The sequence below is a fragment of the Lygodium microphyllum genome, chromosome 2 (genome assembly GCF_053477565.2).
Source record: "Lygodium microphyllum isolate KBCC chromosome 2, Lygodium_microphyllum_v1.1.10, whole genome shotgun sequence".
Lineage (NCBI taxonomy): Eukaryota > Viridiplantae > Streptophyta > Polypodiopsida > Schizaeales > Lygodiaceae > Lygodium > Lygodium microphyllum.
In genome coordinates, this window is record NC_141136.1 from 8349119 (window position 1) to 8637476 (window position 288358).

General features: G+C 40.6%; 1 protein-coding gene across 1 annotated transcript; it reads left to right on the top strand.

Moving 5' to 3' along the window:
- The first annotated feature begins 210892 nt into the window (after positions 1-210892).
- LOC148039457 (zinc transporter 11-like) lies at positions 210893-213797 on the top strand. The gene is made up of 4 exons (XM_087690953.1): positions 210893-211691; positions 212738-212784; positions 212908-213055; positions 213168-213797. Exons 1-4 carry the CDS (start codon positions 211166-211168, stop codon positions 213557-213559), a joined length of 1113 nt encoding a protein of 370 aa, XP_087547079.1. The 5' UTR covers positions 210893-211165; the 3' UTR covers positions 213560-213797.
- The last annotated feature ends 74561 nt before the right edge of the window (positions 213798-288358 follow it).

A 288358-nucleotide genomic window follows, 5' to 3' on the forward strand; every position in this document is an offset into this window, starting at 1 on the left:
AAATGAGCTATGAACCTTATGTAGTAACCCACATGGCCTAGGAATCCCCTCAAATGTTTGAGGTTGGTGGGTGCTGTCAGAGCTGCGATCTTTTCGATCTTTGCAGGGTCTGTTGATATCCCTTGTGCAGAGACAATGTGGCCCAACAAAACTCTAGAAGAGACCCAAAAGATGCATTTGTCGGGGTTAAGGGAAATCCCATACTCTCGGCATCAGTCAAAGCATTGTTCCATGTGTCCCCAGTGTTCACGAATCAAACTATAGACACAGAAGTTATCCAAATATACCTCAATAAAGTCGTGCAGATGATTTTGAAATGCGGCCATCATGACTCACTAGAAAGTAGTAGGGGCATTGCAGAGTCCAAACGGCATCACTCGGTAAGCGTAGGTCCCCCATTCTGTGGTGAAGGTTGTTTTGGATTGGTCTTCTTCTACTATTTGCACTTGGTTATATCCCCACTGAATCCATCTAGAAGGGAATAAAGCTCATGTCTTGCCACTGTGTCCAATAGTTGGCCTGTGAAAGGGATAGGAAAGCGATCCTTCTTCGTCTTGGAATTCAACCTGCGAAACTCCACACATATACGAAGCTTGCCATTCTTCTTGGGTACAACCACGATGGGTGAGACCCATTCACTATTTGCCACTGGATAGATGAACTCGGCTTCCAGAAGCTTCAACAGCTCTGCTTTCACCAATGTGGAATAATTCGGGTTCATTCACCTCTGTCGTTGCCGTACTGGCTTGGCATCAGGCTCCAAGTCAATATGATGCTGACATATTGTGGGATCAATCCCCTTTAGGTCTTTGTAGGACCAAACAAACACGTCCAAATTCTCTTTCAACAAGTTGTACAAGGTTGACAACTCCTCTTCTGGTAGGCTGCTACCCACCTTCAAGTGGCGTTCAGTGCCATCTGCATCGACAAAGGTTAACTGCCTTTTACCTTCTACTTCACGGATGAAGGTCCCGCGGACTGCTTCTGGATATAGATCCGACTCCTTCAAGGGAGTGGTGTCCTCCTCTGATGTCCCACTAGAACCAACTTCTTCTCTTGGTAGAGACTTAGGTTGCTCCTTGAGATGTTGGAATGGGATTAGAGCCGTTTCGAGTTTGGTTTCACGATTAGTTACCTCTTGGCTTGAAGACTCATCTTCTGATGACACGTCCAGGAACGTCACATAACAGGGACCCTCTGATGCCTGTTGGATTCGTGAGACTAGTGCTTGTTGGCATGGTGCATCATCATCATCTTTTCTTGGCAAAGGTGGGTGAGGGCAGCATGAGCCACTGCTGAAAGACGGCGTGGTCTTCTTTAACCATTTCTTATAAAGGTTTTGCATATGAGAAGATCCATTTACCAGACCAAATGGTACCATTGCCATTTTGTCCCACAGCATGAGCTCGTTTGCTTTTGATGCTTCTGGAACTTCTTCTTCATTTATAACCTCTTCGGGTGGGATAGATTATTCTGGCTCACTTTCATAACCTTCTTCTTCAATATCATCTCCATTCTCTTCTGTCTCTGTCTCTGTTTCTGGCTCTGTTTCTGTAGGAGCTCTGTAAGAGAAGAACAGGTTCTCTGTTTCATCTTCTGCCTCTGTCTCTGGCTCTGCTCTGGCCATGTAACAAGGAGAGCAGTACATCCATGCTTCTATCTCATTGTCAGAAGTGATTTCGAAAATCATTCTTGGTTCAGGCAGGAAGTATTCACCCATTGACAATGTCTTTGCATATTTTGGGAGTTGGCTTACAATATCCACTGTTAAGGAACGTGCCACTATTTTCTTGGGAAGGATCTATTTGACAGCATCTTCGTCTGCTGATGTTCCATCTGTAGCCTCATTAGGGGAGTCAGAAGATAATTCCAAGGAGGTGGATCCATGTCCTTTTTGAGAACCATATAGTTTCAGCACCACTTTATTGGCTCCTCTACCCAAGGTCAAGGTTCCTTTGAACCAATCCGTCCTTGCTCTGGCTTCAAAAAGCCATGGTTTGCCCAGTAACAAAGGGTAGGATGTACCATAAGAGTTTGGCTTCACCACTAGATAGGTTAGCCAATAATCTCTTTCAGCCACTATAGTCTTCACCTATGGGAGAATGCCCAAAGGCTTGATTCTACTCTGATCCGCCAGTCTGATGAGCCATTGGGTTGGTTGCACACCTTGTAGGCCTAGATCCTTCATTGTCACATCCGTCATTATGTTCACTGATGAACCACCATCAATCAGTGCATTTGCAATGAAGCAGCCTTCTATCCACATGCCAGTCTCTGGGGTACCCGGATCTAGGAAGGCGTTAGCCACATCCACTTCTTTTACAAGCTCTGGAGCTTTGTTGGACTTTGTTGCTGTTGAGGGAGCAATCCTTAATCCACGTCTTCTCATCAGTATACTTTTGAACCTTTTGCGGCAACTGGGAGACAGCATCAATAATTGTCGGAATGTGAGGTTTGGTTTAAAGGTATCTAGATCTCTGACTGGATTGTATTCCTTAATAGGATCCATTGGCTTCTCTAACAGGTTAGGGAATGGAGCAACACCCATTTTCATTTTCCTTCTTTCTTCCAACAGGGGCATCATGGGGACTTCCTCTGCCACTTGTGGTACTTCCTCCTCTCTATCTCCTGGACCTCTGGTCCTATCTCTGGAACTATCTCTGTGACTCTCTATGGCACTGTAGTGCTCTGTACGGCACTGTCAGGCTCTGTTATGTTATGTTCTTCTGGTGGAAGATTGAACTTCACTGTTCTAGCAGGAGGATTATTTTCTTTCTGGATAGGTGGTTCCTTCTTCTTTGCACGCGTGATGGCAACAACTTCCAATTCCACTAAATTGGAGGTAGGCTCTTGGGCCTTGGCCAGACTGTCAGTAGCATTGTTTTTCACTGGGGTTGGGCTTGGACAGTCTTTTGCAGTGTGGCCTTCTCCTTTGCATCGATTGCATAAGGGCTTATAATCCACTGACCTTCTAGGATTTGGACAATTTGGTGAAATATATCCCTTTTCTCCGCATCTGTAACACTCTACTTCTGATCTCTTACCACTGCCAGACTGTCTTCCTCTGTAACTTTGAGAGGGAAACCTCTTTAGACCGAAATTAGGACCAAACTCTTGGGTCCAATATCCTGTGTTGTCATTTTGGATTCCAGCAAGTTGAATCTTGCATCTTCTTCCTTCCTTCTCCTATCATGCATCTCCTTCAGAGAGCAAATATCCTCTGTATGGTTCTTCCGTAAACAGTAGGAACAGAAGGCTCTACGGATGGTTGGTTTTCGTGTACATTCAGTGGCTGAATGGCCTGCTTGATGACACTTACCACACCAAGTATTTGACCGCATCACATCTCTTCCTGCTCCTGCAACGTTGGATATGCTAGCGGTATTCACTTTCAGCATCTGTAGCTGCTCTGTAATCACATCCATCAACTCCTTTTTGATATTTGCAACTGAGTTGGATAAATAATCCTTCAAGCTTTCTCCTCCTGAGGTACTGGCAGTAGGGTTTTGAGGAGTCTCTATAATCACTGCATAAACAGATTGGGCTGATGCAGAGGGATCTCTGTTCTGATTCTGATTCAGAGCTCCTGTTTGAACTGTTGGCTGTTGGCTCCAGTTGGTAGGGTTCCACTGATGCTACTCATTTGGCATTGAGGAAATTGGTTGGGACCATTGTTGTTGTGGTTGAACCATCATTTGAGGCATGGATTGTGGCCACTGTGGATTTGGTGCACTGTATTGTGATACTGGGGGCATCTGTTGGTAGGGGTAGGGGACAGTCCCTAGGACTACATTTGGTGGGTACATCATTCCTGGCATTAGAGGAGGTAGGACTCCTCTTCCTGGATTCATCGCCAATCTAGCTTCCACTTCATCCTACAGTCTTGCACCTTCTGTTGCAGCTTGCAATGTGGCTGGTCTTTGCAGCTCCACAAACTTACAAACTTCTAGTTGTAATCCTCTGAGAAACACCCCCTTCTGAATGCCATCATCTAGATTATGGTTAGTCCATCTCTTTAAGATGGATTCCATTTGTGAGACATAAGCTTCTACTCTTTCTCCAGAGGACTGACTTAGGTTCATAAATTCCTCTCGCATCCGCTTTTCAAAACCTTCACGCCTGAATTTAGTGAGGAAGGCCAACTTCAGGTCGTCCCATGTGCCAAAAGTTCCTGCTGCTTGTCTCTCATACCACTGAAATGCCGCGCCCTTGAAAGTGGCGGGAAATATTGCTAACCAATGCTCAGGAGTTCTGGCATTGTTAGCCACACATGCTACCATAAACTCTGCTACATGAAGATCAGGGTCTTCATTGTACTCTCCCTTAAAAACTGGCAATGGAACTACATTCGCTGGCCTGTCATCAATATTTCCAGGACGGATTTGGCTTGGAAGTGGACCTCCAGCAGGAGGAGGAAGGGCTTGATGTGCCATTGGGACTTCTGTAAAGAGTTCCGCAAGGGTGTCAAAGGCAGCTTCTATTGCAAGCTCGTTCTCAGCTTTGATTTTTGCTTTCTCTCTTCTCACGTACCTCTGGACTCGTTCTAACGCTTGCCTCTTTATTGCGTCATTCATCAGGGGGTTGACTCCACTATGTTGTTTAGTGCTCCACAGAGGGATAAAAGAAGGCTTCAGTCTCTGGAGAACTGTCTTGCCAAGATTTTTTCTACTTCTTCCTTTTCAACGTCTCTAAATTCTGCTTTCATGCCACTGCACAGAGGAAGGTATTCGGTTCTGAAGGTGTCAAAATGCATATGTCTAAGCATTGTGGTGGTGCCATCATCATAGTAATGCCAGCCACTGATGGTTTCCACAGTGTATGTTGTGAAAAACACTCTGTCTACCAACTTCTAGTGGGTTGCCAATTGAACAAACAGAAGGTTATCAGTGCACCAAGCATCCCATGTATCTTGCTGTTGAGCATCCATAAATAAATTCCAACTCTTTTCCTTCTTGTCTTTGTGAACCTCTACAAACCAAGACTCCTGAAGCTTCTTCACAATCTCCCACTTGATGATGTCTGGAAACTTCTCAATGAATGCCAAATCTTCCATGGATGGTCATTCTCTCTGTTTCTGCTCTTCAGTTTGTTCCCAAATAGTTTGCCACCAAGATGCAAGTTTCTGCTGCTTCAACAAGAAGAGGAAACTGTCCACCACATAGAGAATGCATCATGATGGTGATGTGTTTCCTCCATTGTGGGATGAACTTCTTGTGGAAAGTGGCTTTGATTATGAGAAATTCCAACTCTTCAGTGGAACAAGGAACTTTACAAACATCCATTGAATTCCTCTCTTCTTGGCAATGCCATTTCCTTTATTTTCAGTCACTTCCGGTGCTTGTTGATGGCAAGCTTCCCCAGCTGCGCACCAAAAACATGGAGCCCCAAGAGGAACACCAAGGAAAAGGGAATTCTCTTGCAAGAAAATCTATCTTGTAACATCAACAAGCTTTTTTATTAGGTTTTATATGATCACAATGAAGAAAAGAACACCAGGCACAACAAATCTTCATGCAGCATCATGTAGATCTCCCACGGATTTGATAGAATCAACCATATTCTTCAATATCTTCACAAAATCCATCAATATAACAAAGAAAGCAAAGGAATACACCATCTTTGAATGGAAATACATCACATAGTATTCATCTTCAATATCTTCATAGTCTTTTCTCTCAATCTCTCATATACAATCACTCTGTTTTAGTAGAATTGGCTATCTCTGACTCTCTCTCTCTCTCTCTCTCTCCATCAATAATACATCATATCCTCACTAAAATCTCTCAAAATAACTCTCAATAATCCTTCTTAGGTCGTGGATACCCCTCCCAAGAGGTATGTCTGATATGAAAAGTCACCAGAGCCACTACAGTGTCCTTTCATAGCTCACTACTGTCACTTCACTCTAGCCTTTACTTGAGTCTTCAACAGCTACTTCTTTCACTTCTTTTAGCTCTTTTGCACTTGTATTCACCTCTTTCCAAGGCTAGAAAACTTTCCCAAGCTACACATACATTCTACAGAACACATACAGAAGCATACAGAACAGTCACAGTACAGTACCAGAACAGCTACAGTACAGAAACAGAACATAAACAGAAGCTCTACAGAAGACCTACAGAAGGTTACAGAAGGTCATCAAAATCTCATAACTCATACTCAAACCATTCCAAACTCTCAAAAAATATTCAATAAGCTTTCACAAAATCTCAATCTTCATCAATCATCAATCCATCCCTCCTTACAGAAGTCAATCAGAACAAAACAGAAGCTATACAGAAGGTATACAGAACCAATCAGAACCAATCAGAACATCACATCTCCACTGAAAAACATCATGAACTTCCAAAACACAATCAATATTATCCAAAACACTCTCAAACCACTTCCAAACCAATCAATCATCTCATAAAATCAACCATTCAGCTCTCAAAAACAACAAAAATCAGCCAAAAAACAAGTCATTTCAACACTCAACAAAATTCACATGTCCAATCCTTCTATGCCATTTTTTAATATTTTTATCTTGTCTATGCCTTGTCTCAACATACATAGAGCTTTGTATGATGTGATTTTTTTCATCCAAAGCAAATAACCTATCTTTCTTTTGACCACGGGCAATAACCCTGTTAAGTATTCCATTCTTGAACTCTATGAGACAAACATACTTGTTAAACCTTACTTGCAACCCTAGATCAACCCATTTGACCAATCAAAGCTAGATTTTTAGTGGTAGTAGACACATATAAGACATCTCCAGGTTTATTTTATGTTTTATCTCTAGTAACCAATATCAAAAATCACGTGATGGGGAGACTTGCTTGAGCTACTACGCCAGATACACACCATATACACAAAATGAAGCTCACTCAAGAACACAAGAAGAGAGATGGAGGAAAAAACATTTTCTTGCTAGTTTCTTTTCTTCTTCCACATATAATATAATGTACTCAAAGTATAGATAAGATACAACATAAAGGAAAGTGACCTACTAAGTCAAACGATGCATAATTGACTATACTAATTGACTAGTACTATAATTATGCCAAAGTTTTAGGTAGGTGCAACAAACTAAATATAATAATTGATAAGTCAGTGGCCATGTGAGGATCATAATGACCACTAACGTGCTAAGTGTAGACATGTAGACCCATCTAGCTAGGTGGTCCATCATCAATGTCCACACGTGTTGAGCTTGCCATCTCAACACTCCCCCTCAAGCTCAACTATATCTCTGCAACTTTGAGTAAGCTTCAAAACTTTCAAAGCTTCTCTACATCTGATGCCTTCGTGAAAATGTCAGCTATTTGATCCTGTGTGTTGATATATTCCAAGTCAATCTCTCTTGCAAGTATCTTCTCTCTCACAAAGTGGTAGTGCACCTCAATATGTTTTATCCTAGCATGGAACACTGGGTTCCTAGCTAGTTGTATGTTGCTCATGTTGTCACAGTGAATGACAATTGGACCATCTCCCTGCACATCCAAATCACCCAATAACTTTTGCAGCCATACCACATCACATGATGCCATAGTAGTACCTCTATACTCAGCCTCAGTATGTACTCGGTAAAGCAATTGTAGGTTGCTTTTTGCTGCTTCATGTAACTGCTATACTACAAGGAAAAACATGAGTCCGCTAGTAGATATTCTATCTGACATGCTATCAGCCCAATCTATATTTGTGTATCCAAACACCTGTACATCCTTACTTGCCTCATAAAAAAGTCCATAATGTAAAGTGGACTTCATATACCTCAATTTGTATCTAATGACATCCAAATGAGGTTTTCTAGGCATTTGCATAAAGTGACTGACAAGGCCAATAGCATAGCTCAAGTCTGGCCTTGTGATAGTCATGTAAATAAGACTCTCTACTATCCTCTTGAATATAGTAGGGTCTTCTATCTCATCCCCAATATTAGCACTAAATTTCACATTTTGCTCTAATGGTATTGAAAGAGGCTTACATGCTATCATACCATACTTGGATAATATACCCAAGCCATACTGCCTTTGGGATAGCCATCCCTTAGCATTCTACACCTAAAGATGAGGTACCGCTTAGATTGATTCTTGTTGATCTTTGTGGGCCGACATCCACTTTCACCTTGATCTTTGTGGACCAATATCCACTATCACCTTGAACTATGCCTTGTACTTCTTTTTGATCATGGATGATTATTCTTGTTACATGTGGGTGTACTTTCTCAAGCATAAGTCCAATGCCTTCAGATATTTTTCTTCTTGGGTATTGCTGGTGCATAACCAAACTAGTCATTGTGTAGGATGCATGAGGAGTGACAGTAGAGGTGAGTTCACCTCCCACAAGTTTTCCAAGTTTCTACATAAGCATGGTATTTCATGCTAGCTTACCTATGCTAACTCCCCTTTATAGAATGGAGTCGTAGAGCATAGGAATCGGATCATCATAAATATGGCACGCTTTATGCTATTCACATTAGAGCTTCATGAGTGCCTTTGAGTCTAGCATGCTAACACTTCATTGTATACCCTCAATTGTGCAGCTATTTTTCAGAGGACTCTGTATGAGGCATTCTTTGCCTCTTGGTCTATCATTTTCCACTTTAGAGTATTTGGGAGTCATATTTACATGCACAATCTTGATGACAAAATAGGCAAACTCACTCCCCGAGTTGATCTCTTGATTGTTTTAGGATACTCCTATGCAGTGAAAGCCTACTGTCTATTTGATTCTTAGTCAAACAAGGTGATCATTTAGGAGAGATGTAGTGTTTTGATGAGAGGGACATTGTGCAGTCTTCTATAACAGATTTTGTGCCCTTTCTTCACATTATTCCTATCGAGACAGTGCCTTCTAAGCTAGGTCTACTATTCGCTACTTGTAGATTCTTGACCTTTAAGGCCCCCTCCATGTGAGACCCATTGCCTTGTTGGTTCTAGCAGACCATGCAGCATTCGGGAATCCTTACATTGGATTCCACTTCAAAGGGCCCTAGAAAGTCTACTTAGCTTGCACCTTAGGCTTCATTTGTGTCATTGTTTACAATTGATTATATAGCACATTTTGAGCTAGATAGTTGGCATGAGGCTCTTTAGCACCCCCAATGGCGAGAGGCCATGAAAAAGGAGCAAGAGAGTATTGATGAAAATGAGACTTAGACCTTACTGGATCGTTTGAGCTATAAGAAATTAATTGGAACAAAACGGATGTTTAGGACTAAGCTAAAAGCTGATGGGATATTAGACAAATATAAGGCTCACCTTGTGGTGTAAGGGTTTTGACAGAAGCAAGGTATTGACTATGAAGGGACCTTTTCTCCTATTGTGTGGTTGACATCCTTTCATTTTTTGATTGCACTCTCGCTGCTCACCATTCTTAGTTGATTTATCATATGGATGTTAACATTTCCTTTTTGAATAGATATTTGGAGGAGGAAGTCTATGTGGAGTAGCCTCTTAGATTTTCTTCTATTGACAAAAAAGATAAGGGCTTTTGTTTGTGGAAAGCTCTTTATGGCTGAAGCAAGCACCATGGTCTTAGTTCTAGAGGATGGATACTCATGGATATGCTACTTTAGAGGGGGTCAAATACATCTTGCTATATATAGATACTTTACTTATCATTGACTTTGACTCTACTACCATAACAAAGATAAAGGCCTAGCTTTGCTCTACTTTTGAGATGATATACCTTGGTCTTATTTTTTGGGTGTGGAGTAGTGGTGCGCAGATCGGTCGCAGATAGCTCACGTGGTGAATCCCTGAAGGTTCCCAAGAACAATGAACTCTACCTTTTTGCACAAAAAACAATGTAAAAGCATGCACGACAAGAGGCAAGAGACAAATTGGGTTCAATCTCCCCCATGCCTTGTGTGAGCGCTTCACAAAGCATGTATTTAATGTATATTTCCAATCTTCATGCTCAATAATAGCCCAATTACAAAAATATGACGAGCTTTTTAGCTTTTGAGTTTGCTTTCTACAAAAATAGGAAAATAAAGCTAATGGACGGTGCCCATAGAGTCTGGCACGCCCAATCTCAATGTCCAAATAGAAATAACATATCCGAGCGCATAAGCGCATACAAAATAATAATCAATAATCAATGTCTCAATAGACATAACAAAATATAGGCGTGGCGCCTATCAAAATATAGTCCAAAGGTCGAATACTCGCTAGACTCCAATGCTTTCCTCCGCCACTGCTGCTATCTCTACACATCAACTGAAGCATTCACAATCGTTAGTAAAATAATACAATTAAACCGACAAAAGTGAATACCTAGCAGTCTTCAGCTACATAAATAAATCAACTGGTTAGAAATAAATCCTAACCTTAATTTATTACGAGTGCGCACTCTAAACTCATAAACGTTTATTAATTTAATATGCATTTTGCGGAATCACCCACTATGGAATCACCCATGTACACACTAAATTAATGAAACGCCCGAAAAGGACAGGCGTCCCCATCAACTTCTCGCACAAAGAATCCTCTTTGTGTATGAGCCCCGGTCATCTAAGTTTACGGAATCCACCGTAAAACCTCACGGAATCCACCGTGGCACGGAATCCACCGTGGAATATGCCTCCTAGCATCATACCCCCGGGGTGGGATAGCAATTGACCTCAATTGCTATTAGCTCAATGTGGAGCTAACAGAGTGGGGAAAGCATTTAAGTCTCTAGCGTGCATCCATTGTGCTTCCTCTACAGGATGGTTCTTAAATTTTACTAGATATCTAGAATACCTTTGGCCAGTTCTAGTGGTCATGTAGTCAGTGTCTATGATGGCTTCTGGTTCAAGTATTTCAGTTTCTTCTTCTAGTAAAGGTGGGTTTTCATAAACATGGTGGATAGGTAATTGGCCTCTAAATGGTCTCAATAAACTAATGTGAAATGTATTATGAATTTTCCAATGAGATGGCAATTCTAACTTGAATGCATTGTCATTAATCTTATGAATGATTCTAAATGGTCCATAGAATCTAGGAGCTAATTTGACAACTGGATGTCTATCTACACTTTGCAGTCTACGCTTTTCTATTCTAAGCCAAACATAATCATCAACTTTGAAATTCATGGCTTGTCTTTTCTTGTTGGCTTGTTTGGTATATGATTGTTGGGCTTTAGCAATCATATCCTTAACCTCATAAAAAATACTATTATGCATAGTAGCAATATCATCAGCACTTTGAATTCTATTAGACAAAGATGCAACAGGTGTAGATAATCTATATCCATAAATGACTTCAAAAGGTGCTTTCTTTGTAGATGTGTGTGGTGTATTGTTATATGCAAACTGTAATAAATGCAAATGAGTATCCCATGTCTGAGGTTTAGAGATAGAATATGCACGTAAAAGATCTAGAATGGTGCTATTTGTGGCTTCTGTTTGTCCATTTGTTTCTGGATGAAATGCAGATGAGAAATCAATCTTTGTGCCTAGATTTGCAAACAGTGTAATCCAAAAATTATTACAAAATCTAGAATCACGATCTGAAATAATCACTTTTGGCAATCCATGGTTAGTAAAAACAGTTTTCAAAAATAACTGTGCTGCTTGTGATGTTGTTAAAGTTTTCTTACATGCAATGAAATATGCTTGCTTACTAAATCTATCTACAATTGTCCAAATCATGTCATGGTTAGATTTAGTATTTGGTAAACCAGTAATGAAATCCATAGATATATGTTCCCAAGGTTTAGATGGAATAGATAAAGGCATTAATAATCCATACTGTTTACCATGATGTCTCTTTATTCTTTGGCAAATCAAACATTCAAAAACGAAATTAGATACATCTGCATCCATATGCGGCCAATAAAAATCTTCAGTTAACATGCGTAATGTGGATATGATACCTCTATGACCTTGATATGGGGGACAATGAATTTCATTCAAAACAAAAGATCGGAATGGAATAGTAACACACAGTCTCTTTTCAAAGAACATAAATCCATCATTATATGATAATGAATCAACAGGAATGAAATTATTTTGAACTAATTTTTGCCAATCAGAATGAAAAGTAATATCCTGGTGATATGTGTCTTCATAACAATCAAAGAATCAAAAGATATGATAGAAATATTATGAATTGCAGGTCTTCTACTCAATGCATCAGCAACTACATTTTCTTTTCCAGGTTGGTATTGAATGATAGGATGGAAACTTTGAATGAAGGAAGCCCATTTGATATGACGGTCAGAAATTTGGGGTTGGCTAAGTAGATGTCTAATGCTTTGCTGGTCAGTCTTTATCATGAATTCTGAACCCATTAAATAATGCTTCCATTGTTTTAATGCTTGTACCACTGCTAATAGTTCCTTGTCATAAGTGGAATATTTGAGCTCAGAGGGTTTCAGCTTAGAACTAGAATATGCTATTGGATGGTTGTCTTGCATTAATACGGCTCCTATTCTTGATCCGCTAGCATCGGTCACAACTAGAAAGAATGGTCGGTTAAAGTCAGGCAATTGTAGAACAGGGGCATTACTTAATGCACGTTTCAGTAAATCAAAGGATTTCTGCTGAGTTTCAGTCCATTGATAAACAATTCCTTTCTTAAGAAGTTTGGTCAATGGTAAAGCAAGTAATGAGAAATTACGTACAAACTTCCTATAGAAACTAGCAAGACCAAGGAATGAGCGTAATTCATGTACATTTTTAGGAATAGGCCAATGCAATATTGCATCAATTTTCTTAGGATCAACTTTAATTCCTTCTTTTGATACAATATGACCTAAATATTCTATTTCCATCTTAAAGAATTCACTCTTTTCAGGATTTGCAAACAATTGATTTTCTTTTAGTAATTGAAAAACTAATGATAAATGCTCATAATGCTCTTTCTCACTTTGACTAAACACCAGAATATCATCAAAGAAAACAATCACACAATATTGATATTTCAGAAAAATACGGTTCATCATTCTACTGAAAGTAGCAGGTGCATTAGTTAATCCGAATGGCATGACTAAGAATTCGTAATGGCCAAACTGTGTCCTGAATGCAGTCTTAAATATGTCGGATTTATCTAGCCTCACCTGATGATATCCAGACTTAAGGTCAATTTTACTAAATATAGAAGATCCTTGCAGTTTGTCCATAAGGTCATCAACTCTAGGTATAGGATACCTATTCTTTACAGTGATCTTATTTAATGCTCGGTAGTCAATACACATATGATAAGTATTATTCTTTTTCTTGACTAAGAGTACAGGTGCACCGAATGGGGAACTGCTAGGTCGAATTAAGCCTCTATTTAGTAATTCTTCAACTTGACTCTGGATTTCTTTTTGCTCTATTTGATTGTGCCTATATGGTGCTTTGCAAGGTGGTTGTGTGCCAGGTATTAGATCAATCTTATGGTCTTCTGGACGTGAAGGTGGTAAACCTGGTGGTAGGTCTTCTGCAAAACAGTCCTTAAAATATGCAAGAAATTCCTTATGCCTAGGGTGCATATGATTTTCCCTTGCGTGCAGTTCATTCACCCAAATGAGATATGATTTAGTATTCTTGCGTAGTGCACGTTTTGCTTGAGTATGTGAAAGTAGTGGAAAAATATGAGATGCATGCATACCATATAATGTAATAGATTTTCCTTGAAAATTAATATTCATTGTGTGCGTGGAATAATCTATATTTGGATTATGCTGGTGTCTCCATGGCATTCCTAAAATAATGTCGCTTGATTGTAATGGGACAACTAAGAAATTTCTTCTTTCAATATATGGACCAATTTGAATTTCTAAATCTTGTACTTCTTGTGTGCCATTGTACCTAGTGCCTAAAAATGCATCTTTTATGCGATAATGCATAGGTACAGTATGCAATTTCAATTCCTTTACCAATTTTGCTGAAATAAAGTCATGGGTACTACCGTCATCATGTAATATAGTTCTTTCTTTTCCATGCACCATACATTTCATAGTCAACAATGAATGTGGAGTAGGCATACCTGGTATAGTGTCGGAAGTAATAGTAGGATCATCCTCATCTTCAGTGAAATCCAGCATATCCTCATGCTCGTCTTCGTCCATAGCTCCAAGGTAGTTGATATGTGCTGGTGGCTTCTTTGAATGACAATTTGCTGCGAGATGCCCTGGCTGGTGACACTTGTAGCATACTATTGGCTTGGCTTTGGTTACATTATTTGCAATGGCTGGAAGTCTGGGTACATTTGGATTTGCTTGTGGAATAGGCTTAGGATTTGGATTGACAGTGGATGGTAATGCAGGTGGTTTAGGCAAATTCTTGCGGAAAGATGGTGATGAGAAACGACCTGGATTAAACCTTCTAAAATTGGAATGGAATTGTTTAGATCCATAATTACCGTTTGCTTGGAATTGCTGTGGTCGTCTGTCTCTTCCGCGTAACTTAACTTCAGTGTCGTGAGCTAAGGAGATGGCGTCTTCAAGGGTAGCAGGCTTGAACATGTTCACTTCAGCGTAGTAATGTCCAAGAAGTCCAGACATATACTTCCGCTTATGTGTCGTCTCTGGTACGTCTTCAAGCATGCGTAGCTGTAGGAGTGCATTCCAAAAACGCTTTGTATACTGTAGAATAGGCTCACGATCTCGCTGTTGAAGTAAATCCCATTGCTTGATAGCCTTCTCATGAAATTGCGGTGGAAGGAAATTTTGCATGAACTTCTTCTTGAAATCTTCCCAAGTAGCAGGACATTCTATGCTCTTGCGGACTACGATCCACCAAAGTGATGCTCTGTCTATCAAATGATTAGTAACACACTTGATTTTATCTTTTTCTGGATAAGTTTCCTCATGGAAATAGTCATCAAATTGGCTAATGAATGATAAAACAGTCTTTCCTTCTCTTATGCCATTGAAAGTGCGAAACTTGAAACTTCGTTTACTTATCTTGGATTCCTTGTGAATGGTTTGTGCTTCAAGAGTGGCGTCGATGGTACGTCGAATCAAATCTTCAGCTTGTGGTTCTTCTTTATCGGTGGACGCTCTTTGAAGTTTTGTCAATTGCGCTTGCAATGCTTGCCTAGCCCTTCGCTCTTCTTCCAATTGTAGCATGATTAGATCCAGCTTTTGTTCCATGGTAGGTTCAGGTAAGTCGTCTTCAGCCATAGGATCATCCATATGTGGGGTAGTCATCCTGTAAAACTCAACAAACCTTTCTCACTCAAAATCAGGTTAGCGGGATGAGCGTAGCTCAAATTTGGGGTTACAAGGCTATGTATTTTTGGGTATTTCTTTGTATATTTTCTAAAAATCTGCAATATTTCTGTATCCGTTTGCTGAAAGTACTTCAACAAACTTGTAGATAGGTAGAACAACTTGCTGCGAACAACTTTCCAGTTCAGAGTTTTTGCATACGAACAAGTCTTCTATGAGTTTTAAGCACTAGTCAGTTCTGATTTAGTCTGACTTGCAAAGTTGCAGACTTAGCAGACTTGCAGAGTTGTTGACTTGCTGAACTTAGGCTGACTTGCAGAACTTGCAGAACTTGATTCCACCTGACTTGTAGAACTTGACTTTGGCAGCGCAGGACCTGGAGTTTGCCGACTTATCTGTCTTGTCAGACTTGCAGAGAGCTTAATGACTTAAGCTTAAATGATTAAGCTTAAGCTTAATAAGCTTAAAGAAGGGCGGCGTCTGATTTCGTGAAGGGGGGGGTCCGTTTTTTTTCTCAGTGCGAAAAATTCAGAGGCCTCTTCTGATACGACGTGATGAAATTGTGAAGCTCTAAGCTTCCTTTAAGACCCTTAAGCTTTATAATTAAGCTTTTGGTTAAGAGGATTAAGAGTTTGCTCAGTTTCTTCACGACTTGTTGATGGAGATGTATGTTGAGATATCGAGCTCCACTTGTGATACGCCAGGGTGACCGTTGTGTATTTATGTCACCGACTTGTCAGTTGCAGACGCGGTTGGTACACCGCCCATGAATAATAGCTACATGATAGCTATCCTTATCTACTCTAGTTCGTGGCTTAGTTAGTATGCCACCTAGTTAGTTGAGTTTGGTTTGAGACCCATATATAGGGTTCTTCTATTTCTTTGTACTAGAGTTCTTTTGGCTTACACAACTAAGAAGAGGAAAACTGTTTTCAGCCTCCACCCTTGTGTGTCTTCCCCCATTGTGCAAGCAAGAAAGCTTCAAGCGAGACTCCTTCCTTCTCTCCCACAATCTTGACATGGTATCAGAGCCTTGTTCGTGGTAAGGAGCTCAAGAAAGCAAGCCAAGCTCGTGGTGGTCTGGTAAGAGGAGCAGTGTTGCTTTCATTTTCTGTTTTGGGAGCAGATCTCTGCACGTAGCACAGCTGGAAATTGCAGGAGTGCATTGTCTCAGGTTGAGACGCCCTTCGCGGTGAAGCAAGAGGGCAGTATATGCTACGAGTTAGGGCTTTAGCCCTTGGCGACCTTGTTTTTTTGATTTGAGGCCATTTTAGGGCCTGTTTTGGAGGCGGAAGTTTTCTGCACGCACTCAGGAAAAGGCTCAGTTTTATGCTGTGCAACCACTGTTCTACAGGTCGGTGAATAGTTACTGTAAAAATTGCATTGTATGCTTGTGCGCAGAGACATTGAGAGTTACAGAATCATCGCTGTTGCCTGTTGATGCAAAATCGTCACTAGGAAGTGACTGTGTGGTCAAATACCACTTTCGCCAGTTTTGCAGATTTTCCCTTGTGAGGGTGAAGCTGTGGTTTTTTGCAGTGACAGAATCTTTTGCAGTCTTCTGTAATGGCATCTGATTCTCTTTCACAGATTGTCACTGAAAAGCTTGACAAGAACAACTTCCAAGCATGGAAGTTTAGAATGACGAATTTCCTTATGGGAAAAGGATATTGGGAATTTGTTGCAGGAAATGAAGAAGAACCAGTTCTTCCTGATGTTCCCAATCAACAGCAAATGTAGGCATTTAAAGCATGGCATGAGAGAGCCAGGAAAGTTATGTTTTGGCTGTCTATCAGCATTTCAGACTCTATGATTGTGCATATTCAGGATGCAAGTACGCCAAAGGAGGCATGGGATACTTTGTCAAAAATGTATAGCACAAATACGCAAGCCAGGAAAATGCAGCTCAAGCAAGAGTTGCATAATATGCAAAGAGAAAGTATGAGCATCAACGACTACCACATGAAGGTAAAGAAGATTGTAGATGCACTTGCTTCCATTGGGTCGCCAGTGGAAGATGATGATTTAGTTTCCGTGACCTTGAATGGTCTAGGAAAGGATTATGCACAGTTCCGAACATCCATTTCCGTCCGTGAAAGATTTCCTGATTTTGAGGAGTTGATTGCTCTTCTAATTTCTGAGGAGCAGAGAAATGGTGGTGCATCTTCTTCAGGAGGAACTTCAAAAGAAGCTGTCTTCTACTCAAATGCTGGAAGAGGTAGAGGCAGAGGTAGAGGAGGCCGATTTGGAGGCCGTGGCAGAAATCAGAATATACAACAAACTCAAGAAAACCAGTCCTATGGAGGAGGACGTGGTAACTCTAGAGGCAGGGGGAGCCAAAGAGGTCAAAATGCAAACAGTAATGTTGAATGCTACTACTGTGGTAAAATGGGTCATATGGCTAAAGACTGCTATAAAAAGAAGAATGACATCATGAATGGAAAACTGCAACAAGGGAATTATGCATCTTCTAGCAGACATGGTGATGACAGAAATGAGCATTTGTTCATGGTGTAGCACATGAACAATTCTGTGACAAGTGCAGAAGAAAGCAATGATGTATGGTATGTTGACTCAGGTGCATCAAACCACATGACAGGTCATGCAGAATGGATGGAGGATGCAAGGAAAATGGAAAAACCAGGATTTGTGGAGACTGGTGATGATACTGCACATCCTATTGTGCAGATTGGAAAAATTCCCTTGTCTATGCAGGATGGGAAAAAGAAATACCTGTCCAATGTATTTCATGTCCCGAATATCACCAAGAATCTGGTTTCTGTTGGTCAAATGGTTGAACAGGGCTTGCAGGTCAGATTTAATCCTCATGGATGCTTTGTTGAGGATATGAAAAATAAAGGTCGCTTGATAGCAAAAGGAAAGAAGAAGGGCAGAATGTTTACATTGGATGCAGACATGTCTGAATTGAGTGCAGCAATGTTTGCACATGGGACCGGTGTAGTTGCAGATATTGATATCTGGCATAAACGCATTGGTCATGTTAATGTACAGCGACTTAAATCAATGCAGGCCCAAAATATTGTTGCAGGATTGCCAAAATTCAAGGTTGCAGAAATGCATAAGGTATGTGAAGCCTGTCAGTTTGGAAAACAGGCAAGGAAACCATTTCCTAGACATGTTCAAGAGAGTGAGAAGCCATTGGAATTAATCCACTCTGATGTGTGGACTACTAAAGCTGCATCTCTTGGAGGCTGTCATTATTTTGTCACTTTTATTGATGACTATAGCAGAAAAGTTTGGGTGTATTTTATGAAAAAGAAAAGTGAAGTTTTTGGGCATTTCAAAACCCTTAAAGCTATGGCTGAAAAAGAAACAGGTCTGCAAATAAAATACCTAAGGTCAGATGGAGGGGGAGAGTACCTCTCAAATGAGTTTGCAAAGTTCTTGCAGGAGCATGGCATAAAGCAGCAATATTCATGCAGTTATACCCCACAACAAAATGGAATTGCAGAAAGGAAAAACAGGCATATTGGAGAGGTATCTCGTGCCATGCTCAAGGAAAAAGACTTGCCAGATCTTTATTGGGCTGAAGCAGTTGCTACAGCAGTCTACATAATGAACAGGACTCCCACTGCAACAATACATGGAATGACTCTAGAGGAGAGGTATACTGGTAGGAAACCAGATATTTCTCATTTGAAAATTTTTGGTTGCATTGCCTATGTACATGTGCCAAATGAGTTGAGATCCAAGTTGGATCCAAAAGCTGAGAAGTGCATCTTTATTGGTTACTCTCTGCAGCAAAAAGGGTATAGATGCTATAACCCTTCTACTCGTAAGTTTACAGTGAGCAGAGATGTTGTTTTTGATGAGATGAGTAGCTAGTATAAACCAGTAAATGTGATTGATGATGTAGATGCACAAAATGGTAATGCTGCACAAAATTCACAGCAGCAGTCACAAAATATTAGTGGACCTGGAGCATCCTCTAGTAGTGGTTCACATTCTTCGCCAAGGACAGGTAGATTGAGATCAGGAGAATCTTCTCAAAGTAATGCAGATAGTGGTATGCAGGTATCACGAAAAGGAAAAGAGAAGGTTGATCAGCCCATGTTTGATGTGAATGCAGGTCACTCTTATGTGGATGGTGAATCCAGTGGCTCAGAACAGAGCATTGATGATGAGTTGGGTATTCCTTCTATTGTTACACCTGGAGTAAGGAAGACCAGGGATGTTTTGAGAGCACCTGTGAGTGAACCTACTTTGCGCAGGTCTACGAGAGCTAGGTATCCTGTGGATAGGCTGAAATATGATGGATTTACAGCCATTCACTATGCATATATGGTTAAAGTGATACAGGAACTAGAACCCACTTCTTTTGAGGAAGCCATGGGAAAAGAAAAATGGGAGAAAGCCATGGATGAAGAAATGGATGCCTTGGAAGCAAATGCTACATGGGAATTGGTACCTTTGCCTAAAGGTAAAAATGCAATTGGTTGTAAGTGGGTTTATAAGGTGAAGCACAATGCAGATGGTTCTGTGAACAGATACAAGGCAAGATTAGTAGTCAAGGGGTATGCACAAACATATGGCATTGACTATGAAGAAACATTCAGTCCGGTTGCAAGGATGGCAACCGTAAGAGCAGTCATTGCTATGGCTGCATCAAAGGGATGGTCTTTACATCAGATGGATGTAAAGAATGCCTTGTTACATGGTGATTTGCAAGAAGAGGTCTATATGGAACAGCCACCAGGTTATGTGCATGCTGTTCATTCTGAGTTTGTTTGCAGGTTGAAGAAAGCCTTGTATGGCTTGAAGCAAGCACCTAGAGCATGGTCTGACAAGATAGGACAGTATCTTGTCACTATTGGCTTTCAGATTTCCAAGGCAGATTTCTCACTTTATGTGAGAAAAACAGAGAAAGGTATTATGCTACTTGTCATTTATGTTGATGATTTGATTATGACAGGTGACAGTGATGAAGATATCCTTAATGTGAAAATGCTATTGAAGCAGAAGTTTGAGATGAAGGATTTGGGAGAGCTGCGTTATTTCTTGGGCGTTGAGGTGATTAGATCACCAAGTGGGATACAGCTCTTGCAGAGGCAGTATGGATTGGACATGCTGTCCAAATATGGGATGACAGGCTGTAAGCCTATTTCAGTTCCTTTGGAGCAGAATGTGAAGCTGAGCACAGATGCAGGTGAGCTTCTAGAAGACCCTACTATGTACAGATGCATAGTAGGAAGTTTGATTTATATGACTATTACCAGGCCAGATTTGAGCTATGCTGTTGGATTGGTAAGTCAGTTTATGCAGGCTCCAAGGAAACCACATTTGGATGCGGCTAGACGCATACTTAGGTATGTTAAGTCCACATTGCAGTATGGACTATTTTATGAGACGGGTTCAGATACAGTTGCATGGATACACTGATGCTGATTGGGCTGGTAGTATTTCTGATAAACGATCTACCAGTGGATATGTGTTCTCTTTTGGGAGTGTTGCAGTCACTTGGAGCAGCAAGAAACAGCCTAGAGTTGCCTTGTTGAGCACAGAGGCTGAGTATAGGGGTGCAACAATGGCTGCATGTGAGGTAGCTTGGTTGCATAAGCTACTTTATGATATGCATCAGTCTACAGATGGACCAGTTGTCATTTATTGTGACAACATGAGTAGTATACACTTGGCCAATAACCCAGTCTATCATGCTAGAACAAAGCACATTGAGGTGCATTATCACTATGTGCGAGAGAGGGTTTTACTAGGTCTTATTGATCTAGTTTATGTCAGCACAGAGGATCAGGTAGCTGACATATTCATGAAGGCATTGGGTGCAGAGAAGCTACGCAAGTTCAGAGACCTGCTTGGTGTGCAGGAATTGGGATTGAGCTCGAGGGGGAGTGTTGAGATATCGAGCTCCACTCGTGATACGCTAGGGTGACCGTTGTGTATTTATGTCACCGACTTGTCAGTTGCAGACGCGGTTGGTACATCACCCATGAATAATAGCTACATGATAGCTATCCTTATCTACTCTAGTTCGTGGCTCAGTTAGTATGCCACCTTAGTTAGTTGAGTTTGGTTTGAGACCCATATATAGGGTTCTTCTATTTCTTTGTACTAGAGTTCTTTTGGCTTACACAACTAAGAAGAGGAAAACTGTTTTCAGCCTCCACCCTTGTGTGTCTTCCCCCATTGTGCAAGCAAGAAAGCTTCAAGCGAGACTCCTTCCTTCTCTCCCACAATCTTGACAATGTATGCGTGGTCCTCCGCCTGCAGAGCCTGGTCCTTTGCGATCTGATAGTGGAATCAGGGGTTCTTGATCGCCAGAAGTCTGCCTGTATCGACGGTTCGCGATGAGATTGACTGTAGAGCCCGTTTGTTCCTGGAGCTCCGCCTTCGCCCAAGATTGGTAGCGATTGGAAGCTCTTGATCTCTGCTCCGCTCTGATACCACTGGTGCGCAGATCGGTCGCAGATAGCTCACGTGGTGAATCCCTGAAGGTCCCCAAGAACAATGAACTCTACCTTTTTGCAGAAAAAACAATGTAAAAGCATGCACGACAAGAGGCAAGAGACAAATTGGGTTCAATCTCCCCCATGCCTTGTGTGAGCGCTTCACAAAGCATGTATTTAATGTATATTTCCAATCTTCATGCTCAATAATAGCCCAATTACAAAAATATGACAAGCTTTTTAGCTTTTGAGTTTGCTTTCTACAAAAATAGGAAAATAAAGCTAATGGACGGTGCCCATAGAGTCTGGCACGCCCAATCTCAATGTCCAAATAGAAATAACATATCCGGGCGCATAAGCGCATACAAAATAATAATCAATAATCAATGTCTCAATAGACATAACAAAATATAGGTGTGGTGCCTATCAAAATATAGTCCAAAGGTCGAATACTCGCTAGACTCCAATGCTTTCCTCCGCCACTGCTGCTATCTCTACACATCAACTGAAGCATTCACAATCGTTAGTAAAATAATACAATTAAACCGACAAAAGTGAATACCTAGCAGTCTTCAGCTACATAAATAAATCAACTGGTTAGAAATAAATCCTAACCTTAATTTATTACGAGTGAGCACTCTAAACTCATAAACGTTTATTAATTTAATATGCATTTTGCAGAATCACCCGCTATGGAATCACCCATGTACACACTAAATTAATGAAACGCCCGAAAAGGACAGGCGTCCCCATCAACTTCTCGCACAAAGAATCCTCTTTGTGTATGAGCCCTGGTCATCTAAGTTTACGGAATCCACCGTAAAACCTCACGGAATCCACCATGGCACGGAATCCACTGTGGAATATGCCTCCTGGCATCAAGTAGTTCAATTTGGGGGTAGTATTTTTGTGTCATAGTAGAAGTATGCTCTTCAATTAGTGGAATAATATTACACAAATTAGACATAGCCTGCACTTTCCATATTTTTAAGGATACCCTAGGTCAACCACACCTATAGATAGGTTGTAAGGAGGTTTTTTTGGTTGATTCACACTAGGCTAGATAGTTTCTAGCCTCTTCCTCATAGCTTGTGCCACTTCCTATGTTTTACTATTGCATTTTACTTTGGTGTTTTAATGGTATTTTTACTATGATGATGTATTATTGTGGTTCATTATGGCATTTTACTACTGCATTTATTGCTATGTTCTACTATGGTATTTTACAACTGCATTTCATTGCTTTGCCTATCACATTGCTGTGAGGTAGCTTAACTGCATTTTGGGATTCGTCAGGGGTACAACAAACTCTCTCACTCAACACCTTTGCCTTGATCCTCAAGACACCAGAGTTCAGGGTACAATGTTCATTCTTGCATGGTTTGTTTGCTGCATGAGCATTATATATTATGTATTCATTCATTTATTCAGATTGCACTATGTTCATTGTCTTTGATTTACCCTAACCCTAAGTATGTTCTTTTGAGTTTATGCTTTGTCGTATGCTTTCATTTATGTTTTTGTGTTAGGGTATTTCTTCACACCATACCACCCATTCTACAACTTATACCTGCTTTTCTTAATTCATACATACACATTCCATTTATCCTTTAGTTGGGTATGGTGGAGGTGTAGTAGTTTTGAAGATTAATCCCTTAAACCAAACCTATGGGGACCTACATGTGGTATCCATCCCACACATATCAAGCATCTAACATCACTTAGATAATCATGCAATATACACATTTACCTATGCCTAGTGGGAAATCCAACTTTTATTAAGCTTTACCATGTTCAATTTCTTAAACTATTGTAAGTCACCATACCAAATGCCATTCAATATGCACATTTACCTATGCCTAGTGGGCAAATCCAACTTTTATTAGGCTTTACCATGTTCAATTTCTTAAACTACTGTAAGTCACCATACCAAATGCCTTGGTGTTGCATGTAGTATTAGGCATATTCCATGTCATCTACCATTATTGCACCTCACTCCTCTTTGAATTCTTATGCTACAACTAAGAATGCATTTCATGATAAGTCTCTTTTAACATGTTCAATTTCAAGATGTAGTTTAACCTCATGTAAGCTGCTGTCATAGACAAGCACCCATTCATTTTCTTAGATAACTCTTGGCTGAAGTTGATGTTGCCTATCAAATCTTCTTTTGTTCTTTAGTCTTGCTATTTTTAGCTTCTCAATAGCTGCTTGAACATCTTTAGGCCTTCTTTCTAGCTACCATATGCACAAAGTCATCAACTTTTCTCTACTGATGTCTTCCTCCCAAGGTAGAAGACTCCATGTGAGAATAGATTCTTCAATTGGCATAATTGGTTGCTGCCCATGCATAAGTTCACTTGGCATATAGCTAGTTACGGTACTATGAGTAGTTCGGTTAGCCCATAATGCAAAAGGTAGCATTTTAGGCCATTCTTTGATCTTTCCTCTACAAGACTTTGCTAGATACCCTACAAGTCTTGGTCATTAAAGCAAGTGCAACTCACTTCAATTTAGCTTAAGAAAATAAGGTAAGATCAATTGGTTCTATGCTTAAAATGTGTAGCTCAATTTGCAAGTAGAACTTGTTCAAGACAATTTTAATAATGTGGAAATGGTAAGTTTTAATTTTGGCTTCTCCTCACAAACCTTTGGTCTCGAATCTCTCTTTGAATGGAACTTGGAATGAATTTCAATTTGGCTTTGTACTCTTGGAAACTTGATTAGCTTCTCCTAACTCCTATTGGGGGCCCTTGAAATGATTGGATTTGAGCATTTGATTGTAGCTTGGTTGGACCATTTCCCCCTCCTTGACTTGCAATGTGTCATATGCCTAAATGCTTAAATGACTATGTGTTTTTGTGTAGTGTGATCCTAGGTGCATTTAGGTGGCAAGTGAGTTAGTTTCTAATTGTCTTACCTAAGAATGTAATGCCTAGGGTTAGGTCTAAGGACACGTTGACCCTAAGCGAGGGAGGTGTATTGGGACTGATTCTAAGTGAAATCAAGTTTGCCTACTACATGTGGTTAGGGCCTAAGCTTGAGGGATCGAAGTGTATATGCCCTAAGCCTAGGTCTCATGTAAATGGATGTATCTAAAGGGCGTGTGTAAGTTGAGAGGAGAATTTAGAGGCACATTTTGTGGGATTTTAAGGCACTTCATGTAGATTTGCAAGTCTTTAGTGTGAAAGATAGAGATTCAAGACTCACATATGGTCCACTTTGCAAGTTAACTAAGGTGCAAGACATGGGACATTTTAAAGCTAAAGGCGAAGTAGAGCACAAAGTTAGAATTAAGAGAAGCATTAGAGTGTCTAACAATCAAATTTGAGCCAAAACCATGTTTTTGAATGCAAAATAAATGTCAAAGTGACTTTTTTTTATAGGGAGAGAGGTGGGGCATCCCAATTTAAATGGCCCAATTTCGGCCAAAATTGAAAATGTATGACTATAGGACTAAAGGGGGCACCTAAAAAGAGGAAGAATGGAGTGAGGAAGAAGAGAATGGAAAGATAGATAGCATGAAAGAAAAAAAAAGAGATCATATTTCACTTCTCCTCCTCCCACACTATACCAAATCAAGTATGTGAATGTAGAAATGGAGCCTACTCTTGACTCTCTATATGCAATGATACTACTCTTATGGGCTTTTAAAAAAAGTATTTATAAATCTAAAATTTTATTATTTTTCTATCTAGAAATGAAATCCTTCTTTCTCATCCTCCATAGCCATTAACATGTATTCGTATGAGAGAAGGGGGATGGAACTGTGAGTGGGAGAGGTGAATACGATGTGGCAAAGAGGGGCATGGAAGTGTGAGTGGAAGAGGTGAATATAATGTGGCAAAGTGTTGGGGCTAAAGGTGTCTCTGCCTAGCCGTCCGTGTATTACTACACTGATAGTACCCGCCACTACACACTGCAAGTGGCAGGCGCCCCTGTCACTTTATTCTTTATTCTTTTAGTGACAGTTTGAATAAAGGAAGGCCCGATCACACATTGTGAATGTTGGAGTTCCCATTTGGTCTCTCTCTCTTTCTTGCTATTGCTCTCCCGCCATAGCTCTTCCAAATAAGCTTCGATCCTTCTTACCTTTCAATTGGTATCAAAGCATGGTTGCTTGAGCATTCCGACTTGGTTCATGACTCCTTCAACTTCCTATTGATTACCTACACTCATTGGGTCTCCTTCTCGGTAGCCATAGCCGACTTTCCTGAGTTCCCGTTACTCCCCAGCTTCCCAAACACCTACCTGGCCCATTTGGGCGCCCTTAGGGCATTCCTTTAGAGGTATTGGAGCTCTCTTTTTTGTTATCTTACTTCAGTCCATAGGTTTTGTGAAGCAGGGTAGCCATGCCCTCTTGCTTCTTGTGATGCCTACTCTCTATTTGTGACTTTTCCCTTCAAGAGGGAGCTCTTGGGGGTCCTTGACTACTTCCCTGGGCCCCAGATTAGTTGGGCTAGCTTGAAGACTTGCAAAAAAATTCGTTTTTTACTTTAGCCCTCCCTTGGCACTCATTGGTAGCTTGAAAGCACTTCATTTGGCACTTGGGAACACCCCCTTGATGCTTGACATTGGTGGTTATCATTGGCATTGATTTGTGGATTGATTTACTTCAGTCCAGAACTATTTTTCACAGTCCATAGGCAGCCACAAACAATGTTATGTCAGTACTTTATGTTTATGTTTGGTTCGCATTGACATTGGTTGCTCTGTTGGTCCCGAATGCTCTCTGAATGCTAGGGGAATGTATGCCTATGATGTGAGATGCTTTTAGGGCTGAATTTATTTAGTCATTGACTATTTTATATAGTTTATAGGTAGCCCAAAATAGGGCAGCCCTATGTCATTACACTTTACGCTCATACTACATAGTCATTTGATGCCCGATTATGCTCGGTTGGTGCCTATACATATGGGAAATTATGCCTACGGTTTGTCTATTGTTTTGAGCTTGGATTGAGCCATTGTTTGCTCATTTTGGATGTTTATTTACTGCTAGAATATTTAGGGCTGAAGCTTATTTGCTTATGTTTGGATATGCTTGTTGGATTCGAGTTATGTCTTGGATGTATACATTGATGTAGTGACTCTCGGGGATCGACATAGAGCTTGGATTTTCTCTCAAAACGTTGGTTGAGCTTGAGCTCACTTCACATAGCATTAAAATCTTCATCTCTGATGTACTTATGGCATGTACTTTGCTTATGTCTGACCGGTCTTGACATGCTTGGCCTATGCCACTACTACATGCCCGTTACATTGTTTGGAGTTGGATGCTACGGAGCCTTGCTTTGGCTTGACATTTGATTGCTCGAAGCTTACTTTGGCTATTTCTTGGCTTGCCAGAGTTACAGTTTGGATGTACTTGAGGTCTATGGATGCTATGTACGGATGTTACATGGTCTATATGCTCATGAGGTCTTATTGATGCTTGATCTTGGATCTTCTGGCACTAGTGCTATCATATGCTTGACAGACATTGAGTAGGTGCTTTATGCTACTTGAGAATTCAGATACTTGAGACAGGGATCTTCACTTGGATGTTGCATGGTTGATTTGCAGTGACCCTCACAGATATACTTGGGCTGATTTGGGCTTTGCACTCCCTGAGCATACACCTCTTTGTGTCAGGTCTTGCTAGTGTTGTGTACACTTTGCCCTATTACACAAGTGGTGTGCCAGCTTACTGATGGATTCATTTGACATGCTTGGGTGTTTGCTTGATGTCTGTATGACTGTCACTTGTTGATTTATGCCCACTTGATGATGGTTATGCTTTGATAGTCAGTGGTTGACTTGGTGCACTCATTTTGCCTACAGATTGCTCTCATTGTACATGGCTGTAATTTATTACAGCAAGAAATTATGCATGGACTGACGTGGAATTTTCATGTGAAATCATCCTTCTTTTATGTACTTTTGATGGTACTTGGTGGGAAACATCATTAGCTATCAGTTCACGGTCATTTTGTCTTGGTTTTGGTGGTATTTTGGCTGTTTACAACAGAAAATAACAAGTAGTTTTGAACTGTCTGCACCATTTTGGACTGCAGTATGGCATCTTCTTCCAATGACAGTGCTATCTTCAAGATCACTAAGCTTGATGGTATGAATTATGCCTACTGGAAGAGCCAAGTTTGGTAGGTATTGGTGTAGAAATCGTATATAAAGCCACTAAGGATGCATGGCGAACATCTTGAAACTATGAATGATGAAGAATGGGATGAGCTTGATGAGTTATACAAGTCCACCCTCATCTTGTCTCTCACTGAATAGGTGCATTAAAATGTGGTTGAGGGAGCACACAATGCTTGGCAGCTTTGGGATAAAATTAAGAACCTCTATGATAAGAAAAGTCTAGCAAGTTAGATATATTGGTTGAAGCAGCTTATGGACCTGCGCATGAAGGAGAATATGACAATGTTTGCTCATTTGAGCTAGTTCCATGCTATTCTCAAGAGCTTGACTTCACAAGGTATTACCTTTAATGATGAGGTTACTCCATTTTTTTTTGTTTGGGACTTTGAGTGAGTCATGGGATGTATTCCGCACTGCCTTATGTGCTCTTGCTACTATTTTGAGCTTGCCTGATGTAGAGAGTGCTCTTTTGCAAGAAGAGATCAACAGTAAGAACTTGGATATCTCTCGTGCGTTGCATGCTTTGACTGTTAGAGGTAGAGATGGTAATGGTAAGAATGACTGTGGGAATGGCCGTGGCTGAGACTCCGATGGGGAGTACATACTTGCAGCTAGTTCTTGTGATGCTACACTGTTGACCGAGGTTCACTCTATGTATGCGCAATGCTGGCTTTTGGATTCTGGTGCTTCATTTCATGTTACACCATGCAGTGAGTGGTTTCATTCCTATCGCACTGTCTCTGGTTCAGTTCGCTTAGGTGATGAAAAGTCACTTACTATTGTTGGCATTGGGGATGTATGACTGTAATTCTCTACTGGCAGCACTTTTCTATTACAAGATGCACGTCATGTACCTGCACTTACATGTAGTCTTATGTCTGTAGGGCATCTTGATGATGTTGGATTTCATGTTTCATTTGGGGATTTTGCCTAGAAGATCACCCGTGGCATACTTGTGCTTGCTAGAGGTGCCAAGGCTGGCAGTCTCTATCCTCTTGTAGTTGATGGGTCCTCTGTTAACCATGTTTTGTCAGTCAATTCTATTCCACATGTATCTCTTTGGCATGCCCGTTTGGGCCATATGTCCTTGAAGGGAATGAAAATGCTTTCTGGTTTGCAGTACTTACCGCCCCTTGACTATTCATGTTTTGATTCATGTGAGCATTGCCTTTATGGTAGATAGACTAGTAATATGAATAAGAAGTTTGATCGGACACGCATAGGTGAGCCCTTGGCATTAGTACATTTGGATGTCTGTGGGCAGTATTTTGTGACATTCATTAACGATTTTTCGCGTACAGTCTGGGCCTACCCCATTAAGCTTAAGTCAGATGTCTTGTCTGTGTTTCAGAGATAGCTTGCATTGGTTGAGAACTAGACTGGGCATAGGCTAAAATGCCTTAGGATTGACAATGGGGGAGAATATGTGTCACGTGCCTTTGAGCAGCTATGTGATGAGAGGGGTATTAAGCGTCAGTTGATTGCCCCCTATACCCCACTCCAGAATGGTTTGGCTAAGCAGATGAATAGAACCATCTAGGAGTGTGTACGTAGTATGCTTAGCTATGTAGGCCTACCATAGAGCTTTTGGATTGAGGTAGTCAGTACAGCAATGCATGTCATAAATAGATTACCTTCCATTGGTTTGGATTTCCAGGTTGTAGAGGAGGTATGTACTATTATCTTATGCACATGTACGTGTCTTTGGATGTGAGGCATTCTGCCATGTGCCCAAGGAAAAGTGGACTAAGTTGGATCCTAAGAGTGTCAAATGCATTTTCCTTGGCTATGGAGATGCAGGCGAGATGGGTTACCACCTCTGGAATCCACAAGTGTGAAAAGTCATCCCCAGCCGTGATGTAGTCTTCCATGAAGACAAGATGCATAGGCAGCCTAAGAAGGTGGTAGAGATACACATGGCTATATTCCAAGAGAAGCCTTGTGCTCCTGCACAACCAATTGGACAGCCTACAATAGCAGTTAGTACACATGGCCAGGGTATTGGACAGGATGCTAGACATGCAACAGAGCTTGCAGTGAGACAATCTACTAGAGATAGACGTCCACGTGATAGATTTGAGCCCTCGATGCATTATGTCTTGGTTACAGAGATGCATGAGAGCCTCTCATCTATGATGAGGCTATACACAGGGGTGATAGTCACTCCTCGAAGAGGGCTATGCAGTCTGAGATGGACTCCTTGCATAAGAATATGACTTGGGATTTGGTTGCATCGCCTAACAGCAAGAAGGCTTTGCTATGCAAATGGGTGTACAAGCTGAAAAGTATCCCTAAGCACCCCAAGCCTGCTTATAAGGCAAGAGTTGTTGCTAAGGGTTTTAAACAGGAGCATGGAGTTGACTTTGATGAAGTCTTTTCCTCGGTAGTCAAGATGACCGCCCTACACTTGATTTTGGCCTTAGTCTTGCAGCTTGACTTGGATATGTATCAGATGGATGTTAAGACTGCATTCTTGCATGGGGATTTGCATGATGAGATTTGCATGGAGCAACCTAAGGGCTTTGCAGAACTTGATAGGGAGCACCTAGTGTGCAAGTTGAAGAAAAGTCTTTATGGCTTGAAGCAGATACCTAGGGAGTGGTATCATAAGTTTGATGCCTTTATGCAGTCACAGGGCTACAATAGGAGTGCTATGGATCCACGTCTTTACACAAAGAAAGCCCGTGATGGCTCATTGCTTATTTTGGTACTTTATGTGGATGATATGTTGATAGCAGGGAAATCTCATGATGAGCTGGATGCCCTTAAATCTCAGCTGAAGAAGAGCTTTGAGATGAAGGTTTTGGGATAGTGCTCTCACATTCTTGGTATACGCATTAAGTGCGATAGGCATCAGGGACTTCTCTATATCTCACAAAGGCAGTACATTCATAAAGTCCTTGAGTGTTTCCGAATGCAGAACGTGAAGCCTATTAGCTATCCATTACCTTCTTATGTGAAGGTCTCACATGCCCATTGTCCTTGTCCGCAGACAGTGTCTGCAAATAGATGAGCAGAGGGTCGAGATGGCCAAGATCCCTTATGCATTAGCCATGAGTAGTTTGATGTATGCCATGATAGCCACTTGACCACATATTGCCTTTGCAGTTGGTGTTGTGGCATGCTATATGGCTACACCTGGTAAGAAACATTGGGATGCCGTGAAGGGTATCATGAAATACTTGAAAGGCATAGTAGATATGTGTATTTGCTATGGCAGCCATGATACAAGAGTTGTGGGGTACACAAACTTCGATTATGTAGGACATGCAGATAGTAGGAAGTCCACTTCTGGCTATGTATTCACCTATGCTGGAGGTGCTGTCTCTTGGATGTTTAGGGTTCAAAAGTGTACAGATCTCTCTACCACTAAGGCCAAGTGTGTTGCAGCTATACTGAGGCTTGCAAGGAGGCCATATGGTTGGGCTATTTGGTTCACGACCTTGGGATTGATTCTATATCTACGATGCATTCGGATTCTATGAGTGCTATTCAGCTAGCCAAGAATCTAGTCTTCCATGTGAAGGCGAAACACATTGAGGTGAGGTATCACTTCATACGTGGGGTCATGGAGAACAAGTCTGTTGACCTTGTCAAGATCTCCACTGACAAAAATCCTACCGATCTACTCACGAAAAGCCTCACTATTGTTAAAGATGCGGGATCTAGAGCATAGCAGAGGCGGAAGCTATGGAGGATGGAAGATGAAGATACTACTCATGTTGACATTGACAAAGAAGACAACTGTTACACAAGTGAATTAGGTTTCAAGATTGAGACTTGAACTCATAAACACAATCTTGTGTAGGACTGACAATGACACAGACACTTGAAAGAAAGAGACAAGTACTATTGCACTATCATCATATGAAAGTGATAGTCAAGTACATCATTATATAGGATTGCTTGGTAGCACACTACATCACTGTGCCTATGGGATCTGTCTCTCTTCCTAGAATGAACTGCACCTTCCTAGCCTAGTTGTTCCATACAAAGGGGCATACATAGGGTGTGATTGGCAGATTCTCAACACCCCTCCTCAATCACAACTTGAAATTTTAAAAGTGTGTAGAGGCTTTAGTGAGAGCAGCACATGCAAAGTGTGGGCATACCACAAACATGGCAAAACACCAGAGGCTGTCGCAGAAAAGGCTAAGTGTGGGTACCATAAACATGGTGGACATCCAGAGGCTGTAACAGGGGCCTCACAAAGTGTACAGAGGCTGTAGTACAAGGCTACATGAGGAGTTTTTACAAGCTTATGAAAGGAACATTAAGGCAGGTACAATACTTTTAAAACAGAAAATGAGAGACAAGGACCGATAGGCCCTTGTGGTCTTTTTCAGCATATGCTTTCTCTTTGTCAGCATGGAAAATCTTCTTGTCTTTCATATTTGGTTCTTCAGCTTTGAATGATGTGATCATTTGGTCTTTGTGGGTGGCTGATCTTCTTCTTGTCCTTCTTCTCTTCTTCATTGTCTATTTGGTCTGCTTCTTCTTTGACTTTGCTTGCAGCTTTAATCTTCATGTCCATGTCCCCCTCAAGCAAAGGTATCATCTTTGAGGTAGTGGAAATGCCTTCAAAATCTTCTGATGGATTCATTGATTGAACTTTGATGTAGACGGCTCCATGTCTTTCTGCAAGTAAGATAGCCAAGTCTTGCATGCAATGTAAATGGGCAACAAGAGTAATGTTACTCTTTATAATAGGTAACTACCCAAGAGACTTCATGCTTGGTATTTCCATGATGGAATCAGCTTAAAATTTTTGAAACTTTCCAGCACAAAGTTGAAATCTAATGTGTCAGAAGACACAACCAATGGCAGTGTGAAAACACACTATGTAGTATCAAAAGATACTATGGTTGAACTTGATGATAATTCTTGATGCTTTGATTTTGTTGATGCTTATCTTCTTAAATCTTTTTCTTGCTGGGAACTTCAGTAACACAGTGGATTAGAGTGACAGAGGCTTGGGTTGAGTGTCAGGAGAGAGAAAATGAAAGAAAAATGAGTTTGGGAGATTTTGGCTATGGTGGAATTAGGGTTTCTGAGACATGGGCCTGGTTTTTCTCAGATTGCAGGAGCTATACTTGATGATTTTCAAAACTTTTTTTATGGAAAGATAGCTTACTTCATGGGCTATCAAAACCCGTAACAATCAATCAGATTGCGGGCAGTACGGCACGGGCAAACAGCTCAATCAGACACGGCGCAGATCAGGACAGTGATGACGAATTTTCGTAATACCAAGGTCAGGGCGCAATAATGTGGTCGATTGATGTGCCAGGGTGGAGCGCATTGAGCAGGAGAACAATCCCCTAGAAGGAATCAGGAGCTGAAGTGGCTTGGTTGAGGAGTTATGGAAGCTCCAAGTGAGGTAGGTCTTGTCTAGCTATGGCAGACACAGGGCAGAGATTGAGAATTTTCACAATGCTGAAGCTATGGTTGCCCAAAGTCAGTGATTGATGTGTCAAGAAGAAGCTTTGGAAGCAGGAGAACACTTTCCTAGAAGGAAGCTCCAGGAGGTTTGACCTGTAGAGTGAGATATAAGAGCTTCAAGCTGACAGGGTAATGCTGGCTATGGCTGCCATGAAAGCTCAAGTGAAGGTAGAGTTGAGAGATGAAGCCATGGGCTGGAACTGTGGTGACCAGAGTTGAAGAGGAACTGAGAGAGAGCAGAAAAGAGCTAAGCCATGCTCAGCTAAGCTCTAATACCATGTTAAAGATGCGGGATCTAGAGCATGGCAGAGGTGGAAGCTATGGAGGATGGAAGATGAAGATACTACTCATGTTGACATTGACAAAGAAGACAACTGTTACACAAGTGAATTAGGTTTCAAGATTGAGACTTGAACTCATAAACACAATCTTGTGTAGGACTGACAATGACACAGACACTTGAAAGAAAGAGACAAGTACTATTGCATTATCATCATATGAAAGTGATAGTCAAGTACATCATTATATAGGATTGCTTGGTAGCACACTACATCACTGTGCCTATGGGATTTGTCTCTCTTCCTAGAATGAATTGCACCTTCCTAGCCTAGTTGTTCCATACAAAGGGGCATACATAGGGTGTGATTGGCAGATTCTCAACAACTATTGAGAACTTTTCCTTCCTCAAGAGATTGATAGGTGTTGGATGAGATGACCTTTTTCCTCATCCTATTGTACATGTGGACATTGTAATGTCTTTTCTTTTTCTTTTTCACTCCTCACTGGGGTAGATTCGCCTTTAAGTGGGAGGTTTTTGGGAGTAAAGGCTCCTCTGCTTAGCCGTGTATTACTACACTGCCAATACCCCCCACTGTACACTGTAGGTAGCGAGCGCCCATCACCGTCACTTTATTCTTTATTCTTTTAGTTACAATTTGAATAAAAGAAGGCCTAGTCACACATTGTGATTGTTGGAGTTCCCATTTGGTCTCTCTCTCTTTTTTGCTCTTGCTCTTCCGCGATAGCTCTTCCAAGCAAGCTTCGATACTTCTCACCTTTCACAAAGAGGCATCAAAGCATGGTGTTGGAGTATGTGGAGCATATCCAAGTGCATTAGTGGCTTTCTGGAGTGTCGATGGCATTGGATCTTAACGTGCGACACATGCATTATGGTGGTGTAGTGTTCTACACATAGGTATGAGAAATTTAATGGTAAACAACATCAAAATGAAAAATTGATTTAGAGAAGGGTAAATGAAGGAAAATATATATTTTTTGGTAGTAGCTTAGAATTTTTTTCTATTTCTCTGAATTTCTAGGCAAAAAATAAGGATAGAAAATAGTTAAAATAAGGAACAAAATAGTAAAAATGGTGGAAACTAATAATAAATAAGAGAAACTCAAAAATATGCTAGCTTTTCTAGAAATGATCCACATGTTACAACAAGTTAAAATTTTGATAAAAATGGTTGAAAGTTTTATCTTTTCTATCTCATATTTATGATGTTGATAGGCATCACATGAGGATCAAGAAAGTACATCAAAACACAAAAGATCCCCCAAGTCTCTCAAAGGTAGGATGAGCATTATAAAGTATGTAACTTTGATCATAAGGATTTGTATTCTATGTATGCCCAAAGTTAGCATGAGCTGGAGCACTTGGTGCCTTTGGTGAGTAAAACACCACCGCATCATGTAGGGAATATTCATAAAAAAAGAGAAAGACATGAATGATGTACTTATACCTTTGTTTTCCACATGAGAATTTGTTTGAGCACTTAGTATTCACATTATGCATTAACGCACCAGTTCACACATATTGTGGCATAGCACTTATTTGATCTTGTCTAAGTGTGTTAGGGAGTCCAAGCTGTATAGGTATAGGGAGTTTAAGAGGATTCAAGTGAGGTTGAGAGAACGAAGTGTCAGATTGAGAGAGCCACCGTCTAGCCCACCAAACAGGTGCTGCTGCTAAGAAGCTTTAGGATTCTCACTAAGGACCTAAAACCACCCATGGTTCACATTTGTATGTCCCTATTTGAAGGAAAAAGGGGAGGAACAAGGGGTCACTTTTGGTGGTTTCAAGTCTATATCATGGCTTTTAGGGTGAGTAGTCCAACAAGTACTAAAGATAGAATGTCAATCCTTTGTGGATTGGCAAGGGATGTTGTTGGCCAATGGGCTATGTTATTAAATTTTTGTCCCACAAATTACCTTATATTTGAATTTAAGGCATTGTGGGTTAAGTGTTCTTATGCATGTCATGCAAATAAATCTCCTGAAGTGCTTAAGGGGCATTTTCACTTTAAGGATGGTTAAAGGATTGCATAACACATGACTCAAGATAAGAGTGCACTCAGACCTCTTATTCGTGATGTCACATTTCTTGACTTGCTTCCACATCATGGCACTATTCTAAGGATTTATCAAGTCTTGGATGATTTGCAAGTGCAAGGGAGACTCCTCATAAGGGAGGAGGAGGCACTAAGCCTTAAGGTAAATCATTCCTTAAGTGGTAAAGATATAACATCATGTGAGCTAGCCACCCTTCCCACCCTATCTAGCAATAGTATAACCAAGGAAGGGGTTGATACATATATAATTACTAAGGATGAATAGAATGATGGCCATACCAATGTGTAAACCATAGCAAATTGAATTATTTATGAGGATTTGGATGATTGTGCACTAGTCTAAAAGATTAGATCCAAGTGTCCTCTTTGATTTCAAGATCTTCCTATATTTCATGGTCTTCTTGATGAGGATGCTATGGTACACACCAAAGAAATTGACTTGATATGTCATGCTAGTGGGTTTGATAATACCCATCGGCTCTTATGGTTCTCTAGTACCCTCAAAGGGGAAGAGAAAAAGTGGTATAGAAGTCTACCCAAGAAAACCATAAGCTCAATCTAAGAGCTCTATGATTGTCAGAGTTACAAGGGTCATCATTAGTATAGTGAGAAGATTGCTAGCCGTTGACTCGTTTCCTAATTCAACACTTCTTGGCCAATGGCCTTGACTAGTTTGTTGGCCTAGCGCGTTCAAACTCTGTGTTGACAGCATGACTTGGGGTGTGGATGCATCTCTCGGTCGTGTGGAAGAGACTGGCATGCTCACACTAGAGAGATCATTGATCTCATCCTCCCAAATGGACTCAACATCCTTTTGGTGTTCTTGGGATTCTCCCACCCACTCCTTGACCTCTTCAATGGCTGCAAGGTTGTGCTTTGGGTTGGGGTACTCCCTTACCTTGGCACTTCCTTTTTCAGTGGTCTTTGAGGTGGATGTTTTAGCCTCAACATCCATGACTTTATTTTCAACATGGAGTGTCATTGCGCTCTTGGTTTTCAATGTGACATTTGCCTCACTTCTCTTCTTTCTTTACCTACGACTTTTCTTTTCAATTGAGGCTGCATTCTTTCTTTACCTACGACTTTTCTTTTCAATTGAGGCTGCATCTAGGTTGCTAGGCCCTGGCAATGATATGTTGGCTTGCTTTGTCTGCATACAGGTCATGACATGCAACGGGATGGGCATGGCCTCCCCATCGCATGTCTCAATGCCAAACCACCCTGGTGGAACTGATGGGACAATTTCCAAACTAGAGGATGGCTTCCACCTAGGGCAATCGGCAAAAAGGTGAGTGATTCCACACTCAATGCATTTGAAATCAACCTTATCTTGGTTAGCTTGCTCCTTTTCAGGGCAGTGCAAAGAGTCCTAACACCATCATTGAGATTGATTGATAGTCCATGAGTCTAGATTTCCCTCTTCATTGTATGAGACATAGGGGTTCACATAAGGCTCCTCATTGTTTGGTTCCTCCACATAGTGGGTTGGAGTATCGCTCGGTGGATGGGTTATGTAGGGTCTAGGTGGTCTAGTATGCCTGTGGGATTGATCTCTATCCTAGGGATGACTAGCTTTATATTATTAGGTGTTGGGAGGGCCAATGGGGCTCCTCTTTCGAAGAAATTCAGAGGCCTATTCCCTAGGTAAGGCTGCGAATATGGGAGTCTCTATGGTAGTCTACAATGCATGGCGCCGTGGTTGAACCTATTGCCAAGGTCTGTCAGACCTTGGGTCCTGACACTCAGTTGGAAGATGGTTTTCACTGCAATACATGCATTGGACGTGTGACCGCGTAGGTCTTCTCATCATCTCCTACAGCTTAGCCAACTGTAACTTCACGTCTGCAACTCCTGGCTCTGATCGACATTCTTTCCTTTGTCTTGGGTGCTTTGGCTTGATTCTTCACTAGCAGTTAGAGTTCTTTATGAGGTTCTAGGAGTAATGATATCTTGGGTTGTGAGTCTTGAGCTCCTCTCTTTGAGCGAATCATCCACTCATATGGCTTCTTGGAAGACCCTAGCTAGCACATCCCTTTGTAGGTTTGAGTTGCTCACCAAGGCTTTGTAAAGCTCTTCACTTCGGATTCCACTTATAGACATAGTGGAGACTGCTCATTTGCTAGGTCTCTTTGCAATTGGGATTCGCTTAAAGAGACTCCACACATGAATGACGTAATCTCGGATATCCTCCATGTCCTTCTGCCTGACATTCATCAATCTAACCATGAGGTTGCTAGAGTATCCCACCTTAGAGAATCTCTTAATGAAAATACTCTTGAGGGTGCTAAAGTCATTGTGTTCAACATTGTCTAAACTAGTGTACCACATCCGTCCTTTGTCTCATAGGCTAATTCCAAAAGCTTGTGAGTGTTGAGTGACTTGTGTGAGCTCATTAGCCTCGATGACTTGCTCAAACTACTCCACAAAACTATATAGGTCATTGCTCGGCTGGTACTTGTCTAATTGCTTCGCAACCACGAGGATCCTAGACTGGCCCTTGGAGCCCTAGGTTACTCCTAATCATGCAAGCAACGATGTTGCTAATGCTGTTGCACTTTGCTCTACTAATGTGTTTTCTATTAGTTGCTTCGTGAGAAGCTCACTCAGTGTTAAGTCTACCTCTAGTGCTCTTTCCCTCTCTCCATTTGGTCATGTTTGGTTTTTATTTGCTAGGGCTACCTCTCACATCTCAATGTCCTACCATAGTCTCCTAGTTTGTTGCTGCTAGTTATATGTTGCTATGCTTTGCAAGGCCTTTCATATAAGCTTTCTTTCCTCCTCAAGGTCCACTATGATGTCCTCTGACAATCTAGCATGGTGGTCCAGCTTGGCTTGTGCGTCATATTCGTTCACCATTCGTTGGATTTCGACCAAAAAATCTCCCAGGTCGAGTTCCTCGTTTTCATGGCTTACATTGGACTCTACCATATCTGTAGTCTCATGTTCCACTAAATTGTTGATGAGGTTGATCAAATCAGGCAATGTCATGCTCCCAATGGTGTTGCTCCCTTGATGTGTTTGTCCTTGTGCATTGTGTTTGACACTTGGTCCTACCAATTGGGATTGCTTGATCCCCTATCTAGGTTTGAGGGTCATCTTCTATTGGTGGGTTCTTTCTGTTAATTAGGGTTTGAGTGTGTTCCTTTTTATTGATAGCCAACCCTCAATTTACATTCACCAAATGTGTGCGTGGTGCTCTTTTCCGTACAATGTGAAAAATCAAGCCTTTAGTTTTTCCAAGTTCACTTCAAGTGTTGAAAAAAATGTGGGTGCAAACACGAGATAATAAATGTAGCTTTCACACTCCAATCTAAGCTCTCGATCGAATAGGGCTTTACGCTTAGTCACTGGCTGCTCTCTCTAGTCTCTCAAGGGTCTATGCTACACTATTTAGATCGATCACGGTCAAATGGGGGTGTGAAGGTCAGTTTTATAGCTCTAATAGGGACTAAAAGCTAACTTGATAGTTAGCGGTCGTGTCTAGCTGTCTGGCTATGATTACTAGGGTTAATTTTGTCTATAAGGATTTTGGAGCCTTCTCTGATTGTGGGAGGTGTTTTGCTTTGCCAGGATGTGCTCATGCCACTTCTTGTTTTAAGCATTCCAAGTGAGCACAAATGGCTATCTCTCACCTAGTCGACACACCTTTGATCCTATGGGGTGTTTTGCTTTGCCAGGATGTGCTCATGCCACTTCTTGTTTTAAGTGTTCCAAGCAAGTACAAATGGCTATCTCTCACCTAGTCGACAGACCTTTGATCCTACGGGGTGTAGTGAGCTTACCTTGATGCTCGAATGAGTAGCCTCCTTCCTCAAGTACACTGGTAGCTCCATGATTCGAGATACAAGTGTAAGCAATCTCAAGCCTCCTCCTTCAAGCTCCATCCTCCATAGCCATGTGCAAGAGAAGAGATGAGAAGAAGAAGAGAGACGATGATGGAGAGCTTCTTCTCCAAGATCCCTCTCCCTCACACACTCACTTCCTCACTCCCTCACACTCCCTTTCTCAAGCACACACAAGCAAGCAAGAAGAAGAGAGCACTTTTGCCACACACCAAAGAATGATCTCCTCATTCACTTTTTAGATTTATATAATCTTGGGCACCCGTCCTCTTTTTAACACGAATCCATCCATGGATGCTGACATTGAGAGGGCAACGGTTCAGACCACTCTTCACAAGAAGGGTCCAAATCGCCAATTCTCAGTGATTCAAACTCCATCAGAATATCAAGGTAGAAGCTTCAAAACCTTAATTGAATGTGGCAGTACACATTCCTTCATTTCACCAATATGTGCAAAAAGATTAGGGATAACCACAATAGATGCACCTACTTTACTTGTGGAATTAACAAACGGTTGTGAAGTCACTTGTACTAGGCAAATTTCTAAGGTGAAATTCCTACTGTGCAGGAATCCAACTTCTGTGAGATTCAGGGTAATGAACCTAGGTGTCCACAAATGTTTACTTGTAATGGATTGGCTAATACCCAATGATGCCCACATCCACTATGGGAAGGGCCAAGTCTCCTTCCGCAATTCTGAAGGGGAACTAGTCATGACTCAAGGTGAGACTGGTAAGCCAAAAATATAGTTGGCAAAAGCAATACGGATAATTAAAGGTGTTCAAAAGGGTCTGCCTGTCTATCTGATTAAACTGAATAAGCTAGATCAGAATGAGGAATCTGGAGAAGAATCTTCATGGTTAAAGGAATATGCAGACGCATTTCCTAAAGATCTGATGGAACTTCCTCCTCAAAGGAAAGTCGACCACGAAATCAAACTTGTGCTAGGAGCTGTACCGATCGCAAAGAGGCCGTATAAGATGTACATTCTAGAAGCTATCGAACTGAAAGAGCAACTCAAGCAATTGTTAGATCAAGGCTACATCCGTCCTAGCATTTCAGCATGGGGAGCTCCAGTGTTGTTCCAAAAGAAGAAAGATGGAATGCTTCGCCTATGCATTGACTACAGAGGGTTGAATCAAGCCACCATAAAAAATAAATATCCCATTCCAAGAATAGATGAATTACTTGACCATCTTCAAGGGGCGAAGATCTTCTCAAAGATAGATCTCAGATTTGGAAATTATTAGATAAGGATCAAAGAAGAAGATAATCCGAAGATTGCATTTAGTACAAGGTATGGATACTTCGAATTCCTAGTGATGTTATTCGGGCCGACGAATGCTCCTGATACCTTCAACAGGTTAATGCAGGATATCTTTAGGCCCTATCTTGATGACTTCATACTCGTCTTTTTTGAAGATACTCTAGTCTACTCAAAATAGGGAAAGGATCATGAACCCTAGCTTCGTATTGTTCTTGAAACAATGAGAGCACACAAGCTTTATGCCAAGAATAAGAAGTGCGCATTTTTCAAGCGACAAATTGAATATCTCGGACTCATTGTATCAGCAGAAGGAATTTCAGTAGATCCAGCTAAGGTTAGAGACATTCTGGAATGGCCAACACCAACTTCTGTCAAAGAAATATGTAGTTTTCTTGGGTTGACAAGTTGGTACAAAATTTTCATCAAAGATTATGCTTTGATTGCAGCACCTCTGATTGATCTACTAAAGAAGCAAGTAGCAATTGTATGGTCACCTACTGAACAGACCAGCTTTGACAAACTAAAGCAAAGCTTAGTATCAACACCCATCCTAAAAGTTCCTGATCTTAGTAAGGAGTTTGAAGTGGTACTGATGCTTGCTCACTTGCTTTAGGATGTGTACTTATGCAACAAGGTCATCCCGTAGCATATTCTTCAAGAAAATTGAAGATCCATGAAAGGAATTATGCTACCCACGACTTGGAGCTGTTGGATGTCATCCATGCTCTCAAACTTTGGAGACATTACTTGCTAGGTAACAAATTTTCCTTAGTAACGGACCACAATAGTCTTAAATGGATCTTCACCCAGAATGAGCTCAATATGAGGCAACGTCGATGGATTGAAGTGCTGGAAGAATACAATTTTGAAATCAAATATAGGCCTAGAAAAGAGAATGTAGTTGCCGATGCACTCAGTTCGCAAGGTATTTCTAAATTCTCTTATTTTGCAAGATCCATCAACATCAAGGTCTCTAGCCACAAAGGTATCAATGCCAAACAACTCGATTCTTGAGCTAGCAAATGAACGGGCATATCATGACCTAGTCTATCAGAAAATGCTAAGGGAGATCCCCATCAAGGATCAAGACCCGAAGTTAAAGACAAAGTATCAAGAATTCTCCATCAATAATGGACTTGTCTACTTTAGGACAAGATTATGCATCCTTGCAAGCCAAACTCTCAAGCAGAAGATACTTTGGGAAGCTCATGGCTCCCCTTTCTTAGGACATCATGGTTATGCCAAGACCCTTAATACGGTCAGAAAGAGCTATTATTGGGAAAGGCTCAAGGAAGACATACTCAAATATGCCACGAAATGTTTGTCTTGTCAACAGATTAAGCCAGAACATGTTAAAATGCCTGGGAAATTGCAACCACTTGACATTCCCCAAATGAAATGGGAATTCATTAGTATGGACTTCATTGTTGGCTTACCCCAAGTTCAGGGAGGATATAACTCTATTATGGTTGTAGTAGATATGCTCACCAAGGTCGCACATCTCATCCGTGTCAAGACAAACTATAAAGCTTCAGACATCGCAAGATTATTCATCAAGGAAATATTCAAACTTCATGGGTTTCCTAGAAGAATCATTAGTGATCGTGACTCTCTTTTCACATCACACTTCTGGAGGGCTATCTTTGAGGCTATTGGAACTCAACTCTGTTTCAGTATAGCTTACCATCCCCAAAGTGATGGTCAAACAGAACGAGTCAATCAAGTCATTGAAGATATGCTTAGCGCATACTATTATCGCAAACCCAAAAAATGGATTCAATACTTATCTCTGGTTGAGTTTTCCTACAATGCTTCTTACCAATAGAGTATTCAGATGACCCCTTTCCAAGCATTGTATGGGCATGATTGTCATACCCCTTTGAACTTCTTGGATTCAACTTTGAGGGTAGAAGCTTCTAGACAGATGCTGAAAGACATGAATGATCAAATAAAATCAATAAGACAAGACATTCAAGTTGCCAAGGATAGACAGAAGGTTTACGCTGACTTGAAACGGCAAGACAGATCCTTCATCGAAGATGATATGGTCTTGATCCGTGTATGCCCTAAAAAGAGTTCACTGTCCTTGGGAGAGTACAAGAAGCTAAGTTTGAGGTATTGTGGACCTTATAAGATCACCAAGTGCCTAGGGCCTAATGCTTACAGACTATAGCTGTCCGCAACTCTAAAGATTCATAATGTATTCCACCTTAGCCTATTGAAAAAGTATCTACCTAATCTGAAAAATGTACTTGATGATCATCAAATTGTAATGCCTAGACAAGGAGTCCTTGAGCTACATCATGATAGAATCCTAGATGTTAGGGAGATGCATTTGAGATCAAGGATCTTGAGAGAATACCTCGTCCCAGTGGAAAGATTATCTAGAAGAGGATGCCACCTAGATGGACGAAAATACTCTCAACCAACAATACCCCTAGGTCTTCTTGAGATGAGGACATCTCGATTCCTCTAAGGGGGAGAGGATGTAATATCCCCCTCCCACCCCAACCCAACCACCACTCCCCCCGGTGCCTCCCCCCCATGAGAACCCCCCCTTAAAAGAAATTTTTAAAATTTAGTTCAAATTTTTTACTCTCCCTCTCTCTCCCCACCAATAGCATGTCGGGGAGAGAGAGAGAGAGAGTGAGTAAATAGAGAGAAGGGGGGCATGCATCCCCCAGGTGGAGGGGTGGTGGCCATTAACGGCCATCTCCCCCCCATAAGCCACCTCCTCCCCCTCTATAAAAGGCAGCACCCTCCCCCCTTGGTGGTCTTCGATAAGCAGCCCCCCCTCTTGTAGCAGGACATAGCTCCCCCCTTGTAATCAAAAAACATCCCCCCAATCATCATCGTAGAGAGAGAGAGAGAGAGAGAGAGAGAGAGAGAGAGAGAGAGAGAGAGAGAGAGAGAGAGAAGCTTTGGAGGGTTCTTCTTTCCCCATTAAAGAGAGGTCATATGCCCCCTCTTTTATTTATAAAAATACACTCACTTTCATTATCTTTTCTCCGAGAGGAGAGGCGGCAAGAATTTTGCATAGGAGAGTGCGAGAATTCTATCTCTCGTACACGCATCTTCGAGTATGGCCCCGAAGCGTAGTTCCACAAGGATGGCCAGAAACCCTGCAAGTGTGGATGGTGGTTCGAATCAAGATGGCACTGCAACCGCGAACGGTTTATCAGGCGTGAATACCATTGGAATCAAGACATTACTCCAAACCCAGGTTGCTCTATTATTAAATCATAGATTATAATTATCAGGGAGAAAGTCATATTCACATGCATCACATTGATTGCACAATTGATGGGTAATTGCCTTGGTATGATTTTAGTTGTGATGTTTGTAACAAACAAGATAAATTTTGTTGTAAGATGACATCATAATATGTGAAATTGATTAGGTAATTGCAACATAAATTAACCAAAAAATTCTTGCATGAATTCTTGCATAAAGTGCATTGCTCCTTGCCCAAGTTCTTGCAAAATACATTCCAGAAGACATCAAAAGAAGAAAAGTGCATCTCCATATCGCAAGATGGATTCTAAGGTACATGTAATAAACTGCAATAAAGATTAAAGTGTAGCAAGATGGTTGTTTGTAATTTACCAAATGGGACTGCGATCCATGAGTCCCATGTCAAAATCCTTGGTAACTTCAAGAGGGATATGTAAAAGCTGAGTGCATGTAAGCATTATTGAGAGGGATTAAGAAGATTATACTTAAGACAGAGTAGGGACTGTTCTAAACAGAACCATCTTGACCAACCATGGTCAAGGGGATAGACAATCTTGATCAATTAAGATCAAAGATAAAGGTATATAGGTACTTCAAGGCATTTAGGAGACAATCAGCAAGTTGACCAACTGAGGACGACGGGGTTGTCCATGATCTATCTTACAAGGAGACCTAAGATAAGGATAATTAGGGTCGGTAGGGTACAAACCCTGACCCGAAGGAAAAGGGGAAACAAGCAACCTAGCTTGCTAAGCCCTTGGAATCTCGCCAAGTCGCGAACGATCCAGGATTGAATGCTGGGAGCATTCGGGAGAAAGGAATCACACCTTAGAAGTTGGTCATACGAACGGCCACAGAAATGATCATGATTGTGTACTTAGGTACATTGTTTGAACTTCTTTGCTCAAGGAACTAATTCAAGGCCAAACACTTAATGCTTCAAGTTAATAGCCTGGAGGGAGAGGCATGTTCAGTTACCTTCGACTGCTTGCATGGCCCTATCCAAGGGGGTTGTTAGCCGTGCTGGGTATATGGACTAAACCCGCCACGAGAGGTCTCTTTGTGGGTGCTGCTTGGAGCGGGAAGACGCTTGGGTGCTAGGGGAGGCTTCGGCTGTAAATTCCTTGCCTCCGAATTCCACACAAGAGGCCGATGTGACTCAAGATGGGATCTCGAGGCCCGTGTACTAGTCTACGAGCGAAACTTGGAGCAGCAATCCTGTTGATTTGCCGGGATAGCCTTCGGGCATGATACTTGATGTATTCTAGGACTATGATAAATAAAGATCAGATATTTGAAAAAGGAGCTTGCTTGACATTGTTTTTCTGTCAGTGCCTAAGTTACGTGAAGGAACCTATGTTTAAATTGATTAATTAAGGAAGATGCTTTTGCATGTCAAACATAATGTGGTAGGTAATTAGATAACTAAGCAAACCGAGAAAAGTGCGGTGGACGTGACTTGGGTCCGTCCTATGGAAGGGTGGTCCCGATTGGCTGGGAACTTTTCTCAAAAGACATGATAACAAAACTGTGAAGATCTAGAGTCAGTAGAGTTAGAATCTAGATTTATGCTGTTTTAGGGGAGCAAAATGGGACTATGCCCCATGGGCAGAGAGGTTGAGCTTTGCATCCCTCCCGTTTCCCATTCTCCATGACCCAAGTGTAGCATAAATGCACTTCGACTTTGTTGTTCCTATGCAAATTGGTTCATCTGGAGCTTGACGCTAGCTACTGCCTAGAGACTTGGCTGATAGGAAAGAAACCCTGACTTCAGGTTGGTTCTAAGTGGGAATGTTGGATACTTCCGTTGGGGCAGACTCAGGAATACTAGATCGCAAACCCTGTGACATTCCTTGCGGCACTTTCTAGACTCTCTTCCCGATGGGCTGCTAAGACGTGTCCCACAAGTGGATGAGCAGACACGTTACAAAAAATGTCCTAGCTCCTTAGTAGACCAAACAATAAGCAATTTATTCCAAAATAAAACTAGCCATTTCCTTGGCATTATCCTTTATCTTAACACCTAGGCTTCACATCACTTCATGAAATAGTTTGTTGCTATAATGATATAATGCTTTCGTGTAGTTGACAAAGGATGTATAGGTCTAACAAAATCAATGCCCCACTTCTCAAGTGGTAGTGTAGCCATGATAGGATTCAGTGGGGGTGCTTCCTATTCTCCCTCTTGTCATGTCTCTAACATGTATCACATCTCTTGGCATATACAAATGCATCCTGGAAAATGGATGGCCACCAATATATGGCTCTCAAAGCTTTCTGTGTAGTCAACTATCGGGTACAAAGTCCCATTCACAAGCGGAGTCATGACATGCTTCCAAGATAAACAAGACCTCGTTAGGCATGACACATTGGTGATAAATATCATCGATCCCTTGCTGATATAGTGTTCTTGCAATTAAGGAAAATTCCAAGGCTTGCTACCTAATTGTCCTCTTTTAACCCTTCGACAAAGTGAATCCAACCTCTTCTATGGATAGATAGTGCATTATGGAAGCATACCAGGATGAAATGGAGGCCCTATCAATTTTAAATAGACCCTCAACGTGGAAATGATGGTTCGGTACTCATTGCTGTGAAGCTGAGCCTAGTTACTACATTTAGCCAAGACTTTCTTTAGCTCCTCGAAATTCACAGGACATTCAACGATGCCTTGCAACTTCAATGACTTACTCCTGATTTGATAGTCAAACTCTTGCAAAGTGATTAGCCGCTTTGCTAGGCGGTCAGGCAGTTGCAACTTATTTAATAATTGCCTCAACCCCTTTGCCTTCGTATAAAACACTATCTTTTCATATAGGCTATAGTGCAAGAATTTCTTCATTGCAAGGACCATCCCAAGGCACATTTTCTCCATGTAGGTATGTTTAATATCGGACACCCCTAATTTACACGACTGACAAATGCAATTGGATTATATTACCTCTCCCAAATTTGGTCTAAACAACAGCTAATACTATAGATTGTAGCATTTGAAAATATTTAAAATATCTCATCCCTTTTAGGTGCTTTCAAGATTGGCACTTTTGCCAATTCTTGCTTCACATCCTCAAACGATACTTGACATGGATCACTCCAAACAAATAGATAGTTAAAGGATAGTAAATTCATCAATGGAAATGTCCTCTGAGTAGTGCATTACTAAAGCATTGATAATATTTGGCTGATGACAAAAAGCAATGTACTTTTTTAGGAGTACGTGGTGGATTCATAGCTATGATAACCTTTATCTTTTCAGGATGCTAACCACATGGACTAATAGCAATCCATAGGACACTGTAAAGATACATTTCCTTGGATTGAGAGTGATGTAGAATTGCCTACAACACTTCAAATTTTTCGTAAAATAATCAACTATCTTTCCCTTGTGGTGGTTGTCCCTAGGTCATCAATAAATACTTTTAGCTCCTTTGGGAAAATATCACCGAAAGTCTTATTAGCCATACATTGCCAAGACCCTAGCACATTGCATAATCCAAAGCATAACATGGTATGCAAAGGTTCCAAATACAATGACAAATGCCATTTTCAACTTATTTCTTGCAATATATTACTAAATATGCAAGCCATCATGCCATAAAGCATGTTAGGACCTATAGTAAGATAAACAAGAATATGTCCTCTATCTACATACATAGACACAATAAGATAATTAAAAGTTTAACAAACAAGAAGAAAAAAAGAAAAAATTAAGCATACCAAATATTAAAATAAGGATATTTGGACAAAAAACCTTAAACATGAACAAATAAAACTCTAAATTTTCCTAGTAAAGAAATAAAAAATAAATTAGTACCATGTTTAAAAAGGCATGCTCATCTTGTTCTTCGTCTTTCTTCTTCCTCTACACATCTTTCTTGTTTCATGAAACCTCAGTTAGTCATATCTCTCATTCTAATTTGTATCTCTTAAGCATATCTCTCAACCAAGACATAAGTATTGCCACTCACAAGCCATGCATGCTGGACTCGTCAATAGCTCTATGATCCTTGCAATGCACTCCAAGCAAGGTCCATCTCCTTTTCTTTGATCCCCACACACTATCGACAAAGAAGAAGAAGAGGAGGAGGAGGAGCAGAAGGAAGACGAGAAAGTAAGAGCTTTTCCAATCGGTCCCTTGCTCTACCTCACATTCTCCCTCTCACATGACAATAGCACTGGAGATGGAGGAAGATGATGGAGTTGAAGTATGCACCTCCCAGGAAAGGAGGAAGATGAGATGAATTATGGGAGGAGCAAGCTACTTATAGCCCAAAATGCCCAAATATGGCCAAGTTGCATTAGGGGAGGCCATAAATACAGATCAATCAATAATAAATGCTAGTTAATGATAAATAAAATGCCAAAAAATAGGATTGATCCTGGAAAAATCCCATATGACAATGACAATATTCGACATGTGTAGATAGACTATGCAAAATAGTAATTGCTTGGGAAATGCAAAAAAAAAAATCCCAATTGGAGAAAAAATGCATTGAAAGATAATAAGCTGAATGCTCTAGAAAGTAATAGACATGTGAAAGCTCCTAAAGTCCTCATTTGACGACTTAGATTGAGGCTCATAGGTAGGAGATAACAAGGCATGACAAACATCACTTCTAACACCCCCTCTTAGATCTTGGATGTGGTGGAAGGCCAAGGAAGAAATGAATCTTGGTATGGTAAGAGGAATGCCAATGTTGATGAAGTTCATTGATATAGACTACTGATGAAGAAACTCCTTGTGATCCCAAGAAACCCCTTATGAAACAATGGGGCCAGGGAATCCACAATTGCATCATCGAGATCATCCCTCTGTAAAAGGGATGGGGTGTATGAGGGAACAATTGGAGGAGGGGGTGGGGGATTGGAAGAAACCTGTGGAATAGATGGTGCACAAGCAAGAGTAGGTATTGCAATAAACAAATGCCTTGAAGGACCTTGCATAAGAGAAGGGGAATGAACTTGTAAATCCCACTCTCTTACCAACCTATCTTGATAATAACCCCTGTAGAAGAATCCTCATACAAATGGCTTGCTCAATGAAGATAACCCAGGTATTAAGCCTAGTAAGGCCATAAACTAAGAGGAGTGGAAAGCTCAAGTCCATAACATAAAGACCTGGTGAAAGGGAGCTCAAAGTGTGGTCGAGAAATAGAGCCAAAGTGCCAACACCACTAATAAGTACCTATACAATGTTGCCAATAGTGATTAGACCCTTAAAAGGGCATAGATCCTACAATAAACCACCTTGTGGAGTCATATGACTAGAAGCTCCACTATGAACCAACCAAGGCTTCTCAAAAGATGAGGCAACCACACTAAAGAAGGCTCCTCAACAATATGAAGGAACATATGAAGGAACACTGACTAATGTTAACCACTAGAGTAGAGGTAGAAGACTCATATGTTTTAGCTCCATCCTTCATTCCTAGACAAAGGTGAGGGTGCTTCTTCTAGAATTTCTCCTTTGGATGTGTCCCCTTGCCACAATATAGGCATTTTGGTTTCTCCAAGTCAGATTTAGGGCCCAATAAACTCTCATGTCTTGTAGCCTTTGACTTCCCTTTATTCTTTGTCCCCCTCCAAAACTTGCAACAAAAGATTTGGTGGAGGTGAATCCACTAGGTACCTCTTTGGTGTGCTCATCATGCTCCAAAACAAGCAAGGCAAGCTCCTTCCATAGAAGCTTGTCATGAGTCCTTGACATAAGAAGATATCAAACTGGGGAGATGGTAGCTAAGTCAAAAGAATCATAGCCATATCATTTTGAAGAGATCATCCTACCAAGGGACATAAGCTGATCCCACATATCCTCCAACTTGTTAATATGATTCTTCATGGAAGGAGAATCATCAACATTGAGCATCTATAATTTCTTCTCGAGAGTAATTTGATGGGAAAATGCATTTTGATGGTATACAGAAGTAAGATTTGTCTACACTTTTGCTACTTTTTGCAACCTACACACATGCACTAGGACAGAATTGAAAGAAAATATGGATCTAAAGCATAGCACTGACTATGGAGGATGGAAATCGGTAGCAAGACTCATAGTGACATAGACAAGAAGACAAACTATTGCTCAAGTGAATTAGGTTCCAAGATGTAGGCTTGGACTCATAAACACAATCTTGAGCTGACCATGACAAAGACTTAGAATGAAGCACAAAGGACAAATAACATTCTTTGAAAAGTGAACCAAGTACATGCCTTTATAGCTTTTCAGCTACTTCACTCTCCTCATTGTGCATATGGGATTCAAGACATCTCTTCCTAGAGCATACATCATTTATCTATTTCTCAACTCCCCCCCTCAAATGATGAGTCCCTACACTTGCTGGCTTTTGCTCCCCCTATATGATAACATGGCCCATGAAACTAGCTCATAGGTAGCCTAGTCAAGTTAAAGTTTGAGACTTTACATATTTGGCAAGGGTATTTACAAAGTAGATCCACTATGGGAACAAATTCCTTAGAACAATCTCTCAAAATTATTGATGGTAGAGAAAGCATTTTCTTCTTTTTCTTCATTCATGAATTGACTTTGGTGGTGGTCATTCTACATCTATTGTGCTCTTTCCTTGTGTGTTGGGGGTAAAGGCACCTCCGCCTAGCCGCACATGTATTACTACACTGATAGTACTCGCCACTGCACATTGCAGGTGATGGGCACCCGTCATAGTCACTTATTCTTTATTCTTTTAGTGACCGTTTGAATAAAGGAAGGCCCGACCACACATTGTGGTTGTTGGAGTTTCATCTTTTGAGTCTCTCTCTCTCTAGCTCTTGCTCTTCGTCTGCCATAGCTCTCACTGCCAAACTTCTTTCTCCTAGGTTCTACTTCCCTTTCAACTAGTATCAGAGCAAAGACATTGGAGCTTTCCCGGAATTCTCTTCAACACAGATTTGAAGAGCTTCAACTTGAGCTTCAATGGCAGCCATGGCACCTTCATTTGCAGGTATGTTTTGATCTCCCGCCTCCTCCCTGATCTTCCGGCCTTCATTTGGCACTTTGGAGGGCTGCATCAGAACCCCCTAATCCTTGCCAAGTGCTCAGTAGCAATAATAAAGACCCCCCAGCCCCTAGGAGCAACCAGTGCAAAATGTGGTGCATTTTTAGGGGGCTGGGCTGATCTTCTCTTGGCATTTCTAGCTCCTTCCCCGACTTCCCTGCACTGTTTGCAACCTTCCCGATCATCTTCGGACTCCCCAACATTAGATCTTGGCTCCCAATGTGATCGATACGAGTGCTTCCACCTTTAGCCATTGCTGTATACATACTCCAAAGACTGTCATAAACAAGGTAGCACTTGACATTTAATGTTTGATGCTTCTTGGCATTGCTCATTTTATGCCTATTGATGCCTAGTGATGCCCAGATGTTATGGGATGCTATGTCTATGTTTTGGGACTAATTTGGAGCAGATTTGGGCACTAATTGAGGTTTATTTAATAGTGAATATATTGTTGTAATACAATGGGTTGAAGCTCATTTACTTGGTTTATGCATTGGTTCTTGGATACATGATGCTTACCGGAGATTTGAATGATCCTATTGATGTATTTGGAGATTGTCAAATGCTTCTTTTTGGTTTTGGAATGGTTTTGAGCTTGGATTAGGCTTTGACTTGGTCATCATTCACTAGCATTTGGCTTCAGTTCACATGCTTTGGACCGGTTTATGCCTATTGTCACTCATTGCTTGACATTTAGGCTTCTTGCATTTATGCTTTGGTCAGATATGGATGCCCCTTGGTTTGCCCATGCTTGACAGTCACTTGGAGCTTCCTCTTTGGATGTATTTGAGCATTTTCGACCTACTAGGCATTACATTTGGTTGTCAGTTTCATGCTATTTGACTGCTTTCAGGCTTATGCTTTACGGGTCTGAGATAGCTTGGGATTTATGCTCCGGATGTACCCTACTAGGATTTGGCATATTTGATGCTATGTACTCGATGTATTTGAGTGTTGCTTGCTCTATTTGCATCTGAATTTACTTCCAATGGGAGCCTCTTGGCATATTCAGATGTACACGGAGTTTTACTTACACCTAAGCTTGAGCTTGTGGGACAATTACATGCATTTGCTCTCTTGAGAGCTTTATGTCTGCAATTAGTCTGTAGTGGGTTGATTTGATATGCCTATTAGGACACGCACCTATATTTGTGATAGGTTTGTCAGTTTTGTATGCATCTTGGATGGTTATGCATTGAGATCCTTGCTCTATCAGTTGTGATTGTGCTTGGTCTCTTCTCTTACCCTAAGACCCATTACATTCATGACTTCTAGACCTATGAGATATCTCTTGCCTGACAGGTAATTGGTTTGACAGTTCTTGGTACCTTCTTGCCCCTTGACACTCACTATTGGATGTATCTTGCCACCTGGCAGTTGTAATGACATATGTATCAGTGATTGCTTCACTTTGGGATAGTTTTACATCCTGTTGTCATTTATTCCAGCAAGATGAAATCTACAGATTTTGAGCGCTTCTATGAGGGTAATGCTTACTGTTTGATGTTATCTTGGTGATATTTGGTGGATAGGTGGTTCCCTTGGTGATATCCACTCTTTTAGCTAGTTTTAGCAGTGGTTTTAGTTCATTTTTTGCTAATTACAGCAACCTGCAATTTTTATTTTTTGCTTTGATTTGGGGCAGTATGGCTGGTAATATGAAAGACATAGTTTTCTTTAACATTGCCAAGTTGGATGGTATCAACTATGGGTATTGGAAGTCCCAGATATGGTAGGTTTTGGTGCAAAAGTTGTAGATTAAACCCTTGCATTTCAAGGGTGTTAAATCCTAGGATATGGATGATGATGTTTGGATGGAAGTTGATGAGCTATGCAAGTCTACCATTATCTTGTCACTCTCAGAAGAGGTCCATCATAACATTGTTGAAGATGAGAATTAGAGTGCATGTGAATTACAGGAGAAGATTCAGGAGCTTTATGCGCAATAGAGTCTTGCATCACAGATGTATTGGCTGAAGCAGTTAATGGACCTTCGCATGAAGGAGGGGACATCCCTATCATCTCATTTCAATTAGTTTTATGCTATCATGAAGAATCTATTGTACAGGGTATTGAGTTCAAAGACAACTTGTACCCGTTGTTTCTGCTTGGCACCTTGCTTGAATCATGGGATGTCTTCCGTACTACCATATGCATGAACAAACTTGATGGGCTGAAAATCAAAGATGTTGAGAGTGCTTTATTTACTGAGGAAATCAATAAGAGAAACAATGACGCTTCTCGCTCTTCACATGCATTTGACCGTTAGAGGTGGCAAACATGGCAGGTATGATAATGATCATAAGGGCAAGGACTCTCAGAAGTCCAGGTCAAAGTCACGTGACCGTAGTAAGTCCCGTGGACGGAAGTCAGATCTCACTTGTCATTATTGTGGGAAAGTAGGACATATTAGGCCGTAGTGCCATAAGATGCGCGATGATAAGTGCAAGGAAAAGGGAAAAGAGAAAGTGCAGGACAAGTCTTCTGAGCATAGTATTATACTTGTTGCAAAGTCTAGTGTGAAGATAGAAGAGGTTAATGTCATGCAGGCCACTAATACAGGTGAGGATTACATACTTGTACCTTCTTCATGTGATGCCTTACAGGCTTCTGAGACACATTCTATGTATGCGAAGTGTTGGCTTTTGGATTCAGGTGCGTCATTTCATGTCACACCCTGTAGAGATTGGTTTCACACATATTGTGCCATCTCTAGTTCTGTGCATCTTGGTGATGACATGTCTCTTGACATTATGGGCATTGGAGATGTTAGGCTACAATTTCCTTTTGGTAGTTCTTTTGTTTTGCATGATATACGTCATATACTGGTGTTGACTCACAGCCTTATGTCAGCTGGACAGCTTGATGATGCACGATATTTTGTGTCTTTTGGAGAGTCTACATGGAAGATTACTCGTGGCAGGCTTGTGCTTGCAAGAGGTGCCAAGTCTAGCAGCCTCTATCCCTTGTATCTGGAGCTACAATGAATCATGTTTTGTCTATGGGTTCTATTCCCCATGTATCCATGTGGCATGCTTGTTTGGGGCATATGTCCCTTAAAGGAATAAAAATGCACCGTGCTTTGCAGTATCTTCCGCCTTTTGACTCTTCACATTTTGATTCTTGTGATCATTGTTTGTATGGCAGGCAGACTAGAAATACACATAAAAAGTTTAGTAAAAAATACATGGGTGAGCCCTTGGCTCTTGTGCACTCAGATGTATGTGGGTCCATGCCATGTCAGGGCAAAGTATTTTGTTACTTTCATAGATGATTACTCACATAAGGTTTGGGATTATCCCATAAAGAGAAAATCTGATGTTGTAGACACATTTCAACATTGGCTTGCATTAGTAGAGAACCAGACTGGGAATAGGCTGAAATGACTAAGGTCAGATAATGGGAGTGAGTATGTATCATGTGCTTTTGAGTAGTTTTGTGATGAGTGGGGTATTAAGCATCAGTTGACCGCCCCTTACACCCCTCCCCAGAATGGTATGGCTGAACGCATGAATATGACCATTCAGGAAAGGGTTCATAGAATGCTTAGCTAGGATAGCTTAGCGCAACACTTTTGGGCTAAGGCAGTTACTGCTGGATTGCATCTCATTAATAGGTTGCCTAGCAGTGGCATTGAATTTCAGGTTGCAGAGGATGTATGGGTAGGCAAGCCCCCCTCTTATGATCATTTGCGTGTCTTTGGATGTGAGGCATTTTTCCATGTGCCCAAGGACAAACACAATAAACTGGATCCTAAAAGTGTCAAATACATTTTCATTGGCTATGGAGATACATGAGAGATGGGTTATTGTTTATGGGATCCACAGGCATGGAAAGTGATCCGCATCCATGATGTCATCTTTCGTGAGGAAAAAATGCATATGTAGCCTGAGAGAGTGGTTGAGGTACACAGAGTTATCTTTCAGGAGGAGCCACCTGCTCTCGTACAGCTCTCTCCACAGCCAACTAGACAGCATGTAGCATCACCTCATGCTCCTGGCCCCGATGTTAGATATGCTGATATTAGACAGGATGTTGGTCAGGCAATAGAGCCTGGGTCAAGGTGTTCTACTAGAGATAGATGACCTCTTGATCATTTTGCACCCTCTATGGATTATGTACTGCTTACAGATGCAGGAGAGCCTCTTACTTATGATGAGACTATACACAGGGGTGATTGTCACTCTTGGGAGAGGGCTATGCAGTTTGAGCTTGACTCATTGCATAAGAATCAGACTTGGGATTTGGTTTCCTTACCTTAGAGTAAGAAGGCTTTGCCATGGAAGTGGGTGTATAAGCTGAAAAGTACCCTCGAACACTTCAAGCTGGCATACAAGGATTGATTGGTTGCTAAGGGCTTTAAGCAGGAGCATGGTATTGACATGACCACCCTATGTTAGTCTTGGCCTTGGTTGCACAGATTGACATGGACTTGTACTAGATGGATGTCAAGATGGATTTTTTACATGGGGACTTGAATGATGAGATTTACATGGAGCAGCCTAAGGGCTTTGCAGACCCTAGCAAGGAACACCTAGTGTGCCAGCTAAAGAAGATTCTATATGGATTGAAGCAGACACCTAGGAATGGTACCATAATTTTGATGCATTCATGCAGTCACAGAGCTACAGCCGCAGTGCTATGGATCCGTGCTTGTACACCAAGAAAGCTCGTGATGGTTCTTTACTGATTTTGGTACTCTATGTGGATGACATGCTTTTAGTAGGGACAACTCATGAGGAGCTAGATGCTCTTAAGGCTCAAGTCAAGAAGATCTTTGAGATGAAAGATCTAGGACATGCCTCTCACATACTTGGTATGTGCATTACGCATGACAGATCTCAGGGACTCCTCTATCTGTCACAGAGGGAGTACATTGATAAAGTCCTTGAGTGCTTTTGTATGCAGGATGCTAAGCCTATTGGCTGTCCATTACCTTCTGATGTGAAGGTTTCACACACCAATTTTCCATAGAGATAGATGAGTAGAGGGCCGAGATGGCCAAGATTCCCTATGCATGAGCAATGGGCAGTCTTATGTATGCCATGATAGCCACCTGTTCAGATATTGCTTTTGTAGTTGGGATTGTGGCACGTTATATGGCTACACCTGGCAAGAAACATTGGGATGCCGTGAAGGAGGGTATCATGAGGTACCTGAAGGGCACAACAGATATGTGTATTTGCTATGGCAGTCAGGATACATGAGTCTGGGGTACACTGACTCTGATTATGCAAGACATGCAGATAGTAGGAAGTCCACTTTTGGCTATGTGTTCACTTATGCTGGAGGGGCTATCTCTTGGATGTCTAGGGCTCAAAAGTGAATGGATATTTCTACTACAAAGACCAAGTATATTGCAGCCATAAAGGCTTGCAAGGAGGCTATTTGGTTAGGTCATTTGATTGCAGACCTTGGTATGAGAGATGCTATGCCTACACTGCATTTGGATTCTATGAGAGCCATTCAGTTGGCCAAGAATCCGGTCTTCCATGCGAAGATGAAAAATATTGAGCGGAGGTATCACTTCATTTGTGAGGTCGTTGAGGACATATTTGTTGACCTTGTCAAGATTTTGACTGAGCAAAATCCTGTAAACTTGCTCATGAAGAGTCTCACTACAAAGTGCTTTGCCTTCCTCAGGAGATTGATGGGTGTAGGATGAGATGCCATCTTTTTCCTCATCCTGTTGTACATGTGTACATGTTGTACTGTCTTTTCTTTTCTTTTCTCTTGCACTGGGGCAAATTTGCCTTTAAGTGGGAGGTTTTTGAAGGTAAAGGTGACTCCGCCTAGCCGTCCATATATTACTACACTGACAGTACCCGCCACTACACATTGTAGGTGGCGGGCGCTTGTCACAGTCACTTATTCTTTATTCTTTTAGTGACAACTTGAATAAATGAACGGTTGGCCACACATTATGGTTGTTGGAGTTTCCACTTTTGAGTCTTTCTCTCTCTAGCTCTTGCTCTCCATCCACCATAGCTCTCACCGCCAAACTTCTTCCTCTTGGGTTCTGCTTTCCTTTCATTGTGAAAACATTCACTAGCAATATGGCCAGTTTTACCACAATAATGACATGTCATCTGACTTTGTTATCGGTGTTGAATCCTTGACCTCTTCCTTTGGGTCCAGTAGCTCCTTTGGTATATAGGAGATTTTCCCTTGAGGTGGTCTCTTTTACATCTTTGCTTTTAAATTTTCTTTCTCCATCAAGTAGTGAGTGCTCAATGTCTTTGAGGTGAGAGATTGGGAACATTACTTAGTGTTGAGACAAGGTTCTCATATGGTTCATGATTAACACTGGGAAGTAGCATTGCTATTGCCTCACCCTCATCAATGTCCTTTTTAAGAGTTGCTAGCTGAGTTTTAAGGCTCTTGAACTTATTGATGTGCACAGTCATAGATGAACTATCTTTTACATCCAACTTATAGAACTACATAAGTAATTTTACATTTGAGTTCTTTGCTTGTGTACTAAATATTTTGTCAAGTTCTTCCCATGCCTTCTTTGCATCCCTGATGCCAGAGATGTGATGTAGTACATCATTTGATAGACCCTATGCAATAATACCTAGAGCTTTGTTGTTCATCTTCTTCCATGCCTTTATTTTAGGCTGGTCTTTTGCAGCATCTTCTTTCTTGTAATCTGCATCTTCCTCTTCATCTTCAAACAAGCTCCACAAATCTTTCCGCATAAGGTGGTACATGGCCTTCTCTTTCCAGACATGTTTGCTATTTGCTCAAGCTCTGTCATTTCTGACCAGCAGCAATCAGCTTCAGATAACCAGCATTGTATCTCAATGTGTCAAGAGACATAGGATGATTAGTGTTTAACAACATTGTATGATTATCAAGGAGATACTATCTTGGAGCTCAATGTTGGGCATTGATGCTTAATCTTCTTCTTAAAGCTTTTTCCCATTGACTTGGAGAGGAAATCTTGTTGAAGTTTGAGTAGGTTTGATTGGCAGAGGCTTCAGTGAGGAGGAACAGTGAGGAAAAGTCAAGTTTCCAAGCTTTTGCTATGGTTGCCAGTTAGGGTTCTAGGATAGGGTCCTGGTTTTCCAATCTGTGTGGGCTGTATACATAATCATTTCCAGAGATTTTTTATGGGAATAAAGCTTAAGTACTAGGCTTCAATTTCCCTATGATGACCGCCTAGATTGTGCCTCGTGCAACGTGCACAGTCGTACGGATTATTGCAATATCCAAAACTGCGCTATTTTCAATCGATGCACAATGCCGCATTCTGCAGAGGGTAATGTCACCATCCGATGTGATAGGAGGGAGCGTTTGAAGCTAAAAAGTAACTTTGGTGAGACAAGAAAGAGAAAAAATAGGCTACATGATGAGATCTGAGTGCTGAACTGAAGGTAGGTGCAGTCTGGCTATGGCTACCAAGCAGGGCATTGAGAAGGAGTAGGAACTGGGGTTCCAGACTTATCTTGAGTTGGTTTGAGCTCAAGTTGAGCTAGGTAAGAGTGAAATGAATCTGGAGCATTAGTGCCATGCTCGACTAGGCTCTGATAACATGAAAGAAAATATGGATCTAGAGCATAGGACTGACTATGGAGGATGGAAGTTGGTAACGATGGATCCCTAAAAATGTGCTTGGACAACAGACAAGCGGGAACATTACAGTTGGTATCAGAGCAAAACTTCATAATGATATGAGATTGATTTATGTATGGTTTATAGACATATCCTAAACAGAACAACCTACATAGTATGACTTGATTGTCAGGCACCTACTACTACACCTATGAATGGTGACATGCAAGAGAAGAAATTCCTTCTCAAGCAAATTAAGGCACTTGAGTTTTGTGGAAAAGGAATATACGTTGCAAGGAGGCAAAGATATGGATTGAGTCGATGGATGATTATTTCTCTGCTTCAGGAAGTGCTTTTTCCAATCAAGCAATGATAGCCAAACTTAAGTTAGTTGGCTAGACTCGAATATATCAAATACAACAAGTTGTTGTTTCAAAAGCCCGTAGACTTATGAGTGGTTAGAGTGTGACAACAAATGTGTGATGGGCCCTAACCCATAGGTTCTAGAATGAAATCCCCAGCTTCTTCCAAGATGAGGACATCTTGAGTTCCCCTCCAATTTTAATAAAATCAATTTAATTTTTTTAAAATCCCACCCCCTACCACCACCGAACAAGTGGCATGAGGGAAAGGAGGATGAGGACGACGCCGACGCCAAGGAGGGAGAATAAGTAGTTGTCGATGTGGACAAGGATGATGATGACAAAGAAGGGGAAGAAGGTGATGTCAATGTTTGTGAGGGGGAGGCCACATGGCCTGCCACCCCCCAGGCCACCTCTATAGATTGCCATCATGCATTTGTGAGTGGTGGAGATACCACCACTCCTCTCTGTGTTCCTTGCCCCCCCTAAATAATAACCCCCCCTCTATTATATAAACCTCCCCCATCGTAAGAGAAAGAGGGAGGTACCACCTCTTTTCCTCCCCCTTGTTGCTGGCCTATGAGAGAGAGAGAGAGAGAGAGAGAGAGAGAGAGAGAGAGAGAGAGAGAGAGAGAGAGAGAGAGAGAGAGAGAGAGAGAGAGAGAAGAAGTAGAAGAGAAAGAAGAGGAAGAAGAGGAAGAAGAAAGAGAAGAGAGAAGAGAGAAGAAGAAGATGAAGAGAGAGAGAGAGGAAGAGAGAGAAGAAGAAGAAAAGGGAGAGAGAGAGAGAGAGAGTCTCTGAAGGATCTCATTCTTTTCCTCTTCTTAGAGGGTGTCCACATACATCCTTCCTTCCCCTGTTGGCCGCGAACTTATACCCTATTTCATAAGATTATCCTCCACTCACAAGCTCAATTCCCTCCCCAATCGGCCCCACTAATCAAGCACAAGGTGCGAAATTCTTGTGTGAATCGTGTCTAAGGGAGACAAGATCGAGGATGTCCCCCAAGCGAAAAATGACCTGCGTGGATGGAAACCCCACAATGAGCAAGGAAGCCTCGGGCGAGGGCAACATTGTCAATCCAACTACGGTACCGGTCCTAAGTAATGTATTTCCAAATTGATGGATGCTTGCTTTGATTCCCGCATGAGATGCATTAGACCCGTATCATGCCGCACTAGAATAGGACATTGAAAATGATAAACTACATCACAAGTATTTGAAGAATTAAATTCCCCAAATGAGTGTATCAAGAGAAGTTAATTGTATTTAGATGCTATGTGATGAATTCATAAACAACACATAAGGCTTCAAGCATTGTCAACTTCCTGTCCTCGTAATAGTAGGTGAGTTTTCATCACTTCAAAGGTATATGTTGCAACTTGGATGCCTGATGGATTGCATGGCAAGCAACTTAGTCTAGAAGAGAATCATTTTCAAAGCTCCAGACCTTTTCCCAGACCTTTTCCCAAGCTCTCACTAATATCTCAAATTGTTAGTTCATTGCGATCTTAATGTTGTGCATAGTTAACACAAATAACGATCATAAGGATTAAAATAAAGATGCATTGACATTTGTCCATTAGCTACTATGTTTATCAATCAAATTCAGGGTTGGGCTAGATGCAACAACAACTCTAGGACAAGTGAAGAGCTCAAGGATTAGGAAACCCTAAGTCGAAGGAAAGATCGATGCTTTTGTACTTGTTGGGAAGAAGGATGGGTTATTGATCAATGTAAGTGATTAATATAACTTATGTCTTGAACAATGTTTGAAACCTTAACATATGCCTTAGCCAAGTGTTAAGTAAATTTTACAAAAAAACCGCTCTTCATCCCAAGGGGGAGAGCAAATACATGATGGAAAGGTTATCGTGACTATTCTTGCAATGTTTGGAAAAGGATACTATTTTTTTTGTTGATTGATCAAACAACGTCCTAAATGCTTTTGCATTAAACTGATTGTTCGGATGTGATTTGGATGATTATTCCAAGTGCTTGTGTTTGATGGTAAATGCATGGTAGGGGTTTGTGATGACGAGTTACCATGGGAATAAATGAATGTTTTCTTGGGAAATGATATTAGGGCTGAATGGCTTGATTGCGATTAATTCTTAATTGGTTCACGCTAGGTTTCAACCCGAGGGGGCATTGCTCGATTCACAGGCCGAAGGTTAAGTGGTGAAAAGGCCAACCACGTAAGGTGTGTCTCACTCCTACACTTGGGGTCAGGTGGAGCTTTGGACACCCCTTGTCTAGTCCACAATGAAGTTGGAGACTGCCATGAACCCACATCTTGGGCGTTGGAAGATCCTATTCTAGATAATGGATGGAAATTATGGTGCCATGTGATTTGGACCGAGGATTTTTGTTGGACACAAGGGATACATAATTTCTCCTGTATGGGTAGTAAATAACGATTAAATTGAAGATAAGTTAAGGAACTTGTTTGTCAAAAGGATTGTTTGCACTATTTTCATGTCTATGTTGTAAATTACGCGAATGAACCCTGTTCCCTAAAGGGATTAATTAAGGAAGTTGACTTTAAATGTCACACATAAATGTGATAGGACCTAATTAGATAACTAAAGATCACCTATTGAGGGAAGCAGGTGGGCGGAACCCCCGACAGATCTGTCCTATGGTAGGGTGGTCCCAGAGAACTGGGAGGCTTGTCACGAGGTTCTACCATCGTTTGACCTTTAGGCATTGCTAGGTTAGAGCCCGATTCATAAGATTTTAGGGGATCAAAATGGGACTATGCCCTATGGGTATAGAGGTTGAGTGACATATCCCTCTTGTTTCCCATTCTCTTTGAACCAAGTGTGGCATGGGTCTGCTTTGGCTCAAGTATCTCTACGTAAAGTGGGATGTCCAGGACTTGACGCTAGAATGGTGTCAGGAGACCTTGGCCACTAAGAACTTGATCCTAGTGGGTTTGGTTGCAAATGTTCCGTTGCGAGGCGGGCTTGGGAAACCCTAGGCGACAAACCCCGTAACATTCCATGGGAGTGCCGAGAGGCATTGCTTAGATTTGCCTCTCGATTGACTGCTAAAAATGTGCCTTGGACAGCCGACAGGTGTTGAGATATCGAGCTCCACTCGTGATACGCCAGGGTGACCGTTGTATATTTATGTCACCGACTTGTCAGTTGCAGATGCGGTTGGTACACCGCCCATGAATAATAGCTACATGATAGCTATCCTTATCTACTCTAGTTCGTGGCTCAGTTAGTATGCCACCTTAGTTAGTTGAGTTTGGTTTGAGACCCATATATAGGGTTCTTCTATTTCTTTGTACTAGAGTTCTTTTGGCTTACACAACTAAGAAGAGGAAAACTGTTTCCAGCCTCCACCCTTGTGTGTCTTCCCCCATTGTGCAAGCAAGAAAGCTTCAAGCGAGACTCCTTCCTTCTCTCCCACAATCTTGACATGGTATCAGAGCCTTGTTCGTGGTAAGGAGCTCAAGAAAGCAAGCCAAGCTCGCGGTGGTCTGGTAAGAGGAGCAGTGTTGCTTTCATTTCCTGTTTTGGGAGCAGATCTCTGCAGGTAGCACAGCCGGAAATTGCAGGAGTGCATTGTCTCAGGTTGAGACGCCCTTCGCGGTGAAGCAAGAGGGCAGTATATGCTGCGGGAAAGGGCTTTAGCCCTTGGCGACCTTGTTTTTTTGATTTGAGGCCATTTCGGGGCCTGTTTTGCAGACGGAAGTTTTCTGCACGCACTCAAGAAAAGGCTCAGTTTTATGTTGTGCGACCACTGTTCTACAGGTCGGTGAAAAGTTACTGTAGAAATTGCATCGTATGCTTGTGCGCAGAGACATTGGGAGTTTCAGAATCATCCTTGGTTCCTGTTTATGCAAAATCGTCACTAGGAAGTGACTGTGTGGTCAAATACCACTTTCGCCAGTTTTGCAGATTTGCCCTTGTGAGGGTGAAGCTGTGTTTTTTGCAGTGACAGAATTTCTTGCAGTATTCTGTAATGGCGTCTGATTCTCTTTCACAGATTGTCACTGAAAAGCTTGACAAGAACAACTTTCAGGCATGGAAGTTTAGAATGACGAATTTCCTTATGGGAAAAGGATATTGGGAATTTGTTGCAGGAAATGAAGAAGAACCAGTTCTTCCTGATGTTCCCAATCAACAACAAATGCAGGCATTTAAAACATGGCATGAGAGAGCCAGGAAAGTTATGTATTGGCTGTCTATCAGTATTTCAGACTCTATGATTGTGCATATTCAGGATGCAAGTACGCCAAAGGAGGCATGGGATACTTTGTCAAAAATGTATAGCACAAATACGCAAGCCAGGAAAATGCAGCTCAAGCAAGAGTTGCACAATGTGCAAAGAGAAAATATGAGCATCAACGACTACCACATGAAGGTGAAGAAGATTGCAGATGCACTTGCTTCCATTGGGTCGCCAGTGGAAGATGATGATTTAGTTTCCGTGACCTTGAATGGTCTAGGAAAGGATTATGCACAGTTTCGGACATCCATTTCAGTTCGTGAAAGATTTCCTGATTTTGAGGAGTTGATTGCTCTTCTAATTTCTGAGGAGCAGAGAAATGGTGGTGCATCTTCTTCAGAAGGAACTTCAAAAGAAGCTGTCTTCTACTCAAATGCTGGAAGAGGTAGAGGCAGAGGTAGAGGAGGCCGATTTGGAGGCCGTGGCAGAAATCAGAATATGCAGCAAACTCAAGAAAACCAGTCCTATGGAGGAGGACGTGGTAACTCTAGAGGTAGGGGGAGCCAAAGAGGTCGTGGTGGATGGCAAAGAGGCCAAAATGCAAACAGTAATGTTGAATGCTACTACTGTGGTAAAATGGGTCATATGGCTAAAGACTGCTATAAAAAGCAGAATGACATCATGAATGGAAAACTGCAACAAGGGAATTATGCATCTTCTAGTAGACAGGGTGATGACAGAAATGAGCATTTGTTCATGGTGCAGCACATGAACAATTCTATGACAAGTGCAGAAGAAAGCAATGATGTATGGTATGTTGACTCAGGTGCATCAAACCACATGACAGGTCATGCAGAATGGATGGAGGATGCAAGGAAAATGGAAAAACCAGGATTTGTGGAGACTGGTGATGATACTGCACATCCTATTGTGCAGATTGGAAAAATTCCCTTGTCTATGCAGGGTGGGAAAAAGAAATACCTGTCCGATGTATTTCATGTCCCGAATATCACCAAGAATCTGGTTTCAGTTGGTCAAATGGTTGAACAGGGCTTGCAGGTCAGATTTAATCCTCATGGATGCTTTGTTGAGGATATGAAAAATAAAGGTCGCTTGATAGCAAAAGGAAAGAAGAAGGGCAGAATGTTTACATTGGATGCAGACATGTCTGAATTGAGTGCAGTAATGTTTGCGCATGGGACCGGTGTAGTTGCAGATATTGATATCTGGCATAAACGCATTGGTCATGTTAATGTACAGCGACTTAAATCAATGCAGGCCCAAAATATTGTTGCAGGATTGCCCAAATTCAAGGTTGCAGAAATGCATAAGGTATGCGAAGCCTGTCAGTTTGGAAAACAGGCAAGGAAACCATTTCCTAGACATGTTCAAGAGAGTGAGAAGCCATTGGAATTAATTCACTCTGATGTGTGGACAACTAAAGCTGCATCTCTTGGAGGCTGTCATTATTTTGTCAGTTTTATTGATGACTATAGCAGAAAAGTTTGGGTGTATTTTATGAAAAAGAAAAGTGAAGTTTTTGGGCATTTCAAAACTCTTAAAGCTATGGTTGAAAAAGAAACAGGCTTGCAGATAAAATGCCTAAGGTCAGATGGAGGGGGAGAGTACCTCTCAAATGAGTTTGCAAAGTTCTTGCAGGAGCATGGCATAAAGCAGCAATATTCATGCAGTTATACCCCACAACAAAATGGAATTGCAGAAAGGAAAAACAGGCATATTGGAGAGGTATCTCGTGCCATGCTCAATGAAAAAGACTTGCCAGATTTTTATTGGGCTGAAGCAGTTGCTACAGCAGTCTACATAATGAACAGGACTCCCACTGCAGCAATACATGGAATGACTCCAGAGGAGAGGTATACTGGTAGGAAACCAGATATTTCTCATTTGAAAATTTTTGGTTGCATTGCCTATGTACATGTGCCAGATGAGCTGAGATCCAAGTTGGATCCAAAAGCTGAGAAGTGCATCTTTATTGGTTACTCTCTGCAGCAAAAAGGGTATAGATGCTATAACCCTTCTACTCGTAAGTTTACAGTGAGCAGAGATGTTGTTTTTGATGAGATGAGTAGCTGGTATAAACCAGTAAATGTGATTGATGATGAAGATGCACAAAATGGTAATGCTACACAGAATTCACAGCAGCAGTCACAAAATATTAGTGGACCTGGAGCGTCCTCTAGCAGTGGTTCACATTCTTCGCCATGGACAGGCAGATTGAGATCAGGAGAATCTTCTCAAAGCAATGCAGATAGTGGTATGCAGGTATCATGAAAAGGAAAAGAGAAGGTTGATCAGCCCATGTTTGATGTGAATGCAGGTCACTCTTATGTGGATGGTGAATCCAGTGGCTCAGAACAGAGCATTGATGATGAGTTGGGTATTCCTTCTATTGTTACACTTGGAGTAAGGAAGACCAGGGATGTTTTGAGAGCACCTGGGAGTGAACCTACTTTGCGCAGGTCTACAAGAGCTAGGTATCCTGTGGATAGGCTGAAATATGATGGATTTACAGCCATTCACTATGCATATATGGTCAAAGTGATACAGGAACCAGAACCCACATCTTTTGAGCAAGCCATGGGAAAAGAAAAATGGGAGAAAGCCATGGATGAAGAAATGGATGCCTTGGAAGCAAATGCTACATGGGAGTTAGTACCTTTGCCTAAAGGTAAGAATGCAATTGGCTGTAAGTGGGTTTATAAGGTGAAGCACAATGCTGATGGTTCTGTGAACAGATACAAGGCAAGATTAGTAGTCAAGGGGTATGCACAAACATATGGCATTGACTATGAAGAAACATTTAGTCCGGTTGCAAGGATGGCAACCGTAAGAGCAGTCATTGCTATGGCTGCATCAAAGGGATGGTCTTTACATCAGATGGATGTAAAGAATGCCTTCTTGCATGGTGATTTGCAAGAAGAGGTCTATATGGAGCAGCCACCAGGTTATGTGCATGTTGTTCATCCTGAGTTTGTTTGCAGGTTGAAGAAAGCCTTGTATGGCTTGAAGCAAGCACCTAGAGCATGGTCTGACAAGATAGGACAGTATCTTGTCACTATTGGCTTTCAGATTTCCAAGGCAGATTTCTCACTTTATGTGAGAAAAACAGAGAAAGGTATTATGCTGCTTGTCATTTATGTTGATGATTTGATTATGACAGGTGACAGTGATGAAGATATCCTTCATGTGAAAATGCTATTGAAGCAGAAGTTTGAGATGAAGGATTTGGGAGAGCTGCGTTATTTCTTGGGCATTGAGGTGATTAGATCACCAAGTGGGATACAGCTCTTGCAGAGGCAGTATGGATTGGACATGCTGTCCAAATATGGGATGACAGGCTGTAAGCCTATTTCAGTTCCTTTGGAGCAAAATGTGAAGCTGAGCACAGATGCAGGTGAGCTTCTAGAAGACCCTACTATGTACAGACGCATAGTAGGAAGTTTGATTTATATGACTATTACCAGGCCAGATTTGAGCTATGCTGTTGGATTGGTAAGTCAGTTTATGCAGGCTCCAAGGAAACCACATTTGGATGCGGCTAGACGCATACTTAGGTATGTGAAGTCCACATTGCAGTATGGACTATTTTATGAGACTGGGGTTCAGATACAGTTGCATGGATACACTGATGCTGATTGGGCTGGTAGTATTTCTGATAGACGATCTACCAGTGGATATGTATTCTCTTTTGGGAGTGCTGCAGTCACTTGGAGCAGCAAGAAACAGCCTACAGTTGCCTTGTCGAGCACAGAGGCTGAGTACAGGGGTGCAGCAATGGCTGCATGTGAGGTAGCTTGGTTGCATAAGCTACTTTATGATATGCATCAGTCTACAGATGGGCCAGTTGTCATTTATTGTGACAACATGAGTAGTATACACTTGGCAAATAACCCAGTCTATCATGCTAGAACAAAGCACATTGAGGTGCATTATCACTATGTGCGAGAGAGGGTTTTACTAGGTCTTATTGATCTAGTTTATGTCAGCACAGAGGATCAGGTAGCTGACATATTCACGAAGGCATTGGGCGCAGAGAAGCTGCGCAAGTTCAGAGACCTGCTTGGTGTGCAGGAATTGGGATTGAGCTCGAGGGGGAGTGTTGAGATATCGAGCTCCACTCGTGATACGCCAGGGTGACCGTTGTATATTTATGTCACCGACTTGTCAGTTGCAGATGCGGTTGGTACACCGCCCATGAATAATAGCTACATGATAGCTATCCTTATCTACTCTAGTTCGTGGCTCAGTTAGTATGCCACCTTAGTTAGTTGAGTTTGGTTTGAGACCCATATATAGGGTTCTTCTATTTCTTTGTACTAGAGTTCTTTTGGCTTACACAACTAAGAAGAGGAAAACTGTTTCCAGCCTCCACCCTTGTGTGTCTTCCCCCATTGTGCAAGCAAGAAAGCTTCAAGCAAGACTCCTTCCTTCTCTCCCACAATCTTGACAACAGGTAGGAACGTTACACTTGGTATCAGAGTGAAACTTTTTTATGATATGGGATTGATTTATGTATGGTTTGTAGACATATCTTAAACATAATAATCTAAGTGGTATGACTTGATTGTCAGGCACCTACTGCACCCACGAATGCTGACATGCAAGAGAAGAATTTCCTTAACCAAATTCAGACACTCGGGTTTGGTGGAAAAGGAATAGACATTGCAGTAGAGGAAAAGATATGGATTGAGTCAATGGATGATTATTTCTCTGCTTTAGGAACCGCTTTTTCCAATCAAGGAATGATAGCCAAACTTAAGTTACTTAGCCAGACTTGGATATATCAAATATAATAAATTGTTGTTTCAGAGGCCCGCATGCTTATGAGTGGTTAGAGTGTGACAACGAATGTGTGATGGGCCCTATCCCATAGGTTCCAGAATGAAATCCTTAGCTTCTTCTAAGATGAGGACATCTCAAGTTCTCTAAGGGGGAGAGGATATAAAATCCCTACCCCCTCTCTGTGTAGGAATTCCCCCCATCTAATTTTAATAAAATCAGTTATTTTTTTAAAAAATCCCACCCCTTGCCATTGCCAAATAGGTGGTGAGAGGAAGGAGGATGATGACACCGATGCCAAGGAGGGATAAGAAGTAGATGTGGACGTGGATGAGGATGATGATGATGATGAAGCCAGGGAAGAAAGTGATGTCAATGATTTTGGGGGGAGGCCACATGGCATGCCAACCCCCAGGCCACCTCTGCAGACTACTGCCATGCATCTGTGAATGGTGGAGATACCAACACTCCACCTCCTCTCTGCATTTTGCCCCCCCTTCCCCCCCAATAATAAACTTGCCCCTCTATTAAATGACCCCCCCGTAAGAGAAAGAGGGAGGTACCACCTCTTTTCCTCCCCCCTTGCTATCGGCCTATGAGAGAGAGAGAGAGAGAGAGAGAGAGAGAGAGAGAGAGAGAGAGAGAGAGAGAGAGAGAGAGAGAGAGAGAGAGAGAGAGAGAGAGAGAGAGAGAGAGAGAGAGAGAGAGAGAGAGAGAGAGAAGAGAGAGAGAGAGAGAAGAGAGAGAGAGAGAGAGAGAGAGAGAGAGAGAGAGAGAGAGAGAGAGAGAGAGAGAGAGAGAGAGAGAAGAAAGAGAAGTGAGAAGAGAGAAGAAGAAGAAGAAGAAGGAGAGAGAGAAGAAGAAGAAGAGAGAGAGAGAGAGAGAGAGAGAGAGAGAGAGAGAGAGAGAGAGAGAGAGAGAGAGAGAGAGAGAGAGAGAGAGAGAGAGAAAGAGAAGTGAGAAGAGAGAAGAAGAAGAAGAAGGAGAGAGAGAAGAAGAAGAAGAAAAAGAAGGAGAGAGAGAGAGAGAGAGAGAGAGAGAGAGAGAGAGAGAGAGAGAGAGAGAGAGAGAGAGAGAGAGAGAGAGAGAGAGAGAGAGAGAGAGAGAGAGAGTCTTTGAAGGATCTCATTCTTTTCCCCTTCTTCGAGGGCGTTCACACGCGTCCTTCCTTCCCACGTTGGCCGCGAACTTATAACTTGTCTCGCAAGATTATCCTTCACTTGCAAGCTCAATTCTCTCCCCAATTGGTTCCACTAATCGAGCACAAGGTGTAGAAGTCTTGTGCAACTTGCATCTAAGGGAGACAAGATTGAGGATGGCTCTCAAGTGGAAAATGACACGCGTGGATGGAAACTCCACAACGGATAACTAAGTCTCGGCGGGTGAGGGCATCACTGCCAATCCAACTACGGTATCGGCTGTAAGTAATGTATTTCCAAGTTGATGGATGCTTGCTTTGATTCCCACATGAGATGCATTAGGCCCATATTATACTGCACGAGAATAGGACATTGAAAAGGATAAATTGCATCGCAGGTATTTGAAGAATTGAATTCCCCAAATGCGTGTATCAAGAGAAGTTAATTGTATTTAGATGCTATGTAATGAATTCATAAAAAACATATAAGGCTTCAAGCATTGTCAACTTCTCGTCCTTGCAATAGTAGGTGCATTTTCATCACTTCGAATGTATATGTTGCGACTTGTATGCCTGATGGATTGCATGGCAAGCAACTTAGTCTAGAAGAGAATCATTTTTGAAGCTCTAGACCTTTGCCCAAGCTCTCGCTAATATCTCAAACTGTTAGTTCATTGCGATCTTGATGTTGTGCATAGTCAACACAAATAACGATCATAAGGATTAAAATTAAGATGCCTTGAGATCTGTCCAATAGCTACTATGTTTATCAATCAAATTCGAGGTTGGGCTAAATGCAACAACAACTCTAGGGCAAGCGAAGAGCTCAAGGATTAGGAAACCCTAATTCGAAGGAAAGACCGATACTTTTGTACTTGTTGGGAAGAAGGATGGGTTATCAATCAATGTAACTCATTAATAGAACTTATGTCTTGAACAATGTTTGAAACCTTAACATATGACTTAGCCAAGTATTAAGTAAATTTTACATAAAACCGCTCGTGATCCCAAGGGGAAGAGAAAATATGCGATGGAAAGGTTATCATGACTATTCCTGAAATGTTTGGAAAAGGATACCATTTTTTTTGTTGATTGATCAAACAAGGTCCTGAATGATTTTGCATTAAACTGATTGTTGGGATGTGATTTGGATGATTATTCCAAGTGCTTGTGTTTGATGGTAGACGCATGGTAGGGGTTTGTGATGATAAGTTGCCATGGGAATAAATGAATGTTTTCTTGGGAAATGATATTAGGGCTAAATGCCTTGATTGTGCTTGATTCTTAATTGGATTAATTAAGGAGGGATATTTTGCATAGGTGGATCATCTCCAAGGTCACGCCACGTTTCAACCCGAGAGGACACTGCTCGATTCACAAGCCGAAGGTCGAGTGGTGTAAAGGCCAATCATGGAAGTTGTGTCTCACTCCTAGGTTGCTTGGGGTTAGGTGGAGCTTTGGACACCCCTTGGGGTCAGGTGGAGCTTTGGACACCCCTTGCCTAGTTCGCAATGGAGTTAGAGACTACTATGAGCCCACGTCTGGGGCGTTGAAAGATCCTATTCTAGATAATGGATGGAAATTATGGTGCCATGTGATTTGGACCAGGGACTTCTATTGGATAGAAGGGATACATAATTTCTCTTGTATGGGTAGGAGACAAACATTAACTTGAAGATAAGTTAAGGAGCTCGTTTGTCAAAAGGATTGTTTACCTTGTTTTTGTGTATGTGCTATAAATTATGCGAATGAACCCTATTCCCTAAAGGTCTTAATTAACGAAGCTAATTTTAAATGCCACACATAAGTGTGATAGGACCTAATTAGATAACTAAAGAATGCCTATTGGGGGAAGCGGGTAGGCAAAACCCCCGACGAGTTTGTGTTCTATGGTAGGGTGGTCCTAGAGAACTGGGAGGCTTCTAACAAGGTTTTACCATTGTTTGACCTTTAGGCATTGCTAGGTTAGATCTCGATTCATTCTATTTTAGGGGATCGGAATGGGGCTATGCCCTATGGATAGAGAGGTTGAGCGGTGCATCCCTCTTGTTTCCCATTCTCTTTGAACCAGTCACGGCATGGGTCTGCTTTGGCTTGAGTATCTCTGCGTAAAGTGGGATGACTAGGATCCATTGACACTAGAATGCTGTTAGGAGACCTTGACCACTAGGAACTTGGATTTTTAGGTCGATCCTAGTGGGTTCGGCCACAAACATTTTGTTGCGAGGTGGACTTGGGAAACTCTAGGTGACAAACCTCATAACATTCCATGGGAGTGTTGGGTAGCGTCGCTTAGATTCGTATCTCAATGGGCCACTAAAAATGTGCTTGGGCACATTACATCTATTTTTAGGTGGTGGTAGTTAATGGCCTTTAAAGCTAGGACAGCTAATAGTGCATTAATGAGTTGATAGGTGTAGGAGTAGTGAAGACCATCTAGCACAATACATGGATAGAGAAAACATTGTAATAGGTAGCACGCTATATAAGGAAGGGAGAGAGCAGATCAAGGGTTTGAAAGGGATGAAGTATCCAAGTGAAATTAAGATTCGGAGGTTCAAGGGATCCCATGCTAAAATGTTGGATCTTTCATGCATCCCTTTGACCACTCCTTTGACTAGCATAAAAACAAGGCACAAAAGAATCCAAGCATGCATCATATTTTTATTTTTTGTCAAGAGAATAATACTACATTGTTACAAAATCACCAAAAAGAGATAGAGATATGAGGGGGCCACATCCACATCCACATACACCATAATAAATAAATGGTATACACAAAAGTGTTACGTGCATGCATTTGTGAAGAGTAGGAATACTCAAAATTAAAGGCCAAAGGTCTTATAATATCAAATGTATCAAAGTTTCAAAGAAATAATAAAAATACGAAGGGGTGAGCTTTTTGGGGAAGAGGTGGGGTGGAGTGCATGAATGGTTATGTGCCTCTCTTCCTTCCCTCTCTTGTCCAATCGCACATTCTCCTTTTCGGTGGTGCAAAAAGTTGTTCTCTCTCCTCTCTCCTCTGTCTTTTGTGTAGAAATTCTTCTTTTCCCTTTTGTTATTGTATAATGGTTGAAGCTATGGATGAAGATGATGAAGATAACGAGTTTATTCATTATTAAGTGGAAGATTTATGGTTTCTTTTCAATTTTTGAGATTAATGGCTCAGCCATGTGCATCTTCTACCTTGGTTTCATGTTCATTTCCTACCGTGGGAGGGTTGCTGTCATTTTGGTGCGCAGTCGGGGAAGAAGCTGATCTCAACAACTACAACTTGAGAGAGATTGTGTGACAACAAGAAATGTCGATGCTATACTAAAATGAGAAGCTGGTGGCAGACGAACAATATCAAGAGGAAGAAAGGGTCATGATAAAATTCTATTGTATTATTGGAATATATGATAGGAGATGGCCCAGGGCAGGATATGGTTTAAATAGGTTTTCATGGCGGAGAGAGAAGAAGAAGAAAGACAATTGTAAACAACAGAAGGACCGCAGCCCTTTCTGGCCCTTTGTGTGCTTCGAGGGGTTTTGATAATCACACTCTATCTTAAAGATTAAAGAGAGAGAGGAGGAGAATTCTACATGGCTGTCTCTTCCTCCTTCACAAAAGGAGGAGACATTCAAAATAATCCAAGTTGCAAACTGGTTCTCCTCCAAGAGACAAATGGAAGTTGAGGCTATCAGTCAAAGGAAAAAGAAATAGGAGAAAAAGAAGAAAGGAGAATAGAAAGAAGGAAAATGCAGCAGTAATAACAGGATGAGATGGCACCAAAATTTCCTTGGCCATAGAGAGAAATGATGATTCGTCTCCATCACTATCCCAAAGGATTCCCTTATCTTCAAGATAGCCTGCTCCAAGATAGTTTGCTCCTTTTCGTGCGTCGATGCCTTTAATAATCATCTTCCCCTCCTCGCCACAACTTCTTGGCCTCCGTGCATCACAGGCACAGAGAGAAAAAGCAAAAGAAGAAGAAGATGAAGAAGAGAAAGAACGAGGGGAAGTCTTGATCTCCCTGCACGATAATCAGCCATGCTGATTTTTTAATTATTTCAATTATCAGTCTTTTCCTCCTCAGCAGCAGAAAAATGGCATCACCCTAAGCCTCTTTACCATAGTCAACACCATCCTGTCTTTTTTTCCCAAATGATCACCATCCATCCAAGCCACAGGTTCTACTAAAGCAAGGTTTGATTTGGTCATACGGTAGGGAAGTTCTTATTGATTAGCAAGGACAACATGACGGGGATGTTGTTGCCTTAGCAACCGTTGTTGAAAGAGGAGTGAAAGCGATGATCTGGGAGGCGGATGCCCTGGGGGGATTGAAGAGGGTGAAGAAGGAGATGATGAATGGTGATATCAGTAATCAGTTACATTTGCTAAAGGAAATTGCATTTGTAAAGGGATACTTGCAAAATAAGAAGAAGCAAATGAAATTGTCGCAGAAGGAAATATGAATAAGTCCTCACCATCTTCCATATTTCTCTCCCCCCTCTTATACCCCTCTCCACCACACAACAAAGCAGTGATGCCTCTCATTGTCTTCTCCCTCAGTCCTTCCTTCCCCATCATTCCTACCTCATCCAAAGCCGACGGCTCATGCTTCCCTGCTGGGTAGGGTAGCCATCGCAACCATCCTTTGACGATGGCCATGGGAGTAGCAACTCCGTCTTTCCCCTTCTCTTCTCATCTTGAACTCTCCCTCCTCTACCACGATTATCCACTCACCACACGATCTGCCTACCAACATGGCCTCCTCTTTCTCGTCATCTCGAAGAATCTAGTCTTCTTCAAAAGACTACCCTTCCGTCTATAGCACTGTTTGCCTGGTTCCTAACCAATAACCAAAGAAGAAGAAAGAAGAAGCATGAAGAAAGAAGGAATTAGAGGACAAGGGAAATAAGAAGAAGATGGAGTGTATGGTATCTAATGCCGGCCGTATCACAACTCCCGCCCTACTTTTGCATTTATCTGTCCCTCTCTCCCTCATCCTCCACATGGTAGCCATGTGTTTCTTTCCTTATCGTGTCATATCTCCCCAATCCTTAACCTAATTTTTAAAATAAAATATTAATATGAATATTAAACACCATTGTTCTTTTGTTCGATCTTACCCCTTTCATCATTTTCCCATTTAATTGTGGCACTTCCTTCCACCCTTAGCCCTTCTAATTTATTTATAATACCTTAATATTACCACCTTAATTTTCTACATGTGGTGCTTTCCTCCACCCATGATCACCATCAACCTCTCCTTCTAGCATATATTGCTGCCATCCCTTACATCTTTCTTTTTCTTTTTCTTTTTCCTGCAAACAACAACCATCAAGAAAAATGATAAGATAGACTAAAAGGAAAAAAAATTAATTAAGAATCTAAGAGGATCAAAGCTTAGTAACCCTCCTAATCCATTGTTAACATTCAAAAGTGACAACTCTTTACCAAATCACAATACTCTCTCAAAGCTAAGCTTTCAAGAGTTTTCACTTTACATTCATATATAACAACACTATTAAATACTCCATGAGAAGATATATAAAGATAAACCCCCACATCAGAAGATACATGAAGCTACATATATAATTAAACCATATTTTCTCAAGTGTCCCTTTGGAGCTACATGATGGAGTTTTATTTCTTTCTCTATTGGGATGGAGAAAGTTGTACTTGTGATTCCATGTGGAAGATTGAACCCTATCCTTTGAAGGCTAGTAAAGTTTTTCAGTGTGGGAGTATTTGAGGCAGGAGTTCCCTTACTCTGGTGGTCGTGGATTTTGAGTTCTATACCCTACCATGGCTAGGCCTTATGATCAAAGTTGTTTTATTAACAATTTTGGAAGTGTTTTGTGTTAGACAGTGGTTTTTGTTTGACAAGGTTCGCGAGGACGCTTCACATTTCAGTGTGGGAGGAATATGACGACACTCAAAAGAAGCATAAAAACAAGGCACAAAAGAATCCAAGCATGCATCATATTTTTATTTTTTGTCAAGAGAATAATACTACATTGTTACAAAATCACCAAAAAGAGATAGAGATATGAGGGGGCCACATCCACATCCACATACACCATAATAAATAAATGGTATACACAAAAGTGTTACGTGCATACATTTGTGAAGGGTAGGAATACTCAAAATTAAAGGCCAAAGGTCTTATAATATCAAATGTATCAAAGTTTCAAAGAAATAATAAAAATACGAAGGGGTGTGCTTTTTGGGGAAGAGGTGGGGTGGAGTGCACGAATGGTTATGTGCCTCTCTCCCTTCCCTCTCTTGTCTAATGGCACATTCTCCTTTTTGGTGGTGCAAAAAGTTGTTCTCTCTCCTCTCTCCTCTGTCTTTTGTGTAGAAATTCTTCTTTTCCCTTTTGTTATTGTATAATGGTTGAAGCTATGGATGAAGATGATGAAGATAACGAGTTTGTTCATTATTAAGTGGAAGATTTATGGTTTCTTTTCAATTTTTGAGATTAATGGCTCAGCCATGTGCATAGATTTTGCATGCTTCTACCTTGGTTTCATGTTCATTTCCTACCATGGGAGGGTTGCTGTCACAATAAATCTCCATTTTTTATAGCCATGCCATTCGTTTCACCCCATTTCTTTAATTCTGTCTGCTGGCAAGACTTTGACCACCTCCTCATAGATGTAGTGAGTCTATTCTACTTGCTGGCATCCGGTGTGTAGGATCGAATTCACACATGCCTCATGGAAGATGAATAACTTGATGATCTTCAAGTCCTCCAACCATTTTAGCATCTTTAGATTGTTTTGAAGATAGGCAAATAGATTGGCATCTGTGTAGCAGTAACCGCGCTCCAAGTCCAACGCCTTTCCGTATACAACGGTGAAGGGTTGTAGAGTCGATCTAGGATTCCCATCATGTCGAATCATGTCTGCGATAACTTGAAGAGTTCATAGCTGTACTGAACATGATATGAAATACGAGGAACTTGCTCCATGCCTCGTAGGTCTAGAAGCGACAACAATACACAAGTGAGTAAAAGAAAAAAACCTAGTGAAAACATCGCTTCAGTCTTCACGATTTATTCCTATCTTGATTGTTTTATTCATTGGTTCGCTTGATACCGACTATAACGTGCTTGTCTAGGCACGTTTTTAGTGGTCCAATCTAAGCGACGCTACTCAGCGCTCCCATGGAATGTTACGAGGTTTGTTGTCTAGGGTTTTTGGAGTCCACCTTGTAATGTAACGTTTGTGGCCGAATAAACTAGGATCAACTTGAAACTTGGGTCCCTAGTGGTCAAGGTCTCCTGATGACATTCTAGCGTCGGGTCCTGGACATCTTACTTTACACAGAGATACCCAAGCCAAAGCTGACCCATGCCCCACTTGGTTCAAAGAGAATGGGAAACAAGAGGGATGCACCACTTAACCTCTCTACCTATAGGGTATAGTCCCTTTTGGTTCCCTAAAATGACATGAATCGGGTTCTAACCTGACAATACCTAAAGGTCGTACGACTGTAGAACCTTGTGAGAACCCTCCCAGTTCTCAAGGACCACCCTTTCGTAGGATGGACCCGTCAGGGGTTCCGCCCACCCGCTTCCCTCAATAAGCATTCTTTAGTTATCTAATTAGGTCCTACCATATTTATGGGTGATACTTAAAATCATCTTTTTTAATTGAGCCCTTTAAGGAATAGGGTTCATTCATGTAACTTATGGCATTGACACAAAAAAAGTTCAGACAAGCTCCTTGGAAGTAAACTTTATATTAGCATTTTAACTGAGATACAAGTCTTGTCCAAAAAGGACGATTCCCGCAATCCGTGAGGATGTATCTTATTTCCTCCAAGTTTCCACCCTTGCACTAGCAATAGGGTATCAAGAATCCATCTCGAGTCACATAGATTGTTTGAGTAGGACCCGGAGGCAAGGAATTTACAGACAAAGTCCCCCTGGCATCCACATGTCCTCCTACATTCAAACTAATCCATGGAGAGACCTCTTGTGGCGGGTTTGGTCCATGTTCCCGTATTTGAAAATACATAGAAGATGACTAGTAGGTTCTCAGACTCAATAGAGACTGTGGTCTTGCACCCCAAGGGGTGCATATGACTTGCCCCCGAATTGGTTGAGTTTAGCATTGGTGGGTTGTAACTGTGTGACCAATAATGAGGGTCCAATGAGTTATTGAGGGTCCAATGAGCGTAGGTCAAGACATTGAAGTTAGCTCCCTCCTCAATCAAGACATCAAAAGCATGCATGTGTCGGAGCAGTAGCCGTGATGCATAGGTATGCTGGTGCTACTGCCTCTTCATCCTCGTCCTCTAGTTCAGTGATGGTGGCTACGTGGACATTGACATGGTCTTCCAACATAGGGGGCTCATGTATGGGTGTGTGGGAGGATAGTACTTCTTTATGCGATTGCCATTAAAGAAGCCTATCCCCTCATTTTCAGTGTCGTATTCTACAGTGTCTACCTCCTCCCTGGTCTCGTCACTATTGGAGTAGCAGTCCTCGTACTCATGATCAGAATTGGCTTCTCTTTTTTACTCGTTGTCCCTTTGAGGGGATTGAGATTAGTAGTGGGATTGCCGATCAACTTGCCCGCCAGATACTCGAGGGTCTCATGCAGTTCTAGCTTGTTGTTAGGAACATGGGAAGGGATAGGTCTAGGTCAGCTGCTTGAGCTCCTGGCCATCGTACACAGGGTCACTACGGGTTTCCTCCTTGAGACACTTGTGGTTTTGGTTGCTAGCATGTGCATCCAATCTTGCTCATCATCAAGGCAAGGAATGTATTTGGTTAGGGGTCCATGAGACTTTCTTATTGGTGTGTCATGCTTGAGCATGGCAAAAGCGTCATCCAGGTTGATAGGGGTTGTCTTCCAAGTGTCCATCTCAACCTTTACCACTTTCGTTCGATTCCCTAGGAACATTAGACCATTGCCCTAGTCTTCAATGACTCAAGCATTCCTCATCCAGGGTTGTCCTAGCAGAATACCGTAGTCCACTCCTTTCATGATAATGAAGTTCACATAGAAATGGACTCCCACGATCTTCACTGGCCAATTTTTCAAGACTCTAAATGGCCTTACTTTCATTATGTTAGCTAGAGTGACATTGAACCTAGCGGTTTTGATGGGCGGGTTTCCCCAAGCCTGGAGCATAGTATGGCTCAACACACTCACTCCCGCCCTGGTATCTACAATTCCTTTCCATGTGGTGTCTCCTAGGGCTAGGATAGGAAAAACTACGTGCGTCTCAGTGCCTTCCCAAAAGGCATTAACATGTAGTGACTTCGGCATTGAGTGCAGTGTCAAGCTGGGTATTTGTGTGACCGCATCATGATCCTGCAAGTCAGCCAGCAGCATGCTCCATTGGTTCTTCTATCCAGTGTTTCAATTCTTGCCATAGCGTGGGGTGTTGTTTGAGGAGGTCTCCTAATCTCAAGGTCATTGGGGTGGTCACTAAGGTTACGAGGAGGTTGTTGGCTATTTGTCTCTCTCCTAGGTTTGTGCTCCTTGGCCACTAGTTTTGACTGATCGGCTGGCTTGTGGCATCTAGACTTGGCCTAGGTGGCACCACCTATGGAATGGGTGCGTCTCTCAACCTTGGTCATGTAGGTGAGACTATCATGCTTACACTAGAGAGTTCCTTGATCTTGTCCTCTAAGATGGGCTTAGCATCCTTGAGGTGCTCCTGGGCTTATTTTACTCACTCCTTGACCTTGGCTATTGTCTTGAGTTAGAGTGGGGATACTCCCCTACCTTAGCACTCCCTTTCTTTGCCATCTTTGGAGTAGTAGTTTCTGCCTCTACATCCATGACCTTCTGGCTAGTCACTAGCATTGTCGCACCCTCAGTCTTAAGAGTGACCCTTGTGTTAGTCTTTTTCCTCCTTCTCCATTGGCTCTTTTTTCTTATTGAGACTGCATCTACATTGCTGAGCCCTGGCAGTGATATTCCCACCTGCCCTGTCTGTGCTCTGGTCATGACATGCAGCAAGATGGGTGTGTCCTTGCTATCGAATGTCTCTACTCTGAATAGCCCCAAGGGCACTGAGGGCATGTTTTCTGGGGTCGGGGATGACTTTCGTCTATGGCAGTCAGCAAAGAGATGAGTGATGCCACACGACACATCCGAGGTCGGATTTTTCCTTATTCAATTATTCTCTCTCTGGACAACATGATGATATGTGGCCCAGGTGATTGCAAGTCCAACATGAGATTGAATATTGGGTTAGCCCTGTGAATCCTCTTCCCCAACCTCTACATAACACCATCACTGGCACCAGTCGATAGTCCATTAGGACTGGGTTGCCTTCTTTTTTGTACAAGATGTAAGGGTTTACGTAGGCCTCATCTTTGTTAGGCTCTTCCGCGTAATGAACTGAAGCATCACTTGGTGGATGGGTCATGTAGGGTCTTGGTGGCTGGGATATGCATGTCGGGTTGATCTCCATTTTAGTGATGACGGGCTTTGCATCATTTGGTGCTGGAAATGCTAGCTGGGCTCCTCTTCCAAGGAAATTTGGTAGCTTGTTCCCTAGGTATGACGGGTTGTACTGCTAGACATAGGGGAATCTCCTACGCAACCTATAGTGCATGGCATCGTGGTCAAATCTACCACAGTTCGCGCAAGGCCTAGACTTAGGATCTTGGCACTTGGCCAGGATGTGGTTGCCACCATAATGCACACATTGGACATGCGGTCGCATTGGTTTCCTCACCAATTCCTATAGCCGTGCTAGCTCCATTCTCACCTCGGTGAGCTCTTGGCCTTGATCTACATTCTTCCCCCTGTCCCATGTGCTAGGGGTTGATCCCTTGCCTGAGGTTGTAGTCCTCTCTATGGTCCTTTGATTGGAGCTATCACAGTTTGATCTTTGAGAGCTTCCCCCTCTCAGCTCATCATCCACCCTAATTGCTTCATCAAAGACCCTAGCTAACACGTCTCGCTGCAAACTAGAGTTATAGTTCTCTCTGTGGTCCTTTGATTGGAGCTATCACGGTTTGAGCTTCGAGAGTGCTTCCCTCTCTCAGCTTGTCATCCACCCTAATTGCTTCATCAAAGACCCTAGCTAACCCGTCTCGTTGCAGAGTAGAGTTGCTTGCCAAGTCTTGTATAACTCCATGCTACGGATTCCATTCATGAACACGGTGGAGACCGTTCTTTCATTTGGTTGCTCCTTCATGGGGATTCTCTTAAAGAGGCTGCGCACATGAGTGACGTGGTCTCTTATATCCTCCTTATCCTTTTGATTGATGTTCATCAATCAAACTATGAGGTTGTTAGAGTATCCTGCTTCCGATAATCTCTTAATGAAGAGATCTTTTAGTCGGGAAAAGTTTGCCCACTCTGCCATATCCAAGCTGGTGTACCATGTCCTACCTTTATTGCCTAAGCAGAGCCCAAATGATTGGGAGCATTGTGCTAGGTCCATGAGACCGTTGGCTATGCAAACTTGCTCAAACTGCTCCACAAAACTATATGGGTCGCTACTAGGCTAGTACTTGTCCAACTACTTAGCTACTACAGGGATATTTTATTGTCTCTTCTCCCCCTAAGTAATTCCTAGGTTTGAGAGTAGCGTGGTCGCTAATGCTGCCGCACTCTGTTCAGTAGTCGTGTTGTCCATGAGGTGCTTGGTCACAAGCTCGCTCAGAGTGAGGTCTACCTCTAGTTCTTTCTCTTCCTTCACGGTTGGTCCTACCTTGTTTTTGTTGGCTAAGGCTAGCACACGTCGAGCCTTATGCACATCTATGTGTTGTTGCAGCTTCCTAGTTCTTTGCTCACGGTTGTAGGTAGCTATGCCCTACAATGCTCTCCTAACCGCTTTCCTCTCCTTCCTCCAGGCTTGCCACTACCTCCTCTACTAGTCTATCTTGGATTACTATCCTGGTTAGCATGTCGTACTCATTGACTATGTCTTGGACCATGACTGGGAATTCACCCAAATCCAACTGGTCGTCTTCGTGGTCTGCGTTTGCTCCTGACATCATTCCTGCTTCTAGCTCTAGGAGGTTGTCGATTAGTCCTAGCAACTCTGGTAGTGCTTTACTCTCAATTTTGCTATCCTTTTGGTTCCACTGCCGTTTTCGAGGGTCCTATTGATGGGTCTCCAAAGCATTTGACTATGTTATGAGGCCCCCTCCTATTGCTGTGTTCCTTGAATTATTAAGCTTGAATGCATTCCTTGTTATTGAAAATAGTCCTCAACTTAAGTACACTCAGTGCTAGGTGTTTTGTTGTGCACGGTGCAAAATTAGGCTTTCAGTCCTTTTCGAGTGCACTTTTGTGGAAGAAATCACTGTGTGGGGTGCATCTGTGACATGATTATGCAATTCTAGCTATCCCCCTTTCATGTCTACAACCTAATATGGCCCTAAGCGTGGCACCCCTAAGGGTAGTATGAGGTCTATGCTACTCCCTATACACTTTATCAAGGCTAGGTTACAGTCTAGAGGTTAATCCTTGGGCTACTACAAGCCTAGTCGGCTATGCGACTAGACTAGGCTCCTAGAGTCCATCTTTAAGAGGCATAGTCATGGTTTCCTCTAGTTTGTGAATTTGGCGAGCCAGGGTGGGTTTTCTGATGCGTTCAGAAATGTATCCCAATAGATCCTACCTTGGGGGTGGTCCTAGTCCTAGTTCTTCTGTTTTTGGCGAGCCAGGGTGGGTTTTCTGAGGTGTTTGGAAATGTATCCCAATAGATCCTACCTTGGGGGTGGTCCTACTGCTAGTTCTTCTATCTTTTTCCCAATTGGTCTGATTCTCAGAATTAGATAGGTCTGATCCTAGGTGGTCCACTGACTCTTAGATTCGGATGGTCCAATTGGTCTAATTCGACCCCGAAAGGTGGTCCGCCGACTATTCGTGTGGTCTAATTGCAGTTTTTGTTCTGGATGGTCCAATTATGGAATGCTCAATTTTTAAAATCAGACAAGGTCTCCTCGATTAGACAAAATGGATTGGCCCGACTCGATGGTCCAAGCATCGTGATCAGATGGGTCAAGCATCCGATCGGACAGGTTGTGTGTCCGATTATGGGTTGTCCAATTTTCAAAATCGGATAGGGTGTTCGATCAGACCAGGTAGGTTTGTCTGAGTGGTCCGAATTTGAGTTGGACAGACTTTGAGTTGGTCTGACTATTCGACTCTGGGAGTCAAACCAGGACACGGTGGTCTGGTGATTGCAAACCCGATGATGTAATACGATGATTTTTGATCGATTTCTCTTAGGGCTTGTCATAGTCCCTTGTCATACCTTCTAGATCACATTAATAGCATATAAGGAAGATCCTTACGTACCTGGATAAGTTGAAAACACCAAAATCAAAGCGTGTGATCTCCTCTGTGATGATCAACAGGTCTCTCTCTCTCTCTCTAATGCAAAATGAGGTCTTCCTTGCCACTCCTAGCCTCTAATTGCCTTGCCCAAGTCTGCATTTAACTTAATCTTGCTCCTCTTACCAGTATTTAATAAATGGTTTCATTTTTTTCCCTTCTTTTCCTTGTTTTAGCTTATTATATAGCAACAAAACCCTACTATGTGCTCACACTGTTTTAATCCTATCCTACCTAATGCAATAAAAAAATCACCATATAGCATTCATGCTTCTTTAACCTACTCAACAACAAATCCAAACGCAAAAATATTTACTTGTTTTCAATGATTAATACACCTAGATCTCCTATCTACCATAAGCTCTGATTTGGGGATGAAGCCCTTCCTTTGATGCTTGATTTGAAGCATGCAAGTACTTAAGCTTGAATTCGTTGGTCCTGGCAATGCAACCAAAATGTAGAGGAGATCAACCGCCAAGGCCCATGGACTGCTTATTGTTTCAAGCATTCCAAGATAAGCACTAATGGCTACCTCTCACATAGTCGACACAGTATCTATCTTTGAGTGTACTGGCCTTACCTCCATGCTTGATCGAGTTGCCTCCTCTCCTGTGTTGAGATGGCAAGCTCAACACGTGCAGACATTGATGATGGACTGCCTAGCTAGATGAGTCTGCACTTCTACACTTAGCATGTTGGTGGTCATTATGATACTCACATGGCTACTAACTTATCACTTATTATATTTAGTTTATTACGCCTACCTACAGATGACAAAGATATTACACCGGTTGATTAGTGTAGTTGATTATGCATTGTTTGACTTAGAAGGCCACTTTCCTTTATGTTGTATCTTATCTATACTTTGTGTACATTGTATAGTGTGTGAGAAGAAGAAGAAACAAGCAAGAAAACGTTTTGGCCTCCATCTCTCTTCTTTGTTCTTGAGTGATTTTCCTCTTATGTATATATTGTGTGTTTGGCGCAGCAGCTCAAGCACATCCCCCCATCACACGATTCTTGACATGGTATTAGAGCTGCACCATTGAGAGAGGTTGATTTTGAAGGCTGAAGTAAAGGAGAAGAAGAAAGGTTTGAGCAAGCAAGCAACGGGTAAGAAGCTCTCTCATTCTTCCACTCTCTCTCTTGGATAGTGCCTGTGGAGGCAACGAAAGTAGGCCTCGTTTTAGAGCCGCAAGGTTGCGGACAACAGTTTCAGGGTACATTGTGATTTCGGTTATGTTGACTAAAAGTGGGTGTGCAGGTTACAGATTGCAAATCTGTAATTTTTGAGGTGTTTGCAAGAAGTAAACATAAGGTTTATCTGCAAATAGGTTGCAGATTACATGTACTATTGAGCAATCAATGAAAAGGTTGCTTGGTGTATTGCTGTGCACGTGTTGTGAAAGATTGCAGAAGACTAGCTTGTTGTGTTGTATCCTTGTTTGTGATAATAGTAGAGAACAATGGAAATCCCATTATTGAGAATCTCGACAAGAACAACTATCCTTCATAGAAGTTCCGTGTGACGAACTTGCTCATTGGAAAGGGCCTTTATGAGTTTGTCTCAGGTGAACAAAAGGAGCTAGTGCTGGGTATCCCTCCGACTGCAGATGAGTTAAAAGCATGGAAAGAGTGGAATGTGAAAGACAAAAGGGTGATGTACTGGCTATTTGCAGTCATTGATAATACTATGTTGGGACATATCAGGAATGCAGAAACTTCACATGTAGCTTGGACAATTTTTGAGAGTATGTTTTTGGTAAATACAAAGGCACCAAATATTCAACTCAAGCAAGAGTTGAATGCCTTGAAGAAAGGAAAAATGTCTGTCAATGAGTATGTGTTGAAGGTGAGGAGCATTATAGATGCTTTAGTAGCGATTGATGCAATGCCGGATGATGATGATTTGGTTTCATCCACTTTGAGTGGCCTTAATAATGAGAAGGCATGGAAATCATTTGTTACTTTAGTATATGTATGGAAGCCATTTCTAGATTTTGATGAGCTGATCTCTCTCATGATTATTGAAGAGATCAATATGCAGGGTGATTCGTCTGAAAGAAATGGTGAACAGGTCCAAGAATTTTACTCGAGTTCAGGAAGGGGACGTGGTAGATCCTCTTCAAGAGGCTATGGTATGGGACGTGTTGGCGATAACCAGCAAAACAGGTTCAATCAATAGTTTGGTGAAATGCAAGTTTCTAGAGGCAGAGGAAACTTTAGAGCCAGGGGGGCTCTAGAGGAAGAGGTGGATGGTAGAATAGAGGTTCTAAAAATTCTACTATTGTTTGCCATTATTGTGGCAAAACAGGCCATATTGCAGCCCATTGCTATGCAAAGAAGGATGATATTTGTAGTGGTAAGTTGTAGCAAGGAAACTATGCATCGTCTTCAGGCTAGAATGAAGACAAAAATGAGCATCTATTTGTTATGCAACATATAATGAATGTAGTTACAGGAAAGGGGACACATGATGATGTATGGTATGTCGGTTCAGGTGCATCTAATCATATAACCAGTCATGTTGAATGGTTTGGAGAGATGCAAGACTTACAAAACCCAGGTTATGTGCAGATGGGTGATGCGTGTCTCTGGTTTCAGTGACTGTTGCGGCTTCAACCTGATTCATGCCACCCAATTTCACACATTGGAAAGGTTCCCTTTTCCTTGTATAATGGCCAGACAAAGTGTCTGACAGATGTATTACATGTGCTATCAATTACAAAGAATCTGGTGTATGTTGGCCAAATGGTAAAGCAGGGGTTGCAGGTCCAATTCAATGCAAAATATTGTTTTGTAGAAGACTTTAATAATAAGTGCAGATTGGTCGCAAAAAGAAGTAGAGTTAGCCGAATGTTCACTTTAGATGCTGGAATTCTTGCAATGGATGCTCCTATGTATGCTAAAGAAAGAGGAGTAGTTGTAGATATTGAAATATGACATAAACGTATTGGACATGTAAGTGTGCACAGGCTGAAATTAATGAAGTCTAGAGGATTGGTTACAGGGTTGCCTTCATTTAGAGTTGCATAATTGCATAAAGTCTGTGAAGCATACCAATTTGATAAGTAGGCAAGACAACCCTTCTCGCATGATAGAGAAGTGAGTAGAAAAATACTTGATGTAGTGCATACAGATGTTTGGGGGCCTACATAGAATATATCTCTTGGTGGTAGCAAATACTTTGTCACATTTATTGATGACTGTTCAAGGAAGCTATGGGTATACTTCATGAAGGAAAAGAGTGATGTGTTTGAGCACTTCAAATCTTTTAAGGCAGCTGTTGAAACATAAACATGCTTAAAAGTAAAGTGCTTGAGATCAGATGGAGGGGGAGAGCATCTCTCTAATGAGTTCAGTGGTTTCTTGAGGACTCATGGGATAAAGAGGCAATTCACTTGCATGTATATCCCACAACAAAATGGTGTTGCAGAAAGAAAAAACAGGCATATTGCAGAAGTTGCACCGGCATTAATGGCTAAAAAGAATATGCCCAAACATTTTTGGTCTGAGGCTATTCATAGTGCTGTTTGCATTATGAACATAACTCCCACAGTTGTAGTTCATGGGATGACTCCTGAAGAATGCTTTACTGGCAAAAATCCTGATGTATCTCACTTGAAGGTATTTGGCTGTGTTGTATACGTTCATGTGCCAGATGAGCTACGGAAGAAGCTTGATCGAAAGGTAGAAAAATGTGTTTTTATTGGATATTCTTTAGAGTAAAAGGGGTATTGCTGTTATAATCCTATCACAGGTGAGTTGAGAGTGAGCAGGGTGTTGAGATGACAAGCTCAACACATGCGGACATTAATGATGGACTGCCTGGTTAGATGGGTCCACACATCTACACTTAGCATGTCAGTAGTCATTATGAATCTCACATGGCCACTGACTCATTACTTATTATATTCAAGTTATTACACCTATTTACAGTTGGCATAGTTATAGCGCCAGTCGACTAGTGTAGTTGGTTATGCATTGTTTGACTTAGTAGGCCACTTTCCTTTATGTTGTATCTTATCTATACTTTGTGTACATTGTAAAGTGTGTGGAAGAAGAAGAAGAAACCAATAAGAAAACGTTTTGGCCTCCATCTCTCTTCTTGTCTCTTAAGTGAGCTTCTCCTTGTGCATTTTGTGTGTGTTCGGCGCACCATCTTAAGCAAGTCCCCCTACCACGTGATTCATGACATGGTATCAGCATTGCACCACTGATTGAGGTTGGTTTTGAAGGCTAAAGTGAAGGAGAGGAGCCAAGGATTTGAGCAAGCAAGCAACGGGTAAGAAGCTCTTCCATTCTCTACTTCTTCTCTTGGACAGTGCCTGTGGGGGCACCAAAAGCAGGGCATAGCAAAAATCTCAGATTGCAGCGAGATTTGGTGTGCACGAAGAGCATTGTGTATTCTGAAAATTTGCCTTGTAGGGCTTTCCTGCTGCTATTTTGGCAATCCGAGGTCATTTCAGGCCCCATTTTAGACTCGCAAGTTTGCAGACAACAGTTTGAGGTATCCTGCAATTTCAGCAGTGTCTGCCGTATATAGATGCACATGTTACAGATTTTAGATCTGTAAGTTCAAAGGTGTTTACCAGGGAATAAACACAAGGTTTATCCGCAAACACGTTTGCAGATTGCATGTATTATTGAGCAGACAGTGAAAAAGGCTATCTGGTGTATTGTTGTGTACTATAGGTCGAGGGTTGCTGAAGATTTACTTACTGTTTGGTATTAGTTTTGTGATAATGGCAGTGAATAGTGGAAATCCTATCATTGAGAAGCTCGACAAGAACAACTACCCTTCACGGCCTTATTGGAAAAGGCCTCTACGATTTTGTTTCAAGTGAAGAAAAGAAGCCGGAGGTGAGTGATCCTCCAACTACAGAAGAGACAAAGGCACTGAAGGAATGGAATGCAGAAGATAAAAAGGTCATATATTGGCTATTTGCAGTAATTGACAATAATATGCTAGGATATATTAGAAATGTAGAGAATTCATATGCTTCTTGGACCATACTTGAAAGTATGTTTTCCGTAAATACAAAGGCACAAAAGATTCAACTCAAGCAAGAGTTGAATACATTGAAGAAAGAGAACATGTCTATCAATGAGTATGTACAAAAGGTAAGGAGCATTGCAGATGCCTTGGCAGCGATTGATGCAATGCTTGATGATGATGATTTAGTGTCGTCTACCTTGGGTGGACTTAACAATGAAAAGGCTTGGAAGTCTTTTGTAACTTTCATATATGTCAGAAAGCCATTTCTAGATTTCGATGAGTTGGTCTCCCATATGATCACTGAAGAGATCAATATGCAGAGTGAGACATCTGAAAAAAGTGGTGAATAGGTCCAAGCTTTCTACTCGAGTTCAGGAAGGGGACGTGGCAGGTCCTCTTCAAGAGGCCGTGGTACAGGATGTGGTAGTGACAACCAGCAAAACAGATTGAATCAGTGATTTGGCGATATGCAGGTTTTAGGAGGTCATGGTAACTTTAGAGGCAGGGGGAGCTTTAGAGAAAGAGGTGGATGGCAGAATAGAGGTTCTAACAACTATGGTATTGTGTGTCACTACTATGGCAAAATAGGTCATCTTGCAACCCAATGTTATGCTAAGAAAGATGATATTCACAGTGGTAAGTTGCAGCAAGGAAACTATGCATCGTCTTCACGAAATAATGAACACAAAAATGAACGTTTGTTTGTTATGCAGCATATGCTGAATGCTGTTATAGGAAAGGGAATACATGATGGTGTTTGGTATGTTGATTTAGGTGCATCCAATCATATGACTAGCCATGCATAATGGTTTGGAGAGATGTAGGATTTGCAAAATACATGTTATGTGCAGACGGGTAATGATTCATGCCACCCAATCTCACACATTAGAAAAGTTCCCTTGTCCTTGCATGACGGTAAGACAAAGAGTCTTTCAGATGTATTACATGTGCCATCTATTACAAATAACTTGGTGTCAGTCGGTCAGATGGTAGAGCAAGAGTTGCAAGCTAGATTTAATGCAAAGGGTTGCTTTGTAGAAGACTTCAATGACAAGTGCAGGTTGGTTGCAAAGGGAAGTAGAGTTGGACGTATGTTTACTTTGGATGCTGTAATTCCTACTATGAATGCTGCTATGTATGCTAAAGGAAAAGGTGTTGTTGCATATATTGAAATTTGGCACAAACACATTGGACATACAAATGTACAAAGGTTGAAATTAATGCAGTCCAAAGTGTTGGTTACAGGTTTTCCTACATTTAGAATTGTAGAATTTCATAAGGTATACAAAGCATGTCAATTTGGTAAGCAAGAAAGACAACCCTTTTCACATGACAGAGATGTAAGCATAAATATCCTTGATGTTGTGCATACAGATATTTGGGGGCCTACACAAAATATATCTCATGGAGGCAGTTCATACTTTGTCACATTCATTGATGATTGTTCTAGAAAGCTGTAGGTATATTTTATGAAGGAAATGAGTGAAGCGTTTGAGCACTTTAAAACTTTCAAGGCTGTAGTTGAAAGAGAAACAAGCTTGAAAGTAAAGTGCTTGAGGTCAAATGGAGGGGGAGAGTACCTCTCGAATGAGTTTAGTGATTTTCTGAGGTCTAATGGGATAAAGAGATAGTTCACATACATGTATACCCCACAAAAAAATGGGGTTGCAAAAAGGAAAAATAAGCATATTGCAAAAGTTGCACACGCCTTGATGGTGGCTGAAAAGAATATGCCTAAGCATTTTTGGTTTGAGGCTGTTCATAATGCTGTTTATATTATGAACAGAACTCCCACAGGTGCAGTTCATGGTATGACCCCCGAAGAATGTTTTATAGGTAAGAAGCCTAATGTCTCACACTTGAAAGTGTTTGGCTGTATTGCATATGTTCATGTGCCAGATGAGTTGCGGAGGAAACTGGATCCAAAGGCTGAAAAGTGTACCTTTGTTGGATACTCTTTAGAGAAATAAGGGTATCATTGTTATAACCCTATTACATGTAAGTTCAGAGTGAGCAGGGATGTCATCTTTGATGAAATGAGCAAATGCTATGTATCTAGTGGTGATGTATTGAATGATGATGATAATCATGACACTCGTGTGCAGGCTGAAAAGCAAGAATCACATACTCTTAGTGGACCAGAGACATCATCTGGCAGTCCTTGGTCTGGAAGACTAAGGAGTATCTCTACATCTTCAGGTGCATCTAGTAGCACTACAGGTAAAGACAAAGGAAAGAATAAAGTGTCAGATGGCATTGATGTAGTTCTTGATGGAGACTCCAGTGGCTCAGAGAGCTTGGATGATGAGATTGGAATTCCTTTAGTGAGGATTCTAGGTGTGCAGAGAGCACGCGTCAATGCAAAGATTCCATTGAGTGATCCAGTGGTACGCAAGTCTAGCGGGGTGAGATACCTTGTTAACAAATTTGGTTTTGAAGGTTATGCAACTCACCATTATGCTTATATGGTGAAAGTGATTGAGGATGTTGAGCCCACATGTTTTGAGAAGGCTGTTGGTCATGCTCATTGGGATGTAGCAATGGATGAGGAGATGGTTGCATTAGAGGCCAATAATACTTGGGATCTAGTATCATTGCTTAAGGGAAAGAAAGCTATTGGATGTAAGTGGGTTGATAAGATTAAGCACAATGTAGATGGTTCTATTAGTAGGTACAAAGCTAGGCTGATTGCAAAAGGCTATGCCTGTGGGAGCTTTCGCTCAACTGCCAAGACCCACGGACCACTTATTGTTTCAAGCATTCCAAGCGAGCTCTAATGGCTATCTCTCACCTAGCCGACGCGCCGTTGATCCTACGAGTGTAATGAGTTTACCTTGATGCTCGATTGAGTACCCTCCTCTCTCTTGCACTCCGGTAGCTCCACAATTCTTGATGCTAGCTCAAGAATCCTCAAGCCTCCTCCATCTCCAAGCTCCATCCTTCATAGCCTCACACGCGAGAGAAGAGAAGAGGAGATGGTGAAGAGCTTCACCCTCTTGATCCCTCACTCTCACACACACTCACTCCCTCACACTCTCACACCCCCTCTCTCAAGAGCACACACAAGCAAGAAGGTGAGAAGAAGAGAGGAAGAAGAAGACTCTTTTTGCAACACACCAAAGAATGAGCTTCTCATTCACTTTTCAACTTTATATACAAAACCCTAAATCCTTTTTGGGCGGTCATCTCCTTTTCCCTCTTTTACATGGCCGGCCGTAGCCTAGGCCATTTTTTCCATTTTCCACCATTCTAATTTATTCTATTCCCAACTAATGCATACACTTTGCACAGGAGCAAGCTTGGCATTCTTTTTCAAAGATTCGAGGGTGCTTCTGCATTTTAATGGTGCACCTTTTTCTCTTTTGTTGCCTTGGCCCGACATTGAAGCTTTCTGAGGGTCATGCCCGAACATTTGAATTTTTCAGGGATTGGCTACCGGTCAAGGCACATTTTTCTGCTTTTATCCTACGTCTTTTTTGCTATTTCCCTTTTTTCCATTTCCCGCTCCTTTGTGCTGCGGAAACAAGGTAACATTACCCCCCTTCTAGCCAAGTGCCAGTCCCATGGCACTAAGATGGGATGGAGTGGCTAGTTAGGTCGGCTGTTAGGCGGAATATGTAGGTGGGTGGTTGGAGGAATGATAGGTGATGGAGGTTGGGGACGATGTCCAGGAAAGATTCCGGCGTGCTTTAGGCTCCATGAAGATACTCGGCATCTGTCACACGGTTGTGGCACTGGTTATGTAGCCGGTCGTCTTTTGAGTATGAGAAACACTTGAAGCAATTAGCAATCCCTTACGATGATGGTATTGTAGGGATTTATTTTGGAGAAACCCCTCGAACACTGTTTGTCTTGAAAACCCGTGGTTTTGATTGAAGATCCTTGTCTTTGAGTTGAAGGTCTTCAGTTTTGAGTTGAAGGTCTTCAGGCTTGTGGAATCAATAAGCGATCCGTGGATCTTGAGGCATTGGGCATGGATCTTTGGATTATGCGGTTCCAAGATCTATGCCAATGGCAATTCTACCTTGACCTGGTTTGATCATGGTGGCCATCAGCAGGTGGATGGCTGGATGCTGGCACGTTTGGGTCATTAAAGGGTGCCATGGGTGATCCTCTTCCATGGGTAGCCATTTCTTGAGAGTCAAACGTAACCTGCAAGAAAAGTTGTGCACTCCCTAAGGGGTGTGTCTACTTGTCGTGTAGTGTGTGGTGCTCGTGGCAGTGGAACTGGGAGATGGGTCTAACCTTGGGCAAGCTCTTGGTGATGTCCCACACTTGAGGACCCAGCTTGTGCTTCGTTGGAGGTGCGGTGTGAGCCTTAGGGAGACAAGTTTGAAAGTCCTGCCCTTGATGTGCCCTAAGCGTGAAGTGGGGAAGGGGGCTAGGGAGAACCCCTAGGTGCAGTGACTGTGGTGCTTTCTTTCTTGCTTTGTTTTTTTTGATTGAAATGATACATATGCCTAATTGTCTTGATCGGAATGAGGAGGAGAAGGGGGTCGAAGAGACTTGCTCAAAAATTTGCGACTTTACATGTAATCTTTTAGATTCATGCGGACATGAAGGGAGGTGGTGGAGAGAAAGGGGTGGTTGCATCTAGTCAATTGGCTGTCGTTCATGTCCTCTAGGAGGGCTAGGCAAAAAGAGGGAAGGAGACTAGCCCTCATCATGAGACAAGCCATGGCGCAGTTATCTATAGCGTTAGGGTCAAAGAATAGGGGAGGCAGGCCGTGCTCTTGTGGAGCCGGGTCCTGCTTAAGAGGTAGCCTAAGTAACCTAAGATAATTACAAGTCGTTATAAAAGCGGGGTCAGGACATGAGGAAAAGTCCGCAAGGAAGCGCATCATAGACTCGTCTAGGCTTTCTGTGGTAAAAAAAAGGGTGTTTTCAAAGGATACTGCAGTGGAGTTATAAATAACGGGAAAGTCATACCGCCCATGGAGGGTGGCATCAAAATCTACCCCTACCCTTCCAGGGTATGCCATGTAGGTAGGGTCGTTCTGCTCGAATGGTAGGGTATTACAAAATGCCATCCAGGCGAGCATGCTTATGTCGCATACTTGCCTCCTCCACAGGGATTGGCTCTTGTAGTTTTGTATAGTGTGGGGGATTTCAAAAACCTTATCTTGCCAGTGGTCGGCCGCTTCCGTGCCCTAAGAGGTTGGGGTCTTTTCCCACTCCTCCAGCCATTTTTTCCCCAACCGGCCACCAACCGCGATTACCTCGTCCATCACTTTGAGAGGCAAGACCCTTCGCAGACTGTTGGATAGGAGAAAACTGAAGGAGAATGAATCATTTCCTAGTTCTTGTACCTCCCACACCACCAGTTCTGCATGGAGTCCTGCAGGAAGATCATTTGGGCACAGAGGGAGAGGCGCGGATGGTAGCACGGCTGGCTTGGCTCTCAGTTTCTGTCTAGCCTCCTCCACCAAATTTTTTCGTCTTTCTTTAAAGATGGCTTTTCTTTCTGCACAGCTGGGTCTTCTTGTGGCGGGTCTTGGGCCTGCGGCAAGGGGGGCTGTGGGACTAAGTCTTCCCTGAATCAATTCACATTGATTTCCAGCTCTGCTTCTTCCCCTTGCTGTTTTGTGTGTGCTGCTTCTTCCTCGAACTCGAGGGCATCTATCTCCTGGGGGGTAGGCCAGCCAACATTAGGTATTTTCGCTATTCATCAAAACTCAGCCTAACCTCCGCTGGTAATGGTGGCATCTGTAGTCCAGCGTGTAGGGATCTTCTTGCCATGCCGAACTTTCTTTGCATTGCCTCTAGTGGCTCTCCTTGCGCCGCGTGCATGGCGTCCAGGATAGTGTTGAGGAAGGCCTTCTGTTGAGTGCTAAAGGCCACTTGGGCTGCCTTTGCCTTGCTCTCCGCAATGATTTTTTCCTTTTCTATCAGAGTAAGGCGGCGCGCCAGTGTCTTCACCCTCTTCTCGTTGTGCACAACCCACTCCTCTGTCCTTTTGTTCATTACTTCCAAGCCCTCTCCCTGTCTTAAGGTCAGCATCATGATTTTCTGCTCATAATCCTCTAGTTCCCTGACTAGCCTCTCTTGTTCTCCTCTTTCAGAGGTCAGCTGATCTGTTAGGCACTTGAGTTCCTCCTGCTGCTCCTCCATGCCTCATTTTCTTTCTTCGTCCCTGGCATTCAGCTCCATCACGAGTGTATCCATCTGAGTAGATTGCGCAGCAAGCTCTTGGTACTGCACTATTAAGAGCTTGTGCTCTCTTTGCTTGTTTACTAACTCTTGAGTCTCATTTTCGAGCAGTTCCCTCCAGTGTTCCTCCCTCTTATCCCTAGCCTTTAGTTCTTGTTTCAGATCTGCAATCTCGCGCTGCTGTAAGGCTATCATTCTTGTCTTGTCTAGCTAGAAGGCAGCCACTGTTTCCTTCTCCGCTCTGCCAACTCAGCCACGGCTATCTTACATTCCTCCTTCACTCTGTCCAATTGGGAGAGTAGCTCGGTGACGTATTCGTCATAATTAGCCGATGGCGTCATTGTTGTATGAATGGGTGAGGTTGAGGCTTCAACTTTTTGCTTTTTGGGCTCTTGCCTGGACTCTGAATCCATGGTTGGCCTCTTCTATCCTGTGGCAGTAGTCTCCGTGCTCTGCCCCAGGCCCATCTCCTTGTTGATGAAATACTGCATCCATGCCATGAAGTTTGACACATCTACACTAGTCGAGATGCTGGGGGTGATGGTGGTGAGTTCCACGGAAGGCACCAGGAGGGTAGGGATCGGATGGAGCGGGGCCTTGCCTTTGCCTTCAAGGACTGGAGGTGGCACAAACTTTGGCTCTTGGGTGCTAGAACCTGGCTCCTCTTCTCTGCGTGGGCTCAGGTTCCTTAGTTCATCTGCTCGGCACTGTTGTTCGATGGACCGACGGGTGGCCTCCGCCAGGTCCTCTTCCTCCTTTCTTCGTAGCTCCTCCTCTTTCTCATCCGCTTTTCTCTTCCTTTCCTCCTCTCTTTTTTTCTGCTCCTCCTTTTTTTTCCATTTCTATTCTCTTTCCCTCCTTTTCTTCACTTCAGCTTGTTTTGACGCCTCCTTTGCTTTCTGTAACTCCTCTTTTTCCCTCTCCTCCTCCTGTCTCTTTGTTTTCTCTCTCTCTCCTTTGCTTCTCTCAGGTATTCCTTCTTTGCCCTTTCCAAGTCTTCCCTTTTCTTCTTCCTGCCTTTGTCATTCTTTTTCTTCCTTTGCGTTGCCTTCTTCTTTGTTATCCTGTTTGTCTCTATGCTAGTTTGTCCCTCCCCTTCTTCTTCTATTTCCGTTGTGTCGGTGAACCTGTCTTTATCCTGGCGAGGAGGCGACCTCTCTGGCGTTTCTCCTTCTCCCTCCACCGCCTCATGTGCTTCATTTACTGCCTCTTGAATGAGTGTAGTCAAGACTCCTTCGTATCTGATGAAGGAGGCCTTAGAGAAGGCTTTCTTTCTTTCTGTAACCTTAGAAACCGGGGACTCTCCTCCTGTTGGTGCACTTCCCAGTGCTAGCGCTTTGGCTGCTTGATCAATCGTTTTCCTCATGTAACCATTCCAATCTACCTCGTCCAGGGTGTGAGGTGCTACGTTCTCCAGCACTGGCATGCTAATTCGATGCATTAAGGAATTGTAACGTTGGCTGGAGAAGAGCATGTACACCAACTTGGCCTGCAACCTGGCTTCCGGGTCAGGGATGTCCTGGATGCTTATGCCATCGTTCGTAAGCACCTCTTTCTTCTTCATTTTCAGCAAGGCATAAACATCCATTTTTTGTCTCCTTTCTGTCCTTGGTACCAATCCCAAAGCCTTTTCCACCAAGGCTTGATCCAACCGGACTTGCACCTGCTTTGCACCCTCTCCTTGGCCCACTATTACAATGCCACCTTCTTGGTCTGGATTGTATGTTCTGAGGAATTCTATGCATTTTAGGTGATCCATCTCCTGTGAGAATTTTTCAATATACTTTGTAAGGTTGCATTGTTCCACTACCCTCTTGGCTATTTCCTCCTTGGCCACCACAGCTTCGATGTTGTGGATGGTTTGAAAATTGAGTTGGCTGAAGGCACGGTTCTCTAAATTGATGCGATACTGCTCCCTTTCCTCGTCTGTGAATGGGAGTCGATGGGCACGCTCTTGCTGCGACATTTTCTGCTCTTGCCATAATTCGTAACTTTCGTTAGCATTGTCCACATATCACTTTGCTGTTTATGTGAGAATAAAAATTCTTGAATGAATTTTTTAGGAAGCCATTTTTTCCATACTATATGCTTATGGTCAAATAGCACTTTCACCAGTTTTGCAGATTTGCCCTTGTGAGGGTGAAGCTGTGTTTTTTGTAGTGACAGACTTTTTTGCAGTGTTCTGTAATGGCTCTGATTCTCTTTCACAGATTGTCACTGAAAAGCTTGACAAGAACAACTTCCAAGCATGGAAGTTTAGAATGAAGAATTTCCTTATGGGAAAAGAATATTGGGAATTTGTTGCAGGAAATGAAGAAGAACCAGTTCTTCCTGATGTTCCCAATCAACAGCAAATGCAGGCATTCAAAGCATGGCATGAGAGAGCTATGAAAGTTATGTACTGGCTGTCTATCAGTATTTCAGACTCTATGATTGTGCATATTCAGGATGCAAGTACGCCAAAGGAGGCATGGGATACTTTGTCAAAAATATATAGCACAAATACGCAAGCCAGGAAAATGCAGCTCAAGCAAGAGTTGCATAATGTGCAAAGAAAAAGTATGAGCATCAATGACTACCACATGAAGGTGAAGAAGATTGCAGATGCACTTGCTTCCATTGGGTTGCCAGTGGAAGATGATGATTTAGTTTTTGTGACCTTGAATGGTCTAGGAAAGGATTATGCACAGTTTCGGACGTCCATTTCAATTCATGAAAGATTTCCTGATTTTGAGGAGTTGATTGCTTTTCTAATTTCTGAGGAGCAAAGAAATGGTGGTGCATCTTCTTCAGGAGGAACTTCAAAAGAAACTGTCTTCTACTCAAATGCTGGAAGAGGTAGAGGTAGAGGTAGAGGAGGTAGATTTGGAGGCCGTGGTAGAAATCAGAATATGCAGCAAACTCAAGAAAACCAGTCATATGGAGGAGGACGTGGTAACTCTAGAGGCAGGGGGAGCCAAAGAGGCCGTGGTGGATGGCAAAGAGGCCAAAATGCAAACAGCAATGTTGAATGCTACTACTGTGGCAAAATGGGTCATATGGCTAAAGACTGCTATAAAAAGAAGAATGACATCATGAATGGGAAATTGCAACAAGGGAATTATGCATCTTCTAGTAGACAGGGTGATGACAGAAATGAGCATTTGTTTATGGTACAGCACATGAACAATTCTGTGACAAGTGCAGAAGAAAGCAATGATGTGTGGTATGTTGACTCAGGTGCATCAAACCACACGACAGGTCATGCAGAATGGATGGAGGATGCAAGGAAAATGGAAAAACTAGGATTTGTGGAGACTGGTGATGATACTGCACATCCTATTGTGCAGATTGGAAAAATTCCTTTGTCTATGCAGGATGGGAAAAATAAATACATGTCCGATGTATTTCATGTCCCCAATATCACTAAGAATTTGGTTTCTGTTGGTCAAATGGTTGAGCAGGGCTTGCAGGTCAGATTTAATCCTCATGGATGCTTTGTTGAGGATATGAAAAATAAAGGTCGCTTGATAGTAAAAGGAAAGAAGAAGGGCAGAATGTTTACATTGGATGCAGACATGCTTGAATTGAGTGCAGCAATGTTTGCACATGGGACCGGTGTAGTTGCAGATATTGATATCTGGCATAAACGCATTGGTCATGTTAATGTACAGCAACTTAAATCAATGCAGGCCCAAAATATTGTTGCAGGATTGCCTAAATTCAAGGTTGTAGAAATGCATAAGGTATGTGAAGCCTGTCAATTTGGAAAACACGCAAGAAAACCATTTCCTAGACATGTTCAAGAGAGTGAGAAGCCATTGGAATTAATCCACTCTGATGTGTGGACTACTAAAGCTGCATCTCTTGGAGGCTGTCATTATTTTGTCACTTTTATTGATGACTATAGCAGAAAAGTTTGGGTGTATTTTATGAAAAAGAAAAGTAAAGTTTTTGGGCATTTCAAAACTCTTAAAGCTATGGTTGAAAAAGAAACAGGCCTGCAAATAAAATGCCTAAGGTCAGATGGAGGGGGAGAGTACCTCTCAAATGAGTTTGCAAGGTTCATGCAGGAGCATGGCATAAAGCAGCAATATTCATGCAGTCATACTCCACAACAAAATGGAATTGCAGAAAGGAAAAACAAGCATATTGGGGAGGTATCTCGTGCCATGCTCAACGAAAAAGACTTGCTAGATTTTTATTGGGCTGAAGCAGTTGCTACAGCAGTCTATATAATGAACAGGACTCCCATTGCAGCAATACATGGGATGACTCCAGAGGAGAAGTATACTGGTAGGAAACCAGATATTTCTCATTTGAAAATTTTTGGTTGCATTGCCTATGTACATGTGCCAGATGAGTTGAGATCCAAGTTGGATCCAAAAGCTGAGAAGTGCATCTTTATTGGTTACTCTCTGCAGCAAAAAGGGTATAGATGCTATAACCCTTCTACTCGTAAGTTTACAACGAGCAGAGATGTTGTTTTTGATGAGATGAGTAGCTGGTATAAACCAGTAAATGTGATTGATGATGTAGATGCACAAAATGGTAATGCTGCATAGAATTCACAGCAGCAGTCACAAAATATTAGTGGACCTGGAGCGTCCTCTAGCAGTGGTTCACATTCTTTGCCATGGACAGGCAGATTGAGATCAGGAGAATCTTCTCAAAGCAATGTAGATAGTGGTATGCAGGTATCACGAAAAGGAAAAGAGAAGGTTGATCAACTCATATTTGATGTGAATGCAGGTCACTCTTATGTGGATGGTGAATCCAGTGGCTCAGAACAGAGCATTGATGATGAGTTGGGTATTCCTTCTATTGTTACACCTGGAGTAAGGAAGATCAGAGATGTTTTGAGAGCATCTGGGAGTGAAACTATTTTGCCCAGGTCTACGAGAGTTAGGTATCCTGTGGATAGGCTGAAATATGATGGATTTACAGCCATTCACTATGCATATATGGTCAAAGTGATACAGGAACTAGAACCCACTTCTTTTGAGCAAGCCATGGGAAAAGAAAAATGGGAGAAAGCCATGGATGAAGAAATGGATGCCTTGGAAGCAAATGCTACATGGGAGTTAGTACCTTTGCCTAAAGGTAAGATTGCAATTGGCTGTAAGTGGGTTTATAGGGTGAAGCACAATGCAGATGGTTCTGTGAACAGATACAAGGCAAGATTAGTAGTCAAGGGGTATGCACAAACATATGGCATTGACTATGAAGAAACATTCAGTCCTGTTGCAAGGATGGCAACCGTAAGAGCAGTCATTGCTATGGCTGGATCAAAGGGATGGTCTTTACATTAGATGGATGTAAAGAATGCCTTCTTGCATGGTGATTTGTAAGAAGAGGTCTATATGGAGCAGCCACCAGGTTATGTGCATGCTGTTCATCTTGAGTTTGTTTGCAGGTTGAAGAAAGCCTTGTATAGCTTGAAGCAAGCACCTAGAGCATGGTCTGACAAGATAGGACAGTATCTTGTCACTATTGGCTTTCAGATTTTCAAGGCAGATTTCTCACTTTATGTGAGAAAAACAGAGAGGTATTATGCTACTTGTCATTTATGTTGATGATTTGATTATGATAGGTGACAGTGATGAAGATATCCTTCATGTGAAAATGCTATTGAAGCAGAAGTTTGAGATGAAGGATTTGGGAGAGCTGCGTTATTTCTTGGGCATTGAGGTGATTAGATCACCAAGTGGGATACAGCTCTTACAGAGGCAGTATGGATTGGACATGCTGTCCAAATATGGGATGATAGGCTGTAAGCCTATTTCAGTTCCTTTGGAACAGAATGTGAAGCTGAGCACAGATGCAGGTGAGCTTCTGGAAGACCCTACTATGTACAGACGCATAGTAGGAAGTTTGATTTATATGACTATTACCAGGCTAGATTTGAGCTATGCTGTTGGATTGGTAAGTCAGTTTATACAGGCTCCAAGGAAACCGCATTTGGATGCGGCTAGACACATACTCAGGTATGTGAAGTCCACATTGCAGTATGGACTACTTTATGAGACTGGGGTTCAGATACAATTGCATGGATACACTGATGTTGATTGGGATGGTAGCATTTCTGATAGATGATCGACCAGTGGATATGTGTTCTCTTTTGGGAGTGCTGCAGTCACTTGGAGTAGCAAGAAACAGCCTACAATTGCCTTATCCAGCATAGAGGCTGAGTACAGGGGCAGAGCAATGGTTGCATGTGAGGTAGCTTGGTTGCATAAGCTACTTTATGATATGCATCAGCCTACAGATGGGCCAGTTGTCATTTATTGTGACAACATGAGCAGTATACACTTGGCAAATAACCCAGTCTATCATGCTAGAACAAAGCACATTGAGGTGCATTATCACTATGTGCGGGAGAGGGTTTTACTAGGTCTTATTGATCTAGTTTATGTCAGCACAGAGGATCAGGTAGCTGACATATTTACGAAGGCATTGGGTGTAGAGAAGCTGCGCAAGTTCAGAGACCTGCTTGGTGTGCAGGAATTGGGATTGAGCTTGAGGGGGAGTGTTGAGATATTGAGCTCCACTCATGATATGCCAGGGTGACCGTTGTGCATTTATGTCACCGACTTGTCAGTTGTAGATGCGGTTGATACACCGCCCATGAATAATAGCTACATGATAGCTATCCTTATCTACTCTAGTTTGTGGCTCAGTTAGTATGCCACCTTAGTTAGTTGTCTTTGGTTTGAGACCCATATATAGGGTTCTTCTATTTCTTTGTATGAGAGTTCTTTTGGCTTACACAACTAAGAAGAGGAAAACTATTTTCAGCCTCCACCTATGTGTGTATTCCCCCATCGTGCAAGCAAGAAAACTACAAGTGAGACTCCTTCCTTCTCTCCCACAATCTTGACAAGTCGCTTACAAGTTCGATTGGATAGCCAAACTGTGAAATGACCTACTCCCACAAGAACTTTGCAGTGGTTCTAGCATCATTCTTCCTCGTGGCTCGTGCCTCTACCCACTTCGTTAGATAATCGGTTGCCACTATGATGTAGCGAGCTTGGGAATATTGTGCCGCAGGACTGATAGGTCCAATAAAATCGATGCCTCATTTTTCAAAGGGTTTGTGGGTATAGGACGGTATTTGTACATCTTGCTCTTGACCGCACTTTCCTGTCACCTGTTGGCGGTTGTTGGGCAACACTGGTAATGTAGCTGCATCGTGGAAAAGGGTGGTCCACCATAGTTGGGATTGTAGCACCTTTCGGGCTATTGTGTCCCCGCTAAAGTGTCCTCCAACGATTCCGCCATGTGCTTCTTTCAATGAGCCATGCATCTCATGCTCACATACGCATCTGCGCAATAAACCGTCTTGTCCCAACCTGTAGAGTTGACCGGCTATCAGTTGTTGGTATGGCTGAATTTTTAGGATAAGTCTTCTCAGCCTGGCCTTCTCAATGGGTCGCTCAGGTAGTCCGTTCTCCAGTACTTGCATTATGTCTTCGGCCCAATACGGCGTCAGATCAGCTTTGAACAATTCTCTCTCGCTCGATAGGTTAAAGAGATGAGCATCCGGTAAATCGTCCGGTATGCCTTGTCTAGCGGCTTCCCCTGTGGGTATGCCGGACATATGGTTAGCCATGTAATGCTGCTTTCCTTTGTGTACAACCACAGAGAAGTCAAACTCCAGTAGAAGGAGTAACCATCTAGCTATGCGTCCCGTAGCATAAGGCTTGTTCACAAGATATAGCAAGGCTTGATGGTGGTCAACAAAGAAGACAAAGGGAGTGGCCAATAGGTAATGCTTGAATTTCTTTATTGCAAATACCATGGCCAACCCCTCCCTTTCTGTCGTGGAATAGTTCATCTTGGTCTCTGTGAGCTGCTTGCTGGAAAAACTCACTAGGTAGTCTAAGTTATGTTCACCAGGCTGGCATAGCACGGCTCCAATAGCTAACTTAGATGCATCTATGTGTACATGAAACGTTATGTTCCAGTCTGGGGCTCGTAAGATCGGTGCAGTAGTGAGAGCCTTTTTCAACTCCTCATATGCACGCTGGCATTCCTCAGTCCACTCGAACACTATCAATAGCTTGTACAATGGTCTAGCAATTAGTGCGTAATTTAGTACAAAGCGTCGATAATATCCAGTGTGTCCTAAGAAGCACTGAACTCCCTTGTAGTTATTGGGTGGTGGTAAGTCAACAATGACTCTGACTTTAGAAAAGTTAGTGGCAATGCCATTCTTTGACACTACGTGCCCTAAGATGCATCCGTGTTTCACCCAGAACTGGCACTTTAAGGGGTTCAAGGAGAGACAATATAAGTGGCACCGTTCAAAGACTGCTCGGATTTGTGTTCGATCCAAGTCGAATGGACACACAGATCGTCGACAAAGACCTCTAACTCCTTGTGAAGCATGTCTTTAAAGATGGTGCACATGAGGCGTTGGAAAGTGACAAGGGCATTGGTCAACCCGAAGGGCATGACTATGTATGCAAAGATGTCCCATTCAGTGGCAAAGGCGGTCTTGTGCATGTCTGCAGGATGCACTTGCACTTGGTTGTACCCTGAGAAGCCATCCAGAAAACTGTAGGCTTCCTTGCCTACCACCCTCTCAAGCATGCGCTCAGTGTACGGCAAAGAATATTTGTCTCTCTTTGTAGCAGCGTTTACCTTTTTGTAATTGATGCACACTCGAATTTTTCCGTTCTTCTTCATTACAATGACTATGGGTGATACCCAGTATGTGTGCTCAATTTTGTAAATGAATCTTGCTCTCATCAGCTTGTCAATTTCCTCTTTGATAGCATGAGTGTGTTTTGGATTCATGGGGTATGGTTACTGCTTGACCGGCGTTGCATCCGTCGTCATGGGTATGTTGTAAGTCACAACACTCGGATCTACCCCCCTGTAGCTCTTCTAAGGACCAGGCAAATATGTCTATGTACTCCCACAAGAGAGCGACAAGACTCAACTCTTCTTCACTAGTCAAGTCATCGGCCATGAACATTGGTCGCTAGGTTGGTTTTATGGTTTAGATGTATCAAATCTGTATTCTATTCACCTGTTCGATTTTGAAAAATTTATATTTGATTCTCAAAGGTCTGATTATCAAAATCGAATGTCTAAATTTTGGGTTGGTCCGAGTCCCAATGGTCAGATTTTTGTGTGTCCAATTATGGGTTGGTCCAATTTTCATGTGTTTGATTTTCTGCATCCGATTCTAGGAATTGGACATCCAATTCGACAAATATCCAATTTTGGAGTGTTCGATTCTGGATGGTCCAATTTTTGTGTCTGATTTTTGTGTATCTAATTCTCGGAGTCTAATTCTAGGAATCGAATGTCTGATTATGGGATGTCCGATTTTTGTGGATCTGATTTTGGTTGGTTTGATTTTCGTGTGTCTGATTCTGGGATGTCCGATTTTCAAATCGACCAGGGTATGTCCGATTGAACAAGATGGATTTGTCGGAGCCTAAAAATCAAACCCCGTCTAATTTTGGAAATCAGACCGTCTGATTCTGAGTCCGATTTTGGGAATCAGACTCTAGTAATAGTGTCTAATTCATGTGGACGAGTTTCAGGGATGACAAGAATCAACTCGATTCTAACGATTGTGATTATAAGGGGTCACACAAACTTCCAGAACGTAAGATTAAACCCTATTGGAGGATTGTCTATACCTAGAATAACAAATAAACTCCAAAATACAAATTGGCAAATAAATCAAACCCTCTTGCTCTGTTATGACAACAGAAACCCCAATGCCTATTTTCCTTTTTTTTTCTTTGTTTTTTCTTACCTTAATGCATCCAAATTACAAAGAAAACACCTACACTACTCCAATATGCTTTTCCAAATCCAAAAAACCAGAAACCTACTTGCTAAGGAGATCAAATACCTCTTCAAGCTCCCTCACCCTCACACACTCACTCCCTCACACTCCCTCTCTCAAGCACAAGCTCAAGTAAGTAAGTAAGAAGAAGAAGAAGAAGAAGAAGAAGAAGAAGAAGAAGAAGAAGAAGAAGAAGAAGAAGAAGAAGAAGAAGAAGAAGAAGAAGAAGAAGAAGAAGAAGAAGAAGAAGAAGAAGAGGAGGAGGAGGAGGAGGAGAGCCACTTTTGGCCACACACAAGAATGAGTTTCTGATTCACTTTTCAACTTCATATACAAAACCCTAAATCCCTTTTGGGCAGTCATCCCCTTATCCCCTTTTTTACATGGCTGACCTTAGCCTAGGTCCTTTTTCCCATTGTCCTCATATCTTCCTAGCTTCCTTCCTACCACCCTTCTACCTTTACAAAGTGCATGGTGGGTGAGAGCCCAATGCTCTTAAAATAAATCATGGTGTGCCTTGTGCTCTTTTACAAAAGTGATGACATGCGATTTTTCTTGTGCACCTTTCGCCTTGATTTACGACTTTCCTGCACTTCTTGTATTTCCAAATTTTTCTTGGCGCACCTTCGTCTTCTGTTTCACTTTTTCCTTGGCCTTCTCTTCTACTTTAGATTTTTCAGATTTTCCACCTTATTCATCTGAGGGTTAACAATTATCTAGATGCCCAAAAAAAGAACAAGTAAATAAAGACAATGTGAATTTGAGATGTCCAAAATGTAGTGTCACACATTTGTATGCTAATTTCCCTAGGCAAAACCCTCCACTAGCTTGGGAATTGTATCATCACTACCACTCAAACTCTTTAGCATCGAAACACTGAATGAAGAGACACACCAGTTTCCTTAAATGTCATGACAAGAGCCCAAGAAAAGTAGGATGGCATTTTAGTACATAGAGCTAGCAACTTGGATGCCTCACCATACGTGAAAAGAATCGGAAGAAAAGAAAGAAGAGAACCAAAGTGAAATTAACACTTGACTGACAACACGAAAACATTAGAGAAAGGGGGAAAAATTTTTGACATGGAAATGGAGACTTGAGCTCCAAAAAAGAATGGGAGAGGAAGCACCAAAGTTGGGGCATACTTTGATCCCAAGCAACAATCATCCATAATTGATAAAGTGCAAAGCTAGGTAAAAGAGCCCCAAGCTTACCTCTAGGACACTGAACCAATAGTGGAAGATGGGTATATGACTTGTTGATAATGATTCTACTAGATTCTCCTACCTACATGGAATACCTACATGGAACTAGAAGAGAACCACATGCTCAATGCATCTCCTTTAGAGGCAAGCAAAGCCACAGCTCAACATTAGCCATAGCGTGACCATTGCAAACAAGATATCACACATGAAAAATTGAATGCTAGCTTGTTAGCCACTTTGATCTCAACACCACTATCCCTACTGTTAGGGTAGTTATTGAAGCAAATCCTTTCACTCTAGAATGCATTGAAGAAGTGGATCAAAGGACCAATGCAACCAAAAGTACAATCCTATAAGTCTAGATTGTTGACATGCACACCCAACCTAACTCCAAATACCACAATTGGGAACCTGCAAGTAAATACTTTCTCAAAAAGACGAGATATGCATGCAATACTTCCCATCATTGCATTGGAAAATTCCACTAGAAATGAGATTTTGGACATAGAAGTAGGGGTAAGTATCTTGAGCCATGTAGTGTTGTAAGCTTGGGGCAACCCACCTATGACAACTACATGTTTTAATGTCACATTAGCCAATGGAATAAAGGTTAGACCATTTAGCATGTCAAAGGATTAGACTATTAAAATTGGATGTATCATATTTTTAGTGAAATTTATTGACATGGAGAGAGGAGGAAGGGAGTCAACTATGACATCCTACTTGGTCGACCTTGGATGAGAAGTGCACAAGCAATCGAGGATTGTAGTAATAGCTTATTTTTGAAAACAAGATAGAAGCTATTAGGATTGAGATAGACACTTGAAAGACCTTGCCCATTGATTTGGATGCCATCTCTGCCTTCTTAAAGGGCAACACCAAGTCTACATCAAACTATGGGTAACTCACAAAGTATATCCCCTATCCTAATAATGAGTGCAATTGGGTACATATCCTCACTACCATTGACTTGTCCTTCTTATATGACAAGGAGGATTATAAGTGAACAGCCACCACAACCACTCATATCAAAGAGTGAAGAAAAAAGCAAATGCCATAGGAAATCACCCGTTGTTAATTCCGACATCCATGATGGTGGGAAGTGTCCAAATAGCTCCTGACATGTATCAAGTACTTACAAGCAAGTTGGAGTTGATTAAGATCCTAGACTTTTTGAAAGAGAAACTACACAAAAATCCTAACGTTAACCTAAAACCACTCAAAGAGCTCATAGAAGCTCGATGATGGAAGTCGACCAAAGTGCATTATCTAAACTTACTCTACAAGTGGGTGCTCCTCAAGAAGAATGCTGAGTTGGCAAAAGAGGCTATGTCAAATGATGAGTCTTCTGATGCAAAAGACACAAAAAGTGCATGCACTCATTATGAATCTGTAATATCTCCCAGTGGGCCATGAGAACCCCCCTTTTTATCTTATTAAAACAAAATTTTTTAATGTCTCCTCCCCCCCCCCCCTTGTTGTCAATGCTACCAACTACCAGAGGGAGGGGGAACTATACTTGTAGTCAACGAAGGTGAAGGGAAAGATCATGACAATATATCAAGGAGACAAAGGGGAGATGATGTGGCAAGAGATGGAGCTACCAAAGATCACGAAGATGTCCATGAAGATTAATGGGACCTGAAATGGGCTGGCATTGGCTATAGCACTAGCCAGACCTCTAACATGCACAAGACAACCCCACGGCCTCGTGGTAAGGAGAATCTATAGGACAGATTGCCCTTCCATCATACGTACATTTTGCAATTGTATTGTGTTTATAGTCCAACCCTTAACCTTCTCAGACTCCTCAGAGTGAGACCCTACACATTTTGGTGTAATTTACCACGTAGAACAACATAGGAGATATCCCTTGGCAATTTCCATGGCCCCACTACGACCCTCCTACACCTTGGGGATTGGCCCCAAGATGTGTTGCTAACACATATAACACATACAAAACAGACTCTGCTCTTGGTACCAACACTATATCATTCTAGGAATGTACCAGTCCTCACTTACTTGTCCCCTTGGACCCACTGTCTAGACCTACAGCTTGGGTGCCTTACTCTCTCCAACGTGGGTCATTTATCATTCAACCAAGTGCTATGCATACCAGAAATAGATACCATGTGTATATGATTCATGCAACAATGAATGATTGTGCACAAAAAATTATGGTTTAAAATCAACCTATGTGTCATGCAAAAACAGTCCTTTTAATGAATTTTTGCTAATACGTAATGCGTCATTGTAGGAACCTAGCACCAAGGCTAACCTCATGCTCCTAGATCCATTATTTTAAAAATAAACTACATCCTAAATGTTATGCATAAAGAGAACAATCAAAATTTTTATTATTTGAGCGCTTAAATTATTGTATAACATCATTCTCCCCCTCACTGTTTAAATTTTGTTGCGGTGCATAGGTGTAGATGGTTTTTTATGACATTTTTTGTATATAAAACCAAAAAATATGCACTTTAACACAAAGGAAAAGGGCCAAACTATAACCTCACACTTCAGCCTCGTCAGCCATTCACATACATAGATCTTAATTTTCTTTTTTTTTAAAATTGCAAAAAACTCTTTTTTTCCTATTTTTCTATTTATTTTTAATGGAAAATAGTTATTTTTTGGTTTTTTTAATGATGATTGATCATTTGAATTAAAACTCAACATTTTTTCTCATTTTATCCCATGTCCACTCATTTTTCCCCCATTTAAAATCAAAGAAACTATCAATTTCCATCAAAATTAGTGTTTTTCGAGTTTTAAAAATTTATAATTGTTGTAAATCAATACGAGTTCTACATAATAGTGATTGTAGCCCTCAAAAATAATGCAAGAAACATTCAAATAAAATTTCAGCCCATGTGCACACTATTTAGACCATAAACGATAAAAAAGAAACAAATTTTTTTCATAAAATAGAGCATATCACCTTTTTGTGTGTTTCGGGTTTCTTGAATATCTAATTGAGACAGTGTATCGACCAACCAGCCATGGATTTTAGCATAGACCTCCAGCCTTCAGCCTCCTCATCCTCTTGGAACAATATGGTGCCTCCTGGACACAAGTATCCATCACCTGATTCTCTTCTTAATTATTGCCACATGAAGTGCCTCAATGCAGAAGAGAGAGGGAGGAGAGAGAAAAACTATTTTTTATCTCCACAACCAGGCAGCCATTTGACAAATGGTCTAGAGCGATTAGAAGCGTAGATTGAATGTAGATCAGGCCTAAGATCAGTTGGGGGGTTGCTTGTAACCTCCATAACCCATCTCTCCACAAATCATAGAATATGGCGCCTTTATCTTCTTTGCGTGTGAAAAACGGAAACCCCCCCTCATTTTTTTAATTTTTGGGGCTCCCCAAAGGAAGCCCCAAGAGGCATGCCTTTTGGGACTTCTTAATTCCATTCCCACTTGGCATTTTGGCCTTTGGCCTTTGGCCTTCCAGGCACTCCCTCTTCCGCGTCTGGTACCCAATTTTAAGTCTAAAATTTTTTGGGCATCCGTCTTGAAGTCCTCCACTATTGGGCATCTCCCAGGGTCTCATCTAACATGCCAAAAATTTATGAAAAATCACCAGTTGTCGTCCAGTGGGCCTTTTAAGCATTTTTCGGGCATTGCCACTTAAAATCGTACTGATTGCCACCGCCGCCTACGGCGAAGTCTATTTTTTCCCTAAAATTCAAAAATTTTAGCTATTTTTAAGTACTTCTTGGCATAAAAAATCATCTATCATTGGTGATCACGGGATAGGGCAAATTTTTGCTTGTCGAATCCCACGAACAGATCTGCACATACACACAACCATAAAGAGCAACAAGCTGATACAAAATAGATAGACAATAAAACACATCACAGCTCTCATCCTACCCCCCATCAAAACCAAGGCATGATTCCACGAGGAGTAGGTCTAGCATAATCTGACAGAAAGTCGAAAGCTAGTCACTAACCAAGTGCTCCAACACAGCCAAGCTAAAAAGAACTATCAAAGAGGTCATCCTAAGTAGTGGTCTGAACTACCTACCTAACTAAGGACAACTCAACTAGGGTCTTCTACTAGGCGAGGACTCTTATAGCTAGATCAACAAATATTATCTTTTAGTACATTAGGTCTTTTAGCCTCTTATTTTCCATACTCGGGTGTGAAAAAAGGAGGGAGCTGAGGGTAGTGACCCAAGGAGAACAAGGCATCGGCCTCAGGTCATATCTCGGTACCCAAGAACCTACCAAGCCCTCGCAAAGGCGACACTGAATCCTTTTCTAACACTCACTTTTATTTTTGCTCGAACCTTCTTGTATTCTTTGTTTTTCAGCTAGATTCCACCCCTCGAAAGACAAGGCATCGGCCACGAGTCTTATCTCGTCCCAAGAACCTACCAGGCCTTCACAAGGCAATAAACAACAGCTCAAGGATTTTTCTTTCTTTCCTTTTCTATTTTTATAGGGTTTAGAACCCCTTTTTACACACCTCTGTATATTCATATATTGTCTTACAGATATTTAGAGTTTTGCCTCTTTTCATCATTATTTTAGTAGCCTTCTCTAACTACCTCACAACTAACAGGAACTCCTAGAATGGTAGCCTAGCAGGTCAACAGAACAAGGTCACTAGAATTGCCTTATAAAACATGTCTTTCAATGCCTAACAATGCCTTTGCAGGAGGCAATGACTACTCAGGCCTCCCCCAGACATACAGAGCCTAAACCTAGGACTTCATGCCTCAAATATCGGTCCCTAACAAACAAAATAAAGTAATCCTTACACGCACATATATCATTAATTGCTTAAGGGAAAAGACTCGAAAAGGGTTCGAAACCACCTGGAATTGCCACAAGAAGCTCCTTCGCAGAAAGGCTCCCTTCAGCGACTTCGTCAGCTCCAAGCAACTGCTGCACTACCAAGAGAGAACATGTATCTGCTGGTAGATCGTCTATCAGACATACTACCAGCCCAATCTGCATCTATGTATCCAAACACTTGTATGTCTGTACCTGCCTCATAGAAAAGCCCATAATGTAATGTGGACTTCACATATCTCAATATGTGTCTCACTGCATCCAAGTGTGGCTTTCTAGATACTTGCATAAACTGACTCACAAGACCAACAGCGTAGCTCAAGTCTGGCCTTGTAACGGTCATGTAGATCAAACTCCCCACTATCCTCCTAAACATAGTAGGGTCTTCTATCTCATCCCCAACATTAGCACTCAACTTTACATTTTGCTCCAACGGTACTAAAAGTGGTTTGCATGCTGTCATACCATACTTGGACAACATATCCAAGCCATACTATCTTTGGGACAGCCATATACCATCATCACATCTGATCACCTCAATGCCAAGGAAGTATCTTAGCTCACCTAAATCCTTCATCTCAAACTTCTTCAAAAAGTCCTTGGCTTCAGCAATCTGACTATCACTGTCACCTGTAATAATCAAGTCATCCACATAGATGACTATGATGACCAAACCTGCATCTCCCTTTCTCACATAAAGTGAGTGATCAGCATCAGAAACATAAAAGCCAATATTGACAAGATACTCTCTGATCTTGTCAGACCATGCTCTAGGTGCTTACTTGAGCCCATAGAGTGCCTTCTTCAACCTGCACACATACGTGGGATGCTCTAAATCTTCATAACCTGCTGGCTGATCCATATACACTTCTTCCTGCAAATCACCATGCAAGAAGGCATTCTTTACATCCATTTGCTGCAACCTCCAACCTTTGGCTGCTGCCAAAGCAATCACACATCTGACAGTTGGCATCCTAGCAACTGGACTGAAGGTTTCATCATAATCTATGCCATATGTCTGGGCATAGCCTTTTGCAACCAGCCTAGCTTTGTACTTGCTAATAGAACCATCTGCATTGTGCTTAATCTTATAAACCCACTTACATCCAATAGCTTTCTTTCCCTTCGGCAATGATACTAGATCCCAAGTCTTATTGGCCTCTAATGCAGCCATCTCCTCATCCATTGCTGCATCCCAATGAGCATGACCAACAGCCTCCTCAAAACATGTGGGCTCAACATCCTCAACTAGTTTCACCATATAAGCATAATGGTGAGCTGCATAACCTTCAAAACCAAATCTTTTAATAGGGTATCTCACCCTGCTAGACTTGCGTACCATTGGATCACTCAATGGAGTCTTTGCATTAATGTGTGCTCTCTGCACACCTGGAGTCCTCACTGAAGGAATGCCAAGCTCATCATCCAAGCTCTCTGAGCCACTGGAGTCTCCATTAAGAACTGCATCAATGCCTTCTGACACCTTATTCTTTCCTTTGTCTTTACTTGTAGTGCTACTAGATGCACCCGAAGATGTAGAGGTACTCCTTAGTCTCCCAGACCAAGGACTACCAGATGATGTCTCTGGTCCACTAAGAGTTCGTGATTCTTGCTTTTCAGCCTGCACATGAGTGTCATGATCATCATCATCATCCAATGCATCACCACTAGATGCATACCAACTGCTCATTTCATCAAAGATGACATCCCTGCTCACTCTGAACTTACACGTGACAGGGTTGTAACAGCGATACCCTTTCTGCTCTAAAGAGTATCCAATAAAGACATACTTTTCAGCCTTTGGATCTAGTTTCTTCCGCAACTCATCTGGCACATGAACATACGCAATGCAGCCAAAGACTTTCAAGTGTGAAACATCAGGCTTCTTACCTATAAAACATTCTTCGGGGGTCATACCATGAACTGCAGCTGTGGGAGTTCTGTTCATAATATAAACAGCAGTATGAACAGCCTCAGACAAAAAATGCTTAGGCATATTCTTTTCAGCCATCAAGGCGCGTGCAACTTCTGCAATATGCCTGTTTTTCCTTTCTGCAACCCCATTTTGCTGTGGGGTATACCTGCATGTGAATTGTCTCTTTATCCCATGAAACCTCAGAAAATCACTGAACTCATTGGAGAGGTACTTTCCCCCTCCATCTGACCTCAAGCACTTAACTTTCAAGCCTGTTTCTCTTTCAACTGCAGCCTTGAAAGTTCTAAAGTGCTCAAAAGCTTCACTCTTTTCCTTCATAAAATATACCCACAGCTTCCTAGAACAATCATCAATGAATGTGACAAAGTATGAACTGCCTCCAAGAGATACATTTTGTGTAGGCCCCCAAATGTCTGTATGCACAACATCAAGGATATTTATGCTTACATCTCTATCATGTGAAAAGGGTTGTCTTGCCTGCTTACCAAACTGACATGCTTTACATACCTTCTGAAATTTTGCAACTCTAAATGTAGGCAAACCTGTAACCAACCCTTTGGACTGCATTAATTTCATCCTTTGTACATTTGCATGTCCAATGCATTTGTGCCAAATTTCAATGTTTGCAACAACACCTTTTCCTTTGGCATAAATAGCAGCATTCATAGTAGGAATTCCAGCATCTAGAGTGAACATACATCCAACTCTACTTCCCTTTGCTACCAACCTGCACTTGTCATTGAAGTCTTCTACAAAGCAGCTCTTTGCATTAAATCTGACTTGCAGCCCTTGCTCTACCATTTGACCGACTGACACCAAGTTCTTTGTAATAGATGGCACATACAATACATCTGAAAGACTCTTTGTCTTACCATCATGCAAGGACAAGGGAACTTTTCCAATGTGTGAAATTGGGTGGCATGAGTCATCACCCGTCTGCACATAACCTGCATTCTGCAAATCCTGCATCTCTCCAAACCATTCTGCATGGCTGGTCATATGATTGGATGCACCTGAATCAACATACCAAACATCTTCATGTGTTCCCTTTCCTATAACAGCATTCAGCATATGCTGCATAACGAACAAACGTTCATTTTTGTCTTCATTCTATCGTGAAGATGATGCATAGTTTCCTTGCTACAACTTACCACTGCGGATATCATCTTTCTTAGCATAACATTGGGCTGCAATATGACCTGTTTTGCCACAGTAGTGGCACACAATACCAAAGTTGTTAGAACCTCTATTCTGTTATCCACCTCTTCCTCTAAAGCTCCCCCTGCCTCTAAAGTTACCACAACCTCCTGAAACCTGCATATCGCCAAATTGCTGATTCAATCTGTTTTGCTGGTTGTCACTACCACGTCCTGTACCACGACCTCTTGAAGAGAACCTGCCACGTCCCCTTCCAGAATTGGAGTAGAAAGCTTGGACCTTTTCACCACTTCTTTCAGATGTCTCACTCTGCATGTTGATCTCTTCAGTGATCATAAGGGAGACCAATTCATCGAAATCTGGAAATGGCTTTCTGACATATACGGAAGTTACAAAAGACTTCCAAGCCTTTTCATTGTTTAGTCCACCCAAGGTAGACGACACCAAGTCATCATCATCAGGCATTGCATCAATCGATGCCAATGCATCTGCAATGCTTCTTACTTTCAGTGCATACTCATTGATAGACATCTTCCCTTTCTTCAATGTATTCAAATCTTGCTTGAGTTGAATCTTTCGTGCCTTTGTATTTACAGAAAACATACTTTCAAGTATGGTCCAAGCTGCATATGCATTCTCTGCATTTCTAATGTGTCCCAGCATATTATTGTCAATTACTGCAGACAACCAATACATGACCTTCTTGTCTTTTGCATTCCATTCCTTTCATGCCTTTGTCTCTTCTGCAGTTGGAGGATCACTCACCTCCGGCTCCTTTTCTTCACCTGAAACGAACTCGTAGAGGCCTTTTCCAATAAGGAAGTTCGTGACGCGAAACTTCCATGATGGGTAGTTGTTCTTGTCGAGCTTCTCAATGATGGGGCTTCCACTGTTCTTTGCCATTATCACAAAACTAATACCAAACAGCAAGCAAATCTTCTGCAATCCTTGACCTGTAGTGTACAGCAGTACACCAGACAGCCTTTTTCACTGTCTGCTCAACAATACATGCAATTTGCAACTAGTTTGCAGATAAACCTTGTGTTTACTCACTAGTAAACACCTTTGAACTTACAGATCTGAAATCTGTAACCCGTAGCTTGCTTGCTCGAACCTTGCTTCTTCTCCTTCACTTCAGCCTTCGAAATCAGCCTCTCTCAGTGGCGCGGCTCTGATACCATGTCAAGAATCGCGTGGTGGAGGGGGTTGCTCAAGATGCTGCGCCGAACACACACAGAATGCACAAGGAGAAGCTCACTCAAGAGACAAGAAGAGAGATGGAGGCCAAAACGTTTTCTTGCTGGTTTCTTCTTCTTCTTCACACACTTTACAATGTACTCAAAGTATAGATAAGATACAACATAAAAGGAAAGTGGCCTACTAAGTCAAACAATGCATAACCGACTACACTAGTCGACTGGCGCTATAACTATGCTAGCTGTAAATAGGTCTAACAACCTAAATATAATAAGTAATGAGTCAGTGGCCATGTGAGAGTCATAATGACCATCGACGTGCTAAGTGTAGACGTGTGGACCCATCTAACCAGGCGGTCCATCATCCATGTCCACATGTGTTGAGCTTGCCATCTCAACAACTCCCAAAAGTGAGCACATATCCATTGGTAGATCGTCTATCAGAAATACTACCAGCCCAATTAGCATCAGTGTATCTATGCAACTGTATCTGAACCCTAGTCTCATAAAATAGTCCATATTGCAATGTGGACTTCACATACCTGAGTATGCGTCTAGCCGCATCCAAATGTGGTTTCCTTGGAGCCTGCATGAACTGACTTACCAATCCAACAACATAGTTCAAATATGGCCTGGTAATAGTCATATAAATCAAACTTCCTACTATGCGTCTGTACATAGTAGGGTCTTCGAGAAACTCACCTGTATCTGCGCTCAACTTCACATTCTGCTCCAAAGAAACTGAAATAGGCTTACAGCATGTCATCCCATATTTGGACAGCATGTCCAATCCATACTGCCTTTGCAAGAGCTATATTCCACTTGGTGATCTAATCACCTCAATGCCCAATAAATAACGCAGCTCTCCCAAATCCTTCATCTCAAACTTATGCTTCAATAGCATTTTCACATGAAGAATATCTTCATCATTATCACCTGTGATAATCAAATCATCAACATAAATGACAAGCAGCATAATACATTTCTCTGTTTTTCTCACATAAAGTGAGAAATCTGCCTTGGAAATTTGAAAGCCAATAGTGACAAGATACTGTTCTATCTTGTCAGACCATGCTCTAGGTGCTTGGTTCAAGCCATACAAGGCTTTCTTCAACTTGCAAACAAACTCAGAATGAATAGCATGCACATAACCTTGTGGCTGCTCCATATAGACCTCTTCTTGCAAATCACCATGCAAGAAGGCATTCTTTACATCCATTTGATGTAAAGACCATCCCTTTGATGTAGCCATAGCAATGACTGCTTTTACGGTTGCCATCCTTGCAACCGGACTATATGTTTCTTCATAATCAATGCCATATATTTGTGCATACCCCTTGACTACTAATCTTGCCTTGTATCTGTTCACAGAACCATCTGCATTGTGCTTCACCTTATAAACCACTTACAACCAATTGCATTCTTATCTTTAGGCAAAGGTATCAATTCCCATGTAGAATTTTCTTCCAAAGCATCCATTTCTTCATCCATGGCTTTCTCCCATTTTTCTTTTCCCATGGCTTTCTCAAAAGAAGTGGATTCTGGTTCCTGTATCACTTTGACTATATAGGCATAGTGAATGGCTGTAAATCCATCATATTTCAGCCTATCCACAGGATACCTAGCTCTGGTAGACCTACACAAAGTAGGCTCACTTCCAGATGCTCTCAAGACATCCCTAGTCTTCCTTACTCTAGGTATAACAATAGAAGGAATACCCAACTCATCATCAATGCTCTGTTCTGAGCCACTGGATTCACCATCCACATAAGAGTGACCTGCATTTACATCAAACATGGGCTGATCTACCTTCTCTTTTCCTTTTCGTGATACTTGCATACCACTATCTGCATTTCTTTGAGAAGATTTTCCTTATCTCAATCTGCCTATCCATGGCGAAGAATGTGAACCACTGATAGAGGATACTCCAGGTCCACTAATATCTTGTGACTACTGCTGTGAATTCTGTGTAGCATTACCATTTTGTGCATCTACATTATCAATCACATTTATTGGTTTATACCAGCTACTCATCTCATCAAAAACAACATCTCTACTCACTGTAAACTTACGAGTAGAAGGGTTATATCATCTATACCCTTTCTGCTTGTTGCAGAGAGTAGAAGGGTTATAGCATCTATACCCTTTCTGCTGCAGAGAGTAACCAATAAAGATGCACTTCTCAGCTTTTGGATCCAACTTGGATCTCAAATCATCTAGCACATGAACATAGGCAATGCAACCAAACATTTTCAAATGAGAAATATCTGGTTTCCTACCAGTATACCTCTCCTCTGGAGTCATCCCATGTATTGCTGCAGTGGGAGTCTGTTCATTATGTAGACTGCTGTAGCAACTGCTTCAGCCCAGTAAAAATTTGGCAAGTCTTTTTTGTTGAGCATGGCACAAGATACCTCTCCAATATGCCTGCTTTTTCTTTCTGCAATTCCATTTTGTTGTGGGGTATGACTGCATGAATATTGCTGCTTTATGCCATGCTCCTACAAGAACCTTGCAATCTCATTTGAGAGGTACTCTCCCCCTCCATCTGGCCTTAGGCATTTTATTTGCAGGCCTGTTTCTTTTTCAACCATAGCTCTAAGAGTTTTGAAATGCCCAAAAACTTCACTTTTCTTTTTCATAAAATACACCCAAACTTTTCTGCTATAGTCATCAATAAAAGTGACAAAATAATGACAGCCTCTAAGAGATGCAGCTTTAATAGTCCACACATCAGAGTGGATTAATTCCAATGGCTTCTTACTCTCTTGAACATGTCTAGGAAATGGTTTCCTTGCCTGTTTTCCAAACTGACAGGCTTCACATACCTTATGCATTTCTGCAACCTTGAATTCAGGCAATCCTGCAACAATATTTTGGGCGTGCATTGATTTAAGTTGTTGTACATTAACATGACTAATGTGTTTATTCCAGATATCAATATCTGCAACTACACCGGTTCCATGTGCAAACATTACTGCACTCAATTCAGGCATGTCTGCATCCAATGTAAACATTATGCCCTTCTTCTTTCCTTTTGCTATCAAGCGACCTTTATTTTTCATATCCTCAACAAAGCATCCATGAGGATTAAATCTGACCTGCAAGCCCTGCTCAACCATTTGACCAACAGAAACCAGGTTCCTGGTGATATTCGGGACATGAAATACATCCAACAGGTATTTCTTTTCCCCATCCTGCATAGACAAAGGAAATTTTCCAATATGCACAATAGGATGTGCAGTATTATCACCAGTCTCCACAAATCCTAGTTTTTCCATTTTCCTTGCATCCCGCATCCATTCTTCATGACCTGTCATGTGGTTTGATGCACCTGAGTCAACATACCACACTTCGTTGCTTTCTTCTACACTTGTCACAGAATTGTTCATGTGCTGCACCATAAAAAAATGCTCATTTCTATCATCGCCCTGTTTACTAGAAGATGCATAATTCCCTTGTTGTAATTTTCTATTCATGATGTCGTTCTGTTTTTTATAGTAGTCTTTAGCCATATGACCCATTTTACCACAGTAGTAGCATTCAACATTGCTGTTTGCATTTCGGCCTCTTTGCCATCCACCACGACCTCTTTGGCTCCCCCTGCCTCTAGAGTTACCACATCCTCCTTCATAGGATTGGTTTTCTTGAGTTTGCTGCATATTCTGATTTCTACCACGGCCTCCAGATCGGCCTCCTCTACCTCTGCCTCTGCCTCTTCCAGCATTTGAGTAGAAGACTTTTTTTTAAAGTTCCTCCTGAAGAAGATGCACCACCATTTCTCTAGTCCTCAGAAATTAGAAGAGCAATCAACTCCTCAAAATCAAGAAATCTTTCACGAAAGAAAATGGATGTTCGAAACTATGCATAATCCTTTCCTAGACCATTCAAGGTCATAGAAACTAAATCATCATCTTCCACTGGCGACCCAATGGAAGCAAGTGCATTTGCAATCTTCTTCACCTTCATGTGGTAGTCATTGATGCTCATACTTTCTCTTTGCACATTGTGCAACTCTTGCTTGAGCTGCATTTTCCTGGCTTGCGTATTTGTGCTATACATTTTTGACAAAGTATCCCATGCCTCCTTTGGCATACTTGCATCCTGAATATGCACAATCCTAGAGTCTGAAATACTGATAGACAGCCAGTACATAACTTTTCTGGCTCTCTCATGCCATCCTTTAAATGCTTGCATTTGCTGTTGATTGGGAACATCAGGAAGCACTGGTTCTTCTTCATTTCTTGCAACGAATTCCCAATATCATTTTCCCATAAGGAAATTCGTCATTCTAAACTTCCATGCTTGGAAGTTGTTCTTGTCAAGCTTTTCAGTGACAATCTGTGAAAGAGAATCAGACACCATTACAGAACACTGTAAAGAATTCTCTCACTGCAAAAAACATAGCTTCAGCCTCACAAGGACAAATCTGCAAAACTGACGAAAGTGGTATTTGACCACACAGTCACTTCCTAGTGACGATTTTACATCAACAAGCAACAAGGATGGTTCTATAACTCCCAATGTCTCTGTGCACATGCATACGATGCAATTTCTACAGTAACTTTTCACCGACTTGTAGAACAGTGGTCGCACAGCATAAAACAGGGCCTTTTCCTGAGTGCGTGCAGAAAACTTCCACCTCCAAAACAGGCCCCAAAATGGCCTCAAATCAAAAAAACAGAGCAACTGACAATACACTGCGAAGGGCATCTCAATCTAAGACAATGCACTCTTGCACTTTTCGGCTGTGCTACCTACAGAGACTTGCTCCCAAAACATAAAAATGAAAGCAACACTGTTCCTCTTACCAGAACACCACGAACTTGGTTTGCTTTCTTGAGCTCCTTACCACGAACAAGGCTCTGATGCCATGTCAAGATTGTGGGAGAGAAGGAAGGAGTCTCACTTGTAGCTTTCTTGCTTGCACAATGGAGGAATACACACAAAGGTGGAGGTTGAAAATAGTTTTCCTCTTCTTAGTTGTGTAAGCCAAACAGAACTCTCATACAAAGAAATAGAAGAACCCTATATATGGGTTTCAAACCAAACTCAACTAACTAAGGTGGCATACTAACTGAACCATGAACTAGAGTAGATAATGAGAGCTGTCATGTAGCTATTATTTATGGGCAGTGTACTAACCGCATCTGCAACTAACAAGTCAGTGACATAAATGCACAACTGTCACCCTAGCATATCACGAGTGGAGTTCGATATCTCAACACTCAGCCCTAAACTAAATGCATCAAGTTGTGATCCATACCTCCTGCATATATAGCAAGAGGTATATGCATAACATGTCATCTGATCAACCTATGGATTCAGGATAATAGTGGTAGATGGGTCTCGGCCACTCTTCGCATCACCCATATCAACCATCACCTGCCATATAACGGGTGGTCTGATAACATTCCCCACAAGTGACCATGTCCCGTCTCGTTATCAAGAACGACATTCGGACTAGGACCACAATTGAAGAAGAGGTCATCTTCATAAGCAAAAATTAGCTAAGGAATCCGCAAACTGATTCCAATAACATGGAATGAGCTGAAGAGATACGCTCTCAAATTCATCAAGTAGGGTTATAGCAGTTCCATGATACATATGAAGGATGGGATTCCAAACTGTATATGTCCCATTGAGTTGATTTAAGATCAACTAGGAATCACCCTTTACCAACAACCACCGAATACCACCTTTCTTGGCAATATTTAGTCCCATAATCAAGGTTTTATACTCAGCCATGTTGTTAGTGAATCCTACCCCGATATAAATAACTAATTTCATTGCAACTCTACGTCGGGGATCTCACATAACTACTCCAACAATCCCTTTATTATTAGGCCCCTGGGATGCTCCATCAAAGTATAAGTATATGTCCATAATGGGTTTACACAGCCAACCATCAAGAACTCCCCTATTCGTAATTATGATAGTCAAAATTCAACATATTAAGAGGATGAACTGATGGCTCCATCCCACCTTCTTCATTATACTCAATAGGGATGCTTGTCAAAATTTGCAAACAGTGATGGCAAAAAACTTTGATCTTCCACACAAAGATACCATCTTCTTGCTCAATCACTTTGTATCCCTTGCTCCACCAGATGAGCTTCCCCTGATGATATATTTTCTTGAGATATGGGTGCTCCAAATAAGGGATTAACCGCCCCATCAACTAGTTTAAGCTCTTCTACAGGCCTCAAATCAACCCCATCATAGACCTTCAATACACTTAGCACATTAGCATATTCAGAAATAATAGGTTTTAATCTTATTAAGATTAACCTTATTATTAAATTCCACTCCATGAAGATCATCTAATAAAACCGTGGACTTATTTTTACCTAACCGAACTATCTTGTAAGGGCCATCCCATCTAGGTTCCAGCTTTCCTAGAAATAGCTCCCTACGCACATCGTAGTATAGAACTAATTGTCCTTTCTTAAAGGTATATTTCTTCACTTTTAGATCATGCAACCACTTCATCCGACGCTTAGCCACCTCCTAGTGTAGAAAACTCTACAATTTAAGTTCATCCAAGTAGGCTATAGTCGTAAAACACTCGAATAGGGCATCTTCATCACCCAAAGAATGATTGATTGTGAATCTTATGGTCGGCAACTCAATTTCTAAGGGCAAGACACACTCCTCCCCGTAATCTAATTTGAATGGGGTGTGGCCAGTGGCTTATTTGAACATCATGTTATATGCCCATACTGCCACATATAATTTTGTATCCCAGTCCCGCTTCTTTTCAGAGACTATTTTAGATAGGATACCCACAAGCTACTTATTGGTACTTTCAACTTGCCATTTGGTTGCGGATTATAAGGGGTCATCTTATTATGCTTAATTTTCCATGCTTCAGTTAGGCTTTTAATTACCTTGTTCAAAAAATGGGTTCCACGGTCCGATACTATTTCCTTTGGCAGACCAAAACGGTAGATGATCCGCTCAAGTAGGAAACTAGCAATCTCTTTTGCATTGTCTTGCCTCGTCACCCGTGCTTCTGATCACTTTGTAAAATAATCAGTTGCTACTATAATGTATCTTTTCTGAGTAGTAGACAATGGGGTAATAGGTCCCACAAAATCGATGCCCCACTTCTCAAATGGAAGGGTAGCCATAATCGGTGTAAGTGGATGCTTCCTATTCTCTCTATTGTCATTTCTTTGACATATATCACATCTATTGACATAGTCAAATGAATCCTGGAAGATGGACGGCCACCAATACCCAGCTCTTAAAGCCTTCTATGTCATCAACTACCCAACAAAGTGCCCTCCATAAGAGGAGTCATGGCACTCTTCCAATATAAATGGAACCTCGTCAGGCATCACACATCGGCGATAGATATCATCAACGCCCTGCCGATATAGTGTTCCTGCGATTAAGAAAAATTTCAATGCCTAATGTTTAATTTTCCTCTTCTCCGATTTTGATAAAGTAGCTCCAGTCTCTCCCATAGAAAGATAGTGCATTATAGTAGCATACCAGGAGGGAATAGACACCGTATCAATCTTGAACAAAGTTTCCATATCAATTCCTTCAGTCGAGACTTCTTTTGGCTCTTCAAAATCCACAAGACACTCTACAATGCCCTGAAGCTTTGGCGGCTTGCTCTTAATCTCATATTCAAATTCTTGCAAAGTGATTAACCACTTTTCTAAACGATCAGGTGGCTGTAACTTATTCAACAATAATCTAAGCCCTTTCGCCTTCGTATTAAAAACCATCTTCTCATAAAGAATATAGTGCCTGAACTTTTTGGTCGCAAATGCCATCGCAAGGTACAACTTCTCCATATAGGTGTAGTTAATTTCCGATATACCCAACTTTTGACTAGCAAAAGCTATCAGATGGTACCACTTTTCCTCCCAAATTTGGGATAAGCAGTAGCTAATACTATACATGGTTGTTGCTGAAAAAATATAGAGCATTTCACCCCTTTTAGATGCTTTTTAAATAGGTGCTTTGGCAAGCTCCTACTTCACATTGTCAAAAGATACTTTGCAAGCATCACTCCATGCAAACTGGTAGTTAAAGGACAATAGGTTCGTCAATGGCAACGTTCTTTCTGCTAGGGCATTGATAAACCTCTGATAATACCCTACCGATGACAGAAATCTGTGTAGTTCCTTTGGAGTACGTGGCGGACTCATGGCAACTATGACCTTGATCTTTTCAGGGTCAGTCGCAATCCCTACCGAACTGACCATATTGTCTAACAATAGCCCATAAGGCACTCCAAAGACGCACTTCCACAGGTTAAGAGCTATGCAAAATTATCGGCAATACTCGAAACACTTCACAAAATAATCAGCTACCTTTCTCTTACGATGGCTGCCCCTAGGTCATCAATGAATACTTTCAACTCCTCATGGGAGATGTCACCAAAGGTCTTGTCGACTATTCTTTGCCATGAACTAGGTGCATTACATAACCCAAATGCCATCACATGGTACGCAAAGGTACCAAAGATAGTGATAAATGTCATTTTCAACTTGTCTTGCCCAGCAATCGCCTTTTAGTACTCTTTAACGATCTGTTTATTTAGCTCTCTATAGTCTATACAAAGATGGATTTGATTATTCTTCTTCTTTCTAATCACAACTAGTGAACACCATTCAGTATGCTAAACTGGGAAGATCAAACCCACTTCCGCAACTTTTGAAGCTCTTCAAACAGCCTATCCCTTAGTTCAAAAGGCATACGCCTTACTTTTGGACGTACAGGGTGGGTACCTTCCTTTACAGGAATGGTATGCATATCCAAACAAGGAGGAATACCCCTGAGTTTGTCATAGCTCCCCCAAGCAAGGAACTCCTGAATCAGGGACACATAGTCCTTTCTCTCTTCCGAACTGAGCATGGAACCTGACTTGATTGGCCACGAATCATTAGGTGTGCCAAGGTCCAACTCAATAACTTTCGCATCTCTTATTCAATCTTGAGGCTCTATCGGCTCATTCAAGGTTATGTGATAAATATCATCTGTAGTGGACCCTTCTTTAGATACATCGCTCGATGACGTCTCACTACCAAATGGATCATCTACTATTTCTAGTTAAGTGGATGATAATGGAGCTTTCTCACTTTGAGGAGACTCAAGGTAAGCATCCACTATTACACGATGGGCACCTTGACCTAGAATCACTCAACTAGCAGTTATATTGGCTTGATAGTCTATTTGTAGAATCCATGGCCTACCTAGGAAAACTCGATAGCTAGGATTCCCTGCAAACCTTATCACCCTAAAGTCCAGATAGCATTCCATGCTCACCACTGTAACGTGGAATTTAGTGATGCAACCTTTCGGTTGTCCTAGACTATCATCATCCATCCTAAGAAGTGTGGAGCCCTCTTTTTGAATCTCTAGACCTAACCTCTCCATAAAATATGGACTCATGATATTGATGGAGGATCTAGTGTCCACGATAGCATGCTCCACTAATATTCCATCCACATACGTTGGAACCCTAGGGCAATGTTTTTCAGCATGATCAAACCAATCTTCTCCCACTCTAACTATGCCCAAAGGTTCTACAATATACCCTATACGCAGGATTTTCTTAAATTCCTTGTGTACTCCTAGAGAAAGTTTAATCAATTATAGGAGATTTACGTATGGTTTAACTTCGCAAAGAGAACTTGCTAGGTCAAAGTCATGGTAGTTAGCCAAAGTTCTCTTCTCACGCCAAACCATTCTCTCCTTTGGTCTTTCAATCGGCTTTGGTGCCTCTTTTTTAGCCTTTACCTTCTTTCTGGGTAATCCTTTATCCTTCTCGAGATCAATTTTACTACCAACAGGTCTTAAAGGTCCACCTCCCATATTAGGATTCAGGACTCGCTTTTCCCTAGCATCTTGCTTGGGGCTTCCCTCAACAAGTTTTTCAATTCCTTTGTCACCCTCTTTGATCTTTTGACCTCTTGTTACAGCTCGTAGATTAGAAGTTTCATCATCATTGACACATACGGCCTCAATAAGGCTGACTCCATTGCTATGAGGCAACTCCTCTATGGTAGCCTTTCCTCATTGTAGTATTTGTCTTGGTCCCTCATCTTGCTGGAGATTATTCCCTTGTGTGTGATGGTTAACTAGACCTGGTTGTTTACTCCCTTGTTGGAGAGAATAGGTAGTAGCTAAGTGGCCAGACTTTTCGCAAATATCGCATTTGACATTCGGGCAATTCCTAGGGAAATGTTGGCCACCACACCACTTACAGCTGAATCTTGAGGGGGCACCCTCTTCAGGGCATCAACTCCCTATCAAATTTTGTTGCTTCTTAAGAAAATTGACATCCACAACTATTTGTCTGTATTGTTCAAAAATCAAAAATTGACATCCACAACTACTTGATTAGGAATTGGCCGCTAACCTACTGGGATAACATTAGGATTCATTGTTTAGCTTCCACCACTTAGTGGTCCCATCTAACTAGCCATGGGCATAGTCATACTAAGAGGGGCTGGTAACATAGGAAAATTCGGCATGATGCTCCCTCTCCCATTCGCATTTGACATGGGATCACCTTGACTCCCATTGGTCAAGGCCAAATTATTACCATTCCAACTTATCATTGCCGCATAAGCCGCTTGCAAGCGCAACTCCACTCCTTCTGCTTGGGTAATAGCATTGTCAATGTCGGCCAAAGCGATACTACTAAGCTGCACTTGGATATTGAAATCCAATCCATGTAGAAAATATTGTAACTGTGCAACTGCTAGAATGGGAATATAAGTATTAAGTTTACAAAGAACTCGCTTTAGTTTCTTGGCATAGGCCTAAATATTCTCATTTGGCTCTTGACGTGTTATATTCAAGACGCGCAACCAATACTGTCCACCGTTCTCAGGAGCAAACTCTCTACGGAAAGCCGTAAAGAATTGGGCACTCCTAGTTATGGTTCCGGCTTCTAGACCGTGATACCATACTACCGCTCTTCCTTTTAAGGTCATGTTGAAGAACATCATTAGGTGTCCTTCGTCTTGGATTAGATAATTGAACATGAGCATTTGAAACTCCTTAATATGGAGTTCTCCATCTTCTTCTACTAACCCATGGAAAATGGGCAAAGATGCTCCTAATGCTGGTAAATCCGGTATCCCTGCTGGAATTGCGATGGTTTGTGCCATGGCCACAACCAGATTGACAATAGGAGTCTGTGTAGGTGCAACTACACCCCCACTTATTATGGATTGATTAACTAGAAGTAGGGAAGTACTAAGACTTCCACTTGTACTCAAAGAACTACTTGTGACAGTTAGGTTACTAAAACCACTACTGCAAATTCGTAGTGGACTGCCTCTTTGAGGAGAATAGTGTCTTACAATCTCCAACCGCCATCTAGCCCTCTCAGCACGTTTTGCTTTTTGTATTCCGGCTTGACGGTCCTTGTCAGAGGACATAAACCGAATATTTGGTTTCTAAAAACCCTATATTAGAGAACCACCACTTGTTGGCAACTCCCAGCAGACGCACCATTGATTTTGGACCTAAAATGGGCTGGCATTGGCTATAGCACTAGCCGGACCTCTAACATGCACAAGACAATCCCACGGCCTCGCGGGTCAAGAGCGTCTACAGGACACATTGCCCTGCCATTGTACTTACATTTTGCATTTTTATTGTATTTATAGTCAAATCCTTAATCTTCTCAGACTCCTCAAAGGGAGACCCTACACATTTTGGTGTAATTCACCACGTAGAACAACATAGGAGGCACCCCTCGGCGATTGTCGTGGCCCCACTATGACTCTCCTACACCTTGGGGATTGGCCCCAAGATGCATCGCTAACACATATAATCATACAAAATAGACTCTGCTCTTGGTATCAATATTATATCATTCCAGGAATGTACCAATCCTCACTTACTTGTCCCCTTGGATCCACTATCTAAACCTACAACTTGGGTGCCTTACTCTCTCCAACGTGGGTCGTTTATCATTCAACCAAGTGCTATGCATACCAGGAATAGATACCATGTGTATATGATTCATGTAACAGTGAATGATTGTGCACAAACAATTATGGTTTAAAATTAACCTATGTGTTGTGCAAAAACAGTCCTTTTAATGAATTTTCGCTAATACGCAATGCGTCATTGTAGGAACCTAGCAACAAGGCTAACCTCGTACTGCTAGATCCATTATTTTAAAAATAAACCGCATCCTAAATGTTATGCATAAAGAGAACAATCAGAATTTGTATTATTTCAGTGCTTAAATTATTTTATGACATCATCCTCCCCCTCACCGTTTAAATTTTACTGCGGTGCATAGTTGTAGAGGGTTTTTTATGTCATTTTTTGTATGTAAAAGCAATAAATACGCACTTTAACACAAAGGACAAGGGCCAAACTGAGGGTTAACCTCATACTTCAGCCTCGTCAAATAGTCACATACATAGATCTTAATTTTCCATTTTTTCGATCACAAGAAACCCTTTTTTTCCTATTTTTCTCTATTTTTTCTATTTATTTTTAATAAAAATAGGTGTTTTTTGGTTTTTTTAATGATTGATCATTTGAATTAAAACTCAGTATTTTTTCTCATTTTATCCCATGTCCACTCATTTTTTTCCATTTAAAATCAAAGAAACTATCAATTTCCATCAAAATTAGTGTTTTTCGGGTTTTGAAAATTTATACTAGTTGTAAATCAATAGGGGTTCTACATAATAGTGATTGTAGCCCTCAAACATAATGCAAGGAACTTTTAAATAAAATTTTAGCCCATGTGTACACTATTTAGACCATAAATGATCAAAAACAAGTAAATTTCTTTCATAAAATAGAGCATATTGCATTTTTTTGTGTTTCGGGTTTCTTGAATATTTGATTGGGACTCTGTATCGACTAACCAGCCATGGATTTCAGCATAGATATTTAGCCTTCAGTCTCCTCAGCCCCTTGGAACAATCTGGTGCCTCCCAGATAAGCATCCATCACCCGATTCTCTTCTTGATTCTTGCCACATGAAGTGACTCTATGCAGGAGAGAGAGGGAGGAGAGAGAAAGACTGGTTTTTTATCTCCACAACCAGGCAGCCATTTGATGAACGGTTTGGAGTGATTGGAAGCGTAGATTGAATGTAGATGAGGTCTAAGATCACTTGGGGGGGTTGCTTGTAACCTCCATAACCCATCTCTCCACAAATCATAGAATATGGTGCCTTCATCTTCTCTGAGCATGAAAAACGATCCCTCCCGCCCCCCCCCCCCCCCCCCCCCCACACACACGTTGTTTTTATTTTAAGGGTTAGGGAGCCCCCAAGAGGCATGCCTTTTGGGACTCCTTAAGTCCATTCCCACTTGGCATTTTTGCCTTTGGCCTTCCCAGCACTCCCTCTTTCACGCCTGATACCCAATTTTAAGTCTAAAATTTTATGATTGTCTGTTCTTGAAGTCCTCCACTACCGGGGCATCTCCTAAGGTCTTGTCTGACATGCTAAGAAATTATGAAAATTCACTAGTTGTCATCCAGTGGGTCTTTTAAGTATTTTTCGGGCATTGCCACTTAAAATTGTACTGAATACCACCGCTGCCTTTGAGGAAGTCTATTTTTCCCTTGAAATTCAAAAATTTTGGCTATTTTTAAGCACTTCTCAACATCAAAAATCATATGTCAAAGATGATGATGATGACGATAATGCAATAAAGAGGGTAGCCCCTCAAGATTTAGCTTGTAAGCGGTGTGGTGGCTAACATTTCCTAAGAATTATCCAAATGTTAAATGTGACATATGTGGGAAGTCAAACCATTCAGCTAGTACTTGTTGGAGTAAGATTAGCTCTCTCCAACAAGGAAGTAAACAGCCATGTCCAGTTAATCATTGAGCGCAAGGGAATAATCTCCAGCAAGATGAAGAACCAAAACAAATATTACAAAGAGGGAAAGCTATAGTAGAGGAGCTACCTAGTGGCAGTGGAGTTAGCCTTATAAAAGCTGTTTGCATCAATGGCACTGAAGCTTCTAATCTACGGGTTAATACAAGAGGTCAAAAGGGTAAAGAATTTGACAAAGCCAAGGCAAAACTTGTCGAGGGAAACCCCAAGCAAGATGATAAAGAGACACAAGTCCTTAATCCCAATATGGAAGGATGACCTCTCAAGGCCATAGATGGTAAAGCCGACCCCAAGAAGGATAAGGAGTCACAAAAAAAAAAGGCAAAAGCTAAGAAATAAGCACCAAAGTTGATTCAAAGACCAAAGGAGAGAATGGTCTAGTAAGAAAAGCAAGCTCTTGCTAGCTATCATGAATTTGATTTACTGAGTTCTCTTTGTGAAGTTAAGCCATATGTAAATCTTCTACAGTTGATTAAGTTGTCTCCAGCAATGCACAAGGAATTTAAGAAGATTCTATGCACTTTGTATATTGTTGAGCCCTTGGGAATAGCGCGAGTAGGAGATTATTGGTTTGAGTATGCTGAAAAGTATTGTCTGAGGGTAGTAGCATATGTTGATGAAATATAGACGATTGCTATATTTTGGGCTGCCTATGGACTATGTAAAACAGACAATGACTAAGAAAATTCTACAATCATAGATTGACCTAGAATCAAGTAAATACGCTCATGGGTCTCTATCCTAGCGACTAGTCATGATGGGTATTATTTTTAACCATGATACAACTCAATGTCAATACAAGAAAACTCAAGTGTCGTATCTGCAAGAAAGAATGACCATTCGCCACATGCCGTTTGATGCTCGCAATTGCTCAAGGATTGCAAAGGGCTTAGTTTGCTCTTGGCTTGTGGAAGGAATGAACAAAAGTTTCTGTTACAAATTCTTAAGGGAGTGAAACCCTAGGGTAAACTTAGAAGCCTTAATAAGGTTCTAAGGAGAAAAATGGTTACCGAATAACCAATTAAAATCCTAGATTGAATTATTTAAGACTTGTATACAAGAACCCTCAACTAAAGGCTAGTAAATTAGGGCAGCTACCATCCAAAAACTATTAGATATAAACCCTATAGCGTAATTACTCACTCCTATCACATAAGAATGAGGGTTGGAATGAGGATATTCTCTATCCCTCAAAAGGTCATGGCAATTGACTCCAAGGCAAGAAAGACCCAAAGAAGGGTGAACGCTAAGCATTCAAAAATAGGAACTCCACCTTAGCATATGTCCTGAGCACTCTCCTTCATTGTTGTTTGTGCTTGTAAATTTAGAAACACTGTCTATGAAAGATTGTATAACCCAAACTCACAAAAGAAATTGGAATAATGAATCAAGTTAAATTCATGGAGGGTATTAACCCTCAAACGAACAAGGTGAAAATTTGGGAAAATCTAAAGCAGAAGATAAGGTCAAGGAAAAAGTGAAACGGGAGATGAAGGCACGCCAGGAGAAATATGAAAACACAAGAAGTGCAGAAAAGTCCTAAATTAAGGAGAAAGGCGCACAAGAAAAATCACAAGTCAATGCTTTTGTAAAAGAATACAAGGTGCACCACAATTTATTTTAAGAGTGTTAAGCTCTCACCCGTGCAAATTGTAAAGGTAGATGGACGGTAGGAAGGAAGCTAGGAAGATAGGAGGACAATGAAAAAAATGGCCCACGGCCATGTAAAAAGGGGATAACCACCCAAATGGGATTTACAGCTTTGTATATAAAGTTCAAAAGATGAATGAGAAGCTCATTCTTGTGTGTGGCCAAAAGTAAGTCTCTTCTTCTTCTTCTTGCTTGCTTGCTTGAACTTGTGCTTGAGAGAGGGAGTATGAGGGAGAGAGTGTATGAGGGTGAGGGACTGTGGTGGAGAAGCTCTCCATCTTCTCTTCTCTTCTCTTTTCTTCTCTTCTCTTCTCTTCTATTCTATTCTATTGTCTTCTCTTCTTGCAGCAATGGAGCTTGGATTGTGGAGCTTGAGAATGTGGAGCTTGCTTGAAGCTTGCACTTGGATCGTGGAGCTATCAGGGTGCTCAGGATGTCAAGAAACGCATGATGGGGGGATGTGCTTGAGTTGCTACGCCAAACAAACACTGTATACACAAGAGGAAGCTCACTCAAGAACACAAGAAGAAAGATGGAGGCCAAAACGTTTTCTTGCTGGTTTCTTCTTCTTCTCACACACTATACAATGTACACAAAGTATAGATAAGATACAACATAAAGGAAAGTGGTCTTCTAAGTCAAACAGTGCATAACCGACTACACTAATCAACTAGTGTTATATCTTTGCCAATTCTAGGTATGTGTAATAAACTAAATATAATAAGTGATAAGTTAGTGGCCATGTGAGTATCATAATTACCACCAACATGCTAAGTGTAGACATGTGAACTCATCTAGCCAGGCAATCCATCATCAATGTCCGCACGTGTTGAGCTTGCCATCTCAACATTCCCCCTCAAGCTCAACTCTATCTCTACAACTCCAAGTAAGCTTAGGAACTTTCAAAGCTTCTTTGCACCCAATGCTTTTGTGAAAATGTCAGCTATCTGATCCTGTGTGCTGACATATATCAAGTCAATGTCTCCTACAAGTACCTTCTCTCTTACAAAGTGGTAGTGCACCTCAATGTGTTTTGTCCTAGCATGGAATACTAGATTCCTAGCTAGCTGTATGCTACTCATGTTGTCACAATGAATGACAACTGGACCATCTCCCTGCAAGTCCAAATCACCTAATAACTTTTGTAGCCATATCACCTCACATGCTACCATAGCAACACCTCTGTACTCAATAAAGCAACTGTAGGTTGCTTTTTGCTGCTCCATGTAACTGCTGCACTACCAAAGGAAAATATGAATCCACTTGTAGATCTTCTGTTTGACATGTTACCAGTCCAATCTGCATCTGTGTATCCAAAGACCTTTACGTCCTTACCTACCTCATAAAAAAGTCCATAATGTAAAGTGGACTTCACATACCTCAATATACGTCCAAAAGAGGCTTTCTAGGCATTTGCATAAACTGACTGACAAGGCCAACAACATAGCTCAAGTCTGGCCTTTTGATAGTCATGTAAATCAAACTCCCTACTATCCTTCTGAACATAGTAGGGTCTTCTATCTCATCCCCAACGTCAACACTCAACTTCACATTTTGCTCCAATGGTACTGAAAGAGGCTTACATGCTATCATACCATACTTGGATAACATATCCAAGCCATATTGCCTTTGGGACAACCATATACCATCATCACATCTGATCACCTCAATATCAAGAAAGCATCTCAACTAACCCAAATATTTCATCTTAAACTTCTTCTTCAAGAAGTCCTTAACTTCAACAATCCCATTGTCACTGTCACTTGTAATAATCAAGACATTCACATAGATGACTATGATGACCAAACCTGCATCTCTCTTTCTCACATAGAGTGAGTGATCAGCATCAAAAATACAAAATTCAATACTGACAAGATACTCTCCATTCTTGTCAAACCATGCTCTAGGTGCTTGCTTCAGCCCCCCATAGAGCCCCTTCCTTAACCTGCACACATATGTGGGATGCTCTCCTCATAACCTGATGGTTGTTCCATATACACTTCTTCTTGTAATTCACCATGCAAGAAGGTATTCTTAACATCCATTTTCTGCAAACTCCGACCTTTGGCTGCTGCCAAGGCAATCACACACTTAATAGTTGCCATCCTAGCAACTGGACTGAATGTCTCGTCATAATCTATGCCATATGTTTGAGCATAGCCTTTTGCAACCAGCCTAGCCTTATACCTGCTAACTGAACCATATACATTATGCTTAACTTTGTAAACCCACTTACAGCCAATAGCTTTCTTACCCTTAGGTAAAGGTACCAAATCCCACGTCTTATTAGCTTCTAATGCAGTCATCTCCTCATCCATTGCTGCATCCCAATGAGCATGACCAACAGCATCCTCAAAACAAGTGGGCTCAATATCCTCAATTAGTTTCACCATATAAGCATAATGGTGAGCTGCATAACCTTCAAAACCAAATCTTTTAACAAGGTATCTGACCTTGCTAGATCTGCATACCACCGGATCACTCAATTGAGCCTTTACATTACTATGAGCTCTTTGTACACCTGGTGTCCTGACTCAAGGAATGCCAAGCTCATCATCCAAACTCTCCGAACCACTAGAATCTCCATCAAATTCCAAATGACTAATAGATGCATCATTACCATCCAACACTTTCTTCTTTCCTTTCTCCTTCCCTGCAACACTTATAGATCCACCTGAAGATGTGGGGCTACTCCTTAGTCTCCCAGACCAAGGGTTCACTGTAGGTGTAGTACCAGATGATGTTTCTAGTCCACTAAGACTCTGTGATTCTTGTTTATTTTTTTGCACATAGCTATCCTGATCATTATCATCATCCAAAACATCACCAGCAAGTGTATACCAACTTCTCGTCTCATCAAAGATAACATCCCTGTGTCACGAATCGCGTGGTGGGGGGACTTGCTCAGGATGCTGCGCCAACAAAATGCACAAGGAGAAGCTCACTCAAGAGACAAGAAGAGAGGTGGAGGCCAAAATATTTTCTTGCTAGTTTCTTCTTCTTCTTCCACACACTTTACAATGTACACAAAGTATAGATAAGATATAACATAAAGGAAAGTGGCCTACTAAGTCAAATAATGCATAACTAACTACACTAGTCGAGTGGCGCTATAACTATGCCAGCTGTAAATAGGTGTAACAGCCTAAATATAATAAGTAATGAGTCAGTGGCCATGTGAGAGTCATAATGACCACCGACGTGCTAAGTATAGACATGTGGACCCATCTAACTAGGCAATCCATCTCTAATGTCCGCATATGTTGAGCTTTTCATCTCAACACTCCCCCTCAAGCTCAACTACATCTCTGCAACTCCAAGTAAGCTTCGAAACTTTTGAAGCTTCTCTGTACCCAATTCCTTCATGAAGATGTTAGCTATCTGATCCTATGTGCTGACATACACCAAGTCAATCTCACCTGATAGTACCTTCTCTCTCACAAAGTGGTAGTGTACCTCAATATGTTTTGTCCTGGCATGGAACACAGGGTTCCTAGGCAATTGTATACTGCTCATGTTGTCATAATAAATGACAACTGGACCTTCCACCTGCACATCTAAATCATCCAATAACTTTTGTAGCCATACTACCTCACATGCTACAATAGCAGCACCTCTATACTCTGCCTCTATACTCCACAAAAAAACTGTAGATTGCTTTTTGCTACTCCAAGTAACTGCTGCACTACTAAGAGAGAACATGTATCCACTGGTAGATCTTCTATCAGACATACTACCAACCCAATCTACATCTGTGTATCCAAACACCTATACATCTGTACCTGCCTCATAGAAAATTCCATGATGTAATGTGGACTTCACATATCTCAATATGCATCTGACTACATCCAAATGTGGCTTTCTAGGTACTTTCATAAACTGACTCACAAGACCAACAGCATGCTCAAGTCTGGCCTTGTAATGGTCATGTAAATCAAACTCCCCACTATCCTCCTGAACATAGGAGGGTATTCTATCTCATCCCCAACATCAGCACTTAACTTTACATTCTGCTCCAATGGAACTGAAAGTGGTTTGCATGTTGTCATACCATACTTGGACAACATATCCAAGCCATACTATCTTTGGGACAACCATATACCATCATCACATCTGATCACCTCAATGCCAAGGAAGTACCTTAGCTCACCTAAATCCTTCATCTCAAACTTCTTCTTCAAAAATTTTTCTTGACTTCAGCAATCCCACTATCATTATCACCTGTAATAATCAAGTCATCCACATAGATGACTATGATGACCAAACCTGCATCTCCCTTTCTCACATAAAGTGAGTGATCAGCATCAGAAACATAAAAGCCAATATTGACAAGATACTCTCTAATCTTGTCATATCATGCTCTAGGCGCTTGCTTGAGCCCATAGAGCGCCTTCTTCAACCTACACATATACGTGGGATGCTCTAAATCTTCATAACCTGCTGGCTGATCCATATACACTTCTTCCTATAAATCACCATGCAAGAAGGCATTCTTCACATCCATTTACTGCAACCTCCAACCTTTGGCTACTGCCAAAGCAATCACACATATGACAGTTGCCATCCTAGCAACTGGACTAAAGGTTTCTTCATAATCTATGCCATATGTATGGGCATTGTTACTGTGTTTCCGCAGCACAAAGGAGCGGGAAATGGAAAAAAGGTAAATAGCAAAAAAGACGCAGGATAAAAGCAGAAAAAGGTGCCTTGACCGGTAGCCAATCCCTAAAAAATTCAAATGTTTGGGCATGACCCTCAAAAAGCTTCAATGTCGGGCCAAGGCAACGAAAGAGAAAAAGGCGCACCATTAAAATGAGGAAGTGCCCCCGAATCTGTGTAAAAGAGTGCCAGGCTCGCTCTTGTGCAAAGTGTATGCATTAGTCAGGAATATGATAAATTAGAATGGTGGGAAATGGGAAAAATGGCCTAGGCTATGGTCGGCCATATAAAAGAGGGAAAAGGGGATGACCGCCCAAAAAGGATTTAGGGTTTTGTATATAAAGTTGAAAAATGAATGAGAAGCTCATTCTTTGGTGTGTAGCAAAAAGAGTCTTCTTCTTCCTCTCTTCTTCTCACCTTCTTGCTTGTGTGTGCTCTTGAGAGAGGGAGTGTGAGAGTGTGAGGGAGTGAGTGTGTGTGAGGTGAGGGATCAAGAGGGTGAAGCTCTTGACCATCTCCTCTTCTCTTCTTCTCTTTTCTTCTCTTCTCTTCTCTCGCGCGTGCAACTATGGAGGATGGAGTTTGGAGATGGAGGAGGCTTGAGGATTCTTGAGCTAGCATCAAGAATCATGGAGCTACCAGAGTGCAAGAGAGAGAAGGGTACTCGATCAAGCATAGGGGTAAGCTCACTACAATCCTAGGATCGACAGCGCATCGGCTAGGTGAGAGATAGCCATTAGAGCTCGCTTAGAATGCTTGAAACAATAAGCGGTCCGTGGATCTTGGCGGTTGAGCGAAAGCTTCCACATTTTGGTTCTATTGCCGGGACCAACGGATTCAAGCTTGAGCACTTGCCTGTCTCACATCAAGCATCGAAGTAGGGTGCTCATCCCCAAAATGGAGCTTGAGATAGGTAGGAAGTTAGGTGTTTTTAATCTTCAAAACAAGTAAGTATTTTGGGATATTTTGGTTGGTTGATGATTGGAAAGCATGGAGGATCTATTTTAGTTTTTGCCATTGATTTTCATTGCATTTAGCGTAGGTTAGAGTTAGAAAATCGAACCGGAAAAGGGTAGGGTTTACTATTTCAAAACAGGGCAAAACAGGGAAAAAATCGTGCAAAATGCACAAAATGCTTGCTAATGAGGTCTAAGTTCGACAAGAGAGTGATTGGGGGCGTCAACACCACATTTGGAAAGGCATATAAGAGCCAGGAGGCCAAAAGAGAGCTCATTTGTGCCATTTAAGTGAGTGAGAGAGAGAGAGAGAGAGAGAGAGAGAGAGAGAGAGAGAGAGAGAGAGAGCTAGAGAGCCCCAGCCCATGTGATTCAATTGCATCACTGATGCACTTACCGACCCATTCAGGTATATGAATCCCTTCCTCTATCCCCCTAGATAGGATCTGGAGGGTTGTGCTTGGTATGATTGTGTAAATCCCAAGAATCAAGCGAGATCGACATTGCACTGTTTCCATCACACCACGTTCGGCCCGTCTGACCGGTTGCTTCTGGGTCGAGTCCCAGAATCGGCCCTCGGCCCCTTACCATTCGACCACTCGGCCCGAAACCCTAGTCGGCCCTTGAACCCTGCCATCCGAGGCAACTGTCCGAGTCAACTCACTCGGTCGTCCAAGTCAAAGCTCTTTACCACATGGCACATCTGCCATTCGGCCCGTCTGAGCGACCCGTCTGAGTCCCAAATTCGGAGATTAGGCCACACCTGGGATTCGGCCCTCGGCCAAGCGCCGTTCGGCCCGTCCCAATTACCCTATCCAAACTTGCCATTCAGCCCATCCGAATAAAAACCGTCCAAGTCAAATCCAAAGATTCGGCCCTTGACCCCATGCCTCAGCCGTCCGAGTGACCCACTCGGACCCTACAATTCGGACCAGTTGGTCCGAGTGCAACTTTTTGTCAAATCTGTTAGAAATTTGACCCGACCCGGCAAACACGCATTAGCGCAACTTGTCAAAACCCTTCGGGCACTCAGAGCTTGATTCTGGCACATGTGATAAGAGAAATTATAGTACACAGCCGCTTAGCGGTTGGCAGAGACAGTTGAGGGACCTAAGGACTTGGACGCGAGCCTCTGAACCGTAAGACCTGATCGGTCAAAAGCGAAGAAGGCAACATACAAGGAAACCCTAAACCATGACTAAACGGCCGGAAAATGGACCTACAAGCCTATCAAGCCCAAAATGAGCGAGAGTGAGTAAGACACCAAGAAATTGCTTGCGGTACTCACATTGAATTTCCACACTTGAAGTACACTTAAGAAAGCTGAAAGCGTGATTGGGCACAAGTGCACGAGGAACAACACACTCACCGAGTGACCATAAATTGAAGTTTTTATTCAATAATAAAAGGAACTCACTCAGATAAATTGCTCAAGGAACCCACCAATAGGAGAGGACCCAAGAAATAGACAAACACGCGAAGCGCAAGGTAGAACCAAGCAAGGAGCGCCAATGACGAGGATCCGTCACGACTATTCAACCTAATCGACAGCATAGCGGGGTGCAAGAATTCGACCATGACTAAAGAAAGCTCAGACCATCGGTCTAATGAGGAGCTCGATTTGAGTATATTCCTAGATGCTATACAGCAGATGGTGAGCAATTATGACACGCACGCCCGGTATGAGCACCGCGGCAAGATAGCAAATGCAATCATTGTAGACCTAGAGGAGGAGAGAAGGCTAGCCCGCAAGGCATTGCAAGGCATAGCTGATTATAATAGGTATCAACAGGCTAGGAGCCAAAGGCAAAGCATGGAGCTGCATGAGGTGCAGTAAGTGCTGAACTTGGCTAGCCGAAACTGAACAAACCATGAGAGAGCGCTAGAGGGAGACCTGACACTGAGCGAGCTCCTCATGAAACGGCTGCTTGATAACACCGCAGTAGAGCAGAGTGCCACCACACTAGTGACGTCTCTGCTTGCAGGATTAGGGGCAAACCAGGGCTCAAAGAGCCAGGCCAAAATACCGATTGTTGCCAAGCAACTTGACAAGTACCAACCGCATGACGATCCGTACAGCTTTGTTGAGCAGTTTGAGCAAGTCTGCAAAGCCAACGGCCTCAACGAGACCAGACTCAACATTCGCAAGCATTCGGGCTTTGCTTAGGTGACAAGGGTAGGATGTGGTATACAAGCCTAGATGCCGTGGAACGAGCCAACTTCAATAATCTCAAGGATCTTTTAGTCAGGAGGTTTTCCAAGCCCGGATACTCCGATAACCTGCTAGTACGCTTGATGAATGTCAAGCATAAAGAAAAGGAGGACATCCGTGACTACGTGACACGTGTGAGAAGTCTCTTTAAGAGAATCCCTCTAGGCAAGCGACCGACTGACAGAGCAGTTTCAACTGTATTCATTAGCGGAATTAGAGACGAGGAGTTATACAAGGCATTGGCAGGCAATTCAAGCTTGCAGCGGGACGTGGTGGCTAGAGTTTTTGAGGAAGCCATCAAAGTCGATGACCAGCTGAAAGATCGAATCTCTAGGAGCCCAAATCTAGAAGAGACCAACCCGCAAAGCTTAGAGAGAATGTCAGCCTCTAGTGAGCGGTCAAACCCATCATCCAAAGATAAGGGAAAGGTCACCGAAATAGACCAAGGCTTGGCTGAGGTCAAGATGGAATTAGCCAAGATACAAGACATGTTGAGACGACCAACACACCCGCACATCCAGTGCATGTACTGTGGCGGAAATCACTTGCCAGCCGAGTGTCAAGACCCTAGGTCAAGACCTTGCGCTAACTGCGGTAGGTTCAGTCAGGATATCACACATTGCAGACTACCACGAAGACTTCCATACTCTCAACCCTACGGCCAATCTTATCTAGCTAACATGCCGCAGCCATTCTTCAGAAGGGGACCCCCATTGGCTCTACCCACGCCTAATGATATGAAACCAGTTGTCCCTAGAATGGACATAAATCCTACAGGTATTCCTAGACTGTGTGGTCCTTATGTGACCCACCCACCGAGTGATGCTCTAGTACACTACGTGGAGGAGTCGAATGATGAAGAGACCTACATATACCCTTACGTCTCACATGACGACAAGGGCAATGCAATCCTCATGGATTATCAACCCGTGCCGGTGATGGCGTTAGGACGAGGACGGGGTAGAGGCCTAGGAGGGCAGCCATAGGATCCATCACTTGTTGGACTTGCGGACACCCCGGTCATGTCTCATCACGTTGCCCTGAAAGAGAGCAACAAAACAGGGACAAGGCTGACCAAAGGTGCGCAGAGTGCAGAATCACCCATCTTTTCATTGACTGCCCAAAGCGGAAGCCGTCCTCTGGCTTGAATCTATAAGCCAAGACCCACAAGATGAAGACATAGTACTACTTGCTTATCTTAGGGTCAAACTCACCACAAAAAGAGAGCATAGTGTCGATGCTCTCATTGATGAAAGAGCTGATTTCAATATCTTGACCTATGAAGCATGGACTCGACTAGGCCAACAAAATCTCACACCAACTAATGCAACTCTTAATCCTTACGGGGGACACCCATGAGCACTTATACGGAAGTGCAAATTCCTTATAACTATTGAAACTGAAAGCTTGCCTATCCTATTCCATGTTCCCCGAAATAGTGCTGATCGTGGAAAGGAAACCCTCCTAGGAAGACCCTTCAAAAGGGCGACGAAGTGTGAGGTCGATTATGCAGCATAGAGGATACACTTGACACTATCGGGTGTGAGGATAATCACAACCTTTAGCAAGGGTGACCTCATTAAACCTTGAGGGAAAGACAAGGGATGCTCTGACATACCAGGCAAGCCTAGTAATGAGAGCAAGGACTTGTTGAAAGAGTTGATATAAGCACATGTTGAACAGAGAGGATCAATGTGAGTGATGCCATGCTTGAAACAAGAAGGTTAGGAGACAATGCCAAGGACAGGCTTTGGACTTACAAATATCGTAGAAGACCACAAAAGAAGCCCAAGCCTTACAAACAAAGGTATCGATGGAGAGCCATCACAATGCCGCGATGGATATCCAAAGCGTTGCTATGTGCTCAAGGGTATTACGCAGGTAACCAATGAATTTGGGTACCAAAGCCCCCTGATAAACCACCTCTATCAGGTGAAGACCAGATCGTATCAAAAGTGAAGAAGTGCAGGAGAAAATTTAAATGAAAATCCAAGTCTTCACTCAATAAGGTTGGAGTGACTGAGCCCCTCACGATTGAAATCAAGAAACCAAACATGACTGTTCGAAAGGTAGATCCTCAGCCTAGCATGCTTAAAAAGAGGATATCAGATGTAACTGTTGAGTATGCACAAAGACTACTAGTGGCCAAGGAGCCTTTGACTTCCCAAGAGGATAATGAGTACCACAGGTGCAACATTGCTCATGATAAGGCTGATTACTCAACAAACCAAATGGCAGAATCATCAAATAGCAACGAGAAAATCTTCCAGTAGTCAGTGCCAAGTCCACCTAGGAGTCCCAAATCTCGTACACCCTCTTTCTCTAAATAGACACATGAGCCACAATAGCAATCATCAAGTGCATCTGCTCAATCCCAATCTCTATCTTCATCTAAGCTTCCAAATGTCCAAAGTGCGGAACATGACAACACCCCTAATTCTCAACCTAGGGACATGCCTGTGCAATCCATCATGGCTAGCTCAGTCTGTACAAGTGAATGCTCAAAGGGCAACAAAATACATGACCACTTCCAATCTGCCTAAGAAGTTGACACCACTTCTGATCTATTGACACCACACTCCACCAATAGTAGCCAATCCATTGAACTAGTTGCTACTACTTCTAATCAGGAATCACAGCAGTCACAGCTTTTGGCCATGACAATGCCCCTTGCGGAACATGTTCTTAGCAATTCATCTATGGAAGATATGTCGCAACCAACATCCTTGACACCTCTAGCACTTCCAAAGCACCTAAAGCCTAGCCTTGAGGAGAAATATCTCAAAGATTTGGCCAAGGAGATGGCGCATCTAACCAATGAACCAGAGATGAAGTGCCTGATGAAGCTTGATCACAAGCTGACAATAACCACACGTGCATACGTCCATGTGGACATTGGAAGGCCAACACCAGAGCACAAAAAACTCATAAGCAAACCCTTGACCTGGGATGAGCAATAACATGTTTGCTCTCGCTATGTAGTCATCACTGAAGAAGTCATAAAGGACATCCCAAAGGCCATAGCTACAGAATTGCGCTTAATACCCTCACTCTGTACTAATCAATGTGAGACAAACAAGAAAAAGCTTGAAGAAATCAAACAAAAAGGGAGAGGACCAAGCAACTTTGTTTAGAAATAGTACTCCAACCAGAGTTTGGTAGCCAAAATTGGCCATTGACTAATGACACTCACTGAGCAAAGGAAAGCCCTTTGGACATCAATATATGATCCCACATACGTTTCCCCGATCTCATTAAGAGTTTTGGCAATGGTCGATGAGGTCCAGCTTTCTGCCACTGTCCAAAAACATCCCTTGTATGATAAATTGCTTCTGGAAGAAGATCTACACGTGGCTAGTAGGCTAGGAGTAGGGAGCATGGTTCTTGATGTTAGTGCATATGTCTTTTGCCTCACTCAAGACCCTGAAATCCTAGATCTCTATGCTTCCCATCAATATACAACCCTGACTTCTTCAGCTAGTTCCGTCTAAGCCTACATGACAAAAACTCTAAACCGTCTCTTGGTTCTACATTGAAGTCACCCAAACCTCCAGGGCAAGAGAAAAAAAGCTCTACACACAACACCTGCTCTAATAAGAAGAAATGGAGGCATGTTCCAATAGGTTAGGACAAGAGTCTAGAGCAAATGCCTGACCAAGAACAACTGCCAAAGCAATTGGATGTGGAGCTAAACAGAGGGGAATTAGCTAAAGAGCTAGACTCTCCAAAAAGAGAGGCAGTTGTACTCTCACAACCTAGCGAGGCTGTTTAGCAGGCCGCAACTACGTCCCATGAGGACACAACAGAAATAGAGAATGTTGAGGGCTGACCAAGCACATAAACAACTGACCTACTTCAGGGTCCCAAGTCTTCAAGGGATACACCTCAATTGCCCAAGAGAAAGAGGAGGAAACAACGAAAACAAGGGCAGCTACAAGTGGTTGTAAACATCAAGAAGATTGAGACCAAGAGTGGTTGTAAATGTCAAGAAGATTGAGACCAAGAGTGCTAAAGAGTTGAGGAATAAAGCATCGAGTCCACCGACAAATGAACCCATTGCCATCTCTCCTGATAGCGGTGAAACCTCAGACACATCCATGTGTTCCAATAAGTCAAAGAAACCATTACCATCAATGGTTTCTTGCAACACTCAATCCACCAACAACATAACTTGCATTGACCAATCAAAAGTAGGTACAACATTGTCACAATAGGTTGACAAAACTATACCAGTCATATCCAAGGAGAGCCATGACAAAATAACAACAAAGCCTCTCAATGTTGCAAAATATCTATTGTTATTGAGTAGGCTGCCACGAGTACTGGATGTATGAGCCACACTCCATTACAATCTTGAGTTCTACAATTGGTTTTTATCCTCATGAAGTGACATGGGTTCATAAATATGTACATAAATAAACAATGAGTTTTGTGACTGTGTATAGATAATACCATTTTAAAAAAGCACACACAAGTAATGATAATCAAGTGTAGGATGAAAATTTTGGGCTTGATAGGCTAAGCTCCTCAGATCCTCCTTCACCACGCGTCTAGAAGTCATGTGACCGTTCCCGCCTATAGGTGGAGGGCATGTAACCCTCATTGTTGCCATTGGAAGCCTTGGCCAACACCTCTAAGGTGTGGATGGGGCGTTGTCCCCCCCTACAAGATTTCCCCATTTTTGGTCTATTCCTTTGGGGACGTCGTTCCATTCACAGCTAGTCCACACAACTTGGCATTAGCAAATATCTACCACTAGCTTGAATTCGTCCCACACTTGAGGCAAGATGAGTATCATCACGGGGGTAGTCCCCTCTACAGCAACAACTACTGCATGCCTCGCCTCACTCCTCCTCGTCATATGCACATGTTAACCTGCTGTTCAATCCCTCTCATGTGAGTAGCTATGTCATGTTTCAGGGTCTAACCCTTGGTTCACATTCTACAGGTTCCTCAACAGTGTCCAATCATGTAGTACCCCATGTCACTGGCTTGCAAGGAAGCTCTCCTCCATAGAAGGGAGGACATGGTGCAAGCTCCACCGCTAGAACTCTACGTGCCCACCTTGAAGAAGTATTTGCAGAGACAAGGCCCAAAGCAAAAATGCCTAGGACACAGGCCGAACATAAGAACTCCTCCCCAAACCAAGAAGAGGAAGGTTCAAAGGAATGCTCGGAGGGTAGTGATCCATGATGTGCATATCTTCCACAGACGCTTAGGAACCAGATGCTCGAAAGAGGAAAAGAAGAAAAAATCAAGAATGAAATTGCTGAACTGTTCCAAAGCATTCTTAATACGGCAACAGCTAGGGACTACACCATTTGGATTCCAGTCAATTCCTCCTCTGCCCCTTAGCCCGAATCAAGATGCGCAACTCTCCCCAACTGCTCAAACTCTGGCCCCTCACATGATGGATCAGGACGAGGGTTTGCATGTAGTACCTCAGTCATCTGGTCACCCAAACTCACTCGGCCTCTTACAAGTGGAATAGCCCCTATTTTGTATAAGATGCTTACCAAGTGGCTATCTTTCCATGACTTTTAGTCTTTAGGTGGTTAAAAGGGGTAGGTTCCCCAGCTGTACAAACTTTCCTTACCTAACTTCTAATACATTTCATGTCTTAAAAAAAAAAGATAATCAAGCGCAAGTGATATGCATTGAAGTCAACACTATGGGATTTAGATAAGTGATGTCCCTTTGCATTGCACCTATTCATTATAGTTGAAAAATATGACTTGCATGTACTCTCACGAGTTGTCAAGTGGATACACGACAACATAGGTCCCTGTACGAAAGCGTTCAATGTCCAAGTTACCACAAGACCACAAACCCCACAAAGAGCCATACAGAAAAGCAACAAAAATACCAAGAACAAAGAGCCATGATGGAAGCCCCATTGCTGGAAGAGAAAATCACCCTTGCAGAATGCCCACATTGCATTTGATCATGGCCCAAAGCATAGTCATTGGCTACTTTCTCTTTCTTGGCCAAACTCTACTTTTGGCTCGCTGCACTTGCTATCTCAATTGTACTAATATCTCACATGTTACAAAGAGGTTTACAAAATCTCAAGTGTATCTCTCCATCTCAACAACTATTCATCTAGCATCGAGGCTAGTAGCTCAATCATCGTTGTAATATCCATTTTCTCAACCTTTGGATCTCGACATTTCCCAATCCAAATGAAAGGCTGATAGCCTCAACGTATTGCAATGGTTGTATTCATGTTATCCAAAATAAAAAAAGGAAAAGACAGACAATAAAAATAAAATAAAATAAAAGAAGAAAGGCACCCACAATCACAACACAACCTTTGGATCTCGACATTTCCCAAACCAAATGAAAGGCTGATAGCCTCAACGTATTGCAATGGTTGTATTCATGTTATCCAAAATAAAAAAAGGAAAAGACAGACAACAAAAAGAAAAGAAAAGAAAATAAAATAAAAGAAGAAAGGCACCCACAATCACAACACAACACCTAGGGGTTCTCAAATTAGGTACATCCAATGACCTTGGTTTGCTGGCTTCATCCCTAGTTCCCTAGCCCCTTACACATCCCTCACAATTGCTCAGGGCATATCAAGGGCAGGACATACCTAGGGAGCTTATCTTGCCTATGGTTAGACCTATCATCCTGACCCATCTGCACAATTCTTTTTTCGCATCCATCTTAGTACCATTGCAATCAATAGTGGTAAGCATGGCACGAAAGACCATGGAAAGTACAATGTACTCTTCGAATGATGCAATTAGCCAAAAGCTACCAAAATTTAAGGTATCAATGAGCTCAATTATGCTACATCGTGTTGTCAAAAATCACAAATAATGTCCCAACAAACCTTTGTGTGTACTTCTCCTCAACATCAACAATTTTTTCCACCTCATTGATTCTTGCTTCATCCACTCATTGCTACAAGGAACCAGACCAGCAATCCTCTAACTATGTAATATCTAAGTATGCATGGGCACTCACATACTATCTAAACCACAATCTATACACAGTTTGGGTCCTCAAGTGCAGGACATTACTCTCAGCTTTCTTAGAGTTCAACAGGTCTCTCAAACTAATCAAACTATGTCTTGTGCACACAATAATAAGACTAGCACTAAACCCTAGGGAGAGACTATATGAGAGGTTTTCAATTGCAAGTATTGATGAATCCAACGAAAGTACCATCAGCTCTTCATCAACACTCAACTCTAAACTCTTGTCCTTTATCGTCATGCAAGCCCACCAAAGAATCGTCATGTGCAGAATCCCCCAAAACCAAAACCAACATGTGTGCCAGCCCATCAGTGCAATTTCCAACAAAGAACAGCCCTATCACCAACTCCAACAACCCTACCACCAGTCTCCTAGGCCAACAATGTGCCCCCAATGACCTTCATCCACACCACCATCAAAACTCCTCCAAGGCAACCACAGATGTCCCTTCCACCCACATCTTCGATGCATTCCAAAGCCTGCTACCTACGATGGTGAGTGCCATGGAATTGGCACTCGTCTAGGAGGGGGTAATGTTAACCCTCAGACGAACAAGATGGAAAATCCAAAAAATCTAAAGCAGAAGACAAGGCCAAGGAAAAAGTGAAACGGAAGATGAGGGCGCGCTAAGAAGAATCGAGAAACACAAGAAGTGCAAGAAAGTCCTAAATCAAGGAAAAAGGTGCACAATAAAAAGTGCATGTCAACACTTTTGTAAAAGAGTGCAAGGCGCACCATGATTTATTTTAAGAGCACCGGGCGTGCAATTTGTAAAGGTAGAAGGGTGGTATGAAGGAAGCTAGGAAGATAGGAGGACAATGGGAAAAAGGACCTACTAGGCTACGGCCGGCTATGTAAAAAAGGGAATAAGGGGATGACCACCCAAAAGGGATTTAGGGTTTTGTATATAGAGTTGAAAAGTGAATGAGAAGCTCATTCTTGTGTGTGGCCAAAAGTGGCTCTTCTTCTTCTTCTTCTTGCTTGCTTGGGCTTGTGCTTGAGAGAGGGAGTGTGAGAGTGGAGGGAGTGAGTATGTTAAGGTGAGGGACTCTGGTGGAGAAGCCCTCCATCTACTCCTCTCTTCTTCTCTTCTCTTCTCTTCTCTTCTCTTGCTTGCGGCAATGGAGATTGGAGTGTGGAGCTTGAGGATGGAGCTTGCTTGAAGCTTGCACTTGGATCATGGAGCTACCGTAGTGCTCGAGAGAGAAGGCAGCTCGATCGGGCATGGAGTAAGCTCACTACACTCAGAGATAGATATCACGTCGGCTATGTGAGAGGTAGCCATTAGTGCTTGGCTTGGAATGCTTGAAACAATAAGCGGTCCATGGGTCTTGGTGGTTGAATGCCTCTACAATAATATATATCATAGGCAACCACATGTCTTTATTTTCTTGTTCTTTTTCTAGGCATCTAGGTAACATCAATGGGTTTTGTCCTAATCCTTGCCCTCATCCCCTACTCAAATCCATGGCTAGAACTAGTCAAAAGTTTATCAATATTGGATATCCCACTTAGTCATAAGTGATGTAAGGAATCTACATACAAATCCTCTTTGAGAGGTTTTTCCACAGTGTACTAGAGTGTCACTCGGTTGATGGGTGAATATAGGTTTGGGTGGTCTAGATATTCATGTCAGTGTTAGCCCTATGAGCTATGGCTCATTGGTTGTTAGGTGTAGGGAGAGTGAGTTAGGCTCCTATTTCATAGGTTAGATTATCAATTCATGGGGTAGTATGGCTATGGGTAAAGCTGAGGACATGGCAGTCTTCCTGATACTTGGAAATGCATAGCTCCATGGCCCATTGTCTCACAATTTGTCAACTGTGTAACATTCTAATGGGAGATGGTTGTCTCCATAGTACTGATGCACTAAATGTATGGTCTCACATATCATCGTAGTGCATCCTAGACTTTTGCAAGCTCCAACTTAAGTCCTACCACTTCTTGTGTGTTGCCAACATTGTTTTGTTTGTCTTGGATGTCCATGAGAGGTTGATTACTATGGATTGTGGCTCTCTCACTATGGATGGTAGACTGTAGGTTGTATAGCTTTGGCCTCTCTCTTCTTTAGTAGGTCATCCACACGGATTGCTTCTTCAAAGACCTTGGATAGCATGTCTTGTTTTGCAAACTTGAATTACTTGCTAGCACTTTATAGAGTTCCTAGTCCTCCTTTATTCTGTTAGTGAATACATTAGAGATCACTTTCTAAGTGGGTCATTCAGCTTTTGGAACCCTTCTTTAGAGACTCCAAATGTGGATAATGTAATCACAAATCTCCTCTTTGCCTTTTTGACTGACATTCATTGATGTGACAATTAGATTATCCATATATCCCCCTTATGAGAATACCTTAATAAGGGGGTCATTCAATGTATGAATATCATTACATTTGCAATGTTTTCAAGACCAATGGACTAAGGGAATTCTTTTTCTTCTAGGAAAAGCATGCAAGCTTGGGCATTTTAGGTAGCGTTCTTGAGGTTTTTGGCCTTATATACCTACTCGAATTGCACTAGAAACTATAAGGGTCATTTCATGCCTTGTATTTCTCAAAAGTTTTTATGACTATTAAGCTTTTAGTTTGGTTTCTAATGTTGGGTGCAATTCCTAATCTAGCTAGGATTAAGGCAACTAGTGCATTGTTACTCTATTTGATGAAATGTTCAACAAAATTGCTTGATTAGGTGTTTGGCTAGAGCGAGATTGATTTCAAGCGCTTTGTCTATATCTACATTGGCTTGTGGTCTAATATGCCCTACAAAATACCCAAATAAGCCTCACAATTGGCTACTATAGGTCTTTCCCCATCCTTCTCTCTTCTTCTAATTTGGTTATTATCTCACATGTGCTAGTCTACCACACATGTACTATTCGTACTTTTTATTTGTATCGCACCAAGATTTGTTGGATTTTAGCTAGAAATTATTGAGGGTCCATCCTCAAGTCATCATCTCTTGATCTTGATGCTAACATGGTCACTTTCTCATCTTGTACAACTAAGGTTTTGATGATGCAATGCAAATGAGATTTGGTAGAGTAGTGGGTGCCTCTATCAAAAGACACCTCTTCTAGACACACTATATTATCATAGCCATTGTCTACATGAAGAAGTGGGTAGATGCAAGGGACACTAGAGAGAATGATGCTAGAACCATGGCTAAATTCTTATGGGAGCATGACATCTCACACTTTGGCTCCCTCATCAAGATTATTAGTGACCAAGGAATTCAATTCTTGAATGATGTTATCAAATATCTTCTGTCCATATTCCTAGTCTTACACAAGCAAATGGCTAAGAAAAAACTGACTAATAAAATCTTGGTTAATATTTTGACAAAATCTTAACTTCCCAATTGGAATAGGATAATAAGCCCATGGTTAGACTTTGGACTTATCACACAACCCAAAAAATGGCAACATGCTAAATACTCTTTAGGCTAACCTACAACATTTATTGAAGCAATTATGCCAATCAAGTTCCTTATCCCAAGTCTCCATATCACAATACAAGAATGTTGGAAAGGTACAAAAGTTGTGTCTGAATGCCTTACAAAACTTGAACATTGACTAAAACACAGTTACTCACACCTCATGCCCTAGTTGTTGAGAAAGCCCAACAAAAGGCTTGGTTTGATAAACATATTAAACAATTATCATTTGAGAAAGCTAACCTCGTGCCCTATACTCTACCAAATGATGTAAAACAAAACTTTAGTTTCAAGGCCTGGGACTCTATTGTGTCCATGCCATTAGCAAGGCACACAACTTAGAGTTACAAACCTTAAAAGGGAAAAGTGTTAGTCACTTTAATGGTGGTCATATTAAACACTACTATTCTCTAGGGCACTACTTATGTGAATCACCCAAAGGAACTTGATGTCCCCATAGGATCTTTCATGATGATTTGATCAAACTTGATATGAATAAATGAAGCAACAGAGACAACTCACCTATCAACCCTAAATAAGTCTCTACCCTAGGAAAGTCAATGTTAGAGCTTCTACTATCAGTAGCCTAGGATTAGATGGTGACATTATAATCCAAATTTCTTACCTCCACATTTAGTTTTTTGCCAATAAGAATATCACTGCTAATGTGCCCATCGATGAAGGTGCTAACTACAACACCTTCCATTTGTTATTGGCAAGAATTAGGTCAAATGATGCTCTAACTCAATGATGATAAACTATAGCCCTATGGATAGTAATCTTATTCATTGCTAGGAAAGTGTAAAGTATAATTGATAGTAGAACTAAAAATTTTCCAACTGTCTTCTATATGCTAACAAGTAGAGGAGGGATTATAATTGAAGTGGGCCCATTGTTCAAATTTATCATCACAGATTGTCATGCCAACTATGTTGACAAACACATTCACTTAAAGTGCCCTATGTGCAAGGTTCATCTCAATCTTTAGACCTATGAATCTAACTTAACATCCCACCCTAATTAGTACCTCTACTCCATCACCTCAACAAACCAATCCTAGCCTCCTCTCAAGTAGCTACTAGCCATGCAAGCTCATAACCAATGACCAATGAGCATTGAAACTTAGCTACCTTGAACCTAGCAACTACCCCAATGCACTTCTCACACAAGATCCAAATATTTCAAGTTCATTGCTACTACTTCTAGGCAATCACATAGTAAGGACCATATTAATCATTGCCCTAAACATTGCACACCACAAATGACACCTCAGTGTGTTCCCAAGGTCCTTCTATAGGCTGAACGATATTATTAAGGCAATACATACCTCTGGCTTCCTAAGAAAAACATGCCAACATACACATATTATTAGGAGCAATTGCTTCACACTGTTGCTACATCAGATGAAAGGTTATATATGATCCCACCAAACCTATCTCATCATCTAAACCATAGAATTCATCACACAAGCACTACATAGACCATCCACCACCATGGTTTATCAACCTTTAGAAACCCTTGAGACCCACTTAGTTTTCCCTAGCATACCCATGAAACTAGAAATAATGAGCCTAATTGATGACCGAACTTGTCATAAATAACCTTTGTCTAAACCACCATCCCTAGCTACTCTACCTACCATGCATAAGCTCATTGCACCTCCATTTAGAGTTAGTGATCACAAATCACTTCTTTTCAACCATCTAAATAAGATTGGTGTTGCTACTCCATCTGTGAAATGATGGAAGAATTGGCCCAACAAGCCCAACACACTCCCTCCGAATGCTTCTTACAATTAGCCTATACCTTTAGTAGCTTCACAAACCTTTTTATCATGGTGGGGCCAATACTGATCTAACCACATTCACAACCTAGTGGCACCCCACACGGGAAGGGAAAAAGCACCTATATCATAAGAGCATCCTTACCCAAGAGTAGCTCTCTTGTGGACTATGCAAACACTAGTTGTAAAAATGCCAAATTCTACCCATAAATAGAATTCCTACAAGGCTTCAAGATCCCACTATGATAGAAGAAAAATGACAATATATGTTGCCTAATTTCTTTACATGGGGTTGGTTTCAATAGTGCCTAAAAATGACTACTAAAGATAGTTGTCTTTTCCCCTTGGCCAAGTAGTGTCATCTAGTCACTTTTTTGAGTAATGACCCACATAGTAGTGCAATTCATCATCCTTACGATATTTGAGGCCTAGAAACTTGATGTACCCAAAGAGTTGTTCCATCACCCACCACTATACTGGATAAGGTTTTGACCAAAGAGAAGATTCCCATTGATAGTCAATTTAATGGATCCTCATTGCTCGACAACCTTACATAATTTTTCTGCATCCTCATGGCACAACCAATTGACTTGGAAACCCTTGCCAAGCTCATAGATAACACATATATTTATGATTGGTGGCTCGCTATTGTAAACAAATAAAACCATTTTTGATATAAATAGTAATAAAACTATGGCCTTTGCCTAAAAACAACTCAAAAACTCCACACACATTGATCCAAGTCCACAAGCCCAAAATCTTAGATTCTTTTCTATAGGAGGGGAGAGCTTCAAGCCATTCTCTTGTGTCCAACTCCTCCTTACAAAGGAACTCATCATCAAGGAGATCTTGGCCTACCCATAGTCACTTTTTGTAGTACAAATGTTAACCATGTAAAAATTTATAAGAAAATTGTATTTTATTCTTTCCTTTATAGTTAATTTTACTGAACATTGTTCTTTTTTGTAGATAGCAGCCTGACAAGCCCCATCCCTCCTATGTTACCCATTGCTCGCCCAAGACCAATCCCCCTCAATAAGGATAAACTACTACTCATCACGCAATAGAGGCTAGATTTCAATATGTAGTATGTGGAGATAATGATGATATAGTTCTAGCTCCTAACCAATCTAGAAGGTTTGACTAACATATACAAGACCACTCAAGAGTTGATAGCCAATTGTGTCTCAGTTGACTATGTCCAAGCCATGGACACCAATGTTCACTTTATGGCATGTTAAGGTCTCATCATAAATTCCCACCTAGATAATAGATCCAACAAATTCTCCTATGTCATAAAATAGGATGACATGTCTATGGAGAGAATAGTGAATTTTGAACTTATTCCATATTGATAGAGAAATACTTGGAATAAAAGTAGGAATATGCAAATACAATAGAAGATAGATTACACCTTAGGTCATGCAAAGATAGGATGACACAGTGATAAACAATGAAGAAATATTATTGAAGGGCATTACAAATGAAGAGCTTCAAGTCACATCACAAGTATTCCACCACCTCTTAACTTACAAGAAGGCTATTACCATCCCGTCAAGAGTCCTAAAATGGATACTAGAGGACACCATACCAGGTAACATTGTCAACTAGGACTTGAATGCCTTGTGATTGGAATGTTTGGATGAATTTTCAATAAAAGCCCATAAGGTTCTCATGAAAGCTCCAAATTTGAAGTTAAATTACACATAGACATGCAATAGCATTGTCAATTATGATGACACAATTATTCGAGTCATAATAGTTCTTATGGGTATGCCTTTGCAAGACATCATGAAATCAATGTTTGTAGTCCAACAACAATTGCCAAAAGAGCACATAAGAGAACACAACATCCAAGAGAAGGAAAAGAGGTAAAGGGAGGAAGTTGAAAATCCAAGGCCTATTGAGCAACTAGAAAAGTGAAAAAAGAAAGAAAATAATGAGATTGAGCTAAGCTCATCATCATCATTCAAAGAGTTTGATGAGGAGGAGATGGAAGAGCAATGAATGATCATTAGAGCCACCAAAAAGAGATCAAGAAAAGAGTGGAAAAAACTAGAGAACCAAGTCAAGTAGAGTCAAGAAGAATAGAAAAAAGTAACTAGTGCTTTGTTGGGACCTAAAACAGGCTCGACATTGGCTCTAAGCACTAGTTGGGCCTCTCTACACTCAAAAAACACACCCCCTCAACCTCATGGCTAGGAGTGTTTAAGGGCACACTGCCCTAACCTCTATCGTAAGTTTTGCATTTGTTTTAGATTGTAATCCAATGGTTAAGCCTTCCCCATACTCCTCAGAGGGAGTCCCTACACATATATCTGCGTAAAACACCTCGTAAGCACAGACAGAAGGAGGCATCCCTTGGCTGAATGCCGTGGCCCCACTCGGCTCTCCTACACCTCGAGGATTGGCCCTTCAATGCACCGCTAACACAAATAGCACGTACGTCACAAACTCCACTTTCGTTTTCAAACGTTCCAGGAGATACGATATTTTCTCATTTAATAATCCCCAAGGAACAATGCGATTGTGTATGAACCATAGTGCTCAAACATTTTACGTTTTAGAAATTAGTAGTGTGAAGTGAAAAGGCATTTCTTTCAATGATTTCAGCCTACTCGTAATGCTGCGTTGCTAAGGGTTAGCACCGAGCATTCTCGTGCTACTAGACCTTCTTCAACTTAAATTATAAACGTCCTATATGTTATACACAAGAAAATAGATAAAAAATTGGAATGTTATAAAAAAGTAATCACCCTCCAAACCCCTCCTTCTCCCTACCGTTTAAGTTATGCATGGGTAAGTAGGTATAGAAAGTTTGTTTTTCATGTGTTTTTCTTGTAAAAGTGGTAAAAACTATACTTTAACATAGAGACAAGGCTGAACTGAGGCTTATCCCTCATGCTCTAGCTATGCCATACATCCACGGACATAAATCATATTTTTCCTTAATTTTCTAATTCAAAAACCTAAAATTTCTCATTTTTCACTATTTTTATTCATTTATTTAGATAAAATTTTTGAAAATTTTGATTTATGGGTTGGGACTGATAACAATCACTGAGAATTGATTTTATATTCATTTCTAATCTATATGAACCCTAAAATCACAACAAAACCCCCAAAATTTATCATTTCTATGAAAATCGCATAATTACAGGTTTTGCGTGTTTTGATATAAATCATTATACGACTAAATTTTCAGATTTTCTTCAAGATTTCTACTAGAGGTCAGCATTATCAATCAAAGACAATCATTTCCAAACAATTTCACCAAACATCTATTATAAAACAAATAAATCTATTACTTACGCATATAATCACACTTTTGGAGACATGTATTTCATGGTTGGGAGGCCACTAATGCTCATTCTTGGCCACTAACGCTCTCTCACAATCCAATCTATGATCTCCTTCACTTTGGCACCATCATTCCATAAAAAACGTCCCATCTCAGCCCATTCCCCTCTCATTTACCTTGATCCATAAGAACAATCCACAAAAGGAGAGAGAAGGGAGGAGAGAGAAAGACTAAAAAAATATTTTTGTTTAATACATCCAATTCAATGATTTCTAGAGCAATGACAGGAAAAAAAATTCAGAATCTCATGCCAAAGAGCATTCCTCCTGATTCCCATGATTAGAAAAAACTCATTTTTGGTCATGAAAGGATGCACAGAAAAAATGGTGCCCCCTCCTCCCCAAAAACGTTGTTTTGTGTTTATGGCTCCCTTAATCAAGTTATTAAGCCTTAACATTAAAATATATAGTTCAATCCTCAAGTTTTCACACTATACTTGGCACCCACCATGCACTTTTCGGCTCTCGGATCATGTAGCTACTTTATAACGTGAAACCTTGCGGGGATTAAATGAGGGAACAAATGGACTCCGATTGACAAATGGAGACTTGCATTGGGTTCCTAGCATCGAACTCCATCTAGGAAAACTCCAGCTCATGGATCTGCAACCGTTTCATTTTACATAAAAATTTGGTCTTTTATGACCTCTCGGGCTTTTTTTCACTTAAAAAAAGGGTATTTAAAATCTGCTCTCATTGACGACCACAAGATAGGGCGACTTAGCCTGTCGAATCCCACTAATGGATCTCCACAAACAACAACCAAAGAAAGCATCAAGCTACCACAAAAAATATACTCAATAAAGCATAAGAATAGCTTTCACCTTACCCCCTGACAAGATCAAGGCATGAGAATCTACAAGAGATAGGCCCAACATAATCTGTTAGAAATCTAGAGTGAGTCGTTAACCAACTACTCTAACACAAACTAGCTAAAAAACCTATCAAAGAGGTCATCCCAGTGGTGGCTTGAACTACCTACCTAACTTAGGACAACGGGACTAGGACCTCCTACTAGGCGAGGACTCCTATATCCTAGTCATCATATTTTTCTTATAACACATTTTTCTCCCAAGGTTTCCATACTTCTGCATGTAAAAAGGAGGGAGCTAAGCGTAGAGTGACCCAAGGAGAACAGGGCATCGGCCTCAAGTCCTGATTCGGTATCCAAGAACCTACCAAGCTCTCACAAGGTGACACTTAGTCATTTTTTGTTTCACTCCCTTTTATTTTCACTCGAACCTTCCTTATTTTTTCCAGCTAGCTACTACCCCTAAGAAGACAAGGCATCGGACTAGTCCCTAGGAACCTACTAGGCTTTCGCAAGGCAATCATTAACTACTTGTAATAATTTTCTTCTTTTTCTTTTCTAATTGAGAGGTTAGAACCCCTTTTTACACACTTTTGTAATTTTTATCTTTAGATATAGCTCTTCTTTGCTGTTTTGGTAGGCTTCTCTAACTGCCTCACACTAGTAGGAACTCCTAAGACAAATGCCTTACCCTCTATCACAGGTCTTTATAATGCTTGACAATGTCCTAACAGGAGGTAGACGACTACTCAAATCTCCCCTAGATATACCTAACCCAACCCTAGGACTTCATGCCTTGATTGATGGTCGCCACAAACGAAAATAAAATAACCCCCACATACACATATAACATTATTAGCTTAACAAAAAGAAAATAACCCCCACATATACCCATTTCCATCTAGCTCATGGCTTTGAAACATGGGATTGGCTACACTAGGATGCCAGGGTTCCTGAGCCTCAAGGTCTTTATAACTAATTCTAGGATTCTCCTAGTATACATGTCATTTGCACCTCCAGCATGACTATCATTCAGTAAATGTTGCCAATCCTTATGGATTTCAAGAGTGTGGGAAAAAATCCAATAGCTCTCCCAACATCTTTGAATACATCTCTCATAATCTTCTGCTTGAACCTTTGCCTCCTTCAGTGACTTAGGGTTTCTCATCCTAACTTGGAAATGCGTATTTATTTCCAAGCCATTGACAAAGAGTTCACCAAGCACATCTTCTAGTAATCGACTAACTTTCCTTGGCCAAAGCTTTAGAATGTCATCAAAGGCTCTTGTGTACTCTTTGACGCAAGTATACAACTCTTGCCGATGAATCTACATAAGTTGTCCCAAGACCTGAGTCATGGGAACCTTCTTCTCATATCCATAAAAAAATATATCACCTAATTCCTAGAATGATTTGATTGACCCTCTTGGAGGCTCCAATACCATTTCCTGGCCTCTCCCTTTAGGGTATTTGAGAACACAAGCATCTGATGTAGATCATCAAACCCACTTGCAAGGCAAGTCAGGCCATACTCTTTCAAATGTAGCATCTAATCCTCATCTAGTAGCCCATGAAACACTAGGAGATCCTTGTAAGGAGAAGGACATTTAATCCTCTTCTTTGGGATCAAGATGGGGTCATCAAAATCTTCATATTCATCTTGACTTAATACCTGTGTGTTAGGGTCTTCAATCTCTTCCCTTTCCACCTTTATTGGTGTAGAAGAGTCACTAGTTCCCTAGGCTTCCCTTTATGCTAACTCATAGAGTGTTTTAGGGAGTCCAACATGAAGCAATAGGGAATCTACCCCATCACTGATTAGTGGTACTTTCGCAAGGCTATTCTCATCTATCACCACTTTACTAGAACTTAGGACAAGTCCCAATAGAACCGTTCTTGTTAAGAATGGTCTTCCACACACATAGACATCATCCAATGCTTTATGGATCTTAGCAATTTCACTACGGTACCCAACTATGTTAGGTACTAGCATCGGATGTATTCTCGGATAATTAGAGTCATGTATTATTGTGTGTAAATTAACCATTGTTGTCACAGTCTTTTCATCTAAAGAGTCATCATACTTAGTGGATGACTATGCCCTCTTAACCTCACTTTTGCTCTCTAATGTTTTCTCTAACTTCCATGGTCTATTAATCTCAAATGTCTTTCAATGGGTACTTTCCCATAGTGGTCCAAACTCAAGCATGGTGTCACTTTCGAGGGAAAGGATAAAATAGTCGACCACATGACAAACCAAAGATTCCACTAAACCATTTAGGATGGACAAACTATCTTTCGGGTCATGGGGTTTCCTTGGATTAAGCATCATGTTGATGATCAAAGTCTTAATTAACCTACATTTAATATCCACCACTTCAAGGTGTCTCCCAATTAGAAACTAAGAAAAATAATGGGTCTTTTATACCAAGATTCGAAAGCTGCTACTAATTATTAGCTCCTGAAAAATGCACCACCTATCGGGACCTAAAACAGGCTCGATATTGGCTTAAGCACTCTCTACACTCAAAGAATACACCCCCTTGGCCTTACGGCCAGGAGCGTCTAAGGGGCACATTGCCCTAACCTCTATTGTAAATTTTGCATTTGTTTTGGATTGTAATCCAATCGTTAAGCCTTCCCCACACTCCTTAGAGGGAGTCCCTACACATATATTGATATAAAACACCTCATAAGCACAGACAGAAGGAGACACCCCTTGGTTGAATGTCATGACTCCACTGCAGCTCTTCTACACCTCGAGGATTGACCCCTTGATGCACCGCTAACACAAATAACATGTATGTCACAAACTCCACTTTTGTTTTCAAACATTCTAGGAGATAAGATATTTCCTCATTTAATAGTCTCCAAGGAAATTGGTCATCAAAACCTATAGCTTAGGTATCTCACAACTCAACGTGGGTAATATGTATAAGAAAACAATTCCAATGCATCTAGGAATGACGCCATGTGACATGCACAATGCGATTGTGTATGAACCATAGTGCTCAAACATTTTATGTTTTAGAAATCAGTAGTGTGAAGTGCAAATACATTTATTTCAATGATTTTGGTCTACACGTAATGTTGTGTTGCTAAGGGTTAGCATCGAGCATTCTCATGCTGCTAGACCCTCTTAAACTTAAATTATAAACGTCCTATATGGTATACACAAGAAAATAGATCAAAATTTTGAATGTTATCAGCAACTAATCACCCTCCAAATCCCTCCTTCTCCCTATTGTTTAAGTTATGCATGGGTTGGTAGGTGTAGAAAGTGGTTTTTTCATGTGTTTTTCTTATAAAAGCGATAAAAACTATACTTTAACATAGAGACAAGGTTGAATTGAGTCTTATCCCTCATGCTCCAGCCATGCCATACATCCATGGACATAAAGCATATTTTCCCTAATTTTCTAATGCAAAAACCTAAAATTTCTCATTTTTCTACTATTTTTCTTCATTTATTTAGATATTTTTTTTTATATTTTTGATTTATGGATTGGGACTAATTACAGTCATTGAGAATTAATTTCATATTCATTTCTAACCCATATGAACCCCAAAATCACAACAAAGCTTCCAAATTTTATCATTTGTATGAAAACTACATAATTGAGAGTTTTGCGTGTTTTGATATAAATCATTATACAATTAAATTTTTTGGTTTTCTTCAAGAATCTGATAGATTTCAGCATTATCAATCAAAGGCAACCATTTCCAAACAATTTCATCAAACATCCATCATAAAACAAATAAATCTATTACTTACGCATAGAATCACGCTTTTGGAGACACGTATTTGATGGTTGGGAAGTTGATGATGCTCATTCTTGACCGTTGATGCTCTCTCACAACTTGATCTACAATCTTCTTCACTCTAGCACCATCATTCCATAAAAAATGTCCATTTCAGCCCATCCCCCTCTTTTTTACCTTGATCCATAAGAACAGTCCACAAAAGGAGAGAGGAGGGAGGAGAGAGAAAGACTAAAAATAGATCTCTTTGTCTAATGCATCAAATTCAGTGATTTCTGGAGTGATGACATGCAAAAAAATTCAAGATCTCATGTCCCAAAGCATTCACCTTGATTCCCATGATTAAAAAAAACTCATTTTTTGGCCATGAAAGGATGCATAGAAAAAATGCCCCCCCTCCTCTTTGAAAACGTTTTTTTTGTGTTTATGGGCCCCTTAATCAAGTTATTAAGGCTTAACATTAAAATATCTAGTTCAATCCTCAAGTTTTCACATTATAGACAAGTGAAATTTTCACTTTCGAAGGGGTAAACGAGCTCGGATTAGAGATCCACCTGGACGACTAGCTTCTTGATGTCGAAATCTATGAAGTTGGCACCCTCGCCATGTGCTTTCCAGCTCCCGAATCATATAGTTGCTTTATAATGAAAAACCTTGCGGGGATTAAATGGGGGGTCAAACGGACTCCGATTGATGAACTGAGACTTGCATTGGGTTCCTGGCATCAAATTCCATCTAGGGAAACTCCCACTCATTGATCTCCAACTGTTTCATTTTGCATGAAAATTTGTTCTTTTACGGCCTCTCGACTCTTTTTCACTTCAAAAAACGGTATTTAAAATATGCTCTCATGCTTCCATTGAGAGTTCTTACACAAGAAGGATTAGTGAATATCCCAAAAAGTGGCATAAGTCCTGGTAGACAAAGGAGACTCATTCAAGGGAAATGAAAAAGTAATAGAGGAGTTATAATCATCTAAATCAACAACCTTTCATGAGCCAATTACTCAATTAGGAAATGTAAAGGCTCAATCTTGAAAACCTAGAATCTCGTTAATCAGTGCATTGTTTCTCTTTTCTTCTTCTTCTATCTTTGTCAATGATGTAGGAGAACTTGTAGTGGATTCTTCCATGGATTCATTAGAAATTGCATACTCTTTTTAAGTGGAAATATTGATACTTTATCCTCTTTTAGAGATGTTTTAGATGCTTCACTAGATGCAACCAAATTCTGCAAAAAAAACTTAATCCACCACCATTGCTCTAAGAAAACCTTTTACTTTCATAGTTGTTATAAAAAAATTTCATGTATGACATACAATTTCCAAGCCTCCATATTTTCAAAAAATATTCTATTTGGTGTACCTGTTCTTGATTGAATGCAATGTGTCCTAGCTAAAGACATCCTATACAAATTGAACTTCACGGTCAGCCATATATGATTTGAAGAAGTGCAAGACCAAAAATCCATGTCATGCATTTATACAATCGATGCTATGGAAAAAGATGGATGCACTGATAAAATTAGTGCCTAGCCTATCTACAAGTGTCTGTGCATTATGCAAGATGCAAACAGATTTCCTATTTCCTTTAATTACAATCCTTAATCTCACCTCTCATCAGTTTTAGCAAAGAAGAAATATTGCACTCCAGTCCACCCACCCAATATCTCAAAATTACTGAACAAAATATGGTCCTCATGATGTTGACCAAGAAAACAACCCATCTCACAATTGTACGCATCCTTCACGACCCTCAAAACTCACCCATCCAGCTTTCCACTCAACCATTGGTTCCTATTTCAGTAATGAATATCCTAGCTCTTGTGTGTACAAAGAATAGTACGTGCATAATGAAGGTGCTTCTCAAGTGCACATGCATCTAAGATTTACTACATATAGCTGTAGTGGGCATCATGCTTTGCTAGTGCTCAATGATGGTGTAATAATTGTATCAATCCAACCCATGCCATGGAGGTAATTGATAAAATCAAGAGATGAACCTCGAGTGCATTGTAACTGAGAAGTGCATTGTGAAGTTCTCATGAACCCAAAATTCTCGTGATGTGCAAGAGTTTCGACAATATATTTACCTATTTTAGGATATCTTGCAAATACATTCAAAGTCCTACTCCAATTTTGTCAAGAAAAATACCAATATCAATCAAGGCTATCAAGTTTCCAAGCTCAACAAATCCAAAATAATGACACCATTTTTTAAAAATCTAGATAAACACAAAAAATCTAGCTACAAAACAACAAAACAAACTACAACGAATGGAACATATGGGAAGTATGGGAAAAATACTGGTCACATTGACAATATTTAAGGTGTAAGAGGGTTAGGTCAGTCCTCATCAATTAATCAAGAAACTCTCTTCACCTTCACAACTTCCATGTATTCCTTCCTCTTCTTTCACTCTCTTTCTATCTTTCACTCTTTTTTTCTAGTCTTTCTCTTTCCTCGACACTCTCTTTCTCTCTCTTCTGCACTCCTTATTCTCTCTCTTAGGTCCTGTTCGGTTCATTTCATTATAGTTAGTATCAAAGCACCAATATTTGATACTTCTTCTCACTCCTTCCTTTAGATTTAGTTTCTTTTAAGTCTTAGGAAACCCTATACATAGGTACATAGGGAGTACCCTAGGTAGGTTGGCAGCATTCTTGAAGACCATGGTAGTCTTTGTTGGAGTTTTAACTAGAGCTTTGACCAAAATTGGAGGCAAGCAAACAAATATGGTAGCTTGTTTTTACTCTATAGCTCAATTATAGAGGTTTTTTGTCCAAGGAGGACTCTCAAGACTTGGAGAATGGCTTAACTATGACTACTTTTCCCAAAAGTGAGTTTCCCTCTTCTTTCTCATAGTTTCTTGAGGCAGCTATGGAACCTCCAACCCAAGAACTCCCAAGACCTTTCTCCTCTCTCTTCCTAGGTTTGCGTGCCATCTCCCTTTGCTTTCGTGACACCTTGGTGGGCAGCCTCCTATAAAGCACCCATAAGCCTCATCTCACCCAATTAGAGCCTCTAGGGATAGCCTTGCATTTTTTGGTGCATTTTTCACTAATTCATATGGTCTTTCTCCTCTTGCTCCAGACATGGCAATGACTTCTAGCTTCATCCCCTAGTCCTTGACACTCATTTGAGCAAGATTTGTCCCTCTTGATTGAGATATTTGATCTTGGCACTCTTTTGAAAGTTTGGAGTGGATGACATCAATGGCAACCACTATGGCACCTTCCTTGTAACTCAAGCTCTCTTGAAGAGTCTTCAAATTTTTTCACCAAGAGCCATTGGCAGTAGCTCAAGATTCCATAGAAGCTTCGTAGCTAAAGATATCTTAGATTTTGTGCAGAGGGTCTCTTTGGATAGCACTCAACATGGTAGGATGAAAAAGAGGCAAGGCAAAGGCCCAGGAGGAGTTTCAATGTGAAATAATTGATTCTAAGACATCAATGAATGACCCTAGCTCTACCTAAGAGGATAATGGCCCCTTAAGAAGCCCCTAGATATGTGGGAAAAATGACTACGTGTGAAGCCATTGTATTAATTAAGGTTTTAGGATGGACAATTATGTTTTCTTTACACTTAAATTGCTCACATAAAAGTATCATTTCATTTTCTCTGTTGTCCAACTATCAGCCAATAATAACTTTCTTTACTTATTTACTATCCTTTTATCATTACCATCTAACCTCTCAAATTGAACTACAACGCATAGATTATAAACTTCAATAAACTAAAGAATTAAATCAGAGAAAGACATTATTTTAAAACTCTTACTTCATCCATAATCTTTGTTAATCCTTTAATATAAACTCTACTATCCACTAATTATCATTTCAGCCCTGAACATCATTTTACAAAAAAAGTACCTACAAATGAATTTTCACACTTAAAACTTCAACAACTTAAATTCCAGACATCTGTTTCACAAGATTTCATTACTGAATGAATTACCACATAATTTTATTTTTTTTGGTTTTCATCTCCTAATATTCCATTAATACTCTTAATTATCGCTAATTAGGGCAAAAAACAACCATTTTAGCACTAAAATTAAACTCATTTCCAAGTTATGAGATTTGTTTTTTAGGTTCTTCTTAAATTTTTATTACTCTATTTTTACTCATCTCTCATTAACATCATGCATAATTCTTAATTTTCACTAATTAAGGTTAAAAATGCAGTTTTTACCCTAATTTCAGCCATTCCTTTATCATTTTAACACATCTAATGTATAAACTTTGTTTCTTTTATTCCATTTTATCCTCAGAAATTAGAAACTATATGCACATGATTACAAAACATCAATTCTTTCCATTTCTTGATCAAATTTCAATGAAAACCAACATACTTGATTAACCAAGTAATTAGAGTCATTTCACTGTATTCAAGAGTGCTGGTGCTTGCTCCTCCACTCCCTTCACTTTCAGAAATCAGTAAACTTCTTAATCTTCCACTCCTCTCACTAATATTCACTAATCCTCTCTAAATCTTGCAGAAATTCTCTCTCTCAATATCCAAGAATGGTTGCCAAGAATGGAATGTGGTTGAAGGAGATGCAAGAGGCCATCAAATGCAACCTTTCATTGTTGGAAATGAGGAAGAGAAATCATCAGCATCTTCTTGCATGATTGCGCCCATTTTTTGTGTGTTCTCCGCTCTTCCCTCAACCTCTCTCTTCACAAGACTCTTCCTACATAACTTCTTGATCAACCTCTTTTCGAAAATTGTCCATTTCCCACTTGAACCGGTTTCTTTTGGCATCTCTTTGCATCTTTGGACCTAATTTGTCCCACCCCACAGCTTCTTAACCCAAAATTTGTGTATGCATGCTAAATTATACTTGTCTTTCTACCTGTCTCCAATGTGTCTATGCTTTCCACTTAAAAATTTCTCGCATCCGCCTTCTACCACTTAATATTTTTCTATTCTCTAAAATTTTCACTAAAAAAAATATCCTAACTCTCAACTTCTAAATTCTCCCCTAGCACTACTCAAATACAGCTTTACATCCATATGTTTAATTAAAATTTATGAAAAATAACACATAATAAAGAGCTGAAACTCTTTATTTTTTCCAAAAAATAGTGTAAAAATGGTGCAAAATAAGGAGTTATCATTCCTCCCTCACTAGCTTCAATGAGCTCCTATGAACTACTCTAGTTCTCAAGAATAGCTTCAACAGCAACAACTCATGGGAAAAAATAATTACTCTCCCCCTCCACGCCGCGAGTGTCCTCGCCGCCAGCTACAACAAGGATCATGAACATTTGCGACCACAAACACTACTACAAACTCTGCAAAAGACTAGTAGACATCGATAAGAGAATAAAATATGCCGGTGAAAGAGATAAAAAGAACAAATAATGGAACCAGCCCCCTCTAACTCATGTATCTCATTAAAGTGCATAACTGAGCTACATCCAAAACATATACCAAACCAACTAAGAAGCAGACTAGAGCCATTAAGCAACAATAATCCCTCAAAACACTACTTTCCTACTAAAAATATGGCTTCAGAAATAGCCTTATGGATAAGGTCCATGCCTAACAAAGAACCCAAACAAAGCAAACTAATACTACAACACCAAAGAGGACTCCTATGGTTTAGTTGCTAACCCTCCATGATTTACCTAAGGGTTTGTTGTTGTTGTTGGTTTTTTAAAAAAATGTTTTTTTTTTCTCTCAAAGTCAGAAGAGTATATAGATTGATTCTCTGCCCCAAAAGGTCCCACCCCAAAGAGATGCAAGAGGCATTGGACGCAGGGCACCCGTCAAGGAGATCCCTACATACTACCAGGACTGCATAGGCAATGGTTATCTTCTTTTAGTGGGTTTTTTTTTCTAGAACCTTGCAGTCTCATGGCATTTTTTTCTTCTTCTTCTTTATTTCTTTCTTACTTTCCGAAGAATAAATATATAGACTCTTTCGAACTTTGTTATTTGGATTGGAGTTTAAGTTTTTTTTAAAAAAAGAACCAACTAGAAGGCTAAGAATGCATCACTTTATTGAACAGTCAAACATTTCAGCTCAACAACTTCACACGAAGAATCGAATCTAGCGCATAATACTAGTCACGTTGTTGGGGAAAATGATAAGGAAAGAGACTCACCAGCTCATCATCTCTCTTCCGCACTACTCCTAGTCAAAATTTCGTGGAGAGAACCTTGTTACTTAGCTACCCCACATCACTACAGAGCAATAAAGAAAGGGAACATACTCTAGTAGATTCCTAATCAGTCCACCATATATTATGAAATTCACTAAGTTATGCACAAACATCACTCCCCTTATTAAAACACTCTGAATACGAATATCTTGATTTTTAATTTCCCAAGTCCTAAATTAATTACTTCAATATATCTCCATAAAGCATTGTGTTATAGAAGAAGAAGAAGATAAATAACGAAAAATTAATGAAACCACTTGGCATAACAATCAAACAATGAAGCGCCAAAAGATAGGTGACATAAGTAGGTAGTGGTCTTCAAAGTGAAATACATACTCAAGTTGCACAAAACTCCAACACTAATCACTAACACGTTAACAAATTAGCTCAAGTAAAAAATAAATAAAATCTGGGCATTTCAGACCAAGCACTTAGTTAAATAACCAAAACGTAAACTTGGAGCAACTGAAGGAAAGTCCCCAACTGTGCCCGTAGGTCGTGGAAGCCACTGTACCAGAAAATAAGTGGGAGAAGACTGATGCTAGCATTGCAACAATCTCTAGGGGGTCGTAGCGCCAATTGATCCTCCATGTGCTCGAAAGGACTGAGTGTGCATCGGATGCGTCTTATTGCCTTGAGCATAGTACTCTGATAGCCGATGCAGAATGATCTCGGTGCAACTAACTACCTAACTTCATGAAGACTAACTAACCTAAAGTGTGCTAAGAATTAAAACCCCAAAAACATCAGAAAGTCTAATTTGTCCAAATGTAGATATTTTTAGTTTTTTAAATTATTTTTATTTTTTATCAAAAGGAAAAGGAAGATAAAAAAACAAAAGACTCTAAGAAAACAACAACCCTAAATCGAAATCCTCAAACTCCCTAAGATCCTCTAATGCAAACAGTAACCCTAATCCAAAATCAAGAACACTATCAAATTCAAACAAATTGCCTAAACCACCATCTATAGGTCTTGCTAAATGGCCTCTAATATAGGAACATCATAGATCATAGAATCATTGTTAGGCGCATCACTAGAAGTCTCCCTCATGGAGTGGAATTGAGGCATCATCATCATAGTAAGGCATAAGGGCCATTGGTAAAGCATCTAACAAATGCCCCTTGGTCGTATCCATATACCAACAAATATAATCCCAACATGGACATGTAGCACTAGTTTGCAGATCATGGTAAGATGGAGTAAGGTGGTAGACAGTAGATCGATATATCGAGCAAATTCCTGCTGCTCTCTACCCACCCAGGACTAACCAGTGCCATGCTCAGGAGAAAAGACACTAGTAAAATCATGACGCTGGTAAGTGTAACCTATCATATCGTGCATGGTAGTGGTACCATAGTGTTGAAAATATGTGTGACACTACCAGCACAATAATTGAGCGCGCATAAATAGATGCCTCTAACAAGACCTACAACCAAATGGTGGATGATATTGCAAGCAAAAGACAACTACAAAATATGTACCACAACAGGCCTCACCTTGTAGAGCATATAAGAACCTATCATGCATCTAAAATCAGGGAATACTATAAGGATCTACATGAGCAGGGTCATGACTATCATCATCAAGACAAGGGCACAGAGCATCCATCCATAAAATCTTCATATCTGTATGCCATAAAAAATTGTCCCCCACCCAAACAAAAAAAAAACAAAACCAAAAAAAAACAAGAAAGCAATTTAAGAAACCATCCACCCATACTCAAACAATTCAACTAAGTCAGAAAAGGTTTCAAATGAAGGCCATTAACACAAAACGGTGCATGAACTACCTTTAAATCCTGAATATCCACTGAACCATTATCATACACTTCTTTGACTTGAAAGGGACCTAACCATCGTATACGAAGTTTCCTTGGAAATTTATAATAATGACTATCATACAATAGACCTAAATCATTTTGCTCAAAATCCTTAAGCTTTAAACGTCAATCATGCCAGGCTTTCCTTCGTTTATAATGGGCTTTAATACGTTGTAAAGCGAATATACAATCCTCATCCGATTTAACTAACTTGCATAGATGGGTAGTAAGAGTTTCCCGCTCACCAAGACGATTAGACAATGCCACGTGTAAGGTAGGAACCTCCAATTCGATAGGAAATACAACTTTAGTCCTGTAAACCAAACTAAAAGGTGTGTTATTAGTTGTGACTTTATAAGCAGTTTGATACGCCCAGAGGCTTGTGGTAAGCGCTCATCCCAATCCCGTCTATTCTCGGCGACTATTTTGGTTAAAATTGCCATCACAACACAATTGGTACCCTCTACAACACCATTAGCATGTGGATAATACGGGGTAGACTTATGATGCTTAATCTTATAAAGATCCATCAATTTTGAAATCAAATTATTCAAAAAATGGGATCCACAATCACTAACTAATTCTAGTGGGCAGCCAAAATGAGTAATAATATTCTCATAAACAAAGAGAGCAACATCCTTGCCTCTATCAGTTTTGAGTGCTTTTGCCTCCACCCATTTGGTGACATAGTCCATACACATCAAAATATAACGATTAGAATGATATCATGTAGGTGGATCAATGGGACCAACAAAATCTATACCCCATTTTTCAAAAGGTGCCAAGGCCAATATAAGAGTCAATGGCATGGCAAAGTGCTTAGTCGGTCACCCAGTACGTTGGCATTTATCACACTTGCAACAATGTTCGTATGCATCTTCTTATAACGTAGGCCACCAATAACCAGCAAATAAGACTTTCTGTGCTGTCAGATCTCCTGTAAAATGACCCCCACGAGGTTCATCATGTAATGTAGTTAAAATTTGTGGTACCTCATCTTCACGAACACACCTTCGATATATCTCCTCATGAGGAAAATATTTATATAAATAACCTAACATTAAAACATAGGAGCATGACTGCAACAAAATACGACAATGTTTATGCTTAGGTGCAGTTGGTGGATACTTAACCATACTAAAAAAATTAGCAATATCCGCATACCAAGATAATGTAGTAGAGATATCAAGTAATTGAGCATCATGCAAGTCATCATCTACACCTTTCTTTGTATCATGTGTAATTAATCGAGACATATGGTCTACAAGGACATGGGATCAGCCCGCATGAGTAATAACTTCAAAATCAAATTCTTGAAAAAGTAACATCCACCGAGTAACTCGACCACTAAGCTTGGGTTTATTCAATAAGTATTTTAGTGCTTCACGATCCATAAAAAATAAACTTATTGCCCAACAAATAATGCTAAACTTGGTAATAGCAAACACCATCGATAAATACTCTTTCTCAGTTGTGGTATAGTTTTTCTCAGTGTCACTTAAATTATGACTAGCATAATAAATCGGATGATCAATGTTCTTATCATTTGCTTGGCATAAAACCACTCCCATTGTATCCATAGAAGCATCAGCATGAATATGAAACTCTTTAGACCAATCTGGTGAAACCTAAATTGGTCCTTCCACCAACCAAAGTTTTAATTTCTCAAATGTAGCTTGGCATATTGAATCCCAATCATAAGGTTGATTTTTCTTAAGTAAAGCAGTCAAGGGAGAAGCCACCGCTTCAAATGATTCAATAAAGCACCGATAAACATTTAAATGACCCAGAAACCCATATAATTGTTTCAAATTTTGGGGGGTAGGTAAATCAACATTTTTTATACTTTAGCCATATCCATTGCAATACCTTCACTCAAAACTATATGACCTAATAATATACCCCGTGGTACTCCAAAAACATGTTTTTTTGGATTTAAGGAAACTCTTGTACTTTCACAACATTGGAAAACCTCTTCCAATCGATTAGCCATATTTTCTTCATTGCCATGCACACAGAAGTCATCCAAAAAGACTTCCATCCACTTAATTAGAAAATCTTGAAAAATTGCCATCCTTGCTCTCTTAAAATTAGCAAGTGCATTACACAAACCAAATGGCATTACTTTATAGGCAAAAGTCCCCCATTCAGTAGTAAGGGCTGATCTTTGGGGTTAATCAAAATTTGATTATAACCACTAAACCCATCCATAAAATAATATAGTTGATGTCCTGCCACTCTATCTAATAATTGATGGGAGAAAGGTAAAGGAAAATGATCCTTACGAGTGTGCTTATTCAATGCACGATAATCCACGTAGATGCGAATTTTATTAGAATTCTTTTTGCGAACAATGACTATAGGTGAAACCTAGTCACTATACACAACATGATAGATAAAACCCACATCTAATAATTTAGAAATTTCAGCATGCACCTTATCTGCATAGTTAGGATTTGTGCACGATTGATGTTGATGTATAGGTTTGACACCTAGTTCAATATCAATATAATGTTGACACAATTTAGGTTTCATCCCTTTCAAATCCGTATAGCTCCAAGCAAACACATGTGTATATTTCTTAAGAACATTATGTAATTTCTCCAAAGCAACACCTTGCAACTGACTACCCAATAAGAGAAACTTATTTGGTGCCACTTCAAAACGGGTTGTTTCAATTTCTGAATTGCACACATAAGTTGTTTGAACCTTGTTAGCTTTAATGAGTGGCTGCTCAATGGATTTCTTCATAGATACATGACCTAATCGATTACTCACTCCCATAGGTTGTCCATCATTAATATCAAATGATAAGTTGTGAGATGGAGGTTTAAAAGATGTTTGATACACAACTAGTGCTTTGGAAGACTCTTCCCATTGTGTAAACTCAGTAATCTCAACCATATAATGGTCTAATACATCATGGTCCCCCATGGATAACTACCAATCCTTACATCCATATTGTATACTTATATGGTTATTTTTATTTTTATCATGCAACTTCTGACGGTAACATCATAAAATTTGATTATGATGTTTAAAACACTATTGATCATGATAAGTCCACCTCCATTTCTTCCGTTTGTATCAACAAATGAAGATTTTTATTTATTTCATCTTATATACGACAACCTAAATAATGAATAATCCTCTTAAGCTCAATAAAATTAGTTGGAGTCATTGGTTCATACCCTAAAAGAGGTGGTTCAATCCCATCACCATAAATTGTGAAATCCATAACATTTTCACTAGGATGAGGTAAAACCCTTTTTATACTACACACACCATTTACATGCGCAGATGAATGTTCCACCGTTGATTGTAAAGACATGCTTCTATCAAAGTAATTTACTCAATGGAGTTGATGATAAAGCCAAGGGACATTAGTAACCCCCTACCCCCTATTAGTGGGTATCACAACTCTTTCAAGTTTTAATATTGAATTCATTCCCCCCTATAAGGCACTAATCACGGCAGTCTGCATAGTTAGTTCATCCATTAATCAGGATTGTACTTGCTCCAGGTTTTACTTTTCTTGCAATATTTTCTTAGCAAAATTCTCAGTTTGAAACACAATATCTTCTAAATGATTCATTTCTTCATCATAATAAGACTGTAAGGATTGAACCAACTTCTTGTTTTCTAATGCCTCACATTCTACAACAGCTTTATCTATCTGTAGTTGAGTAATTTTATTCAACAATGGTTGAACAAGGGCACTATCATCTGCAATTTCATTCTCGTAATATAAAATTTTATCATTCATCATATCCACTGAATAAGATGCCATTTCCTGAGACACCTCAACTACTTGCTGGTGGGGGTTAAATTCATATTCCCATTTTTCCTCCCAATCAATCATTGTGGCATAACATGAAACAATTCTACCATTCGAAGGATCATCCCTATCTTCCTTGCAAGAGGACTAAAAAGGTCTACAACTACTACTATGGGATTCACGAACTTTCTATCTCCAGTGATAGAAGTAAAGTTGTTGTATGGACAAAGGTAATTGATCAAACCCAAATGGAATCTCATTTCTCAGGATAGGAGCCCAGGTCTCAGGTAGACCCTCTATCAACATTCCATTGGTTTCCATTATTGGTATTAGCTCTTCAATAATTGGCTCATCGCCTATCTCCTCTATTTCATCTTCAAATTCTTCTGCTTGTATCACAACTCAGGAATCATACCCAAAAAATAGATCTTGAGAATGATCTTGCTCTTGCGTTTCATCAACAATTGAATTTGTACGCTCCCTCACAAAGCTTCCAACATCAAGAAGAGAACTTTCCTATTCATCTTCCATATTTTCCTCCTCCACAGAAACTACCAATAAATAAGATAAAGCACTATCGAAAGTAGTCAACCAATTGGCAATATCACTATCAGTGTCATCTTTCGAAGAATAGTGCATAGAATATTCTCCCATTTCTAAAGGTTTCGCAACATTCTTTTGATGCACCATATTAATTGTAGTCTTGTCTCCATCTAATGAGGCTCGATGATGTAAATCTTGATATAACCACTCATAATTTTGCTCAGTCTCTGAGACCTCATTCAATTCCTCCTCAGTCATGGAGGCATCAAATCTATTTGTATCTGTGCTTTCCTCCATTGGTTCATGCAAAAATTCCCTAGCTACAACTCGCAATTGGACCCGATCATGCTTAGGTCCTATTGTTATAATACCTCTATGCTAGCTTTGATCACATCGAGGCTGCAGCAACCAAGGTCTACCCAAAAGAATCAGATGAGAAATAGCACCTTGAATAGGTCACATAACCAAGAAATTAATGCTAAACTCCAAACCAACAATGACAGTTGGAATTTGATGTAAAAGACCTAAAGGTGTGACCCTTCGTTGATCAACTAAATGTAAAACAATACTGGTAGTAGTCTCCTTCTTATCGGTTAACCCTAACTTAAGCATTGTTTCCTTTGTTATCAGATTCAGTGTTGCCCCAGCATCCAACTGAGCTCTAAATATCATGTGCTTCATCACTTCCATGTCTACAACTAGAGCCCCTGGATCCAAGAACAAATCCACAATCCTTACGAGTTGAGCACTTTTGTATGCTATAATAGTTTTCGTGTTAGATGAAACGGTTATAGAATTACCCCTTTTTGCCCTTCTTCGTACTAGTCTATGATAGATCTCCGTTCTACAAGTAGGGGAAATTTCTAGTAATTGTCTTAGATTAATCGACAAATATAAACTCTCCAACTCATCCCACACATCAAAGGATTTCCTTGATTTCTTATCGTCTTCTTTAGCTGCCTTTGAAGCTCTCAATCTTTGAGGAAATGGAGCCACTCCCTCCTTAATCTTAGGGGAATTTAAAGGGATGGGTAAAACTGGCTGATCCTTCGAATTGGGTGGTGAATAGGTCGCATCTTTCTCTACATCATGATCTTCTACATGTCTTGATAAAGATGTTTCTTGCTTTAAAGTTTCCGTCAAAGCATTATTAGGCTCCATCAAACCCGAATCATTTTCTTGATCTAAGATAATTGCTAGGTTTGATTTTGAACGAGTGATTGCTCCAATCATAACATCTAAGTTAAAGGTAACATGTTTTTTCTTAATTGGTTTATCCTCTAAATCTTCCATAATTTCTACCAAATTTGTAGCTTCATTAGTAATGCCTTTACTCTTATCTTGATTCTTCAAAGAAGCACCTTCTCTTGAGCAATCCTTTTTGTAATGACCCTCACGACCGCACTTGGTGCTAAGGGAACATAGTCCTTTCGTTTCTGCTCATTTGGGCAGGACTTAGCTACATGTCCAGGTTGTTCACATCTCCAACAAACCACGCTTGATCTTGCATTGGTATTGTTCCTTCTAAGATTAGGATTTCTATAGGGTGATGGTCGCCTGTCATTTCCAGAATACCCTCCTTGCCCCTGATTCCTTTTCACTGGAGTGTTCCCTGAGTAGGCATACCTCTCAGCATAAATGGCCTATTAGGAGGACCTATTGGATAAGTCACATTTTGACTATCCATATAATTATAATTTATTTGCATTTGAGTTGCTTGTTGTTGGAAATGGGTCTATTTAACCCAACATTGATCCTCCACATGATTATTTCTCTAACAATACCATCAAAACAAATTTCTTGGTTGATCAGGCACCACTCTACCTGTTGCTAAGTGTCCAAAACCATGGCATTTTCCACACCGTGTATTAGACCTTGGAGGTGTGGAATTTACCTGACTAGATACTTGAGTTGAACTTGTTACACAAGTGGGCTAACTAATAGCATAAACTCCCTTCACATTTGGATTTAATTCTGCTAAAATCTCTTTCTTCATATCTGCCAAGGATTTATCTATTAACTTTGCACCTTAAACTCATCTAAACTCTGTCCTGTAGGTGCAATAATTGTTGATGGGGGTGAATATATTGGGGGTACCATGTATGGATTTAGTTCTAAATATGGTATTGATGATGATGTAACCCCCGCACTTGTCATATAAGTAGCATGAGGAGCTATTGGAGCTCCTACATATGATGTGCTAGTTGCCATAAAGGGTGACATACTTGAGGAAACTAATCCATGATTTTTACATAATCCTTTCCTCCTCAATTGTCCTAATTGCACCTCTTTCCACCACCGTGCCTCTATCTTTGCATATGCCACATTAGCTAGTCATTTAAGGCTTACCTGCTCCCTGATAGTCTCTTGCAATCCTTCAATAAATTTATGTTTTTGCATATCCTCTGAAGGAGCGTTTTGCCCCATCTTCCTAATTAATGTTTCCATCTTTTCAATATAATGCTCCACAGTTTCTAGACTTGGGTTTTGTGTTAGATAATTGAATTCTAACCCCAAACGGTCTTGAAACCCTTGCCGTCTAAACTTAGTTAGGAATGCACCTCTTAACACCACGTAAGTCACCCAGTAATGTTAGGAAGATTTCCATACCACAAAGTTGCTTCATCCTTCAAAGTGGCTGGAAATATATGCAACTTTTGATCATCATCAATGATGTCATTTGCTACACATGTAACTTCAAACCATTGGACATGCATATCAGGATCATCATCCCAATGGCCAGAGTATTGAGTGAAGTCGGTAAGCCGCACAGGTGCTCTCACAGCCATATAGAATGATCTTAGCACCTCCTCTTGATCTTCAAAGATTGGAACCTATTCTTTTGGGTTTGCAAATAACCTACTAAGACCCCAATAATCTGCAAGACTATAGATACTATTATCTTCTATCGTACATTCAACAAATTCTTCGTCTGTTCTATATCCTACTATTTCAGTGGAGAACTTATCAGACCCCGCAAAATCACCATTTTGAGCCTCTTCTTTTACTTCTTCTTCCTTCTTGTCACTAGTAGTTGACCCCTTCTTCAAGCTACCTTTATTGGTACCACTCATTTCCTTGGAGCTTTCTGCTTGCTTCTCCCAATCATAATCTGACGCAGTTCCAATAGAAGCTTGCTCCCCAGTGACTTTTTTGATTTCTAGTGATAAATTCAGCCCACCTTGCGAAGTATTCTGCAACTCTTCGTTCAACTTTTCTAACTGCTCTAGTATTCTCTTGGTCTTTATTTCCAGTCTTTTTCTTGCTCGCTCGTCCTGTGCTAACCTTTGACTTTCACTCATTCACTCTAGTGTGTAATGTTTTTCCCTTCAAACACATCCCTCGATCTATCTCTATTGCAAGAGCCCTTACTTATGAAGGCTTAACTTATGTAGGATATCAGGTAGTTCCTTGTCTTCCACACCATAAGGCAACTCTTCACTAGGCTTTCCTACTATGCCCAAAATCTCAGCCACGTCTCTTGCGTCCCTAGCATCAAATGTTACTTTAACACCCTTAGTTAATACTACCCACTTTGACACATTAGCCCAATCTATTTGCCTAAACGATTTGTATCCCTCTCTCATAAACCAATCGTAATGATGTTTTATGCTAATAGTATTCAGTTGAATTCCATCAACTAACTTAAAGTGCACTGTTACCAAGACAATTCCCTTTTCTTCATCTTGAAATCCAATTCCAAGTGCATAATTGCTCAATGTCAACCCATAGTTGAGGTCCAAAATGCTTACCCCCTTCAACCAAATTGGTATCCCTTGCATTGTTGACAATGATGCGTTGTATAGCCTTGGGCAATTCAGGAAAGAAGTTTTGCAAGAAAACTTTGTTGTAGCGGTACATCAAAACCCTGATAGCTTGATCAATACTTTGTTAAGTAAGCTTCAAGATAACCAATCAAATCCTATAGCATGGTCAAATAGGTGTAAGATTCTAATCCTAGGCTCTCTAGCTTCTCCCCATCTCTAAAATGAGACTCCTTATATGTTGCTCTTGCCAAACTTGTGGTGGTTTGTTATTTTCCCCTTTCAAGATGTTGAACTTTAAAGAGAGTATGGTTTCAAATGATGAAATAATCTTCTAGATCTTCCCCTTCGTTTTTGTTCCTTTTTAATGCCTCATCTTCGAATTACAATTTATTTTATTTTTTCTTATATTTAAGATTAAAGAATAGACACCCCCTCTTCTCCTTAATTAACGTGCTTGCCCCTCCTATCAGGCAGACCAAAAAATGATGGCCCCTTAAGAAGCCCCTAAATACATGGGCAAAATGACTATGTGTGAAGCCATTGTATTAATTAAGGTTTTAGGATGGAAAATTATGTTTTATTTAAACTTAAATCACTCACATAAAAGTATCATTTCATTTATCTATGTAGTTCAACTATTAACCAATAATAACTTTCTTTACTTATTTACTATCCTTTTATCATTACCATCTAACCTCTCAATTTGAACTACAACTCATAGATTATAAACTTCAATAAACTCAAGAATTAAATAAGAGAAAGAAATTATTTTAAAACTCTTATTTCATCCATAATCTCTATTAATCCTTTAATATAAACTCTAATATCCACTAATTATCATTTGAGCCCTGAACATCATTTACAAAAGAAGTACCTACGAACGAAAATCATTCTTAATAAAAATCTAGGAGCATGTTTTTCATAGAAAATAAACTACAATCTCTTTTTACTTCATCTCTTGATTCCTTCATTATCGCGAGTTATAAATCATCAAACCCAATTAACCATACATCCATCATGATATATGCAGTTGATATACCAGTTTACAACCATAAATTTCTCCATTTTCTCTTAATATTCACTAGTCATCACTAAAAAATACCAAAAAACTATTATTTCCACACTTAAAAATTCAACAACTTAAATTTCAGACATCCATTTCACCTAATATTTCATGAGTGAATGTATTACCACATAATTCAACTCTATTTTTGGTTTTCATCCCTAATATTCCATTAATACTCTTAATTATCACTAATTAGGGAAAAAAACAATCATTTTTAGCACTAAAATACATATATCTCTAACTAAACTCATTTTCAAATTATGAGATTTCATTTTTAGGTTCTTCTTACTGTTTTCTTACTCTTTTTTTACTCTTTCTTCATTAACATCATGCATAATTCTTAATTTTCACTAATTAAGGTCTAAAAATATAGTTTTCACCCTAATTTCAGCCATTCCTTTATCATTTTAATGCATCTAATGTAAGAACTTTGTTTCTTTTATTCCATTTCATCCTCAAAAATCAAAAACTATATGTGTATGATCACAAGACATCAATTATTTCCATTTCTTGATCAAATTTCAATGAAAAATAACATACCTGATTAACCAAGTAATTAGAGTCGCTCCACTGTATTCAAGAATGTTGATGCTTGCTCCTCCACTCCCTTCACTTCCAGAAATCAGAAAACTTATTAATCTTCCACTCCTCTCACTAATATTCACTAATCCTCTCTAAATCTTGCAGAAATTCTCTCTCTCAATATCCAAGAATGGTTGCCAAAAATGGAATGTGGCTGAAGGAGATGCAAGAGGCCATCAAATGCAGCCTTTCATTGTTGGAAATGAGGAAGAGAAATCAAAGAAATCATCAGCATCTTCTTGCATGATGGCGCCCATTTTTTGTGTGTTCTCCTCTCTTCCCTCAACCTCTCTCTTCATAAGACTCTCCCTACATAACTTCTTGATCAACCTCTTTTCGAAAATTGTCCATTTCCCACTTGAACCGGTTTCTTTTGGCATCTCTTCACATCTTTGGACCTAATTTGTCCCACCCCACAGCTTCTTAACCCGAAATTTGTGTATGCATGCTAAATTATACCCGTCTTTCTACTCGCCTCCAATTTGTCTATGCTTTTCACTTAAAAATTTCCCGCATCCGCCTTCTACCACTTAATATTTTTCCATTCCCTAAATTTTCCACTTAAAAAAAAAAAATCCTAACTCTCAACTTCTAAATCCTCTCCCAGCATTGGTTAAATACGACTTTACACCCCTATGTTTAATTAAAATTTATGAAAAATAGTACATAATACAGAGCCAAAACTCTTCAGTTTTGCCAAAAAATAGTGTAAAAATGGCACAAAATAAGGAATTATTAGAGGACCATGAGGAGATGTATGAAGAAATGCCCCTTGAATTGGATCATTACTCTATGCTTAATCACACATTGTGCCAAGATGAGAATCATCATGCTGAGAGACATAGAGAGATGATGGCCATGATGACTAGGCTAATGGAGCAAATGACCATTCTCATCTTGACATTGGTAGCCCTCTCAAATCAAGCAAAGGAGCATCATTCAATCTTGAGGCCAATAGGCCCCCTCCCTTTGAGACTGTGCATGGCTAGCAAGGCATCATTAGGATGCTCGGTATTCCCTTCAGCACCTATGAGATGGATGAGCCCTCAGCAAGGCATTATGAAGCTATCCTTCCATCCCCCATTGCCAATCTATCCATCCCTTCAATGGGACAGTCGAACACTAGAAATGGTAGCTACGTGCTTGCCCAAAATCATGGACAACATACTCCACAAAAGGTACTTATGGACAACATGGCATGCAGGGCACTCATGGATATGCACATGGTACTTTTGGGTGACAAGGCCCTAATGTTCAGTTTGGGCAGCATGCCCCACATGGTAATCGGCAGCAAGGCCATTATGGACAATTTGGCTAGCAACATGACCCTCATGGATAGCATATGCATGGGTAGCATGGACCACATGGAATGTATGGGAAGCAATGCACTAAAAGGCTATGTGACAAAATCATTTTTACCAAGTTTAATGGACAATCCCCATCCTTGATTGACTTGGAAGAGTGAACATCCAAGCTAGAGGCTCATTTTCACATCTACCCATGCACTGATGAGGAAAATATCATTTTTGCCACTCTTCATTTAGAGGGCTTTGCCCATACTTGGTGGCATTACATACAAAGATAAAATTAGTAATTCTGTTTTAAGAAGCATATGTGCAAGTATTTGTGTTCCTACTAGAAAATGAATGGTTGGCAAGAAGATGGTACCAACTTGATCAATTTAGTCTCACCGTACGGGAATATATAAATCAGTTCATGAACTTGACAATGTATGTAGATGCTATTAGTGATGATGCAAAGTTACATAAGTATATTTATGGGCTAAAACCAAGCCTTTCAACACAACTGATGTAGTGACTCAATATCCATCTAGCTTGTTCGAGGCCATAGAGTTGGTTGAAAGATATGGTCAAAAGTACCGTAAGAATGACAATTTACAACCTAGTTTTGGATAGCAAAGAACCCCCATAAGGAAGGGCTAATATGGTGGGATTTATCGTAGCAATAACATGCCTAGTGGTATCCCCAAAATACTTAAATTTTCCACTTTTAATGCTGGTAGAAAATAGGGAAATTTTGGGACAATAGCTACCCCAAAGGAAGACACTAAGCATGTTGAAAAAAGACCACATAATGCATCAACCTCAGCTGGTCGAAAATTTATCCTACATGAAGTGGTTAAGGAAAGAAAAGCTAAGGGTTTATGTTTTAGATACGGGGACAAATATACAGCCGATCATGCTTCTCAATGCCCTTACAAGAGAGCCACTATTAAGTTTCATAGCATGTATGACTTGGAAGATTATGAACATGAGGATGAGGACTCGGATGCTATGTCTCCTAGGCCCCATGCTAAAAATACTAATCATGAGGAAGACCTTGATCATGAGTAGTTCTTTGACTCGCTGGAAGGATTCCCCTTTGACCTTGGTGGTTGTCTTCCTCATGAGATGGATGGGACTGATCATATGACACCACAAATGCCACTATTTCCATTTGCTCCATATCTATGGATGCGTTGATAGGCTCTAGAAGCCCAAGTACACTACACATACAAGGAAACATAAATGGAAAGCACGTATTTATTCTTATTGATAGTGGCACCATGCATAGGTTTGTAAATAAATCAGTCTTTGACCATTTGAGATGCTTTCCCACAGAATTACAATATCCCCTTAAGGTGTAGGTGGTTAATGGCAATGAGAAAATCAACACTCACATATGCTCTAAGGTACCATTCATCTTGGATGCAAATTATGAGGCAATTGTGGACTTGATTACACTTGATATGGGACCCATTGATGTTGTCTTGGGTTGCAACTAGCTAAAACAATTGGGCGAAATCACCATGGATTTGTCTCAGTTGTATATAGAATTTGTGATACATGGACAACTTATAAACTTAGAGGGGATTAGGGATAATGCAAATTTTCAGCTAATTATAGCAAAGCAACTGAAATGGGAGTTTAAGAAACTCTCACAAATCTTTGTCTTGCATTTAAACAAGGATGTTTCAGATCAATCCACTAATTTGACCAAGGATGCAACCTTGAGAGATATTTTGGATAAATATAAGGACCTCTTTCAACCACCTACATCTCTCCCACCAAAAAGAAAAGTGGATCATCATATTGACTTGAAACCCCACTCAAAACTAGTCAATAAGCCACCTTATAGGCTCTCTAAGTGTGAGTGTGAGGAAGTTTTCAAGCAAGTTAAAGAGCTAATTGATATGGGGTTTATCGAGCCGAGCTCTTCCCTCTATATATCTTTGGTCTTGTTGGTTAAGAAGAAGGATGGGTCCTTCATGATGTGTATCAATTATCATGACCTTGACAAGATTACATTCAAGAATAGGTACCCCATACCTAGAATTGATGACTTGTTGGATGAGCTCTAGGGTGCGTGCTACTTTACTAAGATAGACTTGAGGTCTAATTATCATAAGATATGCATGAGGGGAGGTGATGAAATCAAAATAGCACTTAGGTTTGACCAGTGGTTGTATCGCTTTCTTGTCATGCCATTTGAGCTAACAAATACCTCTTCCACTTTCCATAGACTTATGAACACGATCTTGCATCCCTTTCTTTTTTAGTTTGTGCTTATCTTTTTTGATGATATACTCATCTAGAGTAGGACATTGAGAGAGCATTTAGAACATCTATGATGGGTATTTGATGTATTATGGGAGCATAGATTGTATGCCAAGGAAAGAAAATGTATTTTCATGCAAATTAAGGCTGAGCATTTGGGCCACATTGTGAGTGAAAGGAGATCCAAGCTGACCCCAAGAAGGTGTAGTATGTTCGGGATTGGCCCACACCCTCTAATATTATCTCTTTGCTAGCTTTCTTGGCCTCTCCTCCTTTTATTGAAGATTTATTGGCCATTACGCTATGATTACACCACCATTAACATATATGCTGAAGAGGCTTTTTTTTGCATGCTCTGGTTGATCGCAACTTCCAATAGTTGAAAGAATTTCTTACTTCAATTCCCATTTCTTGTGTGACTTGACTTCACAAAAGAATTCACTATAGGGTTGTTTTGCTGCAAAAACATGGTTTTATAGCCTTTAAGAACTTCAAATTGGATGAAAAAGAGATACAATGGCATGTTTATGATCAAAAGATGTTGGCAGTCATTCATGCTATTAAAAAGTGGCACCACTATCTATATGGTAGTAGATTTAAGGTGAAAAGTGACTATTGGGTACTCAAATACTTTTTGAAATGGCCTAATTTTACTCTTAAGTAAAGGCAGAGGATGCCAACTTTGCAAAACTATGATTTTGAGATCACTCATACCTGTAGTAGAAAGGACAATGTGGTGGTTGGTTCACTCTCCCATATGTGGGCATGCAAAGTCTCATCAATGATAGAATTTTACAAATATTGGATAGTGAAACTTCAAGATGCTTACTTGCTTGATGCTTAATTTAGCTCTATCTTTCAAAAATTACAGCAAGGCATTATGGATGAGCACTCCCCATATTAGCTTAAAAATGGTCTCATCTAGGCACATGGCCGGATTGTAATTCCCCGCACCTCCTCTCTCACATAGCGGATCCTAAAAGAGATGCATTATTCGCTGATTCGTTGGTCACCTAGGTATGTCTAAAACCTATGATTGCATCTCAAAGAGCTTTCATTGGAGAGGCCTATGGAAAGTTGTTAAGGACTTTTTTTCTCGATATGTGCCTTGTTAGTAGAATAAGGACATCATTAACCTTAAATTGGATGGACTATTACATCCATCATCCATGTTCGAAGGCAACTAGACCCACATTATGATATATTTTATCATCGGTTTGCCCATAACCAAAAAGGGTTGGAACAACATTTATGTGGTAGTTAATAGGCTCACTAAAGCAACCCATTTCATCCCCACCAAGTCACAATTTACAACATCTCAAGTGGTTGGTCAGTTTATGGAGTATGTAATCAAGTTGCATGGGTTATGACATGCCATAGTGCATGACAGGACACCAAATTCATAAGTCATTTTTGGCAGACAGTTTTCAGCTCCATGGGGATGAAATTGGCTCTATCTACAGCCTATCACCCCTAGACTAATGTTCAAATAGAGGAGGTCAACAAGTGACTTGAAACCTGCTTGAGATATTTTTTTCACAATGTCTAGTATGTATGGGATTCATGGTTGCACTTGGTTGAGTTTGCTTACAACAACTCCACTCATTCCAGCATTGGAGTGTCCCCCTTTGAGGCCTTATATGGCTATTGGGTGCCCCTCCCTAAAGTCATCTTTAGTGAAAAGCTCAACCCACATGGGAAAGAGGAATTAGACCACATGCAGACCTTCTCCTTATAATCAATCCCATAAGTTTGTGCATAACCTTTGGCAACTAGTCTTACTTTATACCTACTCACACTTCCATTTACATTATGTTTTACTTTGTAAACCCACTTGCAACCTATAGATTTCTTTTCCTCAAGCAATAGTACTAAATCCCAAGTTTGATTTACATCCAATGTAGTTATTTCTTCATCCATGGCTTTCTCCCAATGCAGATGACCAATATCTTTCTTGAAAGAAGTGGGCTCAACTAATTTTAGAATATTTGCCATATATGTATAATGGTAGGCAATGTAACCATCATATATCAACCTATTTATGAGATATCTTACTCTCATGACTTGTGCTCTTGTGGAGCACTTTGTGATCCTTTTGCATCCACCCTAGTTTTTCTTACACAAGGTATATGAATAAGTAGAATACTAAACTCATCATCCATACTCTAATCTGAACCATCAAACTCATAACATACATGTGAATGGCTTGGAGAAACATTTGGCACACCATGTGGCTCAACCACTTTTCCTTTTTCCTTTTATGATACATTTTTTACACTTGTAGGAGTGCTACTCACACGAACAATTTGTTTTTCAACAACATACCAACTGCTCATCTCATCAAATACAACATCTGCAGTCACTTATGACTTGTGTGTAATGGGATTATAGGCTTGGAGAGTCCACCTTATAGAACATGTAAGATACCATGTGAGTTCAAAGGAAAGGGTATTTTATTTAGTAAAATTTACAAGATTATATTTATGAAATAAAATTTAAATTATAATTTGAAAAAAAATTGTAAGTTAAGTAAAAGGGGTCATTTTATGGCATTATAGCATGTAAAGAAAGGGTATTTCTTAATATATTTAAACACATATTATATAGATGATTTCTTTTAGGGACATCCCTTGGGATTATTATAGCACATATAACCCTTTTGCTCAAAGGAATAGCCAACGAATATACACTTTTCAGCTTTTGAATCTAACTTATTTCTTAGCTCATTACGGTCATGTACATATGCAATGCATCCAAACACTTTAACATGTGACAAATCTAGTTTCTTGCTTTGATAAACTTCTCCTATGGTGTTGCATCATGTAGTGCAGCTATGGGAGTCATATTAATAATATACATAGTTGTAGAGATAGTTTTAGCCCAATACTAATGAGGCATATTCTTTTCAACCATCGAAGCTCATACAATATTTTAGAATATGCCTATTCTCTTTTATGAACACCATTCTTTGTGGAGTGTATCTACATGTAAACTCCATTTAAACTCTATGCTATTTCAAAAAATTATTGAATTCATTAGAGGGGTACTCTCCCTCTCCATTTGATCTTAGGTACTTAATCTGCACAACAGGTATATTTTTGAGATCTTGAAAGTGAGAGAACACCTAATTTTTCTTTCTTATGAAATACATCCATGTCGTCCTGTATGATCATCAATAAAGGTTATATAATACTTACATCAAGCCATTTACGTAATATTTGTAGGTCTCCACACATCCAAACATACAAAAATCAAGTAAATACATGTTTAGATATTATGATAAGGAAATGCATACTTGTCTATTTTTCAAATCGGCACACTTCACACACTTTCTATATATCAACTACTTTGAACATAGACAAGCCCATCACAACATCATGTGATTGCATATTCTTCAATTGTTGCACATTTACATGGCCAATATGTCTATGCTAAATGTCAATATTAGCCACAACTTTGCTACCTTGTGCAAACATAGCAACCTTTAGCTTGGTTACATTTACAACCAAGATAAACATCCTTCTCACACACTTGCCTCTTACAACCCATTTACATTCATTTTTAAAATGTTTTACAAAGAGTTATTCTGATTTAACTTTGCTTGCAATATATACTCATTTTCCCAAGAGATACCAAGTTCTTTGTGATATTAGACACATGCAACACATCAATTAGACACTTAACTTTTCCATCCCACATAGACAATGGAACATTCCCAACATGAGCAATAGGAAGCTTTGTATTGTCACCCATGTCCACAAAACCAAGCATTTCAAGATTTTTCATTTCTCTAAATCATTCTCCATGAAATGTCATATGGTTAGAAGCACTTGAATCCACATACCATGCATCATCAATCATTATATTTGATATATTTGTATCCATTGCATTTATTATGTGTTGCATATAATAAGCAAGTTCTAATTATCAACTTAATTATTGTAGATGTGTAACTGTTATACTATCTACTCCCATTTTTGTTATTTCCACCTCTTCTCTTTTTTAGAAAATCATATGCAATATAACATTTTTGACTACAATTGTAGCATTCTCTATTATCATAATCTACATTCTATTTGCCACATCCTATATGGCTCTCCATGTCTCGAGACTAGCCTCTACCACCAATATGAGTCATAAGATTGCCCTTGATTTTGCCCATAATGGCCATCATCATGGCCTTTTTTACAATGACCTTTATCTCTAATTGTGTTAGACTAGACTACTTGTTTTGAACTATTCTTGCTTTATGACAAATATACAACATCCTTAGTTAATATCAATGTAGATATTAGATCTACAAAATCAAGGATGGTGTCTTTTGTATTGATGGAGATTGGGAATTGCTTATACTCCTTGCACAATGCATCCAAGTATGCAATCACTATATCATCATCATCAAAATGTACTTCAATATATCCAAGAGCTTCAACAATACTCTTAATTTTCAATGCATAGTCATTGATAGTCAGATTGCCATGCTTGACATTGTTTAGCTTAGACTTGTTGAACTACAACTTTCTAGCTTTGGTATTCATATCAAATAGTTGACCATGTCATTCCATACTTCTACAAGACGGTAAATGTCCTATATAAATCCAAACATGCTATTTGAAACACTAATAAAAAGCCAATGCGTAACTTTTTGAGCATCTTAGTTCTATTCCTTAAATGCCTTGGCTGGCTTAAGCATGGCATTTTCCTACGGTAACTCTAGAGTCTCAACATTATCTCCTTCAATGTAGTCTCAATAGCCTTTATCCATAATGGAATTGGTAAATTTTAACTTCCAAGCATCGAATTTATGCTTATCAATCTTATCACACTGACAATTTGATTATACCCCTCAAACATTATGCAATAAAACCCAAAAATTTGATTTTATCAATAAACTACTAATTCAAGTAAACTATCACTCGTACGGAACTGAATACATAAGCATAGCTTGAGAAATATCTCTAATATCTAATAATCTAAAAATACTATTTGCCACACCCAACACTTGCAACTTGTTTGCAAAATGACAATTACATAGGCATAGACCAAAGGTTGACTAGATTTTTGATACATTCCCTTGAGCACTCCAAGCTCGCCTGATGGCTCATCAATTGGAGTTCATATGAGAGATCTCTCCACAATTCTACTCCATTGTAAGGCTTTCTTGTAGACTATCATGCTTGTGGCTCACAAATCCTCACTTGAATACTGCTCTGATACCAAGAAAATATGGGGGGAGAGAGAGGGAGATTGAGCTCTTACAAGACACACAACACATAGAGAATGCACACAAGATAGGAAGCTAAAAACCCTCCTCTTCTTTTTCTTCTTCTTCTTCTTCACTATAATAGTCTACTAGGAATAAAAGAGAGTAAAACATACATAATATACAAGTAGTCCATAATGTAAACATGTTAACAAGAAAGATGAGATAGGTAGACCTAGCTATAAAGTATCATGGGAATTATATGTCAATGCAAGTACCAACCACATCAATTATATGAATGTGAAAATGGTCATCTTGGTATGTAAGTGTCAACTCATATTGAGATTGATATCTCAACAATTTTAATATGGTGGGAAGTTTATCAAATAGATATCCTAATAAAGGTTGTATAGTTAATGGAAAGGAAAAAGATAGCTGGGAAGATTGTAGAGCATTCCATAATTTAGTAGATGTAAATTCAAACAACCTTCAAGATGTTTAAAAAAGGCATATAAAAATTGGAAGGTGTATGGAACAAGGAAACAAGGGATTGGCTAGATAATACACTAATCAGAAATATATATAATCTAGGGACCATGAACTAGCTTTGCTCAATAATAGGACTACAAAAAGGAACCGACACATAAAGCAATCTATCAACCTCCATCTTAGCTTCAACCTTGGAATTTTTTTTGGGGAAAGCCTCTCCTACATGTTCCTCTCCTAGGGAAAACCAATTCTCAACTAATGCAAAAACTGAACAAAATATGGAATTTAGACTAGTTAAATAAATAATGGGAATATAGATTCTAGTGTGTTCAAAACACAAATCCATTCAAGGGAAGATCTATTGTCTTCAATGATTAATCATCCACAAAGCCCTCTATACCAATGAAAGGGCTCAAAAAATGGGGATAGGAAATGGTAAATGAGTTTCATGTGATAGAGAAGTTGAAACAATAGCTCATCTTTTCATTACTTATAAATGCGATCAATATATTTTGATGGACTTGTAGGTAATCCTGTAGAAATTTCACCCAACATACTTCAAGTCAAAAGAACTCCAAGTAAGGAAAATCTATGGAATTATTCCTTGTATTTGTGGAATTGTATTTGTGGATTGTATTTATGGAACATTTGGATAAGTAGAGATAAGACACAATTTGATAATACCAAAGGGGATCCACATAGTTCATTCAAATTGGACCTGTGGATGCATGTTAAACAAGAGAAGGACACCTTGCTTTAGCAACATGAGAAGTGGCTAGAAGAAAGAAATAAAAAATGGAAAGGCAAAATCAATGCCATAGAACAATAGATAGTGAAGCATTGATACTACTAGAGGAGCTAAAAGCCAAGATTGTAGCACACACTAGATTGCCACTCTATTTGGGCCCTTCAAAGCTAGGAAGAAGAGGCTCAACTCCTTTCAAGAGCTCTTAAGAAAAACCCATGCTTGTGTTGTGTAAATAGGTGGTTTTGTGACCTTATTATGTATCCCTTAAAATTTTCTCCTTTTTCTCTTTAATATATTTTAACATTTTGGTCCAAATAAAGAAAAAATTAGTGGCCAACTTGCGAAGGACTAACATCAAAGCATTGCCAATATAGAGCAGTTGCTAGCTAGGAGGCAATACATTGGCCGCCACAAAAAATGCCGCCCCCATTCATCACAACAAACATGCTTACTTGAATGGAAAAGCTCAAATGTGTTGCTAGCTGAGAGCGAAAACACAACCACCCACCCACATGAAAGGTAGTTGGTACCACAAATAGCCCATCCAAATTAGCATCAACTACCATATTGGTAGTTGGAGAACCATGCCTTGCTAGAAAATGTATCATGCAACCCAGACTAGCACCACCTACCCTCTATGCTAAATGTTAGTATAAATAACAAGCCAATCATCACTAGCAAAATGCTAGCCAATAGACAATCATTAACTTGGCTTCAAGCAAGGACAAGGTAACACCTCCAACTAGAGGGCACAATTCAAATGTATTGACAGGTTTTCTTTACCCCTTAACCTATTTGTTTGTCTATGCCTTCTTTCCAATTCCACCTTAAGCTATTTCCTCAACTTAGTATATGTTCTTCACCCCCTTTTGTGTTTGCCTTGTTCTCCAATTCCCCCTTAATCTATTTTCTCACCCTAGGGTTTTTTTTTTGTAGTTGTAAAACTGCCCTTGGTTCATATGCAAGCTAGTATAACTCAATGAAGTTTCTAGAAGATTCCAAAACATTTTGGAACATTCTAGAACATTCAAGAAAGCACTAGAAAATTTTATTCTAGATTATTCTTTGGAAAGTTCTAGAAGAACCTTGTATCATGCTTACATCAAGGTTCCTTATATCATCACTTATTTCAATGATGCTTAATGACTTATGTCAATGATGTCATCATCTAGAAGCTTCCCCCCTTAGCCCCCTTAATTCTAGTATGAATAGGGGTCTTGGGCTACAAGCCCTTCAATCTTTCCAACAACATTTTTTGAGGCTTCTTCGAGAGGTAAGCCCTCTTGTATTACTTTCTAAAGAATTATCTAGAAGCTTCTTAAAATCATATAGTACTTTCCCAAGTCTTCTAGAATGTTTTAGGATGTTCTAAAATCTTCTAGAAACTTCATAGAACTAGAGGATATACCTTGCATACAAACCAAGGGTTGTCCTTGCTTGAGCATTTGTTACATTGCTTGAGCATCCATTACATTATGCCCCCTTCTAGCACTGAGTTCCATAAGGGATGGTGGTGTGCTTTTGAAAAGGTCTTAGCTTGGTTTGGTGTTGAAGATGAAATTTGTTAACCTTAATAGAAGCTCTTTGAATATGTGAATTTGGTTCCCACATTTGTTCACTTTGCAAATCCAAGATTTTTTCTACTTCATATTCTTGGTGATATTCAATTATGATTAGAGGTGATAGCTTTGGTATTCTTCTAGGGATACTAGATGCATGGCATGTCTCCAATAATGAAACACGAAATATATGATGGATTTTCATGGACACGGGAAGCTAGAGACAATAGGTGGCTAGATTTACTTGGCCAAGAAACTTGAAGGGTGTCACAAATTGCGTGGTGGGGGGACTTGCTCAAGATGCTGCGCCGAACACACAAAATGCATAAGGAGAAGCTCACTTAAGAGATAAGAAGAGAGATGGAGGCCAAAACGTTTTCTTGCTGGTTTCTTCTTCTTCTTCCACACACTTTACAATGTACACAAAGTATAGATAAGATACAACATAAAGGAAAGTGACCTACTAAGTCAAACAATGCATAACCGACTACACTAGTCGACTGGTGCTATAACTATGCCAACTGTAAATAGGTGTAGCAACCTAAATATAGTAAGTAATGAGTCAGTGGCAATGTGAGAGTCATAATGACCACTGATGTGCTAAGTGTAGACGTGTGGATCCATCTAACCAGGCGGTCCATCATTAATGTCTACATGTGTTGAGCTTGTCATCTCAACACTCCCCCTTAAGCTCAACTGCATCTCTGCAACTCCAAGTGAGCTTCGAAACTTTTGAAGCTTCTCTATACCCAATGCCTTCGTGAAGATGTCAGCTATCTGATCATGTGTGCTGACATATACCAAGTCAATCTCACCTGCTAGTACCTTCTCTCTCACAAAGTGGTAGTGTACCTCAATATGTTTTGTCCTGGCATGGAACATAGGGTTCCTAGCCAACTGTATACTTCTCATGTTGTCACAAAAAATGACAATTGGACCTTCCACCTACACATCTAAATCAGTCAATAACTTTTGCAGCCATACTACCTCACATGCTACAACATCAGCACCTCTATACTCAGCCTCTGTACTCGACAAAGCAACTGTAGATTGCTTTTTGCTGCTCCAAGTAACTGCTACACTACTAAGAGAGAATATGTATTCACTGATAGATCTTCTATCAGACATACTACCAACCCAATCTGCATCTGTGTATCCAAACACATGTACATCTGTACCTGCCTCATAGAAAAGCCCATAATGTAATGTGGACTTCACATATCTCAATATGCGTCTGATTACATCCAAATGTGGCTTTCTAGGTACTTGCATAAACTGACTCACAAGACCAATAGCGTAGCTCAAGTCTGGCCTTGTAATGGTCATGTAGATCAAACTCCCCATTGTCCTCCTAAACGTAGTAGAGTCTTCTATCTCATCCCCAACATCAGGACTCAACTTTACATTCTGCTCCAATGGGACTGAAAGTGGTTTGCATGTTGTCATACCATACTGGGACAACATATCCAAGCCATACTGTCTTTGGGACAGCCATATACTGTCATCACATCTGATCACCTCAATGCCAAGGAAGTACCTTAGCTCACCTAAATCCTTCATCTCAAACTTCTTCTTCAAAAAGTCCTTGACTTCAACAATCCCACTATCACTATCACCTGTAATAATCAAGTCATCCACATAGATGACTATGATGACCAAACCTGCATCTCCCTTTCTCACATAAAGTGAGTGATCAGCATTAGAAACATAAAAGCCAATATTGACAAGATACTCTCCGATCTTGTCAGACCATGCTCTAGGTGCTTGCTTGAGTCCATAGAGCACCTTCTTCAACCTACACACATACGTGGGATGCTCTAAATCTTCATAACTTGGTGGCTGATCCATATACACTTCTTCCTGCAAATCACCATGCAAGAAGGCATTCTTCACATCCATTTGCTGCAAACTCTAACCTTTGGCTGCTGCTGCTAAGGCAATCACACATTTAACAATTGCCATCCTAGCAACTGGACTGAATGTCTCTTCATAATTTATACCATATGTTTGAGCATAGCCTTTTGCAACCAGTCTAGCCTTATACCTACTAATTGAGCCATCTGCATTATGCTTAACTTTGTAAACCCACATACAGCCAATAGCTTTCTTACCCTTATGTAAAGGTGCCAAATCCCAAGTCTTATTGACTTCTAATGCAGCCATCTCCTCATCCATTGCTGCATCCCAATGAGCATGACCAACAGCATCCTCAAAACAAGTGGGCTCAACATCCTCAACTAGTTTCACCATATAAGCATAATGGTGAGCTGCATAACCTTCAAAACCAAATCTTTTAACAGGGTATCTCACCCTGCTAGACTTGCGTACCACTGGATCACTCAATGGAGTCTTTGCATTGACGCGTGCTCTCTGCACACCTAGAGTCCTCACTGAAGGAATGCCAAGCTCATCATCCAAGCTCTCTGAGCCACTGGAGTCTCCATCAAGAACTGCATCAATGTCATCTGACACTTTATTCTTTCATTTGTCTTTACCTATAGTGCTACTAGATGCACTTGAAGATGTAGTGCTACTCCTTAGTTTCCCAGACCAAGGACTAACAGATGATGTCTCTGGTCCACTAAGAGTCTGTGATTCTTACTTTTCAGCCTGCACATGAGTGTCATGATCATCATCATCATCCAATGCATCACCACTAGATGCATACCAACTACTCATTTCATCAAAAGATGACATCCCTACTCACTTTGAACTTACATGTGACAGGGTTATAACAACAATACCCTTTTGGCTCTAAAGAGTATCCAACAAAGACACACTTTTCAAACTTTGGATCCAGTTTCTTCCGCAACTCATCTGGCACATGAACATATGCAATACAACTAAACACTTTCAAGTGTGAGACATCAGGCTTCTTACTTGTAAAACATTCTTCGGGGGTCATACCATGAACTGCAGCTGTGGGAGTTCTGTTTATAATATAAATAGCAGTATGAATAGCCTCAGACAAAAAATGCTTAGGCATATTCTTTTCAGCCACCATCAAGGCACATGCAACTTCTGCAATATGCCTATTTTTCCTTTCTGCAATCCCATTTTATTGTGCGGTATATGTGCATGTGAACTGTCTCTTTATCCCATGAAACCTCAGAAAACCATTGAACCCATTTGAGAGGTACTCTCCCCCTCCATCTGACCTCAAGGACTTTACTTTCAAGCCTATTTCTCTTTCAATTTCAGCCTTGAAAGTTCTAAAGTGCTCAAATGCCTCGCTCTTTTCCTTCATAAAATATACCCACAGCTTTCTAGAACAATCATCAATGAATGTGACAAAGTATGAACTGCCTCCAAGAGATACATTTTGTGTAGGCCTCCAAATATCTGTATGCACAACATCAAGGATATTTCTACTTACATCTCTGTCATGTGAAAAGGGTTGTCTTGCCTGCTTACCAAACTGACATGCTTCCCATACCTTATGAAATTATACAATTCTAAATGTAGGCAAACCTGTAACCAACCCTTTGGATTGCATTAATTTCAGCCTTTGTACATTTGCATGTCCAATGCGTTTGTGCCAAATTTCAATATCTGCAACAATATATTTTCCTTTAGCATACATAGTAGCATTCATAGTAGGAATTCTAGCATCCAAAGTAAACATACGACCAACTCTACTTCCCTTTGCAACCAACTTACACTTGTCATTGAAGTCTTCTACAAAGCAGCCCTTTGCATTAAATCTGACTTGCAGTCCTTGCTCTACCATCTGACCAAGACACCAAGTTCTTTGTAATAGATGGCACATGTAATACATCTGAAAGACTCTTTGTCTTACCATCATGCAAGGACAAGTAAACTTTTCCAATGTGTGAAATTGGGTGGCATGAATCATCACCCATCTACACATAACTTGTATTTTGCAAATCTTACATCTCTCTAAACCATTCTGCATGGCTGGTCAAATGATTGGATGCACCTGAATCAACATACCAAACATCATCATGTGTTCCCTTTCCTATAACAGCATTCAGCATATGCTACATAATAAACAGACGTTCATTTTTGTCTTCATTCTGTCATGAAGACGATGCATAGTTTCCTTGCTGCAACTTACCACTGCGAATATCATCTTTCTTAGCATAACATTGGGCTGCAATATGACCTGTTTTGCCATAGTAGTGACACACAATACCAAAGTTGTTAGAACCTCTATTCTACCATCCACCTCTTCCACTAAAGCTCCCCCTGCCTCTAAAGTTACCACGTCCCCTTCCTGAACTGGAGTAGAAAGCTTGGACCTGTTCACCACTTTTTTCAGATGTCTCACTCTGCATGTTGATCTCTTCAGTGATCATAAGGGAGACCAACTCATCGAAATCTAGAAATGGCTTTCTGACATATACGGAAGTTACAAAAGACTTCCAAGCATTTTCATTGTTAAGTCCACCCAAGGTAGATGATACCAAATCATCATCATCGGGCATTGCATCAATCGCTACCAAGGTATCTGCAATGCTCCTTCCCTTCAATGCATACTCATTGATAGACATCTTCCCTTTCTTCAATGTATTCAACTCTTGCTTGAGTTGAATATTTCATGCCTTTGTATTTACGGAAAACATACTTTCAAGTATGGTCCAAGCTGCATATGAATTCTCTGCATTTCTAATATGTCCCAGCATATTATTGTCAATTACTGCAGACAGCCAATACATGACCTTTTGTCTTTTGCATTCCATTCCTTTCGTGCCTTTGTCTCTTCTGCAGTTGGAGGATCACTCACCTCCGGCTCCTTTTCTTCACCTGAAACAAACTCGTAGAGGCCTTTTCCAATAAGGAAGTTCGTGACACGGAACTTCCATGAAGGGTAGTTGTTCTTATCGAGCTTCTCAATGATGGGGTTTCCACTGTTCTCTGCCATTATCACAAAACTAATACCAAACAGCAAGCAAATCTTCTGCAACCCTCGACCTGTAGTGCACAGCAATACATCAGATAGCCTTTTTCACTGTCTACTCAACAATACATGCAATCTGCAACCAGTTTGCAGATAAACCTTGTGTTTATTCACTGGTAAACACCTTTGAACTTACAGATTTGAAATTTGTAACATGTGCACCTGTATACGGCAGACACAGCTGAAATTGCAGGATACCTCGAATTGTTGTCCGCAACCTTGCGAGTCTAAAACAGGGCATGAAATGACCTCGGATTTGTAGAATACACTACGCTCTTCACGCACACCAAATCTCACTGCAATCTAAAATTTTTGCTCTGCCTTGCTTCCGGTGCCTCCTCAAGCACTGTCCGAGAGAAGAAGTAGAGAATGGAAGAGCTTCTTACCTGTTGCTTGCTTATTCAAATCCTTGGCTCCTCTCCCTCGCTTTAGCCTTCAAAACAAGCCTCAATCAGTGGTGCATCTCTGAATACCATGTCACGAATCGCGTGGTGGGGGGACTTGCTCAAGATGTTGCGCCAAACACACACAGAATGCATAAGGAGAAGCTCACTCAAGAGACAAGAAGAGAAATGGAGGCCAAAACGTTTTCTTGCTGGTTTCTTCTTCTTCTTCCACACACTTTACAATGTATACAAAGTATAGATAAGATATAACATAAATGAAAGTTACCTACTAAGTCAAACAATGCATAACCGACTACACTAGTCGACTGGCACTATAACTATGCCAGCTGTAAATAGGTGTAACAACCTGAATATAATAAGTAATGAGTTAGTGGCCATGTGAGAGTCATAATGACCACTGACATGCTAAGTGTAGACATGTGGACCCATCTAACCAGGCGGTCCATCATTAATGTCTGCATGTGTTGAGCTTGTCATCTCAACAAAGGGCCCAAGTCATTGATCATCTAGTTTTTGGGAGGGGCAAGAAAAACATAGATCACATCGAAGAAGCCAAACTTGATCTCTAATTTTGTATGGTGGATGTTGCATGTGAAGCTTATCTACATTTCTCTCATATTTCTCTTGAGCTTGTTTGATTTGTGCTTGCAACTCTTTATGAATATCAAAGATGTTGAGCTAAGTTTGTAGTAGTTGGATTCTTTTCCTATGATCTTACATGATTATCTATCCTTGAGTGTTGACCATAATTAGCAAAGAATGGTGTGAATTGAGTGGAGGAATTATTGTATGCAAACTCATCAAAGAGTAATAGATCCACTCACTTGTCTTGATGATAGTTGATTGTGCATCTAAGATATTGCTCCAAGACTTGATTCACTCTTTCTACTTTTCCATCACTCTGTAGGTGATTGGCTAAAGAAATATTCACTTGTACTCCTAGAAGCTTAAAGAGGCTTCTCCAAAAGCTAGATATAAACTGCAAGTTGCAATCACAAACAATATCATTAGGTAATCCATGGTGTCGATATACATGTTCCTTGAAGAGCATTGTTATCCCTTCCCCTTTGATACTCTTGGTTGTTAGGATAAAATGTGCCATTTTTGTGAATTGATTAACCACCACCAAGATGAAATCATACCCTTTGGGATGAAGGTAGTTCAACAATGAAGTCCATGGATAAAGATAACCATGGCTTACTTAGAATAGATAATGGTTGAAGAAGGCCATGAGGTTGATGATGAAAGACTTTAGCTTGATTGCACATGTCACAAGAATGTACAAAGTCCTTGACTAATTTCTACATTTGTGGGCACCAAAAATCCCTTGAAACTAGCTCAATTGTCTTGTTAACCCCAAATTCCCTACTGAGGGGAGATCATGTCTCTTTTTGAGTATATGTATTTGCAAAGGACCAAGAGGAATATAGAGGAGTTCTTTTAAATAGAGAAATCCATAAAAGTTACCATAGGGATAAATGGCTTGGAAAGCACTAGACACGACTTACCTCTTAGAGGAGCCTTAGAGTTGGTATTGGTAAGATTGAGGGGCTTGTAGCCCAAGACCCCTATTTATACTAGAATTGAGGAGGTTAAGGGGAAGCTTCTAGATGATGATATAATTATTGACATAAGCATCATTGACATAAGTCATCACATGAGCAATGTTGATGTAATAATTCATCCAAGCTGCTTTTAGAACTTTCCAAACAGTTATCTACAACCTTCTTAGAATCGTCTAGTACTTTCTTCAATCTTCTAGAATATTCTAGAAAATGTTTAGAATATTTTAAAAACTTCATAGAACTAGGGGTTGTACGAGCTTGCATACGAACGAAGGGTTGAGCATCCATTACATTGCTTGAGCATCTGTTACATTTTCTTTATCCTTTTGTCTTCTTTACCCTCTTCCTCTCACCTTATGTTTTGCATTTTTAAATGATATGTGTTTTATGTTTACTAAAGATGTAACATTTGATTCTTCTATGTTCTTTTGTGTTTTTTTGTTTTATGAGTTATTAACTTCTCTTTTGCTCTAAGGTTTTCTAACCTTATGTGTTTCCATTTTTCCTCTTTCATCTCCAAGACATCTCTCTTTTCTTCTTCGCTCTTCCACAAACCTTCCTAACATAGCTACATGCATTTCGGAGCATATAATATGTGAGCATAGTCGACGGACAGATCCTAATTGTGCTCAACACTAAGCTTCCTCAGTTGTGACATGGTAGAGTGTGAGAACCTTAGTGACTATACCATTTTTTGTCTAAAAAATGGGACCGAAATGTTGGGCTAAACAACAATAGTGAAGATACTAGATGGACTTTGATTCTTTCAAAGTTACATTGCTTTTGCAACAATCTCTCAACTTAACTTCTAGAAACTCTACTCTAACTAATCACACACCCTCCTCTTTATCCTAAAAAGCAAAAATATAAGAGTAGCTATGAGGTGTAGTGAACTCACCAAATTACCTTCTTTGATCGTAGTCCAAAAGCTTGAAGGCTTTAAGATAGTTCCATGACCAAAGCAACACAATCTGATCATGATACTCTTTTCACATCCATCATCAACAAGTATGCCAACATCGAGAGAAGAAAATAGAGAAGAAGAAGAAAAGAAATAAGATTCCTCAATACACCTCTCACTCTTTCAATCTCCCTCACTCTCAACAACGGAGATAAGATGATAGAATAGAAGAAGTGAATGGAAAGCTTTAATAGTTGGAGTAATAGAGCTTCCACAGGATGGATGCACCAAAAGGGCAAACACAATTGAGACTTATATAGATCAAGACTAGGTTAGCTTTGGGCCCCTTCTTTAGAGTGGTGCCCTATTTGCATTTTAGGGTTTGTACTCCTCTTGTGTTTTAAGGTCACAACAATTGTGAATTAGGGAATATGTCCTCTTTTACATATCCAACTAACTCCAATTCAATCATTCCTTGAAATATGCTTGTATCCTAACATAATTAGACTTAGTCTATACTATTTCAAGTACATATTCATGTGTACAATCCACACAACAAATGTGGGTGCAACAAATATAACTAGGAGTGGGAATACAATGTGCATAACTCTCAGAAAACAATACAAGTGCCCAAAAATAATACACTGAAGCACTCTAAAATAACATCCTTTCAAAAATAATCACAACACTTGCACTTTGATTGTATTTGATTTGTTTAAAGTTGAATTTTCCTTTGACTGTACCTTCCACATTTCTTGTTAACATTATGTAAGAATTGGAGAGGAAAGGACCATGCATTTAAAGTAAGCATACAAAAGCCCTTGAGTGGGTCACTCATAAGTATGTAAGTCTATAATGTGGATTCAATAGAAGAGATTTAAAAATCCCTTTTTAGACCCTTTATAAGCACAAAATGGCATTATATAATGGGGATATTCATAGGTCAAATAGAAAAAGCACATGTTTTATTCATTATGAATAGTAAAATACCCCTTAAGTAAAAATCTCTTTAAGACTCTTTAGATACATACATCTATTACAATCTTCATGATCTAAAAGTACTAGTATTACTTCATGCAAACATCACATAAATATATGGCATTGAAATAATTTGTTGGTGCATCTATAATCCAATAGTAATGAGTTGAATCGAATAATGATTACTGAGTTAAACAAACAAACAAGGTATCTACTTCACTAATATATTTATGAGATACTAGGAAGGTTGCAACTTTGCATATATTTTTGTAGACTAAATACAGGGCTACAAACAGATTTTTCATTCTCTTCTTTATATTAATTACAACAACTAATTAGCTAGACTTGTATATAAATTATTTTTTCTTATCTACATAGATAGTAGGTTCCTTAGTTAACTATTTATTGCACGTAATCATCATATAGAGGATTTTCTTAATTATCATAGAGAAGCCTATCATATAGATCAATGTTTTCCTTAGTTATTGTATAAAATGTTTTCATCTAGATTATCAGATGGATATAGTTAACTAGGAATTCCATAAAAGTATATCATCATATATTAATGTCTTTGTACAACACCCCTAATTCAAGTACTCTTTTAATACAAACATTTACAAACACATTATTTAACACTTCCTTTTTGCACTTCTATTAGTCTTGTTAAAAACTAATATCATATTCAATGAGTTATCTACTCATATTAATAAGCAAGCTAGATATTTGAAATTAATCAACATCTGATTATTGACATCAACATCACATCTATTGACCTAAGAATTTAACAACTTAGTATACTTGGGCAAAATCCTTTAGAAATATATTAAGTATTGTCTTTCTTGCTATAGGAGTTCGTACTATTTATGGTCTATCTTTTTTATTAGAACCGGATAGTCTTCCAAATATATATACACAAAGTCACACATCTCACACTTGCACCCTATTGATGATGTGCAAATGCCATATTGCACCTTTCATGGTGCCCCCTATGCTCCATAATGTATAAACAACTTTTTCTTCATATCCCTATTAACTATACTTCTTTCTTTTACATGATAAATTCATGGTTTTTAATGTTATGGCATTCAATCCCAACTTTGCCTTCCAAGATCACTTGGTTGACAATCGCCTAAGAACCATTTTCTCTATTTCTTGTCTTTTTCCCTTTCTATATTAAATCATTGTCATCAATTCATTATCAAAGCTCCATTTCTTAATCACCATTTCACTTGTCTATATCAACTTTTGATGACTATTGTTGATTATGGAAGTCTAATGTGTGTGTGTGTGTGTGTGCGTGTGCGTGTGCGTGTGCGTGTGCGTGTGCGTGTGCGTGCGCGTGCGCGTGCGCATGCATGCATGCGTGCGTGCGTGCGTGTGTGTGTGTGTGTGTGTGTGTGTGTGTGTGTGAGGGTTTTGATGTGTGAGAAAGTGTCTATGCTTCAGGGTTAAGAGCAAGGAAGAAAGAAGAGGTTAGGATTTGTGGGTCTATAAACAATTTCCTCTCTTATAAAAACGTACATAATTTTTGTTTGCCTTTAAGGTTTAGTTTTCCTTGTAGTTTCTCTTTTTCTCTCATTATTTATCTCACTAAGTCTTTTCGGGAAACGATTAAGTATGTAAGAGAGAGCTTGGTTAAATATCAATTTGTAGGCTTTTAAACTATGTGCAAGGATAGCAAATGCACATGATCATGTAGTATAGCATTATTTATGTCTTTATTGTAGATATACCATGGATGGCCTTAAGGACAACACCTCCAAAGCTTGCAAGATTCTTCATTAGGCTAGTCTTTGCTCCCAAAATTTACAATCAAGAAGGACATGATGTTATTTGAGTTGGTATATACAACCCATTTCCTCATCTAATGCCACAATTCCCTATTTTTTCAGAATCCTAGAATAAATGAGAAACACCTATTCACCCACAACAAACGCAAACGGGCAAAACATTCTTGAACTTGACAATCATATTTTTAAAATTTAGATTATGGGTGTGGGTTATAAAACAATTTTTTTTCCTTTGGATCATTTAAGCCATATTTTGGGGTTTTCCTATACTTGTACTAAGTTGGGAGCTTATTTGATCAAATATTGGAGCTTGTTCCCTTACTTGAACTAAAGTTCTAAACACTTTTCTCAAATGTACCATACCACATCAAATTCATTTTTTAAAGGAAGATGTGTAATCTCATTTGTCTCATGGAAATATGATGGAGTGATGCATATAGGAGAAGATGAACAAATATCAAGTTTGAGATAAACATGGCACATGAAATTGCAAAATAATGCAAGGTAACATGGGATATTTGTGTTATAATAAGATCTTGTAGAGTCATAACAACATGTAGTGCTATTAACTTACTAATCCTAAAATTTTACATCATTATATTACATGTCTTATAATAAGATCAACTTACAAAATCATAATGCCATGCCCTAATTTCCCCTTAGTATGCTATTACGGTTTCTCCCTTGGATCCCTTAGCTTTCTAGTGGAAATCAAAGTTTGCATCTTGCATAATTCTTATCATAAAATATTACTCACTCAAATCTAATACACCCATAAATTCACAAGTATGTGATCAATCACCTAGCATCATGTAAGAATTGATTAAATTTTAAGTTATAACATTTATCATCTCATGTTAAGAACTAGCCATGGCATTTATCATACGATATCTTTATCCAAATTTGTTAGGCCATAATAATATGACACTAGAAGCATCATCACCTCATATTTATTCTCGTAGAGTAGGATGATAGTCCACCAAAGATTTTGTATTGCTTCTAGCCATAACTCTCATCTGCTTTTCTGAAATAGAAAAATTTGGAGCTAGCATTTTGAGCACTACCAAATCTATTTGATTTGTACTTTTGGAGAATATGAGCAAGGATCCCATCCATGTTAGTTACACTCTTGCTTGCCACTTGTGGTGCCTCACCATCATCATCATATACATCGAGAAGTTTCTTCATCGATTCGGCTTTGCTAAAGTAAATATTTCTTCATACCAAAAAGCTATTAGAGTACGACGTAGAGATGATGCTTTGAATCAGCCTTAAATATTCACTTTAAGATACAATCAAACAAATAATTATTTGTAATATTCCAAGTAAGATGTAAAATTTATCTCAAAGAACCCAACTTTGAATCATTTCATAGAACCATAAGGTGCAAGTGCTACCCTTTCCTTAACCACCTATGCAGCATAACGTACTTGCTTTCTCACATCATGACCTCCTCATAACTTGCTTGCTTCTCCTAGTCCTCCCCTAATCACCTTGAACATTATGACATATGCCTTTCATGTATCCTCTGTCAAGATTGTGGGAGATAAGGAAGGAGTCTCACTTGTAGCTTTCTTCCTTGCACAATGGGGGAATACACACACAGGTGGAGGCTGAAAAACAGTTTTCCTCTTCTTAGTTGTGTAAGCCAAAAAGAACTCAAGTACATAGAAATAGAAGAACCCTATATATGGGTCTCAAACCAAACTCAACTAACTAAGGTGACATACTAACTGAGCCACGAACTAGAGTAGATAAGGATAGCTGCCATCTAGCTATTATTCATGGGCAGTGTATCAACCACATCTGCAACTAACAAGTCGGTGACATAAATGCACAACGGTCACCTTGGCATATCACAAGTGGATCTCGATATCTCAACACTCCCCCTCGAGCTCAATCCCAATTCCTGCACACCAAGCAGGTCTCTGAACTTGCGCAGCTTCTCTGCGCCCAATGCCTTCGTGAATATGTCAGCTACCTGATCCTCTGTGCTGACATAAACTAGATCAATAAGACCTAGTAAAACCCTCTCCCGCACATAGTGATAATGCACCTCAATATGCTTTGTTCTAGCATGATAGACTGGGTTATTTGCCAAGTCTATACTGCTCATGTTGTCATAATAAATGACAACTGGCCCATCTGTAGGCTGATGCATATCATAAAGTAGCTTATGCAACCAAGCTACCTCACATGCAGCCATTGCTGCACCCCTGTACTCAGCCTCTGTGCTCGACAAGGCAACTGTAGGCTGTTTCTTGCTGCTCCAAGTGACTGCAACACTCCCAAAAGAGAACACATATCCAGTAGATCGTCTATCAGAAACACTACCAGCCCAATCAACATCAGTGTATCCATGCAACTGTATCTTAACCCCAATCTCATAAAATAGTCCATACTGGAATGTGGACTTCACATACCTGAGTATGCGTCTAGCCGCATCCAAATGCGATTTCCTTGGAGCCTGTATAAACTAACTTACCAATCCAATAGCATAGCTCAAATCTGGCCTGGTAATAGTCATATAAATCAAACTTCCTACTATGCATCTCTACATAGTAAGGTCTTCGAGAAGCTCACATGCATCTGTGCTCAGCTTCACATTCTACTCCAAATGAACTAAAATAGACTTACAGCTTGTCATCCCATATTTGGACATCATATCCAATCCATACTGCCTCTGCAAGAGCTATATCCCACTTGGTAATCTAATCACCTCAATGCCCAAGAAATAACGCAGCTCTCCCAAATCCTTCATCTCAAACTTCTGCTTCAATAGCATTTTCACATGAAGAATATCTTCATCGCTATCACCTGTCATAATCAAATCATCAACATAAATGATAAGTAGCATAATACCTTTCTCTGTTTTTCTCACATAAAGTGAGAAATCTGCCTTGGAAATCGGAAAGCCAATAGTGACAAGATACTGTCATATCTTGTCAGACCATGCGCTAGGTGTTTGTTTCAAGCCATACAAGGCTTTCTTCAACTTGCAAACAAACTCAGGATGAACAGTATGTACATAACATGGTGGCTACTCCATATAGACCTCTTCTTGCAAATCACCATGCAAGAAGGTATTCTTTACATCCATCTGATGTAAAGACCATCCCTTTGATGTAGCCATAGCAATGACTGCACTTATGGTTGCCATCCTTGCAACCAGACTGAATGTTTCTTCATAATCAATGCCATATGTTTGTACATACCCCTTGACTACTAATCTTGCCTTGTATCTGTTCACAGAACCATCTGCATTGTGCTTCACCTTACAAACCCACTTACAACCAATTGCATTCTTATCTTTAGGCAAAGGTACCAATTCCCATGTAGCATTTGCTTCCAAGGCATCCATTTCTTCATCCATGGCTTTCTCCCATTTTTCTTTTCCCATGACTTGCTCAAAAGAAGTGGGTTCTGGTTCTTGTATCACTTTGACCATATAGGCATAGTGAATGGCTGTAAATCCATCATATTTTAGCCTATCCACAAGATATCTAGCTCTAGTAGACCTGCGCAAAGTAGGTTCACTCCCAGGTGCTCTCAAAACATCCCTGGTCTTCCTTACTCCAGGTGTAACAATAGAAGGAATACCCAACTCATCATCAATGCTCTGTTCTGAGCCACTGGATTCACCATCCACATAAGAGTGACTTGCATTCACATCAAACATGGGCTGATATACCTTCTCTTTTCCTTTTCGTGAAACTTGCATACCACTATCTGTATTGTTTTGAGGAGATTCTCCTGATCTCAATCTGCCTGTCCATGGCGAAGAATGTGAACCACTGCTAGAGGACACTCCAGGTCTACTAATATTTTGTGACTGCTGCTGTGAATTCTGTGCAGCATTACCATTTTATGCATCTACATCATCAATCACATTTACTAGTTTATACCAGCTACTCATCTCATAAAAAACAACATCTCTGCTCACTGTAAACTTACGAGCAGAAGGGTTATAGCATCTATACCCTTTCTACTCTGCAGAGAGTAACCAATAAAGATGCACTTCTCAGCTTTTGGATCCAAGTTGGATCTCAACTCATCTGGCACATGAACATAGGCAATGCAACAAAAAATTTTCAAATGAGAAATATCTGGTTTCCTACTAGTATACCTCTCCTCTGGAATCATGCCATGTATTGCTGCAGTGGGAGTCCTGTTCATTATGTAGACTACTGTAGCAACTGCCTCAGCCCAATAAAAATCTGGCAGGTCTTTTTCATTGAGCATGGCACGAGATACCTCTCCAATATGCCTGTTTTTTCTTTCTGCAATTCCATTTTGTTGTGGGGTATGACTACATGAATATTGTTGCTTTATGCCATGCTCCTGCAAGAACCTTGCAAACTCATTTGAGAGGTACTCTCCCCCTCCATCTGACCTTAGGCATTTTATTTACAGGCCTATTTCTTTTTCAACCATAGCTTTAAGAGTTTTGAAATGCCCAAAAACTTCACTTTTCTTTTTCATAAAATACACCCAGACATTTATACTATAGTCATCAATAAAAGTGACAAAATAATAACAACCTCCAAGAGATGCAGCTTTAGTAGTCCACACATCAGAGTGGATTAATTCCAATGGCTTCTTACTCTCTTGAACCTGTCTAGGAAATGGTTTCCTTGCCTGTTTTCCAAACTGACAGGCTTCACATACCTTATACATTTCTGCAACCTTGAATTTAGGCAACCCTGCAACAATATTTTGGGCTTGCATTGATTTAAGTCGTTGTACATTAACATGACCAATGCGTTTATGCCAGATATCAATATCTGCAACTACACCGGTCCCATGTGCAAACATTGCTGCACTCAATTCAGGCATGTCTGCATCCAACATAAACATTCTGCCCTTCTTCTTTCCTTTTGCTATCAAGCAACCTTTATTTTTCATATCCTCAACAAAGCATCCATGAAAATTGAATCTGACCTGCAAGCCCTGCTCAACCATTTGACCGACAGAAACTAGGTTCTTGGTGATATTCGGGACATGACATACATCCAACAGGTATTTCTTTTTCCCATCCTACATAGACAAAGGAATTTTCCCAATCTGCACAATAGGATGTGCAATATCATCACCAGTCTCCACAAATCCTAGTTTTTCCATTTTCCTTGCATCCTGCATCCATTCTACATGACCTGTCATGTGGTTTGATGCACCTGAGTCAACATACCACACATCGTTGCTTTCTTCTGCACTTGTCATAGAATTGGTCATGTGCTGCACCATAAAAAAATGTTCATTTATATCATCACCATGTCTACTAGAAGATGCATAATTTCCTTGTTGCAATTTTCCATTCATGATATCATTTTGCTTTTTATAACAGTCTTTAACCATATGACCCATTTTACCACAATAGTAGCATTCAACATTGTTATTTGCATTTTGACCTCTTTGCCATCCACCACGACCTCTTTGGCTCCCCCTTGTCTCTAGAGTTACCACGTCCTCCTCCATAAGACTGGTTTTCTTGAGTTTGCTGCATATTCTGATTTCTACCATGGCCTCCAGATTGGCCTCCTCTACCTCTTCCAGCATTTGAGTAGAAGACAGTTTCTTTTGAAGTTCCTCCTAAAGAAGATGCACCACCATTTCTCTGCTCCTCAAAAATTAGAAGAGCAATCAACTCCTCAAAATCAGGAAATCTTTCACGGATGAAAATGGATGTTCGGAATTGTGCATAATCCTTTCCTAGACCATTCAAGGTCACAGAAACTAAATCATCATCTTTCACTGGCGACCCAATGGAAGCAAGTGCATCTGCAATCTTCTTCATCTTCATGTGGTAGTCATTGATGCTCATACTTTCTCTTTGCACATTGTGTAACTCTTGCTTGAGCTGTATTTTCCTAGCTTGCGTATTTGTGCTATACATTTTTGACAAAGTATCCCATGCCTGCTTTGGCGTACTTGCATCCTGAATATGCACAATCATAGAGTCTGAAATACTGATAGACAACCATTACATAACTTTTCTGGCTTTCTCATGCCATCCTTTAAATGCCAGCATTTGCTATTGATTGGAAACATCAGGAAGAACTGGTTCTTCTTCATTTCCTGCAACAAATTCCCAATATCCTTTTCCTATAAGAAAATTCGTCATTCTAAACTTCCATGCTTGGAAGTTGTTCTTGTTAAGCTTTTCAGTGACAATCTGTAAAAGAGAATCAGACGCCATTACAGAACACTGCAAAAAATTCTGTCACTGTAAAAAACACAGCTTCAGCCTCACAAGGGCAAATCTGCAAAACTGACGAAAGTGGTATTTGACCACATAGTCACTTCCTAGTGACGATTTTGCATCAACAGGCAACAGGGATGATTATGTAACTCCCAATGTCTCTGCAAACAGGCATACGATGCAATTTCTATGGTAACTTTTCACCGACCTGTAGAACGGTGGTCACATAGCATAAAATAGGGCCTTTTCCTGAGTGCATGCAGAAAACTTTCGCCTCCAAAATAGGCCCCGAAATGGCCTCAAATAAAAAAAACAGGGCAACCTAGGGATAAAGCCCTTTCCCGCAGCATATACTGCCCTCTTGCTACACCGCGAAGGGCATCTCAATCTGAGACAATGCACTCTTGCACTTTCCGGCTGTGCTACCTACAGAGACTTGCTCCCAAAACAAAAAAATGAAAGCAACACTGGTCCTCTTACTAGAACACCGCGAACTTGGCTTGCTTTCTTGAGCTCCTTACCACGAACAAGGCTCTGATACCATGTCAAGATTGTGGGAGAGAAGGAAGGAGTCTCACTTGTAGCTTTCTTGCTTGCACAATGGGGGAATACACACACAGGTGGAGGCTGAAAAACAGTTTTCCTCTTCTTAGTTGTGTAAGCCAAAAAGAACTTAAGTACATAGAAATAGAAGAACCCTATTTATGGGTCTCAAACCAAACTCAACTAACTAAGGTGGCATACTAACTGAGCCACGAACTAGAGTATATAAGGATAGCTGTCATCTAGCTATTATTCATGTGCGGTGTATCAACCGCATCTACAACTAACAAGTCGGTGACATAAATGCACAACGATCACCCTGGCATACCACCAGTGGAGCTCGATATCTCAGCATCCTCTCCTTGAATGATTGTTTCCAAATTCCCTGTGGATAGTTTGGAAGTCCCCTTCAATGATTATTGGCGTTGATCCCTTTCTACATGCATCCCCAACTAATCTACCGAAGGCCCCTCCTATGCCACATGTATACTCAAATAATTTATCAAAATCCCCTCATATGCCATGATAATTTATATGCATTGTTGACATGGCTCTACACAATGCAATCTCCATTACTATAACAAGAAAGTGGGACTCCAAAGTATAAAGATGAGTGCAAAACCATATATCTAGAAGAAGCTTTAACATGCATGTCATCTAAGCCCTGTATATGTTCAAGTGCTTGGCTTCTTTTGTAAATGAGTTTGACAACTCTCATGCAATCATCAATAATGCTAGTAAACCAAGCTATATCCTCTTTTTCATACCACTCCTTTAGTGTGAAATTAAGCAAATGAGTGTTGATAACACTACAAATAATGTTTGGGTATCGCTCTTCTATAAGTTTACCTGCATTTTTACAATTCTTTGCATTATCCATAATAACTTGTACCACATGATGATACCCTATCTATTCAGTAGTCTTGCAAAAAATCTCTACAACGTACTTCCTTGACTTAAATTTTCATATCCTATCTATGGCCTTTATGAATGTCTCCCCCCTTAGTGAAAGCAACACAATGTTTGTTGCTAACCATTTGATACAATAGTACATCTAGTCAAACCCAAGTTGCATAGAGCAAAACCCTTTGAACCCTCTCCTTCACATCTGAATGGCACTTATCAAGAACCTCATGCCATATTGAGTGATAAGATGGCAGGGAAACACAAGCCCCAAACTCCTTGATTTTCTTCCATGCATGTTTCCAATGATCATTATCCACAATTTTCATTACATGGCAGGAAAAAAAAGGCCCACCAACTAAGGTCATTTGTACCTCTTCTAATTGTGTCACACAAAAACTCTCATGGAGAGACGCTTGGTGGACACTTTCTTTGTTCTTGGACTAGCAACTTTCCCTATCAGGTCATACTTGAAACTCTCTAGAGTTAGAAGCATGGGGTGCCTAGGGTTGCAATGCATTTGGCTAATTGAAAATATCACTTTGCTAGTCAAACATCTCAACTTTAGCACATGACACCCTTCAAATAGAAGCCCTCTTGCTTTCATAATGTTCTTGAATGGTCTTAGTTGCTTGTTTAGTTGCTAGGTTTTGAAATACACACTTGGACTTCTTCACACTACCAAGGAAATGGTCTCTAATGCGGGGGGCACCACTAAACTTCACAATATAATAAAAATTACACTCCCAATCCATATATCCACCTAAAAGATTTTTGCCAAATTGCCACTCTATTACTAATGACTTTTTTTGGGCTAGGAAATGACTTTGCATTAGGTTGGTGAGAGAAAGAAGCATTGGTTGTCTTTGAAAACTAGGGAATCGATAATGCACATGGAGACAATAAGTAAGTGATCGGTGATCACTACTCTATAATATTACTAGCTACAAGTTACAACAAACTAGTAATACATAAAATTATCCATGGAGCAAACAATCAAATAAATAGATAAATGAACCATACCGCAATTCTTGAAATAATCAATGATTTACAATCTTTATCTTGAACATACAAATTAAGTGCAATTAGAAATAAGAAACATACACTCACATGCAATTGCTATGCCTATATTATTTTGATAACTATATACAGTACACAAACATTATTCATTTTGACAATAAAGTAAAATCTCGTAAAATCTTTGTATACTAGTTATAAACATATAATGCATATGAGTCATGGCATGAAACAATTATGAAAAAGATAAGTAACATGCAATAAATATGTGAACATTGAATGCTTTTATACCTAAGGAATGTATATAGACATAAGTAAACATGTAAAAATATTCTAAACATTCATAACTTTTACACCACATGAACATTAGTGTTCACATACTTATATTGAAATATTACATATATTAATTAATATGCAATGCATGCACACAACTTATCAATAATAAGCATAACACTAAACTAATAACAAAAAAATCTTATGAACTAATCTTTGCCCGGTTAGGGATAACATAGTCTAAATAACATCAAATAACAATGAAACCATGAATTAACATTGCCCAAGATAGGATCTTAGCTCATTAAAAAAAGTTCACACTTGCTATTTTCTAACCCAATGCTTCATGTACTTCACCAAAGAAGGATGCACTCCCTAGGAGACTCACTCGAAAGATAGACACGTGAGAAATGTTGTCAGATTCCTATACATATAGGGTAATTTCTAGGGTTTTAGGCATGCTGGGCTATCTACATAGCTCCACGGACCTACTAGCTACTTGAGTTCCTCAACGGGCCCATAAGGAAACACAAAAATCCATGTGGGTTCACTTAGTTAATGTTGTTTTTAATGTTATTAATGTAAAATTGTAGAGTTAATGACATGTTATTATTATGAGATTGTAAAAACACAATCACATAATTGTAATTCCTGAATGCAATTGTATGCATTTGGGAAGGAACTTATGGCTATCATTGGCGTAGGTGTAGACATAGCAAGATAGGGTACATAAATAAGAAAGGTATGTGTTTTATACTTCCAACAATGCTTTTGATGTCATTATGTAGATACTATGTATCATCACAATAGTCCAAAAATAGAGAGGCTAAAAAAGTACATTAAATTATCTTGAAAGAATTCCTATTCCTATTCCTTGACATAATGGATGGGCACATCACTTGGGGATGATTAATAATTGGGCATGGTCATCTAGGAATTCTAGAGGGGTTGATTTCAAGTCTTTATGCCATTTCTCTTTGCTCTTGGGGAGTTGGCTGGCCAAAGGCTGTGGCTATCTTGGATAGTTGAACCCTCGATTATATTGGGAATAGCCAAATTTGGGGGTTAGATCCTATGAACCTTCATGGAGCTTTGCAGTAGGTAACTTCATGCCCAAATCATCCACTATTAGTTTATATGTATGCTGGCCTCAAGCACTCTAAATTTTAAGAGCTCTAATGTTTCTTCATATTATCCATGAGTTCTTATGTTTCATTTACCTAAGCCTTTCCATGGATTAGCTAAGGTCTTGACGGTTACCTACAACTTTCTTGTCTCTACTTGTTTCTCGATGCACATCAATACGGATTGCTTCATCAAGCACATTGTTGATGCTAGAGTGATTGAGACCCAAGTTGTTTTTGCCGTGGTTTTGTAAATCTTATCACGGATCCCCTTGATGAATGCCTTGGTTACAACCTTGCCAATGGGTCTTCTAGCAAACTAGTGTGCATTTAAAAAAGCTTTGTACTTTAGAGAGGTAATCGCACATGCTCTCATTCTCATGTTGCTTAATGTTCATTAGTTCTGATGTTTCAACCCTCTCCATTATGATTGATACTGTAGTTTTGAATCTTTACTAATTTTAAAGATTTTCTTAGGTGACTCTCGAACCAAGGAGAAAACCCCCAAGCATATGTTGCATAAGGACGAGAGGTTTATATTCAAGAAATATAGAGGGTTTTTTTTATAATGGTGATTTAATGAAAATAAGAAATGTGAGTCTTTGAAAAGTTCAGATGTGGCCTCTCTCTCTCTCTCTCATGAATTTCTTTTCTAATAGAAGATCATATGAGATGAAGTAATATTTTAATGGTTGAACATGTACATGCAATACTCTAAAAATATCCACAAATACACATATACTATAAAAAGAGAGATGAATTTTCTTGATGAAATGATATTTTAATGATTGAACACTTACATACAATCTACGCACATTCTAAACGTGCCCACAAATGTATATATTCTATAAAAACACATACATACCACATATATAGATATATGCATGTATACATATGTGTAAACACATACACTCATGTATGTACATATTCACACATGCCTCTACACACATAAACATATGAGCGAGAGAAAATCTTTACAATGTATTACTTACAGGTTTGCTTGGATGACTCTTGAACCAAGGAGACAACCCCCAACTTGCTTGTGTGAGATAAGGAGGAGAGGTTTTGTATTCAAATAATAAAGAGGGTTTTTTTAAAAGGGTGATTTAATGAAAAGAGGAAATGTGAGTCTTTGAAATGTTGGGATGTCTCTTTCTATCTGTCTGTCACACCCCCCCTCCTCCTCTCTCTCTCTCTCTCATAGTTCTCATACAAGAAATAAATAGGGGTTTTCTTTTGAGGGTGATATGATGATGAAAATAGAAAATGTTAGCCATTGAAAAGTTATTTGTGGCTCTCCCTCCCTCAATCCCTCAATCCCTCCCTCTCCCTCTCCCTCTCCCTCTCCCTCTCCCTGTCTCCTCTCTCTCTCTCTCTCTCTCTCTCTCTCTCTCTCTCTCTCTCTCTCTCTCTCTCTCTCTCTCTCTCTCTCTCTCTCTCTCTCTCTCTCTCTCTCTCTCTCTCTCTCTCTCTCTCTCTCGCTTATGAATTTCTTTTCTTATTGAAGATATGAGATGAATTGATATTTTAATGGTTGATCATGTGCATGCAATACTCTAAAAATACCCATAGATACACATATGCTATAAAAAGAGAGATGGATTTTCTATATGAAATGATATTTTAATGGTTGAACACTTGTAATCTATGCATATTCAAAAAATATCCACAAATGTACATATACTATAAAAATACATATACACCGTATATACACATATGTGCATGTACATATGTGCAAACACATACACTTATGTATGTAGATATGTACACACGACTGTATACATGTAAACATATGAGTGAGAGAAGATAATACTATTTGTTATTTATAGGTTTGCATGGGGGCCTCTTGAACAAAGGAGAAAACCCCCAAGCCTGTGTAGAATAAGGAGGAGAGGTTTCGTATTCAAGAAATAAAGAGGGGATTTTGTGAAGGGCGATTTAATGAAAAGGGAAAATATGAGTCTTTGAAAAGTTGAGACGTGGCTTTATGTATGTGTGTGTCTCATAGAGAGCAAGAGAAAGGTTTAGTATACAAGAAATAAAGAGGGGTTTTCTTTTGAAAGTGATATGATTATGAAAATAGGAAATGTGAGCTATTGAAATGTTATTTGTTGTGCTCACACACACACACACACACACACAAAAAGATGAATCTCTTTTCTAATTGAATATATGAGATGAAATGATATTTTAATGGTTGAAGACTTACATACAATCTATGCTTATTCTAAAAATGCCCACAAATATACATGTACTATAAAAATATACACATATCATATATACACATATATGCATGTATACATATATGTAAACACATACACTCATGTATGCACACATGCATGTACATATGTAAACATATGAGGGAGTGTTGAGAGAGAGAGAGAGAGAGAGAGAGAGAGAGAGAGAGAGAGAGAGAGAGAGAGAGAGAGAGAGAGAGAAAATAAAGAGAGGAGAGAGAATGAATACAAACTTATAAAACATGCACATATATACATGCATACACACAAATAGAGACACAAGCATCTATCCACAAACATATACCTACACATATACATGTATGCATTTACACATGTGCACACACATGCACATGCATGTGTGCACAACATATACGCATACGAGGTGAAAAAAGATGAGAGGTAGGGGACTTGTGAAAAAAGAAAAAGAAGGGCCCAAGGGGACCAAAGAAAGATGATGAGAGGGGGAGAGAGGACACACACACTTATGAGATTGCATAATTGAAAAGACGCGTATTACAAACACACATACATATATATGCACGCATACATACATGCGAATACACATGCATACACAAAATGCACACAAATGAGGTGAACAAGGATGAGAGATGCACATACATATATTCATACATGTGTGCACATACACATGCACGCACATGCATGCATGCACAACATGAACACATATGAGGTGGGGCCACTAAGAAAAAAAGAAAGGAGAAGCACACTAATGAGATGACACAAATGGAAACACATATACAGATATTCACACTCGTGCATATATACACACATATGGGCACATGTAGATTAAAAAGAGAGGAGACAAGAAAGAAGAAAAAAGAGAGGGGAGAGAAATATGATGAGCTTATGACCAAACAAATGGACATGAATATAAATCTCACGCCTATTTTAGACCTATCTGAATGACTACTAGCCACCACAAGGGTGTTTAGCTTGTGTTGTTGCATAGGGACAAAGGAAAAATATTCTACGAGAAAAAATTGTGACCAACGTGGATGTGGCTCCCAAGTATACACCTCTGCAAAAAGTGGGGCTAGAAAAATTTGAACCACAGATGCCACCTGCAATAAACCAAGATCTATTGGCTACGCCAACAGCTTAGTGCCAATTGTAAACTGTGCAAAATTGTACATATTATTGTCCATTAAGTGTGAAAGTGCAATGGAGATCTATTGTAAGAGGCACGCACGCACCTGTTGAGATGGGTTAGAAACGGGTCTCGCACACACATATCCAACCACCTATGAACTTTCTTGCCACATGAAACATGCGTTAGGACCTCGTTACTGGCATTGGTCCATCGAATCGGGACACGGAGCATCGAAAGAGCATTGGTGCGAAGCGCCTAAGAAATGTAGATGCAAAGGCTCTAGTATATATATATATATATGTACATGGGTGTAAGTTGTAACAAACAATTACAATGTGGATAGTGCTTTCTTTCGTCCCGTTTCTCGGAAGTTGAAGGCAAAGTCATATTTTGAAATGCCGATTAGTTTCATAAATAATTCCGACGTGAAAAGGTGCGGTAACCGGTTTCTGTGGAAAAGCTTGACTCCGGGGGGGTTGACTGGGGAGGAGCGGGGCCCACGGGGGCGGTTGGAACTTGGAAAAGCAACGATTGTACTAACGTACTGCCCCTTTTTCGTGGAGTGTGCGGGAGTGTGTGTGCCCACTGCTGTACTGCGAGCGGGGATTGTACTGCAAAACAGATTATCATCATTATTTTATTGTACTATCAATCTAATTCGGATTATTATTTTTATTGCTAGCGATATCCCAAAACGTAAAAAGCAAAGTCTCGGAGGTGGCACCGAGGCGCCCCCAACTGTAGGTGTTTTCTGTCGGCCTGCGGCCTGTGCCGTATGTCTGCATATATTTAGCATCATCCATGGCTGGCTGTCCCGGAGCAACAATACGGCTGCAGCCTGCTGGCTTCCCTCTCATCATCATCTTCATCTTCATCATCAGCTGCCGCTGCTGCGCCATCACAGCTTCCTCCTTAGGCTAGAATTTCTTCCTCGTGCTAGCCGGCTAGATTATCTCACTCCTGTTCAGGGTAGATTATCTCACTCCTGTTCAGGGTGAGAATGAAAGCCTGTCGTCCCCATATGGCCCCGCACTCCCGCCCCCGCCTCGCCCTCGCCATCCTCCTCCTCGTCGCCGTCGCTGCATCCGCCTCCCTCCCCTCCGCCCTCGCCCATGGCGGAAGCTCCGACAATGATGAGGATGCTGCCCCCGGCCCCGCTGCAGATAACCACACCAACCTCCGAAGCAAGGCCCTGGTCCTCACCAAGATCTGGTGCCTCATCATCGTCTTCTTCGCAACCTTCCTCGCCGGTGTCTCGCCCTACTTCTGCCGCTGGTACCGCAGCTTCCTCGTGCTCGGCACACAGTTTGCCGCCGGTGTCTTCCTTGGGACTGCGCTCATGCACTTCCTCAGCGATTCCAACAGCACATTCCAAGACCGAACGAGCAAGGATTACCCCTTTGCATTCATGCTGGCTTCTGCAGGCTACCTCCTCACCATGTTTGGGGATTGTGTTATTCAATGGATGTTGAGCAGGGAAAAACCCTCCCCCAAGGTGGATGTGGAAATGGGACACATTCATACAGGTAAAGGCTTTACTTGTCCCTTTTTGAAAAGCTGCATTGCCACCTGCTGCATTAATAGGACATGGCTGAAGCACTTCTCAGTCCTGGAAAAATGAGCTGCATAGGGGCCGTAGTTCACCCAGCAGTGTGGTGCTGCAACAGTCATATGGCTTGTCCAATGCTGGATGAATTTGGAATTCAGGACAGAATTGGCTGATGTCTCATGCTTCAGTTTGCAAATCGATCACAGCCGGCATGTATTGATGATTCTAGGCTTGTCTTTTTGCATACTTGGATTGCCCCTTCTTGCACAAACAGGACATAACTGAAGGACATCTCAATCATCGAAGAATCAGCTGCATAGACGTGGCCCCAATTCATCCTGGTAGTGTAGCACTGCAACAGTCATATGGTTTTCCCAATGTTGGTAGATCCGATTCGGAAGTCAGGACAGAATTGCTTGATGCTCCATGCTTCAGTTTGCAAGTTGGACACAGCAGGCATCTATTGATGACTCTAGGCCCACACATTTGTGACATATATTGGTCATGAGAGTGGCTAGAGGACACCTTATACCAGGCACTCTGATAGGGTTATTGTCACAGCAAATTCATGAAGTTAATTGGGACACCTAAGGTCACCCAAATCAGGTGGAAGACATCATCTCGGCAGCATCTCTATAATATACCTGATTTTGGGAATTAGTATTAAGCCTTTGTAAAGTGTCAAATTCACGTATGCAGGTGCTAGAATTTTCATCCTTGATCACTTTGCATCCCTCATCTGTGTGCAAAGTGTCGGAATTCGCATATTAAGCAGGTGCTAGGAATTTCATTCTTTATAATTACTTTGCACCCCTTGTGTACCAAGTATTCGTAACCAATGTTATCAATCATGTCAAATGTGTTTTTCCCTGGTTGTTGAATTACCCTCGAATTGTAAAAAGGGCTTGTATATTGGGAAGTTCTCAATGAGAGGTCTAAGTCGTATTGAGGTTAATATTCTTTTGTTGTTTCAGAGAAGTTTGTCAACTATATTTTCACATGGTGTGTTTTGTAAAATGACAGGGGTCGCAGCTGAAGGTGTCGCTGTACAAGATGCCACTGCTTGCAAGGTAACGTCCTCTCAACATTATCCGCAAAAGAGGGATTAGAGATGTGAATGATAGTAACGTTGTAGTTATGAAGAGGCCATTGTGGTCCTAGGATGACTCATTTTAAGAGAGTGTGTGTTGCAGTGTGAACCTGATACAGACGTTAATCTTGAGGCCAAGAATTTCGTTGCAGCAACATTGGTAAAGACCACATCTTTTGGGGACACATTACTTCTGATACTGGCTCTTTGCTTTCACTCTGTGTTTGAGGGAATTGCCATTGGCATTGCAGGTAGGTGCTCTTAGATATAGGCAACATGTCACATTCGCAACATATTAATGCAAACACCTCTCTTCATAGTCTTGATTTTGCCCTCACCGAAGAGAGATTGTGTGTTGTACAGAGACGGAAGCTGATGCTTGGAGAGCCTTGTGGACAATTTCCCTCCACAAGATATTTGCTGCCATTGCCATGGGGATAGCGCTTCTACGACTGCTTCCAGAGCGTCCTCTTCTGACAACATCATTGTATTCTTTTGCTTTTGGCATCTCCAGTCCTCTTGGAGTTGCCATTGGGATCATCATCGATGCTACCACAGAGGGTGCTGTTGCAGATTGGATGTATGCGATTGCGATGGGCCTGGCATGTGGTGTATTTATTTATGTGGCCGTCAATCACCTGCTTGCCAAGGGTTATGTTCCAGATTGTAAGGTGGCTGTTGACACTCCCTTCTGGAGATTCTTGGCTGCAACTCTTGGGGTTGGTGTCATAGCTGTGGTTATGAATTGGGATTGAGGACTCATTCGACTCCTCATAATGTTCTTCATTTGGATAGTATACCATCTAAACAGGCTATTATTTATCAACAATAATCTTTGTATAACCAGAGAGATGCACACATGCACCTAGTATGGCTTCAACATCTTTGTGCCAATAACGGTTTTACAGTGGCTCTTGGATGTTGTACATACTCCCCATTCATCCAAGGGATACATAAACACACATATATGAGACTCTCTTTTTTTTTTCCCCCCTCTTTGATTGTTGCCTCTGGCTTTTTTTGGCATTTTTCCCAGTCCATATGTGACACTCTTCGAATAAGTCCAATCACTCCTCTTGACATTTTTGCTTGTCTACGTATGTCATTCTGGTACAAATATACACATTTGACTAGTAACACGGTGTGGGATATTGACATTTTGGTACAGTGCATTCAGAGCCTTATCCCATGCAGCGTATATAGATCAAGGTCTTTGATAAGAGCACTACAAACTTACAAGCCTGGCCTACTAATAAATTGACATATTATTGCTAGACTCTTCAAGAAGATCGGTTGGTGTTGGACATCTACACTAGCAGTACGCATCTGATTGGTAAAAAGAGCGTTAGCATCTCTAAAATGTTGGAAATACCCAGTATTTTCAATGTGTTTGTAGAGCATGATCAACCCTCCTATATGTCTGCAACCTAGCTCCTCATACCTCTGTGTGATGTGAAAAGCTATCAGCAAGGTTGGCAGCATTGGAGGCCTCTTGATTCAAAGCTGAGGTGTGGAGGGGATGCTTGGGCATGAGATCTTAATTTTGGCAATCCCACAGTCCATTCAGAGCAAGAAATAACGACGAGGATAAAGGTAAAAGGGAGAGACCCACAAGTAAATTGAGTAAAGAAGAAGTGTCTGATCATTGATGGATGGTGAGGTGTGTTGTACTTATGTAAGGTATTCCAGTGTCCCTATTAACGTTGCTGTCGACCATCATCTTTAGTGATGATCAATTGTATCACTCGCCCCACGTTTATTTGTTACTTGACGTACAAAGGAAAACATTTGAAGGCAATGCTTAAGCGATACTTTTCTCCTGCAATCATGCCCTTGGCCACTTTCCAATGCTTTGATGAATACCATTTCCAAGGGCATGCTATGTAACTGGCTCGAAGTATTCATGGATGGCCTGCATGTCGACTCAAGTTGGGATGGAGATTTACACAAATCAAGCTCAGTCTCGATTTTTGGCTCTTCTTTTGGTCTATTGATCGTGTAGCTTGATACTTTGGGCTGTTAGAAAGTGAGAGGAGATAGGTTCTTAGGGTTATTGAATACGTCAATGATAATTGTCGTACCTTAGATGGTTGTCCATGCTAGGTGTTATTGCTAAATTTGCACAACCACCAATAACATGAACGAAGAATAAGAAATGCACAAAACATGAATATAGCCAAGTCTAACAGGCAAAGAGAAGTAGCCATATCTTCCTCATCAAGAACACACGACCATGCATTGACAAGACAGAATATTCTCTCCTCCTCGACTTTCTTTTCCCATGAGAGTTGCACGACTCTTAACTTCCACGAATATGCATACAATACCCAATAACATGAAAGAAGAATTAGAAATGCACAAAACGTGAATGGCCAAGAATAGGCAAAGAGAAGTAGCCATCTCTTCCATATGTTCCATCAAGAACACACGACCATATACTCCTCCACGTTCTTTTCCCATGAGAGTTGCATGACTAACTTCCATGAATATATGCATACAGCAGCAAGCACTGTACCTCTTCATACCTTATTCTAATATAAAGATGATTCTATCCTCCTAAAAGTTTGTGCACATGCTAATATGCATAAGGCAAAGTGTGCTAATGAATGAGTACTAGCACCTAACATTGCATGCTAGATGATTGCTAGGTAGCAATGACCTAAACCCACTATTGCCATGATCTAAAGTGAAATATAGTGCTACACTTCAAGGTAACATGCTACGGCTAGGAACCCATCATATATATAATGACATCCATAAAACATCATAGGGAAGGAAGGCAGAATCGTGGCCCAATAAGTGAATCATTGCTCTAATGGGAATGAGTAGAAAAATCAACCAAAAAAGTATGTCCCATCATATATATAATGACATCCATAAAACATCATAGGGAAGAAAGGCAGAATCGTGGCCCAATAAGTGAATCATTGCTCTAATGGGAATGAGTAGAAAAATCAACCAAAAAAGTATGTCGATAATGCTCTATAATTTGCATTATAATATATGTATGACCATTTGCCACACAATTTGAACCACGAGCATGAGATTTCATCATCCAAGAAATATGGAAGATAGCATCAACATTTGCAAGTATTATCAAGATGTCTCTCAATTATACTTCTACTTATAAGGGATGGATTTGACAAGTTTAATCTCTCCCTTTATTTTCTTATTTGTAGCACGAAAGTAGAGAATATCCCACATGCTTTGGTGAATTATAGGGAAGCCAAGCCCTTTTGCACCAAGCTCAATAAATGAGTTGAAAAGACCTTACTTGCTACTAATGCAAAATGGAAGATTATTCTTTTTGGTGATAAAGGCCCATTTGATTAAGAGACTCTAGATGCAAGAATATGGTTAGAACAATAGCTTGAAGGGCAACCTAGAGCATATAAATTTTGTTATCTTTAGCAAGGCCTCTAAGTTAAAAAGGGTTTCAAAGTATGTTTTGATTTGAATAAGGAAAATTTGATGTCACATAAAAATCCAAGAGAGGGCCATGTATTTTAAGTAAGCAATGTCCTTGGGTGGGTCACTCATACATATGTAAGTTTAACAAGTGGATTCAACAGAAGGGATTTTAAAAATTCGTTTTTAAGATCCTTTTACATACAAAAGGGTATCATATAATGGGGACATTCATAGGTTAAATAGGAAAAGGGCATGCCCTATTCATGATAACCTTATAGATAAAAGGTTTTAAATCAAGCCTTAAATGCATGTGATAGTAAGGGTTATAAATCAAACTCTAAATGCATATGACAGTAAGGGTTTACAAATAGTGAATCCCTTGAGCAAAGTCCCTTGAGGATTCTTTAGATACTCGTGGTTGTTACACACTTCATGACGTTGTAAAGGCCTTGGCATTACTTCATACAAACATCACATAAGTATATGTCACTGAAATACTTCGTTGGCACATCTGCAATCCAATCACGATGTGTTGAATCAAATAATGATTAGATAGTTAAACAAACAAATAATATGTCTACTTTACTCATATCTTTGTGAGATACTAGGAAGGTTGCAACTTTGCATATACTTTTGTAGATTAGATAAGTGCTACCAATGGATTAGTCTATAGACCATTTTTCCTAATCTACATAGATAGTAGGCTTCCTTAATTAACATTGTATTGTACTTAATTATTGTATAGAGGGTTTTCTTAATTATCGTAGAGAAAGTTATCATCTGGATTGATTTTTAAAAGAAAATTTTCGATCATATCTTTGCCATCAAAATATACAATTTAAAAAAAAGCAACAACTTGTGGGTATAACTCATGTGGCACTTTACTAGATGCTTTGTTGAATACTTGTAACATTCATTATCTATTAGTGCATACGAAAACAAGTACTAAAAGATTAGGCATAGTTATTTAGTATGTTTATACACACATTTATGTGACCATGTGCATGTGTATGCTTAGAGAGGGAAAGAGAGAGAGCTTTTTAATGTCATATAAGCAAGTTCTTCCAAACTATAAGTGAGTATGATAGTTTGTAATAGATTATAAAGGCATTTAATGATGGAGATAAATAAGACAAGATATTGCATCCAAGGGGAGTATGTGACAAAATAAATAATCTTGAAAAAATAAGCAATTGCATGCCCAACCATTGAATTTACATGTGCGTGCGTGCATGCGTGTGTGTGTGTCCCAAAATACTATGACACCATGCAAGCCCATGTGGCCATAGAAGAAGTGCACATTCCACACCCTTGAAGCACACAATGGTAACAAAGTAATATTTATATAATTTTAAAAAGAGGACCCACAAGTTTCAAGAATTGATGTTGTCTAGTTAACAAGTAGGCCCAAGTATTGCCATGTTATCATTCTTTAAAAAATGTATATTAGCTTGGAACCTCATAGTGACTTTAGGATGATGGAATTATGGTTTCACCTTGGAATCTCAACACATAGAAGAAAATATAATGAGCAGCTTACAAGTACGAATTTGCTCTTTCCCACTACTAAATCATGAATGTAGAAAGTGCAAGAATTGTATATATGTGTGCCTATTATATTTTAGACATTCACAATACCATACATACTAAATTTGAATTGGCATAATCAATGATGAGGAAGGTGCACTCTCTAATCCAAAAAAAAAGGATGCTTGAAAGAGCAATTTCATTTTAAAAGTAGCACAATTCACAATTCCCATTAAGAAATAATGCAACACTAGCAACATGAGCAAGAGATAAGACCAAAGATCTTGAATCTCTATGCTAAGAAATGAGTAGCAATGGGCTGAGATCTTGTCACGTCTTTTGGTGCTATATACGTATTACGTTCTTTAAAGAAACTCAATACTATTTGCATTACAAAAACATGATCAAGAGATCTTCAAACTAATGCAATATAGATTTACATTGAGAAATAATGGCAAAGTCTATGTTTCAAACTTAAATAAAGGCACATATGTTTCATACACAAGGTCAAAAGGGAATGAGGAAATTGCACAATTTGACATTTTTGAACTTTAAATGTTTGAAATTTATCTAGTTTGAATTTTTTTCTCCACATAAATCTCATAGTGAAAACTTTTTGCCAGGGCGGAACCTTTATAATAATTAGCTCTAATCATTTCAACCTTTGCTAATGGTTTTTCGAGATTTTTTATCATGTTTCTAACTATACTTAGTGCACATTTTTGAGCTTTGAATGTTTGAAAAGTCGTCTAGTTGAATTTTATTCTAAAAGAAATATTCATGGTGAACTTTTGGGAAGGGTGGAATCTCTGAAAATATTAGCTTTAATAGTTTGAATCTTTTTTAATAATTGTTTGAGCTTTGTTATTATGTTTTTAGTAGAATGAGTGTGGCCATGACACACATTGCCCATCTAGTAGGATTGTGCCTTGCGCATGTCTTACTAGGCTTTATGGAAGCCTTAAAAGTAAAGTGAACATGGTGTATCGTGCTCTCTGGCTCACTAAAAATGTGGCTCAATTTACATGGTAGAATCTTAAAATTCTAGGAGAGTGTATGTGACACAATTGCCAATGATAATGATCAATGTCATCCCTAGTCTTTATTGTAAAATACCTTTGAGCAACAATATTAGCAATATTGTACAAAGACATTGAATGAAGCTTGTCAACACTCATTTAATACACCTCTTTCTAATGTAGTCTCCACATCATTACATTGATCTGAGTTTATGCACACTAGATCGCATAATGAGTTAGAATCTACATAACATTACATTGATTAAACTTCATGCTAAAAAAATCACACACACACACACACAGAGTTTGCACAAGCTTGAGTAGTATGCTCCATTCACTTTTTGGCCTTTTATACATGAAAATTAGGGTGAGGATTTGGGCCCATATGAATTAAGGTTAGGGTTTATGCCCCTCTGTGAGTTAATGTTAGGATTTCCACCCAAGTTTGATGCCTTATTCACTCTTGGTTGCTCATGACATTCCTCCTCTTGACTAATGCTTTTTACCTTAGGTTAATTTGACCTAGTCTATGCCAATAGCAAAAAGAGTACATAGCCACAACCCTCACATCCATTGTGGGTTGTCCAATCCATCAATGAGAGATTTTTACTTTGTCTTGTATTCTTTGACTTTGCCTTCCACATGTATAGTCAACAATGTCCAATATTTAGTGTAGGAATAAGTCGTAGACTCAATCTTGCAAGAATGATTCTAGAAATTTGTTCTAGACTCAATTTTGAACATTGAATCTAGGACTTACAAAAATGATTGGTTATAAGAGTTAGACCTTGACACGACCTTGGTGGACTCAATAGACAACATTGAGCTTGTGAACAAGACTCTATAGCATTAAATGTAGAAGAGTTGTAATGAATGAAGCTGAGAGGAGAGAGGAGAATGAACTAATGAGAGAGAAAGAGAGAAGGAAGAAGAGAAAGAAAGACTAGAAGAGGAGAGAGAAAGAGAAAAAGAGGGGAGAAGGGAGGAGGAAGCCATGGAAGCTAAAGATGAAGGTGAAGAGTATGTTCTTGATAATAATTGGTTGCCTTAAACTAGGACTCTTACACCTTATATACCCCGGTCGCTATGATTGGGTGTCTAACCCCTAGTTCCTATGTATCCCACTCATTACAATCCATCCCTAGCTTGAAGGTTTTTCCCCTAAATTGGGACTCTTACACCTTATATATCCCAATCAATGTGACTAGGTGTCTAAGCCCTAGTTCCTATGTATCCCACTCGTTACAAGAGCCATGACCCAATCTTGGACTCTACAAAACTTGCCTATTTTGAAGTCTTGTGTTGAGTCTAATACTCATACATAGAGTCAAAATTTGAGTTTGACTAATTTCTAAACTTAGTCTTTTGGCACTAAGTGTAGGACTAGGTCCTATAGTCACTTCTCGCCATTGAGTCTAGGACTTATTTGTAGGCTTAGTTTCCAAATAGAGTCTAGAACTAAGTCTGTGTGTGCACATGTGTGCGTGTGTGTGTTCCACCTTTGCATTTGTTGGGGGTGCATAAAAGAAGTGTTTCTCATTTATTCTAAGATTTTCTCAAACTAGGGAATTGTGACATTGGATGAGGAAATGGGTTTCTTATGCTAGCTCAAATGAAACCATCTTCTTCTAGATTGCGATTTTGGGGAATGAAGGTTGGCCTGATAAAGGAAATCTGCAAGCTTTAGAGGTGTTGTCCTTAAAGACCATCCTTGGTAGATGTGGTATACTCTTTTTTAAAATCTCTACATTAAAGACATAAATCATGCTAAAATTGATACTTTGTTCAAAATGTAGTACATACAATCATGTAATTTTGTTGCCCTTGCTCATAAGTGTACAAATCATTACATCTAGCTCTCTCTTGCATAACCATTTCCATAATTTTGAAAACAAGAAATCCTTGGAATGGTTGTACCTAAGAAAATTATTAGTGAGATAAATAATCAGAGAAAAAGAGGAACTATAAGGAAAGCTAAACCTTAAAGGTAGAAAAAAACGATGTATGCATGTTTTTGTAACTGCATGTTTTTGTAACAGAGGCAATTGTTTACAAACCCACAAATCCTAACCTCTTCTTTCTTCCTTGCTCTTAACCCTAAAGCGCAAACACTTGCTCACAAATCCAAATCCTTAGCACGCACGCACGCACGCACGCACGCACGCACGCACGCACGCACGCACGCACGCACGCACGCACGCACGCACGCACGCACGCACACACACACACACACACACACACACACACACACACACACACACACACACACACACACACACACACACACACACACACACACACACACGACTTCCATCAGCAACAACAGTCATCAATAGTTAATGTAAATAAGTGAAATGGTGATTAAGTAGTGGACCTTTGATAATGAGTTGATGTAGACAAGTGAAATGGTGGTTAACGAGTGGGGCTTTGATAAGACAATGCTCACTACATTTCTAATGGATTTAGCCTAGGTATTAATTTTTTAAATTCTTAGGTCAATCTATTTGATGTTGATTAATTTGGAACATCCAAGTTGCTTATTAATATGAGTAGATAAGTCATTAGATATAAAATTAGTTTTTAATAAAACTAATAAAAGTGCAAAAAGTCAAGTGCTGAAGAATGTGTTTTCAAAAGTTTGTATGAATAGTATTGAAAAACTTGAATTAGGGGTGTTGTATAAATATGTTAATATATGATGATATACTTTTTTGAACTTCCTAGTTAACTATATCTAGCTGATAATCTAGATGAAACCATTTTACATGATAAATAAGGAAAAAATGGGTCTAGATGATAACCTTCTCTATGCTAATTAAGAAAATCCTCTATATGATGATTAAGTGCAATATGTTATTAGTCAAGGAAACCTACTACTTATGTAGATAAGAAAAAATAACTATAGACTAGTCTAGCTAATTAATTGTGGTGATTTGCATAAAGAAGAGAATGAGAAATCTGTTTGTAGCACTTTATATGATCTACAAAAATATATGCAAAGTTGCCCAGTATCTCACATATATACAATGAAGTAGACACATTGCTTATTTGTTTAACTAGATAATAATTATTTGATTCAACATGTTGTGATTGGATTGCAAATGCACCAAAAAATTATTTCAATGCCATATATTTATGTGATGTTTGTATGAAGTAATACTAGACCTTTACAACATCATAAAGTGTGTAAAAACCATGGTTATTTAAAGATTCCTATAGAGACTTTTTCCTAGGGGTGCACTATTCATAAGGTTATCATCAATAGAGCATACCCTTTTCCTATTTAACCTATGAATATCCCCATTATATGATAGCCTTTGTACATTGTAGGTGTCTCAAAAATTGATTTTAGAGATCCGTTCGAGTGACCCACCCAAGGATTGTTCTATGGTTACTTTAAATACATGGTCCTTTCCTCTCTCTGATTCTTAGGTAATGTTAACAGGGAATGTGGAAGGCTACAATCAAAGGCAAATTCTATTTCAATAAATGTTAAAGACAATTGATGCACAAGTGTTGTGATTGTTTTCAGAAGGATATTACTTTTAGAGCACTTTGATATATTATTTTTGGGCACTTGTACTACTTTTCTGCATCGTGGACACATTAGTATCATGGTTGTATTATTTTGTGAGACTCAAGCTCATTTTTGTGCACATTGTATTATCACCCATAGTTGTATTGATCTGAATTGCAACCATTGTATGGATTATAAACATACATGAATATGTAATTGAAATAGTATAGGCTAGCTCTAAATAAGTTAAGATATAGGAAGGACCAGCTTAGATCCCACAAATTGGATAGGACATGGAAAAGAGGGTACCAATCCTAATTCATAGTTATGACCCTAAAACACAAAAGGGGTGAAAACCCTAAAATGCAAATAGGGTTCCACTTTAAACAAGGGGTTAAACTCTAACTGTAATCTTGGTCTATATAAGAGAAGGGGGTCTCTATTGTATTAGTCCTTTTGGTGCATTCACATTGTAGAAGCTCTATCAATGCAACTATTGAAGCTTTTCATTCACTTTTTCTAGTCTATCTTGTCTCCATTATTGAGGTGAGGGAGGGTGAGAGGTGTGTTGAGCAAGGGACTAAGGGAAGGTGAAGCTCTACATCTTCTTGTTGTTATTCTTCTTCTTTTCTATCTTCTTCTCTCAACATTAGGATACTTGATGGTGGTGGATCTAAAGGAGCAATGACATCAAATTGTGTTGCTTGGGTTGTGGAACCATCTTTGAGCCTTCAAGCTTTTGGACTACAACGCATAAAGGTAAGTCCACTACACTCAAAGCTAGTCTTATATCCTTTCTTTCTTGGGATCGAGAGGAGGATCCATGGTAAGTTATAGCGAAATATCAAGAAAACAAGATGAGAGATTGTTGCTAAAGTAAGTTACAAATTTGAAAGAATAGAAGTTCATCCAATGTTTTGATAGCCCAACATGTAACACAAAATTTTACTTCTTCCAATCAAAACATACTTTGAACCCTTTTTGAACTTGGAGGTCTTACCAAAGATATTGAAATTTCTATGCTCTACATTTGGCTTAAAGCTATTTTCTAACAATTTTCTACCATCTGAAGTCTCTTAATCTAATCAACCTTTGTCACAAAAAAGAATAGTTCTCCATCTTACATTAATAACAAGTATGGACTTTTTAACCCATTTGTTGAGCTTTCTTTGAAAAGGGCATGACTTTCCTATAATCCATCAAAGCATGTGGAATATTCTCTACTTTTCTCTTTATAAATAAGAAAATAAAGGGAGAGATTTAATCTTGTGTGATCCATCCCTTGTTAGTAGCTTCTTGTACATGATAAACTTCCATAAAAATAGATTGAATCTAAATGCTAGAGTTGTGTTCCACACTTGTAGGACCTCATACATCACTATTTCATTTTAGACATCTTTAGCTTTCTCCTTTGGATTTCTTTGGCAAAGAATATCAACTTATAGTTCTCCAAATCTTTCCTTTCCCAACAAAAAAGGGTTTCCCCCCTAGCATTAACCAATCACTTTGTGAGATGTCTAGTGTTAGCATGTAGTAACTCACTAGCACACTTTACTTTATACTTAGCATATGCACATAGAGTTCTCATTATATTATCTAAAGTATGAATAAGTACATTATTGCATGCATCTTTGTGGAAGTTAGAGTCATATACTCTCATGGGAAAAGAAAGGAGAGAGAATGTGTTCTTATCTTGTCTTGTTTCCATTACAACAATTGACTTCTCTTTACCTTGTTCTTGATTGTCCATGCTTTCTATATTTTTAATTCTTATTTCATGTTATTGCTATCCAAGTTTATGAACAACACTTAACAATTGTACCTCATTCTCCCATCTTGGTAAATTGAGGATGCTTGCAATATAAATTTGCAAACATATTTGGAGAAGTTTCAAGGCATGGTTGCAATGGAGGTACTTTAAGTTTCATGTTTCAATTTTGAGATTTTTGTGGTAAGACTATCATCCTAAAATTTCAAGTTTTGATACAATGAAAGCAATGAATGCAGTAAAATGATAAATCTTCACACATTTTTAAAAATGGAGGTCATTTCTAGTAGACCTTGGAGTCCTTTCATGTAAATAAAGATAATTCTATGTAGATATTATTTGTTGCAAATATAACATGAAATTTGAGTTATAACTACCATTGCTAAAAAATATAACTATCATTTTCAAGGTCTCTATCTCCTAATGTCCTAAATTCGAGTGTCTTGCACAGTAGACTAAAATTTAGGAGATTTTAGGTAGCCAAGCAATGTAGATAGTAAAGTAATTCAAGTGCTTTAGGCAGTGCAAGCACAATTCAAACAAGCTGTAGTTTAGATAGTGCACTAGTTTAGGAAGTACAATAGTCAAGTAGTCCATCATTTTAGAATATTTCTTTTAGTAAAATAGTTTAAGCACTTTTCTACACTCTAGACTTTTCAAAAAATTTCTAAGGAAGATCATGCATTAGAAAGTTTTCATGTAGTTCTTATATATAGGGACTTTTCAAGTAATTCATGCAATCATGTTTGAAAGTTGATTTTTCATTCTTTAATATATCTTAAAGGGCTAAGAAGAAAAATAAGAGATGTGAAATCTCATATATCTTTCACAATGTCCCAAATTTTTTTGCTAGGTATCACCACATAACAAGCCACAACTCCCACCGCAAATGCTATATGAGGTCTAGTTGCTATCATAGCATATAACAAGCTGCCCATCATTGATCCATGTGGCATCTTGGCTATCTCGGTCTTCTCATTATTTGACTAGGGAAGATTTGTCTGGCTATTTTAGTCTTCTCATCATTTGACTAGGGATAAACTGTCTAGCTAACCTTCACGTGAGAAGATAATGGGTAGCTAATAGGTATCTCACCATGCATATGGAATCGCTCAAGGACTTTATGAAGGTACTTCTTCTAGAAAAGTAGAGGAGTCCCTTAAAGCGATTGCACATAATGCTCATACCAAGTATGTGAGAGGCATATCCCATGTCCTTCAGCTCAAAGCTCTTCTTGAGTTAAGTTTCCAATGCATCTTGCTCATCATGAGCACTTCTAGCAATCGTCATGTCATCAACATATAGTAGTAAAATGATTAAGGCTAGCATCATAGACTTTCTTCATGTAAAAACACAGATGCATATCAATGAGAGAATAACCCTATGGATATATAAAGACATCAAAATTATAATGCCATTCCTTAACTTCTTGATTAAGTCCATAAAGACTCTTTCTCAACTTACATACTAGATGTTTCTTACCCTTTTCCTTCAAAGCCCTTAGGATAATATATATAGATATTCTCATGCAGGTTATTATGTTAGAAATCCATCTTAACATCCATCTGTTTTTAAGTTCAGATCCATGTATGCAATCAAGGCTAATATCAATAAGCAAAGGATAGTCAACTTGACCACATGGGAGAATATCTAATCAAAGTCAACTCCCTTTTCCTATTTAAAAGCCTTAGCAACCAAATGCACCTTGTATGTTATCTTAAGGTGACTAGTGTTTCTCTTTGACTTATATACCCACTTGAGTGGCAATGTATATTTACCATCTTGCAAGGAAACCAAATCCTATGTACTATTTTTCTATAGTGCGTCAAACTTAGAGTGCATGGCCCTCTCCTCCAAGACTATCAACTCTGCACATAGCCTCCTTATAAGTAAGAGGCTCACCAAAATCTTTCACCATCACATAATGTAGAGGGCTCAAATTTATCAAAAAGACATAAGGCTCTAGTAGAGTGTCTCAAAGTTAGCTGTGGGGCTTGTACTACTTATCCTCCTTGTTTAGCATCATGATCCTACACAATAAGAAGATCCTGGCTTACTATATCATCATTAGCACAATAGTTATAGTAGGCTGCCTAACTAGGACTGGCTATATTATAGCATGAGGATACTCCTGAAAGATCACCCTACGTACTTCAACTATCTATTTTGGCCTCATATGAATCTTTTTCTCATGGAGAAGACAACATCATGGCTACAAATAACCTTCCAAGCTTGTGGATCCCAAAGGTGATAACCATCTCACCTACATTAGCATATCCATGAAAGATACATTTTATGGACTTGAAATCCAATTCATTACATTTGTCTTTGGGAATATGGAAAAAAGCATCACATCCAAAGAGTCACAAGTATACATATGAGGGATATTTACTAGACCATTACCTCCTTTGCAAATATGCCACCAAGAATAGTGCATGGCGATCCATTAATTAGATGAATTATAGTAGTAACTACCGTAGCCCAAAAGTATTTTGGTAAGTTTGCCTAACTAAGCATACTGTGAACTATTTTTTAAATAGTTTGATTTATGCTCTCTACAAAACCATTTTAGGGCAGGGTTTATAGGGTTGTCAACTAACACTTAATACCCTTCTCATCACAAAATTGCTCAAATGCCTTACAAAAATATTCAACCTCATTGTTAGATTATATGCATTTCAGCCTATGCCCAGACTAGTTATCTCCTCAACTGTAGCTAGAAAGTGTTGAAATACAAGCAAAAATTTTGACTTTTGCTGTATGGGATAGACCCAAACTTTATCCACCAAGTAATCATCAATGAATGTCACGAATACTTTGCACCACCTAATGACTAATAGGGTGTGGGACCAAAAAGATCAGAATGCATAAGAGCCAACAACTCATCCACATACGTAGAACTAGATATTCTATGCAAGTTATGAGTCTAATTGCCATATAAACAATGATCATATGAATCAAAACATGAGTAATCAAGAGATGATAAGTATTGAAAACAAGTAAGGACTTTCATTCCCTCAAGGGACATATGCCCAAAATGGCAATGCAAAAGAGACACATGTGAAAGATCGGTCACAGCAAAATATGATTAACAAATCCAAATAAAAGAAAGGGATACAAGCCATCAACCTTGATACCTTTAGGAAAAATGAGGTTGCCACACGGTATCTTCCATACAGAGTCACCAAAAGATACATGATACTTGTCATCATCCAACTTTTCAACCAGCTGAGATAAGGCATTTTGTCAAAGTTAGGACATGATGTACATCATGAAGCATAAATGGAGTACCAATACCAAACTATAATCTCACATCATCTATGCCAACAATGTCACATACATGATTATCACCCAGTCTGACTAAACCTATAACAATAAAATACATATAAAATCAATGATGATGTAGGGTAACATGAAAGGAAGCCCCCAAATTAAGAAACCACATCACTAAGAGTAAGTAGACTAAACATTGAGAAGCTGAGTAGCATCAAGTGAAGAAATAGCAAGTATGTAATTATCTAAGATGTACTCCAAGGCATTTATCTCTTCCATCTTAACATTAGACTTATGAAAAATACTACAATCATCAAAAGACCTAGCATTATTCTACACTTTTCCTTTACCTTTTCCATGTCTATCATTATGCATCTTATGGCATTGTGGCCCTATATGACCTTGTTACTTGCAATAACATTGAGAGAGGACTAAGGATCGTGGGGCTTACTATGTGATTACCTAGAGACTTAAACTTGCCCTTGTTGGGTTGTGAGTCTCTACTATGATTATCATTCTCTTTTCTATTATATCTACATCTAATTGTAAGTACATGAGAAGTATGAGTTATATCAATGTTCTTCCTATTCACTTCTTCTGTAATAAGAAAAAATTCCTCTACATTAGAGCATTTAAACCTAAAAAGTGGAGCAAAAGTGGAAGCACAAGTAGAAGTAAGAAGAAAGTAAGAGCTATGGAGGTTCAAACAAAGAAGAGAGAGACTAGTGTGTGGGAACTCCAATAGTCACAATGTGTGACTTACCTTCCCTTATTCTATTTCCATTGAAAGAATAAAGTGATAGTGATGGGTATCCTCCACCTGTAGTGTATAGATGTGCAAGTACAATGTATGGCTATGTACATGTGCCTTTAACTCTCAACAATTTCTCACTTCTTAAAGGCAAATATACCTTGAGAGAGGAGAAAAAAGAAGAAGAGAAAAACAATATGTATAGAAGTACAACTGGATGATAAAAGATGTAATCCCATTCCTATCATCTTCCTAAGAAAAACGTATCATTCTACTTGGAGACCTTTAGTAAGTAGATTTGTGGGATTCATATCCATAGGGATCTTGACAAGCTCAATGGATAAAGTGATAGTGCACCTCAATGTGCTTTGTCTTTGCATGGAAGAAAAAATTATGAGCCAATTGAATGGTGCTCATTAAAATTAAATGCAATGTAGGAGTCATAGTGATACCAAGATGTGCAAGCATATGGCCTAACCATAGGGCCTTTTTGCAAGCATTAATGGGTGCAATGTACTTAGTCTTGGTAGTATCTAAGGCTCTAGATTTTTGCACCCTAGATATCCAAGTAATAGCACCTCCAACAAAGGTAAAGACATCCAAAGGCCGACTTTCTACTATCTACATATCCTACATAATCCAAGTCAATGTAACCTATGAATCCCATATCTTGGCTACCATAGAAAATGCACATGTCTCCAATGCATTTAAGGTATCTTAGGATATTTGTCATGGATCCCAATGGTTCCCACCAAGTTTTGCCATATAATGAGCCACAACTTCCACTGCAAATGCTATATTAGGTCTAGTGGCTATCATGACATATATCAAATTGTCCATTGTAGATGCATACGGGATCTTGGCTATCTTGGCCCTCTCATCATCTGATTGGGGATAATCGACCTGGCTAGTCTTCATATGAGAAGTAATGCATAGCCAATAGGCTTACCATCCTACGTATGGAATTTCTTAAATACCCTGTAAATGTACACATTCTAGGACAAGTAGAGAAGTTCCTTAGAGTGATTACATGTAATGTACAGTCCAAGAATATTCGAGGTTTCCCCCATATTCTTCATCTCAAAGCTCTTCTTGAGCGGAGTCTTCAAAGCATCTAGCTCATCATGGTTCCTCCTAGCAATAAGCATGTCATCAACATAAATCACCAACATAATAAGACTGCTATCACATGCCTCCTTCATATATATGCACAGATCCATATCACTATAGGAATATCCCTATGAATGCATAAAAGCATCAAACTTATGGTACCATTTCCTAGGTGCTAGCTTAAGCCAATAAATACTCTTCTTCAATTTGCACACAGGTGTTCGCTACATTTTTTCATAAACTCCTTAGACTATTGCATATAAATATCCTCATGTAAGTCCACATGGAAAAAAGTTGTCTTAACATCTATCTAATAAAGATCTAATTCCAACTAAGCAACCAAGGCCAATATCAAGCACACGGTAGTCCTCTTGTGATATTCCAACTTTATTTTCAATCTTCTCGACTTCTCACAATTAGATTTGAAGAATTATAGACCATTGAATAGTCTAGGAAGTCTCAAATAAAATAGTTCCAAGTTCATAACCTGACACTTTTCCGAGTTGATAGGGACTGTAGCCATCCTTCACGAAAGTCACCACACGAATGCAAGTATTGGGCTGTAAGTCACGATTAACTAAGCCCATTTAAAACTTAGAAAGTAAGGAAAGTTTAAAATCTTTAAGAAAAAATAAGATTAAGAAGGTGACGATGAACAAGCCGCCCCCACCCCCCCCCCCTCGACACCTTTTTCTTTGACAAAAAATGGCACATAATTTCTCCTAAATTTGGAGATCCTGAAAGCAAGAGCAAAAGACTGAATTCTCCTCCTCAATCATGGGAAAAGATTGAATTCTCCTCCTCAATCATGGAAAAAGACTCCAGCAATCTCCCCTTCTTCTCAGTTTGACAAGAGGCTTAGATTGAAGCAAGATCATTCGAGAGCTAGGCACATCAATCATAGCATCTCTAGCAACCTCTCTGGACCTCAAAGATCAGATCGCCAGCATCAAACTACATCTTGAAAGCTTCCAAATTGTTGGATTGCCAAGATACCCTCCACAATGAGCTCCCCATCTTGGCCACAACCCTTCTTCTTCAATTTAGTTATAAATACGAGGCATGAGGAGCCGTTGGAGGGCAGCCTAGGAGCAAGAGAGGAGAGGCTCTTCTCAAGAGTATAGAGCAAGAGGGAGTGGGGCAAGAGAAGCGCAAGGCAAGAGAAGCGCAAGGACATGAATACTCATCACGAAGACAAGAGGATACTTCGTAGGCTCTTGGAATAAAATCCCCTATCCCTTCTACCCCCACTTCCCTGTGGAATTAAGACTCTACTCGATTTTTCTAAATTCCCAGTGATCACCATCCCCCATCAATTGAATTTCCATCAATCCAATTGCGACAACCCCAATCACTCTTACCAAAAATCCCCTCTACAATATCATGATTAAAGACCATGGTCTTGAAGAAGAAAGTTATGAAGGTCACGGAGACAGGAGCTGCCAATAGCATTTCGGATATGACCACTGCAAACAAAATGATGAGTATTGGGATTACAAATGAAGCTATGAATACCATTAACCAAACACTCATCATGGATCCCCATGTACTATATTTTGATAATAAAGGTAGCTAGCAGCCTATCATCCCATGAATTGGTAGCAAAAAGCTACATTTGTAAAATATGATTTTATTTATTTCTTGCATAAAGTCTTTTAAAGGGAATTTTAATCACAAATTCCAAGGGGTAATTTGGGCTTGTATGAGATGTACCAAGGAGAAGTACAAGGAAGGTATTGTGTTCTTAAAAATACATAATATTTTTTATTTGTATTGATCTAACAAAACCTCTAATGGATAAACATGGAAGCTAATTCTTAGGATATAAAAAACCTTGAGATGAAATTATCAAAAGAATACTTTTCATAATAAACTAACCGATATCTTTTTTGACTGCAGGCAAGGACCCACAAAAACTCCATTGAGAAAAGTCCTTTAAGGAAGTTGTTCTCAAAAATGGAATTCTTGTTTAGATTCAATCCAAACTAGATCCCAAGGAAGGGGAAATTCGAGAAGATTATTAAAAGGAATTGCCACTTATGCTAAGTTTTGCCTTTGTATTATTATTTTTGGAAAGAAAAGATTTGTCTTGGAAATAAATATGTTAAAAGTTTATGCATTCAAAATTAGATGTTTGTGATTGTAGGTTAGGTACTAATATTTTCTAATCATCAGGCTAAAAGATGGATGATCGGGTATAGATCACTGACTAAGGCAGTATTTCGATTAGCACAGAACATCGATTGAGCCAATGTTCTTGATGGCGCTAGACCTTCTCAAGGATAGCATGGATAAAACCTACTCCAGGGGTTTTTTTTTTCACATTAGTGAGTATAGACCAATTGTAACACGAAAGGTCTTATCATAGCGGACTCTAGTTTGTAGGAGAGGAGATGAACATACTAGGGGGCTCTGGTCATAAACTCCTTAGGCTCTTACGAACTACCAACTACCCTTCAAATTCCAGATAGTATCCTGGAATTTCCAATATACTAGTTTAGGAAATGAACTTGGAGAGAAATAATACCTTTGGGTTATCATTTCTAGCTAGAATAGAAAACATTGTAAAACATTATTTTTTTAAAAGGAACTATTGAGAAGGGATTGCTTTACTCTATTTTGTGTTGTGAAATACAAATTTGTATCATGAAATAATTCAAAGAAGCTATTTTTATATATTGAATCTAAGGTGGTAGGTAATTAGGTAATTAAAAATACTCTCTCAAGTGAAGCAAGAGGATGGACCCCCAATAGATCCAAATCTATGGTTGGGTGGTCTCTGTGAAGAATCAGAGTGAAAGCCAAGATAAAAATGTGCACAAGAGGAACAGAAGATCTCACAAGTACAAGAAAAGCCAAGATTGAAATGTGCACAAGAGGGAGGGAAGAGCTCACAAGTACAAGAATAAGAGGGAGAGAAGAGCTCACAAGTACAAGAACAAGTCTTGCTTATTCAGTTGCTCATGAAAGTACAACTTGGGTCACTCTCACCCATCAATTGATGTAGACCCATGGGCTATTTATATAGCCCTAGATGGGTAAGGTTAGGGTCTCCCCTTCCCCTCAGGACCATTCACACTCAGCTACCCTTATCCTCTCCAGCATAAGGAGAGTTCACATGCTTACATTCTCAATACCCCCTCTCAATGCCAAGTGGTATTGGATAAAGCATGACAGGATTCCCCCCCTTAATCCACAATGAGATGCCTTTATAAATCAAGCTACAAAATATGGTTATAGGTAGAGAGTTTACAAGACTCAAAAGAGTTGATCTTTAGTGGATTGGGAGGCAAAGTTAGCCTCAGATTCCTTAGGTGGTTTTGGAACACTGGGACACTTATATCCAGTCTTTTTGCATTTATTGCACTTCATTATTTATGGGTACTTCTTCTAGCAATTACTTACAATATGCCATTTTTTATGACAAAAATAGCACTTTGTAGAAACTGTATGGACTAACACTTGCTCACGGGAAGTAGATGCTGAAGTGCCTTTGTTATGTTTCCTCTTCTCTTCATCCTGTCGGAATGAGCAGGATCTAGGACATGGCAATCAGTTATGGTGGATGAAAGGAGAAGAGTAAACTAATGATGGAGAAGACAAAGACACTGTTTGTTACACAAGTGAATAAGGTTCCAAGATTGAGACTTGGACTCATAAACACAATCTTGTGTATGTGTACAATGACATTGACACTTTACTGATAAGAAAAGAGCACTATCATTGCATTTAGAAAAGGAAGAAAGTACAATGCTTTATAGGAAAGTGGAAAACTGCAATAGACACCACTGTGCATATGGGATAGGTAAGCCTGCATGTCCTTGGCCGTGAAGATCCATTACAAAGAGGTTGTTAGTGAGTGTGATTGCTGAATCTCAACACCCCTCCTCAATCACAACTAGAAAGGCACAAAGTGTGTAGAGGCTGTAATGAGAACCACCTGCAAAGTGTGGGCACACCACAAACATGGTAGACACTAGAGGCCTCGCAGAAAAGGCTAAGTGTGGGCACCAAAAACATGATGGACATCCAGAGGCTGTAATAGGGGCCTCACAAAGTGTACAAGGATTGTAGTGCCAAGTTACATGAGGAGTTTACAAATCTTATGGCAAGAAGCATTAGGGCAAGGAAATACAAGGCTTTTAAAAAGTCTATCAGAGTAATGAGAGTAGAAGGACTAATGAGTCTTGTCCTTCTTCCGATCCTGGTGGTCTTCATCTTCATCTTCATCTTCATCTTCATCTTTTGGTCCATGGTCTTCTTCTTCTTTCACAGCTGCACGATAGGCCTTTTGGGACCTCTTTCTAGCATGACAGAACTTCTCAGTGTGTCCGGTCCTTTTGCAGAAGTCACAGAAGAGCAGTTCCTTTTTACCTTTGTATCTGTTGTTTACATATAACATTTGTTCATCCTTTGAAGTGCTAGGCTCTTCTTTGCTTTTAAGTTTCTTTTCTTCCTCTAGTAGAGAGGCTTTAATGTCAACAAGTTGAGGATCAGGCATATTGGTTAGAGTGGTTGATACATTATCATAAGCAAGAGGCAGACTTTTTAACAAGACACCAATGCAAACATCTTCATCCATTTTTAGCTTTATCCCTGCAAGTTGAGTAAGTTGGCTTTCCATGTAGTTCAGATGGGATGCTAGGGATGTATGAGGCTTCATATCAAGTCAGAAAAATTCAATTAATAGACCATACTTAGACGACTTTGATTGTGCCCCAAATAAGGTATCCAATTTGTCCCAAGTGTCATGGGACGTGTCACATGCATCCACATGATGGATTAGCTGTCATCCAATTCCAGTTTAATGATGGCTCGTGCCTTGTCATCATTCTTCTGCCAAGTAACTGCAAGGTCCGCATCTCGAGGTTTCTTCTCTTTGCCATTTGTGACGGCCTAGAGACCCTTCTTCATCAGGATGAGCTTGATGCGAGTTTGCCAAGTGTGAAACCCGACTCCCTTGAACTGAGCATTTGGAGAGTCTTTTCCCATGTTGGATAGCAGCAACAAATCAGTACCAAGATTCTCAGATGTTACAGGTGAAGGAGCAGATTACAATGTGTCAAGAGACACAAGTAATGGTAGTGTGAAAACACACTATGTAGAGACTCAATTTTGAGCTTGAATCTTCCTTGCTCGGGGTCGTTGATCCTTCTTTAGTCTTCTCAGGTCCTTCCCCTCCTTGATTTGGTGCTGGGACAATAGATCAGAGTGGGCTTTAGCTTGGTTTAGTGGTAGGAGTGAGAAAATGAGAAAAAAATGAGCTTGGGAGATTTTGGCTATGGTGGAATTAGGGTTTCTGAGACAGGGGCCTGGTTTTTTGCAGATTGCAGGAGTTGTAGTTGATCATTTCCCAAAATTTTTACATGTATAGGAAGCTTATTTCATAGCCTTTCAAAGCCCCGTGGTTACAGCCTGGAATTCATCGTGTGTTGATGGTGCAGACAGTACGATCAGCAACTGCGTAGTCTGGACAGCGACGATGAATTTTTGCAATGCCAGGGCTGTCGATTGCCAATGTGCCTCTGTGATGTGCCAGGAAGGAGGGCAAGGAGTCAAGGAATGATTCTCTAGAAGAAAGCTTGGGGAGATATTGCCTGATTCAAGAAATCGAAGAGCTCAAATGCAGGTAGGTGCAGGTTTGGCTATGGCTACCAAACAGGGCAGTGAGAAAAAAGAGTAGAAGATGAAGTCTTGAGCTGGACTGAGCTCAAGCTGAGCTAGATGAAAGTGAAATGGAGCTGAAGGAGTAGTGCCATGCCCGTCTGGGCTCTGATACCATGTCGAAATTAGCGGGATCTAGGACATGGCAGTCAGTTATGGTGGATGAAAGGAGAAGAGTAAACTCATGATGGAGAAGACAAAGACACTGTTTGTTACACAAGTGAATTAGGTTCCAAGATTGAGACTTGGACTCATAAAAACAATCTTGTGTATGTGGACAATGACACTAACACTTTACTGATAAGAAAAGAGTACTATAATTGCATTTAGAAAAGGAAGCAAGTATAATGCTTTATAGGAAAGTGGGAAACTGCAATAGGCACCACTGTGCATATGGGATAGGTAAGCCTGCATGTCCTTGGCCCTGAAGCTCCATACAAAGAGGCTGTTAATGAGTGTGATTGCTGAATCTCAACACATCCAAACATGACTGGATGGTACTTGCCAAATTTTGATTGGGGATATTGGTAAGGGTAGTAACAAGGGTTGGAAATACCTTCTTTACAACCTTCAAAAGGATGGCAATGGCATCTTCATCATGACTTGGTGCTTGAACGAAGGCCAGTTGTGCCATGAGCCCCTTCATATGTGAAATAAACTTACTTAGGACTTCTCCTTGTTTATACTCCAAGCAAAAAAATTCAATCTTTAGAAAAATCTTGGAGTTCTTCCCTGTAGCACCATAGAGCTTTTCAAGCTCATCCCATTTCTCCTTGGCAGTGGAGAGTTGGTCAATATGATGAATTAGGGGTCACTCATCCAAATGAAGCATAACGATGGCTTGAGCTCACTCATCATCTTCTACATCAAGTGGATTTGTTGGATCAATAACTTTGGTCCCTTTTATGAAGGGCCAAAAGCCCCATTCCATCATTTTATATTTCACCAGGACTTGCTAGGGGTGGAAATCTTTTCCATTAAACTTGCGGATTTGAGGCCTTACATCTACATAAGCCATGGCCATAATAGGAAGGTCTTACCTACTACCTTATGACAATGCCTAGTCCTTTACAAATGGCCAAGTATGAACCAACTAAAAGAATTGATAGCCTTACAAATGATAACCAACTTTAAAACTTTAAGGATGAAAAATGTTGAAAATCATTCATATATAGTACTTCAAGGTAAGATTTTGGCGGTCCTTCCCTTCAGACAACTCTTGATTTACGTTTCATTATTTTCCTGGGTTTCAATGAGGTGAACTTTGATTGGACCTTTGGTTCCTCCCCACCTTATTGTTTAGTGAAATAACATTTGGTTGAGCAAGGTCAATTAATAAATTTGACACTTAATGAAGAGTCCAATGAGATTTCACTAACATTAATGTTCATGTTTCGGCATAAGGAACTAGCACTAATGTCATTAAATGTATTTTTAGTGCTTAGAAGCACTCATCTCAAGATTAAGACCACTTGAGATGTTTAGGTATTTACCTTGTCAAGCTTGGTGAGATACTTGACTAATTATCGGTGTTGAGAGCAGGCTTCTCAGTGAGCTTATGATATCCTTCAAGTGTTGAAGCTATTCATAAATCAAGAATATACATCATAGCATATGATTCAGTGATTAAAATCAATGTTAATGATTCCGAGATTGAAAAAAGCGAAAAATAGGAAGCTTGAAGCTTCTTGGCTATGGCTGCTTGAAAACCCATAGTCAAGGTTTTGGTCATAGTAGATAGTAGGAGAGGAATTAGGACAAACCCTCTTAGGTGAAGATGGTCCACTAGGGGGCCTAACAAAGTACTATGGTAGCTGCCCACATTGCATCGCCTCCTGATCACGCCAAGCTCTGAAATATCACACTGCCTAGACTACACCATTTTCTGAGAAAACTGAGCAATGTTGCCCTCCTCAACGCCCAATGTTTCTATTTGGATGTGACGTGTTGGAGTGCCCTGAGCTGAAAATAAAATCTCCAAAATGAATCGGAAGCTAATATTGCCTCCTTTCCACATGCTAGCCCCTCCAAGGTGAGGGGATCAAGCTGGCTATGGTGGAAAATAAGGTAAATGAGAAGGCAAAAGATCTTATTGTGCACTTATGTGTGTAAAGAGGCTGAGGGAAGTTGAAGGATTAGAGATGGCTCTAATACCATGTGAAAAAGTAGAGTGGAAGCCAAGATTGAAGTGTGCAGAAGAGGGAGAAGAGAAGAGCTCACAAGTACAAGAACAAGTCTTGTTTATTTAGTTGCTCATGAAAGTACAACTTGGGTCACTCTCACTCATCAGTTGATGTAGACCCATGGGCTATTTATATAGCCCTATATGGCTAGGATTAGAGTTTCCCCTTCCCCTCAAGACCATTCACACTCAGTTACCCTTATCCGCTTCAACATAAGGCGAGTTCACATACTTACATTCTCAACAATCTCAGTAAGCTGAGAGATTTCTTAGGAAGAAATAAAAATTGCATTTTTGATAGAAAGCTTGACTTGCATCACTTTAGAACCATGGGCAGAAGGGATCAAAGTGCCACACTTCCCTTCGTCTCCCATTCTCTTTGAACCTAGTGCAATGCAAGCTTGTTTCAGTAAGTAAATTCTATAAGGGATGGAAACTCAAACCACTAACACTAATCAACCATTAGTAGTTGATTTGAATAAAAATACTCAAGTCGATTCTTGTGCAAATGATTGAAACTTGCACTGTGGGGGGGTAGACTCAAGCGAGCCTAGTTAGCAAACTTCGAGGTTTTTTTATCAAAATCCCATATGGCATTTTCTAGGACAACTCTTGATGGGCTACTAAGAACATACCACCAAGGAAAGCTAGCAAGCGTGTTATAGTTGGTATCAGAGCGCACATTGATATAGGACATGAAATAAGTAAATAAAACTAGTTATAATTATAGCATAAAATATATTTCCCTTAAGTTGTGAAATATTCTATTGTAATATATGTTCTTGATTTCTGGAAGAACGGTAAAATTTGGAAATGATTCTTTATTTTCCAAGTTATGTTTATGTCAGCAATGCACTCCTCTAGTTTCAGCTAGAGAAACCGAATGATGTGAATATTAGATCAGATATACAATCCTTCACCCTTGTATTACGAAAGAGGATGGATGTTAAGAAAAGGGTATTGTTACATTGACACAAACTGTCCAGCTTACCTCTAGAATAATTTAAAGAGGCTAAGGTGGATGGAAACCCTTAAGGTTGCCAAGATTATTTCTTCTATGAGGCCAAAATAAACTCAAACATGTTCACTGGAGAATGACAAGTCAAATTAAACGAGTACATCTATGAGGAGGTTACAAAGGTTATACCGACTGATCGAGTCATGGTTGTAGGATGCTCCAATTACCGTAACTACAAGAAAGATGGATTACATGATCTTCCCCTAAAATACAAATTTCTAGATATTCATTCCTAGAATCCTAATTACTATGTATGAACGTACCGCAATGACATGCCTAGATTGTGGTAGAAAAACCTTTTCCAAGAATAATATGAGCTCCCAAACTACTTGAATAATGTATTCTCTTCCTATTGAAGTAAAGAATTATTTTTGTCCACCTGTTTATCTCCTTGATAATCAAGAATTGTGAAAAGATATTATCCGTTTGATAAAAGTTTTTTTAAAAACTCTCTTTTGAAGTGTAAACCCTGATCATTATCAGAAGGTCAAGTAGTACATAATTCCCTTCCTAAATTATGAGGTGGATTAAGCAAGGAAACATCTTTTTTTTAATATAGTTGGAGAAAAAATTGATCATAAAATTTGCATAATTTCCTAGAACGTCACCCCAAATCTCAATATTACAAAAGCTCAAGAGAAGAAATTGCTAGCGGAGATTGATGGTAAGGGGAGGGACATTCCAACAGAAGTAGAAACATGGATAGAATCTATGGAAGACTATTTCACCGCTGAAGGGTCTGCACCATCAAATCAAGCAATGATCGCCAAACTAAAACTCATATGAGATGCCCGTCTTTGGTGAAAACAACGATGCAAGAACCAAAGAATGTCCGAAAGTGCTATCACTTGGGACAAGATTAAGGACGCTATGCGTGGGAGGTACCTTCCACCCACATATCAAGTCTAGAAGATGAATAAGTTCCTTAACCTAAAGTAGTTAAGCCTAATCCTAGAAGCTTACTACTCCAAATTCGTAACACTTCTAAAATATGCACCTACCATGGATTCACAACAAGTATCCAAATTTTACTGCTGAAGGGAATGCACCGTCAAATCAAGCAATGATCGCCAAACTAAAACTCACAGGAGATGCCCATCTTTAGTGAAAACAGTGATGTAAGAACCAAAGAATGTCCGAAAGTGCTATCACTTGGGACAAGATTGAGGATGCTATGCCACATATCAAGTCTAGAAGATGAATGAGTTCTTTAACCTAAAGTAGTTAAGCCTAATCCTAGAAGCTTACTACTCCAAATTCGTAACACTTCTAAAATATGCACCCACCATGGATTCACAACAAGTATCCAAATTTTACTGCTAACGGGACTGCACCGTCAAATCAAGCAATGATCGCCAAACTAAAACTCACAGGAGATGCCCGTCTTTGGTGAAAACAGTGATGCAAGAACCAAAGAATGTCCGAAAGTGCTATCACTTGGGACAAGATTAAGGCTGCTATGCGTGGGAGGTACCTTCCACCCACATATCAAGTTTAGAAGATGAATGAGTTCTTTAACCTAAAGTAGTTAAGCCTAATCCTAGAAGCTTACTACTCCAAATCCGTAACACTTCTAAAATATGCACCTACCATGGATTCACAACAAGTATCCAAATTTTGCAATGGCCTAAATCTGCCCCTGAATATACACCTTGAATCAATGAAACCATCAGATTTAATGGACGCATTGATTTAAGCAGGTCCAATAGTTCAGGAAATCGAATAAAGGCCAAGAAATGCAAAAATTTGGAACAAAATCAATCAGAATAAGGGCAACTTCCAAGGTTATGCAAAAATAGCCCAAGGGTAGTATCAACCAAATAGGATGAAGAAGGCCAAATCAAATGCAGTGGGAAACTTTATACCCACAGGAAAGAGCAATGAGGCTCCAAGGTACTTCTATTGCAAGGAACCAAAACATTTCAAGAGAGAGTGGTCAAAGCTTGGCCCAAACATCCACCAAGGTTAGTTTCGCAAGCAAAGCCAAGATGTTAGAAGAAAGGTTGCTGAAATAAACCTAAAGGAGGTCAGTAATGATAAAGATCATACAATGGAATCCGATTTGGAAAAAGCAAGAGTACACACCCCTTTCAATAAGAAGATTCCAAATCACCAATTCTTAGTAATTCAAACACCAACAAATTATCAATGTAAACCCTTTCAAATTTTAATCGATTGTGGAAGTACCCACTCTTTCGTATCACCAAAATGTGCGAAAAGGCTCGGAATAAACACCACTCTTGCACCTATTTTGCTTGTGGAGTTAACAAATGTGATAAAAGTTCTATCAGCACAACAAACTAACAAGGTAGAATTTAGCTTGGGTGGCAATTCTTCCAAAATGAGCTTTCGAATTATGAATAACGGGGCTTATGAATGTCTACTAGAGGTATGGATTGGTAAATTCCAAATAATGCTCATATCCATTGTGGAAAGGGCCAAATCACATTTCAAAACTCAAAGGGAGCACAAGTAACCACTCAAGGAGAAGCAAGAAACCCTAAGGTTCAACTGGCTAAAGCTTCTCAAATAGTAAATGGACTAAAGAAAGGATTACCCATCTATCTAATTAAACTCAACAAGGCCAAGTAGGATAGTGAAGACAAGAATCAACCATCTTGGCTAAAAGAATATGTAGATGTTTTTCCAGAACACCTGATAGAGCTTCCACCAACAAGGGAAGGATTTCAAGATATTCAATTCATTCCAGGCGCTGCCCCTATCGCCAAACAGCCCTATCAAATGTCAATTTCAAAAGCCACTGAGCGAAAAGAACAACTCAAGTAGCTATTAGACCAAGGATACATCTGGCCAAGTAATTCACCATGGGGAGCCCCAATACTATTTCAGAAAAAGAAAGATGGGACAGTTCGCCTTTATATCAATTACCATGGATTAAACTAGGTAACAATGAAAAATAAATTTCCAATCCCCAGGATAGACTAGTTGCTTGATCCACTCCAAGAAGCGAAGGTCTTTTCGAATATCGATCTCAAATCATATTATTATCAAATAAGAATTAGGGAGGAAGATATCCCTAAAACTGCTTTTAACACAAGGTATGGCCATTATGAGTTTATTGTGATGTCATTTGGATTAACAAATGCTCATGCCACCTTCAATAGATTGATGCAATACAATTTTTGACCCTACCTTAACGACTTAGTCCTCGTCTTCTTTGATGATATCTTAACATATTCAAAGAATGAAGAAGACCATGGACCACAACTACAAGTAGTTCTTTAAACAATGAGAGCCCACAAATTGTATGCCAAAAAGAAGAAATGTGCCTTCTTCAAAAAGTAGATTGAATATATAGGATTCTAAGAGTGGATTTAAAAGACCATTTTTGAAGTAGAAAAAAGCATGAGGGGCCATAAAAGACCAAATTTTGATGCAAAATGAAGTGGTTGCGGATAGTTGAGTTAGAGTTTTCCTAGATGGAGTTCGATGTTAGGAACCCAACGCAAGTCTCAATTCGTCGATCGGAGTTTGATTGACCCCCCCCCCCCCCCCATTTAATCCATGAAAGGTTTTGCGTTATAAAACAACTACATGATTCGAGAGTCAAAAAGTGTGTCAAAGTTCCCAACTCTAGGGATTTTGGCGTCACAAAGATATCTAGCCAAACGAATCTTGAATCCGAGCTCGTTTGTCCCTCCGAAAGCGAAAAAAGAGTTGAACTAGATATTTTAAAATTAAAACCTTAACCTTGATTAATGAAAGAAAACAAAAAAAAAAACTAGTGGTGAGGAGGGAAAATTTCTGGCCCATTTCTTTGAGAATCATGCCTCTCCGATATTGGGGTTGAGGGAGAATTGACTGTACATTTCTTATCCACTCTGAGGGCTCCATTTTGGGTGTAAGCATGTTGATGTTCATGAAGGTGGTGCTGGAGCAAAGGAGATCATAGATCAAGCTGTTAGAGAGCGTCAATAGCCAAGAATGAGCATCAATAACCTCCCAACCATTAAATATATGCCTCCAAAACTGTGCTTTTATGCGTAAGTGGTAGATTCATTTGTTTTATGATAGATGTTTCATAAAATTGTTTGTAAATGATTGCCTTTGATTGAAAATATTAAAATCTATCAGAAATCTTGAAGAAGACCAAAAAAATTAGTCATTTAATAATTTACACCAAAACACATAAAACTTGCAATTATGCAATTTTCATAGAAATGATAAATTTTGGGGATTTTGTTGTGATTTTGGGGTTCACATGGAGTAGAAAAGAATATAAAATCAATTCTTAGTGATTGTGATCATTCCCAATCCATAAATCAAAAATATCAAAAATTTTATGTAAATAAATGAAAAAAATAGTGAAAAAAAGAAAATTTTAGGTTTTTGTGTTAGAAAATTAAAGAAAAACATGCTTTATGTTCGTGGATGTATGACATGGCTAGAGCATGAGGGATAACCCTGAATTTGGTCTTGTCTCTATGTTAAAGTATAGTTTTTACCGCTTTTACAAAAAAAACACATGAAAAACCGCTCTTTACACCTATCAATGATGCATAGCCTAAACAGTAGGGGGAAAGAGGGGTTTTGATGTTGATTAGTTGTTGATAACATTTGAAATTTTGATATATTTATTTGTGCATACCATATAGGACATTTATAAATTAAGCTTAAAGGGGTCGAGCAACACAAGGATGCTCGGTGCTGACCCTTAGTAATGCAGCATTATGTGTAAGCTAAAATCATTGAAAGAAATCTCTTTACACTTCACAATGTTATTTGCTAAATTATAAAATATTTTAGCACTTTCATTCATACACAGTTGCATTGTTCATATCACATGGTGTAATTCCTGGATGCATTGCAATTGGTTTTCTATACATATGACCCATGCAGAGTTGTGAGATATCTAAGTTGTAGGTTTAGACGATTGGGTTCCTTCGAAAACTATTAAGTGAAGAAATATCATATCTCCTAGAACGTTTAAAAATAAGAGTGGAGTGTATGACGTATGTGTTATTTGTGCTAGTGGCACATTGAGGGGCCGATCCTCGAGGTGTAGGAGAGCTGTAATGGGGCCATAGTATTCAATCGAGGGGTGCCTCCTTCTGTTTGTACATATGAGGTGTTTAACCCCGATGTATGTGTGGGGACTCCCTTTGAGTGTGGGGAAGGCTTAACTATTGGACTAGAATTCAAAACAAACATGAAATTTACAATAGAAGTTAGGGGAGTGTGTCCCTTAGACGCTCCTGGGCCGCAAGGCCTAGTGGGTGTATTCTTTGAGTGTAGAGAGGCCCAACTAGTGCTTAGAGCCAGTGTCAGCGGGCCCATTTCAGGTCGTGACAACAAGTGGTGCATTTATCAGGAGCCGCTAATAAGTGGCAGTTTTTGAATCTCTGTCAATTGGGACCAATTCATTAGTGTATGCGAAAAATAAGTAAGAGATAGACTCATAAGACCGTCAAGACGAGCTTCAAAAGCAAGAAAGAGATGAACGGGCTAGACACCAGGCCAAAATAATTAGAAGATATTCTATGCAAAGGACTGGTCTAATATCCTTACAAAGGCAAGGTCTTAGTAACCCTAGCTCAGCGCATAGTCCGTTACGGGATGGAAGCTCCAGTACTTCCCCCCTTCCAATTAGTCTATCCACTTTGAGTGGAGCGATAGTTCCAATTTTTCAGGCTCCTTTAGTGAATCCGGTTCTTACCATGGTGGCACAACCCATTGCAATCCCAACAGGGACGTCGAACTTGCCAACTTTAGGGTTTCCTCTACCCATTTTTTATGGGTTAGCAGAGGAAGATGCATAACTACATATCAATTAATTCCAAAAGTTAATGTTTAACTATTGAATTCAAGTTGAAGAACACTTGATGATGTTCTTCAATGTGACTCTAAAAGGACGAGTTGCAGTGTGGTATTATAGCCTAGAGGTTGGAACCATAACTACGATTGACTTATTCTTTGCGGCATTTCGAAAGGACGAGTTGCAGTGTGGTATTATAGCCTAGAGGTTGGAACCATAACTACGATTGGCTTATTCTTTACTACCTTTCGAAGAGAGTTTGCCCCTGAAAAGGGAGGTCAATATTGGCTATGTGTCCTCAATGTTACACATCAAGAACCTCATGAGAATGTCCGTGGGTATGCCAAGAAATTGATGGAGGTATTCTGTAAGTTGCAAACATATATCCCTATTCTAGTTGCTGCTCAGTTGCAATACTTTTTTAATGTAGTTAAGCAATGTTGCTCTTGCCGACCTTGATACGGTTATTACACGAGCAGAAGAGGTAGAATCACGATTACAAGTGACTTATGCCTCTAGGGTGAATTGGAATCCGAGTTTTGGGTTTCGAAATTATTTAGCGCTTACAAATGGAGGTCAAGGGATGCCCATGAGTCCTCCTAATGGGAGAGGAAGCATAATTCCAAAAGTGCCCATGTTGTCAGCTCCTCCTAGTGTGACCATGTCTATGACTAGTCAAATGGCTCCACTGACTGTTGAAAACCCAATGATAAATCCTACCATTGTTCTAGGCAATCAATAGCCAATCCCTAATCAAGTGGTTAGGCCAATGGAACAATAGGTAGAGGATCGCAAATATGAGTCAAGTGCCTCAAATATCCTTGGCAAAGTTAAGGATATGATGAAGCACTATACTTATATGATTAGCAAACAATATACACAAATAGCCATTGATGTCAATTTTCTTAAGAAGTAACAAAATTTGATAGGGAGTCAACGCCCTAAAGAGGGTGGCCCCTCAAGATTCAACTTGTAAGTGGTGTGGTGGCCAACATTTCCCTAGGAATTATCCAAATGTTAAATGTGACATATGTGGAAAGTCAGACCATTTAGCTAGTACTTGTTGAAGTAAGATTAGCTCTCTCCAGCAAGGAAGTAAACAGCCAAGTCCAGTTAATCATCGAGCACAAGGGAATAATCTCTAGCAAGATGAAGGACCAAAAAAAATATTACAAAGAGGGAAAGCTATGGTAGAGGAGTTACCTAGTGGCAGTGGAGTTAGCCTTATAGAAGATGTTTGCATCAATGGCACTGAAGCTTCTAATCTGCGGGTTATTACAAGAGGTCAAAAGGGTAAAGAAATTGGCAAAGCCAAGGCAAAACCTGTCAAGGGAAACCCCAAGCAAGATGATAAGGGGACGCAAGTCCTTAATCCCAATATGGAAGGCATACCTCTCAAGGCCGTAGATGGTAAAGCCGACCCCGAGAAGGATAAGGAGTAAAAAAAAAGGCAAAAGCCAGGAAATAAGCACGAAAGTTGATTCAAAGGCCAAAGGAGATAATGGTCTAGCGAGAAAAGTGAGCTCTTGCCAGGTTTCATGAATTTGATTACCGAGTTCTCATTGTGAAGTTAATCCATATGTAAATATTCTACAGTTAATTAAGTTGTCTCCAGCAGTGCACAAGGAATTAAGATATCGAGCTCCACTCGTGATATACCAGGGTGACCGTTGTGCATTTATGTCACCGACGTGTCAGTTGTAGATGCGGTTGGTACACCGCCCATGAATAATAGCTACATGACAGCTATCCTTATCTACTCTAGTTCGTGGCTCAGTTAGTATGCCACCTTAGTTAGTTGAGTTTGGTTTGAGACCCATATATAGGGTTCTTCTATTTCTTTGTACAAGAGTTTTTTTGGCTTACACAACTAAGAAGAGGAAAACTGTTTTCAGCCTCCATCTCTGTGTGTATTCCCCCATTGTGCAAGCAAGAAAGCTTCAAGTGAGACTCCTTCCTTCTCTCCCACAATCTTGACATGGTATCAGAGCCTTGTTCGTGGTAAGGAGCTCAAGAAAGCAAGCCAAGCTCGCGGTGTTCTGGTAAGAGGAGCAGTGTTGCTTTCATTTTCTATTTTGGGAGCAGATCTCTGCAGGTAGCACAGTCGGAAATTGCAAGAGTGCATTGTCTCAGGTTGAGACGCCCTTCGCAGTGAAGCAAGAGGGCAGTATATGCTGCGGGAAAGAGCTTTAGCCCTAGGCAACCCTGTCTTTTTTATTTGAGGCCATTTCGGGGCCTGTTTGAAGGCGAAAGTTTTCTGCACGCACTCAGGAAAAGGCTCTGTTTTATGCTGTGCGACCACTGTTCTACAAGTCGGTGAAAAGCTACCACAGAAATTGCATCGTATGCTTGTGTGCAGAGACATTGGGAGTTACAGAATCATCCTTGTTGCCTGTTGATGCAAAATCGTCACTAGGAAGTGACTGTGTGGTCAAATACCACTTTCATCAGTTTTGCAGATTTTCCCTTGTGAGGCTGAAGCTGTGTTCTTTGCAGTGACATAATTTTTTGCAGTGTTTTGTAATGGCGTCTGATTCTCTTTCACAAATTGTCACTGAAAAGCTTGACAAGAACAACTTCCAAGCATGGAAGTTTAGAATGACAAAATTCCTTATGGGAAAAGGATATTGGGAATTTGTTGCAGGAAATGAAGAAGAACCAGTTCTTCCTGATGTTCCCAATCAACAGCAAATGCAGGCATTTAAAGCATGGCATGAGAGAGCCAGGAAAGTTATGTATTGGCTGTCTATCAATATTTCAGACTCTATGATTATGCATATTCAAGATGCAAGTACACCAAAGGAGGCATGGGATACTTTGTCAAAAATGTATAGCACAAATACGCAAGCCAAGAAAATCCAGCTCAAGCAAGAGTTGCATAATGTGCAAAGAGAAAGTATGAGCATCAATGACTACCACATGAAGGTGAAGAAGATTGCAGATGCACTTGCTTCCATTGGGTCGCCAGTGGAAGATGATGATTTAGTTTCTGTGACCTTAAATGGTCTAGGAAAGGATTATGCACAGTTCCGAACATCCATTTCCGTCCGTGAAAGATTTCCTGATTTTGAGGAGTTGATTGCTCTTCTAATTTCTGAGGAGCAGAGAAATGGTGGTGCATCTTCTTCAGGAGGAACTTCAAAAGAAGCTGTCTTCTACTCAAATGCTAGAAGAGGTAGAGGCAGAGGTAGAGGAGGCCGATTGTGAGGCCGTGGTAGAAATCAGAATATGCAGCAAACTCAAGAAAACCAGTCCTATGGAGGAGGACGTGGTAACTCTAGAGGCAGGGGGAGCCAAAGAGGTCGTGGTGGATGGCAAAGAGACCAAAATGCAAACAGTAATGTTGAATGCTACTACTGTGGTAAAATGGATCATATGGCTAAAGACTGCTATAAAAAGCAGAATGACATAATGAATGGAAAACTGCAACAAGGGAATTATGCATCTTCTAGTAGACAGGGTGATGACAGAAATGAGCATTTGTTTATGGTGCAGCACATGAACAATTCTGTGAAAAGTGCAGAAGAAAGCAACGATGTATGGTATGTTGACTCATGTGCATCAAACCACATGACAGGTCATGCAGAATGGATGGAGGATGCAAGGAAAATGGAAAAACCAGGATTTGTGGAGACTGGTGATGATACTACACCTATTGTGCAGATTGGAAAAATTCATTTGTCTATGCAGGATGGGAAAAAGAAATACATGTCCGATGTATTTCATGTCCCAAATATCACCAAGAATCTGGTTTCTGTCGGTCAAATGGTTTAGCAGGGCTTGCAGGTCAGTTTTAATCCTCATGGATGCTTTGTTGAGGATATGAAAAGTAAAGGTCGCTTGATAGCAAAAGGAAAGAAGAAGGGCAGAATGTTTACATTGGATGCAGACATGTCTGAATTGAGTGCAGCAATGTTTACACATGGGACCGGTGTAGTTGCAGATATTGATATCTGGCATAAACGCATTGGTCATGTTAATGTACAGCAACTTAAATAAATGCAGGCCCAAAATATTGTTGTAGGATTGCCTAAATTCAAGGTTGTAGAAATGCATAAGGTATGTGAAGACTGCCAATTTGGAAAATAGGCAAGGAAACAATTTCCTAGACATGTTCAAGAAAGTAAGAAGCCATTGGAATTAATCCACTCTGATGTGTGGACTACTAAAGCTGCATCTCTTGGAGGCTGTCATTATTTTGTCACTTTTATTGATGACTATAGCAGAAAAGTTTGGGTGTATTCTATGAAAAAGAAAAGTGAAGTTTTTGGGCATTTCAAAACTCTTAAAGCTATGGTTGAAAAAGAAACGGGCCTGCAAATAAAATGCCTAAGGTCAGATGGAGGGGGAGAGTACCTCTCAAATGAGTTTGCAAGGTTCTTGCAGGAGCATGGCATAAAGCAGCAATATTCATGCAGTCATACCCCACAACAAAATGGAATTGCAGAAAGGAAAAATAGGCATATTGGAGAGGTATCTCGTGCCATGCTCAACGAAAAAGACTTGCCAGATTTTTACTAGGCTGAAGCAATTGCTACGGCAGTCTATATAATGAACAGGACTCCCACTGCAGCAATACATGGAATGACTCCAGAGGAGAGGTATACTGGTAGGAAACCAGATATTTCTCATTTGAAAATTTTTTGTTGCATTGCCTATGTACATATGCCAGATGAGTTGAGATCCAAGTTGGATCCAAAAGCTGAGAAGTGCATCTTTATTGGTTACTCTCTGCAGCAAAAAGGGTATAGATGCTATAACCCTTCTACTCGTAAGTTTACAGTGAGCAAAGATGTTGTTTTTGATGAGATGAGTAGCTGGTATAAACCAGTAAATGTGATTGATGATGTAGATGCACAAAATGGTAATGCTGCACAGAATTCACACCAGCAGTCACAAAATATTAGTGGACGTGGAGCATCCTCTAGCAGTGGTTCACATTCTTCGCCATGGACAGGCAGATTGAGATCATGAGAATCTTCTCAAAGCAATGCAGATAGTGGTATTCAGATATCACGAAAAGGAAAAGAGAAGGTAGATCAGCCCATGTTTGATGTGAATGCAGGTCACTCTTATGTGGATGGTGAATCCAATGGCTCAGAACAGAGCATTGATGATGAGTTGGGTATTCCTTCTATTGTTACACCTGGAGTAAGGAAAACTAGGGATGTTTTGAGAGCACCTGGGAGTGAACCTATTTTGCACAGGTCTATGAGAGCTAGGTATCCTGTGGATAGGCTGAAATATGATGGATTTACAGCCATTCACTATGCATATATGGTCAAAGTGATACAGGAACCAGAACCCACTTCTTTTGAGAAAGCCATGGGAAAAGAAAAATGGGAGAAAGCCATGGATGAAGAAATTGATGCCTTGGAAGCAAATGCTACATGGGAATTGGTACCTTTGCCTAAAGATAAGAATGCAATTGGCTGTAAGTGGGTTTATAAGGTGAAGCATAATGCAGATGGTTCTGTGAACAGATACAAGGCAAGATTAGTAGTCAAGGGGTATGCACAAACATATGGCATTGACTATGAAGAAACATTCAGTCTGGTTGCAAGGATGGCAACCGTAAGAGTAGTCATTGCTATGGCTGCATCAAAGGGATGGTCTTTACATCAGATGGATGTAAAGAATGCCTTCTTGCATGGTGATTTGCAAGAAGAGGTCTATATGGAGCAGCCACCAGGTTATGTGCATGTTGTTCATCCTGAGTTTGTTTGCAGGTTGAAGAAAGCCTTGTATGGCTTGAAGCAAGCACCTAGAGCATGGTTTGACAAGATAGGACAGTATCTTGTCACTATTGGCTTTTAGATTTCCAAGGCAGATTTCTCACTTTATGTGAGAAAAACAGAGAAAGGTATTATGCTACTTGTCATTTATGTTGATGATTTGATTATGACAGGTGACAGTGATGAAGATATCCTTCATGTGAGAATGCTATTGAAGTAGAAGTTTGAGATGAAGGATTTGGGAGAGCTGCGTTATTTCTTGGGCATTGAGGTGATTAGATCACCAAGTGGGATACAGCTCTTGCAGAGGTAGTATGGATTGGACATGCTGTCCAAATATGGGATGATAGGCTGTAAGCCTATTTTAGTTCCTTTGGAGCAGAATGTGAAGCTGAGCGCATATGCAAGTGAGCTTCTGGAAGACCCTACTATGTACAAACACATAGTAGGAAGTTTGATTTATATGACTATTACCAGGCCAGATTTGAGCTATGCTATTGGATTGGTAAGTCAGTTTATGCAGGCTCCAAGGAAACCGCATTTGGATGCGGCTAGATGCATACTCAGGTATGTGAAGTCCACATTGCAGTATGGACAATTTTATGAGACTGGGGTTCAGATACAGTTGCATGGATACACTGATGCTGATTGGGCTAGTAGCATTTCTAATAGACGATCTACCAGTGGATATGTGTTCTCTTTTGGGAGTACTACAGTCACTTGGAGCAGCAAGAAACAGCCTACAGTTGCCTTGTCCAGCACAGAGGCTGAGTACAGGGGTGCAGCAATGGTTGCATGTGAGGTAGCTTGGTTGCATAAGCTACTTTATGATATGCATCAGTCTATAGATGGGCCAGTTGTCATTTATTGTGACAACATGAGTAGTATACACTTGGCAAATAACTCAGTCTATCATGCTAGAACAAAGCACATTGAGGTGCATTATCACTATGTGCGGGAGAGGGTTTTACTAGGTCTTATTGATCTAGTTTATGTCAGCACAGAGGATCAGGTAGCTGACATATTTACGAAGGCATTGGGCGCAGAGAAGCTGTGCAAGTTCAAAGACCTACTTGGTGTGCAGGAATTGGGATTGAGCTCGAGGGGGAGTGTTGAGATATCGAGCTCCACTCGTGATATGCCAGGGTGACCGTTGTGCATTTATGTCACCGACATGCCAGTTGCAGATGCGGTTGGTACACCGCCCATGAATAATAGCTACATGACAGCTATCCTTATCTACTCTAGTTCATGGCTCAGTTAGTATGCCACCTTAGTTAGTTGAGTTTGGTTTGAGACCCATATATAGGGTTCTTCTATTTCTTTGTACAAGAGTTTTTTTGGCTTACACAACTAAGAAGAGGAAAACTGTTTTCAGCCTCCATCTCTGTGTGTATTCCCCCATTGTGCAAGCAAGAAAGCTTCAAGTGAGACTCCTTCCTTCTCTCCCACAATCTTGACATATTGTTGAGCCCTTGGGAATAGTGCGAGTAGGAGATGATTGGTTTGAGCATGCTGAAAAGCATTATTCGAGGATGGTGGCATATGTTGATGAAATATTAGTGGACCATGCTATTGTGAACATAGGATCCTCTGTCAACATTATGAGTTTGGAATTGATGGAGAGACTGGGATTAGAAATAAAAAAAGATGCATCCACGATCCTCCAAATGGCTGATGACAGTTTAAGACAACAAGAAGGTTGCATCACTAAAGTCCATGTGATCGTTGCCAATGTAGAATGCATTTTGGACTTTAGGGTCATTAGGTTTGTAGGGTGACCTAGCTATCAAGTATTCCCAGGTAGGCTATGGATCTTACAAGCAAGCTGTCAACTTGATATACCTGTTGGGCGATTGATCTTTGGCTGAGGTGCTAGAAGTATAGTAGTAGATGCCTATCCTGAATCTCCTTAGAGTGAGAGAGATCTTTTATCTTTGTCAGAGTTTGATATGCTAGATGCTCCATCTGCTAGTAAGATGTCATAAAGTGATGAATTCAATGAGGGATCCACTATAGATGATATCTACCAAGTGACTTTGAACGAGCCGATAAAGGCTTAGGAGAAGATAAGGGATGCAGATGTAATTGAGCTTGACCTTGGTATGATGAATGATTCACGGCCAATTAAATTAGGGTCCATGCTCAGTTCGAAAGAAAGGAATAACTATGCATTCTTGATTCAAGAATTCCGCAATATCTTTGCTTGGAGTTATGATGAGCTAAAAGGCATTCCTTCCAGCTTTTGGTTGTTCATACAATTCCTTTGAAGCAAGGTAGCTATAATATCTCCTTCCCCCCCCGGTAAAATATTACACGGCACAACGAACAGAATCTGAGAAAGAGATAGAGAGTACACAACAGATAAGAGGAGAATTAGTAAATTCTTTAACTCCAAACAACTGATACAAAGATGGCTCTGTCCACCCCTGCGCTTCCACTGTGTGAAGCTTAGATGGCGATCTAGACAGAAGATAGGTGAAGAGCTTAAGGCGAGCTGGAATAACAACTCTGACTGGGTGAAAGATGAGTGAAAAATGGCTGCGAAGGGGTTTAGCTTTTATAGCCCGCGAAGGTCGTTAGGTCGGCCTGCTGACCGACCTACCATATTAGCCTCCACTAGTCGGCCAGGGAATATTCCAGGGAATATTCCCTTTACCATCGGGCCGGGGGCGCTGCCCCCGGACCCCCGCCAGGGGGGCCGCTGGCTGGAGCCCCGAGAGGAACACCAAGGAAAAGGGAATTCTCTTGCAAGAAAATCTATCTTGTAACATCAACAAGCTTGTTTATCATGTTTCATATGATCACAATGAAGAAAAGAACACCAGGCACAACAAATCTTCATGCAGCATCATGTAAATCTCCCACGGTTTCTAATAGAATCAACCATATTCTTCAACATCTTCACAAAATCCATCAATAGAACAAAGAAAACAAAGAAGTACACCATCTTTGAATGGAAATACATCACATAGTATTCATCTTCAATATCTTCATAGTCTTCTCTCTCAATCTCTCATATACAATCACTCTGTTTGAGTAGAATTGGCTATCTCTGACTCTCTCTCTCTCACTCCATCAATAATACATCATATCCTCACTACAATCTCTCAAAAATTACTCTCAATAATCACTCTTAGGTCGTGGATACCCCTCCCAAGAGGTATGTCTGATATGAAGGGTCACCAGAGCCACTACAGTGTCTCTTCACAGCTCACTACTGTCACTTCACTCTAGTCTTCTCTTGAGTCTTTAACAGCTACTTCTTCCACTTCTTTCAGCTCTTTTGCACTTATATTCACCTCTTTCCAAGGCTAGAAAACTTTCCCAAAGTCATACATACATTCCACAGAACACTTACAGAACAGTCTACAGAACAGTACCAGAACAGTTACAGTACAGAACAGAACAGTCTACAGAAGCTCTACAGAAGACCTACAGAAGGTTATCAAAACTACATAACTCATTCTCAAACCATTCCAAACTCTCACAAACCATTCACTAAGCTTTCACAATATCTCATTCTTCATCAATCTATACTCCATCCCTCCTTACAGAAGACAATCAGATCAAAACAGACCAAAACAGAACAAAACAGAAGGTATACAGAACCATTCAGAACCTATCAGAACATCACAGAACCATCAACAAACATCATGATCTTCCAAAACACAATCAATATTATCCAAAACACTCTCAATCCACTTCATAAAATCAACCATTTAGCTCTCAAAAACAACAAAAATCAGCCAAAAAACAAGTCATTTCAACACTCAACATATCCCCACACTTAATAAGGAAGCGTCCTCGCGACCCAGGAAAAAGGGAATACAAGTTCATTGAAAAGCTTCACTTTGATCTTCAATATCTTCTCACAAAGAATCCATCCACCACGACCCCATCTTATAACTTGTTTCTGATATAAAAATACAAAGAAAGGAAAACTCTTTACACATTAACACCTCTTATCAAACTAAAAATCACCACAAATTTGTAAAGGATACAAGAGTTTGCTTCTTCTTCTTCATCTTCATCTTCTACTCTCCAACCACGAACCCATCTCTACAAATCTCCAAAACAGAGCTCGTACACAAGATCCAATAGGAAACCACCACGTTCGTTTGACATAAATGAACTCACAACACAAATACTAATACACAACCATCTGAATGACTTCTTCAAAAAGAAGAGTTTGATATTAAATAGCTTGCACCATACATTGGAAAGGTATCAATGAAGATGATCCCTCTTAAAAGATTGATGTTGTCTGAATCGATCCATAGATAAGGATTCATCTACAAAGTTTTTAGGAGGATTTTGAAAAAATTGGAGACAGCACATCCTTTCCAATAGGACCAAGTATCTGCTAGGTAAACAGAGGGCATGAAAATACAGTATCTCCAACTGTTGAGAATCAATGCTAACATTGACATTCATGCACAACTTTGGGATAGGCTTTGAATCAGTATGGGAGTGCCTATGCATATACGCCAGGTACCAAGCAAAGTGAGCAGTTAATCTCACTGAGGGATCTGCAGACTGTGAATATTGTTGGGCAAAATGAACATAGTTTTGATAAGCTTGACTGGAAATTGTCCATTCTCCTGGAATTACTGGCCAATTAATCTGCGGTCCTGTAAGGCAATCGTCCAAACTCCATCCCCTTCTTCTAGAAATCTGAGTATCAAAACCGGCACAGTCACTAACCAACTGAGGTGGTTGAGATATGGAAGTGCTAGGAGAGGGTAATGGAATAAGGGAAAGTGGATGTAGGGAAGGATAGGAAAAATCATAAAAGGAAGAAAAGGTTAAAGAAGGAGTGGCAGAAATTTGTAAGGAATCACTAAGGAAAGGTGTTAACTGATAAATAGGAAACGTGGAGGGTACATTTAGGAGGGGTGAAGGACAAGGTGGAGAAGGGGAAAATACCCTATCCTCAATAAAGGAACAGTAAGTGAAAATAGGAATTTGAGGGAAATTGGAAGGTTGGAAAAAAAGTGGTAAAATTACTGTGGAATTTGTTTGACAAAGGGAAAAATATATAGCATAGCGGTGAGCCAATTGTTGGTAATAAAGGAGAGTAGGAACAGAAGGTCCCAAAAGAGATCGTCTATGATAGGCATCAAAGAAAGTAGCATCAAACGGATTATGTTTGGAAAGATAAGTTAAGAGATCCATCCTCAGTTGGTTAGTACTCTGTACAAAAGTAGGAGCTGTGTTTTGTCTTTGATTGAGGACCACCGAATCAATCATAGGATGCCACGAATTATCCTGACAATCAGCTACTTTGGAGGAATAACTCTGAAACATATCAGCTATGCGCAACTCCAAATGATTGACATATAGGACAGCCTGTAAGACCACATCCCCCACATACCATGCCATATCGACCTCATCTGGAATTAACAAATCTCCTCGGAGATACATGTATGACATCAGCATGGTATCTGGCGTGACAGAATCTTCAAAGAGCATTCTAACTACCTCGGTCAACAACTCAGCAGACCAAGCCCCACTCCAGCCATCCTCTGGAAAAGGTAAATCCATCGTGGAAAGCTTCATATAGAAGACCAACTTTTGCAAGTGGTAGTGGACAAAGAAAGAATGGTCTGGTAAAACATATTCCTGAAACTGTTCAAAGGTAGACCATAACAAGTCCATTCTGGACTGCAATCTTTCCACTTTGTCTTGGAATAGAGGGCACAAAGTAGCCTGTCTCTGTAGGGCAGCCAAGTCCTGCTGTGAAAGAGAGGGAATTAATGGAACAGGAGGGCTTGGAGGAACAGAGCGGGACTTTGCAAGCTGATCTTGCAACTGTTGGATTTGGGAGGCTTGGTTGGCCACTGTGTCATTAGCCATCTGTAAAGCTGAAAGCTTGTCATCGAAAAGAACTTGGAATTCCTTCGCTTCACTGGACATCCTCTCCTTCTCTGCTGAAAGGCTAGTAACCTGTGACTGAGCCTCGAATAACTGGGTCTTCAATGAAGCAATCTCATCACTTTGAGTGGCAACCAGGTGGGTTTGCTGTTCCATTTGCTTAAATAGATCTGCTAGGGTATCCTTAGCAGATGCTAACTCAGATGTTGCCTTATGCAACTGGTCTTTGGACTGCATGAGCTCTTCATAGAAAGATGCGTACAGCTGCTGAACACAGGCTGTCACTGACAACTCAATGGAACTTTGAATATCCTTGCAGAGGAAAGGAATTGCATCTCCTGAAACGAGACTGTTCAGGGAAGGAACTGAGATCTCCAAGGATCCTTCTCTATGTGCTCTGAACAGGTTATTGCAAGTGAGATACCCAGGGAGTTCACTACCAGAAGTAGGAGGGATAGGCACTGAGGGAAGTACAGCAGGGGCTTTGTCCGCTACCCTCTTCAAGCGTTTACGTTGTATGACCAGGGGAGGCGGAGAATCATCATCCTCAATGTCAATAGGTGCTGACTCTTCTGAAGGTGGAGGAGGAGGTACTGGATCTGATGGGGGAGGTGGAGGTACAGTCTTCTGTAAACCTGAATAGGTCAAGAAGGCTGACAAATATGATCCATAGGTAACATTGGTAACATTACCCCTCGTGACTTTAACAAAATGTTGATCCATCTTAGTAAGGAGGTAGGTGCTCCAATCAATGGCAACTCCTTTTAGCACCATCCTGGAAGCTGTGAAAAGCTCTTTGGACAAATAGTGGGATGGCGTTTTGGCAGGCATGAACCTGTCCTGAAGGAACTGGCACATCGTTTTCCAGACGGGATCAGTAATCATAGAAAACGAAACTCCTGAAGAGTTTATCACTTTCTTAACATCAAGGACTTCCCTTGTCTGCTTCTGCAACAGCTTGAGAATCTCTTCATTAGAGAAGAGCTGTCGAGTGGTCACAAAAGGTTCTCCTTTGGAGGGTAAGGACAGAGCCTTCCCTAAGCCTCGAGATGTCAATGTCATAGACATGCCTTGGACTACTCCTGTCTTCTTGCTGTAAGAGGCCAGGAACTCATCACATACGGACGGATCCTCTGGAAGTAATGGAAAAGGAGTGGCCACAAAAGCAGCAAGTCCTGCCTTCGTGAGAGGCTCAAAAGTAAGTAGGGAAGAGTAATCCCTACTAACTAGTGGGACGTACTGGATAGGGGGAGGAGCATGAGAAGGCGCCATTCAGATGGTTACACACACACCACAAACACAGACAATCAAGGTGAATGCCTGCAAAGCAATAGACAAAAACCAAGGATAAGAGAATTACCAATCAAACGTGACACGACCTACTAACCCCAAACAAACCACATCCTAGAAAAAATTTGACATGACCTTGAGACAAATGCGACCGAAAGCTTCATGCGATGCATCAAACAAACACCCTGAACCTCGTATCAGGCAATAAAAGAAAAAAACTGCATACCGTACCCGTAACCGTAACTAAGACATGAAACCAAAACCATACCATATCCGACATCTATCAATACGACATCTGTGATAGAACCAAGACTGGACCATGGAAAACAACACTAAGAACTGCGTATACCCCTCCCACGAAACGCTTCATTAAAAAGGGGATTAAGTGCAGTGAGGGGGGGATTAATTTAATGAAGGGTTGATTTTAATCAATTATTAAAAATGGATGAATTTTTATTAGGTGATAAACCTTAACAAGAAAATGGCGGTTCCTTATTATAGATTTATGTACCAATTATTAGGTTAAACGGTGCAGTTATGCGATTCCCGGACTTCGAGTCCCGACGGGGTCTCTAAATGCAATTCATTGATTATAATTAAGGTGATGTGGAGCGCTTTTTTGCCAGCGCGTGCTCATGTGACGGCTGGTTGATTTTATTAAAATTTAAAGTGCCTCTGTAGCGCACGTAGCGCGTGCTAAGTGAACGGCTGGTTGATTTTAATTTTAAAAAAAAATGTGTGTTTAGCGCGAATGCGCGTGGCAACGGTGGGTGGATTAAAGGGTTCATTTTAACAATTAATTGTGATTAAGGGGGAAAATAAATAAATAAATAACATAACAGAAAATAAATACCTGGAAGGGTGTGTATGTAATGCAGGAATGCGCACGGAAGAGTCCCAGTCAAGGAAAAGCAAAAAGCACTGATGAAACAACAAACAACACCTTAGCAGATGTGTTAATTTGATTGATGTTGGTTTTTTATTTTTATTTATTTTATTTTATTTTTAGTTGTAATTTTTTTTATGTTTGAATAAATGGAAAATGAGCAAGGGAGGTGAGGGAAATTTTTTAGAATGTTTTTAGAATTTTTTAGAATTTTTTACAAATTTTAAAATGAATTTTCCATATTTGTTTGGCAATTTATGGGTAATTTTAGGAAAGATGAATTTTTCTAAAATTATAGGAAAGGCAATTCCTAGCAGACAAAGGTCCAAAAATTGACAACTGGCAGAAGGAATTTTAGAAATTTTTTTGAAATTTTTTTAGGGAAAATTTAATGTTGTGATTAATTAAGTCACATTAATCACATTAATCACATTAGTCATATTAGTCAGAAGTCACTTAAGGCAGGTAAGTTAAGTTAATCAGGTAAGTCTACCTAGGTTAGTCTGGTAAGTCAACCTAGGTTAGTTAAGTTAGGTCTACCTAAGTCAGTTAAGTCTAACTAAGTTAGTCAGGTTAAGTTTAACTAAGTTAGTTAAGTTAGGTTTTAACTAAGTTAGTTTAATTAGGTGTTAACTTAGGTTCGTTAGTGGCTAACCTAAAGAGGAGGTGGAGGTGGAGGTGGAGGAAAAGGGGGAGTGGTGGCGGCGAGGGGAGGTGGACGCGGCGAGCAAGGTGGCGACGTCGGCGGCGGCGGCCAGGCGATCCGGCGCGGCGGCGGCGACTGGCGGCGAGGTGATGGCGGGCGACGGCGCTCCGGCAGGCGACCTGGAGGCGACGGGGGTGCGGGCGACGGCGCTGCGGCAGGCGGCCTGGAGGCGACGGGGTGCGGGCGACGGAGAGGGGGAGGAAGGAGGAGGAGTGGCGCAGGGGGGGAGGCGACGACGGTGGAGGGGAAGGAGAGGAGAAGGAAGGGAGAGGTGGAACGTGCTGGGGGGGGCGCTCTGTGGAGGAGGAGGGGGAGAGGGAGAGGAGAAGAAGTGGAGAGAGAAGGAGAAGGCGTGGAAGAGAGAAGAAGGAGGAGAGAAAGTGGAGGAGGTCGTCGGGAGGGAGGAGAGAAGGAGGGAGAGGGAGAAGAAGGGGAGAGAGAAGGAGAAGGCGTGGAAGAGAGAAGAAGGAGGAATAACGCAGAGAGAGAGAGAGAGAAAGAAGAAGAAAGAGAAGAGAAGAGAGAGAAGGAGAAGGTGGTTGAGAGTCGGGGGGGGGGGGGGGGGGGAAGGGTGTCCGTTGGGTAGGTTTTTTTTTTTTTTTAATTAGTATTATATTGTTTTTAAAAAATAAAAAATAAAAGGTGGGCAGGGGGAAAGGGAGGATGGGCGGGGTCAAGAGGGGACGGATCCCCGTCCCGCGCACGTACGCGGGGCGGGGTAAAAAAAAAATTTGCCGTGACGGGATTGAAACGACGCTGGGATGATGGTACGGGGTACGCGGATACGACTGGGGCGCGTGGAGACGCGTTAAATCGAAAACGGGCGCGTTCACGCGCAAAACGGGCGCCCGAATACACGTAAAAATAAAGAAAAATTAATAACTCCCAATCCGGACGTCACAACGAAATATCGTCAAAACAAAAAATGGGCAGGACAACAGGGGGAAAACAAGGAAAATACGGGACGGGGGTTCCGGGAGGAGTAAAGGGTAGTTACGTGCAAAAAACACAAAAAACGAACCAAAAACGCAATTTAAAAATTAATATCGAAAGATCCGTGCATCGGAATGAGGTGCAGAAAAAAGGAAAACTGTGCAGAAAGTTGTGCCCGACAATCCTATCACGTCAAAACATAATTCCGACTGAGGTAAGACGCGTTCATATGGGAAAAACCCAAAAAACAAACCCGAAAATGGGATCGGAAATTAATATCGGACGAACCGTTCACCGGAATGACATGCAGTAAGAAGAAAAAATGTCCGCAAGAAGGAGTGGCATAGGGTTATCACGTTAAACCGCAGTTCCAGTGGGAATAGGAGGGGTTCACATGTGAAAAACTCCAAAAATACTCCTGAAAAGTCATTTAAAAATTAATAAGTAAAAATCCAAAAGTCGAAAAAGGGTAGAGGAAAAAGGAAAAAGGGAGGGGAAGGCACAAGGGACACGACTGTCAAATCAAATTGGAATTCCGATACAAATAGGGCAAGTTCACATGGAAAAATGTCAAAAATACGCACGAAAAAGTCGTGAAAACCCGGAAAATTAATAACGGACAAACCATGTATCGAAAGGATACGGAATAAGAAGAAAAAATGTCAGGGAAGAAGCATGGGTCAGGGCTATGACGTCAGATCATGGTTCCGAAGCAAGAAAAGCGCGTTCACATGGAAAACCGGCGAAATTGCGCAAAATGCTTCAAAAATTAATAACTCGAAAACCGTGCACCGGAACAGGGGTAGGTAAAAAGGAAAAATGAGCAGTTCAATAGGAGGAACAAGGCTATAAGGTTGGATGGGGACGTTGGTGAACGTAGGGTGCATTCACATGGAAGGACCTCAAAATCAGGGAATGAATGAAAACTGCAAGGGAACAGCCCCAAGGGTGGGTGGAACATAACCGGGTGGGTGGGAAGGGACCCAGGAGGGTAAAAGCAAGGCAAGGCATACATGCATAAGCAGGGTAAGGCATATGCAGATGAGTATGCAATGTAGACGCACAGGGACGCGTCCCCACACTTAAGACCTTAACGGATAGGGTTAACCGAACAATAGGGACCTAGGACCACGCCACAGACCATCCACTAACTTCCCCACACTTAAAACATGACCATCACTAAGAAACAGAAGTTGTAGGGTTAGAAAAACTTGGCCCGTTTCGTCAAGAATCAAGGTTGAGTGTCGATGGCACGTCCAGTGTTGTTGTCGGCGCTGGAGGGACCAAGGCATCTTCGTGGCACACGTTCATCATGGCAGAGACCACGCGGTCGTACCCAGGGAGGTAGCTAATGGAAGGAATCGTAGGAAATTCGTTGTCGATGATGAGGGATATTGCACTCAACTCACAGTCACTCAAATGAAATGAAAGAACAGTCACTCGCCCCATGACTAATATCACTCGAGGAAGAATGATTAAAACCCATTTCTCATACCCGGTTGAGGAATCGACAAGGGGGAATGGTGCAGAAGAGGAGTATGCCAGGGTGCACAGTTGATGGTGCATTAGTGCGTCCAACCCGTCTGGCATAGGTGCAAGGAGGAAGGCAAGGGAGCCTTACAGTGCAGTGTACAGAACAGGGTGCTGTGTCTTGTGTTGACGGTAAAGACCCATCCCGTGGGTGCATAGGGAAACGGGAACATACCTGACTCCAAGTGTCGTAACGTCCCTCAATCTCACCTCTCGGTAATTGATTGAAGAAACTCCAGTCACACTCAACCCACCCTCTGTCTCACGCTCTGTTGATAGATATAGGAGGGCAGCCTTTTCCTGAAACCCATTGATGTAATCCTCACAGTCGCTTGTGCAAAGGGTGTATGCCTTGTGCGCATTTGATGGTGCAACTGTGCATCCCGCCCTGTGCCGGCATACGGTGCGAGAAGGAAGGCAAGGGAGCCTTATGGTGTAGTGCACAGAACGAATTGTGCTTTGTGCTTTGAGAGGCCCATCCCGTGGGTGCAACACTTCATTCACACTTCTCACCTCTCATTTGATTTGAAGGGAAAAGATTGGTCTCTCGCCCCACCCTCTGTCTCACTCTCTGTTGATAGATACAGAGGGCAACCGTACTCACTTCCCCATCCGGTTAAGATGAAAGCTCACATCACTCAAGGGGTTGTCGATGAAGATCGCGTCATCAGTTGTTGAAAAGGCGTACCCAGGGAGGTAGCCATCAAATCGAACATTGTATTGGATAGGAACATGTCATCTGCTAGCGGACAGTTAGTCACTTTGCAAAGAGACCCAGGACACAGCGTACCAAGGGAGGCAGCGTCGGAATTGGATCCTAGGGATATCAATTAATGAATCCACTTTCTGGACTGCTGGGTGTTACCACCTTTTCCACAGCCAGCTTCTCGCCCAAGGGTGTTTACCACCTTTTCTTGAAACGAGGCCCGCTATGACAGGGAATTGCTTCCTTTTCTCTCATAACAGATTTGTTTTGTTTGTTTTTTTCTTCTTCTTTTTTTTCTTTTTCTGATTTTCCCCTATTCCCGAGGGTGTTTCCACCTTTTCTCGAAGGATAGGTCGGCATGACAGGGACCTAAGTCCTTTTCTCCCATGACTGATATGTTTTGTTTTTTTGTTTTTTCTCAAATTGAACAAGGGAATGGTAGAAAGACCATGTGTCAAGACCCACCTCGCCATTGTCGCTGGTGGAAAATAGAGGATAAGAGATCAAGGCTGGAAGGGGGTTTGGAGGGGACAGAGGGTTGCGTCCACTTCATCAGGAGTGATTGAAGAACGGCTATCAGAAGTAGCATTATAACAAGTACAGTGCCGCGCCAATGAGGGAAAAGATCAAGTGACCGTAATTGTCAAGATCCCCAAGGAGGGAAGTACTTCTTCAGGCGATATCCATTGATCAGAAAGGGATCATTAGAGGCATCAAGGGTCTGTACTTGGACAGAACCATTAGGGTTGACGGCAAGTACCTTATAGGGGCCCATCCACCGCTGTTGGAGCTTGCCAGGAAACTTGCCAAATCGTGAATCATAGGCTAGGACCAAATCACCTTCTTTGAACTCCTTGTGCTTGATGAAACTGTCATGGTAAGGCTTACGTCGAGCTTGCGTGGCTTCCATGCATTGGAGAGCCATCCTGCGAATTTCGTCCAAACATTCCAAGTGCAAGAGACGGCGTTGCAGTGAATCGTCATCCCCCAAACGCTCTTTGATAGCTACTCTCAAAGAGGGTAGTTCCAGTTCAACAGGAAAAACTGCTTCTGTACCATACACCAACTGGAAGGGTGTCTGTCCCGTTGCTGCTTTATGGGAGGTTCTGTACGCCCAGAGGGCCTCTGTAAGTCGATCGTCCCAATCACGACGATGTGCGGCAATCGTTCTTGTCAGAATCGAGCAGAGGATGCGATTGGTGACTTCAACTTGGCCGTTGGCTCTGGGGTAATAAGGAGTGGACTTGCGATGGCGGATCTTATACAACTCTATCAACTCTTCCATGACTTTGTTAAGGAAATGAGTGCCTCTGTCACTTACCAGCTCTAAGGGACTACCAAAACGGGTGATGATATTCTCGTACATGAACAGGGCCACGCTGTTACCATCGTCTCGCTTGAGGGCTTTAGCTTCACACCACTTTGTGACATAATCCGTACATACGAGGATGTATCGGTTCTGTTTCCTTCTGGTAGGAGGATCGATCGGACCTACGAAGTCGATGCCCCACTTCTCAAATGGCTTCAACGGAAGGATAGGTTGCAATGGCATGGCACTTGTCTTGGTGGGTTTCCCCATTCTTTGACAAGCATCACATCTTTTACAGTAATCATAGGAATCTTTGTGAATGGTAGGCCACCAATATCCTGCTAGCAGAGCCTTCCTGGCTGTAGCTTCTCCTGCAAAGTGACCTCCACATGGCTCGTCGTGGCAAGCCTTCAGAACAATCCCAATCTCATCCCCGGCAACACATCTTCGGAGCACTTCATCTTTACCTTTCTTGTACAGTGCACTGCCTAGCAGGGTGTAGGGGGCTGATTCTAGCATGAGCTTCTTCCTTTCCCGACTAGAGATACCAGGAGGGTACTGTTGGGTTGCCAGCAGATTGGCAATGTCTGCATACCAGGGAGTTACAGTTTCTACCAAGAATAGGGAAGCATCAGGGAGGTCTGGATCATCCTGCTCCTCGTCTGCAGTTTGTGGGATACGCGACAGATGATCAGCCAGAATATGGGAACGACCGGGCTTAGTAATCACCTCAAAGTCGAACTCCTGGAATAAAAGGAGCCATCTCATCATTCGTCCTTTCACATCTGCTTTGTTCATCAAGAAGGACAGGGCCTCATGATCCACATAAAATTTAAAGTGGGTGGATAGGAGGTAATGGCGAAACTTCTCCAGGGCAAACACCATTGCCAAGCACTCCAGCTCTGTCACTGTATAGTTCCGTTCCCTATCAGTGACTTTTCAGCTTGCATAATAGATCGGTTGATCCAACTTCGAGGAGCCCTTTTGGCAGAGGACTGCGCCTAAGCCTTCAATTGACGCATCAGTGTGTACGTGGAACTCTTTCATCCAATCAGGAGGTTGCAGAATGGGTGCCTCTATCAGACACTGCTTCAGAGTGTGGAAGGCTTTGTCACATTCTTCCGTCCAAGTAAACTCTGCATCTTTCCTCAGGAGCTTGTGCAAGGAAGTTGCCTTTGTCGCAAAATGGGCTATGAACCTTCTGTAGTAACCCACATGGCCTAGGAATCCCCTCAACTGTTTGAGGTTGGTGGGTGCTGTCAGAGCTGCAATCTTTTCGATCTTTGCAGGGTCTGTTGATATCCCTTGTGCAGAGACAATGTGGCCCAACAGAACTCCAGAAGAAACCCCAAAGATGCATTTGTCGGGGTTGAGGGAAATCCCATACTCCCGGCATCGGTCAAAGCATTGTTCCAGGTGGTCCCAGTGTTCACTGATCAAACTGTAGACACAGAAGTCATCCAAATATACTTCAATAAAGTCGTGCAGATGATTTTGAAATGCAGCCATCATGACTCGTTGGAAAGTAGCAGGGGCATTGCAGAGCCCAAATGGCATCACTCGGTAAGCGTAGGTCCCCCATTCTGTGGTGAAGGTTGTTTTGGATTGGTCTTCTTCTGCGATCTGGACTTGGTTGTATCCGCTGAATCCATCCAGAAGGGAATAAAGCTCATGTCCTGCCACTGTGTCCAACAGTTGGTCTGTGAAAGGGATTGGAAAGTGATCCTTCTTTGTCTTGGAATTAAGCTTTCGGAAATCCACACATATGCGCAATTTGCCATTCTTCTTGGGTACAACCACGATGGGTGAAACCCATTCACTATGTGCCACTGGATAGATGAACTCGGCTTCCAGAAGCTTCAGCAGCTCCGCTTTCACCAATGTGGAATAATTCGGGTTCATTCGCCTCTGTCGTTGCCGTACTGGCTTGGCATCAGGCTCCAAGTCAATATGATGTTGACATATTGTGGGATCAATCCCCTTTAGGTCTTTGTAGGACCACGCAAACACGTCCAAATTCTCTTTCAACAAGTTGTACAAGGTTGACAACTCCTCTTCTGGGAGACTGCTACCCACTTTCAAGTAGCGTTCAGTGCCTTCTGAATCCACAAAGGTTAACTGCCTTTCACCTTCTACTTCACGAATGAAGGTCCCACGGACTGCTTCTGGGTACAGATCCGACTCCTTCAAGGGAGTGGTGTCCTCGTCTGATGTCCCACTAGAACCAACTTCTTCTTTTGGTGTAGACTTAGGTTGCTCCTTAAGACGTTGGAATGGGATAAGCGCCGTTTCGGATTTGGTTTCAAGATTAATCACCTCGTGGCTTGAAGACTCATCTTCTGATGATACATCCAGGAACGTCACATAACAGGGACCCTCTGATGCTTGTTGGGTTTGTGGGATTGGTGCTTGTTGGCACGGTGCATCATCATCATCTTTCTTCGGCAAGGATGGGTTAGGACGGCATGAGCCACTGCTGAAAGACAGCTTGTTCTTCTTAATCCACGTCTTATAAAGGTTTTGCATATGAGAAGATCCATTTACTAGACCAAATGGTACCATTGCCATTCTGTCCCATAGCATGAGCTCGTCGGCTTCTGATGCGTCTGGAACATCTTCTTCAAATGTATCCTCTTCAAGTGGGATAGATTCTTCTGGCTCACTTTCATAATCTTCTTCGTCCATATCATATTCATCCTCTTCTGTCTCTGTCTCTGCTTCTGCTTCTGTGCCTGTTGCTGCTTCTGCTTCTGTCTCTGCTTCTGCTTCTGCTTCTGCTTCTGTCTCTGTAGGAGCTCTGTAACAGAAGAACAGATTCTCTGGTTCCTCTCCTGCCTCTGTCTCTGCTTCTGCTTCTGCTTCTCCTGTGGCCATGTAACAGGGAGAGCAGTACATCCATGCTTCTATCTCACTGTCAGAAGTGATTTCAGAAGTCATTCCTGATTCAGGCAGGAAGTATTCACCCATTGATAATGGCTTTGCATCTTTTGGAAGTCGGCTTACAGTATCCACTGTTAAGGAATGTGCCACTGTTTTCTTGGGAAGGATCTGTTTGACAGCATCTTCGTCTGCTGATGTTCCATCCGTAGCCTCGTTAGGGGAATCAGAAGATAATTCCAAGGAGGTGGATCCATGTCCTTTTTGAGAACCATACAGTTTCAGCACCACTTTGTTGGGTCCTCTACCCAAGGTTAAGGTTCCTTTGAACCAATCCGTCCTTGCTCGGGCTTCAAAAAGCCATGGTCTGCCAAGTAACAGAGGATAGGATGTACCATAAGAGTTTGGCTTCACCACCAGATAGGTCAGCCAATAATCTTTTCCAGCGACTGTAGTCTTCACATATGGAAGAATGCCCAAAGGCTTGATTCTACTCTGATCCGCCAGTCTGATGAGCCATTGGGTGGGTTGCACACCTTGTAGGCCTAGATCCTTCATTGTCACATCCATCATAATGTTCACTGATGAACCTCCATCAATTAGTGCATTTGCGATGAAGCAGCCTTCTATCCACGCGCCAGTCTCTGGAGTACCCGGATCTAGGAAAGCATTAGCCACATCCACTTCTTTTACAGGCTCTGGAGCCTTGTTGGACTTTACTACTGTTGAGGGAGCAATCCTTAAGCCACGTCTTTTCGTTAGTATACTTTTGAACCTTTTCCGGCAACTGGGGGACAACATCAATAATTGTCGGAATGTGAGGTTTGGTTTAAAGGTATCTAGATCTCTGACCAAATCGTATTCCTTAATAGGATCCACTGGCTTCTCTAACCGATTAGGGAATGGGGCAACACCCATTTTCATTTTCCCTCTTTCTTCCATCAGAGGAATTACAGGAACTTCTTCTGCCACTTGTGGCACGTCCTCCTCTTCTGTATCCTGGACCTTTGGTCCTGTCTCTGTAACTGTCTCTGTAACTCTCTGTGGCACTGTAGGGCTCTGTACGGCACTGTTAGGCTCTGTTCTGCTCTGTTCTTCTGGTGGAAGATTGAACTTCACTTTTCTGGCAGGAGGGTTATTTTCTTTCTGGGTAGGTGGTTCCTTCTGCTTTGCACGAGTGATGGCAGCAACTTCCAATTCTACCAAATTGGAGGTAGGCTCTTGGGCCTTGGACGGACTATCAGTAGCACTGTTTTTCACTGGGGCTGGGCTTGGACAGTCTTTTGCAGTGTGGCCTTCTCCTTTGCATCGACTGCATAAGGGCTTGTAATCCACTGACCTTCGAGGATTTGGACAATTTGGTGAGATGTGTCCCTTTTCTCCGCATCTGTAGCACTCCACTTCTGATCTCTGACCACCGCCAGACTGTCTTCCTCTGTAACTTTGAGAAGGAAATCTTCTGGGTCCGAAATTAGGTCCAAACTCTCTAGGCTTGGGTCCAATATCTTGTGTTGTCATTTTGGATTCCAGCAGGTTGAATCTTGCGTCTTCTTCCTTTCGTCTCCTATCATGCATCTCCTTCAGGGAGCAAATGTTCTCTGTATGGTTCTTCTGCAAACAGTAGGAACAGAAGGCCCCAGGAATGGTTGGTTTCCGTGTACATTTAGTGGCTAAATGACCTACTTGATGACACTTACCACACCAAGTATTTGACCGCATCACATCTCTTCCTGCTCCTGCAACGTTGGATATGCTAGCGGTGTTCACTTTCAGCGTCTGTAGTTGCTCTGTAATCACATCCATCAACTCCTTTTTAATATTTGCAACTGAGTTGGATAAATAATCCTTCAAGCTTTCTCCTCCTGACGTACTGGTAGGAGGGTTTTGAGGAGTCTCTGTAATCACTGCATAAACTGGTTGGGTTGGTACAGAGGGGTCTCTGTTCTGGTTCTGATTCAGAGCTCCTGTTTGAACTATTGGCTGTTGACTCCAGTTGGTAGGATTCCACTGTTGCTGCTGATTTGGCATTGAGGAAATTGGTTGGGACCATTGTTGTTGTGGTTGAGCCATCATTTGAGGCATGGATTGTGGCCACTGAGGATTTGGTGCACTGTACTGTGATACCGGGGGCATCTGTTGGTAGGGGTAGGGAACAATCCCTGGGACTGCATTTGGTGGGTACATCATTCCTGGCACCAGAGGAGGTAGGACTCCTCTTCCTGTATTCATTGCTAGTCTAGCTTCCACTTCATCGTACAGTCTTGCACCTTCTGTTGCAGCTTGCAGGGTGGCTGGTCTTTGTAGCTCCACAAACTTACGGACTTCTGGTTGTAATCCTCTGAGAAACACTCCCTTTTGAATGCCATCATCTAGATTATGGTTAGTCCATCTCTTCAGGATGGATTCCATTCGTGAGACATAGGCTTCTACTCTTTCTCCAGAGGACTGACTTAGGTTCATAAATTCCTCTCTCATCCGTTCTTCAAAACCTTCACGCCTGAATTTAGTGAGGAAGGCCAACTTCAGGTCGTCCCATGTGCCAAAAGTTCCTGCTGCTTGTCTCTCATACCACTGAAACGCCGCGCCCTTGAAAGTGGCGGGGAATATTGTTAACCAATGCTCAGGGGTTCTGGCATTGTTAGCCACACATGCTACCATAAACTCTGCTACATGAAGATCGGGGTCTTCATTGTACTCTCCCTTAAAAACTGGCAATGGGACTACATTCGCTGGTCTGTCATCAATATTTCCAGGACGGATCTGGCTTGGAAGTGGGCCTCCAGCAGGAGGAGGAAGGGCTTGATGTGCCATTGGGACTTCTGTAAAGAGTTCCGCAAGGGCGTCAAAGGCAGCTTCCGCTGCGAGCTCGTTCTCAGCCTTGATTTTTGCTTTCTCTCTTCTCACGTACCTCTGGACTCGTTCTAACGCTTGCCTTTTTATTGCGTCATTCATCAGGGGGTTGACTCCACTATGTTGTTAGTGCTCCACAGAGGGTTAACAGAAGGCTTCAGTCTCTAGAGGACTCTCTTGCCAACATTTCTTCTACTTCTTTCCTCTCAACGTCCCTAAATTCTGCTTTCATGCCACTGCACAAAGGAAGGTATTCGGTTCTGAAGGTGTCAAAATGCATACGTCTGAGCATGGTGGTGGTGCCATCATCATAGTAATGCCAGCTTCTGATGGTTTCAATAGTGTATGTTGTGAAAAACACTCTATCTACCAACTTCCAGTGGGTTGCTAATTGAACAAACAGAAGATTATCAGTACACCAAGCATCCCATGTATCTTGCTGTTGAGCATCCACGAACAAATTCCAACTCTTTTCCTTCTTGTCTCTGTGAACCTCTACAGACCAAGACTCCTGAAGCTTCTTCACAATCTCCCACTTGATGTTGTCTGGAAAATTTTCAATGAATGCCAAATCTTCCATGGATGTTCATTCTCTCTGTTTCTGCTCTTCAATTTGTTCCCAAACAGTTTGCCACCAAGATGCAAGTTTCTGCTGCTTCAACAGGAAGAGGAAACTGTCCACCACATAGAGCATGCGTCATGATGGTGATATGTTTCTGCCATTGTGGGATGAACTTTTTGTGAAAAGTGGCTTTGATTATGAGAAATTCCAACTCTTCAGTGGAAGAAGGAATTTTACAAACATCCATTGAATTCTTCTCTTCTTGGCAATGCCAATTCCTTCATTTTCAGCCTCTTTTGGTGCTTGTTGATGGCAAGTTTCCCCGGCTGCGCACCAAAAACATGGAGCCCCGAGAGGAACACCAAGGAAAAGGGAATTCTCTTGCAAGAAAATCTATCTTGTAACATCAACAAGCTTGTTTATCATGTTTCATATGATCACAATGAAGAAAAGAACACCAGGCACAACAAATCTTCATGCAGCATCATGTAAATCTCCCACGGTTTTTAATAGAATCAACCATATTCTTCAACATCTTCACAAAATCCATCAATAGAACAAAGAAAACAAAGAAGTACACCATCTTTGAATGGAAATACATCACATAGTATTCATCTTCAATATCTTCATAGTCTTCTCTCTCAATCTCTCATATACAATCACTCTGTTTGAGTAGAATTGGCTATCTCTGACTCTCTCTCTCTCACTCCATCAATAATACATCATATCCTCACTACAATCTCTCAAAAATTACTCTCAATAATCACTCTTAGGTCGTGGATATCCCTCCCAAGAGGTATGTCTGATATGAAGGGTCACCAGAGCCACTATAGTGTCTCTTCACAGCTCACTACTGTCACTTCACTCTAGTCTTCTCTTGAGTCTTTAACAGCTACTTCTTCCACTTCTTTCAGCTCTTTTGCACTTATATTCACCTCTTTCCAAGGCTAGAAAACTTTCCCAAAGTCATACATACATTCCACAAAACACTTACAGAACAGTCTACAGAACAGTACCAGAACAGTCTACAGAAGCTCTACAGAAGACCTACAGAAGGTTATCAAAACTACATAACTCATTCTCAAACCATTCCAAACTCTCACAAACCATTCACTAAGCTTTCACAATATCTCATTCTTCATCAATCTATACTCCATCCCTCCTTACAGAAGACAATCAGATCAAAACAGACCAAAACAGAACAAAACAGAAGGTATACAGAACCTATCAGAACATCACAGAACCATCAACAAACATCATGATCTTCCAAAACACAATCAATATCATCCAAAACACTCTCAATCCACTTCATAAAATCAACCATTCAGCTCTCAAAAACAACAAAAATCAGCCAAAAAACAAGTCATTTCAACACTCAACACTGGCCCCCCTAGGATCCCCCCCAGCCAGGGGCCTCTTGCGCGGTCCCCGGACCCCACAATAGGGGCCCCTTTTAACTCCCTTACATTGCAACTCGATGCAATGCGCCTCGAGTTGCTACCAACTTAACCACTCCGTCTAACCCAAAGATTAGACCCACAACAGTCACCTTTTTGCCATCCGGTCACATAGACCTCATCCGATATACAAGTCAGGAATCAACCAATGTCCGAGCTCACATTTGGCTTCTCCTCATAATGGGGGCCTTACAACTTTGAGCACCATGGATCATTGGTAGCACCTAATGAGGGTGGGGCATTGATCATATCTAACACCCCCCCTCAATGTCCACCCATAGGTGAACTATCTCCTCGTCCCAATGCCGAGTCTCTGAAGATGAACTTGAAGCAGATCCTTCGTAAGTACTTTGGTAAAGATATCTACTCCATTCTCCTCTGTTGGATAGTAGACCAATTCCACTATCCCATCCTCCATCAAATCACGCACATAGTGATACTGGATCTCTATATGTTTGGTGCGTGCATGAAACACTGGATTTTTGGCAATGGCGATGCAACTCTGATTGTCACATCTCAGCACAGTTGGTTCTTCATCCTGCACTCCTATATGCCATAGAATCCTTCTTAGCCATACGGCCTCACATGCAGCAAAACAAGCTGCCTTGTACTCTGCTTCGGTAGAAGACAATGCCACTGTTGGTTGCTTCTTACTAATCCAAGAGAAAATTCCTGAACCTAAAGAGAAACAATAACCAGAAACCGACTTTCTGGAATCAATGTCTCCTGCCCAATCTAAGTCACAGTTCCCCACAAGAGAGGTTCCGAAACTGTATGTGATACCATAGTCAAGAGTTTTCTTCAAGTATCTAAGCACCCGCATCCCAGCCTTCCAATGACTCTCATGAGGTTTGTTTGAGAACCTGCTCAAAACACCAATAGCAAAACTGATATCTGGTCTGGTGTTACACAAGTAGATCAGACTGCCCACCAACCTCCTATACCTCCCAATGTCTGCTAGTGCTGATGTATCCTCGACAGATAACTTTGCATTCACCTCCATAGGTGTAGCTATCTCCTTGCACTCGGTCATGCCAAATGCCTTCAAGATCTCCCATGCATACTTCTTCTGAGAGATGAAGATCTTTCCTGGCTCTTCCCAGACTTCAATCCCCAAACAATAGTGCAGCAAGCCCAAGTCTGTCATTTCAAACTTAGAACTCAAAGCCTTTCAAGTTTGGTTGATCATATCTTCATAGTCACCTGTAATAAGAAGGTCATCCACATATAGGACAATCACTACATACTTTTTACCATCCCTGTAAACATACAAGTTAGCATCTGAAGCACATCTTCTGAAGTTTAGGTTTAAAAAGAACCTATCTATCTGCTGGTACCATGCTCTGGGGGCTTGTTTCAGCCCATACAATGCCTTCTTCAGTTTACAAACTTTGTTCTCAGAATGGGGAGCCTCATACCCTGGTGGCTGAGCCACGTACACCTCCTCCTTGAGGTCACCATTTAAGAACGCTGACTTAACATCCATTTGGTACACTGGCCACTTCTTGTGGGCAGCCACTGCAAGTACCGTGCGAATAGTGGTCATTCTGGCAGTTGGGGCAAATGACTCTTGAAAATCAAACCCTTCAACTTGTGAAAATCCTTGGGCAACCAGTCTAGCTTTGTACTTTTCTAAGGTACCATCAGCCTTGTACTTTACCTTCCAGATCCACTTGATGCCGATAACCTTCCGCTTTCCTGGTCGATCCACTAGCTCCCAAGTGTCATTCTTCATTATGCTGTCATACTCTGCCTGCATAGCAGCCTTCCATGATGGATCTGCAAGTGCTTCTTCTAAGTCAGTTGGCTTCTTTAGTTCTCTCATAATCTCAACCATCAAGGCCATATTGACTATGTGAGCAGAAGCCCTCCTTTGCTCCTCTATTCTCTGAGACCTCCTTGGTCCATCTGCCTTCTCCTCAACAGATGCAGGCATAGGATTATTGTGGTCATAGAGCTGCTTCACCCAGCGCGGCAATGGCTTTTCCGGTGGGGTGATGTCAGGTTGGTGAACTTTTTCCTCATCATCTGAAGATGATGCTTCCTCCTCCTTAAGGATAGGGATAGCTCTCGGGACAGGTTCATAGTGGACTACTTCTTCGCTTGATGATAAAGTGGAAGAACTTGCCTTCTCCTCCTCCACTGTATGCGGCTCCTCCTTGAACACCACATCACGGCTCGCGATGATCTTCTTTGCCTCTTGGTCATATAATTTGTAAGCCTTCTGCTCATCACTATAACCCAAGAAGATACATTTTCTGCTTTTTGGTTGTAACTTGTTTCTCTTCTCATCTGGAACATGTGCATAACATTCACATCCAAAAATTCTGAAATGTGAGACAGATGGTTTCTTACTAGTGTAAGCCTCATGAGGTGTTTTTCCCTTGAGAGCCTTTGTATAGCTCCGATTTAGAATATAGACTGCAGTATTAACAGCTTCAGCCCAAAAATGGTTAGGCAATCCCTTGCCCTTTAGCATGCATCTTGCCATCTCCACAATGGTGCGATTCCTGCGTTCCACAACACCGTTCTGCTGAGGTGTGTGAGGCGTCGTCAATTGACGCTTGATCCCTTTGCTCTTGCAAAAGCCTTCAAACTCCTTTGAGTTGAACTCACCACCACCATCTGTTCTAAATTTCTTCACACTTTTCCCTGTTTCATTCTCAACAAGTATTAGCCATTCTTTAAACTTACCAAAAGCTTGAGCCTTATCACGAAGGAACTACACCCACATCTTCCTACTGTAGTCGTCGACAATCAACATAAAATAAGAAGATCCCCTCAAGGCCTGTGTAGGCATCTTACCACACAAGTCAGCATGCACCAACTCTACAGGAGCCTGTGCTCTATTCTTGCTTTCTTGTGGAAATGCCTTTCTCTGTTGCTTGCCCATCATACAAGCTTCACATGGTTCCTTCAATTCAGTTATTATAGGTAGGTGAGCAACCATACATTGCTTTTGCATCTCCTTCAATACTGCAAATCCGATGTGTCCAAACCTTTCATGCCAAAGCTTACTTATGCCCACTCCAGTGGTGGCTGTAAGAGCACTTAGCTCATACAGGTTGTTCCTTCTTTCTACTTTGCCAACAATTGTGCCAGCACTATCAATAATTTCTGCACCTGTCTTCTTGAACCTCACTTCATGACCAAGATCAGTTATGGCAGCAACTGATAAGAGATTTCTCCTGATTTCAGGAACATACAACACATTTGAAAGCTTTTTGACTTCACCATTTGCAGCAACAAAAGAAATAGTACCTGTGCCCGCAGCAGGGCATTTAGCATCATTTCCAATCGTCACAGTGATGGATTCTTGTAGAGGCTGCATAGAACTGTATAGACCTTTCTTGTTGGTCATGTGACGGGAGGCCCCACTATCCAACACCCATGAGTCAGTGGTAGATTCTTCTTGCGCTGAGGAGCACACTTCCTCAATGGTCGCCATGAATAATTCCAACTCTGCTTCAGCCGTATTGGCTATCCCTTTCCCTTTACTTTTAAGGGTACCATTCTTTTCATCTGCCTTCTTGACATGACAATCTGAAATTGCATGTCCTTTCTTCTTACAGTAGAAGCACTCTCCTTGAAACTTCTTCTTCGCTCTTCTTCTTTTTGTCACCATCATTTTTTGTGGAGGAAACACCTTTGCCTTTTGCATTGGCAGAGAATGCAGCATCTCCATTGTTGCTTCCTTCTCGGGCTTTCAGCCTCAACTCCTCCTCCATTAATAATGCACAAAACTCCTCAAAAGTCAAAGCTTGAGGTCTCACCTGAGTATTAAGGGCAGTTACTAGTCCATTAAACTTTTGTGGACAAATCCGAAGACACCTCCGAGCTAGCTCTTCACTAGTCTTTTGTATCCCAGCGCCAACCATCTGGTCGCGCAGATTCTTAATCCGAGTGATGAATGCTTCAACCGTCTCTCCTTCAGCAAACTTCTCCGCTGCTAGTTGATTCTCCAAGTTTTGAATCCTTGTTTGGTTTCGTGTTTCATACTGACTCCTTAGTACATTCCAAGCATCTGACACTTTGGTTGTATGCTTAATCAGAGTCAAAACACTGTCAGAACAGCTTGTAACTAAGGCACACAATGCATCTACATTCCTTCGTTTCCAAGCTCGTAGAAGATCTGCATTCGGAGGAATCATCACACTAGGATTTGATGGGTCGGGGGTAGGTTGTGGTTCTGCGTCAGTCCCCAGCACAGTCTCCAGAAGCTCATAAGAATCAAGGATAGTTGTAATTTTGACTTCCACAAGGTGTAGTTTGTACCATCTAACTTGCCTTCGCTAAAGGTTGGTGGACGAATCCTCAGTGTTTGAATAGCCGGTACAGCAGCACCACCTCCTGCACCGCTTCCTGATGCGCCAGAACCACTTCTCGGAGTCGACATAGTTTCTCTTTGATGTTGAAGCCTTTGCCTCTTGCACGCTCTCCGATCTCTAGAGCCCCTTGGGCTCTGATACCATGTAAAATATTACACGGCGCAGCGGACAGAATCTGAGAAAGAGATAGAGAGTACACAACAGATAAGAGGAGAATCAGTAAATTCTTTAACTCCAAACAACTGATACAAAGATGGCTCTGTCCACCCGTGCGCTTCCACTGTATGAAGCTTAGATGGCGATCTAGACAGAAGATAGGTGAAGAGCTTAAGGCTAGCTAGAATAACAACTCTGACTGGGTGAAAGATGAGTGAAAAATGGCTGCGAAGTTGTTTAGCTTTTATATCCCGCGAAGGTCGTTAGGTGGGCCTGCTGACCGACCTACCATATGAGCCTCCACTAGTCGGCCATAGAATATTCCCTTTACCATCGGGCTGGGGGCACTGCCCCCGGACCCCTGCGAGGGGGGCCGCTGGCCCCCCTGGGACGCCCCAGCCAGGGGCCTCTTCCGTGGCCCTCGGACCCCACAATAGGGGCCCCTTTTAACTCCCTTACATTGCAACTCGATGCAATGCGCCTCGAGTTGCTACCAACTTAACCACTCCGTCTAACCCAAAGATTAGACCCACAATAGTCACCTTTTTGCCATCCGGTCACATAGACTTCATCTGATATACAAGTCAGGACTCAACCAATGTCCGGGCTCACATTTGGCTTCTCCTCATAATGGGGGCCTTACAACTTTGAGCACCATGGATCATTGGTAGCACCTAATGAGGGTGGGGCATTGATCATATCTAACACCCCCCTCGTGCCTCCCCCATGAGAACCGCCCCTTTAAATTTTTTAAAAAATTTAATTCAAAATTTTTTTCTCTTCCCGCCGACAGCATGTTGGGGAGAGAGAGAGAGAGAGAGAGGAAGTTAAGAGAGAGAGAGGAAGTTAAGAGAGGGAAAGGGGGGGCATGCAACCCCCCAGGTGGAGGGGCGGCGGCTGTTAGACGACCATCTTCCCCCCCATATACCAACCCCTCCCCATTATAAAGGGGAGCCTCCCCCTCCCTCGTCGCCTGACACACGCCCCCCCCCCCCCCCCCCCCCCCCCCCCCCCGTGATCAGAAAATGCCACCCTCTACTGCTGCCGCCTACACATCACACCCCCCTACTCCACCATCACTCTGCCAGGGCCAAACGCCGCCATACCCCCCGCCACCATGATTTCACCATCATATACGTGGGTAAGGAGGAGAAGATCATTTCGCCTGTCAGAAACCAAAAAGAAAAAAAAGGCTTCCAAGAAGCTTCTAGAAGCTCCCATAAAGGGCCTTCTTAAGGGTAATTCACCCACAGAATCGCATAACGGACGCAATTCATCTGCGAAGGGAGTTCCCTTGTGGGAGGGAAGGATTGCCAGTTGCAAGGAATTTCAGCACACCCTCCTCCTGCCCAACTTGTTCCCAAGCCCCGACTGCGATGGCCCCAAAGCACCACATGAGAGGAGCACACGCGGAGTAAGAGGAGCACATGTAGGAGTCCCCACCGAAGCGTAGGAATCAATAATACCCCTCCTGCGGATGTTCAGGTTCCATCAAATTCACCCTTTTCATTTCCGCATGATTTGGGTGCAATAAGTATAGAATTTGCATAGGGTAGTCTTGATCACATTGAAAATTTACTATAATTGAACGAGTTGTTTTAAAAACATCATAGGAATGTTCGAGAAAGTTTTAGATTGCATCACAAGGTACTTATATTTCCCGCACCATCATGATGAAAGGTTGTTGCATTTGTGAATATATGGTTCATGTGTTAAAAGATGCACTCATGCAATAATGTCCTAGTCGCATCGCGCACATAGGTTAAATATATATTGCGATGCTCACATGCATTGGAAGGTTTGCATTGGGTAACTTACGTTGGCAAGAATTGAGTTATGTTGTACACAATGCATTTGTGCAAAAAAAAAATCCCTTGTGACGACTGTAAATAGGTTGATACATAGGAGGATGTTTAATTAAAGAATAGGGAGTTGCTATGGAGAGGAGTAAAAGGGTTATATTTTTGCATAAGCAACTACATTCCATTTCACGTGACTTGAATGGGAAAGGAAAAGATTATGTTTTTATTTCAATGTCATTGTACATAGCATAACCTGCATGCATAAGCAACTTGCATGCATAAGTAAATGTATGAAAAGGAAAAGGATTATATTTCAATTGGTGAAAAGCATATAGGATGCAACACGCATGAAGTGATAGTTACATTCAATATGAAAAGATAAGCACTTGCAAAGTTAATCCAACATTCTCGTACTTAGATCATTCTATGTTGCGAGTAATGAGAGGGTACCAGACCTTAGGACACGAATCCTCGTAATATCGACAAAGGGATGTAATTCCTCAAGATAGGCGCTGCTACCTATCTCGTGCAACTAGTTTGCAAGGTTAGATACTACTGCAACTAAATCATAAGATGTTGCTACTGCATCTTGGGCCACGGGAGGCGAGATCTAATTACAAGTTAGAAGTTGAGTAGTCGCCCTACTACAACTCTCTAATTTGGGGACCGATTTATCAAACTTAGGGACATTGCGAATTGCCAAGAAGCAAATTGACCAACCAAGGACGACGGGGTTGTCCAAGTTCTATTTTACAAGGAGGCCTAAGGTAAGGATAATTAGAGTCGCTAGGGCACAAACCCTAACCCAAAGAAAAAGGGAAAACAAGCAACCTAGCTTGCCAAGCCCTTGGAATCTCGCCAAGTCGCAAACGATCCAGGATCGAATCTGGGAGCATTTGGGAAGAAGGAGTCACACCTTAGCAATACGAACGACTGCTGAAATGATCGTGATTGTACACTTGGGTACATTGTTTGAACTTCTTTGCTCAAGGAACTAATTTAAGGACAAATACTTAATGCTTCAGGTTAATACATTTATTCTTGAGGAGTGCCATGATTCAACATGTGGGGTATATTTTACTAGCTTTCTTACTGCCCAAAAAGCTCTCCATGCTAGATATTGGTGACCATCGATTTTCCAAGATGCTTTTAGTTATGTTAAGCAATGTGATGTACGTCAAAGACACCATGTGAGGGAAAATCATAGGCAACCTCAAATCCCATTTTGGTTACATTACCCTTTGAAAAATGTGGTATTGATTTTGTGGGACCAATATACCCTTCATCAACTATGCGAAAGTGGTATATTATTGTAGCAACAGACTACTTTCAAGCAACAATGAAGGACAATGCTAAGGAGATGACTCATTTCATTATGGAGCAAATTGTTTGCCGCTTCAATCCAATGAATGAGATTGTGTTTGATCGAGGGATACAGTTCTTGAACAAGCTTGTAGTGGCACTGGATTGAAGCATTGAAGATTAAGCATAAAAAAAATACCCCGTATAACCCTCAAGCAAACGACTAGGTTGAGTGCACAAATAAACAATTGGTAGGAATCTTATCCAAGAGAGTATCGGAAAGCAAGCGTGACTGGGATAAGAAATTATATGTGGTAGTGTAGTCTAACAACATGACATTCAAGAGAGCCACATGTCACACCCCATTCAAGCTAGTGTATGGGGAGTAGTGCATTTTGCCATTAGAAATAGAGCTCCCCACTGTGCATTTTTCCCTTTATCATTTATTGGGAGAAGAAGAAGCGTTACATGAACGGTATAATTCTTTGACACATCTTAATGAGATTCGATTGCAGGTTTTACTGCATCAAGAAGTAGGGAAGAGAATAATAAAATCCCTTCATGATCTTTGGGCTAAGAAGTACAAATTTACAAAAGGTTAGTTAGTGCTATATTATGATGCTCATCAAGAGCTATTTCTAGGAAAGTTAGAATCCAAATTGGATGGACCATACAAGACTATACGTTTAGGAAAGAATAGATCTACGGTCCTTCTAGTAGATTCGTAGGGGATAGAGTTTAATACTACAACTAACTTTAGTAAGTTGAAGCCTTACTATGTGTAAGGGCTGACGTTACGCTTGGTGCTTGTGTAGGTCCTTCAAGATTCAGCTTTAACGTGCAGTAGGTACCAAGAGAGCAGATGAGACACATTATTCCCTATCTGGAGCATCTGTATCTTGAGCAATGTTACCACAAAGGTTGAGTAATTTGGTGGAGTAAAGGATATCAAGTTATTGAATGGCTAGACGGATCCTTTACGTGGGAAGTTAAGGTCTACTGCCATCATTGTCAATGACTTCTGACTAAGATTTCTATCGAGTTTAGCGAGGAAGGAGGGATTGTGCTTGTTGTACATCCTCTCTCTCTCTCCGCTTGATTTTGATTATGATAAGTATGAGTGAGATTATTATTATGTCGTGGCCTATCAATGAAGCCTGAGTTTATACTCCATAATTTTTAGGAGTTTTTAGAGGGCCCACTAAACACAAGAGCATTGGTGTCATCATTAAAGATCCCCAACATAGGGCTATCATGAAGATGGGAGTCTATTTAGGACCCTCTTTTACTAATAATATGGCAAAATACAAGGCCTTGATCATGGGGTTGAATGTAGCCCGATGTGGTGGTATCTATTGATTATTGGTTAAAGGTTACTCGCAATTAGTAATCAATAAGCTAAATGGGACCTATAGTTTCCACGATCCCATCTCACGAATGTACCGTCATGCAGCCTTGGATATGTTGCATATCTTTGAGATGGTGACTTGTCAGCTAGTTTATCAACTATGAATTCACTTTGCGGATTCCCTGACTAACTATGCTTTCGTAGAAGATGTCTTTTTCAATTGTGGTCCAGGGATGCCCTTACAATTACCTCCTAGCATCAACCCTGGATTACTTTGGGGTCTTTTTGCTAACATGTCACACTTCGACCGCCGATGGTTAGTTTGGGTTACAAGTCAAGTAGCAAGTGAGCACCTTCCTACTCTATCATGGGTGCATAATATTGTGTATCGTCATATTTGTTGGGGATAAAGGCACCTCCACCTAGCCACCCGTATATTACTATACTAACAGTACCTACCACTCCACACTGCAGGTGGTGGGCGTCCGCCATCACCATTACTTTATTCTTTATTCTTTTAGTGAGAGTTTGAACAAAGAAAGGCTCGGTCACACATTGTGGCTGTGGAGTTCCCATTTGGTCTCTCTCTCTTTCTTGCTCTTGCTCTCCCGCCATAGCTCTTCCAAGCAAGCTTCGATCCTTCTCTCCTTTCAAATGGTATCAGAGCATGGATTCATGATTACTAGAGCTTGGTTCATGGAGTCTTCAACTTCCTATTGAATCCCTACATTCATTGGGTCTCCTTCCCGATAGCCATAGCTGACTCTCCCGAGCCCTCGTCACTCCTCGACTTCCCAAGCACCTACCTGGCCCCTTTGGGCACCCTCAGGGAATTCCAAGAAAGGTGTTTCTTCATTTTCTTAAGGGTTTCATCCTGGTTATAGGTCTATAGGTTTGAGAAGAGAAAGGGGGTAGTACCATTGAAGCTCCAGTGCTCCATATCTTGACATAGGCTTTACTGGGGCACTTCGGGCTTGTTGTGTGCCTTCTTTGGCACCCATTTGAGCTTCCTACCACTCTGCCCAACTCAAAAATGTGAGTAGAAATCCCATGAAAATTTGCACCATTTTTCTAGGTGAATTTACAACATGTGATCAATTATTTGATCTCCTCCAACTCATTCTAGTCATTAGCAGCCTCATTTGGGCACTATACACTTGGTTTATACTTGACATTTGATCCCGAGCCTTGGCATTGAGCATTAATGTGATTTGCTTCAGGTTTGGGACTCTTATACACAATTTACATGTAGCCCACAACAGTGCTACATTATCATTTTATGTTTGGACTACTTTGGCACTGACATTGGTTGCCCTATTGGTCCCGAATGCTAGGGGAATATATGTCTATGATGTGAGATGCTTTTGGGGCTGAATTTTCTCAGTCATTGACTATTTTACACAGTCCATAGGCAGCCCAGGACACGGCAGCCCTCTGTCATTACACTTTATGCTCATGCCACATAGTCATTTGATGCCTAAATATGACCAAATGGTGCCTATAAATATGGAAAAGTATGCCTATGGTTTTGAGCTTGGATTGAGCCACTATTTACTCAGTTTTGGACATTTATTTGATGCTGGAATATTTAGGGCTGAAGCTCATTTTCTTATGTTTGGATATGCCTATTGGATTTGGGCTATGCCTTGGACATTTGATCTCGAATCATTGGTTGAGCTTGAGCTCACTTCACATAGCATTTGGATCTTCATCTCTGATATAATTATGGCATGTACTTTGCTTATCTCTTACCATTCTTGACATGCTTGGCCTATGCCACTACTACATGCCCGTTACATTGTTCGGAGTTGGATGCTACTGAGCCTTGCTTTGGCTTGAAATTTGATTTTCCTGGAGCTTACTTTGGCTATTTCTCAGCTTGCTAGAGTTGCCGTTTGGCTGTACTTGATGTCTATGGATGCTACACGGCTTATATGCTCATGAGGTCTTATTGATGCTGGATCTTAGATCTTCTGGCATTGGTGCTATCATATGATGTGGGAGCGTCTTGATACACTTGACAGACATTGAGCAGGTGGTTTATGCTACTTGAGTATTTCAATACTTGAGACTAGGATATTCACTTGGATGTTGCATGGTTGATATGATGTGGTCCTCACAGATGTACTTGGCACCTATTTATGTTAGGTCTTGGCATAGTGTCGTGTACACTTTGCCCTATTTTGTAGGGGGTGTGCCAACTTACTGAAAAAATTCTTTTGACATGCTTGGGTGTTTGCTCGATGTCTGTATGACTATCACTTTTGCTGATTTATACCCGCTTGATGCAGGTTATGCTTTGCCAGTCAGTGGTTGACTTGGTGCATTCATTTTGCCTACAGTTTGCTCTCATTGTACCTGGCTATAATTTATTACAGCAAGTAGTTATGCATGGATGGACGTGGAATTTTCATGTTGAATCATCTTGATTTTATGTACTTTTGATGGTACTTAGTGGGCAGCATCATTAGCTATCAATTCGTGGTCATTTGGCCTTTGTTTTGGTAGTATTTTGGTTGTTTACAACATAAAATAGTAAGCAATTTTGAACTGTCTGCGCCATTTTGGACTACAGCATGGCATCTTCTTCTATTGATAGTGCTATCTTCAACATCACTAAGCTCAATGGTACAAATTATGCCTATTGGAAGAGCCAATTTTGGCAGGTATTGGTGTAGAAATGGTAGATAAAGCCACTAAGGATACATGGCAAGCAGCCTGAAACTATGACTGATGATGAATGGGATGAGCTTGATGAGTTATGAAAGTCCACCCTCATCTTGTCTCTCACTGAACAAGTGCCTTACAATGTGGTTGAGGAAGCATAGAGTGCTTGGCAACTTTAGGATAAGATCAATAATCTCTATGAAAAGAAAGGTCTGGCAAGTCAGATGTATTGGCTGAAGCAACTTATGGACCTGCGCATGAAGGAGAATATGATGATGTCTGCTCATTTGAACCAATCCCATGCTATTCTCAAGAACTTGACTTCACATGGCATTACCTTTAATGATGAGGTTATTCCATTGTTTTTTCTTAGGACTCTAAGTGAGTCATGGGATGTATTCCACACTACCTTATGTGCTCCTGCTACTATTTTGAACTTGCATGATGTAGAGAGTGCTCTTTTACAAGAAGAGATCAACTGTAAGAACTCGGATGCCACTCGTGTGTCACATGCTTTGACTGTTAGAGGCAAAGATGGTAATGGAAAGAATGACAGTGGGTATGGACGTGGCAGAGACTTACAGAAGTCTAATTCTAAGTCACTTGGTTAGTCACGCAGCAAGTCTCATGGGAGAAATGCTAATGTGACATGTCATCATTGCGACAAGAAGGGTCATATACATCCATATTGTCATGAGTTGCGCAATGAAAAGCGCAAAGAGAAGGGGAAAGAAAATTACAGGAAAAGTCCTCTGATCATAGCATTATGCGTGCAAAATTCAGTGTGAAAATTGAGGAGATAAATGTCATGTAGACTAATGACTTGGATGGGCAGTACATACTTGCAGCTAGTTCTTGTGATGCTACGCCATTGAGTGAGGTTCACTCTATGTATGCATAGTGCTGGCTTTTGGATTCTGGTGCTTCATTTCATGTTACACCATGCCATGAGAGGTTCCATTCCTACCACACTACAATTCGCTTGGGTGATGATAGGTCACTTGCTATTGTTGGCATTGGGGATGTATGGCTATAGTTCTCTACTGGCAGTACTTTTCTATTACAGGATGTATGTCATGTACCTGCACTTACATGCAGTCCTATGTCTATAGGGCCACTTGATGATGGTGGATTTCATGTTTCATTTGAGGATTCTGCCTGGAAGATCACGCGTGTGACAGACTTGTGCTTGCTAGAGGTGCCAACGCTGGTAGCCTCTATCCTCTTGTAGTTGCCCTATCTCGTGGTTGCCACATTATAAGCGGATAGTTTTAAAGAAATGGCTACAAGATGGATTGAACTGAACTTTAAGGGCCTTCCCTTACTTTGTTTTCGGAGTACGGTAGCTAAAGAGTGTAGTATTTGACTATTTATTAGGCATTTCCTTTGACTGGAAAAGTGGCAAAAAAAGCTTGAGATACCATTAAATACCAAATTTTGATGCAAAATGAAACAGTTGCAAATCGATAAGCTAGAGTTTTGCTAGATGGAGTTCAATGCCAGGAACCTATGCAAGTCTCGGTTTGTCGATCGGAGTTCGTTTGACCCCCCATTTAATCTCTGCAAGTTTTTGCGTTATGAAGCAGCTACATGATCCGAGAGCTAAAAAGTGCATCACGGGCCCCAAGCTTATGGATTTCACATCACAAAGTCATCCCGGCTAGATGGATCTCAAATCTGAGCTTGTTAACCCCTTTGAAAGTGAAAAATCCACTTTGATTGCAGTGTAAACACAAAGAGATGAACTAGATATTTTAAAGTTAAAACCTTAACCTTGATTAATGAAAGAAAAAAAATCAGTTGTGAGGAGGGAGTGGATGCAAAATTTTTTACGCCCCATTTTTTTAAAGAATCGTGCCTCTCCAATACTGGGGTTGAGGGAGAATTGACTGCACATTCCTGATCCACTCTCTAAGGGCTCCATTTTCAATGTAAACATGTTGATTTTCATGAAGGGAATGAAAATTTTGATTTTTAGTATTTCTCTCTCCTCTCTCCTCTTGTTGCGTGTTCACACGCGTGATTCTATGAGAGAAGGGGGTGGGCTATTTGATGGACTTTTTTATGGAATGATGGTGTTGGAGCAAAGGAGATCGTAGATCAACGGGCTATGAGAGAGCATCAACAACCTCCCAACCATTAAATACGCACCTCCAAAATCATGTTTTTTTGTGTAAGTGGTAGATTCATTTGTTTTATGATAGATGTTTGATGAAATTTTTGTAAATGGTTGCCTTTGATTGAAAATGTTAAAATCTATCAAAAATCTTAAACAAAACTAGAAAATTAATTTATACCAAAACACACAAAACTTATAATTTAAAATTCTGATCTATTTGCTTGTGTATACCATATAGGACGTTTGTAATTTAAGTTTAAGAGGGTCTAGCAACACGAGAATGCTCGTGGTGACCCTTAGCAACACGGTATTACGTGTAGTCTGAAATCATTGAAAGAAATGTCTTTGCACTGCACAATATTGATTTTTATTAAATCATAAAATGTCTGAGCACTATGGCCATTCACAATTGCATTATTGCACATAACACATGGTGTCATTCCTAAATGCATTGCAATTGGTTTTCTATACATATGACCCACGCTAACCTGTGAGATACCTAAGCTGTAGATTTAGACGATCGGGTTCCTTGGGAAACTATTGAGTGAGAAAATATCTTATCTCCTGGAAGTTTGAAAATAAGAGTGGAGTTTGTAAGGTAAGTATTATTTGTGTTAGCAACACATCGAGGGGCCAATGCGCGAGGTGTAGGAGAGTCTCAGTGGAGCCATGACATTCAACCAAGGGGTGCCTCCTTCTATTTGTGCTTAGGAGGTGTTTTACACCAATATATGTATAGGGACTCCCTCTAAGGAGTGTGGGGAAGGCTTAATTATTGGACTACAATTCAAGACAAATGTGAAATTTACGATAGAAGTTAGGGCAGTGTATCCCTTAGATGCTCCAAGACCCCGCGAGGCTGAGGGGGTGTGTTCTTTGAGTGTAGAGAGGCTCGGCTAGTGCTTAGAGCTTGTGTTGGGCTTGTTTCAGGCATTTTAGTGGATCTTACCAAGGTCCAAGATGTACAATATTGGCCATGATTCCCCAACAATAGTCAAGGAAGTGCAAAGGTTTCTAGGGCTAACGGGTTGATATAGAGTCTTCATTAAGGACTATGCCTCAATTTTCGCGCCTCTCACCAACCTTCTCAAAAAGCAGGTCTCCCTTATGTAGACATCCGCTGAACAATCTAGCTTTGAGAAGCTTAAGTAGAGTTTGGTAACCACCCCTATCTTAAGGCTACCTAACCTAAGCAAAGAATTCGAAGTCATAATTGATGGAATCTCTCTTGCTTTGGGTTGCATACTTATGCAAGAAGGACATCCAGAAGCCTATGCATCTAGAAAATCAAAGATCCACAAAAGAAACTATGCCACACATGACCTAGAATTACTTGTTGTAATTCATGCCTTTAAACTATGGAGACATTACCTACTTAGTAATAGGTTTTCTCTAGTCACTGATTATAAAAGCCTAAAGTGGATTTTTACTCAATTAGATCTCAATATGAGACAACACCAATGGATTGAGACCTTGCAAGAATTTGACTTTGAAATCAAATATAGACCAGGCAGGGAGAACGTGATTGTGGATGCCCTAAGCTGTAAATCATTTCTTAATGCTATAATCCTAGAGGAACCCTTTAGGGCTGAGACTCTTGCTACAATGATTTCAATGCCCAGCAACCCTCCCATAAAAATGGCTAAAGAAGAGGCAGTGAATGATCCACGCTATTAGAGTTTGTTAAAAGAAATTTTCGTCAAGGATTCAAATCCAAAACTCAAGTCTAAGTATCAAGATTTTTCCATAAACGAGGAGCTTGCCTATTTTAAGACAAGACTATGTATTCCTACAAGCTAGGAACTCAAAAAGAAGATACTCTCAGAAGCTCACAATTCTCTATTTTTGGGTCTGGTTATGCTAAGATTCTTAATACAGTCAAAAGAAGCTCCTATTGGGAAAGACTCAAGGGTGATGTACTCAAGTATGTCACCGAATGCCTAAACTGGCAATGAATTAAGGCCGAATGTGTCAAGTTGCCAAGAAAGCTCCAGCCACTTGACATCCCTCAAATGAAATGGGAGTATATCAACATGGACTTCATAGTTGGGTTACCCCTAGTACAAGGAGGATATAACTCCATAATGGTAGTCATTGATATGCTAACAAAAGTTACACACCTTATTCCTATAAAAACCAATTACAAGGCTTTAGATATTGCCAGGCTTTTCATTAAGGAAATTTTTAGGTTACATGGATTATCCCAGAGAATCATCAGCAATTGTGATTTTCTCTTCACATCAAACTCTTAGAAGAGCTTGTTTGAAGCTCTAGGAACCCAGTTCTACTTCAGTACTGCTTACCATCCCCAAACTGATGGTCAAACAGAGCGGATCAAGCAAGTTATTGAAGACATAATAAGAGCTTATTGTAATAGGGAGCCCAAATGGTGGATCCAATACCTACCCTTAGTTGAATTTGCCTACAATGCATCATACCATCAAAGTATTCAAATGACTCCTTTTCAAGCAATATATGGGCAAGATTGTCTTACACCATTAAATTTTTCTGATCATACCCTATGGGTAGAAGCATCTAGGCAAATGCTTAAAGAAATGGATCAGCAAGTAAAGAGTATAAGGCAAGATATTCAAGCCACTAAGGATTGATAGAAGGCATATGCTGATCAATGAAGGTAAGAATGCATTTTCAAAGAAGGTGACATGATTTTCATATGAGTTCATCCAAAGAAAAGCTCCTTATCTTTGGGGGAATTCAAGAACCTAAGTCCGAGGTATTGTGGGCCATATAAGGTGCTAAAGTGTCTAGGACCAAATGCCTACAAACTACAACTCCCTAATAACTTGAAAGTACATAATGCATTTCATGTCAGTTTATTGAAAGCATATGTTCCTAGCCTTCACCATGTACTTAATGACTAGCAAATTGTGATGCCAAGTCAAGGAGTCCTCAAAATTCAACCAGAAAAGATACTTGGCATGTAGGAGAAAACTCTAAGAAGCAAAACCCTTAGAGAATATCTTGTCCAGTGGAAAACTACCTTGAAGAGGATGCCACTTGGGTTGACCAACAATCACTATGTAACCAATATCCCTAGTTTCATCATTCGAGATGAGGATATCTCTATTCCTCTAAGGGGGAGAGGATGTGATATTCTGACTCCATTTTCAATCTTCTCAACTTCTCGTGATTAGATTTGAAGAATTCTAGACCATTATGTAGAGAAAGTCTACAATAAAATAGTCTAAAGTTTGTAACCCGACACTTTCTTGGGTTGATAGAGACTATAGCCATCCTTCACGAAAGTCGCCACACAAACGCAAGACATGGGCTGTAAGTCATGATTGACTAAACCCATTTAAAACTTAGCAAGTAAGGCAAGTTTAAAATCTTTAAGCTTTAAAGATTAAAAATTTAAGAAAAAAGAAGAAGATTAAGAATAAGATGATGACAAACATGCCGCCCCCTCCTTTTTTTGACAAAAAAAATGGTGCATAGTTTCTCCTAAATTTGGAGATCTTGAAAGCAAGAGCAAAAGCCCAAATTCTCCTCGTCAACAGCAAAAGACTCCAGTAATCTCCTCGCTTATTAGTTCAACAAGAGGCTTAGATTTAAGCAAGATCATCCAAGAGCCAGGCGAATCAGTCATAGCATCTCTAGTAGCCTCTCTAGACCGCCAAAATCAAATTGCATCTTGAAAGCTTCCAGAATGTTGGATTGCCATGATATCCTCCACAAAGAGCTCCCCTTCTTGAACACAACCCTTCTTCTTCAATTTAACTATAAATACAGGGCATGAGGACCCATTGGAGGCCAACCTGAGTAAGAGAGGAGAGGCTCCCCTTTAGAGTATAGAGCAAGAGGGAGTGGGGCAAAAGAAGTGCAAGGATAGGAATTCTCGTCACGGAGACAAGGAGATACTCTGTAAGCTCTTGGAATCAAATCCCCTATCCCTTCTACCCTCATGATCTTGTGGAATCAAGACTCTACTCAATTTTTTTAAATTCCTTGTGATTGCCATCCCCCATCAATTGAATTTCCATCAGTCCAATTGCGACAACCCCAAGATCTCTTACCAAAAATCCCCTCTACAATCTTGTGATTAAAGACCATGGCCCCAAAGAAGAAAGTTATGAA

Bases quoted from the DNA above. Each gene is read 5' to 3' on its own strand.
- LOC148039457 (XM_087690953.1), top strand. From the start codon at position 211,166: ATGAAAGCCTGTCGTCCCCATATGGCCCCGCACTCCCGCCCCCGCCTC. The intron at 211,692-212,737 runs GTAAAGGCTTTA...GTAAAATGACAG, and splicing joins AATGGGACACATTCATACAG to GGGTCGCAGCTGAAGGTGTC. The intron at 212,785-212,907 runs GTAACGTCCTCT...TGTGTGTTGCAG, and splicing joins AAGATGCCACTGCTTGCAAG to TGTGAACCTGATACAGACGT.